Below are 288,358 nucleotides of genomic sequence, written 5' to 3' on the forward strand. Positions count from 1 at the left end.
ATCATAGGTCATGTGATTCATTATTTATTTGGAGGTGGTGTCATAGAACCCATGCTTTTTGGAACTATTTAAATGATTGTCATTGGGCTATTGTGAAAACCCTAAGTACAGTCAATACTTTCCGAACTTCTTGCGGAGTATCTTCCATGATCCATCCCATTGCTGGATTGTTCATCACAGGAGATACATTTGATAAATATACACAAGGAGATGAACAGATAAGTATCTACCTGACATTACAAGAAGACATGCCACGAAAATGGAGCGGCGGCATCCGTGAAGTATCAACGCCACATATGCTTGTTACAGAAGTGTAGATTTTTGTTTATTTTTCTTTCTTTCAGAAACAAGTCATGGAAAAGGCAGATTTATTTTTTGCCCAAAAATAAATGAGTATTCTCCCAAAAAAAGAAAAAAAAAGGTGTATTTTTGACTAGCAATCAAAACATACTGGGTCCCAGGTTCAAACCTAGGCATTGCTGAAATTTTGCATAAAAATCACCAACAATGGTGACTGATGACTTCTGATATAAGAAGTCACCTTTCTTATGCCAATGGCCTTGTCAAAGGGTATGAAGGCGCAGACAAAAGTTCAGAGCCCTCTCTTGCCCTTGGGGGTGCGAAACTGCCACTAAAAGGTGGAAAGATCAGTGATGATCAATACATGAGGATACAAAAGGCAATGGAAATCACTGAACTGAAGACAAACAATGTGTATCCACAGGATAGATGGTCTGTAATTGATAGTGTCATGATAATCTCTCCCTTGACAAAAGATTCTGGACTAGTCACTCATTTGGATCACCGTGAGGGGACTGCCGAGGAAGAGGTGACCATAAGAAAAGGATTGAGTAATGAGCAAAAGGAATGTTCTAAAAGTCAGGGTGTGAAACATCAGAAATTTGAATGTGGCAGGGAAACTAGAAAATCTGAAAAGGGAAAGGGTAAGGCTCAGTATAGATACAATGGGTGTCAGTGAAGTGAAATGGAAGGAAGACAAGGATTTCTGGCCAGACAACTGCAGGGGAATATCAAAAGCAGCAGGAAAATGGTGTAATGGGAGCAGGCTTCTAGGGAAAAGGGTAAGTTACTGTGAACAGTTCAGTGGTAGGGTTGTTCTCATCAGAACCAACAGCAAACCAACACCAACAACAATAGTTCAGTTATACATGCTGATGCCACAAACAAAAGATGAAGAGACAGAGAAAGTGCATCAGGATATTGAATGGGTAATTTGGTATATAAAGGGAGATGAAAATCTAAGTCGTGCGGGATTGTAGTACGGTTGTTGGAGAAGGAGTAGAAGTAAGGGTTACAGAAGAATATGGGCTTGGTAGTAGGAATGAGAGAGGAAAATGATTAATTTTCTGCAATAAATTTCAGTTAGTAATAGTGAATACTCAGTTCAAGACCTGCAAGAGGAAGAGGTGAGCTTGGAAAAGGCTAGAAGATACAGGAAGATTCTGGTTAGATTACATCAAGATCAGGCGCGCGTGCGCGTGCGCGTGCGCGTGGCAAGCAGTTGTAAGCACAGTGGTGAAGGCTGTATGGAAAAATCTAGCAACACACAGAGAAGCTCGTCTCTCTATCACTAGAAGCACTAGAAGAGTCATGAAGTCATCTAATTGGTTGATTGGTGCCCACAGAACTGACCCACAAGAGCTATGCAATGTGACCCAATGATGGGTGATTCAGCTGTATCGTTCTTCACTGCAATCTGCAGTTTTGTTCATTTTTATATTCTTTCTCATTTCATATCTGCATACTGTGAATTATATTTCATTACATCTTCATTATAATAGGATTGTATACTTAAAATTTCAGAAGCTTTACGACTGAACTGGAGACAGTTGCTGCTGAAAAAAATGTTCAAAATTAATACTGAGATAAGTTACCTGATTTACAGTATTTTAATTATGTATAATTGAAATGCATTATCTTTTATAACAAATTAAGCTGTGCAGCTTCTTTTCATTTATTTAAATATGATTGATGTGGCATTAACATTTGTTCTAGTGAAAGTAATTAAGAATTTTAAGGATTTTCAGAATATTCAACATGAGAAATTTACACTGAAATACTCCTCTAAATTCCTTGGCTGTTCTGCTGGATATTATGTAGGTTCAATGGAGAAAGTTAACAACAAGGATTTCTACAGGTTTCCCAAACAATCTCAAGCATTGATTCTGAACTAGTGTTTGTGCACTGTAACCTGATGTGAACGATGCTAGTGCTTTTGTTTGTGAGGACCATTTCTCTGAAGAAGACTTTATGCATGAAACTTGGCATTGGCTAAACTCAGGTGTGTTTCTAGAACATCTGACAAGTGTTCATTATGTACCTGCTAATATCAGAAGTGGATCAGGTGAAACAGGTGTTAGTGAATTACCAAGCACTAGCTGTGCTGAACAGCCTAATTTTTTGACTAATACACATCATAAATTTTTAAGTTCTCTATAAAACAGTACATCCACAGAGAGTGAGTATGCATGTTTCGCTGAAACATCTTTTAATGAGGAAATTGAAGTTTTGGCTACTGGAGTTTCAAAAGCAGACTTAAATCCTAGAAAATTGAAAATATATAAGATTGATAGGAATACTTTAACAAGGCTAGCAAAACTTACAGCAAAGCTGCATAATGCGAGAAATGAGACAAAAGCACTCAAAGATTTATAGGACAGCAATACTTCCTCTTTCATAGAATTTAAGTTCTATTGCCAGAGGTTTCACAAACAGCCAGTGAAAGAGTTCCCATCAACCAGCTAATGCAAGGTATTTGCTCAGTCTTTATACAGGGAGAGCCCTTGCCTACACAGGTATTTCAGTTCATTTTTCCCAACCTTCTGTGAGGCATCTGAACTCTGTCGTCTGCTGTACTTTTTGAGCCAGGTTGAATCCTGCCGTGATGAATGTAATAAACACAAAAGTTGAGGCAATATTCCACAATGATAAATATTGTGCTTGTTGTTTGATGAAATGTCTTTGGAAAGAGGCTTGTGTTACGATTTGAGAAAGCAACAAATCACAGGGTGTCAGGATTTAGGACATAAATTCCAGTTGAATGCATATGTAGACCATGGTCAGAGGCATACATAAAAGTAGGAACCAGACTGTTGCATATTACTTCACTCAGAAGTTGGTTTCAACTACTACTTCAAAAACTCTGGTTACCTGTGTTATACAGCATTGGCAAAAAGCAGGACTGAGGAGAGATAGTACAGTTTGTGATCAGGGTGCAACCAAATAGAGAGCATTGAAGGAACTCTGCAGTGAGAAATCAACTGAATCTAGTCAATTTCATTTTTTAGATAGTTATGATGCCATCGCAATGATTTATGATATCCCAAAACTATTAAAGAATATCAGAAATGTTCTACTAGGAAATAAAATACAATTTGGGTTTAAAACGGAGGCAACTTTCGAATTTATTCAGAGGGCTTTTCTTCTGGATCAGTAGATGATGTTTAAGACTTTGTCAAAATTGCAGAGGAGTCATTCTGACTTTAAGGATTCTTTTACTAAAATGAAAGTTAAGATAGCTGCAGCCCAGATTAGTCATACAGTAGCTGCAGTTATTGAGACCTACATAGCATTTAATATTTTACCTGCAGAGGCAATATGAACTGCAGAATTTGTTGGAAAAATAGACTGCTTATACAATCCACCAAACAGCTCCCATTATTATCCACAAGATGAGAAATCCTGTAAGTGTGCCCTCTCTGCAAAGTCACCACATTTTGATATGTGTTACAGTGTATTAAAGGAACTGAAAACTGGAAAGTGTTGGAGCTAGGAACAGGGAGAGAGAACACAAAACTGTTAAATTTCATAAGTGGGTGGCAAACTAACCATAAGATTACTGATATTCATTTGGAACAGATTAGAAAAAAGCTTAAATTTTTTAGTGTGAGGACCTTCAATCAAGTCCCACAGGAAAATGTTGTTTGTTGTGTGAGGCAACATGGTGCTTCAAACACCAACCCAACCTGCTTTATGCTCAACACAGCAATGAAAACATGTTTTCAGTAACATGTCCCTACCTATAAATTCATCAGGTCATTGTGAGAATGATAAATGCATGCCCTGAAGCAATTTAAGGCAATTTCTAGGGTCTTTTAATGATAAATTTCTTGACTTTGCAAAAGATGATTTCATGGTTGATTAAAATGTTTTAGTTAGTGTCCTTGCTGATAATAAAGCTGGTGATGGTGACGGTGGTGATTAAGAAGCTGTTGTAAGGAATGACAGACAAGCATTGACATATGTAGCTGGTCACATTCTGAGAAACATGGGTGGAACACCTAAATCCAACTGTAAAGACTGTAAAATGACACTTTCTTTTACCAATACCCACAGAGGACCATATATTTACAAGTTCCTGGAAATTTGATGCCTTAAACAATCATTGTATGCAGTTACAGCCTAATTTCCTTTTTAATAAACGTTCAGTCAGTTGTATGTATCTTTAGATAAATACGGGCAACAGGAAATATTGAATGATAAATTCTATTCTCTGTTTAGATTTCCAGAACAGATAACATTTTGGAAAGACCACTTTTCTGAACAAATAATAGAAAATTTAGGATGGAATATTGTCAGTATTATGACAAAAATAGATTGCTACTTACCATATAGCAGAGATGTTCAGCCACAGACAGGTGCAACAAAAAGACTACTTTCAGCCAGAAGGCATCCTTCTGACACACACACACACACACACACACACACACACACACACACACACACACACACACACACCAAAAAAAAAAAAAAAAAAAAAACCACTGTCTCTGGCTGCCGGGGCCGGACAGTGGCCGTGTGTGTGTGTGTGTGTGTGTGTGTGTGTGTGTGTGTGTGTGTGTGTGTGTGTGTGTGTGTGTGTGTATCTGACACTTAGTTATTTCTATTGATTGTGTCTGAATGCATTTTGCATGGCATGTAATATAGTCAATAAAATATCAGTTTCAGGCAAAGTATCATTCCTTGTTTTGGCAAAAACAGGCCATTACACATGTTGCAGCATCCTTTTTTCAGTATAAGCTTATGGGTCATTCCATGTCAAGTCGCCCAGGCCTTGGCACCAACCATGTCAGATTTTGATGAAACTTGGTACAATTACTACTTTTATCATCCTGAAAGCACTTGTAAAAAATTTTTGCTCTATCTCTTATAGTTTTTTTTTATAAATTTTTAAAGTTTTTAGATTTGGCTTTGTTTCAGCAGTCGGAAATTGTAACTTAAACGTGTCCTTACAACTAAAAAAATTTGTATATTAAAGAATACTCAAGATATCAGTATGAAATTTTGGAATAAGTTTGTGTATTATATCTAAATGTTAAAAAAAATTACCATAAAGATATATTAAATTCTTCCAAATGAAAAAAAATTTATAAGTTTTTTATTTTTTTTTTTTTTTTTTAGCTAACGGATGTTTAGTTTTACAAAAACTGCAATATCTAGAGTCTCAGACCTGATAGAAAGCTCAAATTTGTTTTAAAATACTCTTAATTGTATAGGCTATTAGATAAAAGAAAAATTATGTTGGCTTTTTAACCTGTTTAATAGTTATCTAATTTTTAAAATAATATTAATTATATTTTAAAAATAAAAAATGCCAAGTGACTTAGACACCGAAAATAAGTTTTTGTCTTCTTGGAGTAACAATGTACACTTGGATTTTGTATTGTTACTCCCGTGTTTTGAAGTAAAAAATTATTACAGTGTTAAATAGTGCTTGGATAGTATTTTATTAAGTTTATTCGAACTCTCAGTAAGTACTGTTGCTTAGTTTACAGAGATTCTTTTCCAATATCCTACAAAAGTAACCAGAACAGTAATCAGACCAAAAGTGAAATCAGTATGTCAGATATTCAAACCTGTAGTGTAGGGTTATTTAAAAAATCTGACTGTTTCCAAACAACCTACACACCTTCAAAAAAGTTACAACCGGTATCAGAATTGAGTGAGGAAGAAAAAGATTTGATCCACTTATGATCTGGAATTAATCTGTGTGAATTTAAGAATATATGTTCACACCACAGCTACTACTTTTTAAATGTTTTTGAAAGGTATCAAACATGTGTAGACCCCACTAAAAAAACACAAAAAGCCCATCAAAAAATCGTTGAGAAGTGTAGGCTTGGATCGTTCTAAACAATTACTGACAAAAAAATATTAGCATAAAACCTGGACAAAAGCTTTGCTCAACATGCCGTAACTTTTGTGAGGAAAAATTAAGAGTTGAAGTCGATGAAAGTGAAACAGATGATGAAGTCATGGTTGAATTAGAATCATTGGAATCCAGAAATGAATCCCTCGTACAAACAAACATTGCTCTTGATTATTTAGGTTTAACACCGATAAAGCTTCATCGCTTGTCAGAACAAAGTAAAGGGTCTTATTTTAAAAGGAAGGTTAGCAGTATTGAAAAGACTGCAAAAAAGGCGGTTTCAAAAGCATTAAAATATGATGCACCAAGTTCTGATGATGATGACGAAGAAGATAAAAGTGTGGTTGAGAAAGCAAAGGATTTTGATGTAATGATTTCTCTTATGAAAGAGAAGATTTCATCTGTTGGAAGGTCTAGAAAAATCCAGATTCTGACCTTGGCTCCAGATTCTTGGACTCGAAATAAAGTGATGAAAGAATTTAATGTAAGTGAGTACATGGTGCGACAAGCTAGAAAGCTAAAATCTGAGAAGGGTATTTTGGAAACTCCTGGTCCAAAAAAGGTAAAACTCTTTCTGAAAATACAGTAAGACTTGTAACAGATTTTTATGAAAAGGATGAAAGTTCGAGTGCTACCTGGAACAAAAGACAAAGTAAGTGTTCAAAAAAATGTGTACATGCAAAAAAGACTGATTTTGTGTAACTTGAGAGAACTCTATTATTCTTTCAAATGGGAGAATCCCGAGGTAGAAGTAGGATTTTCAAAATTTTGTTTCTTGAGACCTAAATGTTGTATCCTTGCTGGTGCTGCAGGCACACACACACTGTATGTGTATGCAGTATCCACCAGAATGTTAAACTATTACTGGATGCTGTGAAAATTGAAGAATCTTATAAAGACCTAATTAAGATGCTTGTGTGCAACACAGAAAACCAAAACTGCATGCTACATCATTGCAACAGCTGTCCTGCAAATACTGCACTAACAGAGTGCTTAACTGAAAACCTAAGTGAAGATTATGATTTAGAAGAAGAAATTGTAATCAGTCAGTGGGTTAACACAGACAGGGCAGAAATGGTCAGACAGTCTATCAGTGTTGAAGACTAAATTTCTTTATTGGTTAGGTCATTGGAAAAGCTCACCCCACACTTGTTTATAGCAAAATCCCAATCAGCAGCCTTTAAAAGATTGAAAGAAGACCCACCACCCAAAACAGCAATTATTGTGATGGATTTCAGTGAAAATTATTCCTTTGTTATACAAAATGAGATCCAAAGTTACCACTGGAATAGAGGTGGTTGTACTCTACACCCAGTTGGAGTTTTTCTAAGAAATGAGGAAAACAATGTTTTTGTTTCCAACCACTGTTTTATTAGTGATGACCAAGAACATGACACTGGTTTTGTTAACTTTGTACAAAAAGAAATTACAAAGTGGCTGTCATTACATCATACTGACATTGACTCAGTTCACTACTTTACAGATGGTTGTGCTGGGCAGTACAAAAATAGAAACAGTTTTAAAAATTTGACTGAACACTTGAGAGACTTTAATTTGAAGGCCCAACACACTTTTTTTGCAACAAGTCAAATAAAGTTGCAGAATTTTGTCAGATAGGCCTAAAATTAATGGACGAAGATTGTATTAGTTTAGATTTTTCATTTTTTTGTAAGTTACTTCAGGTGTCTTCTTTTTTTAAAAAAAAATTCTCCTTTTTCTTTCCTTCCAGGTTCTTGGGTATATGGGGTTCCATACAGACAATAGCCTTCAGCCTTCAGAAAGGTCCCTCTACAGTGCATATGATTTTCTATGAAGTATGCCAGGCAGTTATTGATACCATGCTCAATGTTGTAATTCCCCCACCTATAAGAAAGCAGTGGCTCACAAATGCAGATGAATTTAGGAAATTATGAAGTTTCCCCCATTACATTGGTGCAGTTGATGGAAAGCATGTGCACATAGTTGCACTTCCAAATACTGGCTCCCTTTTCCATAATTACAAGCACCTCTTTTCTGTGTTGTTGCTAGCACTTGTGGATGCAAATCATAAAAATGGCTCTGAGCACTATGGGACGTAACATCTGAGGTCATCAGCCCCTAGAACTTAGAACTACTTAAACCTTACTAACCTACGAACATAACACACATCCATGCCCAAGGCAGGATTCGAACCTGCGACCGTAGCAGTCGCGTGGTTCCAGACTGAAGTGCCTAGAACCGCTCAGCAACAGTGTGCAAATTACAAATTCATTGCAGTGGATATAGGAGTATACGGCAAAAACAATGAGGGAAGGATCTACGCTCAGTCAGATCTAGGCAAAGGAATCTGCCTGGTATAGACATACAAGCACCCTTTGTGATTGTGAGAGACAAGGCTTTCCCTCTTAAAAAATATCTGATGGGGCCATATCATCGAGTACACCTGAGTGACAGCCCAGAAAACAAAACGGTTGAGTTTCTGGAACTGTGTTTGGTCAGTTAGCATAAAAGTTCAGAATATATTTTAGGAAAATATTTTTCGTTTGCATCGGGAAGTAAACTGATTTTGTGACATATTGCAAGTTTTTTATCAGGAGCAAATTATTTAGTCTCATCTGAGTGCTTTGGTAGTTCAGTTTTTGAATCACTGTGTATTAATTGAATTTATTGAACATGCATTTTCCTCCATGACTACAGTAGAGTTATGTAGCACATGTTGATTGTCCTTGTTTGACTGTGTAGTGTAGTTTTCCAAGTCTTTAGTATGGATAGGGACTATGATTTTAGTGTGAAGATGTGAGCTGAGGTGGTGACACTTCACTCTCAGCTCCTGGCTGTGACAGATTCACTTACCCAGTCTGAAGCTGCAGTGGACAAATATCACTGTTGTGGGCCAGCTGTGGGATCCAACAGATGTCCAGCACATCTGAGTCCATGATTGGTCCACACTGATTGACAGTGCAATTACTGCTCACACAGAGGTTGACCCCTCACCTGTGGACGAGTGGGAGGTCGCATTGGGGCGTTGCAGGCAGTGAAAGGCTTCCCAGCTGGCCATACATCAGGCCTCCCCAGTTAGTCTGACAAACAGATTCCAGGTGCTGTCTGTGGCTGACACTGTCCCTCAGCCAGATGCAGTTGCTTGTCCTGTTTCACAGGAAACCTCTCAGCCTGCAAGATCTGGGCAGTCACAGAGAGTGGGATTATTGGTAGTTGGGAGCTCCAACATTAGGTGCATTAGGGGGCCCCTTAGGGACATGGCCACCAAGGAGGGGAAGATATGCAATATGCACTCCATGTGCATACCAGGTGGAATTGTTACAGACATGGAACGGGTCCTTCCTGAAGCCATGAAGAGAACAGGGTGCAGCCAACTGCAGGTGGTGGCTCATGTCGGTACCAACAATGTGTTGCTCTTGATTAGAAGAGATTCTCTCTGGTTTTGAGCTGCTAATGGAAGTGGTAAAGGTTGCCATTCTTGCTTGCAAAACGAAAGAAGTGCTCACCATTTGCAACATAGTCGACAGCACCAATTGCCGACCTCTTGTACAGAGCTGACTGGAGGGTCTGAATCAGAGGCTGAGATGGTTCTGCAACCATGTAGGCTGCTGACTCCTCGACTTGCGCCGTTGGGTGGTTGGGTTTCGTGTTCTGTTGATTTGGCCAAGAGTCCTTTACACACAGGATGTGGGTATGCGGGTAGCAGGTTCTATGTGGCATGGCATGGCATGGCATGGCATGGCATGGCATGGCATGGCATGGACTGGTCTGTTTTTACGTTAGTGTCTCGGGGAAACACAAAAAGGGCTTCAGTCTCAATGGATGCAGGTCGGACACAAGAAGATACGGGGGCCATTGGTATAACAGTTGTAAACTGTAGTAGCTGCGTTGGGAAAGTACTAGAGCTCCAAGCACTAATACAAAGCACTGATACTCAAATCGTTATAAGCACTAAAAGCTGGCTAAAGCCAGAGATAAGTACAGTCGAAATTTTTGCGAAAAACCTAATGGTGTTCTGAAACAGGCTAAACACAGTTTCTGGCAGAATGTTTGTTGCTGTTAGAAGTAGTTAATCTTGTAGCGAAATGGAAGTAGATACCTCCTGTGAATTAGTATGGGTATTGGTCATTCTTAGTAACAGGAAAAAATAATAATTGGATCCTTTTACCGACCTCCCAGCTCAGTTGATAAATTGCTGAAAGGGTCAAAGAAAACTTGTCTAATTTCAGAGACATACCCACCTCATACAATTATAGTTAGTGGTGACTGGTATTTACTCTCGATATGTTGGCGAAAATACGTGTTTAAATCCGGGCGTATGCATAAAACATCATCCGAAACTGTGCTAAAAGAATTTTCTGAAAAATTATTTTGTGCAGTTCGCTCATGACTCTCAAGCAAATAGCAAACGGTCGTGAAAACGCACTTGACCTCTAACACCCAAACCTCCAGACGTCAGACACTCAGATCTTCACCAAACGTTGTATATCAATACCGTAGCAACCAAAACTCTTAATTTAGTTCCTGCTGACTGCCGTCGTCCTGTACAGCACGCGTAAGCGGTAACTAAAACTAACACCAGAACTACGGAGCAAAGGAGAAGGTAATTTGTCAGAGAATAACTTGATCTCGCGTAGGTGAGTTGGTTTATTTTTATCAAAGGTACCGGGTTCAAACCTCACTGATGACGATTTTTAACTGTTTCGTGTAAAACCGTTATGGTGAAGAACATTTCCCTTACATGTAATAGGACTTCTCGGAGTTTGTAGCAATGTGTTTTTGCCAGTATGCTTTCGCTTCGTTAGCTGAAAGTGGCAAACCCATAGATCACATTTGGATCAGTATTGACTATTGTTGAAAGTTTTTTAATTAAAGGGAATCTGATATATCGATTTTTTAAAAGATAGCTTTTTCGGCTATCGATATATCGGAAAAGGTATCGATATATGGACAGAAAAATATCGACTGCACACTATAAATATACTGCAGATTTTATAGCCGTATAGTTAAGCATTTATTTATTATTAAATATTCTGTAAATCAACAAGCTAGCAGCCTGCCTACTCCCCTTAGAGCAGGCTGTTCCAGCTCGTCGGCTCCGTAGTGAGCCACGGAGCGCTCCCTGCTCCAGGGAGCCGTATCACCCGCTGTGACCATTCAAGTGGGCCGGCAAGCCGGCACGTGGCACGGCTGGCTGAGGCAGGCGGCAAGGCAAGCGTTTTGATGTGCCAACTGCGTCTTACAAGATCGACAGCCTCATACTCTTAGCTGCTAAGACGTGGCGACATGCTACACCAGGAAATACGATGTTCAGAAAATAAATAAGAAACAACTATTTTACAAGAAATTCCATACTAAATTTATTGGGCCTCTATAGCTTGACATTTTCTTTTCATTACAAGTTCGGAAATATCAGGCGTCAAAGTGTTCGCAGCCTTAATGAGGAGGATGGCCTTCATTGTTGCAACCTGAAGAAACGATCGTTCTGTAATTTTTACTCTTTTCATTGCTGAGAAAAGCTGCTCACAACAATACGTGGATCCAAACATGCACATGATCTGAGCGGCATTGTTGTGAAGCTTGGGAAATGTTTCTTGCTGTAATGAATGACACCATCATGACAAATCCAACGTGTTGTAGTACCTCTCTTTCAACAAAGTTCGATTTTGCAAATAGATACTCTCCAATTGAAGTGACGATGACAAATCATCGGAGAAAACTAAAAAAGGAGTGCTGAACACCTTAAGTTCCATTTCCAAACTAGTGAGGTCTCGGAATCGTGTTTCAAATGACGTGATGAGCTGCTTTAACTTTGTTCGGTAATCGCCGAAAGTAGTACCTTCAGGTAGTTTTAAAGAAGCAAGACGATTGAAGAACGTTAAATGTCCATTACTCATCTGCCTCTCAAATAAACGTAACTTTTCCATGAATGCTTTGATCTGGTTGTGCATGTCAACGATTAGTTGTCCTTTGCCCTGCAATGACAGATTGAAATTATTCAGATGCATAGTTATGTCAGCTAGGAACGCCAGGTCTGATATCCATTTTATATCTTTCAGACAACGCATTTCTTCCCCTTTCATTTCGAGAAAAAGGGATATTTCCTCACGAATGGCAAAGACAACATCAAGAATTTTCCTCAACTCAGCCAACGAACTGTACTGTGGTGAGGTATATCCCCATACTTCGCTTCCATATCTTTCAGGAATCCTTTGAATTGGCGATGATTCATACCGTGATGCCGCACAAAATTCACACACTTCACGACATCTTTCATTACGCCACCTAGCTCTACTGTTTCAGCACACAGTGACTCTTGGTGAATAAAACAATGAAGAGTCAAAATGTCTTTCCCGAATTCATCCCTGAGTTTTTTTAAACGAGAAGCAAAACCTTGGTGACGCCCGATCATTTGTGGTGCACCATCTGTCGCTTCAGAATGGAACTTATCCCAAGGCAAATTAATATTGTCCACTGATTCACAAACAGCTTCAAAAATGTCACGTCCTGTTGCGGTGTAATCAAGTGATACCACATCCAAGAGTTCTTCAGTTACTTGCAGCTCCATGTCGACACCACGCACAAAGACTGCAAGCTGAGCACAGTCCAATATGTCGGTGCTTTCGTCAAGCGCTAGCGAAAATGCAACAAAGCTATCCGCCTTTTTCCTGGGCTGTGTCTCTAAATCCGCTGCCATGTCCAGGATTCGACGAGACATTGTTTGCTTCAACAGGCAAACCCCTTCAATTGCCTGCACCTCCATTGGAAACAAACATTCTGCAACTGCTACCATGTACGATTTTACGAGTGATCCCACCCAAAACGGCTTGCCATTCGTCGCAATGATGTGAGCAACCCTGTAACTTGCTTGAATTGCAAATTAAGTAGTGTTTTCTCCGCTCTCATTCACTTGAAAATTATAAACGCATTACAGAACACGAACTGTGTTGCATGTTTTGATACCCTCCGTATTACGAAACCGTTTTTAAAATTACGTCTCCTGGTATGTCGTTCTTAAGCCTGGCTACCAGTTCTCTGCGTGAAACGCCTTCTACCTGATCGTAGTGCGCTGCGTGAAGACGTGTATGATGTCGTTGTATGCTGTACCTCTTCGCAGAATTAAATACTTTATGACATACAAGACACTGCGGACAACCATCCATCTCAATGAATAGAAAGGTATCCTCCAATAGAGGTAGAGGGCTCCCGCGGCTAGTCATAGCTGTCACTGAACGCGTATTATTGCGTCAGTTGCAGCTGCATGCGGCCAGGGGGCAGTGAGTTCGCTTTCCCTCTCCACACAGGCTCCGAGCTGCTGCAGTGAGCGCTCCGGAGCGCTCCGGCTCCCCGGCTCCCTGGAGCTCGGTTGGAACAGCCTGCCTTAGAGCAAGAACTGAAAGGAAAACTACGCACGTTCACACTTGGCGGCAACCACTTTGCTAACAATGGTAGCTGCATGTAAGCGGCACAAAAAAATAGGTATCCGATGAGCCAGTTCTTCGATTTCGATATATAGCGGATTTGTCCGAAACACTTCACGTCGACTTCCCTTGTTTCTGCCAAAGCCAGCGAATTAGCAGTTGTAGTGTCAAAACAGAGTGATGTTCATCGTTGCAGTTTCTATTGCTACCGCCGAGCCCCCATAACGTCAACATTCCCTATAAACGTCTGTCCGCAGCTCGTGGTATAGTGGCTAGCGTTGCTGCCTCTGGATTACGGGGTGTGGGGTTCGATTCCCAGCAGGGTGGGGGGTTTTCTCTGCCCAGGGAGTGGGTGTTTGTGTTGTCCTCATCATCATCATCATTCGTGATAGTGGCTAGATTGGACTGCATAAAAGAATTTGAAGTAGGAAAAAAATTGGGACATTGTACGGGCACTGATGGTCGCGCAGTTGAGTGACTCACAAACCAAACATCATCATACACTTTTCTGCCGACCGCAAAGACCATTCTGGTCATTTAGATTTTTGTTCATCATTTTCAGCAATTGTTTCTGAAGAATGCCGATGTGAAGAAATAGTACACTAACTGCGTTAAAAATTGTTTGCAACAAGTGTAATATTTCTTTACATCGGGAATCTTGTTGTTCCATTCACAGCATCACACTTACTCTTCATGCCACCTATGCTTGCTTCACACAGTCAAAGAGAAACACTGGACGCGATGAAACCCCGAAAAGTGAGAAGACTCCTTCACTCAGTAAAAGTAAAATTATGTTCTACTACAATTTGCAAACAACAATTTCAAGTATTTACCGAAAATTGTGAATAAATTATATTATAAAATAATAATATCGGCACTAGGTACTGCCTTTTTGGCATCGATTTATCGGTGGAAGAATATTACCTATATGTCGTCATTTTTGGCAAATATGTCGATTTTATCAACAGCCCAAATTTATATAGATAGGTGTGATGCTCTGTCGGCTGTGTGACGGAACACTACACCTCTCTATACAAATGTACTCAATATGTTTGCTACTTTCAGCTGATGAAGCGAAGACTGCCAAAAGAATATTGCTACGAACTCCGGACAGTCCTTTTACATCTAAAGAAAAAAAAGGCTGCAGCTCGTGGTCTAGTGGCTAGTGTTGCTGCCCCCTGGTTCACGAGGTCCCAGGTTCGATTCCTGGCCGTGTTGGCGATTTTCTTTGTCCGAGGATGGGGTGTTTGTGTTGTCCTCATCATTTCATCATCATTGTAACTTTGTACGGGCGCCGACGACCGCGCAGTTGAGCACACCACAAACCAAACATCATCTGAGGAAAATGTTCCCCCATACAACTGTTTCACATTTAAAAAGGTTAAAAAATCGTCATCGGTGAGGTTTGAAAGAAAGACCTTTGGTGGATGACCTCACGCTCTACTAACTCACCTATGCGAGATCTATTTAGCATTCGCTCACAGCTAAGCTTTTCCTTTGTTCCATAGTTCTGGTGTTACTTTTAATTACCGTGTACGCATGTTCTACTGGACGACAGCACACAGCACAAAATAAATCGGTGTTTTGGTTGATACTGTATCGACATACAACGTTTAGTAACGATTTGAGTGTCTGACATCTGGAGATTTGCGTGTTAACAACAAATAATCCTGTACTAATAACCAGCACCCAAACGGATACAGGGGACACAGGGTTGTCGTAGCGAGACTGAATACTGTAACCCCAAATCCTCCAAAAATAAACGAAAAATATACCTATTCAAAAAATCAGATAAAAATTCACTTGACTCCTACCTGAGAGACAATTTCCACTACTTCCAAATTTACAATGTAAGTGTAGACCAGATGTGGCCTGAATTCAGAGAAATAGTATCGACAACAATCGAGAGATTTATACCAAATAAGTTAACAAACAACGGATCTGATCCCCTTTGGTACACAAAACGGTGAGAACAATGTTGCAGAAACAACGAAAAAGGCATGCCAAATTTAAACCAACGCAAAATCTCCAAGATTGGCGCTCTTTTACAGAGGCTCTAAATTTAGCGTGGATTTCTATGAGAGATGCTTATAAAAGTCTTGAAACCTGGCAGAAAGTCTAAAGAGGTTCAGGTCGTGTGTAAAGTATACTAGCGATAAGACATAATCACTGCCTTCTCTGCGCGATAACAATGGAAATATTGTCGATGACAGTGCTGCCAAAGCAGAGTTACTGAACGCAGCCTGTCGAAGTTTTTCACTACAGAATGTGAAGTAAATATCCCAGAATTCGAATTAAGTACACCTGCTAACGCAAGTAACTTAAAAGTGGATATCCTCGAAGTAGTGAAGAAGCCCAGATCATTTAATAAAAGCTAGTCTTCTGGTCCAGACTGTATACCAACTAGGTTCCTTTCAGAGTATGTTGATGCATTAGCTCCATACCTAACAGTCATATACAACCGCTTGCTCGACGAAAGCTCTGTCCTCAAAGACAGGACAGTTGCACAGGTCACACCACTATTCTGGAAAGGTAGTAGGAATAACTCACTAAATTACAGGTCCATATTACTAACGTCGATACGCAGCAGGATTATGGAGCATATAGTGTGTTCAAACATTATGAATTACCTCGAAAAGAACGGTCTATTGACGGAGAGTTAACACTGATTTAGAAAACATCACTATTGTGAAACACAGCTAGCTCTTTACTCACACGAAGTGTTGTGCTATTCAAAAGGGATTTCAAATTGACTCCATATTTCCAGAAGACTTTTGAGACTGTTCCACACAAGTGGCTTGTAGTGAAATTGTATGCTTATGAAATATCTTCTCAATAATGTGATTGGATTCATGATCTCCTGTCACACAAGTCAGTTTGTAGTAATTGACAGGAAGTCATGGTGTAAAACAGAAGTGATTTCTGTCTTTCCTCAAGGTAATGTTATATGCCCTCCGCTGCTCCTTACCTGTATAAATGATTTTGGAGACAATCTGAGTGTGATTTGCAGTGTAACCGTGTAGATGTAGACACTTCCTGAAAATGTAGATACAATAATGTTGAGTACATGTATTCTGCATAATTACATTAAATATAATGTAATAGATTGCCATACTGACACACCAAATGAACACCTAATATTGCATCAAGTTTGAGGACAGGGAGGAAGTGCTTGTGATGTAGCATTTTGGGGTACGCCAAAGATTCAGACTTTCTTAATTTCCCCAATGGCTCAGTTCCGTGGAGGTAATGCATAAATGTTTTTTTTTAAAGAGGTTGAAAAACCACCCAACCAGTTGCAAATGAAAGGTTTATTTAGCCCTTCACCTAGATTTCGAAATATCTAAAAATACCTTCTTCAGAAGGAGCGGGCCCTAAAAATGTGTATATCAAGTTATAAAAATTATCTTACATACATAAACAATATTAAAAATAGAAAAATATTTGGGAGATAAGCGTAGCCAGAGACAAAAGCCAACTGTTCAAAGATACAGGCTCAAGCAACTAAGAAAAATTGAGCAGCAGAGGGTGCTAAATACATGGGCATAAGAACTAGCTCTTGCTTGTGTTGAATAACTGCATTTTACATTAAAGTAATAATGAAATTTCCTGTACAGGCCTACGAAAATGCAATAAATTTACAGCTCTGAGTTGCATATAAAATGTCTAATATATTTGCTGAGATAGTAATACTGTACATAAATTCAGTGTGCAGCAGCTAGAGTTCTGTTTACAAAAGACCACTGTGACAAGTGCATGGGGAAAGAAGAGCAAATATGAGCTAAAACAACTTCACTAAAAAGGAAAACTTCTGCTTAACACTAGAGGCTCAAGCCCCCATATAAATGAAACTAGAAAGTGGTGGGTGCTGTATACATGCCCATAAGCGCTGTGTGTTGTTGGTGTTAAGTAATGAAATTTTACTTTAAAGAAAAATGACAATCTCTTATAGAAATCCAGTAATAAATGCAATAATTTTAGAGATATACATTCAGTATAAAGTCATCTGTAAGAAATTTATGTAGCAGAGTGACACTGCTAATTTTAGTATACAGAACAATTCCATTACAAAAAAAGTACTTATATTACAAAAAGGTGGAAGAAAAAATAAAATGCATAAAGTTACACTATAACGTAAAAAATGAGAACATTATGCTTAACTGTAAAACTACAATTTTTTGGAAAACCAACTGTAGGAACCTGTGTTGAAAAGGCCACGAAATACGAACCCAGTGATATGAAATGTCAGTAGCTCAACAGCAGAGAGGAAATATTTTAAGGAAAATATAGCAGAGATCGCTAAACACACATGTGGCTGTGAGCAGTGGTCTCCATCTACCATGAGTTCCACCTGATCGTTCAAAATGCTATCGTGTTACAACTTTCAAGTTCTTCCAATAAATCTAATTTCCAGCATTTTATTTCCATACACAAAATTGCGACTCCTTTTAATTCCCTCAGAGAATGGTATGAAATAAGTAAATGTTTAGCAAAGGAAGAATTATGAACATTTTCCCCTTCCTTACCCAACAGATACTCCATATATCTGGCTTTAATAGCTTCACCATTCTGCCCTACACAATACCAAGGGCAACTTTTACAGATGATTATATAGAAGCCTGAATTTGTAAAGGATCTTGTTCAGTATTTAAAGTATGCACCAAATTTTTCTTGAAACTGTTGTTGGTAGAAAAGGTAACTTTACAACTGTACTTTCTAGTCAGAAGATGGCCAATCCTGTAGGACATAGTACCTGAAAATTACACTGAAGTGAAATTGCCTTTCCCTCACCATTACTCTTCACTTTGTTGTCATCTAGTATTGAAAGTTACCTATTTTCCCTTTTGTTACTAAGTATCTGGTCGAAGACATCTTGTTTATAACCATTATTGCTAGCAATAGTCTTAAACAAATTAATTTCTTTCTGAAAATCATATGGGGAAAGTGACGTTCTTAAAGTGTGATTTATTGCTGAATGGAAAAATGCAGCTTTATGAGTGTGTGGGTGGGAAGAATCTGATGGAAAAATATTATCATAGTAGGTGGTTTTATGATGAAAATCGAAAGTGATACTGCCATTCTGCATGCGTAATTTTGGATCAATGTAATTTAGGTCACCTTTCTCATTTTGAATTTATTTTGCAAATTTAATTTCTTGTGGAAGCCCTTAAAGTTGTTAAGAAATAAATGTAATTCTTGGTGAGTTCTGTCCAATACAAAAATTAAGTCATATACTTAAAGTGCATAAAACCACATTTCACTCACTACTTTTGATGAAGCTATCTTCAGGAGGGATAATTAAAATGTCAGTTAAGGGATTACCCATCGCAAGACCAAAGGGTTGAACATACAATTTACTGTTAAAAATAAAATAATTGTATTTGAGCACTGCCTTCAATAACCTCATCAGTTCTGTAATTTACATTTCAGTTAGCTTTTTATACAGTAATAGGTTCTCTTCAATGATTTCAAGTTTCGCATCAACAGGAACATTCGTGTAAAGGCTTGTAACATCAAAGGACAAAAACTTAGTACAAGGAATGCATTTGAGCATTTTATTTTACGAATCAAATCTTGCTTAGTTTTAATGTAAAAATTACACCCAAAAGTAAAAGATACCTTGAGTTTACCTTGCAAATGCCTAGCTAACTTCTGGTGAGCACACTCTATACTATTTACGATCTGGAGAATCAGATACTGGTTCTTGTGAAACAAATGGGCTTCTTAAAATGGGGGGGGGGGGGGATTTCGATTCAAGTTAGTGACGATTTTTTTCTGAAATTTCCAGAACAAGTTTTGAGCATTATTTAAACAATTCCGTGTTTCTTTTTGCTGGTTTACGGTGGGATTTTGTACTAATTTCAGTGATGCCAATTTTCTTAAAAAATTGTAATGTTTCATCTACATACACATTATCATAGGCTATTACAACTATATAGCCTTTATCAGCTTCAGTTATTAAAGCTTCATTATTTTACAGTTTTCGATTAATGTTATAAACCACTTTTGTTTCTTTTGTGTAAATGCTGCTCAGTCAACATTTCTTTTTCTGTGGTGTTGTTACATACATGAGCTATCCTAACTTGTTGGACCTTATCTACTTTGGCATTGTCCAGACCAATTTTAAAGTCAACCATAAAATCGTCCATTACTGTAGTGTCAGTAAGCCTAGGGGCTACATTGTACTTTAACCTTTTTGTAAAATCGCATCTGCTTCCTCCAAAAAGTTAATTTGAGTTTTGTTTAATACTCTTTCAAAAAGTTGATGCTGCGTTATGTTATTTATTGTAACTTTAGTAATATTTATCAGTATCCTGTTCTTCAGTTTTGACAATTTCTTTTTGTGTCTAATTTCAATTTCAGATTTATCATACAACTTATCATTGATAGTGTTCCAGATAATATAAATTAGAAAAATTAAATTTTCTCTAAAAGCTTTAGTTAAAACAAGATATAAATTGTAAGCTTCTAGATTCATCCTATATTCTCTCTTATACAGCTCCACTGTTCTGTCAGCTAAAACTTGTTGCACTAATTTCTTCTTTACTGAAGGCCTTTTCTCACACTGCTTAATGTTCCTAAAAGATTTCACATAGTCTGGCAACAGGTTAAACTTTTTACATTGTTTATTAAAATGAATGGCAATATCACTTTTTAAAATTTTGAAACTAATATCCATATACTCGGTGACAACCGTTGATACCTGGCAGGCACATATTTCAAAATTTTAAATATGGATTCGAATTAGCAACTCTATAAATTTGAACAAGTTGAAAAAACCAATCAAACAATTGGAAACCAAAGGTTTATTTGGGGAGTTACCAAAGTTTTCGTATTTCTAAACATATCTTCTTCAGAAAGAGTGGGCCCTTTTTTCCCTTGTAATTACAACATAGACAGAATAGACTGGACATTGCAGTTAATACTACCCTAGAACTGCTGAACAAAACACTTTATTCATGTTTCAGAATTTTTATCTATAGTTTTATATAATTCTGATTCTACGCAGTTTTCATTAACAGGGCAGTTTCATGCTAGCAGTTGTGACATACGTATAGGCTACATTAGGACAACACACACTAGAAAACGAGGAAAGCAGGATTGCACAGTTACAAGCATCAGATTACATGGTTGAATAAGTAGTCTGGTGTGAATGATCTGCCTGGTGATGCTTGAATGTAAACAGAAATAAGAAGTCACATCTTTAATTTTAGATGTAATACCAACTCATCTTTCCCTTGTTGTAAAAATTAAAATATTTGTATGAAAATAAAGTTAATTACATGCAATTAAATGAACTACTAGCCAATGGTAGATATAGTTATCAATAGACCTTCAACCAAATTAAAACTGTAATCTTGAAATTTGTGGTTCTTCAGACAGCTACGTATGACACCCTATTTTCTTTCAGTATTGAAGTAGAAAGAAGGGTGATATAGAATAACAATTCAGGTAAAGAAACCTTTAACGAGTATTAGCTGTTTTTAACTGAAGCACCAACAAGTAGCAGGCTGAAAACCACATAAGTTTCATGTACACCAAATATTGCAGTGTTTGATCTTGTGTATACCTCCAACAGTGTTACTGTACCGTAATGTTCTGTTTTACTATAACACTTTCATACTTTATATTCTTGTCACACCTACCAAAGCAAATGCTCCAGGTCTACTGTTTCTGAAACCTTAATACCTGAAACATATGAGCAATCTTCTCACCCAATACTGCAGTCCTTTGCACAGCAGATATGCGCAAAGGACCATTTGATGGGGCAAGATAATCCTCATGGTAATAAACTGTACTGATAAATCACATCAATACTGGCTTTCAAATATTTTGAAAATATTGCTTGCTTTCAAATAGGCCTACCATTTATTTGTACTGTAACACATGAGAAGAAAGGCAAATATGAATGTCCATCATTAAATCATTAGCAACTTTGAAGAAGTAAATGAATTTCAGTTTTTATTAGATTTTGCATCATCCCTCTCCTATTTGTACAAGTAACTAACGCACTCTTCATATGACAGAACAATAGGCCTCATAGGGCAACCACCAATTAGTTTAAAATGCAATAATTACCGAGTATATGTTTTTGTTACTTGTTAGGACAATAGCCTACCTTCATTGCTGATGGCCGGCCGAAGTGGCCGTGCGGTTAAAGGTGCTGCATCCTGGAATCGCAAGACCGCTACGGTCGCAGGTTCGAATCCTGCCTCGGGCATGGATGTTTGTGAAGTCCTTAGGTTCGTTAGGTTTAACTAGTTCTAAGTTCTAGGGGACTAATGACCTCAGCAGTTGAGTCCCATAGTGCTCAGAGCCATTTGAACCATTTTTCATTGCTGATGGCCTGGTCGTAAATGCTTTAATTTTCATTTAGCATTGTTTACCACATCCAAAGTTGAAACCTAACCTGATGTTCTCATAGGCATGTCTAACATTAAATGGGTGTGCAACGTGCCACACAGACTTCCGCAACATTTTACATAAGGTAATTCACCTACATTGAATACAGAGATATTTATACAATTCTACAGCACAAAGCCTCTGTCAGGAATAAATTGTTGATAGTAAAAAAGGGAAACAATCACTTCTTACCATAGTGTTTAAAACTGGAGGGAAACCCCTTACATTTTGAAATTTGCCATCATAAAATCTATAACAGTCTGGAGTTCTGGAACATCCTTATCAACACAGAAGTAAATCCTTTAAAACTGTTAATAAATCAGTCTAGATATAGTCAGAAACAAATTTCAAAACTTCACCTCCTGGTGGCACTTTATTTGAAATAACATAATAGCTGATTTTGACACTGTTCAACATAACCAATCTTAAGAACAATATCTCCCAAATTACTAATATTTCCCGCAACATTATGGCATATACATGTATACACTCAAATACAAGTAATCAAAGTAATAAACCATCAGAACAATTTTAGTGGTAAAAAATGGCAGAAAGCCTTTAAATTAGATTTGAACATGCCTCGGTAATGTACTGCAGCATAAATAATTTCCTGAAAGGTCTGCGAAACAACGAGAGAATGTACTTCATGAGGAATGCATCTGAAGAGAATAATCATTTATTTACAAATATTTTTACAGTTTGAGAATACATTGTGTAACAATGATCAAAGTTATTTGGCGTGTTTGGATTCCTTCTCACTTCTTGGGTTTCCAGATCACTTATGTATGATCTGAAAAACTTTCTTTTTCTCCTCCATTTGGCACATTGACGAAAATTTTGCTGCTGTCTCTGTGACACTCAAGAAGAACTGTTTTAGTCCAGCTGTATCACTTTTTCATTTTTTTAACAAATACTGCATAAGCCAACTTGAGGCACTTCTTTGTTCATGTTGTTTGTCTATATTTTTCCTATGTGTGGGAGTCCCCACAACTGATTCTGAAATGTTATATAGAGGGCTATTTAAATCTAATATACAGCATTCATCATCTCCGAATGTCTCTACTTCTTGTATATATGACACATTTGAATGTGTCTCACGCTCTTTGAAATATGGTTTCAGAAATCTCATCTGTTTTTTATATTTCCATTCCTTCTCTGCAGCAGCATCCTGCCCACTCTTTATTTTGTTTTGAATGACCTTCCTGACCTGGTCTAAAGAGACACCCTCTGGCGACTACATTTAATTCCTGTAACCGTAAATAAAATATAAACATAGATTTAATGAAGCAGAATACATGCATTTTCATTTACAAACATTGATAGCATCATAAAGGAACCACTGATGTCTGTTATAAGATAGTGTGGGTGTCTGTTGGTGTATCATACAATAGTTGTCTGTTATAAAATGCTGCAACATACAGGTTTTCTATTTGTTTCCACACAAGTACATGGAATTTGAGTTTCACTGGTAACACTATTTTATCTTCTAGGTTTTTGACTAATTGGAATACCTGTACATAATAAAGCATGTAGCTTCAGGCTGGGACATAAGAAACAGTTCAAATAATTATTTAATTGGACTGCCAGTGTTTCGTGTTGTATTGAATTTTAGTTATAAACTATTCTGGTAAAGTGTGGTGAAAACTGACTATCACACACTCAGTGATAGATATAATGTATTATACATGAAAAAGCAGTGGTAGTAGCACTTGCACTATAAACTATCTCGCCTAAGCAAATGTAACTTGCCAGGTACTGCAGAGCCAGCTGCATAGAGTACATGAATATGTGAGACATTGAACTTATTATTGCAATCGTATTTTAATACATAATTTCTGTACAGAATTGTGAGGGAGATGTAGTAACAGAAAGTATGTAAACAAATACTACTCACAAGTAAATAAATAGTCAAAATGACTGTGAAGTGTACAATATTCATTTTTCCTTCTGAATGATAAGCATTACACATTAGTGTGGTTGCAATGAATGTTTATGACTTGCGAAATGAGAAAAATAATTGTGATTTTGTAAAGATGGGAAGCTCTGCTGTCACTGAATTTTTTGTTTTATAGTGGGGTAATTGCTTCATTGTGGGGACGCTCTGTGAAGGCATCTTTCAAGTTAACTTTTGTTTCTGATGAGTACATAAACATATGCATGTTTGATATTATACATCTACATTAATTACACACCAACATTAATACAATCTGTTGTTGGCCTACTACTTTAATTAAGTTATTTACCTGAGCGACCGATAACTAGTCCAGTTTCCTTCCACATGTCTTCCTTCAGCAAGGTGTCACTGTACTTTTTCCTGCTCATATCGTGGAGCTCCACCTTAACATTTCGTTGTTCATTCCTTAAAAGCTCAGTAATGATGAAGGTAACGAAAAATACTTGAAATGCAAAGAACTCAGTTGCGAATCAAACACAGGCCATGTAAGTAGCCACAAAACAAACAAAATCGTAACAACCAACCGTAATGACTGGCAGGTAAATTGACAGGCGTCTAGTGCTAACAGAAATTGGGATACTCGGCTACCGATCAACATGATAGATGCCTCTGCGGTCAAGCTACCATGATCGTTAGCGATTCCAGGGTACCCATTTCTAGCTAGTAGCTTTAGCTACTGTTCAACTTGGCGAGTCAAGGTGCCAATTCGAAAGAACGGGCCACTGAAGATTTGTTACAAATGCATCACCCTTTTTTACGATTTTTATAAATACATTTTCAGTTAATGACCTATTGGTGTTAAAAAGCTTTCAGTTCATCACTTTCTAGTTGTCACTTCACTTGCTGTAGTGCCTCTGGCATACAAACTCTTCAAAACCCAAAGCATCCATTACAAAAACTCCAGTAGTCGATTATAATATTGTAAAGAAATAGCTACAACAATTAGCTGTATTCGAAGTGGGGTCGCAGTGATTGATTTAAGGAAGACATTAAATGGGAGTCTATTGAGGAGTGGAATGTCAAGTGTTATCAATAAATTATAGGCTACATAAGTGAAAGAAATGTATTTATTTGTATTCTAAATAACCTACTCTGAAAAAACTGGGTTGTTTTGGAAATAAGCCTTATGCAAACACAGTTAGTTCATCTTCCGTGGCTCAATTTTTTTTAATTTCTTAAAATTACATCGCTGACTGAACTGTATTATTATATATCGATTTTAGTGCTTATTTTTGTTTCTTTTTTGTTTTTGTTTTTTTTTCGACGGCATGTCATCTGCAAAAAGTTCCATCCTGTTTCGTGTACATGGTTGGTGTCTCAATCAGCTGCTATTTAGTCCATTGATTCCACTCAGTTTTTCACAAATTTCCGCTCACTACTTCACCTCACATGCACTTACACAAAATGTGACGAAATATGATCTGAGCAGACACTTATGACAACACACTTTCATAAATACCTCCTTAAGTGATATACATTTTGGTTCACATGTTTCTGGAAGAAAACGTGAAATGGTACTGTGGGTTTCAAGTTCTATACTGCAAACTGGAACAGCCTTCACCTCTTGCTAAAAATCTGAACCTAACCTTAAGATGATCTTTGGGAGAAATGGCGTTCATGGTTTAAAAGGGGAACCCATGACCAGTTACATATTTTTACATTCTTAGTACGACGCGTTTGCAGTTTTTATTCTCATAATCAAGTAAAAATATTTGCATATGTATTTTTTGTGATAAATCTATCCTGTTTTCCGGTTGCAGTAAACCATAATAAGACAACTGCAGGGCCAGAGAGGCAGAACACACATACAGGGTGTTACAACAAGGAACGGCCAAACTTTCAGGAAACATTCCTCACACACAAAGAAAGAAAATATGTTATGTGAACATGTGTCCGGAAACGCTTACTATCCATGTTAGAGCTCATTTTATTACTTCTCTTCAAATCACATTAATCATGGAATGAAAACACACAGCAACAGAACGTACCAGCGTGACTTCAAACACTTTGTTACAGGAAATGTTCAAAATGTCCTCCGTTAGTGAGGATACATACATACATGCATCCACCCTCCGTCGCATGGAATCCCTGATGCGCTGATGCTGCCCTGGAAGATGGCGTATTTTGTCACAGCCGTCCACAATACAAGCACGAAGAGTCTCTACATTTGGTTCAGGGGTTGCGTAGACAAGAGCTTTCAAATACCCCCATAAATGAAAGTCAAGAGGGTTGAGGTCAGGAGAGCGTGGAGGCCATGGAATTGGTCCGCCTCTACCAATCCATCGGTCACCGAATCTGTTGTTGAGAAGCGTACGAACACTTCGACTGAAATGTGCAAATGGCTCTGAGCACTATGGGACTCAACTGCTGAGGTCATTAGTCCCCTAGAACTTAGAACTAGTTAAACCTAACTAACCTAAGGACATCACAAACATCCATGCCCGAGGCAGGATTCGAACCTGCGACCGTAGCGGTCTTGCGGTTCCAGACTGCAGCGCCTTTAACCGCACGGCCACTTCGGCCGGCCTGAAATGTGCAGTAGCTCCATCGTGCATGAACCACATGTTGTGTCGTACTTGTAAAGGCACATGTTCTAGCAGCACAGGTAGAGTATTCCGTATGAAATCATGATAACGTGCTCCATTGAGCATAGGTGGAAGAACATAGGCCCAATCAAGGCATCACCAACAATGCCTGCCCAAACGTTCACAGAAAATCTGTGTTGATGACGTGATTGCACAATTGCGTGCCGATTCTCGTCAGCCCACACATGTTGATTGTGAAAATTTACAATGTGATCACGTTGGAATGAAGACTCATCCGTAAAGAGAACATTTGCACTGAAATGAGGATTGACACATTGTTGGATGAACCATTCGCAGAAGTGTTCCCGTGGAGGCCAATCAGCTGCTGATAGTGCCTGCACACGCTGTACATGGTATGGAAACAACTGGTTCTCCCACAGCACTCACCATACAGTGACGTGGTCAACGTTACCTTGTACAGCAGCAACTTCTCTGACACTGACATTAGGATTATCGTGAACTGCACGAAGAATTGCCTCGTCCATTGCAAGTGTCCTCGTCGTTCTAGGTCTTCTCCAGTCGCGAGTCATAGGCTGGAATGTTCCGTGCTCCCTAAGACGCCGATCAATTGCTTCGAACGTCTTCCTGTCGGGACACCTTCGTTCTGGAAATCTGTCTCGATACAAACGTACCGCGCCACGGCTATTGCCCCGTGCTAATCTATACATCAAATGGGCATCTGCCAACTCCGCTTTTGTAAACATTGCACTGACTGCAAAACCGTGTTCGTGATGAACACTGACCTGTTGATGCTATGTACTGATGTCTTCGATGCTAGCTAGTACTGTAGAGCAATGAGTCGCATGTCAACACAAGCACCGAAGTCAACATTACCTTCCTCGAATTGGGTCAACTGGCGGTGAATCGAGGAAGTACAGTACATACTGACGAAACTAAAATGAGCTCTAACATGGAAATTAAGCGTTTCCGGACACATGTCCACATAACATCTTTTCTTTATTTGTGTGAGAGGAATGTTTCCTGAAAGTTTGGCCGTACCTTTTTGTAACACCCTGTATAAACATCACACAAAGTACCTATGCAAATATTTGCTCTTGATAATGAGAGTAATTTCTCGGAATACGTCATGTTAAGCTTCAAATGATGAGTAATTAGTGCAGTCTTTCATTATTTAAATCATGAATGACAGTTGCAGGCCTTCCAGAAACTTTGATTATGATGAATGAAATAAAGAAATGACATTTATTAAAGGGGTGCCTTGTTTGGAAATATGGGGCTACTTTCATAAGAGCAAATTGAAATGTTTATTCAGCCTTCTCAAATGATTTTGTAGTTCTTTATGTCCTCACACAGTCGTTCATGGACCTAATTCTGGTGAACATTTTGTCGTCTTCTTGATATCCATGGTTTCATTCACAATTGTTTCCATTTATCTTACTTTTCAAGCAATGTGCTCGCCACCAACAATAAATTAATTGCTGTTGTACAGACGATTAACCATTCGGTAACGATTCCCGAGCAACTATGACGAAATACGTTATCACAGTGTAGCTCCAGGGGAGTGATTTGATAAAGTATTTTGACAAAATGTTTGACAAAGATCTCGTAAAAAAGTGTTTGTGACAAATCTTCAATGCACTGTTGGTTTTAATTGGGTGTTCCCTCCTTTCCAAGCTGAACAGCAGAAGCGAGCACCCTGGACTCGCAAAGGATCATGGTAGTGTGACTGCAGAGAAATTTATCAGATTGATTGGTAGTAGAGTGTCCCCATTTCTGTTAGCTCTAGACCCCTCTCAGTTTGACTGCTGGTCAGTATGCTTCGAAATAATCGTTTACCAGTTTACAAGTTTTCAAGATGGCAGGAATAGTGATAGATGCAGTTGCAGATAGCAGGAGAAGGAAGTTAGACGACGCCGATTCCGAATTTATATCCAGATTTCGCTTATCAAAGGGAGTTTGTACTTCATCTTTTCAATCTTGTTCGCGAGAAACTGGAAGATATGAGAGACAGGTAACACTATTCCTGTGTTTCTAAAATAATACTGTTCATTTGTAGTAATATGCATTTGATTTCAGTACTCTGTGAATTCAGTCATGATATTTATTGACACAGGCACATTACAACGACGATCGTATCTGGCATGTGTTACAGTTCCTACAGTAGTGAAAAGAAGTGTTTAGTTTTATTTACGAGTGTCTTAATAAACTTAACCAGTTGGGTGTAATATTTGTACATTACATTAATGCTTGTTCCGTAGATCAGATTGTTCCGTAGATCATGAATACAACATTATGTAATGACGCGGAGCATGCCAGATTAACATAAGTTTTCTTTTCACGATCTCTTTTTTTTTTTTTTTACAGTTACTACTTCATATCAAAAACTTCTTTTAGTAAGTAGGAGGAGTTGTCATTCATAAATTCTTTTAATTGGTTTTTAAATGTTTGTTAGCCATCCGTCAGACTTTTAATGCTATTTGGCAAATGACCAAGATTTTTGTGGCAGCATAATTCACCCCTTTCTGTGCCAAAGTCTGATTCAACCCAGAATAGTGAAGATCATCCATTCTTCTAATGCCATGTGAAAGCAGTGAATGAAAATAGGCGTAGTAGGCTAACTTACTGGTGTGCATTAACAGCTGTTCCAAATTTAGACAAAAACATTGATCTTTCATGTTGCGAAACGTTTTGATAAAACGGTAGAGTTCCACTATCATTCAGCCTCGTTATGTCAATAGCAGAAAATGATGTTGCACTCCATTTTCTGTTAGGAATGACCATTTTTGTAAACACCACAACAGTGTCGGAACACTTTCCTTGTATCTTCCATCTGCTGTACGAATAATTGCAGCCAAACATGATGCATGTATTTGTGGAGACACAAGCTCTATGGATTTCTGTTACCAAGAATATCGCTGCAAAAACAGTATCTGTGGCACAGGGTTGCCAAATGTACGCGGTTCCTTGTACAAATACGAGATTTAGGTCTGCTGTATGAGGTACAAGGACACGGTCAGACTTGTACAGTTATGTATGAGATTCTGACACACGAAATTTTATAACATGTTTTTTATTGTGGGCAACAGTTTATAGTGTAAATGGGTCTTTACACTTTGGCTACATTGGGTGTGCTACATGAAAAGCAGATGCATTGGGTATGTTTGTGGATTTTTTTTTTCATTTTAATGTACCTTTTAAAGATTTCCTAGTTCCCTTAGCTTCCTCAGAGCTCGTTGGCAGAGTCCGGAACGTTCCATAGTTCTACAGACTGCTGCCATCAAATGCGATTTGCAATGTGCAGCACTACAAAGAACAGATATTCAGCATGCTATGGGCGTGAAAGTGTTAAGGACGATGATAGTGGTGATGATGATGATGATGATGATGATGATGATGATGATGATGATGACACTGAAATCTAGAGTCCAGAAGAATGCAGTGCCTGCAACTGACTTGATAGTGATGATATCTGTTCTGAGTATTAAAATAAATTTTTACATAGTTTTCAGTGTAATTCGTGTTTCGCCCATTGAATAACTGTGTCACATCCTGATTTACTTTTTTCTATATTTTATATTCATTGAAATGTAAAAGTATCGTAGCTTAATATTAACTTGCATAAATTCACTCTTTCAGCAACTGTGTTTACTTTTGTGCTGTTTACACCCCTTAAGCGGCCACTGCATGCCCGTTGGCAATACTGTGAAGAAGCCATTCCGCTGTTATGTGTTGGCTTTTACTTTCGTTCCTCCTTGCCGAGCGCTTCCCCCTCATCCCAGGAAACTAGAAAAACTTTACAAGAAATAGTGGCCCATGTCTATGCGTATTACAAACTGTACATCTAATTTGCACGGAAATGACACATGCGCAGCAGATTGTTACTCAGCAATTAAAAACCTGTTAAATGTAATACTAAAGGAGAGTAGATCTATTCTCCATGGTAATACATTAGACTCGTACATTTCCTAAACAGTCCACAATGTTCTCTACAATTAGCGCTTCTGTTGGTAGATTTTTGTAATTTTTAGTTACCATTTAAATTTCTAAAATTTTGACATAAATGCAACATGCCTCTGACTTTCCTATCACCAAAGAAATTAAATGTTTTATTGTAATTATGACATTAATCAATCTTTATTTATTTGCAATTCATAAAAAAATAGTTAGTTGATAAAGCCTATCTCTGGAAGTCATTTTAACCAAGTTTCGAAGTTGGTATACTAGAGTACGTGACAATGAGCACGAGAAAGTCCAATGGACATAAAATAATTTTTTCTCATTGATATTAATTTTCGTTTCAATGGTCTTAAGTCACACAAAAATTGATGAAACAAAATCCTATATTGAAAGACTAGTCCAAGCTATCCCTAAATAAGCATCACTTAAAAGAAAAAAGTCTACTCTGTGACTGGTTAGCCAGGAATCCGCGAGGAACAAATTCCGTTCTTCATATTTGTCATCTCTATCACGAAAGTGAAAGTACTGTACATATTTCATAATGAAGTAGCCACACATACGCAACGCTCTTTAATGAAATCAGGCGATCGTTACGCTCTCTGAACTCACAGTGCATCAATAGATCAGTGTTTCTGGCACTGACAATAGCCCGCCTCGCCGTATTTAGTATCTGCTATTCTCTCCCGAGTTCCCGGGTTCGATTCCTGGCGGGGTCAGGGATTTTCTCTGCCTCGTGATGGCTGGGTGTTGTGTGCTGTCCTTAGGTTAGTTAGGTTTAAGTAGTTCTAAGTTCTAGGGGACTGATGACCATAGATGTTAAGTCCCATAGTGCTCAGAGCCATTTGAACCATTTTTTTGCTATTCTCTGTTCCATACGTATGGTATTGTGTCTAGTGTAGTTTGTGCTACATATTTAGCTACATTTATGAGTGATTGTGAGGAGGACAGTGACCGTTTGTGTACTCTTACTCCATCAAGAAAAATACCCAAACAAGGCGGCTGGGTAAGAAAAAAGGAAGGTAACACGCCGTCACAGCATCGCTCACAAAATTTTAGACATCAGTGGCTAAAGGATCCGGTTTTTAAGGACTGACTTTTGCCAGACACCAATGACTCAACTCAAGCTAATTGTGAATTTTGCCCAAGAACATCGATGGTAGCTCAAATATCTAATTTGAAAACTCACGCAACTACCAAAAAACATAAAAATAACAAACCTGGTTCTATTGTAAAAACGCAAACATTAACGTCGCTTGTATTCCAAGAAAGAGTAACTCTACAAAATAAGGAAAACGGGCGTGAAGAAATTAAAGTTGCTGCTTTTTTTGTGCAGAGAATAACGTTGCATTTTCGGTTGCTGACTATTTGATGCCTTTATTAAAAGAAGTTGTGACGGATTCAAATTTAATTAAAGAAGCAGAGTTCAAACGAATTAAGGTAACAGCAGTGGTAAAGAACGTTGTTGGAGGTCATAAAGCAGAATTAGCCCAACAACTACAATAAAATAAATTTCCAGTCGTGACGGGCGAGACAACCGACATTTCAACGGTCGAAACTGCTTGCGTTGTGGTACGCTATTTTGATCAAGAAGTTCAAAATAATATGTAGCCCATTTTGGGAGTTGCACAAAGTTTTTAAGGAAAGAAATCGATGCTGATGATATTCCCACAGCCAGTGTCGAGATTTTCTACAGATATCTTACGATTCATTCATCAGCTGTAATGTCCCGCTGAAAAATGTTATAGGCTTTGGCTCAGATGGGGGTAACGTCATGACGGGTCAAAATGGCTCCGTAAAAAGTAGATTACAACGTAATTTTAAAGGAATCACAATAATGTGTCAGCGAAGCATGTCGACAGTTTACCTGGAAATGAAGGGCAACTCTCTCGTGATATTTATAACTTTTTTAAACGCAGTGATAAGCGCCAGTTTGATTTTCGTTAACTTCCACTCATTTGTTGAGGTGGAGCCCCACAAAATTCTTAAGCCATCTCAGACAAGAGCAGTGGCTGAAAGAATATTAGAGCAGTGAGAAGCCCAACGTCTAGTTTTTATCGATTTCACGACAAATCGAGTACATAAAGCCAAAGTCGATGTGCGAAATCGGGCAGTATTTATTTCTGAAAAACTCAGCAATCCATTCCACAAACTTTATTTCTGTTTCCTTGAATGGTCCCTCCCTTTATTTATTAAATTCAATCTGGAATTTCAAAGCGAGAAAGTAGTTATTTACAATCTACGCGAGAAAATACGTGCACTCTACCAGGAAATCCTACTGCGTTATTTACAACGCGAATATGTCATGAAGCCAAAACTAGGTGAAATATACTCTGAAAGTCAGCGACATCAACTCCATAACACCGAACTGTATCTTGGCGTCAAAGTGTACGAGCTATTAAAACATCCAGATGTGCTCAGACATCCTGCAGACATTGAACAATTCTTCTCATGCTGCAAAAATTTCTACAAAGTTGCTGCCACAGAAAAAAACGATACAACATGGAGGACCCTGTCTTGTCACAGTTACAAGTTTTCAAACTTGAATCAGAGCTCTCTCACAATTTCAGGAGCTGTTTCCCAACACTGAACTCTTACTGGAGCGGTTCCGTTTATAATTGCACTAGATGACCAAGAGAAAAAAAAAAGAAAAATAGACGTCAGTTGAGACGGCTGCCAAACGCACAAGCTCGGTATCCTGAAGGATTTAATGACATTAGTGAGCCAGATACCTTTTGGGATCTTGTACTGAAAACTGAAGCTTTTTCTGAGCTCACTCTTTTTTCTCTAACTGCACAGTCCCTACCTCATACAAATGCTGACTGCAAGCGAGTTTTCAGTAAGGTTGATTTGATAAAAACAGACATAAGAAACCGGGTAACTATGGAAAGTGTGAAAACACTGCTTGCTGCAGAGAGCGTAAAATGACCAACACGTACTGGAAATTGCATCAAATTTGGTCAAACAAAAGACATGTATAGCCATATGACTAGAGAAAAATTATACAGGATCGTAAATAAGAACGATGTCAGTGAGGCTGAGGATGTACCTGATATTTTATTTGGAGACATAAACGAAGACTAGAAAATACCACAAAAAAATTTCATAGTTGTACGCAAACGTAGGTTAGATGGCGCCACAGTTGAGTAATCTGTGGCGGTGTCGTGGCCTAAGTCGCACCTCTAATGGCGGACCAGGAATGAAAAACGCTTCAACATCACCAAAAACTTGCCAAAGCGGCGAAGAGGCTTTTCCCGCCAATGAGAGGGGAGTATATTCCACTCAGCTAACAATACAGTTAACTAAAGTGCCTTAAAGATCGTCTAAATAGTATAATAATATATCATGTACCTGTATAATTTTATAAACTAATAAATTATCACCTAATTATTATATCTCATGGTGAAATTATTTAGTAATGTACATTCTCATTTAACCTCAATGTATAATGCGCTTTTGTGAATCCTTGTTACTTCTGTGAGAGAAATAAAATTATATCATAGTCGTTAATAGATATTAAGCATTCACGCATTCCAGTCTGTCCCATCTCACAGCCTCTAATGTGTCCAGAATTTGGGTCTAGAAAATATGGTCACTGTAACATTTTATTGGGTTAATTCAAAATTTATAAGTTAACAAATGCCTGGTAAATTCGCACTCATTTAATATGTCTTATTTTTGGTTTTATAACATTTTAAATGCTTGATAAATGTACGAGGTTTGAAAGCCAAAGTACGAGATTTTTAGTTGATTATGTACGAGGAAAAAAGTACTATGGCTGGCAACCCTGCTGTGGACCTTGGCCAGTGTGTTCTGAGACACCAAGTGTTTAAGTTGTATCTGTCCGTATAATGTTGATAAATAAATACAGTGTACGTGAATCGGTAACTTTGACAGCCATCACACATCATGAACATCGTGTTCGTTACGCAAACTCTACATTGGTGACGCCGTTTTTTTTTTTGACAACCGCACGGCGACGTTTTCGTGTTACCCGTTCGTTGTTCCACCTCCACCCGACGTGAGGATCCAACATCTTACCGACGTGGATCCTACACACACAGACGGTCAGCCAGCTACGGTCAACGATAGCAAGTGTTGCGAGCTTTTATCTAACGTCTTTTCACCGCTACAAGATGGAAATTGTAATACTTCTGTGTTTAATACTCGTACAGCAATGCAGCCATTGTCACACCTAAGGACTAAGATATTGAACTTCCATCAACCACACTGCCTTTAACGAACAATGAAAATAGTGCTACGAGTGCTTATGTGGACACTAACCTCATCAGACTATTTAACAAAGGGACAACGAAATGAACAATGGCGTTATCCTGCCGCCCCCACCATCCACGAGTGCAATATTCCAATTGATATACATTCATCTAGTATAACGCTACTCGAAAGTCTCCCTATCAGCCGAATGACTCAACCACTATTGAGATGTCAGGCATTGACGGGCTAATTATAGACACCAACCACAGTGATGTAACAAACGCCGAACAATCAGTGACAACAAACGAACTTGCAGGTCACTGTATTTGATGGTCTCAGGGACAGATAGTGCCGGTTAACAGTGATTTTGAACAGAATAACATATTTCCGCAAATCGCTTTCGCTCTCACACTCCACGCGGTTGATGTTACAACAGCTGTGCTGCCTACCATGATACACCTCGGGCGTGGCGTTACGGCCCCGCCGGTCCTACCACTCCTCATAACCCAGCTCGCACTGGAATACGCTGATGCCTGCCACATGCTGGTATGGATGCACGACACGACCGTTTCACCACGACCACACATCAACAGCTATCAGGATGCCTCAACAGACGCAACAATAGCACTACGACCACAAGATATTAGAATTACAACCTGACTGCTACACCACCCGCACTGACAACGAAGGGCGTCAAGTTGGAGCCAGACATCACTGCCACGCGTACAGTGAACCCCACAACACGTGGGCCGACGATACACCACGAATTTATCCAGCCAACGATGATTACGCGACACGCCCCGATCCTATGGGCACACCGCACGGACTTCCCGCGCCGCAATGGCCTCTGACTGACTGTGACTGCACCCTACCTACCGCGCCGCGCGTTACGACCAACGAGTTAAAATTTCATAGAGTGGCTATAGGTCCGCCATGTTTGAAGCAAATTGAAGTTCTGGCCGCCATGTTTTCTTTAGTCAAGGCATTCGTCTGCTGTGTCCCGCCCCCTTGTAACTGCGTTTGACTGACTTGAAATAGCCCATACTAGCTTTATTTTTTCTAAAACAAGCAATAGACAGCAGTGATTTCAGTGTACACTGACAGCAAAAAGGAATGTTTTTGTCGAAATATGGCTAAACTTTTCGATGTAGATAACACTACAAGACAACTCAAATAAGTCTGTCCATCCACTATAACGTTACTTGTTGCCCATAAATTAATGCAATTAGAGCAGGTACCACCAGAATATTACGGTGAAACTTCTAAACATGCTGTGGTTAACTATTAGAAACAGTAACGGGCGCAGAAATGCGATATTTTTGTCGCTCTTTCAAAGTAAACAGTCAAAGCCTCAAAAACCAGTACACTGTGAACGAGAATTTATTTGAAATATGTGTTACAAGTAGTTAACACAAGCATAGTAATTCAATAACAAAGTCGAAGCGTTCTTGGGTGGGGTAATTTCACAAATTTTCGTAAGTAGCTGTATGCCTTGGCAGAATAAAAGTGTAGGGTCAGGGCAAATTTCCTTATTTGCTGAGAATAATGGCATACTTTAGCACTGCACTGAAGTTCCAATAGCTCCTTCAACAAACCAACTACATGTTCACTGTTTAACATATCAGAAACTGAACTACATAGCCTTCTTCTCAAACCAGCAACTAAAGTCTGTAACTGCACTATTCTTCTTTTGTGTCGTACACTAAGTTGCTTCATTTGCTTTATCCGCTTCTTTAGTCGCACATTCTCTGCTTGTACTCTGTTATATTGTGTTTTCACCTTCTTAGGGCTTGGTAGACAGTAATTGTGGTCAGCAGAAACAGATGTGGGTCCGACAGACACTGAAAGAATGTAGTTACATCATAAGTTTATAACAGAGTTACACCATAAGATTATAATAGAAAGTATGTAATTCAAAGTAAGAAGAACACGGAGTAAAATTAAATTATTGACTTACTTTGTGCTAATGATGTCACTCTAATAGCACTATCTTGCAAATTGTCGAAAGATCGCTTTCTGGGTTGTGGTCGTAATACTTTATCTTGCTTTTGTAAATGTGGTGGAAAGTTAAAGATAGTAGGTACTGGTTTTGACAAAAGGCGCCTCTGGACATTTGTGTGGTACATATATTTCTCTTCAAAATGAGCTGAAGAGAGGTAACTGGCTGTAGTAGGAAACCATTTTTCTCGCTTCATATTTATAACCCATCTTTTTGTAATTTCCTTATCTTTTAAAGGAAATCTGTAATCAACGATATGTAAATTACTTCCTGCATTTGTCTAAAGCATAATTACAGTTCCAATGCAAATGACTCTTTAATAAACATTAAAAAACGTGTGTCGTATTTCGGTACTAATATACTTACTTATAATATGAAATATTTGTTGTTTTATCGCTGCGATTTGTGCAGTTGAACGCTGAACACACTGCAGGCATGCTGACTTTATATTTTGTAACAAAAAAGTCAACTAGAAAAGTTAGAAAAGTTAAATATTGCAGCAATATCACAACAGCTGACACACTTCCAACACAAACAACAGTAACGCTTTCCTAATGTTTTGACTAAGGAGAACATGGCGGCCGAGTTAGCGTTGGTTGCCGCTAGGAGCGCTGTAACTAGTATCTCAGCCACTCTATGAAATTTTAACTCGTTGGTTACGACAGAAGGGTGCGGTGCCGTTAAAACGGATTTACTTGCTGCACCACTCACGCTGTGCGCTACGTTTCGCTACACCGACGCCACCACAGCAAACGCGACAGCGGCGACACAACTAATGGAACAGTGTGCACAGTCGCCACATGCACAAACACCGCCATAAAACAGCGATATCAAACAGAGCTATATTTCTCCACTGTCCGCCAATGCCTCTGTGCGTCACAGGGATGACAGCATAGAGATATCAGCTGCGCCGCGACACTCGCCACTCGTGGGCTTGATGTCACCGCCCGGCCGGCCGCGCTGCACGCCGGACCACAGCCCCAACCGCAATATCACACCTCACCATGGCGACAGGTACAACAAACAGTGGCCATACCTCACAGGCCACCACAGTCGGTCCGAGCAACACACTGCAACTACTTCACGGCAAGAACTCAGTGGGACCAACACAAAACGACCACGAAAAGAGCCACCGACCGTCTATCAAACTCCACCTGCTGCCCATTCACACAGACTCACCAGAAATGTGGTTTGCTTTATGTGAGTGTATGATGAGGACAGCAGGGATCGAGGACGGTCAGAGCAAGCTGTTAATACTTCTCAACCATCTCAGTGAACAAGCTCCGACTGTGCACAAGGATAAGGTGATGTAGTCACTAATATTGCAACGATAATCACACGCCCCAGAACAACAACTGCATCTTACCAACAACGAGACGACGCTGGGCCACGATACACCATCGGCGTTATGGCACAAACTAAGCTAAAAATTGATAAGAACCTACTACCAGGCTGGGCCCTATGGTCGTTGTTGCTACTCAAGCTCTCAGAGCAAATACGGACAGTACTTCTAGTACATGCGGACACACTATTAGAAACGCACCTACAACTGGCCAATAGGATGCTGGAGCTCACACGCCACTGTACACTGAAATGAAATGAAATGATCGTATGGCACTGTTGGTCGGGAGGCCCCATGAGGGGAAGTTCGGCCGCCATATTGCAAGTCCTTTTCAGCTGACGCCACTTCGGCGACTTGCGAGTCAATGATGATGGAGAACACACAACACCCAGTCATCACGAGGCAGAGAAAATCCCTGACCCACCGGGAATCGAACTCGGGACCCCGTGCACGGGAAGCGAGAACGCTACCGCAAGACCACGAGCTGCGGACACTGTACACTGATTAGGTTAGTTAGGTTTAAGTAGTTCTAAGTCTAGGGGACTGATGACTTCAGGTATTAAGTCCCATAGTTCTTAGAGCCATTTGACCCATTTTCTGCCACTGCTGTCGTCCTTGTCTGTTGTGCTCCATACCCATCGCAGGTGCGGTGATCGTAGATAGGTGTCCTGGCACTCATCAGTGTACAGTGCCAGGACACCTATCTACGATCACCACGCCTGCGATGGATACGGGGCACAACAGACAAGGACGACAGCAGTGGCAGAAAATGGGTCAAATGGCTCTAAGAACTATGGGACTTAATACCCGAGGTCATCAGTCCCCGAATCTTAGAACTACTTACACCTAATAACCTAAGGACATCACACACAACCAAGCCTGAGTCAGAATTCGAACAGGCGCGCGGTTCCCGACTGAAGTGCGTAGAACCGCTCGGCCAGCAGTGGCAGACACAGCACTAAACACTGCGCGCAGATCCTGGGCAACCTCCTCCTGCCCCGCAACTGCACCCCAGTCGCCTCGCAGGCCACGACCACTGCAGCGCCGAAACAATCACGGGACACAGACTCAGCACCTACAAGAAATAACAAACAAGGGAGATGGCCGACGCCCGGGCCGCCACAACACAGCCCAGCCAAATCAAAACGACAAGCGTCTACTGCTGGTTTCACGCGCGATTCGGCGCCGACAGCAGAGAGGCTACCCAAACTACGATGATGGACTGGCCTGGGCGCACCAGCCCACTCCCCTACAACAAGCTGCCTTTCTACTGGAGATCCCACAGCACGTAACATGCCACACACACACAGACAGACGGCATGCGACTATTTGTTTACGACCGCCGACTACACCAGTACCTGCTGGACTATATGGGCGCAGACATCAGCGCGCCACACCCACATCTCACCACCGGAGATTACAAGCCCTCAACCGTTACAGCTCCGAGCAGCAAATGATTCAATAATACCGGTAATGGCGATAACCTCCGCAACGCTCTGGCTAGACGACCACACACTACATCCGTGGACTTTCTTTGTGGCTGAAACGGTAGAACCAGTGCTCGAAGCAGACTTCCTCCGTCATTACCGCCTCATCCCGGATCTCAGCAGGGGTCTGTTATTACAAGGCAGTGGACTACACCCTATAGGGGGCGTCTGCAGTGACAGTCTGCCATCCACCACACACCCTCCCACTCCACCACTAGACATGGAGACCACAGCGGATCTTGCATTACAACGTGCAAGACTGTGTGACCGACTCCACAAAAACATCTGCAAAGAGAACAACAAAACATGTACAGAGAACGAGAAGCTGTGCAGCCACCATCACGAACTGGACAGCCAACTACAACGAACCTGGCAGGCATTACAGACGGCCCAGGGCGCCCAAGAACCACAGGACAACTGTACAACACTAGCATGGACACACAGGTTAGTACGTGCCTGTTATATTTGGTGATGCAACAGACGTGAGCGTGTTGAACAGTGAAAGCGTTTACGCTCTCATGAGCGGGTTGAATAGCGACAGTGTTTCTGCTCTGACAAGTGGATTACCCAGCGACAAGGCTACCACCCTTGCGGACAGATCAGACAACAGGATTCCACCCCCTGGACCACCCTTACCAAACAAAACAGTTAGCACAGTTACAGATGGCACTGTCCACAGATGGCCCAGCGCACCCGAGAACCACAGGACAACTGTCAACTACTAGCACAAATACACAGCTTAGTACAGTGCCTATTATACTTGGAGATGCAACTGTCACAGGCATGTTGAACAGTGACAGTGTTTACGCTCTTGTGAGCAGGTCGAATAGCGACAGTGTTTCTGCTCTCACGAGCGGGCTACCCAGCGACAAGACTACCATCCCTGCAGACAGATCAGACAGCAGTATTCCAACCCCTGGACCACCCTTACCAAACAAAAGAGCATAGTTACAGATGGCACCATCCGCAGAATTAATACGAATCTGGGACCGCCCATACGCCACTGCCCCCACCACATAGCCCCCCACAAACTCAAGGCAGCCAAGGTAGTCACTGAAGAATTTCTCCAGGATGGTATAATCAGATCTTTGGAGATTGCATGGGCATCACCTATCACTATGCGACCAAAGAAAGATGGTAAATGGCGCCTCTCCAGCGACTACCGGTACCTCAACGCCAGAACGATTATAGATAGCAACTCGGTCCTGAATATACAAGATTTTGCACACGAGTTGTCAGGGGCAACCATCTTTAGAGTACTGAACTGTATAAGAGCGTACTCTCAAACACCTGTGGTCCTGGAAGACATTCATGAAACGACCATTATCACTCCATTCAGTTTATATGAATTCTTATTAATGCCGTTTGGTCGGAAAACGCCTCACAGAGGTGGCCAAGATTCATTGATGGATTGTTTCTCAACGTGCCCCACTGTCACTGCTATTTAGACGGTTTAATTATATTCTCAAAATCCACAGAGGAACACGAACGACACCTGCGTGGGGTATACGACAAGCTGTCACAACATGGGGTGGAAATTAAGACTGACAGATGACAACTGCAACACCTTTGCATCACGTTCATTGGCCATCTAGTCAACACAACAGGCATATGGCCACATAGGACAACATTGAGCAGATTACTAACTGGTCCCCTCCCAGAAATTACCAAGAACTAGATAAATTTCTTGTCTTTGTCAATATCTACTGACGACATCTACCCCATGCAGCTGAACATTTACTTCCCATAACAGAAGCTCTACAGGGGGAGAATACGTTGGGAAAGAGGAAGTTAACATGGACAGCCGAAATGCAAACTGAATTCTACAGTATTAAAGCTCAAGTAGCCCACACCATCACACTCGCACTACCTTCACCAGATGCACATCTTATCATTACATCAGACACGAGCGACCAAGCGAGAGATGCTGTATTACAGCAGGAAGTACCAGGGATGATACAACCTCTCCGTTTTTCTCAAGGAAACTAACAAACTCTCAAAGGAAGTGGTCGACCTTTGACCACAAAGTACTGTCCGTGTACAAAGCGGTGCGACGATATTGAAGGGGGACCACTTACTATCTATACAGACTGTCGATCATTAGCTGACGCAGTAAAGAGTTCGTCTGCCAACGGCACACCATGCAGGTTTAGGCACTTGGACCACATCTCACAATTCACAACAGACATTCACATGTGTGCAGAGCGGACAGTATGGTTGTGGACTAAATGTCCCGCCTAGCACGCATGACCACTCAACTGGATTTCAATAACCTCATGGACACACAGGCAACAGATATGGACCTAGAACGATTCTTGCTGGGCGACGACACGGGATTGCAACTATGACATTGCCTAGTGCTGGGAACCAACAAACTAGTTTGGTGCAATGTGTCAATGGGGAGGCAACCACCTTTCGTCCCTGCCTACCATCACTGCACAATGTTCGACTTCCTCCATAACTTAACTCACCCCAGAGTGTACCCCACGACGAAAATAGCTTTGGAGCATAATGTGTGGCTGAACATGAAGAGGGATTGTGCCACTTGGACACGAGCATGCATTTCTTGCCAGATGGCGAAGACAGTACGACACAACCAGCCGCCAGTAGGGAGCTTCGCTGTCCCAAAGGCCTATTTTTGCTGTGCATATATAGATTGAGCGGGGCTACTACCTGAATCTAACTGATTTCGTTATATCCTATCGGTCGTCCACCGAACGACTCGGCGGGTGGAGGCCTCTCTGCTCAGGGACCTATCAGCAGAGACAGTGGCGAGATTTGGCTTCCCTGAGTCGCTAACAATCGATCAAGGCAGACAATTCGAATCGACCCTGTTTACGGAATTGTGCCACTTCTGCAGCTGCCACCGATTCCGTACCACAGCCTACCATCCACAGGGCCTAATGGAACAGTGGCAGCACACACTGAAAACAGCGCTTGTGTGCCACAATCACGAATGGTCAGAAGTCCTGCCCTGGGTGCTGCTGGGTATCAGAATGGCCTCGATCCTTCACTAGCGGAGATCCTCTACGGCGAAGCGATTAGTCTCCTAGTGGAATTTGTCACACAGACAATGGACGAAGGCAATGAGGACCTCCCAGATCTCATACAATGGGTCAGAAAATGGTTATGCAGCATCAGAGTCCCACTGCAGTCGTACCACACAACACCCACCGTATGTGTGCACAAAAACCTACAGACTTGCACTCATGTAATGCTATGCTCAGACGCCATCAAGCCAATGCTGCACCCAGCGCACAATGGACCATATGAAGCACTAAGATGGGGACCCAACACATTCGAAATAGTGCTAGCTGGCAAACTCACTACTGTGTCCGTCAATAGACTGGACTTTGGTGGAGACGCTGGGGAACAATACTGCCCCTTTGACTTCAAGCCCTAACACAACCCCCTTTTCTAACATAGTCGCTGTGAAGCACTACCTTCCAGAAGATATCACAGTATCTCAATATGACACAATGATTGTGGTATCTGTGACATTCGAAAACCGACAGGCCAGCAGCAGTATGGTGTTGTGATCACTGCACCACTCCACACTGATACCACAGCCACTCTATACAGCTGCACTGTTGTCCACGCTATCCAGTGATGGCATCCTACATGTGTCAGCCCCTGACCACAACACAGAAAACCGGACACAGGATCTGCTTACACACCCACCACAGGATCACCAACAACCACCAGCGGACGACCTAACAATGGCACCTCCAGTTCCACCAACTTGGCCAGTACCGACATCACAAACAGGCAGACTGCTGCATGGACCAAGACATGTAGGCAAGTACGAGCTAGACAGCATCTCCAGAGATGACCCACAACCCACTGCAAAACAACTTCAGCACTCCATGCCTTTGGGGGGGGGGGGGGGGGGTCGGGGAGAGCTCTGTGGGGGGACAACCTCTATGGACTTCCGTCCCCAAGAATATCGCTGCAAAAACAGTATCTCTGGACCTTGGGCAATGTGCTCTGTGACACCAAGCATTTAAGTTGTATCTGTCCGTATGATTTGTATAAATAAATATAGTGTACGTGACTCAGTAACGTTGACAGTCATTAAACATCATGAACATCGCGTTCGTTACCCAAATCCTACATATTTAACATTATGTCGAAACCTTAAAGGTAAAGTAGATATACCAGTTCATCCCAATGTATTACGACTGTTATATCAGTAAACAAACTGCTGTTTACACGTCCTTTGCGTTCGCCATCATGTCAAAATTCTAGGTGCTAGCTTCAGTGACACAAATGTCATGTCTATACGGGATTCCCTATGGAGGAGAAAAAAGAATGGAGCTGGCACTACAGACTTATGCTGTACGTTATTTTGAAGACAGAGTGGGCTGGGCCTGGTGCCATTTTAAGTAGCCCAAAACATTACCAGATTGCTGTTTACGATTGCTTCTTGTTCATTACGTCTGTCACGAGCACGCTGAAACTGTTTTAAATACTAAAATTTATAGAGCTTACAGGAATAACATAGTGCCAGGAAGGCAATTTCGAACCTTTCTTCTGTTCTTAAATGTGTATTTGCTCTAGTAATACAACAGAGTCAGAGTGACGTATGGGGAAGTGTCATCACAGGTAACTATGAGGGAATGAATGCGGCGAACCCTAATGTTTTGGGCTAGATAGGCCGGAGAACACTGGCTTCAAGTTTGTGGCGTAATGCCACCTCCCCTCTTTTTCGACCTTCATGAGTTTAGCAGTCTAGCAATGTATGTCTGTGATCTACCCGCTCTGCCGCACTGTTTTGTTTTTCAAGCGCGAACTGTTGTTAGTTTTGTTTATTGCACGTGTTTTGTGTTTTATGTGGTGATGGAGTGGTTGGATGAAAACGTACTTCTATTGATGGAAGAGTAGAGACCCCACAGGTGCTTGTGGTATCCTAAAAATCCACAGCATAAAAAAAGAAAACCAATGCTTGGTAAGAAATTACCGAAGTGCAGTCAGTGCCAGCTGAGAAAGTTAATAAGGAAATGAGCTCACTACTATATTCTTTTAAGCGTGAAACCTCTAAACGCTGCGTAGTCTCGGGAATGGGTGCAGTCGAAAAGTATAATCCCAAATGGTTTGCCTTCAAACTGCTGTGTTATAACTGCCCTGAGATCAGCTTCGTTTTTCCCTGAGGAACAGTAAAACTGGCAGGCATAAAACGACTCTGCATAAACTGTTGAACATATCGAAGCTTAAGAGTACATTTCCAACGAAATACAGGTTGTTTATAAATGAATATCGAGGTCTTAAAGCCTTATAATATTTATTACATTAAACTTACAGTTATAAATGATATGTCAAATGAAAGGGCAACTCCAACAGTAGTGTTTGGCACCAGTGTGCATGCGCAGCGCCCAATGTTTCCGCCGCAATCCCCTAGACACCGGTAGTAGCGAAGATGGCGACTAGTGAACAGAAAGCGTTTTGTGTTTTGCAGTTTGCAAAGACCGAATCTGTAGTTACTGTGCAACGTTCGTACCGGCTGAAGTTAGGTTGTGATCCTCCAAGTGAAGAAAACATTCGTAGACGGTATCATCAATTTGATGATACCAGCTGCCTGTGTAAAGGGAAGAGTGCAAGACGATCAAAAGTTAGTGAAGAGACTGTTGAGCGAGTGAGAGAGTCGTTCACTCGAAAGAAATCAGTCCGAAAGGCTGATCGTGAATTATAAGTTCCCGTGGGGGCTATTTGGAAAGTTTTAGGAAAACGTGTACCACTACGTCCTTACCGTTTACAGTTATTACAGGCTCTAAAGCCGGCAGACCATGAATTACGTGCCAACTTCGCAAACGAAATGTTGTTTCATGACGATAAAGATTTTCTGGATTATGTTGTCTTCAGTGATGAATCGACCTTTCACCTTAGTGGACATGTTAACACTCACAATGTGTGCATTTGGGGCTCAGAAAATCCTCACGAGGTGATACAAAAGTAACGAGATTCACCTAAAGTGACTGTTTCTTGTGCCGTATCCCAGCGGAAAGTTTATGGGCCTATCAATTTTGGTGAACCTGCTGAAACTGGCACTTCTTACCTTGATTCACTAGAGCAATGACTCTTACCTCAGTTGGAAGAAGATGAGCCAGAGAACTTCATTTTCCAGCAAGATGGTGCGCCACCTCACTGGCATAGCGAAGTACACAACTGGTTGAACTTCACTGTACCCAAACGCTGGATACGCCGCAGGGGGCCCAATGACACGGCTTGCTTTGCATGGCCTCCACGTTCACCAGCCCTAACGCCATGCGATTTTTTTCCTTTGGGGCTTCATCAAGGATCGTGTGTATGTGCCTCCGCTACCAGCAGACCTCCCTGAATTAAGAAATCGGATTGAAGCAGCTGTTGCTACAATCACTGAAGACACAATTATCAACGTTTTGGAAGAACTCGGCTATCGACTTGATGTGTGCCATATGACAAGTGGTGCTGACATTGAACATTTATAAGGTTCTTGACAAAACCGTTCGAGTTGCTCTTTCATTTTACATATCATTTATACCAGTAAGTTTAATACAATAAATATTATAAAGCGTTAAAACCCCGATATTCATTTATAAACACCCTGTACTTAGTTAACAGAAGGAACAGAATCGTTGCCACACAAACATAGTTGAAACGTAAAACAATTTTCAAACGAAACCTATCGAACGTACAAGAAGATACACATCCAGGTACAGTATTCACCAGATATTATATTCGGATAGCTGTAACCACAAAATTACAATACCACAAACTGAATCCGGCGTCCATGGAATACTCAGTCTTCACTATAGTGTGAAAAAGAAACTATGTTAACGAGACAACTAAAACGTACCGGTAACAAAATACTGAAGAACCAACAGGATGTGCTCTATCGATGTCCCAATTTGGAGAGCAATAACTCAATAAATATCCGCTGCCGCAGTATCCCACTTGGAGCATCCAGTGAACACTCGTTCTTTAGCTGAATAACAAAACATGAAACCAGATTAACGGTTCCATTAGGCTATATGAGCAGCTGAATATGGCATAAAATACGCGCTTGGTGCCTTCGGCTGCTTTCTTCGAAACTTAACAATTCAATAAGTATTCGGATTCGAAACATCACACTTTCAGCATCCAGAGAACACTCCTAATCGGACAGTTAATCTCTGTTCATGTTTTGTTATTTATACCGATATTTACTTAGTTATTGACCCCCGAAATTAGCGACCGAAAGCCCCATCATGTATTTTCTGCGATATTCGGTTGCTTCATGTACTGCTGTCAACTAAAGAGGAAGTACACTGTACACACCGCAAGCAGCATATTGCTACGATGGATATCAATTTAATTATGGGTTTCTGAACTTGGGAGCTGCAGTCGCGCGGCTCGGAACGCGGTCGAGAATAATCCGCGATCAGTCACTCACACGCGTTGAAACCCCTACCCCCAGGAAGCGAAAACAAATCTGAAAACAAAGCTAATTTCAGGTCAGTGTTGTTCACCTTCTTCCCCCTCCATAACTACAGATATTGCATAAGTAACAGATAATGAGGAGACGGTGGGGGGGGGGGGGCGATAAGGGGTTTGAACCCATCAAAAATATTGACAAAGCTACATAAAGGAGGGGGACATATGATCATAAAATAACTCCATTGTACTCAAACCGCGGCTATGATGAGCCAGTGTTGGCGACAATATTAGCACCAGTGTGTGGACTGAGATTCAAAGGAATGTTGTTGTTTGTAGCACTGCCCATGCGTAAGACTACTCTGTTTATCAGTTGCTGAGGATCGGTACAGTGAGAAGACATGCATTCTCAAGTCAGAAGCTTACAGCCTTGACGTCCTGAAAATTGCGGAAATTGTTGTTATTGTCGTGGTATTGTTTATGTGTTATTTGTAGTTAGCGTTATGTAGGAGAGAGTGGCGATTGGTGTGAGCATTAGGATAATCTCTCTGGTTTTCTTTTTTTGCACTTGCTTTTCTACATTCAGATGATTGATCGAATGTCTAAGGATAGACCCCGCCCACCATGAACCATGGACCTTGCCGTTGGTGGGGAGGCTTGCGTGCCTCAGCAATACAGATAGCCGTACCGTAGGTGCAACCACAACGGAGGGGTATCTGTTGAGAGACCAGACAAACGTGTGGTTCCTGAAGAGGGGCAGCAGCCTTTTCAGTAGTTGCAGGGGCAACAGTCTGGATGATTGACTGACCTGGTCCTGTAACACTAACCAAAACGGCCTTGCTGTTGAGGTACTGCAAACGGCTGAAAGCAAGGGGAAACTACAGCCGTAATTTTTCCCGAGGGCATGCTGCTTTACTGTATCATTAAATGATGATGGCGTCCTCTTGGGTAAAACATTCCGGAGGTAAAATAGTCCCCCATTCGGATCTCCGGGCGGGGGCTACGCAGGAGGACATCGTTATCAGGAGAAAGAAAACTGGCGCTCTACAGATCGGAGCATGGAATGTCAGATCCCTTAATCGGGTACGTAGGTTAGAAAATTTAAAAATGGAAATGGATAGGTTAAAGTTAGATATAGTGGGAATTAGTGAAGTTTGGTGCCAGGAGGAACAAGACTTTTGGTCAAGTAAATACAGGGTTATAAATACAGAATCAAATAGTGGTAATGTCAGAGTAGGTTTAATAATGAATAAAAAAATAGGAGTGCGGGTTAGCTACTACAAACAGCATAGTGAACGCATTATTGTGGCCAACATAGACATGAAGCCTGTAATGACACATTCCTATGCAGAGACATACAATATCTTAAAAGCTGCACCAAAGATAAATTGAGAGGCATGTATATTATAATCTTTGTAAAGTTCACATTGGATTCTCTTTTGTTTGATACTCCAAGGAGCTAAGGGACACTTTCGATTGTTGCCTTGTGGAGGATGGACGTGATTTTTGGACTGTGCGGAAAGGCAGACATATGGTTGGTAATTATGGTTTGTGCGACGAGCACAGCAAGTCTTATTGTGTTGTGAATAAAAAATAGTGAAAAGTATCGAAGTGTTACGAAAATTATTTAAAGCAACGTAGCATAGTATTCCTTGGTTTCCACCGTCTTCGTGAAGTGAACCGATGCCGACTCATGATGGTACACACGGTCAACAAAGAGAAGAACATCGATGGCGACTAATGAATTAATATTGTGGCAGAAGGACTAATTCTACATCTAAGGTGAGAACTCTGATTAAATCAACAATGACGTGGAATTAAAAATATAAAATGTTTTTTATTTATTTCGCCACAAGCCCATGCCTACTACAGTAGTACAAGTTTATATGCCAACTTGCTCAGCAGATGATGAAGAAATTGAAGAAATGTAAGTACCTGTGGACTAGGGGTAGCATCTTTGATTCATAATCAAAACGTCTTCGGTCCCGGGTTCGATCCCCGCCACTGCCTAAATTTTGATAAATAATCAGCATTGGCGGCCGAAGACTTCCGGCATAAGAAGTCAGCCTCATTCTGCCAACGGCCTTGTCAAAGAGGGCGGAGGAGCGGATAGAGGTTCAGGGCACTCTCTTGTCCTAGGGGTGGGAAATTGCCCCTAAAGGTGGAAGAATCAGCAATGATCAACGACATGAGGATGCAGAAGGCAATGGAAACCACTGCATTAAAGACACGTAACGTGTATCCACAGGACATGTGGCCTGTAATTGAAGAAGTGTCATGATGATCTCTCCATTGGCAAAAGATTCCGGAATAGTCCCCCATTCGGATCTCCGGGAGGGGACTGCCAAGGGGGAGGTTACCATGAGAAAAAGATTGAATAATGAACGAAAGGATAACGTTCTACGAGTCGGGGCGTGGAATGTCAGAAGCTTGAATGTGGTAGGGAAACTAGAAAATCTGAAAAGGGAAATGCAAAGGCTCAATCTAGATATAGCAGGGGTCAGTGAAGTGAAGTGGAAGGAAGACAAGGCTTTCTGGTCAGATGAGTATCGGGTAATATCAACAGCAGCAGAAAATGGTATAACAGGTGTAGGATTCGTTATGAATAGGAAGGTAGGGCAGAGGGTGTGTTACTGTGAACAGTTCAGTGACCGGGTTGTTCTAATCAGAATCGACAGCAGACCAACACCGACAACAATAGTTCAGGTATACATGCCGACGTCGCAAGCTGAAGATGAACAGATAGAGAAAGTGCATAAGGATATTGAAAGGGTAATGCAGTATGTAAAGGGGGACGAAAACCTAATAGTCATGGGCGACTGGAATGCAGTTATAGGGGAAGGAGTAGAAGAAAAGGTTACAGGAGAATATGGGCTTGGGACAAGGAATGAAAGAGGAGAAAGACTAATTGAGTTCTGTAACAACTTTCAGCTAGTAATAGCGAATACCCTGTTCAAGAATCACAAGAGGAGGAGGTATACTTGGAAAAGGCCGGGAGATACGGGAAGATTTCAATTAGATTACATCATGGTCAGACAGAGATTCCGAAATCAGATACTGGATTGTAAGGCGTACCCAGGAGCAGATATAGACTCAGATCACAATATAGTAGTGATGAAGAGTAGGCTGAAGTTCAAAACATTAGTCAGGAAGAATCAATACGTAAAGAAGTGGGATACGGAAGTACTAAGGAATGACGAGATACGTTTGAAGTTCTCTAACGCTATAGATACAGCAATAAGGAACAGCGCAGTAGGCAGTACAGTTGAAGAGGAATGGACATCTCTAAAAAGGGCCATCACAGAAGTTGGGAAGGAAAACATAGGTACAGAGAAGGTAGCTGCGAAGAAACCATGGGTAACAGAAGAAATACTTCAGTTGATTGATGAAAGGAGGAAGTACAAACATGTTCCAGGAAAATCAGGAATACAGAAATACAAGTCGCTGAGGAATGAAATAAATAGGAAGTGCAGGGAAGCTAGGACGAAATGGCTGCAGGAAAAATGTGAAGACATCGAAAAAGATATGATTGTCGGAAGGACAGACTCAGCATACAGGAAAATCAAAACAACCTTTGGTGACATTAAAAGCAACGGTGGTAACATTAAGAGTGCAACGGGAATTCCACTGTTAAATGCAGAGGAGAGAGCAGATAGGTGGAAAGAATACATTGAAAGCCTCTATGAGGGTGAAGATTTGTCTGATGTGATAGAAGAAGAAACAGGAGTCGATTTAGAAGAGATAGGGGATCCAGTATCAGAATCGGAATTTAAAAGAGCTTTGGAGGACTTACGGTCAAATAAGGCTGAAGGGATAGATAACATTCCATCAGAATTTCTAAAATCATTGGGGGAAGTGGCAACAAAACGACTATTCACGTTGGTGTGTAGAATATATGAGTCTGGCGATATACCATCTGACTTTCGGAAAAGCATCATCCAGACAATTCCGAAGACGGCTAGAGCTGACAAGTGCGAGAATTATCGCACAATCAGCTTAACAGCTCATGCATCGAAGCTGCTTACAAGAATAATATACAGAAGAATGGAAAAGAAAATTGAGAATGCGCTAGGTGACGATCAGTTTGGCTTTAGGAAAAGTAAAGGGACGAGAGAGGCAATTCTGGCGTTACGGCTAATAATGGAAGTAAGGCTAAAGAAAAATCAAGACACTTTCATAGGAATGGTCGACCTGGAAAAAGCGTTCGACACTATAAAATGGTGCAAGCTGTTCGAGATTCTGAAAAAAGTTGGGGTAAGCTACAGGGAGAGACGGGTCATATACAATATGTACAACAACCAAGAGGGAATAATAAGAGTGGACGATCAAGAACGAAGTGCTCGTATTAAGAAGGGTGTAAGACAAGGCTGTAGCCTTTCGCCCCTACTCTTCAATCTGTACATCGAGGAAGCAATGATGGAAATAAAAGAAAGGTTCAGGAGTGGAATTAAAATACAAGGTGGAAGGATATCAATGATACGATTCGCTGATGACATTGCTAACCTGAGTGAAAGTGTGAATGGGGGCTTAATTAAAAATATGAATGCAAATACTTTTTATTTTTTTAGTAGCTGTATGTCCGATTACGAAGTCTCGTAAACGGTTGGCCCTGATTAGTATTAGTACGCAATCTGGCTGCATAGAATAACAACAAAGAATGAGAGAAAACTTCCGTTAACACAATTAATTAATTAAGTCCCCAGCAACTACAAAACCTACTAAACAACAAAACACAAGTGTAGCTGTTCTGTGTGTGGAAGTGTGATTCAACGTAGACATCTGGCACGGTTCTTCCTCAATAAGACCAGATATTTTAAACACCATTTATACTGAAGTAATTAAAAAAAACCAGAAATACTATAACTGCACATAGAAACCAGAAATACAGTCTAATACAAGAACACGAGCCAGATGCTTTGTTGACTGAACCTGTAACCAATAGGCATTATTGTTTAAGACATTGAAATAATACAAAAAAAGGAATTTTTTTACCTTCATATATATTGATGAAAAGCACACTCTGATCGTTACAGCATCCCCAATCCAACAATATCTGGTGTCTAGCCCATCAAAACAATATGACAACATCTGAACAAGCACTCTCCATGGGAACCTCTCAACAACGACTCACCACTGCTACATCTCAATAAGCACTCTCCACCACGACTTCTCGACAAGAACTGCCAGTGGAGGCGGCTGAATAATACTCTTTGGCGCAATCTCTGGCGCTGTGGCTCAGTGTAGCCACCTTTAAAGTGAAAAAGAATTAAATGATCTGCTAAACGGAATGAACAGTCTAATGAGTACACAGTATGTTTTCAGAGTAAATCGGAGAAAGACGAAGGTAATGAGAAGTAGTAGAAATGAGAACAGCGAGAAACTTAACACCAGGATTGATGGTCACGAAGTCAATGAAGTTAAGGAATTCTGCTACCTAGGCAGTAAAATAACCAATGACGGATGGAGCAAGGAGGACATCAAAAGCAGACTTGCTATGGCAAAAAAGGCATTTCTAGCCAAGAGAAGTCTACTAATATCAAATACCGGCCTTAATTTGAGGAAGAAATTTCTGAGGATGTACGTCTGGAGTACAGCATTGTATGGTAGTGAAACATGGACTGTGGGAAAACTGTAACAGAAGAGAATCGAAGCATTTGAGATGTGGTGCTATAGACGAATGTTGAAAATTAGGTGGACTGATAAGGTAAGGAATGAGGAGGTTCTACACAGAATCGGAGAGGAAAAGAATATGTGGAAAACACTGATAAGGAGAAGGGACAGGATGATAGGACATCTGCTAAGACATGAGGGAATGACTTCCATGGTACTAGAGGGAGCTGTGGAGGGCAAAAACTGTAGAGGAAGACAGAGATTGGAATACGTCAAGCAAATAATTGAGGACGTGGGTTGCAAGTGCTACTCTGAGATGAAGAGGTTAGCACAGGAAAGGAATTCGTGGCGGGCCGCATCAAACTAGTCAGTAGACCGACGAAAAAAAAAAAAAAAAAAAAAAAAAAAAAGATGAGATAAAACAAATTATTCAGGTAGTGAAGGGCGACGAAAATTTAATAGTCATGAGTGACTGGAATTCGAGAGTAGGAAAAGGGAGAGAAGGAAACATAGTAGGTGAATAAGGATTGGGGCTAAGAAATGAAAGAGGAAGCCACCTTGTAGAATTTTGCACAGAGTATAATTCAATCATAGCTAACACTTGGTTCAAAAATCATGAAAGAAGGTTGTATACATGGAAGAACCCTGGAGATACTAGGAGGTTTCAGATAGATTATATAATGGTAAGACAGAGATTTAGGAACCAGGCTTTAAATTGTAAGACATTTCCAGGGGCAGATGTGGACTCTGACCAGGATTTATTGGCTATGAACTGTAGATTAAAACTGAAGAAACTGCAAAAAGGTGGGGATTTAAGTAGATGGGACCTGGATAAACTGAAAGAATCAGAGGTTGTACAGAGTTTCAGGGAGAGCATAAGGGGACAATTGACAGGAATGGGGGAAAGAAATACAGTAGAAGAAGAATGGGTAGCTTTGAGGAATGAAATAGTAAAGGCAGCAGAGGATCAAGTAGGTAAAAAGCCGAGGGCTAGTAGAAATCCTTGGGTAACAGAAGAGATACTGAATTTAATTGATGAAAGGAGAAAATATAAAAATGCATTAAGTGAAGCAGGCAAAAAGGAATACAAACGTCTCAAAAATGAGATCAGCAGGAAGTGCAAAATGGCTAAGCAGGGATGGCTAGAGGACAAATGTAAGGATGTAGAGGCTTGTCTCACCAGGGGTAAGATAGATACTGCCTACAGGAAAATTAAAGAGACCTTTGGAGAAAAGAGAACCACTTGCATGAATATCAAGAGCTCAGATGGACACCCAGTTGTAAGCAAAGAAGGGAAAGCAGAAAGGTGGAAGGAGTATATACAGGGTCCATACAGGGGCGATGTTCTTGAGGACAATATTATGGAAATGGTAGAGGATGTAGATGAAGATGAAATGGGAGATATGATACTGCATGAAGAGTTTGACAGAGCACTGAAAGACCTAAGGCGAAACAAGGCCCCGGGAGTAGACAACATTCCATTAGAACTACTGACAACCTTGAGAGAGCCAGTCCTGACAAAACTCTACCATCTGGTGAGCAAGATGTATGAGACAGCCGAAATTCCCTCAGACTTCAAGAAGAATATAATAATTTCAATCCCAAGGAAAGCAGGTGTTGACAGATGTGGAAATTACCGAACCATCAGTTTAATAAGTCACAGCTGCAAAATACTGACGCGAATTCTTCACAGACGAATGGAAAAACTAGTAGAAGCCAACCTCGGGGAAGATCAGTTTGGATTCTGTAGAAATATTGGAACACGTGAGGCAATACTGACCCTACGACTTATCTTAGAAGAAAGATTAAGGAAAGGTAAACCTACGCTTCTAGCATTTGTAGACTTAGAGAAAGCTTTTGACAATGTTGACTGGAATACTCTCTTTCAAATTCTGAAGGTGGCAGGGATAAAATACAGGGAGCGAAAGGCTATTTACAATTTGTACAGAAACCAGATGGCAGTTATAAGAGTCGAGGGACATGAAAGGGGAGCAGTGGTTGGGAAGGGAGTGAGACAGGGTTGTAGCCTCTCCCCAAAGCTATTCAATCTGTATATTGAGCAAGCAGTAAAGGAAACAAAAGAAAAGTTCGGTGTAGGTATTAAAATCCATGGAGAATAAATAAAAACTTTGAGGTTCGTCTATGACATTGTAATTCTGTCAGAGACAGCAAAGAACTTGGAAGAGCAGTTGAACGGAATGGACAGTGTCTTGAAAGGAGGGTATAAGATAAACATCAACAAAAGCAAAACGAAGATAATGGAATGTAGTCGAATTAAGTCAGGTGATGCTGAGGGAATTAGATTAGGAAATGAGACACTTAAAGTAGTAAAGGAGTTTTGCTATTTGGGGAGCAAAATAACTGATGATGGTAGAAGTAGAGAGGATATAAAATGTAGACTGGCATTGTCAAGGAAAGCGTTTCTGAAGAAGAGAAGTTTGTTAACATCGAGTATAGATTTAAGTGTCAGGAAGTCGTTTCTGAAAGTATTTGTATGGAGTGTAGCCATGTATGGAAGTGAAACGTGGACGATAAATAGTTTAGACAAGAAGATAATAAAAGCTTTCGAAATGTGGTGCTACAGAAGAATGCTGAAGATTAGATGGGTAGATCACATAACTAATGAGGAGGTATTGGATAGAATTGGGTAGAAGAGGAGTTTGTGGCACAACTAGACTAGAAGAAGGGATCGGTTGGTAGGACATCTTGTGAGGCATCAAGGGATCACCAATTTAGTAATGGAGGGCAGTGTGGAGGGTAAAAATGGTAGAGGGAGACCAAGAGATGAATACACTAAGCAGATTCAGAAGGATGTAGGCTGCAGTAGGTACTGGGAGATGAAGAAGCTTGCACAGGATAGAGTAGCATGGAGAGCTGCATCAAACCAGTCTCAGGACTGAAGACCACAACAAACAACAAGAATAGACCAATTTGATGCCAAATGATGGAAGAGAAAAGTTGTAGAATATCAAACTGGCTTTTCAAAAAGCATAGGAAAGTAACAGAATATATCACCACTGAACCGTTACATAGAAATTGCATGCATCAAAATAGTAGTTTTGGGAACAATAAAATTAACAGAATGAGACTAAGTAAAGGGCAAAAAGTTTATTTACATCAATAGTGGAATATTTTTTATTAATTTTGACCATATGGGTGTCCACATTGTTGAACATGAACTGGATAAATGACATCTCTTTGCAATTTTTTACTGCATTTTGGATTCTGGGTAGTTCAAAACGTCTGACATGATTATATCATTAATTCTAAAGCTGATAGTACATCTGCAGTGGTGTCCAAAATTAAAGCAACAAACCACTATCCATAACATGTAAGCTTTCATGACCGACGTCTTCATTAATTGAAACTTCCAGGCTGAATTGCCATGGTCCAAATGAAACCTCTATTTTCCCAACCTGTATCTAATTCACAATAAAATCCTACAAACTGTCAACCAGGTGTCTGTACATACTTCTTCTGCACAGAAGATGGCATTCCAGTCAACGGACAACAACGCCAACGATGACGTCAGTAGCAGGGCAACAAGGACGATGATGCCAAATTTAATCCAGATGGCGCTTCCAAGATGGCGGCCATTGATATGGCAACGTCGCAATAACGTCATGGCGGCAAGGTCGAATTTTGGCGGAAAAATAGGTCAATTGGGCTACCTCCACTAACTTAACCCCCTCTCCTCCGCCCTCCCCACTCCCCCATTCCCGCCCCCAGAAAGAGGCGAGAAGTTCAAATTTTGGCAGGGGAAAAGAGCAATTGGGCTACCTCCACTAATCTAAGAAAATGGCGGGAAAATAGGTCCCTTGGGCTGCCTCCAATAACCTAAGACATCCGGCCGCCGCCTCTTCCTAGGAATTGGTGGCAAAAAGACTCAGCCTGTGCTGGACTGCTGGATAGGATGGATGTAAGTCTTTATTTTGCAGGCAGTCTTCATTTAAACAATCTGAGGCAGTACCTCCATCCAGTGTGTTCACCCTAAGATCTGGAGTCCAACTGACCTAGTACACAGTACTGCCACCAGAGAACACTGTCATCCCATGGTGGTCTGGGGGGGGGGGGGGGGGGGGGGAATGGCGGAAAAGGACTCAGCCTGTTCTCAGCTGCTGAAGAGAGAAAGGAGTGTACTTTATTTATTTTGGAACAATTTATTTAGCGATGGATTTCACGTAGTTTATTTATTACACTGATACAAAACACTCGCTCTGACATGCTTGGGGTCACAATACAGAGCCTAAAGACCTGCATAAATTATGTAAATAATGCAGTAAACTGATGAACAGACACGCAAACAACTCGTAAATTACCGAAATAATGCAGTACACAGCATACAGACATGCAGACTACCCGTAAATCACCGAAATAATGGAGCACACTGACGTGCACATTCGAAAACAACTCGTAAATTATCAATATAACGCATATAAAACGCTCTGCAGACACGCTCACTAATTCTGAGCTGTCCAAACAATGTATTACATAGCATGCAAACCTTCAAACTACTCGTAAATCACCGAAATCATGCATATATAGCACTCTGCCAACACGCTCACAACGTTTAAACAGCCGAAAATATTGTAGTGCACAAACACTCAGTGCACATAAAAAATGCTTTCGAACTATCGTCAACCGCAGCGCATCAGAGGCTCCAATGTGCGTACATGACGATGGTGCTGCGAGCCTCCGCCGCACAGACGAGTGCAGCGGCACGAGCCAATCCTCTCAGGCCGCTATCACCTACAGCCAGCAGGTGAAAGTTTCGGCTGTTTTCGAATACACAGTTAGAGTTCTTCGAGTGTTATACTGATGTCACATGTCTATGTAAATAAGAGCCAAGTCACCCTTGAGCCACATGTGCGTATTTACCGTTGCTGGCGCGATACCTCTCTACCTGTGGATACTGCCATCACAGGCCACACTAAAGAAATCTGTTCCAATGCTTTCCAAAATAGCACAGCGCACATTGTTCCTAGCGATCCTAACGGTACATTTGAGCTGCATCTAGCCGCACACACATGTTTACCTGCCCAGTGTGGCTGGCACATCACCGCGAAATGTTAGAATAGCGACTCACCACCGCAGGTGCATCTAAAAGGGTCTCAGTGTTATACTGATGTCACATGGCTATGTAAATGAGAGCCAAGTCGACTTCATGGAAATTGTAAGGTGTCACAGAAATAGTTAACAGTCGCTTTTGTAGGAGCTTTGGTGATGTCTCAGCTTGTCTGCATGGAAATTCTGATCCTAATAGGACCTGTTAACGAAAATAGCCCAGAATAACGCCGAATCCATTCCTCCTGATGGTTCTAATGTGGCACCCCGACCATCACGTACTACCCTTCCTGCTTTCAACAAGCATCTCTGAAACACAAACATTCCCACTGCTATGTAGAGGCTCCTACACCCCAGCACAAAGGAGGTCTTGTGAATGAATGGGGTATTGTGATTGGCTCTTACTGAATTTACCAGCCAAATTTCTGTTGCTGTGTTGTGGAAGCGCTGTCTGCCTTTTTCTTTCTGCAGACGAGAGTTTCAGCAACAAAATCATTTTGTACAGACCACCCTATTGCACTGACAGTTAAACTTTGCAAAAGTGGCCTACATATCGTCAAATATAGAAAGACTCTTGCTCAATTAAACTGTTGTGTCACTGATGACAGAAGCTTGAATATTAGAGTGTGAAACAAATTTCACCGCGTACCATGTCGATGTAGTAAACATACAATTTGTGTCCTGCGCCATGGCCCCTTTTGCATCATGCATATAGCTATCGACCGCCAGACACTCGTACATATACCACAAAGACTATTGTACAAAGCTGGATCGGTTCCTCTCGGCACAAAGTCATCACCGTTTCTGATCCCAAACTGCTTGCTTGTTTTCTACACCTATCTCCAGACTCTGGGCTCACAAGATCACATGTATTTTCACATGGCTTGCCAGAATATTACACCATTTACGCGATATTTCTCGATATCAAGCACATAGCAATATCGCTTGCATACCAGTATCGATCACACAACATAATTCCAAAAATATAAAGTGGAAATTATTTCTATAAAAACCCGAAAGTTTAGCGAGGTTGAGCGTGCCGTAAACCACTGGGTAACTCGAAACTTATACCGTCTGTGAAGAACTTTATGTGAAAACTCGAAAAAAATGGAGGAAGCTGATACTTCCACTCGCGAATACCATTGTCGGTGATGTAGCAGATTCCAAATCATCCCTATAATTTACAAAGGCAGCTAAGGTGTTTCTCATGTCTAGAGAACCAGCAAACATGTCTTCCACCCGTCTTTCGTCTGCTACCTGCGTACACCACAGTCGATGTTCTCTCAACTAAATAAAGACGTGAAACGTGCAGAAGCAGTCAATCGGACAATTTACATGGGAGGGAATAATGGTCCAGTGCAAACGCACAGCCGTATTGAAACTTCTCAAATTTCCACCCGATGATGAAAGCTGTCCAATACATACTAAGTATTAGTTCGCTAATCGGCCGTCTAGAGAACGACACGGCTAAGTCTGCTACATTCTTGCATCCCAGCAGCTCCCTCAATTTGGACAGCTCCCACCGTTAGCCAGAAACGTGAATTATTCTCACCACAGGCAATCGGCGCTGCGCGGCATGCACCCCCACTCAGAATCATCCTATGTGACCAGTCACATATATATTTTATCACTGTACTTACAATTTAATGGTGCGATCACAGTATCAATTGGATGACATTCGAGAGTGAGCGAAGTATTGGAAATACATCCTGCTGACCACTGTGACTCTGGAAATAGAAATATCTGTACCATTCTTATGACATGACATAATCTTCCCATTGCTGTCACAGTATTCAAAATCAAATCAATACCTTCCTTACGATAGGACATAGTCACTTCGTCTGCACATGTCGGAACACACACACATACGTTGTAAGCGTGATGCTGAAGGCGAACCTATCACGTATTCCCTACTACTAAGTATAATACTTGGCCAATAACTGATTGCAGGCGATATGAAATAATACTGGCCGAAAATCAGCGATGGTTGGACATTTCTCATAAGTTTTTCTTGCGAGTGTATCACTGTGCTTTAGAAAGAGAGGCATAATTGTTTTACAAACCACCATATGTTAAAAAAACATGATCGCAATCACCATATTACTATCACAATCGGTCTTGGTTCTACAGGTGCACACAAGTACCATGTTATAAGCTATACGGGCTTTATAAATCGAGGTGTGGCTTACCTCCAAATGAAATGGTTTTTCCTGACAAATACCGCGACGCTGAATACAGATGGTGATCGCTGGAGCTTATATTATCAGACAAACAGTGTGGTTACGAGTAACAGATGGTGCAATCTCGTGATAAAATCACAGAGTTTAGTAAGTGATTCAGCTAAGAAACGTGGTATGAAACTGGTATTTGTAACTCCCTCATGCCACTGCTAGATATTTCTCTAGTATTTGTAATGCATTCTGTCTCTATGCAATGTCAGAGGTTCTGTGATATATCCACTGGGTTATAGGCGAAGGTTGATTGAGAAGGATCGCGAACAGTAGATGGTGTGCTGATTGAGGTCGTAAGAAAAGTACACAGGCTTTTCAGATCTCTAGTGTTACACTCTCCGGTAGAAATGATGTCTATGATTTGGAATCCAGTCTTTCCATTCAACCATATACCTGCATTGTATCCGATGGAGAAGCCCTTTAATGATTAAAGCGACTGTGAATTATATTTTTGGCACTCTCATATCTGAAAACGAGTAACTTTTTTCGAACCTGCTTGCTATAGTAAAATGCCTAATGCAACTGCTGCCATTTCTGCAGCTTTGCGCATCGTTCCACTTTAAGTGGGAACTGAGTAGAAGTCTGAGAGAGACGTCTCTACCACCTTCTGCAACCTGTGTAGACACAGAGTGACCTGAGTTAGTGCGACAGGACCATGTTTGGACAATTCTGTGGAAATGGGAACATGTTGTCGTAGCTCTGCCAACAGTCTACAATGTGTAAGGTCAGTGCCAAGCGAAGCCTGCTCCCACAACACGAGATAGTATAAAAGACAGTATGGGAACTGGGGGGAAGGACATGGATTTAGCTGCTGCATTGTGGTGTGTCCGCAAACTACATACAAGTACTGCTGTCCGAAACGGATCCAAGTCCCTCAGGGCCCATTCAAGTCTATAACCCCAACATGCTATATTCGTTATTCTGTATCATCCAACAGAGAAAAATTACGAACTATAAAAGCTCCACTAACTTCATCCGATAGGGAACTCAATAAGATTTTTACTACATCTCTTTCCTCCCATATATCGAAAACAAATACCGTCTGCGTGCCAGCATCGAGCGCACCTGACGATCCTATTAAATATATAGTTATTGATCCACTGCATGGACCAGTGTAAAGTTGTATCGTCTGTACTGTTGGAGGATGACCGAATCCCGCAAACTATACTATAAGTTGAAGATACCCTCCGTGTGACCCTGTGTCGTCGTATGAAACATTGTTTTTTTCTGCTGTAACACGCTTTGTACACTGCCATACATTTTGTTTTTCCTGCAACAACTTTGAGGTCTGTGTCAGGTTCTAAACTGACATTAACAAGTTCTGATCCATTGCTTCTCACAGAAAACTAGATGTTGCACGGTATAAGTCATGTTGTTACTGCTTCTACCACAACACACCACACATACTGGATGATTTTAAATAAAAGACAGTTACAACATAAAGAAACTGGGAGTATTTGGCAGCGTTGTGGTGAGTTTCCAAACCGCTGTCTGAAGACGACTGATGACCTCTACATTTAAATTCATCTGTCACAGTGACAGAATAGCTGATGGCTCTGCATTCCATTTCGACTGCTTCCTCATATTGCAGTCACGTACACGATAACTGTTTTGGTGCTAGCCATCCCCAGAATGTGCTGTCACACCACCAAAACTCTTTCTCCAACCCAAACAAGCGATGTCAGTCAATCATTATGTGGTAACCAACAGTGTATCAATGGATGGATGGGATGGAGAAGACACCGTCGATATACTGTAATAATAAGCATCACAGTTGAGAGTGAGAATAATTTTAGGGCAATTTTACAGTAATTTCAACATCGACCAATGATGCTACAGCATGTTTCCCAATTTCAGTATCATAGCTAAACCGCCCCTTCTCTACTTTGCGAGTATCATTTCGAATGTAAATAGATAACAATGCCGTACATCCATTCATTGTTAGTGTTATGTGTGGTGGACCTGTCTCTGAACATCGATCTGGATATATAGTGCGTGGCAGATACACACTCAAACGCTAACTCAGATGTGGTACATTGCGGATCTGCATCCCAACATCCCTCTGTACATTGTACATGGTAGATCCACCTTCAAACTCTAACCCGGACATGGCACGTTGTGGATCCGTATCCCAACATTACTCCAGATATAAAGCTCAGCGGATCCATACTCGAACGCTAACTCGGGTCTACTGTGGGCCCTGGTAGCCATCTGCGACACATGCTCATACACAGGTATACAGAAAACAGAGCAGATGCTCTGCAATGTGAAATATGTTGGGCGGTGACTGGAGACAGTAGAGTACAGTGCTATACTATTCCCCCCTATCAGTGCATTTGTGCTAGATGTTGGCAGCTGTACTACATTTACAAGCAATTTTAGAACATGAAACAAGACGTTATGTCGTGATCGCATGGGTAGAACTGACATAAAAAATCGATAGAACTACGGAAAATACGTATAAATTGAGGGAATATACACCAAACTGCGGAGAAATTGAGGAAGTACTTACATGTCTTCTGGTTGGTGCAGAACAGTTTGTACATGGGAACAAGCATGCATCAGAAAGAAGAATCCTAGAAAACGTCGACATGAAAGTGAAGAGAACCAGGGAAACATTCACTTTTTTCTGTCAAGGCAGCATTCTACTGTATGTCTATTGAGGTAACAGTGATACACGGAGTTGACTACAGTATTTGTGGCTTTTTAGGTAGACAGAGAACCATTTGCCTCTAAACTTGCTTGCATCTGCATTAAAGGAAGACATAGAGTGGATGGAGTGGTCGGTTGAGATGGAGTTGCAACGAGGTACGATTTGATGGTTGGCTGATGATGCCTTCTAGAGAGAGAGAGAGGGAGAAATTGCTGCAGGTCATTTGACCATTTTTTCCTGATGCTCTGTCGGGATGCATCAGTTGTGTGTCATGGACTGCTTTCGATTCGTATACAGCCACGTGTTCTGTGTGGGTCTTAGAGCAGTGTCTACTTGCGATCATTAACAGTAAACCTCTGGGTCATCAGAGGACTTCCATCTCATGTGTGATGAAGCATGTTACATTCCTCTAAACAAACGAAGATTTATGCGATGTACTCCATACCACTGTCGCATCTTGGGTGTAAAATCGATACTTTAGTTTCATAATTAAGTTAGCAATAGGTGTTTGTGAGACACTGCAATCTCCGTGCATACATCTGCTTGACAGATGTGTTGGTTACAGAGTTAGAGGCGGCATGACTTGTAATTTCACATGTCGGGCGCTGCTGCTACGCGTTTATCTGTTCCCTCATACGAGGTATTCTCCGTTACTAACGATCATTTTATATAGGACTGATGGGAAGATAGTATAATTTCTGAACCGTGATAGAATGTGAACAGTTGAAGCTATACATCTCTGGAAAGCTATATTGCACATGTATCACACAGAGCCACTGTTTTAAGAAAGTAGTTTTTCGTTTTACAATTTGTTATCATAGTTTATAGCAGAGAAACCTGCAAGAAGGATGTATGTCATGCGCTGGAAATATATTTCCTAGATTGGGATACTAATAGCGCTGCATTCCGCATGACTGATAGGTTGGAAACTCAAGTGATCTAACATTAGAGCCTGTTTTAAGTGTAGAAGCATGCAGCCTTAAGAGTGCTTGTGTTTATGTTTTCTCTTACCAATAATCCGATCCCAGACACTATAACAATACTTTAAAATTGATAGCGTGGTTGATTTGAGTAAAAATACTTCGAACTCCATCAATCTGGAGCTTCAACATGCACAAAAGTCACCCATTCCTTGTTCTTCTTAACTGTCTGCTATTACATCACAACACTTTCAAATCTGTTACTATACATCGATAACGCGTTCCGTTACGGTCGCTAGGGAGAAAGCAGTCGGTGTTACTCCGGCTATTTTCGTTAACAGGTCCTGTTAGGACCAGAATTTCCATGCAGACAAGCTGAGACATTACCAAAGCACCTACAAAAGCGACCGTTAACTATTTCTGTGACACCTCACAATTTCCGTGAACTCGACTTGGCTCTCATTTACCTAGCCATGTGACATCGGTATAATACTGAGACCCTTTTAGATGCACCTGCGGTGATGAGTCGCTATTCTAACATTTCGCGGTGATGCGTCAGTCACACTGGGCAAGTAAACATGTGTGTGCGGCTATACACAGCTCGAATGTCCCGTTAGGATCTCTAGGAACAGGATACTTTTGTTTACTATTCTCTGTGCAGTTCTCCTGCCGACACACGCTTCTGCAGTACGCTCTTGTGGCTTCAGAATGTCAAGAATAGGATTCGCGCTTTCAGACCGCTAATGTTTAGAGTGTATATAAATGATCCACTAGAAAGAGTCCCAAGCTCTGTTCGCAGATGATGCGGTTGTCTATAACAAAATAGCAACGCCAGAAGACAGTATTGATTTGGAGAATGACATACAGAGGATTGATGAATGGTGCAGTCGACCCTGAACGTGAATAAATGGAACATATTGCGCACACGCAGGAAAATAAATATATTATTGTACAGCTACACTACTGATTTGAAACTGCAGCAAACTATATCTACCGTAAAATATCTAGGAGTAATTATCCAGTGCCACTTTATGTGCAATGACCACATAGAACAATTAGTGGGGAAAGCAGATGCCAGACTCGTGTCATAGGAAGAATCTTAAGTATAATGTAACTCATCCACCAAGAAGCGGCTTATAAGGTTCTTGCTCGACTGATCCTTGAGTATTGATCATCAGTCTAGGATCCCTAACATGTAGGACTGACGGAAGAGATAAAGATCCAACGAAGAGCAGCGCGTTTCGTCACGGCACCGTTTAGCCGCTGCGAGAGCTAACAAAGATGCTCAACAAACTCCATTGGCAGACATTACAAAAGAGGCGTTGTGCATCACGGAGAGAATTACAACTGAAATTTCGAGAGAGCACTTCCCGGGAAGAGTCGGTAAACATATTACTTCCTCCCACACACGTCTCGTGAAAAGACCACGACGAGAACTTTTGAGAAATTAGAGCCAAAAGAGGCCAGCGGCCTTGCCATCAGTTCCCTCCAGGTCATTGTAGCTAAGCCCTGAAACCAATATTACGAGCAAACTGAAGGTGTAGCTATGGGCAGCCCACTGTCCCGTGTGGTTGCCAACATGTTTACGGAGAGTTTTGAGGAGAGGGCATTGGAGACAGCCACATTTAAACCCACATGCTTCTTTAGGTATGTGGATGACACCTTCGTGATCTGGCCACATGGGATGGACAGGCTCAATGAGTTTCTTGAACATCTTAACTCATGCCACCCTAATATCGAGTTCACCATGGAACTGGAGAAGAATGGCCAGCTGCCATTTCTGGATGTGCTAGTCCAGAGGAAAGCAGATGGATCAATTGGCCACAGTGTGTACCGAAAACCAACACACACTGATTTATATCTGCAGGCCAGCATCTGTCACCATCCTGCACAGAAGAATGGGGTTCTGAAGACTTTGGTCCACAGAGCACGGGCCCTGTCAGACCAAGAGAATCTACCTATAGAGATAGAACGTCTCAAAACAGTTTTCTCCAAGAATCGATACACGGACAGACAAATTGAGAGGGCACTCCAACCAGCCACTATACCACAGGTTCCTGAAGAAGACCAACATGAAGCAAAGAAGATGGTATATCTGCCCTATGCTGGCTCTATTTCTGCCAGAATCAGTAGGATCCTCCGTAAACACAATATCAAGTGTGTTTTCTGTCCATCCAACAAGATCGGGGGACTGCTGGGGAGTGTCAAAGACGACCTGGGGTTACGAAAACCAGGGATTTACAATATACCTTGTCAATGTGGCATGTCCTACATTGGCCAGACGACAAGAACTGTGGAGATCAGTTGCAAAGAACATCAGAGGCACACTAGATTAAGACAGGTGACTAAGTCAGCCATTGTTGAACACTGTCTAGAACTAGATCATGCCATGAAGTATGAGGATACCAAGATTCTAGCACAAACACCCAGATTTTGGGACAGTGTTATAAGAGAATCGATAGAAATTAAAATGGCTGACGATCTTATAACCGTGACACAGGGTACCAGCTAAGCAGAGCCTGGTATCCGGCTCTGGAATTGTTAAAGGAGCAACGGGGCCAGCTGCAACACTACACAAACAGAAGAACCAGAGACATGGAGATGGAAAACGAGCCCTTGACGGACTGCCAGGCGCACCAGACCGAAGATGGAACACCCAGAAGTGGGACTGGTGGGCGCGGGCCGCAGAGGGAACATCCAGAGCCGCAGCGGACGAAAAACGGAGCGGCAACGCTCCAACAGGTCGTGGTGAGCGGGCGCGGACCGCAGGGGGAACGCTTGGTACCCCAGACCGTAGATGAAACCCCCAGGAGCGGGTTTGGTGGGCGCGGACCGCAGAGGGAACACCTAGAACCGCAGCGGACGGAAAACGGAGCAGCAACGCTCCAGCAGGTCGCAGGGAATGGGTGCGCACCACAGAGGAAGCGCCTGCAGCCGTTGGTGGAGGGGGAAGGCCATAGGCATAAATACTGGACCAGGTCCACTCGAGGAGCAGTCTCAGGTCGCACCTGATGAAGGTTACGAGCTACGTGACCGAAATATCGTGCAAGTACGACGCTGATATCCGGCAGAACACCCGACAACCCAAGATGTCAATATCTTTACAAATTTTTTTCTATGTGCAAATCATATGAATCTATCTTATGTTTAATACAATATACAATTAATAAGTGTTCTTATAACACATTTTCTTATGTGCTTGACAGACCTATTCCTTGATGTTGTGATTTCGTTTGTCACATTTATGATATCATATATTCTTATACAGTTGAGCAGAGCTATTCACTTATACTGTACTGACATTTGCTAATCATGTGGATCTTAATCTTCTTATGTGCTTGATAGACATATTCATTGATGTAATTTCATTTGTCACATTAACTTAAACATATATTCTTATACAATTGCACAGAGGTATTCACTTATGCTGTAATAACATTTGTCAAGCATGTCATTTTTTACATTCTAATACAGTTGAGCCTAGAAATTCACTTACACTGTAATAACATTTGTCAAGCATGTGATTCTTTATAACACTTTTAAATTTATCCTCATTTTCCAACTCTTTGATTTGTTTTGGTAGTGCATTAAAAAGTTTGATGCCTTGATTACATGCATGTTTCTGACTTCGGGTCCTTGTTACAACTTGTAAGTGGAGATCTGTACATTGCCGTGCATCATAATTATGACGGTCCGTATTAGTTTTCATTTTATTCTGATTTCTTTTGATCACCAACAGACATTTCAGAATGTATAATGATGTAATTGTTAAAATTTTCAGTACTTTAAAAAGGGGCCTACAATGTGTTTGAGGTGGGCTCTGGGTCATTATCCGAATAGTGTGTTTTTGTAATTTGAAAATCTCGTTTAGACGACAATTTGTTTTTCCCCGAAATACTATCCCGTAGGATGCAATGGACTGGAATTAGCCAAAATATACTTATCTGCTACAGTCGTTACTACAAACTCTTAAAATTATTCTAAGTACAAAAGATGATGAATTTAGTTTTAGTGCTAAGCTAACCACATGGTCCTTCCAGTTCATCTTCTCATTAATGTGCATACCCAGGAATTTTGCACACTGTACTCTTTCAAGTTGCTTGCCCTCCATGGTGGCATTTAGGTCGTCATGTTCACTTATTTTTCCATCTTGCACATAATTAGTTTTTTTTTGCGTTCAGTGTTAGCTTGTTTGCACTAAACCAGGGCTTCCCAACGTGTGGTCCGCGGACCCCTTAGGGGTCTGCCGGCTCTTTCTAAGGGGTCCGCGGCCACCCTTCACCAAATCGTGTAAAATAATAAGTAAAATTACTGAATAAAAATGTGAAAATCAAATTCATCACTTTTTTTCGTGTAAAAAACATGTGTACATTTACTTCAGGTCGTATTCCCAAGCAGCCTTTGCGGTTCGTAAGTGAGAAAGCATACACAGTTTAGTGCCATAGAATGCGGCTTCTCTGATTGTTTTGCAACAATACGGGGGTCGTTTGTGCGCCGGCTCACAGCGGTAGAAGCGCTAAAACCCGTTATGCATCCGTGGAGCGAGCTTTGTTGTCGACCAATCACAGCACTCGCTGGTACGTATGCGGCCCCAGGCATCATTAAATGTTAAACTTGCTTTGTCAGTGCACTACCTATTTCATAAGTCGATTTTTGACCTTCAAGTTGTTTTCATTCATCTCTAAACCAAAGATTGTTGATACTTCGGGGTGGGGGGGGGGGGGGATAATTGGGAACATGGAACTTGCATTAAGAAGCTTTCAGTTCCCAAGAGTTTCGCTCTGAAATTTTAAGTTACTGTGCTCTTGACTGACTAGGGGTCCGCCATGGATTTTCGACTGAAGAAGGGGTCCACCTGCTGAAAAGGTTGGGAAGCCCTGCACTAAACCATTTTTGTATATCTTGTAGGACATGGTCCACAGTACTGTGCAATGACTGCTTCATATCACTAACTATTAAACTAGTATCATCAGCAAATAACATGATTCTAGCTTTTCTCTCTGACACATGAATATCATAAATGTAAATGAGGAACAGTAAGGGGCCTAATACACTTCCTGGGGGTACTCCTACTGTGCCCTCCCTTGAATCTGATCTTATTTTAATTTTTTGGTTAATATTTGGTGCTGTAATTTCAACCACCTGCATCCTCTTTTCCAGATACGACTCAAACCACTTTTTTACTGGTCCTCTGCTACCTATAGCTTCAAACTTTTCCAAACGTATGCTGTGGTTAACAGTGTCAAAGGCTTTTGACAAATCTAGATTTATCCCGACTACACTTTTTCCCTGTCCCAATTTATTGATTATTTATTTTGTGTATTCCAGTACAGCTGTTTTGGCACTTCTCCCAGCTTGAAATCCATGCTGATTGTTGTTATCAGATTGTGGATATTAAGATAATGTCTGACTCTATATTTCATTAGTATCTCTAAAACCTTAGAGAAAGTTGGTAGAAGTGAGACAGGTCTGTAGTTTTCTATTTTAAGCTTATAACCCTTTTTCAACAAGGGAACGACTTTAGAAATGTTCAGATTCTGTGGAAACACGCCCTCAGCCATTGGCAAGTTGGTTATGTGCGCCAATGGTTTCGCTATTTGATTAGTTGTTTTCTTTACTAGTATTATTGGCACCTCATCTACTCCAGCTGACATTTTGGACTTCAGACTTTTAATCACTTTTAAAACTTCGTTGAGTGTTACTTTACTCTATCACACTGTACTGAATGTAGCTTAAGCAACTTTACCGCGACAACGTTTTAGCTCTGCAAAACGAAACCACATCGTATGCTTTCTCTTCCGTATGCTCTAGGGTAAACGCTAATTCGCATTCCCTAACGTTCGCTCGTGTACCCTTCGGTGTAAAGGGGGCTTTTTAATACGTGACCGTTTAAATAAGTTCGAGATAGATCGTTATGTTACTCGTACAAGTACCTCAAAAGTTTAGTTACATGTTTTGCGCTGGTCTTTTCGCTGCTAGAGACATCTTTAGTTTTCTTGTTTTTACTTCGCTGTTGCACTCATTTGCAGCACTGACCACCCTCAAAGTATCCTCAAGCCTATCGCTCATGTTAAATACGCTGTTTCTACTGACGACGGTTAAATAAATGTGAAATGACGTACGCGAGAATACTCAGCGTGATCTTCATTTGTCGTCAAATTAACTAGAGGGGAACGCTACTGTAGCTATAACTAACCGGGGAAAAAAGGTGCTGTTGTACAACGCGCACACCAAGGACGTCGTGAAGCAATTCTTCGGGGTCCTTCAGACGTACGTGGAAAGAATCAAAGAAAGAATGGCTTTGTTCAAAGAACAGCATCGTTTCAAAACTAGCAGCATTCCGGATTGACTGCGGGGCCCTCTAGTTGCACCAGTTGAAAATAATGCTATCGACTGAATGCATTATCTTCGACGCGTCAAGAGATTGGATTTCTTTGACATATTGACAAAATTCGAACTTTGGGCGCCAACGTGTATGTTTCGTCTAGAAAATGAGGTTCGTATAAACATAAAAATAAGTTGAATAATCGATATAAGTGTCCCTATTATATTTTTTGTAGAAGCGTTGTATGACGTTTTGTGAGAAAGTAGAATGGCGAATGTGAATCCTGCTCGAAACATCAGTTGCATCTGCATAAATATCTGACTGGTTTTATGCTGGATGTTTACCTAAAATAGATGTAGTCTGAATGAGATACACCTGTCGGCAAAGAATCATTGAAGTCGGTAGGTACGTCGGGCAGAGCACAGTCACTACAGTTGCTCAAATTTCAGGTTAATTTCCATCACTATTTTAAAAATAGATCGTTATCGCATCTGTGATATGCTGCTGTTATAAACATTTAAATGACTCCTGTTTATAAGTTTCTGTGCTCCATTATGAGCCGCTTTCTATAGGCGATATTGTTTTATATCGTCGTATGCCTTGATCGTAGATTTTCCAGAATTATCAAAAGAAAAAGTTTTGAAATTAGTTGGAAGAATTGTTTCCCATCTAAAGTGGTGTATCATGTCCTGTCGAAATCTCTCCTTTTCGCAGTGATAGTCCCTTTTGGCTTTGTTATTGAAATTGACTTACGAAATATTTGTGACCCATTTGTAAATGACAACATTTGAGTCCTGCAGATCTAACATTGTGAAGATTTATAAATTGTTTGTTCACCTGGTAATGTGACATGCAACAATTTTTGTTAAATATCGAATTATCAGACGTTTCGTCTGTAACAACTTCCATAACAGGTGGAATTAGCAGCACACATGACACTGGAATGGAAGCCATGCTGGACATGCCTCGCCTACACCTTTGGGTCAGGATGGAGGCAGCAGCTGGGGCATACAGACTTAAAACTCACAGAAACTGGGTCTCATTCAGATATCCAGAATCACACACTAACTAGTGAGTGAGATAAATATAGGAATGGCTGGGGAAATGCCTGCTGACTATATAACAACTCCCAACTGCTTCGGCAAGCCCTACAATATAATAATTGGAAGGAGGGAGCAGTGGGAAAAAAACAGTTCGACACTATACGGCAGACATTGTTTGGTTCACCAATGGGTTGAAATCAGACCAAGGGGCAGGGGTGTACAGGGTATAGCCAAGACTGGAGGGCATCATCTCTCAGAAAATTGGCGTCTGTATTCCAAACTGAAATTACTGCAATCATGGCTTATTGCCACATGGCTATGGTGGAGCGAGGGGGAAGCAATAGGGTAAACCTAGTGTAGGTCTCTGGCCACTCAGGGATCTGTGGCAATGAACAAGCTGACAGATTGGACCAGAACCTGTCCTGACAATCACCAAGGCTTTGATCAAACTAGAACTATGGGGCTGGCATAGGAAACAGTACATAGAATATTGGACCAAGGTCCATAAATAAAATCATGGTGAGGTAAAAATGCCCAAGCCATGTTTTAAAAGAAGCTCTGCAATCCTGGGATTGAACAGGAAAGAGATCAAACTAATGACTGGACTGATGACAGGTCATGTGAGTTTCAAAAAACACCTTCACACAATGGGTATAATGGAAGAAGGCCCTAAATGTAGGATCTGTGAAGGGTGAAAAAACTGCATCACACCTAATCTTTGAATGCATTGCATTGGAGAGCAAAAGATATAGAATCTTCAGGACAACTAGAACTCTGCAGACATATTGGAACACAGTAAAATGTGTTTGCCCACCACAGAACGTAACTAACACAGTCATTTCACAGGCTGCTTCTTCAGATTCCTTCAATATGTCAACATCATTCTAGCTATCTCATTTGCAATGCCTCAGATGTTACTGTTGATGGAATCTTCTTGTGCCTTTAGATTTTTTTTTCTTTGCTTTCTCAAGAATCTGGCTTGGAGGGTGATTGTAAATTAGTTTGGCAAGATATTGATATGGAAGTGCATGAAATTTTTATAGGATGACCTTCACTAGAGGGTGTGTAAGTTGCCTGAAAGTGCATTAGTATAGTCCTAATCGTTTGATGTTGACCTGGAAGTGTATTGAGTTACTGCCAGATGACCTTCATGAAAGGCTACTGGATCCCATGGTGTTCCTACACCTATAGGCCTATTATTTTGTGCTTCTAGAACATCATTTGGAACTTCTACTTGTAGAACTTCCTTGTGTGTAGTTGTATATAGTTAAAAAAGTCGAGTGTCTTGTAGACCATTCCGTGCAATGCAGGGTGCAATTTGTGCTTTTACCAGTGGGGGGGGGGGGGGATGTCTTAGGGGGTTAGTAGAATTATACATGTTACTAGCTTGGACCATGGCGTTACGCATGGTTAAACAGCTATTTATAAATAGATGTTAATGCCGAAACTCACTATTGACGCGCATGCACTATCAGAAAAGCCATCCCTTGTTACATCTTTAAAAGTGCATTATAGGTAAAGCTTATTTACAAAATCATCTACATACGGGTACAGATATATGAGAGGAATTCAAAAAGTAGAGGCACATTTGTACTTATCCTGATGATAGAAAACTGAAACTTATTAATAGTAAGACTTATTAAAAACTTTCAGTGTTCAGCTCCACAAATTTAAATTATATGTAAAGTTTTATTCCAGTGCGTGGGAAATAAACATCCCAGGTTGGGATGCATAAACTAAAACCAGAGGAGGGGATGGTCTGTTGCAGGGGGGGGGGGGGGGGAATCCCCCCCCCCCCTGCAAATCGCACACTGATGCAATGTCATTCGAGTGATTTTGGGAATAAATCACTTTCTGTTCAGATATTTTTGATTCTATAAACTTAAAGTCATCTTGAGAGTTATGCACAAGACTTCTGGGTTGTGATGATACAACCGAAGGAACTGTCAGCTCTCTGGGAGCTATCTTATTGAAGTTTACATTGTCAGCATTAAACGGGCAGAGACCACTTGCTCAGAATCCATTTTGTATCCTTTCTTTTGTAAGGGAGTTCAGTATTTCATCAAGGACAGGAACAAAGTGTTATTTCTTAAGTTTGCTCCTTGGGTTTGAACAATGCCACTTTTTAAAACATTTATTCTAACCAAGTTTTAATGGACAAAAAGCGACAGATAAATAGTGGGTATCAAATGGGTTGAATTCAAAAGACAGAATTATTATATTTTCAGAACAAAACTGTGACATGTGTACTGTCACCTGGCATCAGTGAAAAAGTTTGTGGCGTTGCAGTGATTTTCATCCAGCAATGGGAGAAACATATTTGTTATATACCGAAAGAAAGTGGCACCACACATCCAGCCACTCTCTGAATGACCTGTACGCTACAATTTTGGAGTACTATGAGCAGCATGACCTGATATTTGCACATACTGAAAACCTGTCATTTGTGGTACTAGTGAGACAGCTGCATTGGCTGTCACTAAAACTGTTAAATTTGTATTTTCATCATTTTTCATGACAGTGTACTATCTCCATACCTTTCTTCGCCAGAACCCTGTCACCTTTGGGATGGAGAAAGAAAGCACCCTCATTGCAGTTAAATAAACAAATTGGATCATTTGTGTTATCGGGAAGGTTAATTGTAATTAAATAAACCGTTACAGCAAGAAGCCAGGTACAAATATGAGTTTCTGTGATGTCTCTCACAGAGACGGATTTTGTGTTACTCTTTCAGTGAGTTCAGGACATCATATCAGAAGAGCAGAATATCATTTTGTCCGGCCTGTTATTAGTAAGAGGAGTTAGGTCTCTGAATTTCTGTCATGAGATGTTCGCCACTGTCCAGAACTTGCTGTTCAGTGACTGGATACTATAGTTTTGCCATTGACAACCATTGTACTATAAATTTCTCTTCTTCACGAGTTAGAATAGTTGGTCCTATTCTGCGTACATATGGGCTCTTACCAGATATTTTATAAAGAACTGTAGTTAGAGGAACAGCAAATTGCTTGACTGCTGCTAACGCTGCTTTTGCTACTGGCATGTCTGCCAAAACTTGTTCTATGGCTTTTGTCATTGCATTGGCTGAATAATTATGCTTAGTCCCATTATCTGTAAGTTAAGTTAATGTACCAATAATCTACAGCCATTTCTCCCTGTCACTGACATCATGTCAAACACTGGTCAGATATAACAAAGAAATACATTTTCAAGGTGCAGATGAATGTGATAAAGGGAACGTTTTTATCCATTTATATTACTACACTTTTTGAAAAATTGGTGTATCAATGCTTGACAGAGTATGTCAGAAAGTGGAACAATAAACAATTATTTGGTCAATTAGTTGACACCCCTCCCGACATGCCCACACTGATGTAGAATTTAAGTTTTGAACACGGTATTCTAAATATATAATTTACTGATGCTCCATAATGACGTATTTTGCCACTTCAAATTTTTAGTAGAACTTACCTTAATGATTTCCGTAGAAATAATAGAACCACTGGTCACACCTTTACATCTTTGATGATTTTCCATTCATAACAACAATGTGGAGTACTTATTTCTGTCGAAAGTCATATCTGTGTAGTTGAGCCTATGAAACAATCTAGTGTGCAATTTTAATCTCCTAAGAATTCCTCTTTATCCATTTCCTCTGCAATGTATAACTTAATGAAGTTGTAATTTTGATGTAGTTTCTAATCTGACCAAAAGGTATTCACAGAAGTCTGTCTTCATAATCCTTTGCAATTCTGCGCATAAATTTTGGTTATTTTCGAAAGTAATGCTCAGCGGAATGATTTGTTGGATTAAACTGTTATGAATCGGGGTTCATGTTTGGTTACCTGTAGTTCACTTTTACTGAATGCGACTATATTCTTCCTGTGATTATGAAGACTATATAGACTCAACATATTTGTTTATGAACAGTTTTGTTACCAAAACGTGTAAGAGAGCACTGCCCTAAAAAATAAAGCAAAGCAGAAAGCCACATACTCTGACTGTATTGCATATTTTAAATACTAATACTCATTTTGTACATAGATTTGTTTGAATAACATTAGTTTCCTGTAGGCCTGCTGTCAAGTTACAGTCCTATGGAGCCCAGAACTTTCCATGCTGAGTTAAGGGTTATATCAAGTAGTGGTTTATCAATGCACTTTAGTCCAATGAGAGTTAACTGCAAGGCTCCATGAATAGAGACCAGTTAAGATGGTCTATGATTATGACTGCAATGGAAGTAGTTTTTACAAAGGCAAATGCAGTTTGACATGTGCGGAAGACTGTATAAGTTATTGACTGAAAGGTTTAATGGACCTACTGTTATGTCCAAAATTCATAGAGAGAATGGCTCAAAGACTGCTGGATGGAGGGAGTCAGCAGAATACTTTCTGATGACAAGAAACAGATGCTTAAATAAACACACACAGCTATGACATGAACTACGTAATGAATACGACAATCAGATGTTGATGTTACCTTCCACTCAAGAAGAGCTATTGGAGTTTTTGAACTCATTACTGGTAGGGCATATATCCTGAATTTGTGTGGGTGGTAGGTCCACTGATAGTGCCTTATTTGACAGCATTACTAAATGAGGCATTGCGAATAAATAGGTCCTGGCAAACTGGGAAACAGCTAGGGCAGTAGTGATGAAAAAGGAAAAGAATAAAGAGTGAAAAGCCATAAATCCATTTGCTTATTAAATGTCATTCTATATCCATACTCTAGAAACCACCAAGAGGTGCATGGCAGAAGGTATGTCCCATTGTATGCTCAGAGTTCAGGAATATCTGCATTGTGACTAGGTGCAGACACACATGGAGCTCTTTGGTCTGAACCAGTATAGGCATGGATTGAGAACAGGGAAGTCTATTAATAGTGCGGTTAATAGAGCTTTTCAGGTAATAGAAAATTTGAAGTATGCAGATGTGTTAATGACAGAGACTGCAGGTGCATTTGGTAGTCTTTGGTGGCCTGCACTCTTTGCACACCTCAGAGACCTCGGAGTCCAAAAATGTTTGTACAAGAGCGTTGTCAGTCATTGTTGTGGGCAAAGTGTCCAGTGGCTTGCAGGACAGAGTAAGGTAATCAAGAGGATTATCAGTGGCTGTCCTCAAGGCTCCATAAGTGAGCCATCATTCTGGGATTGTAGTATTGCACGCCTATTACATCTGTTAGATGGGGTAGATACATAGATGACATCCTAATAATTGTGTCCGCGGACCCTGGGAGACTTGAAGATGAATGAAGTGTTTGTACAGATGCAGCAGTGGTGCACGGGCAACAGACTGACTATAGATGTTCATAAAATCATATACATATTTCTGAAGGGAAGACTTTCTCCTACCAGAAATCCTTCCTTGAGGCATGAGGGAATCGCTATAAAATGGAGCACTGTTTGTAGGTGTCTAATTACCATAGTACATAGTGCAGTCACATCGCGAAGCTATCTTCAACACTCTTGTGGGCTTCGCTGCCAATGTTTGGATGCTTTGTCTTCGACTGGAGAGCTACAGAAAAACACTGCGATGAATTTAGCAAAGCACATGTCTGAGGCTCATCAGTGCATTTTGTACTACACCTGTTGAGGGTTTACTGCTGATACTTGGGATGTGTCCAGTGGATATCATGGCATGTTACAGGGCATTTGGTAGTCTTTGGTGGCCTGCACTCTTTGCACACCTCAGAGACCTTGGAGTCCAAAAATGTTTGTACAAGAGCTTGGAAGTTAGATGAATGACAGTCTGACTGGGATACTAGAAGCAATGCAGTATATAGGTAACAGTATATTCCGAAGCATTAGGAGTAGGCTCAAATTGTTCCTTCCTACTGAAGGTATTGGGTACCAGGTCATGTTCCAAATTTCAAATGCATTGAGTGGAATGTAGTAACACATCAATCTGCGAATGTGAAGAGGAAGGTTCTGCCGATCATGATGTTTTCAGTTGCCCCCGTATCAGGGTAGAGAGAGAATGCAGACAATTAAACTGTGATCCGCAAACAACTGTAAGTGACCAAACCTACTCAGCTTTGTCTATAAGGTTCGTTGCCATGCAATGTCAACAGATCACAAAGTGTTTCTACGTCTACACACACTCTGCGATCCACCCTATGGTGCATGGAGGAGTGTACCTTGTACCACTACTGGTCACTTACTTTCCTGTTCCACTTGCAAATAGAGCGAGGGAAAAATGACTGTCTATATGCTTCTATACAAGCCTTAGTTTCTCTTGCCTTGTCTTCAAGGTCCTTACAAGAAATCTACATTGGCAACAGTAGAATCGTTCTGCAGTCAACTTCAAATGCAGGGTCTCTAAGTTTCCTCAACAGTGTTCCTCGAAAAGAACTTCACCTTCTCTCCAGGAATTCCCATTTTAGTTCCCAAAGCATCTCTCTTAACAAATCTGGCTGCCTGCCTCTGAACTGCTTTGATGCCTTCCTTTAATCCGACTTTGTGAGATCCCTGACTCTCCCGCAGTACTTAAGAATGGGTTGCACTAGTGTCCTATATGGGGGTCTCCTTTACAGATGATCACACTTTCGTAAAATTCTCAGAATAAACTGAAGTCGACTATTCATGTACCCCCCCCCCCCCCCCCCCTACAATCCTTATATGCTGGTCCCATTTCATATTGCTTTGCAGCAGTATGCCTTGATATTTAATTGGCATTATTGTGTTAAGTGTCTCATTACTAATGCTGTATTCGAACATTACGGGATTGTTTTTGCTACTCATCCATATTAACTTAATTTTTTTTACATTCAGACTTGGCTGTCATTCATCACTCCAACTAGAAATTTTGTCACAGTTATCTAGTGTCCTCCTACAGTCACTCAGTGACAAGGGGTAATTACCTTGATTCGTAGCAAGAGGTGATTGTAATTTCTCTTCTAAAGAAAGACAAGATTTTGACATCATATTGTTAGCATGGTGTTTCTTTGATAAGAAACGTAAGGAGAACACTGAAACTAATGGGGGAACCATCATGTGGTAAGTGTTCTGGAAATGGTGTTCAGAGGCTACTGTTCAACTCTTGAAAATCTGGCTCAGTTGGAGGCTGTGATACAGAAGTCAATATTTTGCTGCTCAACATGCCATTGGGTTCTTTATTAACATTAAGAAAACTTAGATTTGTCAGAGGTATAATTCTCTGAGAAAACTTCTCAGCTGGAATTCTCATGGACAGGTGCCAACATTTTAAAAATATTTCTTTCCCAATAGATTCTTCTGCTACAAAGATTGGAATTCCCTTTCAGCTGAACTGATCCAGGAAAGTAACATGTCTAGGGCCGTGGTGCTTAATCTTTCATACACTGTTACACCTGAATAAGATCAGATACCAGCAAATACTTGCTCTTTACAATCTTTTCCCACTCATTTTAATTTCAGGAATGAAAATAACGTTCAGAGTTCATTCACTTCCTCATTTTTGTGTTCATTGCTACCATAGTCGAAACTCCTCTTTCACACCTACATGTTGTGGTGAATGGAAACAGTATTCTTAAGGATTTTCCTGAAAATAATGGGTGCTAGCCATGGGCCGGCCGCGGTGGTCTCGCGGTTCTAGGCGTGCAGTCCGGAACCGTGCGACTGCTACGGTCGCAGGTTCGAATCCTGCCTCGGGCATGGATGTGTGTGATGTCCTTAGGTTAATTAGGTTTAAGTAGTTCTAAGTTCTAGGGGACTGATGACCACAGCTGTTAAGTCTCATAGTGCTCAGAGCCATTTGAACCATTTTTTTGCTAGCCATGATCCTTTTGCCAAAATGTTATCAGTTCTGTTACAGCCTACCATATGCTGTGTTCTGTATAGCTCAAGATCTTGAGCTTTGGCTTGGTTTTTGCCATATGAGAAGATTCTTCTACGTACTGAAAATTTACTTATAATCCAGGCATTTTCTTAAAATTTTCTGTATCAGCAAAGTATTTGCTAATTAGTTCATTGTTCGTGAAGCAAGTGCAGACTTAATTCATCTGTGAATAACCATTTTTTCATGCGAAGGAAACTGGAAATCTTACTTCTGTCTAAGTCTTGATTCATTGATCCTATCCTATAATGGTTGTTCCTTCACTAATTCCCTGAGCTTATCATTCTGTAGCCTGTGCCTCGTCACTTTAGTACTATTCCTCAAGAATCTCATCTCACTAGCTTGTATTTTGCTTCTCTCTCTTCCTTTCGTTATCATTATTTCTATGTTCCAGGATGGTGCCACTCTGTTCATTGTCATCCATTACCACAATGAAGGGCAGTGGGGAAAATGCACTCCCCCCCCCCCCTTTCTTCGACAGCTCATACTCTGTTGTACATGTGTCTTATCCTCCATATAGTCTAATTTTGTATTCCTCCGTTCTCCAGGGACATTCGTCCCTTGTTACTGCATACAGTATCATACGCGTTTTCTGTCCCCAGAAAGGCCATCAAGTACATCTATTCCGTGTTCGTAGTGGTGTCTCTGTAACTGTCTTACAGTGAAAATTAAATGTAGTGTGCATCTTTGTACCTTTAACCCATGTTGGTCTTCCCTCATCATACCTTCTGTTTTTGTCGAAATTCACATTTTCAAAACTTCCTCATATTTTGCTCAGCGGCTCATCGATGTGATTCGCTGATAGTTTTTACACTATTTCCTATTACTTCTCTTGAAGACTGGGGCAACTATTCCTTTCTTCCAGTCTTCTGTGGTTCTTCTTTCTTTCCACGAAATTTTCATCACTCAATATGCCCGTTGTAAGCCCACATCTCCTGGTGCTCTCACCATCTATACACTTACTTCATCAAAATTTGGTGCCTTACCTCCTTACAACCATTCGTCGCACCTCTACCCAACTGCAACCTTCCACCTTCTCCCTCCACTACAATAAATCCTTTTCTGTTTGAGCTCCTCTTCTTCCTCCTTGTACAGGTATCCATTAGGGTTTAAGAACTTTGTGAAAACAATCCTTCCACATGATCTTGAGTTCCTTAGTACTTTCTATATCTTGGCCACTTCTATTTGCCATTCAAACATAGTCCATCATCATTCTGCCTCTTACTTTTAAGCATTCCATATAAGACAATTTTTGAAACTTCACTATCGTCCTCCATCATTATAGTCTGCTGTTTTTCATGCACCACTCTTTTTGTTCTATCTTCTGTACTCTTGGTACACTTCTCTCATCTGTACTTTCGTATCTATAATCATACGATGAAGGCTCAATTCTGCTTCTGCACTTCTTCATTATTCTTCATTCCACCATGGGTTCTTCCATCTCTTTTGCTTCTCCTACCCAACCACTGTGCTTGCTTCTCCTACACTACTATTCTTCTCCCCTCACTGCTACACTTACTAGTGTTTCACCCCCTGCAGGACTGGGGGTTACGATAGGGCCAAGGTTTCCTGCCTCTAAGCGTAAGAGGCGACTAAAAGGAGTCTTTCACTTTTTGCCCTATGAGTTCAGGTCCCATTCTATGGTTTGACCTGCCACTTTCAAAATTCTACAGAAGTGAGGGCCATATGGGGAAGGATGCCTTACGTGGCGCACAAGTTATCCATAGTGCCCTTAGATTCATCTCCTGAATCTCTCGCCATGGCTTTGCATCTCCACCTGTGATTCAACTATTTGGGCGAGGACACTTTCCGGGGTATGTCATCTTCTTCCATTGTCTCCTGTGCTCTTTCGCCCCCATAACAATATTGGATTTCTCTGTGCCCAATATCCAGCACGCTAGCCAGTCCGTTGTGGTGGGGTTGTCATGTACCCATTTGGTGGTAGCCCCCTGACAGCACAGGGACCACACTGCTGATGCCTGAGCTGTAAACTCCCCACATATACCAAGAAGTAGATGCCTGTCTTCCTGGGGCATCAGGACTCCCGGCAACTGCCATCATGCCAGTTGGCCTTTGCTGTGGCTGGGTGGCGCCCGTGGGGAGAGCCCCTGATCGGAGTGGGTGGCATCAGGGCGGATGACCCGCAGTAAAGCGGACTAAGTCGTCTCTTGCTGGTGACTGCGCGGCACCAGCGGTCTCTAAGAAGCGCAAGATAGAATAAAATGCCAATAGGTATGACCCTAAACTGTTTCCCTCCCTCACTACACCATGAAAGAAACATAGGGCTACAGAATGGTGAGAGCCATATTCGCCTCGATTTTTAGTCTTGCAGAACTGATGAGGACTCCTTTCTACCTACGAAGCCTCAGTTTTTTGTTGAACACCTTGAGGATAAGTTTGGAGAAGTGACAGCGCTATCAAGATGCAAAATGGTGCAATCCTGATGCAGACAGCACCCCCAGCCCAACCCCCAGCATTACTCGCCTGCGACAAGCTGGGTGATATTCCTGGTTCCGTCACTTCCCATAAAAGCCTCAACATGGTCCAGGGAATCATTTTCCATCGCGATCTCCTCTTGCAGTCTGACGACAAGCTCTGCGCCAATTTAGAATGGCGGGGTGTTCATTTCATCCGGCGCGTTTACAGGAGACCCAAAGGCAACAGGGTTTCTATCGGTGTCTTCATCTTGGTCTTTGAGGGTGATTCATTGCCTGAAAAGGTCAACATGATGGTTTACTGCTGTGACATTAAACCATACAAGCCTCCCCCTATGCGGTGCTTTAAGTGCTGGAAGTTTGGACACATGTCTTCCCACTGCACGTCCAGCGCCACACATTGAGGCTGTGGACATCCACTGCACCCAGATACTCCATGTACACCTCCTCCCACTTGCATCAACTGTGGAGAGCACCACACCACCTGCTCACCAGACTGCCCAGTACTCTAAAAGGAGTGGAAAATGGAGTACAAGACCCTGAACTGGTTGACTTAACAGAGGCTAAACATAAATTTGAAAGATTACACCCCATTCAGATGATGTCGACATATGCTGCAGCTACGTCACCATCGCTCTCCCCAGTGCCAGTGGCTCCTCACTCTGCGCCGCGAACAGTGGCCCCTCCGGTCCACCAGAATACATCCGCCCCCTTGGTAGTTGGGGCAACTCTTCCTCTGTTGCCCCCAAAGCACCTTCTTCGGAGCAAGCCCCCCCCCCCTCCCTCCCCCCGACACAGGGGAATCAGTCCCCTACCCCGTGCCAGAAAAGCAACAGCCTCCTCCGGCTCCTATAGTGTGGAAGGGGTCCTTTGGGACCCTCTCTCTCAAGGTCTCCACTAATGCCACAGCAGACACTCGCCAGTGGCTCAAGGAGCCAAAAGCTGCTGGATGAAGAGCTTCACGGTCTTGCCTTAAGCAGCATCTTGTCATCCTCTAGTCTTATTACCTTTAAATGCTTTCACGCCAAAGCCTGTTAACAAATCAAACAGAGCAAGTGCTTGTGTTAGAAACACTTTGTCTCCTCCCTAGTTTCTTCTGACCCTCCGGCAGGGGTGTGGGCTAAGCTTCCACCCTCCAAGGTTGCGAACGGTCATCTTCCTTCCCCGGCCTTGCCCTCCCGGGTGGCTTTTGTGTGGCCAGTTCTCGCTGAATGCCTTGTGCCCCTTTTTGTGATTGCATCAAGCTTCCCACTTAAGTTTTACCCCTTATCAGATGGAATCCTACAATGAAATTTTTGCTGAATGCAAACTACTTATGGACCTCTCCTCTTCCAACAATTCAGCTCCTGGCCCAATTCCATCCATAACCAACTGCTTCAACACCTCAGTTCTCCCCGATGACACCGACTGGCCTTGCATTTGTGGGGATGACCGTTCAAACTCACATCCGGCTTCTCGATGTAGGTTTTCCACGATTTCCCTAAATCGCTTAAGGCAAATTCCAGAATGGTTCCTTCAAAAGGGCATGGCTGCTTTTCTTCTCCGTCCTTCCCTAATTCAAGCTTGTGCTCTGTTGCTAATGACCTCATTGTCGACAGGACGTTAAACACTAATCTCCTTTCCCTCTTCTTCCTCCTCCTCCTCTTCTCCTCAACAACAACAATACCTCCTCCAGGTGTTTAACTGTATAAAGCTCCAAGGTGTTTTCCCTGCTCGATGGAGGGACAGTATTGTAGTTCCTGTCCTTAAGCCTGGTAATGATCCATCATCCATTGAAAGTTATCGGCCAGTCAGTTTGACTAGTACTCCCTGCAAGTTATTTGAACTGATGCTGGCTCATTGGCTGTTTGGGTCCTTGAAACTTGGGACATTTTGCCTCCTTAACATTGCAGCTTTTGGGAGGGATGGTCTCCCATTGATGAGCTTCAGTTAGAAAATGCAGTTCGTCAGGCCTTGTATCAACACCGCCATCTTGTCGCAGTTTTCTTTGGTCTCTGCAAGGCCTACAACATGCCATCAACTCTGCACCATTTTCAGCTCTCCATGGACTCAAGAGAGTGGTTTCACACAGGGTTCCATATTGTCATTTTCCTTATCACTGTTAGTGGACTCATGGCCTCTGTTGGATTGTTGATCATTCTGTTCTGTATGTGGATGGTCTCTGTATCTGGGCTAGTTTCCACTCGGTGGCCTCTGCAGAGCAACAGCTTCCAGGTGCCATCTGGCACACCTCTACGTGGACACACTCACACAGTGTTCAGTTATCTCCCTTTAAATCGTGGGTTGTAACCATCCAACAGTCCATCCCGATCACGCGTTCTTTCTACCTCAGTGTCCAACATCTGACAGTTTCTCCCTCTCTCTCTCTCTCTCTCTCTCTCTCTCTCTCTCTCTCTCTCTCTCTCTCTCTCTCTCTCTCTCTCTCTCTCACACACACACACACACACACACTGTTTGTCTGTCTCTCCCTCTCCCCCTCCCTCTCCCCCTCCCCCTCCCCCTCGCTCTCCCCCTTCCCCCCTCTCTCTCCCCCCTCCCTCCCTCCCTCCCTCCCCCCCTCTCTCCCTCTCTCTATTTACACCAAGGTTGCCCCTTACCCACCATCTGGAGATTGGCTGTTTCCATAAACTCAATGTCCTTCACTTCCTTGCCCACATCTCTTGGGACGCAGATTGTTAGATTCTTCTTCACCTTTGTTGGGCCTTTGTTCTCTTCTTTCTGGACTATGATTGTCAAGTTTCTGGCTCAGCTGCTCCTCCCACAGTGCTCCTCTATGACCCGGTCCACCATCATGATATCTGTTTGGCCACTGGTGCCTTTTGCACTAACCCTATCGATAAACTACTTGACACTGGGATACCTCTGCTTTCAGTTTGGTGGTCCCAGCTCCTGGTTTCCTATGCTATGCTCTTGGTTAGTTCCTCAGGCCTCCATTGCTCCATTGGTGTTCTGTAGTTTGTTCCATCCCCTTTAATGACATTTTCGGGATCTATTGTTCCCCCCCCCCCACCCCCCCCCCCCCCCCCACCCCTCACATTTAATGTTGTAAATCCACTAAGCATGTGAGATAAAACTTGTTGTCTTCTGTTGACATGGGACACTATCTCTTCCTTGGTGACATGTGATGAATTTACTGCTGAATTGATAACCATTTACGGGGCCCTACGTTTTATTAAATACTCCTCCCTCATCCAAGTTTTGTTATGTATGGGCTCAAAGAGTGGCCTTCAGGCTATCGTCCAGCATTTTTCCCTCCACCTGTTGATCTCTGTCATCAATGAGCTTCTTGCCAATCTCGACTGTGCTACTTGTTCGGTTGACTACCTTTAGGTTCCTGGCTACCTGTGTATCCCGCATAACGACTGGCTGGGGGGGGGGGGGGTGGGGGGGGGGGGTGAAGGAAGGTGGGAAGGGCAGCCACCCATTCCTGTTCTCCGTGGCCACTTTTTCTCAGTTGTGGGCAGACTCTTTGGGGGGGTCACCCCCCCCCCCTCCCCAAATCCCCCTTTCTAATAAACGTCGTGTGATTAAGGGGACTCCCACCATGTGGTATTGTTCCTTCCGTGTCTCAAGTGGGAATCTACCAACCCTGCTGTCTTTGTATTGGCCATACCAGGTTGACCCATAGCCTTATGTTCCATAAAGAGCTGCCCCGCCCCTCCCCCCCCCCCCCCCCCCCCCCCCACCCCCATTCACCTTTGTAGTGCCCCCACCCCCCCTCACAGTGATTCATAGTTTGCAGGACCGTCCCCAGCTTTCGGTCCTTCGCACTAATACACTCTCCTTGCCACAGGTGTTAGCGGATGACTTTGGCATTTTACATCCACCCTTGGTTTTCTTTGCAAAAGTGATTTGTCCTCCCAGATTTAAGTACTGGAATTTCCTTCTGGAAAGTCCCTCGATTAGCATTGAGCATTGTTGATCCTCCATCCTTTTCCAGTGTTTTGTGTGGTCTTATGTGCCATTTTGTCCCCCTTTTCTTGTGCCTTCTTGTTGTCCTCACTGTGGCACAACCTTAGTATGGTATGGTGTTGGTATCAGGGTGGGTCGGCAGTAGTGCCAGCGCCATGTTGTGTGTAGTTTCTGTGTGGCCCGCTGCTCTCGCCCCCCTCCTCCCCTCCTTTTCTTTACTTTTCCTGTCTTCCTATGTTTGCCTGTTTTCCTTTCCCATTGGCTGGACTGTCTCATTGGTGTTGTTCCTCCCTTAGTTCCTGCCACTGTGGATCATGAGACTGAAAACCGCACTGTTGGTCCCCTCTTGCCTCCCCCCTCCCTCTCCCCCCCCCCCCCCCCCCAACAAACTAACCATTAGCAGTTTAATGGTACTGCCTTGACATCAGTGATGTTCCTATTCATTTCCTTATCACAGAAGATATAGTCAAGCTGATGTTAAGCATATTTATTTCTACAAAGGAATCCACAAGACATATCTTTTTGGAAATAAAGAGGTTTTTGTTATTGTGGCTCAGTTGGCAACTGAACAATAGACTTGCAAAACAATGAGGAACTAGTGAGACAACACCTTGGTTGCAAGTTGCAGTAATTTTTCATTGCAGACTCAGAACAAATTTTAAGTAATACTGTTCCTACATTCATTTTACAAGCTGTGGTTTTTACTGTCTCATGTCATTTGTTAGTGATCATATTTGAAAATGTTTGATAAGCACTAGCTAATTATAAATAGTAGTCTAGTGAAATAATGGTAGTAAAAATGACTCTTTTTATGATGATGTAACTGTCGAAATACATAATGGTAGCAATAAAGACTTGAAAGCTCTGTATTGAAACCACTGAGAACTTATGTTCTATAATTTATCAGTGCCATGTAGATCATGCTGTTATAGTTTTATAAAAGACATTTAAGGTTCCACCTACTATAGTTGTCAGTTACAGATCCATTGCACAGACAATATGAAAATACTATGTCTGTGTTCATCACTTAAAGTTAGTTACAGAGACCTACAAAGTAACCTCTGCACTACTACTTAGAATATACAGGGTAGTCATAGTCGTGATCTATTTCTAAGAAATAATGGATTTACGTAACACGCACGTATGTTTGTTGTCAATCTAGGCATACACTTTCATCATACTTCAACATGGCTGCTGTGCACTTTGAAGCATTGCCCCCATTGTTGAAGAGCAGACCTGAGTATGTCCTGAAACATATCCTGTGAAATAGCCGATGCTGGATCCCAGATTCCAGCCCTATGATCCTGAATACCATTTACCTTTTTTTTACGCCCTAGACTTTGCGTGCCACTCCTCTCCCCCCATGAAGAAATTAAAGGGTGTCAAATGAGGCGAACATGATGGTCACAGTCTTGTTGAACCTCTGTGTACCAATCTGCTGGTGACTCTTTAATTTAGATACTTCCCTATAGCAAGCACAAAATGAAGTGGCGCTCCATTTTGTCGGAACACTAGCAATGCCTTCTTGCTGAAGCTGTGGTTCCAGAAATTTCTCCAGCATATAAATGTAAATGTTTCCGGACTGTAAATGTCTCCTCCGCAAAAATGAAGGGTGTATGTATCCTGTTGGATCGCCAAATATGATAAACAGTGCAATCAAGCACTAACAGCTGCCACACATTTTTCTGTTGTGGGCATTTTTCTCAATTATCCTCTAAATGAAACAACGTGCCACATGATCACATAATTATGCATTATGTAGATGCACCCATGATTTCTTAGAAACGGATCGAGAATTTGTGACTGCCCTGTATTGTTACAGGTTGTGCAGTGTCCACCTTGGTGACTAGTGACCTGTAGGTTACCAGTTTGATTACTAGTACCTGTAGTACAGAAGGAAATTTTGCTGTGCAGGAGAGTGTGTGCTGATGAGAAGCTTCTTAGCAGATTAAAACTGTGTGCCAGGCCGAGACGTAAACTCAGGACCAATGCCGTTCCTTTCAAAGGCAAGGGTCCAGAGTTCGGGTCTTGGTCTGGTACACAGTTTTTATCTGTCAGGAAGTTTCAGCACATGCATTATTTATGACTTAAATTTGTGATTTCTGGAAGATTCTGTGACTTTCTTATTTATGGAATAATGGATATCGCTATTCTACAGTGATAAACATTTCAACTCTTTGTTTATGCAGTAAACATGGTTTCAGTGTGAAGTGTTAATTGTTGTTGATGATGACCCTGGTTTCATTAATTTTTAGTTCTGGGTTCTGTGTGAAATAATCAGGTGGAGACGCCACATCTGTCACATAACTAACAGAGTGGCTCCAATAAGGCTGTTACACAGCCTTTGCCTTCTTGGGTAGCATCCTGAGTACAATAAATAGATTTCTCTGATCTGCGTTGCCTAGGTACCAATGGATACAAAAGCATCAATGAGTCAGATGCACTTTTGGCATCCAGCATGTATTGACATCTACTTTTACTTGGATGGTACAGAGAATAAGGAAAAGTTCAATAGTTGGGACAGATTTCAGCTGGAAATGAAGTAGGTATTTGGCTACAATCCAACAACCTGGCCACATAAATGAAGAACTGTAGCACAGAGGCCAATGCCAGGAGGAGACAACAGTCATATAGTGTTGTAAAGTTGTCAATTGAATGTGATGGAAGCCAACAAAGTTTCACACTTAACAGAAGGCATGGAAGAGGATATCCGTAAAGCACAGCACTTCCCTTAATTCAAGAGTAACTGTAGTAGAGACAGTGCTTGTCACATGTTTTATTGTTGTACGGTATTGTTGTTCTGTGCTGCTTCTGGTTCACTCTTGTGGTGAGTTACGTTTTGTATCAGGTGTGGTTCGAGTGACACACATTTTGCTATGGCTCTGTCAAGAAAAACAACAGTCAGTATGTGCAAACGCAGCTAATTTTGAAAGTTTTGTCACTCAGTATGAAGAAACTGATTTTTTAAAGAAGGAAGCATCTTTAAAGACAAAAATAGTGAATCAAAATGTTCTGGAAGATTACAGTACTTCAGATAATACTACTTCATCAGAGTCTGAAAATGAAGGTTTACATCAGCTACTCAGAGATGACAATACATATTACATTAATCACAATGGAGCCATTTGGAATTTAGATCCTCCTTCAACTTCTTGTTCGCCTACTCACAATAACATAAAGAAGGAAGTCGATTCAGCTTGTGAATTGAAAATTTGTAAACTTAAGGGTGCCTGGACTGTTTCCTCTTCAGCAAAATAGTACATGAAGTCACCAACTGCACAAATGTAAAAGGCAGAAGAATGGCTGCTTTAGCTGGTGAAACTTGGAAAAACATTTCACTTGTTGAGATGGAGAATTTTCTTGGTCTTTTCCCTTCTTGCTGGTGTTGAGAAGAGCTGGGATATGCCTGTAAGATAATTATTCAAGGGTGAAAAAGCAAATCCTACATGTAAGGCCTCATTGTCAGTGAATAGATTTGAGGATATAAGGAGAATAATAAGATTCAATGACTGGTGCACATGTAAAGCTCAGTCTGCAGCTGTTTGCTGTGTATTGGAATTGTTTCTCGACAAGTTTAGAACAGAATGATTCCCAATGATTCACTCACAGCTGATGATCAGCTACTCCCATTCCATGGAAGGTGCGGCTTTATCCAATATACATCCACTAAACCCTTTAAGTATGGCATAAAGATATTTTGGTTATCTGATGCTACATCTGCATGTGCTTAAGATGGAATTATGTGCACAGGAAGGAAGCCGCGTGAACAAGTTCACAAAAATCTGGCATTGAATGTGGTGAAAGCCCTTGCTAAAAGCAAAGGAGAAACATCCAGAAACATTACTCTCAACATCACTAGTATTCAGTCGACAGAAGAGATGCTTCAGAAGCAAATTACTGTGGCAGGGGCAATCAAACAAAATAAACCAGAAATCCCTAATGAGGCAGAACCGTCCACTTCAAGAGCGATGCATTCCTCATTATTTACCTATAAAGGTGCAGTCACAATTGTGAGTTATGTTGCCAAAAAGAAAAAAAAATACAGTAGTTCTTAGTAGCACATTGCATCACTACAAAGTAGCACAGTGCATCACTACAAAGATGTCAAAATCAAACTCAGGCAATGAATAAACCAGAATATAATAAAGTTCTGTAACTCCACTAAGGGTAGATTAGATCAAATGGATCACAAGGTTCGCTCTTACACCACAAAGAAACAAACGATGAGATGGCCATTGGAATTTTGGATGAATATGAAGGATCTTGCAGTGATGAAAAATGATATTTTATTTTCTGACCACCATCTGACATACCATAGTGGAAGATACGATGGAAAGAATTTGTTCCCAGAGATTTAGTAGAGGAAATTGTAAGTCCACCAATGTAGCTCTGAATTCAGATCGCTAATCTCTCAAAGAAAACAGCTGATGCCACAAACAAATGTGGTGTGCAAGAAGATTTCTTATCGCTGAGCCAATTAGCTGCACCAGTGAAGAGAAAAAGATGCAGATATGGTAACAAACATAGGAAAGGCACCATGATATCTATGAACTGTAAAAAATGTGTAAAGAACATAGTGGCATTCTTTGTGCTTCTCGTTTGCCAATGTTGTAAACTAAGAAAAATGCAGAATTTTATGGAAAACACTTAATTGTTTGTGAAAATATAGCTTATAATTACTATATTGTGGGCTATAAGGGTATTGTAAGGTAAGGAATTGTACTTAATAATTCTTATGACACGTAGCACTGCAACTTATAAGTGCATTAATACAATTACTTGCATGTGTTGTACATGAGTGACTGTAACTGATAAAAATAAACTCTGAGAGTTCTTTATTTAAAAAATGATAAGGTATTACTAAGGCCCACCATATTCTTGTAGTAATATTTAAGAACATTTCAGTATCTCAATAAATTTTAAACAAATAAAGTCACTTCCAGAAGATGGGTATATGAAAAGAGAACATTTTCAACACCATCCATCCTAGGGTTAAAGTATGTCACCACAGCAGACATCCAGTGGTGCCAGCACATCAGAATAGTGGTTGTGAAAAGATCTTCTGAATGTTCTATTGATGGTATAGCTGCGGAAGACTATGAGGACCTTGTATGGCTAATACGTCAAATACATGGGTTTAAAACATCTGTTATTGTGGAATCCATAAGATGGGGAGTAGCTGCATCAAATTTTGAACCCACATGGGAGAAGGTAGCATAGGAGTGATTTGAAAGTCATTAGCGTCAATCTGTACAAGCCATATTAAAAGTGAAGACCAGAGATGGAAACCTGGACTTACATTAAAACTGCCAGACAGCAACCAAGGGTCTCACAGTCAGTAACGCAGACAGCCTCCCTGCATATTTGATTGTCATCCAGAAAAATTGACATTTGGAGATCCAGTATTTTTCCACAGTGAATGTCCTGGGCCTGCTGTTTGCTTCTGAAAGTAAAGGAAAGTGCATTCAGTGACTGTTACACCACAAGACTGTAAACTACAGGACATTTCTATATCTGCCAGGCATCAGAAGAGGGTTACAGCCACCCTTCAGTATGAAGCCCATCATTGCAGTAGGATTGAGCTTACTCTCCAATGCTCCACATTGCTGTGCGCAGATTCCAGTATAAGGTGGCACCAATTCTGGCTTATATTGTTTCACTTTTAATCTTAAATAATTATTCTTTTCTTCCAAACAATCTTAAACAGTACAAATGACTATTAACTTTTATTAGGGGTATAATTACAAATATCTGTCTTGAGAAGGGACTTTTGCAAATGCTCATTGCCAGTTTTGTAAAGGCCTCGTCCCTACTGCTGTGGAGGCCGAGTTACCACTGTCGTTACAATAGGCCGAGTTTATGAGTTCGTGAACGGCTTCTGGTGCAGTACACCACTAAACCAATTTCTCCCTGCCACTATTACACAGCTATGCCCCAGGGTCAGGTGACAGGATAGGAGAATGAAGGTTCTACAACACTCCAACAAATTAGTATTTAAGCCTCACAAATGAGTTAAAAAGTTTTACTTTTGTGATTTGTAGAATAATGAAGTCTGCAACACTGCATGTAATACAACACACAAAAAGACCTCAATGGCTAAGTGCAAATAATTGTGTGTAAACTTACCAGTACACAGCAGATGCAATTTACAACTACTGTCTGTTCACTTCTAAGAGTTCACTATCAGCTCTGATCGATGCTCTATAACCAAATGGATGAGAGCTGCTCTTCTATCTTCCGAGTAGGCTTCTGTCCATTGTTGTCTGGTCATTGGCAGATTGCGCTTGGCCGGCAGTTGGCTAAGGCAAAGTCTATATCTTCATCTTCATCCTCAGCATCCCCCCTTGGCACCGGCACCAGCTAGCATCATTGTGTCTCTGGTGCTTTTGCCCTGGCTGTGTCTTGTGTGGACGACATGGCAGAGACTAGGCGGAAACTGAAACTAAAGCTTTTATTATCTTTGTCATCTATAACAAGCAATATTCTGAGGCCCTCCTGGACAACCCGTGTGGCATTTGCAGCTCCATGCAGCACCTGCTGTGACATAGGGACGTCCACTGACAAACATCTGCCACATGCTGCCTAAGGAGTACCTCAAACAAATAATAAAATATAAAATAAATATTTGAACATATATAGGATATCAGCTACATACAAACATCTCTGGGGACTTGCTAATTGCCATAGAAATTATAATAAAATTAGTTGGAGACATGCCTGCTCAGTTGTAAACAATGAATTTTTACAAGTCTATCATGAACTTAGTTTATCTAAATTCTGTACCCTCACATCAGATGCCAAAGTGAAGGAAACTAAAAATAGCAACCATCTAGCTAGGTAAAGCTGCTGCTGATGACAAAATTCAGTGGGGAACAATTGTCAAGATGTTGAAGAATCACATTGATGTCATCATCAACGAAAAACTAATCACATCCGAGACATCATCATCTATGATACTGTATGATTATTATTGCTAACTGAAGAAGACTATGTTCAGAGATTTGAAGGCTATTGAGCCAAAAGTTGCTGATTGCAAATACATCCACCTGCAGCAACTGTTCTGAGGATAATAAGATAATTAATGACAGAAACAGTATTCTGAATTTGTAGTTTTCCCACAACATTGTCATGATCTTGCCACTGGGTGGGGCTTCTTCCAGACATCTCAAGCAGTCATAGACTGTGGAAGATTGGAGCTGCACACTGACAAAGCTACTGCAGCTAGTTCATGCAACGAAATTGCTCTGGCCGATCATTTAGCATTGAAGACACACTTATCCCATTGTAACAATAAAACAAGTTCTAGTCAAGTCTGGACTCTCATTAAAACTGTGAAACCTAGTAGAATGAAAAAAGGTACTCTGCCTCAGGAAAGAGATCTATAAGCTATTTGAGTGGTCAAGGAGAGCTTTGAGTCACCAAATGCCATGAACAGCCTCAAGTTGTCAAGGCTGTGTGCATGGGAAAGCCAAACTGTCCAGGAAGGTCAGCACTGCCATCAATGGAGAATACAGCTACTCTGCCATCAGAGGAATCTGCTATCCAACTTGCAATAGGCCCTGATGTGACCGAGGAACAATACTGGTAAGAGTTGGCCATTCTGTGTCAGTTTTCGGGTTTGTTCAAGCCCTGGAGTGGAGATGAGACAGATCAGATCGCCAAGTGATGAACATTGGGGAACATCCCCACCCCCAGAAAAATAAATTTGGGTGCTCATTTAATGTGCCTTTTGCTGAATGACTGATAATTTAGATGGAAGTGGAGAGTATGCTGCAAAACAATGACAGTAAATGGCAGAGTCCTCGGTCCTGCCCTGTGGTTCTCATAAAGGAAAAAAGATGACAAATGGTTTGTCAGTGTCTGTTACCTGCAGCTGAACAGTCACTAAAAATGTACACACATTGTTATGAACTGATAACACCATGGACAGTATAAAGTTACAATGTTTAGTCTGTCTAACATACCATCCACTTCTGATCTCATGATGTACAACGTGCTTAGACATCTGAAAGGACGGTGTGCAGTTGCTACCTAGTTGACATTGTTGTTTCTTGAAGACATTTAAGAGTCTCTAAGCCACTTGACAACTGTGCTGAAGTGTGTTCTGAGAAAATGTGTATTTGTCACCCAAGAAATAAAATTTTGGGTATGTATGTTAAAATAGTCAGTAGTGATTCAGAAAAAGTAAGAAAAAATTTTCCAGCTATCTGGCATATTACTAATGGGAGGCTTTTCCAGAACTGCATGTGATACATGAAAGATTTCAGATGCAGAGCATGACATAACTACAAAAACTGCTGCAGGAAGACACACAATTTTCTTTGACTGATGAATGATAGAGATCTTTCTATACCATTAGGAGGCACTGACTTTTTCCCCTGTTCTAGCACTTTTTGGCATGAATGCCAGGATAGAAATAAACATTGATGCTATTGGTTATGGGATAGAGCAGTTGTAGTGAAAATTCAGGAAGGTGCTGAAAGAGGGATTGCTTCTTACACTGCATTGCCAGGTGCCAGCTGAAGATGATTGGGTTTCCTCTTGTCAGGGCCACTACTCAGGAGCCATGTGGTACTGGATTGCCCACAGTGCTAAAGGGAATGGTGATTCGGAGCAGCACAGGTGATGGTGAAGTCCAGACTCAATGTCCAAGAACATTCAAATGAACATCCGCTGCCCAGCAGATGGCAGTGGTGGCTGGTAGGGTATGTGTAAATAGCATATTTTATTTGAACAGGGGATAGGAGCCTATTTTGAATACTACGAAGGTTTTTTATGCATTTGGGATTAACTTGTGTGAATATAAGTAATCTGCAGGCTGAAGAATATGAGGTTACCTTTAAATTGTGTAAATCGGGCTTGCACCCTTCTGAGCAATGAAGAGTGAAGTAACTTCCTACCCTGGTTACAGGGCAGACTGGTCACTGTTATGAGTGACCACCAGTCTTCATGATTGACTAACCTGAAGGGTGCATCAGAATGATTGGCAAGATGACCACTGAAACTTCTGAACTGTGTTGTCATGTTGTTGTTGTGGTCGTCAGTCCAGAGACTGGTTTGATGCATCTCTCCATGCTACTCTATCCTATGCAAGCTTCTTCATCTCCAAGTAACTACTGCACTATCTGAATAATTTCTTTAATCTCATCATACATTTCTTCAGTCTCTGTCATCTGTGGAGCCAGTTAGCATACAAACTTTTACTACTGTGGTAGGTGTGGGCTTCATGTCTATCTGGGCTACAATAATGCATTCATTATGCTGTTTGTAGTAGCTCATCTGCACCTCTATTTTTTTATTCATTATTAAGCCTACCCCTGCATTATCCTTATCTGATTTTGTATTTATAACCCTGTATTCATCTGACCAGAAGTCTTGTTCCTCCTGCCACTGAACTTCACTAATTCCCACTGTATCTAAATTTAATCTGTCCATTTCTCTTTTTAAATTTTCTAACCTACGTACCCGATTAATGGATCTGACATTCCACACTTTGATCTGTGGAATGCCAGTTTTGTTTCACCTGATAACGACGTTGTCCTGAGCAGAGTCTGCCCGGAGATCCAAATGGGGGAGTATTTTACCTCTGGAATATTTTACCCAAGAGGACGCCATCATCATTTAACCATACAGTAAAGCTGCATGCTCTCGGGAAAATTATGGCTGTAGTTTCTCCTTGCTTTCAGCCATTCACAGTATCAGCACAGAAAGGCTGTTTTGGTTAATGTTACAGGGCCAGATCAATCAACCATCCAGACTGTTGCCCCTGCAATTGCTGAAAAGGCTGTTGCCCCTCTTGAGAAACCACACGTTTGTCTGGCCTCTCAGCTGTTACCCCTCTGTTGTGGTAGCACCTACGGTATGGCTATCTGTATCGCTAAGGCACACAAGTCTCCCCACAAACGACAAAGTCCATAGTTCATGGGGGAAGGGGGATGGTGTCATAATAGTATAAAAAACCAAGTTAGTGCCAATAGGACTTGTGCTCTGTGGGTTCCATACAAATTTAATTATGTATATAGATTATAATGACGATGATAATTTTGTGTAGCTCAATGGCTTGGTGCAAGTCTTTCTATTGGCCGCCACTTCGGTGATTTGTGTGTCCCTAACCTACTCCATTTATCCAACAGGGAAAAGAGGACCTACAGTTTAATGTGGACTCCAAACCAAGTGTTATTTCCGGCATCTCCTCACACCATAGAGAGGTGAAGGCTAGGCTAGAATGAAGACTGAAAAATCTGTGATACAAACCAGATTCGATCCCGCGACCTCTCAGTGTCCAGGCATGTGCTTTACTGCTAGACCACTGATCTTGACATGTATCTAGATAGTTCATATCTAGGTTTTGATGACTGAGTTTGCAAATATCAAAATATATGACATATATGGCCGTATCTTTTGATTGCATTGACTTAAAAGTTTAAATTACTTATACTGACAAAGGACCGTTGACCTTAGTATTTAACGTGGTACCTGAGAAAAAAAGGGTCTTGACGGTTGGACAGATTGTCAGACAGATGGGTAGACACAAAAGTGATCCTATAAGAGTTCCGTTTTTACCAGTTGAGGTACAGAACCCTAGAAATGGATAAAAGTGCAAACACTCCCCCCCCCCCCCCCCCCCCCACACACACACACACACACACACACACACACAGTATCCATTGGAGAAACATAACAACACTGATAACATCCCAGTCATCACTCCACTAACAAATATTTAAGCTGAACAACGGACAAAGGGGAATCCAACACTACGAAAGACCATAGATGCTTTAGAGTAGAAAGAAGCGGTCATATGCAACCCAAATTACTGGAGCACATATTTAGATCCCCCAGGACATCTGGTACCAATTCCTCCCCCTGTTGCTCCATTTCACTGGATTTGAATAGACATCTCAGGGAGGTTTCCCAAGTCACCAAATAAGAAAAAAACGGATAATAGTGTGCACCTCACATGCTTCAGAGTCATTGAAGCTGTACTCAAGGATGAAGCTCCAGAAATCACCACCTTTATTGCATAAAACATATTCAGTGTCATCACAGAACAGAGAGACTGGTGTGTGTGATACTGCCTATTGTGACACACACACGTAACACAGCAAAATAGACTGCAAATTGCATGCCTCATTTTTCTGTTCTGCAATCAAGTGGCTGGAAATTGGATATTTAGTATCCATTTCAACCCAATAATGCTCAGGATGATTACAGATGATTACATAGAAAAGCTCATCAACAGATGGTATGCTTACTGACATTGACTGAATTGAATAAGAACTGTGAAGATTACGTCAAACGCTGACCTTTATATCACAAACAAGGTGACCTAGTATTCATTTTTACACCAGTGCAGGAGGTCGCACTATCAGTGAAATTATTAAAGCTCTACTTTGATCTGCATTGAATCCTGTGTTGCTTGTCAATGACCAGTGAAGTGAAGGTTAATGATCCTGCATTGGGGAGACAAACATGCAGACAGAGGCAATGTCTGTGGCCTTCACATGGAGCTCCATCATAGACCATAAGAGCGGATCGATGATAGGCCTTCCCAAACAAGGTACACACGAGCATGGCTGATAATCCTGGCAGCTGAATGAAAATACCACCAGATGAATGCCACAGTGACCATGAAGCTGTGACATGACAACACAAGGATCTGCCAGTGCCAACATAAAAATGACCATTGACTAAATCTGGATCCAGGAAGTTCCAGATCAGTCCAAAATAGTGGGTCAGTTTTGGAAGGTGGTGCAACAGTGCCACGTGCTGTGCTTCATTCACTGTAGTGTAGTGATTGTAGTCATTGGCTAGTGACATGAAGGTTACCAGGTTGATTTCCACCTTCTACAGTATTTAACATTCATGATTTCTTGAACTTATTTATGGTATGTGGGAATTTGCTATAATAAACTGTGTGTATTGAATCAGAAGCACACTCTGCTGAGACAAGCATTGCCACTTGTCACAGGATCTTTGCCTGATATTTGTTTAGTGGTTTTTCTAACATCTCCCCGTCTTGAGTAGCTAGTGTTGTCAAACTTTCATCACCTCCATATTTGAAGAAAAGAGGATTGCAATTTTGTTGAGCACATTTCTGCAGTAGCTGAAAATTTGCTGCTGATATCCTTATTCAGTCTCTGGCCCATTATTTGCTGGTAGTTTTCAAAATTATCAAATTATTGCAGGAAGTACAAATCAAATTTGGCAAAAAATATGTCCAGAAAGTTGTTCAATTTGATGTGTTCCTCATTATCACTGTCTATGGATTATGTTTAAGGACTTTACTAAATTTTTTTCAAGTATATATTGCAAGATGCCATTTGGATTTGTCTTTTTTGTTTATTTCCTTTTTGTATTTATTATTTGGTCCTGTTTAAACAGTTAGACTGTAAGTGCTCAGATAAGCTTGTAACTATAATCTGTCATAGATCCCTCGAACAAAAAACCCTGCCCAGTTATTGGAAAAAGGAACAGATTACAAACATCTATAAGAAGGGTAGTAGAAGTTGGTTGGTTGATTTATGGGAGGGTACCAAACAGAGAGGTCATTGGTCCCATCAGATTAGGAAAGGATGAGGAAGGCGGTCAGCCATGCCATTTCAAAGGAACCATCCTGATATTTGCCTGAAGCAATCCAGGGAAATCACAGAAAACCTAAATTAGGATGGTCAGACACAGGTTTGAACCATCGCCCTCCCGAATGCAAGTCCATTGTGCAAACCACTGTGCCACTTCAGTTGGCGTAGCAGAAGTGATCCACAAAAGTACCGTCCAATACCCTTGACATCAGTTTGTTGCAGAATCTTAGAACATATTCTGAGCTCAAACATAATGAGGTATCTTGAACAGCATGATCTACTCAATGCCAACCAGCATGAATTTCGTAAACATCAATCATGTGAAACCCAACTTGCGCTTTTCTCACGTAACATACTGGAAGTTTCGGATCAAGGAAATCAGAGAGATGTAGTACTTCTTGATTTCTGAAAAGCACTTGACTCACTATCATCTCTATGTTTATTGTCTAAAGTACAATCATATGGATTATCGAGTGTAATTAGTGACTGGATTGAGTACTTTTAGGTAGGGATGACAAAGCATGTTATTGTGGATGGAGTAACTTCAGGTGTGTTGGGGCCCTTGCTGTTCATGGTGTATATTAATGCAGATGATGCAGTTATCTATAAGCATTACTATGTGAAAGAAGCTGCATAAATATTCAGTCACATCTTGATAAGATTTCAAAGTGGTGTAGAGATTGGCAACTTACATTAAATGTTCAGAAATGTAAAATTTTGCGATTCACTAAATAGAAAAAATGTAGTGTCCTATGACTATAATATGAATGAGTCACTGTTGGAATCGGCCAACTCATACAAATACATGGATGAAACAATTTGTAGGAATATGAAATGGAATGATCACATTTGTTCAGTCATGGGTAAAGCAGACCGTTCATTGGTAGAACTCTGGGGAAGTGCAATCAGATTACAAAGGAGATTGCGTACAAATCACTTTTGCGACCAGTTTTAGAACATTGCTCATGCGAGTGGGACCTGCAACAGATATGACTAACAGGGGTATTGAACGTATCCAAAGAAGGGCAGCACGAATGGTCACAGCTTCATTCAATCCATGAGTGAGTGTCACAGAGATACTGAAGGGACTGAAATGGAAGACTCTTGATGATAGATATAAACTATTCTGAGGAAATCTATTAACAAAGCTTCAAGAACTGGCTTTAAATGAGGACTCTTCGAATATACCAAAATTCTGTATGTATTGCTCTCATAAGGACAGTGAAGATAATATTAGAATAATTACTTCACACACAGAGGCAATCAATCAATGATTCTTCCCATTCTTCTTAAGTGAATGGAACAGGAAGAAATCCTAGTAACTAGTACAAACGGACGTACTGTCTGCCATGCACCTCACCGTGGTTTGCAGAGTGTAGATGTAGATGTAGATGAGATGAAATAAGATTAAATGCTGAAAAAATGCCCCCACTTGACTGCTGTTGACGCTAGTGCCCTATATTAATTGTTGTTGCAGTTGCTCCTACATTCACATTGAAGCTGCTATTAATTTCCTCGAGTTTCAATCTTCAAGGAAAGTATGTATTTAAATCATTTTTTAGGAATCAAAAGATTAAAATTCTTAATAAAATCACCACCTAGAATAATTTCAACATTAAAGCTTTTTTTTTTTTTTTTTTATTTTTTGCACTTGTTCTGGTTTTATCAGGGCAATATCTACACCATAACTGTGGCCCCAGTATAAACTTACACTTTTGTTTTTGGGTTATTAAATTTGCTTACTGTTGATTCAAGTAATTTTGGGCATGCATTCAACATTGTTGATAGTACATACAGTGTTATGTCTTAGAAGTACATGCACCAATTAATCAGCATTCTGGAATGTTATCTTGTTCAGTTTGTTACTGTTCTAATGCATGTATTAAACCTGTCTTTTCTGAGTCGATAATGGTCTGTTAAGTGGAGATACCTGTCTAGTTGTTTACAGCAACTAGTTCATGAACTGATCACACATTGACATTATTTTAGCATTTAGTTCTACATACTTCTTCATTCAAAATCTTCCATAACACCACCACTTGCAGCTCTGAATAAAAACTATTCTTGGTACTGTAAATACTGCTACAGGTGTAATTGAATTCGCGAGGGGGTTGTATGAACTCTACATCTGTGGATTTTGATAAGCCGTGCATGCATACTGGGTTGTTCCCAGTGCGCACCCTAGTTAACGTGGCCAGTGTATGTCAGGTACAGATCTGGTGAGCCTGGGATGCCCAAGCCAGGACTGCTAGTGTCACCAGTCCTTAATAACCATATACTCTGTGCCCACTGCAGTGACTACCATCGAGTAATTATTGTAATGTTGCCCTCACTAATTGCATGAGGAAGACCTTGGAATTGGTGGTGAACTGTCACCTTGCCTGGGTCTTAGAATCCAGGCAGTTCCTCTGTCGCAATATGCTTATTTCAGTGCTACTCTTTGACAGTGCTGCAAGCAGAGAAGAAAGGAAGAAAATGGATCCTACAGTTGGAGTTTTGGAACTATTTCTGAAGTTTGCGCATAATTGCCAAGCTGCTTATACCAAAGGTACCTCATCATGCACTGATGAGATACTTTTGTTGTAGGTGTAAGTTCAAATTATGCATGCTAAAAAAACCTGCTGAATATGGCATAAAACTGATGTGTCTTTCAGATGCTAGAAATAGATATGAATGGATGTAGCTGTGTTGTTAAAGATTTAGATCAGGGACAGTCATAGCATGGCGAACTTCACACGTGCAGCGTGTGCGGGCCACATGCGGGTCAAGGCCTGGCCTGTGCCTCAGCTTTTCTCGATGTTTCTCAGAAATACCCGGAACAGTGGGACATTTCACTTAGCTTCTCAGTGTCTTTTTCAGTCAACAAAACTCTCTGAGTTCGGGTGAATCGTGATGTCAGCACTGATTACCCTTCACTGTTTGTTCGCAATACAAAGGACGTTAATAGATGCAGTGGCTGTATGCACAAAATAAAGCAATCTAGTGATCTACCAACACAATCTTTAAAAATGAATGGGAATGACAGAAGAGAAGGATGAAAATTCTCATTCTGCATAAGTGACGGGTACTGCGTATTTGCAATGAAATGACATTATAGTACCATGCAGAAAAAAATTTAAAGGTATAGCTGAAAATGGAATAGCAAAAAATTATAACAGTTGACAGATGGGATTATTGTTCTGTACTTCAAGAGGCACTTTGTACTAAATTTGTAGGCATGCAGGGTATGAAGAAGTTGGTGATGCGAACAGGAGAATTTCTGAAGTCGCACACATTAGTCCATTGTCAGTTGTAACAGTTTGCAATGGAACTGAACGAAGAGTATGGAGACTTCATATACACACATAAAAAAAGGTTTTGCATCACCTCGATTCTGAGAGTTCTGGAACCTGTACAGAAAATTGAAATGGAGATCAACATATACATGATTTCCGCCCATTTTATTGCTCACGAAAACCACACATTGCATGTTGTACCAGCATACAGCGAGACCTTCAGAAGTGGTGGTCCAGATTTTTGTACACACCGGTACCTCTAATACCCTTTGCACATCCTCTTGATTGATGCATTCCTGTATTTGTTGTGGCACACTGTCCACAAGTTCATCAAGGCACTTGTTGGTCCAGATTGTCCCACTCCTCAACAGCGATTTGGCGTAGTTCCCTCAGAGGGGTTGGTGGGTCACGTTGTCCATAAACAGCACTTTTCAATCTATCCCAGGCATGTTCGATAGGGTTCATGTCTGGAGAACACACTGACCGCTCTAGTCGAGCGATGTCATTATCCTGAAGTCATTCACAAGATGTGCATGTTCGGGATGCAAATTGTCATCGATAAAGACGAATGCCTCGCCAATAAGCTGCTGATATGGTTGCACTACCAGTCGGAGGATGGCATTCACATATCGTACAGCCGTTACGGCGCCTTCCATGACCACCAGTGGCGTACGTCGGCCCCACATGATGCCACCCCAGAACAGCAAGGAACCTCCAGCTTGCTGCACTCGCTGGACAGTGTCTCTAAGGGGTTCAGCCTGACTGGGTTGCCTCCAAACACGTCTCTTAAGATTGTCTGGTTGAAGGCATATGCGACACTCATCAGTGAAGAGAATGTGATGCCAATCCTGAGTGGTCTATTCAGCATGTTGTGAGCCCATCTGTACCGCACTGGATGGTGTTGTGGTTGCCAAGATGGATGTTGGGAGTGAAGTGGCACATCATGCAGCCTATTGCTCACAGTTTGAGTCATAAAACGACATCGTGTGGCTGCACGAAAAGCATTATTCAACATGGTGGTGTTGCTGTCAGGATTCCACTGAGCTATAATCCGTAAGTAGAGGTCATCCACTGTAGTGTAGTAGTAGCCCTTTGGTGGCATGAGCGAGGCGTGCCATTGACAGTTCCTGTCTCTCTGTATCTCCTCCATGTCCGAACATCACTGCTTTGGTTCACTTCGAGATGCCTGGACACTTCCCTTGTTGAGAGCCCTTGCTGGCACAAAGTAACAAAGCAGATGCGATCAAACCAAGATATTGACCATGTAGGCATGGTTGAACTACAGATGACATGAGCCATGTATCTCCTTCCTGGTGGAATGACTGGAACTGATCGGCTGTCGGACCCCTCCGTCTAATAGGCGCTGCTCATACATGGTTGTTTACATCTTTGGGCGGGTTTTGATGTGTGTATTAGTGCAAAGTATGTTGGTTAAGTTAAGGAGCATGCCTGATATATAGCTTGCTATTGTCGAATTTACAAAGGAAAAAAGAGTGCTGGAATGAAAATTAGAACATCTAGAATGGAGTGCAGACTTCACATTTTAAGTGGACTTGTCTGCACACTGCCCACAGTAAGACATAGCAAGCTAACTTCCTTCTGATTTGATGAGCATGCATTTAAAAAGAAAATCTCATTGTAGCTCGAGCTTTTAAGAATTAATCGTGGCCTTGAAAGAATTACAAGGAGTTTCCTAAATGTTTTGAGGACACTGCCAATCTTACATCTGTTTTCAATCTGTTTTAGGCACCATTTGCCATTTCACCTGAAAGCACCCCTGTGGGTCTGCAGATGTAACAGTTTGATTTGCAAGGCAGTTCTCATTTTAAAGATAAATACAGAGACAATATAAAAATATTTAGATCAACACATGTGTGAGACTTTTTTTCAATTATGAAGCTAAATAAATCAAGATTATGTGACAACTTGAGTGTGAGAATCTGTGAAATTGTCTGTGAATCTGTCCTTATGCCAACAATTCGTATGAGGAAAAGAAGTTATACTTTGTCTTCAGTGTGCCAAAAATAATTAAATAATACTAAAAATTTGTTTTGTTTTTGATCTTTGTTGTTGAGAAATATGAAATATAAAACTAAGTAGTATACAGCGTGACTGCTCTGCCACTCAAGTACAGCGCTCCTCACAGTCAGATAGGGTAGCATGCTGGTGGCAGAAATGTGCCAGCCAGGTTGAGCGCTATAACACTCATGCCAGGGCTCTGGTTGTGAGCTGAATTCTTGGCCACCCTTGATTTAGATGAAGATACTCTTTAAGCAGAAGGCTGAAAGTTCTCAAAACCAATACAGTCTGTAATACACCTATCAAAGACTATACAAGGAACAAATAGGAACATCATAGGTGACAGCTGGTTTTCTTCTGTAGAACTTGTAGATGTCATGAAAACCAAGGGACTGACTTATCTTAGGACAATGGGGCAAAATAAGAGAAAGAAATAAAGGGAATTCCTACCCAGTAAATCCAGAGGAGGTGATTCTGATCTATTGAGTTGGTGTAGAAGTTTTTCCGTAAGTTTAATAAACACAACAATACACAAACAGAGCCTTTCGCAATCAGTAATATATTCTCCTTCTGCGTGCAACAGTTTGCCACTGCTGGGATAACTTTTCAATTCCATTACTGTAGAAATCACATGATTTTGAGATGAAGAACTAGCCGAACTATATTTGGAGCGCATTTTCATCCGGAAAGGAAGTTCATTGAAGGCTGTTTCATAGAGGGTGGCAGTGAAAATCTGAGGGTGCAAAATCAGGTGAATAAGGTGGTGTATAGTGTTTTTTTGTCAGTCTAACAGAATGCTGGCCAGTGTTATCATGGAGTAGCATTAGTTTCATGCATCTTCCTGCTCGTGGTTCTTGGAGTGCATTTGCGAAACATCTCAGCAATAAGGATTACACTTCTGGTAAGGAATTCGTATTATGCCATATCGTCGCCGTTCCGTCAGATACAGGACGTTACCTTTTGTGGATGTGTGCAGGTCTTTGTAGGGGGAGTTACTGCTTTGTTTGGGCTCAACCATTCCTTTTTTGTCTTCAATGTTAGCAAAGAGATGCCTTTTATCATCACCAGCAATAATACAGGATAGGACTGTTCAGTGTTGTTCACAAACCAGTTGATGATGAGAAAGCAAAAATGAAAATATGGCTTAATGCCTGTTGTACCCGTACACTCGATTTTTGATCCTTCCCCATTGCATGCAAATGTTGCACAATGGTGGAATGCTAACAGTTCATCAGATTTGCCAGCTTTAGAGTACACTGACTTGGATCATTATGAATTAGTGCGTTTAAACGATCTTTATCAAACCACAAAGGTCTTCCTGAATGTGAAGAGTCACTAATGTCAAACTGATCCTCTCTAAAACTAGTAAAACATTTTCTTGGAGTGCACTGTCCAATGGCATTACCCATACTCTGCACAAATGTTTCTGGGTGCCTCCACTGCTGTCACCTCTCTATTGAACCCAGACAGAAGAATGTCAGAAATGTTCTGATGTCTCCACTTGGCACTCCATTTTCTAGTGTCCACAGCTCCACTGACTATCTCCAAATGACAATATCTAAACTCAGATAGCAACAGTGAACTACAAATAAAAAATGATGACCTGTAAATAAACCCACATCAAATGGAATACCAACCTGCAAAACAAAATTGCTACGAACATATACACCAACCTAACATATGGATTTACAAAGGACAAGCCTGCCGTCTCTTACGCGCTGAAAAAGAACAAGGCAGTGATTATTTTATCATCCACGTATTGCGAGGTATCTGTTGACAGCACCACTCAGAAACCAGAGATGATAGAATTTTATAACCTCAACGAGGGAGTAGTAATTTCTCTGAAAGAGAAATGTGCGAACTATTGTAGTGGTTGACATAATATACCTGATTCTGTACACAAATGCTGTAAATTCATATATAGTATATAGCTCCTTTAAACTTAACCCACAGACAAACATGCTTGAATTTACAGTGAACCTCACCAGAGCTCTCACCAAACATCAACTGAAAAGAGGATTGAATGATGTGTAAATAAATTATGAACTCCAGATATGTATTCGAAGAGTCCTGGGGGTGTTAGAAGAAACGGCTGCTTACATACTAGAAGATAAACTTGAAAAGAGGAAAGCGTGCTTCTTGTGCAAACCTTGTAAGAAGAGGAAGGCATCTTATGTTAGTTTTCTGTATAAAAATCCAGTGTGCCTTGAATGCACAAAAAACTTTGGGAACAATGTTTAGAACAGTTGTGAAGTGCAAGTGGCTTCTGTGTTACAAAAAAATTATTCTTTTCGTTACAAAATAATAATACTGTTTCTTTGTGTTGTTCGCCACGTGTGTTGATAAGTGAACTTCCATGTTTTCTTTATAACATAGTGATAACAGTGAATATTATACACAAGTTTTTTTCTTCTTTACAGAAAACTGCTGTTGTTCATCATTGGTAACAAATATGTGCTCCGTATATCCAGTTTCTCATGGTTCATTTGCACACATTCATCTATGAATAAGCAATCACTCAGTATTTTCAGTTATTACTAATCCATTGAGTTCAAAGGTTGACATCACTATGAGTAATTTTCTCTTAATTTTTTAAGTTGAATTAAAGCAGGTTGTATAAAGCATACAGGCATAGAGTTTTGTCAACATATAGTATTTTATTAATTACTGTTAGTCACTAAATACTATTCTGTACATTCAAGATATCAGATTTGAGTTTTGTATAGATCTGAGGAAGAAAAAAAGCAAAGTGGCCCGGCAGACGTTACCTCACAAACTATGTCCCAATGTAAGTACCACTCAAGTTAAGGTTAAGGGCTAAAATAGCTCTTGGGACTGAAAGACCCTTAGAGCAAGCTAATGAGGTCGGCACTCAAACTCAGTGAGTTTAATGATGAGGTGGTCCATAAACTGAGTAGGAAATATACAAATGCAGATGCATTGACCAGGAAGGTTGCAGTGTTGACTACATTAGGGAAAAGTGTAACAGAGTGGCTGAGAGCACAGGTGGCTGACAAAGACTGTCAGGCATTCAGGTTACAATCACAGTTCGTGACATATGAGAGCTTACTCTGCAGGATGACAAAATGTTGACCATACATAATGTTTCTGGCAGTGTTCAAAGACAAAGTATGGCAACAAGTGCATTATCATATGTTGTCAGGTCTCAAAGGACACAGAATGATGGACACATGAGTAGTGGTAAGATTCTGGTAGAGAACAAGAAATCGTGATGTCGAGCAGTACGTAAAGGATCGTGTGCCATGTACACAAAGAGCTGACCTTAGTCGTCCAAAAATCCCTTTTCCAGACTACCAGATGAATCTGAGCCCTTTCAGAAGATTGTATGTGATATCTTGGGACTATTCAATAGGACACCCGCTGATATAAATGTGTACTAACAATCAGAGATTATTTGTTGAGATTGCTGGTGTGGTGGTGTTTTCTGATCAGCAGGCTAGAACAGTAGCCCAGATTCTAGTTAACAGATGGATACTTAAATTTTTTTCTTCCTGATACGTCAGTTACGGATAATGGTATGACTTTTGTATTGGACTTGATGAAGCAGTTGCGTCATGTACTTTGTAGCCAGAAGTTATGGACAAGCCCATTGCACCTACAAACTATTGGCAGACCAGAGCGAGCTCATGGACCCATCTCTAAAATGTTGAGTTATTACATTAATAGCCAGCAAAACAATTGGGATACATAACTGCAATACATAGTTTTCACATATAACTCTAAAGCGCATATTGGTACAGGTCTGTTACCTTTTGAGGTGGTGTACGGTAGGAAATACTGTCCCCCTTTCATGTCACATTTTGTAAATTAGGACCTAACTGTGAATCTGTCAGATATGCAAAACTGATATGTCAAGTGTGGCAGAAGATGAAGACAGCCAACACTAAAGCCTTGGAATGACAAGAACAGTCCAAGCAGTGTTTAGGGGAAACTGCCACAATATCACGTGGGTAATTGGGAACAAGTGAAGACACAAGCAGTGCCAATAATTTTGAACATGGAAAAGCTCATGGTCTTAAGTCACTAGGGGCTTACAGGAAAGTCTAAAGGAAAGCATCACCATTTTCCAGCAGGAGAAGTGCAAACAAATGCACAGATACGTAGAGTGCAACAGTATCCAGGAAAAGCAGAAGCATTAGTATACTAGAAAGAAATACTGGACCCACAACCTCATTTTCAGGTGATAGGAGAACGTTGGATCTACCCATACTGGAAACCATTATCACGAATTGCTATGAGAACGGGAAAGCTAAGGGCATGTTAAAGTTCGAATTATGTAATAGCAGTATTTTGGTGAACGGTGCAACTTGTGAAGTAGCTGGGATGAACTGCTGTCTCCCAGCTTCACTCACAGCTATGACTGTATTCCAACTAACCCACTCAGCATTGCATTGGCTAGAGAAACTGTTAGGTGTATTGCCTTCACAAAATCTAACTTACCTTAACAACGCCCTAAATCGTGACGTCAACAATCTTTAAATACACTTATAGCATCTCAGCAAGGGAAAATTTTCATGGAACAAATGTTTCAACACATTCAGCAGTATCAAGGGAACCACCATCAGAATATCATACCTATAAACATTACAACCACCAGTCTTGCTGTGTTTCTGATAGCAACTTATATATCCTTTTTTTGGCTCAAAGTATCCATACTCTCGTCCTACAGACACATCAGATACCTGTTGAGTGGTTAACTGATGTAATCCGGAAAGCATAGACAAAAAAAACTGTAAATTTGTGATTGATTATAAGCATAGAAATAAGTGTAATATAGTATACCTTTGAAAAGTGTTCAGTAAACTAAAACTTACAAATAATGGTATAGATGACGAAACGAGAGGAGGAACTATGCGGGTCAACTCACAGAGACTTGGTGGGAAGTTACGGAATATGGAAGCATATCATGTTTGCGATGAGGTAGAAAGCAAGCATTGTAATTGGAATTGATAGCATGAGGGAGTGAATGGATGTTACACTTTATTTGATGACTGAAGATTTAAAATACAAATGTTCAAAAGTGCAGATGATTATTTCATTTCAGTGATTAATCAGTCTTTGAGAATTGCTCCCTCAGTAGATGTTCTCCATAAAAACCAGATCTGTGGACATTACATTATACAGGTACCTGTATAAGAGGAGGGCAAAGCCAAGTTCATGACTTATCAGCTAAGCAAGAAGTTACATTTTAGTTAAGTGAATGTATTGTTGCGACCTGTTGGTGCAATGTGGTGTGGTGCAATGGGCTTAGTGAACAGTTTTTATATATATATATATATATATATATATATATATATATATATATATATATATATATATATATATATATATATATATATATATATATAAGAAGGGAGGAGTATTGTAATGCAGGATAATTTTGGTGTATATGCATAAATCTTTTAAAATTCTACTCACTGAGCTCAGAGCTGAGGCAGCCAGCTTGGGGCCAGTGTGCCAATCAAAATTTCAACACAGCAAACCACCAGTGTAATGGAAGACAGGGTACCAGGCAAGCATTGCCACACAACTTCTGAGTGAGGGTAGCAAAAGAGCAAACAGGTCAGTATTGAGTAACACTCATGCACCAGAGCACCACTGCAATAGTAAATGTTGCAGAGAGACCGGGCCTCAGTGACCCAGAATAATTATTGAACCACCACTGTGAGGCAAGAAGTGCTGCAAGGCCAATGACCGACAGTAAATTCGATCATGCACCCTAAGCCGCTGCGTCATAGATGTGGATTCGACTCTTTAAATAACGGAACTTTTGAGGCTCAAAGACACATCCAGTCATGCCGCCATTCTGTCACTGTCACTAGAACCAGAAAGAATCATGTCTATTGAGTTTCATTGAAGCCATGACAAGCTGATCAATAATGGTTTGCCTGTGCTACCTGCTTGCTCTCTTCAACACCGAGCCTTAGCTGACCTAACGCAAACCCGCAGCTGTGGTCTGCCATTGCTGCTTACTGGGGCGTCATGGATGGGTAGAAGACTGGTGGGCTGTCAGCCTTCCTCCCACTGATGGTCCATCACAAATGATCTTCAAGTTGTCATCTCCACACCACCCATGCATGGCATGTTCACACAGCCCACTTGTCAACTCATGGAGATCTGTTGTGGTCTTGGTTGATCCATTGATCCATGGTGAATGATCAGGGCCTAACCTTCATGACAACTGACATCCTGGACCACAACTGTTTATTCTCACCTAAGCACATGGCGGTCTGTCTACGAGAGCAATGAGATCTGTACTGTACTGCAGAACGTCAGGAGTGGGCAAAGCATGCTCAGCCCCTCACTACTGCCTCAACAACACGACTGATGGATACTGACGTGCAGCTGAGACTTCATGGCGGGGCATGTCAATGCAACTTTATTTCATCTGCTGATATCCAGCTGCCGTACGATGAAGGGAAGCAACTTTATAACTCTGTAAACTTACCCTGGCAAATAAATGTTACTACAGCTACCGCTGTGTCAGTAACGCCTCTGGCCATATTCTGGACCATTCTTCCACACTCCATGCTAGTGTCCTGCAACAAAGTGACCCCAGCTCCACAAGTCGTAACAATATATTAACTATACTAAAATATAACTTTTTGCCTAGCTGATAGTCGTGAAGTTGGCTTCACCCTTCTCTTATACAGGTACCTGTATGATATAATGTCAACTGGTCTGGTTTGTCTGGAGAACATCTACTGAGGGCGCGATTCTCAAAGACTGATGAATCAGTAACTCTGAAATGAAATAATCATCTGTACTTTTGAATATTTGTGTTTTAAATCTTCAAACATCAAATAACAAAGTGTAACATCCATTCAGTTCCTTGCACTATCAATTCCGATTACAATGTCTGCTTTATACCTCATCAGGAACATGATTTGCCTTTGCACTCCACAATTTCCCACCAAGTCTACAAAGACAAAGTATAAAGATAACATTTCAAGCAAAGAGGTTTACACGGCCTCAAAGACATTAACTGATCAATATTTAGCAAAACTTAGAAGATTAAAATTTACAGATTTTTTATGTTTTAACTTCATAAAATACAAATGACTATGTAAGAAATAATAAATTTGAGTGGGGATGGTTTTATAAGGCCGTTTTGATTTATAAAATGAAATTAGTGATACCCATTGACACCGAATAATTCAGAATATGTCTCAGGCGTGATTACATTGAGGTCCGTCATATCAAAACCTCACTACAGACAACACATTCTCATCGTCAACATTGCATATGACAATGTTCTTCATTACTGTGTGTGTTCTTATTTTGCACAAAACTTCGCTCCTGTTCCAGTACTTGATAAATGCCTTAAAGTATGAATTGTGTGATTAGTAGAAATTGTTTTACATTTTAAATCTTGCCAAAAAGTTTGATGACACATCTGCTCTTCCAAAGGAATGACTATTAGACACTGACGTAATAATTATTGCTTGTTTGTAGAAACAACAAGTCTGACTTCCCCTGTCCCTCCATTTTCTGGCTTCATCATAATTACACTTTTACGACACACAGCAAAATGATTGTGTAAGTATAACTCAGATACATAACAAAATGTGCTGACAAGCCACACGGAGCATAATCAAATTGTAAAAGATTTATCAGCTCAAATAGAAACATAATTGTTACGACACATATATGTAGTATTAAATTCCAAAGATCCAGATTGATTTTCTTTAATTAAGCATAATATCTTCAAATTCTGTAACCATATCATACCGTATCATATTATGTTAACACACTAAAATGTCCTTACAGTTAAATTTTCATAAAAATGCCCATTTGTTAAACGTAATGTATTTGAATTTTAGTAACTTTGAGTTCGCACAGTATTAAACCATGTAAACTTCGAAATAATTAACTCATGACTGCAAACTAATGGAAAATTGATAGAATACCAGTGAAAGATAGCTTTGGCAGATTGACAGGATGGAAGGAGAAAGATGCAGTACAGAAAACAAAACTGGAAATAGTGCCACAACAACTGAACGCTCTCTGCACGTCAGACATAACATGAAGTGTGATGTCCAACAGAGGCTAGACAGGAAATAGTCTCTTCAGATTATAGCAAAATTAAATGTCGTACGATGACAAAGTAAAAACCAAGTAGTTAGATTGAAGCTCTACCAAAATACAGAACATCGCACAGTTATGACATCATAAAGTCATCATAATTTAACATTATCCCTGGTATGAAATTGTACATAGTAAAATTAGTATGTCTTTCAGCAAAAATGACAGATCATATGACATCAGTTGTAGTACAATATAGCCTGAAGCATCAAATAATCATTAGGTACTCAGAGTGCAGCGTAAATCTTAGCATGAACCATAATATCGCAAAAATTGAAAGGTAATTCAGTAAATAAAGCAAAGAAAAAGGTTTTCGATTCTCCCTTGCAAAAACAATAGTGATGTATACAAATTTGTCTCTGTCATTCTTTAAATTATCTGGTAGTTTTTCGACTCTTTTAATTAATACTTTGTGTGACACCTTTTCCATAACAATCTTGTAATGTGACACCTTCTCCATAACAATTTCGTAACTAAACACAATCTTACTTCAACGTTTTAAAATTATTTCCCTTGAATCAATAAAAAAAAAGCTGTAACTTGTGAACAGAGACCTTTATATTCAAATACTTCAGTTACTTCTTACCTTAATGAAATTGATAAGACTAACTTGAGAATTTCGCATAAATCAGTATCATTACGAAAAGGATACACTGCCAGTCACCATATAGAAAAGACATGTTGCAGAGAGGTGGGGAGCTTTCGGCCAAGACACAGCAACTGTGCCTCATAAGACAAGCAATTTGTGGGTAATAAGGGTATGTAGGAGGCTGGAGCAGGAAGGGGGATGGATACCAGTGAAGGGAAAGGTATAATTCTGCTTGTAGGAGCATGCAAGAACATAGTGAAGACAAGATAGGGCTGCTAGGTGCAGTTGGGAAGTTTGGGGGGGAGTTGGGTGAGTGAATGTTACAGACAACCAAAGGTTGAGGTCAGGGGGGTTTCAGGAATGCAGGACCTGTTTCAGGAAGATTTGACTTCATCACAGTCCAGAAAAGCTTGTGTTTTTTGGAAGGATCCAAATGGCACAGGCTGTGAAGCAATCATTGAAGAGAAGAACATTGTGTTGGACAACATGTTCAACAATTGGGTGGTCCAACTCTCTCTTGGCCACAGTTTGTTGGCGGACATTAATGTGGACAGACAACTTTTTAGTTTTCATGCCCACAAAGATAGCACCACAGTGGCTGCAGCGTAGTTTGTAGATCACATGACTACTTCCACAGGTAGCCTGCCTTTGATGGGAAAGGTGATGCCTGTGACCATAATGGAGTTTGTGGTGGTGGGGGGATGATGTATGGGTCAGATCCTACCCTACCCTATACCCTACCCTAACCTAACCTCCGCTCCCCTCCCTCCACATTTCTGGAATGGAGTCACTGTAGACAAATCTGAAAGCTGGCAGAGTCTCTCTGTCAGGTAGTCCCTGCAGTTCAAAACCACAATGGTGGAGCCTTTGTTGGCAGGTAGGATTATAAGATCACAACCAGTTTTTAGGCGGTGAATTTTGGTTCTTTCTTGGGATGTAATGTTAATTTCCACATTGAGGGATTTGTGGTTAACAAATTCTGGAATTTCCCTTGTGACTCAGTTTCACCCTGGACTGGAGCAACTGAATGACATTTTCTGCCAGGTTTTTGACTACCTGTCGTTGTGCCCTGAAATGAATATCCACCCACTATTCTTCCCATCCCTGCCACAGTGGTATTCTACCACCCACTAATCCTATGCAGTCTCCTTTTCCATCCGTACTCCACCACCTGCTTCCAATCCCTTGCCTCATGGCTCATATCCCAGTAGAAGATCTAGATGCAAGACCTGTTCCATACATCCTCCCACCATCATTTACTCCATTCCAGACACAGGCATCACCTATCCTGTCAAAGGCAGGGCTACTTGTGAAAGCAGTTGTGTGAGATACAAACTAAGCTGCAACCGCTATTGTACTGTCTGTGTGGGCATGACAACTGACAAGCTGCCTGTCCGCATGAATGGCTACCAAGTAACAGCTGGACCACCCAGTTACTGAGTATGCTGCCAGCACAATACTCTTCTCTTCAATTACTGCTTCACAACCTGCGCCATCTGGATCCTTCCAACCAGCACCACCTTTTCTGAATTGCACAGGTGGAAACTCTTCCTTAAATATATCCTACTTTCCCATAATGCCCCTGGTATCAGCCTTTGGTTGTCTCTAACCTTCACTCACTTAGCCTCCTTTCCATCTCCCACTTCAGTGCTTCACAGCTTTCTATTCCACCAATTCAACCACTAGTCTTTTTCTCCTGCTCTACTTGTCTCCTTTTCCACGTCCCTCTCCCCAAACCTCCCAAATGCACCTAGCAGCCCTACCCTGTCTTCACCTAGACCTTGCATCATTCAACAAGCAGCACTACACCTTCCCCTTACCCTACCCTGTTATCCCTCCCTCTCCCCACACCAGCCTCCTCCACATCCCCACCACCCACAAACTGCTTCTCCCAATATGCACATTTGTTGTTTGAAGTCCCTCAGAGACAAGTGTGTGTGTGTGTGTGTGTGTGTGTGTGTGTGTTTGTTTGCTTGTTTTTGTTCTACTTTAGGAGAAGGTGTCTTACCTGAAATCTCAAATGTATAGCAGTTTTTTCATTGTGCCTGTGTGTGACTGAGTGTCTCTTCTATATTATGTGTAGCACTCTATCCTTCTCATAATACTGTCATTATTCCATCCTGGATTTTCCATTTTTGAAATAAATAATCTTCATTTACTACATTACCACATAATTGTTCCCAGTTACCTTTAAGCTATTTATAAAAATCATTCTGACACATCTCCCAACAGTCACGCTGCAGTTTTCAAAATTTAGATAATTTTTGCCAAAACAGTTGCTTTGAAGTTTTCATTCATTTTGGTGAAAATCCATCTGCTTTTAACAACTCAAACACAACACTTTCCTCTGACAAATACTCGTCATTTCAGAATGATGAGATACTTCACTCAGAACATTGACTTACACACAACCATCATGTAAATTAATTACACCATCATTAATTTTAACTACATAGGGCACACAAAAGTTGTAACATAAGTTATTTTCTTAGTTTCTAACCCACTTCCACCAGAGCATTAGACTTTTTCTCCCTGATTCAACAGTCGCTTTTAATTCTGGGATTAGTAAATCACAATGAATATTATTGTTCTTAAGTTCATTTGTTAATTTGCTGGTTACGCGCAAAATTCTGTCATTTGTTTCAGCTACGAGATTACTCAGTTCACTTTTTGTTTCATCTGTTCTGTTATTCATTTCCTCTACCATATAACGCACTTCATTTTTTGTTTCATCAATTTTGTTGTTTTCATTAGCCATTTGTTTCTTTCTTTTTTTATTCTATTAGCAAATCTTTTGTTTCCCTCAATCCTTTGAGTATTTCAATTTCCTTTCGAGTCAATCCAAAATTATCTTTCCTCATTGTTTTTGGTCCCAGTTAAGAATTTCCTTTCATCATATTTTGAAGCATTATCAGGTTTGAAAAAAGCAACTTTTGTCACACAACATTTTCCTCTAAAAGTTTTCACTTGGTTAAGCACAGAATAAAAGAATAATAATTTTCAATATTTATCTGTTTGGAAACAACGCAGTGAGCAGTGTGGTCCATAACACTGAGTCTAATCACTGTGATGCCCAAATTTTTATGTAATTCCAATCTTTGATTCCAAAAGATTTCTGCTGTTACATTTACTGTCTGAAAACTCAGAAAGAATGGCATTGGAATGCCTGCCCCAAATTGTGGTCACAGCTCACCTCCACCTCTTGCAACATCCCTACTCTCCAACAATACATAAAAGTTTACTGCTAATTTTTATTTATATACTGCATTTTCCTTGACAACTATATGAAGAGTATTTGCTAACTGTAGAAGTCTTAGAACAGGAAATGTTACTTGAATTGAATAATTTGCGGTTGATGTGCATTGTTGTTCATGTTTGTTTGCTGCAGATATCCTAGTTTCAATGCTATTTTGGACAATACTGAATTCTTTAATGATTCTTGTAGAGTGCCTTATTAAAATGAAAACATCTGACTCAAATATAATGACAAAATTTCTTCATTTATTTGTCAATTGACTCACATAACCAACAAGAAAGATCTGACAACTAAAAATAACTGCACGACTCACAACTAATATGAATTGGGACTACTGCTCTGGGTTAATGCCAGCCCACATATAGAAAGCTAACAATTCACAGTGATAAATAAGTTATAAAACTACAGTGAAAAATTACATTTTCACAAAAACTTTGGTATAATTGTATGTTTTACAGTAATGAGGAAAATGACCCAAGTTGGGTTTTTTATAAATTTGTTTTTATGTGTAATTTTGCAAGATATGAATTGTAAAAATTGACTTCTAAAAAATGTAAATTTTTTCTAAATTTCTTAATAAAGTCACATTTTTCATTGAACAAGTTACTTAGTAAATTATGTTATACACTACGAAACAGTCTTGATTTTTTTTCATGCTATTATTCTGGACCTTTCAGAATGATATTTTCATACAAAAAATTAGTTGCTTTATATAGTTAAGTTGTTGTTCTTTTAAATATAGCAATTTTATTTTAAACAAATATAAACCCATAATACATTATTTCAGAATTTTGTAAATGATATAATTTGTTTATATAATAGAGGGAAACATTCCACGTGGGAAAAATATATCTAAAAACAAAGATGATGTGACTTACCAAACGAAAGTGCTGGCAGGTCGATAGACACACAAACATACACACAGAATTCAAGCTTTCGCAACCAACGGTTGCTTCGTCAGGAAAGAGGGATGGAGAGGGAAAGACGAAAGGATGTGGGTTTTAAGGGAGAGGGTAAGGAGTCATTCCAATCCCGGGAGCGGAAAGACTTACCTTAGGGGGAAAAAAGGACAGGTATACACTCGCGCGCACACACACACACACACACACACACACACACACACACACACACACACACATATCCATCCGCACATACACAGACACAAGCAGACAGAAAAAATGAAATGTCTGCTTGTGTCTGTGTATGTGCGGATGGTGTGTGTGTGTGTGTGTGTGTGTGTGTGTGTGTGTGTGTGTGTGTGTGTGTGCGCGTGTGTGCGTGTCCTTACCCTCTCACTTAAAACCCACATCCTTTCGTCTTTCCCTCTCCTTCCCTCTTTCCTGACGAAGCAACCATTGGTTGCGAAAGCTTGAATTTTGTGTGTATGTTTGTGTTTGTTTGTGTGTCTATCGACCTGCCAGCACTTTCGTTTGGTAAGTCACATCATCTTTGTTTTTAGATATATAATTTGTTTATATACACATAATCCTAAATTGTTCCAAATAAATTAAATAATGACTAATAAATATAAAATATGGTCATATAATAATTCAATACAGTGTATCATGTAATACACCAAAAACTGTTAATCGCCTGCTCCTATACATAATCAAAGGCTGTTAAGTTACTCTGCACAAAAGTGCAGTGTATGGATGCCCCTAAGTAAATTTTGGTCCTCTTTGTTGCATGTTGATAAATATGTTATGTGGTACAGCTTGCTTGTTATTATTAACAAGTAAAAAGACTGTTAAGATTTGGATACCATAAACCAAAACAAAATCTTGCCTATTTACACCATAATTTTGTTCTTCATAGTGTGCTGGAACTAATTGTTGCCAAATGGTCCTTCCTTCTATACATGCACACAACTTACATGACACTTGGGTCAGTCTGATGCTAATTTTGAAGTTCTGTGGAGTATCAGGACTGCTTTTTATAGCAAGAGGGAAGAAACTGCAGTGTTAAAGCCTGTATCATCCTTTCTATCTATCAGCCAGCTGCTTTTATGTTTCACTGTTTGTGGTGTCTTTGTATCCCTATTTTGTTGAGGTTTAAGAAACTATCAACCCACAAATAGAACTAACTCCGCACATTTTTGATTGGATTTAACAAAAGTGTTTTGATAGAATTAAAGTATTTGGCATTATATATGTTATCTTTCTCTTATTTATTTTACTCACACTCATTTTTCCAATTATCCTTTTGTTTAGAATGTACATTGGTTATGGAAATTACACAAATTGGAGAGTTTGAAATGTATTTTCCTGGGAGATTGAAATTTCTGTTCCAAACATTTTATTAGTTTCTTTTTGTTAGTCACGTTGTATGACTTTCATTAATTTTCTGCTCACAGCTGCCCATCCAAAGCCAGGAAGGCCTTCAGTAGCAACAGCAAGAGCAAGAGCAAGAACAATAGCAACAGTAGTAGTAGTAGCAGTAGCAACAGTAGCAGTTGCAGCAGCAGTGCTGTTGGGTGAGTTATCATATTCTTTTGGTTGCCAGAATTATCCACGAAGTAATAGCTATTGTTCAATTAAAATACGGACAGCTTATATTTTTTTCAGGAAGCAAATGTAGTATACATTTCAGTCTTAATTACCTCTCTCCTTAGTTTCTTTTTTCTTGGGGCCTTTGTCCCGGGTCACTCGAGGTCAGCTGTGTTACTGTTGATTTGGCAGTGTTAGTTGCAGAGGCTGACCGGGTGCCCTTCCTGCCACCACCCTGAACCCCCCACGGACTGAAGTAATATACCCAAGCTGTTTGTGTCTAGTGGAAGCCATGGATGAGTGCAAACGTTTTCAAATATCTGCGAGTCGTGTAGCTGAGGCGGAACGTGTGGACCAACCTGATATACACCTAGTGGGATGTGGAAAACTGCCTAAAAACCACATCTAGGCTGGCCAGCATACTGGCCCTCATTGTTAATCCACCGGGCGGATTCAATCCGGGGCCGGTGTGCATACCGAGTCCAGGAAGCAGTGAATTAGCTCTCTCAGCTTTACCCTGGCGGGTCAATTACCTCTCTCTCCCAAGTTACCATGAACAAATTCAAATACCATCATACTGTGTAAAGGCATTTTGGGTGCATATTTCATATAACCCCCTATGAACCATGGAGCACAACTGAGAACTACCTGCGGAGAGGCCAGAATACCTACGGCTCCTGAAGAGAAGTGACAGTCATTTCAGAAGTTGCGGAGGCAGCTATTTGAACGACTGACTTATCTGGCCCCATAATATTAGCCATCATTGCCTGCTCTGCTTATACTGCGAATGTCGAAAGTAAGGGAGGAGAAACTACTGCTGTTATTTTCCCCAACGGCAAGCAGCTCTACTGTATGGGTGTTATGAAATTGCACACTAAATGTAGTAGATGAGTTCTCAAGGATTTTCGCTGTTTGGGCAGCAAAATAACTGGTGATGGCTGACACACAAACAGTACAAAATGCAGGGTGGCTATAGAACATAAACAGTTTCATAAATGGATGAATTTCGTAAAATTTAATATAGATTTAAGTTTTAGGAAGTCTTTCCTGAATGAATTTGTCTAGAGTGCAGCTTCATACAAAAGTAAAATGTGGACAATAATCAATTAAATAGCCAAGAAAACAGTACCAGTAGAAACTTTCGAAATGTAGTACTACAGAAGACTGCTCAAGATTAGATGGGTTGACGGAGTGATTATGTAATACTGAGCAAAATTGAGGAAGAAAGAAATTTATGGCAGAACTTTACTAAAGGAAGGAATATGTGGAGAGGAGGGTAAAAATTGTAGAGAGAGGCTGAAGGATGAGTGTAGTAAGCAGGTTCAAGTGAAAGTAGGCTGCAGTAGTTCGTGGAGATGAAAAAGTCTGTGCAGGATAGGGTAGTGTGATGGGTGGTATCAAATCAGTCTTTGGACAGAAGACGACGACAATGACAACACCCCGTATTTTCATACTGCTCAGCCACCAAGGTTCCAAGATGAATAGTGATTGCTTCTTTGAAGTTTTCATCGCTGGGGAGGGAGAAAAACTGCCACTGGTTTGCAGCACAGAGGATAAAACATTCCCAGCTAAACAGTGGCAGTAGTTGTTTTTGTTGCAACATGATGATTAAAACTGGTTTGAGAAATTGATACCAGATGGAAAAATCATTACCATGAATTCTGAATTCCATGCTCATACGCCTCAGTATGCGTTAGTATAGATGGTGGTGACTTAAGGCATAAAATAATTTCACATGAAATTACAATGCCTCAGGGACAGTTTATTTTATTATAGTAACGCTAAAGTAGTGTGCTGGGGAAGGGGGCTGTCATCCCAGTCATAGTTATGGATAGATCTGTAACACTACCATAGGATAGGGTAGTGTGATGGGTGGTATCAAATCAGTCTTTGGACAGAAGACGACGATAAGTAAGTGTAGACTGTGGTATTTTTGTAGTAGCCTTGTTTACTTAAGATCATACCCGTGTTACCTGTGAGTTAGGTATGTTGCATACCTATTGGGCATTACATCAAACCAACTGCTTTGGATTCCCCAAGAGACCGGAAGAAGTGAGTCATCTAGAAAAAGAGTGGGAATATGTAAAGGACTGTGTAACCTAGAGATTTTTGTTCTACGTAGCTACATTCTGCCTGCTACCTAAAAATTAACAATATTTAGAGTTAAATTGAATCTGCCAGTGTTAAATTTGTGTTTTATTTGAAAATTTTTGATTTGTAACATGGAACAGAGGGCTGTTGTGGTAAAAGTAAAAACAATACATATCTATCACATAGCACTAGAAAAGACACTTTCCTTAAAAGAGGCCCAAAACAAAAATGTATCAAACATTGCCTCAGTACTTCATTGAGCTAATGTAAAACATGTTTCATTATTTAAAAACAACTTCCTCATTTATCAATAATAACAGGAAACTCTTGCCTTCAGTCGTTATGAAGTACATTCTATTGAGTACAAAATAACAACAATAATTATATAGGTTTTTTATGTTTGTGCATTCAAACTGTACTTGCGTCAAAAGTAGTTGCTTTGATTACATAAAAGTGCAAGATTTATGTGATCAATTAATTTTTATTACAATAAAATGCAGTTTATATTTTTTAAGGATATAAAATACACAGTGGACTAACATTGAATGATATGCGGATCTAATTATGTGTAAAACAATAATCAGGCAGATAAACAAACAAGGAGAAGTAATCATCTTTCTTACACATCCATTTATGTTTATTTCCCTACCATGCACCAGTAATCTTACCATTTACTATGTCATTTATGTACTGTACTGAAACTACCAAACTGTAGCTTTGGTAGACTGCAACTTTAGTTATGGATATTCTTCCCCTTGAGTTACTTAAACTATGTTTAGCATATGATATATCAGTAAAAAATCTCACTAAATATCTCTGATAGTTTTAAACATTATTTGGGTATTCAATGGGGGTGGGGGGTGTCATCTGGCATGTGCGATATTTTGACAAGCCAACTTCGTGCTGTCTTCAGGCATTCTTGATGACTGGATTTCTGCTGGGTACTAGCTTTACATCCTCCCTCAACCCCATTTTGCCAGCTCCAGACATTGATCTAGTGTGGTGGTCTGGGAAGCATGAAGTTGGTGCTCGAGCCAATGTCCTTAGTTGCACCACAGCCGGCACTCAATTCTGGTCTATACCTGCATGGCAACAATGTGCACTCATCTTCTTTAAGTGCCCTGATGGAAACAGATTTCCACATAGAATGCCGTTGTGCTTTGACCATGATGGTTCCCAAGCCTTGCTTAATTGAAAGTGGCTGTCTTCATTTATTCTCCCCTGTGATGTCGGGGGCAGACTCGTGGTTATTCCATACCTGTAGTAAGATTCAGTTAGTCTTCCACCTAGTCAACCTTTTACATTGATGATTGGGCTATTATTAGGATGCCTGTCAGTGTTAGCTCATCTCCCAATGTTCCTGTCAAACTTCTAACCTTATTACTTTAAGTCCCCTTTAAGGGTTTGAGATCCGCTTTTCTAAATTTTACAGAAGTGCGGCCGTCATTTCTACTCAAATCGTAGATTCATTACGAACCCTCCCTTTGTATATTTTAACACCTACATTGGACCACTTGAATCAATACATACACACTTAAGTCTTCCAGGTAGAGATTTGACTTTCCAGCTTTCTCTTCTGCTCCCAGAAACATTCCATTTTGATTGGTGAAGCTAGCCCAAATTCTTTTAAAAAGTGTTATTGTAATGCCATAACCAGTTTTGGGCATTCGTGCCCATCTACACGACTAACTTTTCAAATTACATTGTTTTCTTGAGTGGCATGTTATCCACTCCTGCACTACACAGGTGTATTCGAACATTTAGCACTACTGCATATGTTGTTTGTGTAGTAAAAGCATGCTAAATGTGCCTGCATTTGATTAGATATAAAACGAAACAGTTTTATCTTCTGGTGGATGGTACTACTTCTTGCTTTGGTCCTTCTGCATTTCAGGATGATTCACAAACTGTAGCCAAAGAAAGTCCACATTGCTTGTGTAAGGGACAATCTTTATATCTCCATAATAATTTTACAATCTTGGACATTGTCATTTTTGCACAATTACACCAATATCTTGCCACGAATATGATGAATATATACAAGTAGCAAATTGGATACTGTTAGATAAACTTTTACTCCCACTAATATACTATAGAGGTACTACTGATAAGAGTTCAAAATCTGACGGACTGAGCTCCTGTGAACGTGCCGGTACGGAGATCAGTACGCTATGGCTGCTCAGGGTGAACTGGGTTCGGTCGCGGCGGCGGCCGATTTAAATACCCTCCGCACACTGATCTGTATTTGCACGCAGACAGCTGCCACCACCCCTCACAGAGGAATGGGGTACTTAAGACTCTAGTACATAGGACACGCACTATCTCTGACGCAGAGAGTCTACCCCAGGAATTGGAACATCTGAGAACTGAATTTCGAAAAAATGGGTACTCAGAGTGGCAGATTCAACGTGCTCTCCAACCAATACAGCACAACCTGTGGAGATGGATGAAATCACGAGGGAGGAGGTAGGCACTGCGTTTATTCCATATACAAGCGCACTCTCGGGGGAAAAAGTCCGCATTTTGAAGAAACACCGGGTCGGAACTGTGTTTTGTCCTCTGAATAAAACTCTTGCACTGGTGGGGAGCGCCAAAGATGACCTCGGTTTGAGGAAGGCCAGCGTGTACCAGATTCCGTGTCAATGTGGCAAGTCGTATATTTGTCAGACGATGCGTACCGTCGAGGATCGATGCCGTGAACACCAGAGGCACACTCGACTGATGTATCTGAGCAAGTCAGCGGTCGCTGAACATTGTTTGTCGGAAAATCACGCTATGGAGTATGAACGCACGAGTATTCTGGTACAGACGTCGAGATACAGGGACAGCGTTGCTAGAGAGGCCATCAAAATTCGCACCAATGACGACCTCATAAACCGTGACTGTGGCTATAATCTTAGCAAGGCTTGGGAACCAGCGATTGGGTTAATCAAGGGTAAATCGAGCAAATGTATAGTTGTGACGACCACGGCGGACAGAGCCATCACACAGACGTCATCTCAGACGCCATCGCAATCTGTTCCACCGCACGACCATGCCGCCGGGTGCGGACGACGGAGGGAGTGCGCCACGGGCGGAGGGTATTTAAATCCACCGCTGCCGCAACCGAACCCAGTTCCCCGTGAGCAGGAGCTCAGTCCGTCAGTTCACCTGATGATGGCGAAATGTATGATCGCCGAAATATTCTGCCCGTTGGACATTGTAGACCGGCAGTACACCCGTGGATATTTTAATTATCATGAAGGAATTCGCCATATGCCACACGTCCATTTCAGAAACAAAGTTCTTCACCTAGTGTCACGGGTATTCCCAGAACAAATAGAGAAAAAAATTTATTGTTTTCAGGCTGAAAGACATGATTATTTACCTGTTTATGTATGCTAGTAGCTAAATGACTCTAGCTCCAGTTTGAGAGAGATACATAGGCAGAGAGATTTCATTGTGTTGCTGTGTGATTTAGTCTATTGATAGTGTCCTCAAAACTAACTGACATGGTGCAAGAATAACTTGTTGATATGCTTAAAATAAATTTGGTTCAACACTCAATATGGACACTCTAATTTAGGTTTCACATTTTTCGTTAATCCTCCTTAGCAGTATTTGTGTTATATAGTTTGCTACAGCACAACTTTAGTCGAGGAGGATTTCAGGAGAAAACTATCAGTAACTAATTCAAGCTTTCATCATTGATATTAGTGATATTAGCTAAACCTATCATGGATGCAGTAAGGCTTTAAATATATGCTGAGCACAGAAAATTTGAAAGAATTAGGATCAATGCTTCTGTCTGGTGGGTTTTTAAACACTTTGTCATATCTAATTTAAGGCAAACTAGTACTCCTTTGTGGCAAAACGGTGAATTACACATTATGATAGTGCGTTCTAGTGGACAGATAGAGAACTGTATGCTGTGAATTTAGCACAGTGATCCAGTGTCTGATGGCCAACATCATCATCTCTTTAGGAAAATGACAATATAATTCTCCTCACTGTCATTGGAAATGTATTTTGTCCACAGTCACCTTTTTAAAATATTCTTTCTTATGAAATTTTAATTTCATTGTGATGTTTCTAAAACACTGACAAACATTTAGTATCTTAGCTAATGGAATAAAGCACTCCTGAATCAAAGAAATTAGCTCTAGTAAATTGATGCATAATACCCGTGACAATGCTATACTTGAATTATATTACAGTGATATAATGACAGTGGAAAATTCTGGATAGAGAATACAAGCAGTGCTGTGAGTGAGGTAGGCAGCTCATCTTATAGAGGAATAGTGGAGTAGTGTAGGTACACACATAAATGAGGAATGGAACACTGAGGTTCATCTTACTAACATTCAGTATTCTCATAATTAATAAAACATTTGGTGCTAATATGCTGTGTTCAGATGGATTTCACCCTTAACAAAATAAAAGCATCATAAAAACATCAGCGAATAGAGCAAGGAACATTTGTGAACCAGAGCTGCTTGATACATAGTTAAAACACTTCACCAATGTATTGCTGAAGAACAGTTATTTGTCCACTCAGGTAAAAGAGCATTAAGACTGCCATGCAAAAATCATAGTGGTGCATGAGTGCCTGTGAAATTGAAAGTTTTCCTGCCTTTCGGTAAGGACATTATTTACTGCAGAGGAAACATCTTGATGAAATGGAACATTGTGATAATCTACAAACATAAGTTGCAGGTACGCAATGAATAAAAGTTCTACTCAGAAAATACAGGATCACCTAAAATTGCCCAAGGATAGTCACAAACAGCTGGAGAAAACAGGAATTTATAGGATTCTGTATAATTGTGGGGAGCTCTACATTGGTACTACGAAAAGAAAACCAGCACAAGGGCAACTGTAAAAGGTGCCAGATTGACAGATCAGCTGTTGTGGAACATGCTTTGCAACCAGGAGACCACCACATTCATTTTGATAGGACTCAAGTACTGGCAGCCACAAGCAGATACCGTGAAAGGCTATACTGGGAGGCCGTAGGGATTGTTAAACACCCGAGGAAGGAAGAGGGCATGAGGTGAAACTGAAAGACATCTGGATCCTGGTACTGAAGAAGATATGTATAATGTTACCATCATGGGGTGACAGCAACAGTGGATGATGGGAAATGAAAATGACCAGTTGCACTCGTTTTTTCAGAGCATGTGACTTCATGCCACTGCAAGGGAGCACATATAAACATAATTTTGCTGCAGTCAGTAATGAGCCAAGATATAAATCAGACACCCAAAGAAGCTATGATCGCTCTTGAAAATGTCGTCTGCAGAGGGGGACAAAACATACGGTTTCAATGTAAAATCCATTCGACAAAGGCTTAATAGCCCGGAATATTTTATTAATTGTGACTTTTCTGGTTGTTAGAGTTTACATTTTTCCTTTAGTATTCTTCAGCACACACAATACAGCAGACAAAAAATAAGACTAATAAAGTATTGTTTTGCCCTAATACGGCAATAATTGAATCTTACAGTATTTTGTTGGTTGGTGTTGATACATTTGGAACTTATTCTGTAAAGCAGTTGACCTTACTTTAACACACAAATTGACCTCAGGTTAAGCTGAATTCAGGTATCTATGTTATAAAAATGTCAATCTCAGAATTTTATCATCATAATGTAGGATCATCTTCAACTAGCAAAATTTTGCCAATCAAGATGAGTCCAGCTGCAATCATCAGATCAAAACATAGTGGCGTTGTAAAACAGTGCTTATGCTGTGCGAAAATAAGAGTTAAAAAGAAGTAAATAATAAAGAAGTTATTAGCACAAAAATATGAAGCAAATATCTGAATATGCCACCCACACAATGCTGAACCTTGAAATACTTTTTTAAATGAGTAATGTCCAGTTAAGAAATTATTGGGTATGTGACCAACGAGTGCAGATAACAACTAACCTTGTAACAATTCTTTGAAATGACTAATAATTATTATGATTGGTGTAAGGCATTGAATGAGGAGCTTGAAACGGGTTGCACTGTATTTTATAGAAATCCGTGAAGCATTTCCAGTATGTACAGAAAAGGAGTTAACAGGAGTCACGATACCATGTGTGGGAATTTATTAACAGTGAATTCACATAAAAACAGTTACAAAATTGAAATAAATTTACAAAGGATCAATATAAAAGCCTGATTTGCTTTTCACTTAAATCTGAATCAAAAAAGAAATAAGCAAGAACATCACAAATAATATTGTAAACCATTGTTATGCCACCAGCTCATCTCATAAACATTAATCAGAATATATTAAAATGTACATACTACAAAGCACTACGTATCGCTGCAGGATGAAAATCAGCATTTTCATTGCAGGGACTGCAAATGAGAATAAATTGTAAGTTCAGGGCTACAATTAGCTTATGTCCTCTTTTGGTAACAGTAAGCCTGACAGAATTGCTGCTTTCGGTTCTATGCATTCTAACCATGAAAAGTTATGACATTGTTTTTGGCCCAGTTTACATAGCATGTGTAATTTCGTTAAGGTGGCATGTAATAATTGTAAAGTGCTTCTTAAAATTATAGCTTGTCATGTGCAGTTTTTTTCTTGGCCCATATTTTCAAACTTTTTCACTCACAATTTGCCCCTATGTTCTGTGAATTAAAACCAAGAAATTCCTTTCCATGCCTTTTCTTTGTTGCCCGTACAACTATCAGTTCTTTTGTCTTTTATTGTATCTCTGTATTGACCTCGTAAGATTTCCAGCAGTAAATCTTTGTCACTTATGAAGAAGTTTGAAGGTCATAACCTTATGTTTTTCCATCTTTACAACATGATACCTTCGATAATACAAGGGAAGATAGGTAAGTAACGCACAATAATTTTACTGCTAAAATGTTTAATAGGTAACAAAGCAAAAAAAATCACAAGTGAACTTTCATCTTTTACCTACTTTTCTACATAGTTACCAATCTTCTCAACACTTTTCTTCTAGTGTGGTACCAGTTTCAATGTGCCCTGTTTGTAGAAGTCTGTCTGGTTGGAGAACAGCCATCTGCAGACAGCTGATTTCATGTCCCCATCTGTTGCAAAGCATTGGCCAGACAGGAATTTCTTTGTAGGACCAAACAGATGAGTCCAACAGTGCAAAGTCCTGACTGTATGGTGGATGCTGAAGCACCTCCCACCTAAACTTGATGATTTTCTCACAAACAGGAACAGCAATATGGAGTTGAGCAGTGTCATGGAGAAGTTTGACGCCATTAGCATTAATGTTGTGGCATTTGTCGTGAAGGGCATGATGCAACTTAATCAAAGTTTTAATGTAGGCTGCAGCATTCACAGTGATCCCGTGTTCAGCAAAGTCCACCAGTAACACACCTTGCATATCCAGAATACAGTCACAAGTGCTTTGCTAGCAGAGTGAGTCACTTCGAATTTTTTTTACTGGAAAATCAGCATGTTTCCACACCATAGGGGTCTACTTGGTTTCGGGCATGTAGTGGTATGCCCACAATTCATCACCAGAGACGATTCTTTTCATACAGTCATGCTCTTTTCGGGCAAAACCCATTTACTGATCCAAGCTTCTTATCATTCGCTGGCCCTTGTGGTTGTTTGTCAGGCTCTTAGGCACCCAGCACCCACTAATTTCACGAAATTTCAATGTGTCATAAACAATATCGTACACCACACCATAGTAAATGTTGAATTGCTGTGATATGGCTTGCAGTTGCACATGCTGGTCGTTCAAAAATTGCTGCCTCAATGGCTCCAACATTCTGTGGGGTTGCAGCTATTACCGGCCATTCGCAGCATGGTGAATCACTAAGGTTCACACAGCCCTCTTGGAAAAATGGGCACCACCTGGAGACATTGCTACGGTCCAGACAGTTGTCCCCATACACACCACTCATGTCCCAGTAAATTTCACTCAGTTTATTCCCTTTGGCATACAAATGTCAAACTACACTTTCCTGCTCATCGCAAGTTGACGACAGTAATATGCACACCATGTTTGTTTTGTAGTTCAGGCTTCTCTCACTATAGCTGCACGTGAAAACAAAAGACCTTCTATTGCGCAAAGTTCAAACTATTTTGTCATGAGATTTCAACATTTCAAATGCCAATACCAGGGGAGAAACAAAATTCCTGTGCGCCACTTTCCAACTCTCCCTCATAAATACAGTCTATCCATGATGTGTAACCGATATGTGCAATCAAAATGTGATAATCTTGTCAGTAGTTGATTTTAACAGTGTTGCCAAGCATGTTTTGCACTTACTTAGATCAACATTGAACCTCCTTCATTGGATCCAGCTTAAGTGTTACACAATAGAGCAGAGTCATGAACAGAGTTCAGTTTCTGAACTAAGGTCAGAATTGACCTCCAGTCAGTGATGTTTATACAATCTGCCCTTAATCAAATAATACATTTGATAATGGTTCTGTATAAAACTTGTGCCTTTAATTATTTACTGGATTTGCAAAATGTGCTTTTAATGCTGATTTTGAAAAACAGGTCCAAAGTGGGGTCCATTTGTGGAAAGAAGGCAGATCAGATATTATCATCAACAGCCAATTCCTCAGTAGGGAGCAGTACTACAGACTTGATGTGTGACGTCAGTGATATAGAGAAGCCTCACATAAGGAACCAAACTCAGTGCCCCAAAGGCCAAGATAAAGAAGCAAAGAAGGTATGAAATTTTATTTCCATTTGACTGATAAAGTCATTTGTAAGGTATGCGACCATCTGGCCTTGGTGTGTAGCAATTCCATGGTAGCACCTCGATTTCTAAAAACTTTATTTATGTTGCATTTCGATAAACAGTGTTTGTACAGGTCATGGATACAATGAAATTCATGAAAAAGTAATGAAAATTAACAGGTGGTCATGAAAGGAATGAAATGAAATGGTAATGAAATTGAGTGGGCGCTCATGAATATTTTTTTGGGTGTCAGTCAGGCACAGTTCAGGTGCACATGTGGAGAAATTTGAGAGTGTAACTTCATTGTGTCAAAAAAACATGACTCCAAAAGCAGCTGACGTAGTGAAAAGAGAATACTTTAAATTATGTGAATATTCTGAAAAACAACTGAAACAGATCAATCCTAAGAAGGATAAATTTGATCACTTTATGATGTATTTACTGCAAAGTGCGAACCTTGACTTCACCAAGTTCATGCAGAAATTGTTATGCATGTTTCATGGGAATGTTGCAGTTGAAAGAGGCTTTTTTGTTAACAAAGAAAATTTAGTTGAAAACCTTGAACAAGACACAGGTGTTGCAGAAAGGAGTGTTTACAATGCAATACAATTATTAGGTTGTTTACTTAAATGTGAGAAACAACTGAATGTGGAAATTATAAAATCAGTTATACTAGCTGTGAAGAATGCTTCATCAAATGAATAGAAACCTTACAAAGGAATAAATCTGTTGAAAATGAAGTGGCCAATCTTAAAAGAAGAACAGTTCAATAAATAAAATAGCACAAAAATAAAAAAGAGCTGTTATAGAAAGGTAAAAGAAGAAGCTGAAATTTCATGTTTAGCTAAGAAACTTAAACACTGAATATTTTTCTTGTAAGCTCAACATTTGACATAAATTTTGCATCTTAAAAATTATTTCTTGTCTTAAGGAGAACTGTAAGTTTTAACTATGTTAAAACGGTTTGTGTTTGAATTCATATGATGGTAAATGTATCTGAAAATTATCATACCCCATCCTATGTAGGACTTAAATGTTTTTATAGCATGTGATGAATGGTGTACCATAAGTAATACATAGTTACATGATTGATGCTAACATACAGTTCAAGTGATATAAGAATTATTACATTCAGCTTTCATTTCAGCCAGCTTTCACATTCATAAAAATGTATTTTTGTCATTGTACTCCACATATTTTAAGAGATCATGAATATAACTAAATAAGTAATCAAAAAGTCATGAATTTTATCCTCTGAAAATCTGCAGACACCTTGATGAACTTTTTAGCAATCAAAATGTTTCCATGGAATTACTACATGCTAGGAAATTTTACTGTCTGTCTTGACAGTATTTTTGAGTATTGCCATTTATTACGGCTATTCCTCAGTAATCGTACATTTCATTTTAATATTCAGTGTTTTTTTAATGATACTAAAATAAGCTATGAAAATTCGCGTGAAAGAAATCCAAACTGAAATAACTGTAAAAGATAGCAACACTGTACCTTTGAGATGTTACTGTTACAAATTGCAACTAAGTAAACTTGGTGAATACCTCACTGATACTTAAATGTGGTTGTATACTTCGCAAATCAATGCAAGAGACCCAGTACAATGCATGTGATAACCGTATAGTGGCTCACTCTCTTTGAATAAGGGGTGAGAAGGCGTAGAGTTCTTCGTCACTTTAAAACATTTTGTACAATTAAGGATAATTCATTTCACCTTGTTGGCCAAATTTGGAATATAATATTGTTTTAATCGCTTTTCTGCATGCAGGGTTGATGATTTCATATTGCATAGCAAATTTTCTCTTTGTTGTTAAACTTGCAGCTCTTGCTAAAAAGCTTTGAGCATGTTTCTGATTGTTGTTAACTGGTAATCCTTATCTGGGCTTCCCTGCTGCTCACTACTAAACTGTCTGTGTAACCAAAGAGTATCTTCTCTGTGACATGGTGTCTACATGAACCATTGTTGGATGGTTTAGTATCACTTTTCTAGGACTAAGACCAATCTTGCTGTTCTTGCTAGTAGACCATCCTTAGCTGAGGTATTTTTGAGTGCATCATGGTTCTGTGCAATTTTAATATTTACCTAAAATAAATATATCCAGGATTTCTATGAGATACTGACAACAGGTAAGACTGGAATTCATAGCTTCTGTACTTTCTTCTTCAAGTGCCTTTTTTTAGTTCATGTAAGCTGGTTGAAATTTATTATGATACACAGATTTTCATAATAACACAGCTGTGAGGCCTTCATTGCTTGAATCTGTATGCAGTTCAGTTTTGTATTTTTAGTTGTAGACGCTTAAAACCTGGGCCAGTGAAAGAACACCTTTGATTGTCTCAAACGGTAGGATCTCTCTTTATTTGGACTTATATTTCTGTTAATTCCTAAATATATCACTCGTGAGTTATGCGTTAGAAGAATAGTTCTGGACAAACTTCCTAAAGTATCCAGTTAGTGCTAGGAAACATTGTGTTGCTGTGATCAGCTTTGCTTGTGGGAAATTATAAATGGCTTCTAACTTCACAGAAGAGGGCTGTCTTTGTACATACTATGCAACATCTCCAAGAAACCAAACATTTACCTTCAAGAACTGGAATTTTGCTAAACTTAATTCCCAGTCCATATTCTGTTCCGGTTTTCATCAACAAATCAAGCCAGTGAAAAGCTTCAATCTCTCTATTTGCTGGTATTAAATTTTTGTCCATGTACATATATAAAGTGTTTGAAAAGTAAGTGTATCCTTGTGTGACGTGGATTCCTCATATAATTTTCTGCCATCAGAAGCAGCTTGTCACGTCTCTACTTTAAAATCTTGTGTTAGTATACAGCATACAGTTTAGAACATTGCTTTGGAGCTTGCATATTTATTTCTTGCAGTACCTTTGGGTAAGCAAACTTTCTAGTAAAAAGCAACTGTTCATATATCCATTTCCAGTAGAGAAATTTTTATCTGTTTTAAGAGCTTACAGATCTTGCGGACTCAAGCTATAAATAAGAACACAGCAGGACAAATTTTAGTGATTGTTTATTCTCCTCGTTACATTTTGGGTACATTTAAACCTCAGTAACACCAGTCAGATAATTTTCTCTTTTGCAAGGTGTGCAAGTAATTTCTGAGTTAATCTTGACTGATTTATTTTTTTAAGATCTTATATTGATTTTTTACACAGTATGATATGGCTAGGGATTGTGTTTTTCATGAGCAGACACTAAGAGAATAGGCTGTTTTCTGAAAACAGCTGAAAGCTGCATTGGCTACGGTCCACAGGCTTGTGGGTAATGCTGAAAACTGCAGTGACGTTGAGGTGTCAGTGACTAGACCTGTGACACCTTTGGTGCCATTGGAATCCCTCATGACATCTTTGTTGTTGTGTCTTCAGATACTCGCATTCGGGAGGACGACGGTTCAATCCCACGTCCGGCCATCCTGATTTAGGTTTTCCGTAATTTCCCTACATCACTTCAGGCAAATGCCGGGATGGTTCCTTTGAAAGCGCACGGCCGATTTCCTTCCCCATCCTTTCCTAATCCGAGCTTGTGCTCCGTCTCTAATGACCTCGTTGTCGACGGGACGTTAAACACTAATTTCCTCCTCCCTCCTCCTCCTCTTCAGATACACCAACATCTGACCAGTCCATCCTCACTCAAGAGTGAGTGGCAGGTAGTTCTGGTTTCATGTGTCACTGGGAAAAAGGTGAAAGAGGGAACAGGCCATATGGCTGGCTCCTTATACCTTAGCAACAGAAACAAGATGCTACCCGGTGTTGATGATAATTTTGAGCCAGCATGAAATGTGTCTTTTGTTGAACAAGTGGTGAATTTTCCTGCCCAGTCCGGACAAGTGCAGAGGGTGGGTTTGCTATTCATTGGGAGCTACAACATTAGGTGGGTGATGGTGCCCCTCAGGGAAATAGCATGCAGGTCCAAAAAGAATGTGAGTGTGCATCAGTATGTTTGCTGGGACAGATCTCATCTGCAATGTGGAGGAGAACTTGTTGGTGGCTGTTGAGCACACTGGATGCAGTTGGCTGCAAATAGTGACAAATGACACCTGTTGGCACAAATGACGCCTGCCATCCTCCACTTCATGTGGATGGCTCATTTGATGATGGCAACTAGCATTGCATGTGGGGTGCACACTAAGCTGTCTGTAGCATCGTACCTAGGTTCGTTCACGGTCCTCTGGTTTGGAACAGAGCAAAAGGTCTACATCAGGGGCTCAGATGACTATTGTGTTGGGCAGTATTGAATGTGAATTACTCGACTCGCTATCAGGTGGAGAATTTTGGAGTTCCCTTTAATAGGTCGCGTGCACACTACATGCAGGAAATAGCTACAAGAGTAGTGGAGTACATGTGGCATGTGAATTGGGGTTTTTTGTGTTGTTATAGAGATACCCCCAATTCAGATCACAAAGAATTTCCGGCCTTAATTGAAGTTACATTAGCCACAGTGTTCTCAGCGAATGTAGATCAGATGTGGAAAATGTTAATATGGTATCAGTAAATTGCAGGAGCATCCAAGGAAAGGTCCCATCATTTATTGAAGGTTATGATGCACAGATAATAGTGTCCAAATGGCTTATTGCACGTTACAACCTTAACTCAATGACGAGCACTGACCAAAAGACTACAGGCTTGGTTCTGCATGACTCTTCGTGCACTTCGTCATATGACTGCTACCTTACTCAAAAAGACCACCATTCTAATTTTCGGCATTAAATATCACACATGTACATGCCAAAACAGAACAAATTTTTATAGTTAGTTTGCAACCTCAAAATAAAACTGTTACATTACTTTAATTACTACAATGACATTAAACTCTCTTCACATCCGTTGCTGCAGTGTATTTCTAGTCAAACAACGAACTTGAATATACGAGGGCAGTTCAATAAGTAATGCAACACATTTTTTTTCTCGGCCAATTTTGGTTGAAAAAACCGGAAATTTCTTGTGGAATATTTTCAAACATTCCCGCTTCGTCTCGTATAGTTTCATTGACTTCCGACAGGTGGCAGCGCTGTACGGAGCTGTTAAAATGGCGTCTGTAGCGGATGTGCGTTGCAAACAACGGGCAGTGATCGAGTTTCTTTTGGCGGAAAACCAGGCCATCTCAGATATTCATAGGCGCTTGCAGAATGTCTACGGTGATCTGGCAGTGGACAAAAGCACAGTGAGTCGTTGAGCAAAGCGTGTGTCATCATCGCCGCAAGGTCAAGCAAGACTGTCTGATCTCCCGCGTGCGGGCCGGCCGTGCACAGCTGTGACGCCTGCAATGGCGGAGCGTGCGAACACACTCGTTTGAGATGATTGACGGATCACCATCAAACAACTCAGTGCTCAACTTGACATCTCTGTTGATAGTGCTGTCACAATTGTTCACCAGTTGGGATATTCAAAGGTTTGTTCCCGCTGGGTCCCTCGTTGTCTAACCGTACACCATAAAAGAGCAAAGGAGAACCATCTGTGCGGAATTGCTTGCTCGTCATGTGGCTGAGGGTGACAATTTCTTGTCAAAGATTGTTACAGGCGATGAAACATGGGTTCATCACTTCGAACCTGAAACAAAACGGCAATCAATGGAGTGGCGCCACACCCACTCCCCTACCAAGAAAAAGTTTAAAGCCATACCCTCAGCCGGTAAAGTCATGGTTACAGTCTTCTGGGACGCTGAAGGGGTTATTCTGTTCAATGTCCTTCCCCATGGTCAAACGATCAACTCTGAAGTGTATTGTGCTACTCTTCAGAAATTGAAGAAACGACTTCAGCGTGTTCGTAGGCACAAAAATCTGAACGAACTTCTCCTTCTTCATGACAACGCAAGACCTCACACAAGTCTTCGCACCCGAGAGGAGCTCACAAAACTTCAGTGGACTGTTCTTCCTCATGCACCCTACAGCCCCGATCTCGCACCGTTGGATTTCCATATGTTTGGCCCAATGAAGGACGCAATCCGTGGGAGGCACTACGCGGATGATGAAGAAGTTATTGATGCAGTACGACGTTGGCTCCGACATCGACCAGTGGAATGGTACCGTGCAGGCATACAGGCCCTCATTTCAAGGTGGCGTAAGGCCGTACCATTGAATGGAGATTACGTTGAAAAATAGTGTTGTGTAGCTAAAAGATTGGGGAATAACCTGGTGTATTTCAATGCTGAATAAAACAACCCCTGTTTCAGAAAAAAAATGTGTTGCATTACTTATTGAAGTGCCCTCGTATTATAAACAATGAATTATGGTTAATTAAACATATGAATCAGTTGGATAATGGACTGGTTACTTGTGCTGATCTCATAATGCGTATTCGTATGGAGGAATCTGTAGTTATGGCACTGTTTGCATATAATTAATTAAATTGGTTATAATTAAGGACAAATTTAATACCACAAGGAACTTGTGATTGCTGGCGTCACTGACTTTCGTATGACTTACCATAAACACAAATTGAGTGATAGGTTCAGTAGTTTTAAATTTTATAAACTGTAATAATTGCAAATGGTAATAACTTTTTAAATAATGTTTTTACAAACAACATTCAGTTTGCATTGCCACAATTCATGTATTGAATTTACTTTTCACGTAGCATGTATGTAAGACATTTTATGTAATTTCCACAGATATTACACTTAACTTTCATATTCTGAATCACTGGAGCCATCATCTTCCTGCACTCAGTAAGCTCACCACCTTATTCACACCCTCAAGAGTTTCCTGTTGACTGTACACTTCCTGCCTGCACTAGCTACCTCCACATCTTGTGTTAACCTATCTGGCTGTTCTGTGCCCTGTTTGCCCATGGCCGCGGTACCATAACTTTTGTGACCCAGCGCTGAACACCTTTTTGCACTGGTAGTGAATACTCTACAGTCTGAAGATGCCAGCTCATTGTGTACATTCCCTGAGTTTCTTAATGTGACACACTGTGTTTTTTGTTGGATGAAAACCAGTTTTCAGCAGCATGTATGCTACCAGATATTTGAGATTCTCTAGGAGAATACTTGAAGGTGCACATCGAATGCATTTGACAAGTAAACAAAAGTACCAGTTTGCAGTATTTTGTCACATAAATTATGTATAATGTCATTTGCTAATAGAAAAATAAAATGTTCTGTGGAGATACCCTTTCAAATCCAAATTGAGAAAGTGTTTTATTTTGGGAGAGGTCTGCATACCTAAATTTGCCCAGTGCTCTTGAGGAGGAGGTAACTAGTGAGACTAGTCAGAAATTATTTAAATCTGTCTTATTATCATATTTGTAAGGAAGTCTGATAAAAGCATGTTTCTTTCTGTCTGGCAATATCCCCTGTGATAGTGATTAGATGCATATGTGACTGAATACATAGCATATATGTAAAGAATTTGAATTTATCGCTTTACTTGAGATATTATAAATCCCACAGGATTTTTCAATTTTGAGAGTGTTAATGGCATCCTTAATTTCTGTGTCTTAGCATGGAGTAATTGTACTTTGTATGTATGAGGCATTGATTCTTGCATATATCCTATTGTTTTATCCCTAAAACTGTTCATGCCAGTTTCCTGAGCTACCTCAAGGAAATAACAGAATATATCGATAAAGAAATCAGTTTTTGAAAATAGAGTGTAATTGTTTAGATAAAAAATCTTCTCACCAAGCTGTACCGTGAGAAAATACATATAAAGGTATAGAAATTTGCAAACTTTCAGAGCCAGTGGATCATTCTTCTGGCAGAAGGCTTGAAGGGTAAGGAGGAGCTGGGAAGGAAAAGGACTGGTGAGGTTCGGGAAAAGGGGGAAAATGTGGAAAAGTAGCCCAGAACCCTGGGTGAGGGGAGACTTATTGAATGGGGTGAGAAAGAAAAACTGATTACTAGGGACTGCATCAGATGAGACTTCAAAGCCTGAGCTTAAAGATGGAAGATAGGGTAACATGCAAAACAGAGATTACTGACAAAATATTGTCCACAAATTGATAAGAGCAGAAAGCTAATTGCATTGTATGTGGTAAAGGGGGGGGGAATCAACAGATCATCGAATAAAAGGAAGCGAATAAAGGTATTCTGAGACCGAAGAAATTAAAGTAAATTAAGGCCAGGTAGGTGGCAAGAGCCAAGGAAATCTTGTAACACCAGTTCCTACCTGTGGAGTTCTGGGAAACTGGTGTCTGGGGGAAGAATCCAGATGGCACGTCTCAGTGAAGCAGGCACCAAGATCACGACTGTCATGTTTTAGAGCATGGCTGTGCAACAGGATATTGTGTGTTGCCAGTATACACCCTCTGCCTATGCCTATTCATCTTAACAGATAGCTTGTTGGTAGTTATGCCAGGCTCTCCCTTTGATACTATATGTTTTATCAGTTATAGGGCTTTTATAGGTGGTGGTAGGAGGGTGCATATGGCAAGTCTTACAGCAGGGACAGTCACAAGGGGAGGAGCCATAGGGTAGGGACATATGTGCAGGGGGGGGGGGGGGGAGGGGAAATCTGACAAGGATATTAAGGAGATTGAGAGGGTAATGGGAAGTTATTCTAGGTTTCTGCAGTACGTGGGGAAGGTTTGGAGGTTGTTGTAGAGGTGGCAGACAGTGGTGTTCCAAGGCGGGAGTAGGAAGCGAGCAGGGTGGAGAGTTTTTTCAGGTGGTGTTGTGCATGTCGCTCTAGTTTCTCGAGGGATGGAGTTTCAGTGTGTGTTATGGGTTCCAGGAAATTGCAGTTATATAGCAAGAGAATTTAAGGATGGAGAGAAGGTATTGCAAGAGGTTTAGGCTTGATTTGATATGGTTTTGCAGGAGTATATTGGTTAGGGCTAAGAATTGGCAGAACAGATGGAGGTCATTGTGGAAGGAATGGTGGCAGCCAGAGATGGTCAGGCATGATGTCAGGAAGACTGCACCTCATTTCAGTTATAGTGCCTTATTGAAGTAGCTGATTAATACACTCAAAACCAGGGTAATACTAAGTAACAAGAGGTGTACTCATAAGTTGTGTTTGAAGGGATCAGTAGAAACAGCAACTGATGTGATGACCTGGAAAATCTGCTTTTGAAATAGGCCGATGCAGTAACTCTGTCCTGTGAAGGCTATAAAGAGCTTGCAGACAACACATTTGCTTTGAATATCAAGGCTGTTTGGGAGGAAATGTTTGACATAGAAAGGATGGAAACTGTCAAAATGTAAGTACCATTATGAAAAGGATAGCTGCTACTCGTACACACGACCACAGTCTCTGGCAGCTGAAGCCAGACTACGAGCAGCAGCAGCAGCGCATTATAGGAGAGGGAACTAGGTGGGGGTAAGGAGGAGGCTAGGGCGGGGAAAGGGAGGGTAACAGGGTAGGGGTGGGTGACGGTGAAGCGATGCTGGGAAGCACGCAAGGAGAAGTCAGAGAGAGGGTAGGGCAGCAAGGTGTAGTCGGGAGGTTAGCTGTAGGATGGTGGATCCTTGCCACCAACACCAGCTTTTCTGAACTGTGCAGGTGGGAACTCTCTTGCAATATATCCTATGTCCCCATAAACCTCTGGCATCAGCCTTCGTTTAGTCATTTTCTCCCCCATCTAACCCCTTCCCTGTCCTCTTCCAGCACTACACAGCACTCTATGCCACCAATGCACACAGTCTTTTTACTTCTTGCCTTTCTACCTTTCCCACAACCGCCCCCCCCCCCCAACCTCTCCCCCCTGCCCACCATCCAACCTCACAAGTGCACCTAGCTGACCTACCCTCTCTCCACCTTATCCCTGCACATTCCCCAGCAGCACTTCGCTGTTCCCCACCCCTGCCCTGCTATCCTTTCTGGTCCTTTCTGGAAGTTCCCGGCGACTAGAGGAAGCAATGTGGTGCTAGTGTGCAAGACTCACACGTCCCCTTCTTCATTGGATTTACTTGGAGTAGCTTTGCTGATCTTCTCAGGATAGCCAACTGCGACGATATGCCCAACTTCTTCTCCGAAGATATGATGCTGTTTGCAGGAATTTTCTCTACTCTTAAAATTATTGCGTACACTCAGGATACTTTTAAATCAACCCTCCTATATTTCACTTCCACAAACAGAGCACCACATAACAGTCTCACACCAATGAATCATATTACGTAAATCCAATGACTGCCGGTCCGTCAGAAGCTATTGATTACTTTTACAATAAATACAGTTCCAAAAAATCTCTCAAGGTTTTCACCAGTCCACCATCTGCAACTCTAGAGAGTCAGTAAGTAATTAAGTAAAAGTAAGTGTCCTGTCTTTTCTTTTACTCAATTCAACTGTTCCTAATAATGACTGATGTAGCACCATCACGGAGTAAGGCGTGCTTGCTCCTAGTGCTGGTCATGTAACTTCTGTGACGAGACAGGCAACCACTTGCCCGTGCCAATAAACCATTCGCCTTGTGCCATTCTCTTGACACACGTCCACTCTGCGCACACAAAAAACCGGTGCGAGGTAGACATTCTGCCATTTTTCACGCTCATATGTAAAATATCGGATGTTCAAGACGGTGGAAAGTGGAGGGTCTCTAGAATTTGCATCGAAATGTCTGCTTGTGTCTGTATATGTGCAGATGGATATATGTGTGTGTGTGTGTGTGTGTGTGTGTGTGTGTGTGGTATTGGAATGACTCCTTACCCCCTCCCTTAAAACCCACATCCTTTCGTCTTTCCCTCTCCTTCCCTCTTTCCTGATGAAGCAACCGTGGGTTGCGAAAGCTCGAAATTTGTGTGTGTGTTTGTGTTTGTTATTGTCTCTATCAACGTACCAACGCTGTCGTTTGGTAAGTTACAGAAACATTTTATCCTTCACCTTTAATCCTTCAAGCTACTCCTTCCTTTGTTCATACGGACTAGTACTAACCTATACAACTTTCTGTGGTCTGGAGGAACTCGGGAGAAAATTTATGAGCCGGTTCTTTCCAACATCCATAAATCTTAATAACACTAGAGGTATTAAGAATTCAAACTTACCAGGATAATTACTATGTGATTTCTATCACTTCCCTTTTTCCCTTAGGAACAGTACTTATCCCTTACCTATGGGTAACCTTTCTCCTCCCATTCTGGTAGGTACGCCCCTTTCTTTTTCCTATATTCTACAGTATAGGTCAGTCCCCTTCTTGGTGCCCCTGCCCGCACAGTATAGGTCAGCCTCTCTTTGGTCTGCCTATCTGCCCTTTTTTCCATTCACTAAAAGCTGGGTGGGTGTCCCCCCCCCCTCCCCCCTTTATCCTTTGTGAGTAGGCCCCATGGTTCATCGCCCTAGTATACATCTTCACGTCTGCTGTTGTTTTTGTGGTCTTTAGTCCTGAGACTGGTTTGATGCAACTCTCCATGCTACTCTATCCTGTGCAAGCTGCTTCATCTCCCAGTAACTACGGCAACCTACATCCTTTTGAATCTGCTTAGTGTATTCATCTCTTGGTCTCCCTCTATGATTTTTACCCTCCACGCTGCCCTCCAATACTAAATTGGTGATCCCTTAATGCCTCAGAACATGTCCTATCAACCGATCCCTTCTACTAGTCAAGTTGTGCCACAAATTTCTCTTCTCCCCAATCCTATTCAATACCTCCTCATTAGTTATGTGATCTACCCATCTAATCTTCAGAATTCTTCTGTAGCACCACATTTCAAAAGCTTCTATTCTCTTCTTGTCTAAACTATTTATTGTCCATGTTTCACTTCCATACATGGCTACACTCCATACAAATACTTTCAGAAACAACTTCCTGACATTTAAATCTATACTTGATGTTAACAAATTTCTCTTCTTCAGAAACGCTTTCCTTGCCATTGCCAGTCGACATTTTATATCCTCTCTACTTCGACCATCATCAGTTATTTTGCTCCCCAAACAGCAAAACTCCTTTACTACTTTAAGTGTCTTATTTCCTAATCTAATTCCCTCAGCATCACCCGACTTAATTCGACTACATTCCATTATCCTCGTTTTGCTTTTGTTGATTTTCATCTTATATCCTCCTTTCAAGACACTGTCCATTCCGTTCAACTGCTCCTCCAAGGCCTTTGCTGTCTCTGACAGAATTACAATGTCATCGGCGAACCTCAAAGTTTTTATTTCTTCTCCCTGGATTTTAATACCTACTCCGAATTTTTCTTTTGTTTCCTTTAATGCTTGCTCAATATACAGATTGAATAACATCGGGGAGAGGCTACAACCCTGTCTCACTCCCTTCCCAACTACTGCTTCCCTTTCATACTCCTCGACTCTTATAACTGCCATCTGGTTTCTGTACAAGTTGTAAATAGCCTTTCGCTCCTTGTATTTTACCCCTGCCACCTTCAGAATTTGAAAGAGAGTGTTCCAGTCAACATTGTCAAAAGCTTTCTCTAAGTCTACAAATGCTAGAAACGTAGGTTTGCCTTTCCTTAATCTTTCTTCTAAGATAAGTCGTAGGGTCAATATTGCCTCACATGTTCCTATATTTCTACGGAATCCAAACTGATCTTCCCCAAGGTTGGCTTCTACTAGTTTCTCCATTTGTCTGTAAAGAATTCGTGTTAGTATTTTGCAGCCGTGACTTATTGATCTGATAGTTCAGTAATTTTCACATATGTCAACACCTACCTTCTTTGGGATTGGAATTATTATATTCTTCTTGAAGTCTGAGGGTATTTTGCTTGTCTCATATATCTTGCTCACCAGATGGTAGAGTTTTGTCAGGACTGGCTCTCCCGAGGCTGTCAGTAGTTCTAATGGAATGTTGTCTACTCCCGGGGCCTTGTTTCGACTCAGGTCTCTCAGTGCTCTGTCAAACTCTTCACGCAGTATCATATCTCCCATTTCGTCTTCATCTACATCCTCTTCCATTTCCATAATATTGTCCTCAAGTACATCGCCCTTGTATAGACCCTCTATATACTCCTTCCACCTTTCTGCTTTCCCTTCTTTGCTTAGAACTAGGTTTCCATCTGAGCTCATGATATTCATACAAGTGGTTCTCTTTTCTCCAAAGGTCTCTTTAATTTTCTTGTAGGCAGTATCTATCTTACCCCTGGTGAGACAAGCCTCTACATCCTTACATTTGTCCTCTAGCCATCCCTGCTTAGCCATTTTGCACTTCCTGTCGATCTCATTTTTGAGACGTTTGTATTCCTTTTCGCCTGCTTCATTTACTGCATTTTTATATCAATAAATGTTATCCGGTAAAATTAAAAATCTACTTCAATTTCCAATATTGCTTATTAATAAATCATTTTGTATCCTAGAGTCCTTTACTTTTCAACCTCTCTACCATACGTTTCTTATTGTATATACTTGGCTTATCAAAGGTTATATCATCTTTACTTAGGTTATCAGAGAGCCCCACTATTCAACAAGTTGTCAAGTCATTCTTATTTATATACATATATATTTTTAGAATCAGTCAATGCAGAACCATCACCTATAATACCATGTGCTCATGCTTTCCCATGTGGACGTACTTTCCCCCTACAACATTTGATGGTTCTTACAAGCTCTCAAACTGTACTTTTCTTGTTTGTGTCTTTGTGTTTCTTTGTGTGTATGTCGATGTGTGTTCGTGCAGCCTGATTCTTCGGCCTACTTATTTGAAATAAATTGAGGGTTATAGGGAACCACGTAGAATTAAGGACTTAAGCAATAGAAGTTTATGCATATGGAAAGAGGGAAAGATAGACCAGTACTCAGATGAGAAGTAAGAAAGGAAAAAAAATATAGATGGTTGCTAAGATCAAAGGAGAAAAAGAAGACAGCCCCAAAGACTTGGAAAACCCTTCCCACCCCTCTTCCCCAGGATCCCTACCTTGCCGGTACTTGAGTGAGAAGCCGGAGGAGGTATGATGTTAAACGTCTCCTACAGAATGGACATTCTCACCTTCACCATTGAAGTCCCCGAAGAAAGACCTTAGCAACTCCTATGGAATGGCAAATGGTGAAGAATCAGTTCCACTTGTCTGCGAGGGTTGTCTGTGAAAGGTGTGGTGTGTCTGTAGTGTCAGTCATGTTTGTACCTACACTACCCACCCTTTCCAAAAGTGATGCAAACCACTCCCCCCTCCCCATTTATCTTACATCTCACAAAAGGTATAAAATTATTCTACAAAAATAGAAAATTATACACTACGATAACATAGCTGTTTAATTGTTCAGTTTATATTATTTTTCATACACACACAAAGTACTCTGTTCAGTTTATGACATCTAGATATTACTTTGTTGGAATAGTACTACGATATTACCTTTATACTTGTACTATTTTCTATTTGTTTCATTCCATGTTTAGACCGAGCGAACTGGCGCAGTGGTTAGACACTGGACTCGCATTCGGGATGACGACGGTTCAATCCCGCATCCTACCATCCTGATTTAGGTTTTCTGTGATTTCCCTAAATCACTCCAGGTAAATGCCGGGATGGTTCCTCTGAAAGGGCACGACCGACTTCCTTCCCCATCCTTCCCTAATCCGATGAGACCGATGACCATGCTGTCTGGTCTCCTTCCCCAAACAACCAACCAACCAACCATTCCATGTTTAGAGACCACTGTTTATCCGTGAGTCTCTTAAATATGTCTCAATCTTGTAGTCATATTCGGCTTTTTACTTACTTATATTGTAGGATAGTTTAAGAATTCAAGAATAGATTTTAGAATAGCTGAAGAATTGAAGGGAATTCGGTGTAGGAAAACTAATGTGGAAGTAACACAGAAAAAAACTCAGGATCCGACGGTCGTCACCCCACCAGTTAACACAGAATGTTAACATCCTTGGGGTACAGATGTGACTCTGCCCAGATCCCATGGATCTGACATTAACTTCACTTGAGGAAATGCGAACCAGTACTTTTCATTAAATTTTGTGTGAAAGTCTCCCCACAACAATACAATCACCACTTTACTACGTAACCAAACAGCAGTCAAAGTTATTCTATTTTCTACTTTGTCATAGACAAGTTTGAATTCTTCGTCCATAACCTTTCTATCGTCATTAAGTTTGGAAAAAGCAATAGTTGCAACATTTCCGGATATTATATTCTTGGAAATTTCTCGTTCTATAATTAGCTCAAAAGGTTCCGACAGACTACTTACATTTATAATGTCAAAGTCGACTATTTTTTCTTTGAAACTTTGTTCTACATTATTTACTCGTGAACTGACAGTCATATACTAACACCTGTAATTTTTGATTGAATAATGGCTATTAATTCCTTAGGTTGATCTGCACTCTCTTTCAAGATATTCATTTTCTGTCTTACAGAATTACATTTAACATTACGTACATTTTCACAAGATTCTAATTTTTCAATAAGGCCGGGGTCATTATTATTATATTTAGCGTCAAATTTAGTTTCCAAAGCAATCGTGCCTTCGCACAGATTACTAGATTCTTTGTTCTGAATGTCTACTTTGACGTACAACGAATCCATGTTTATTTTTTGGCTTTTTCGAATTTCATTCGGAGCATGCTACTGAGAACTTACAGAGTCTACCTCTTTACTTAGAGTTGCACATAAAACTTTTGTCTGAGCTTTTGTAGTTTCAGTCTGGGTATCTATTTTAGTACCTATTGAGTGTATCAAGTCTAGGGTTTTCTTGAAATTATTGTCTATTTTATCTTCTGAAGTTTTGACCAAATTCACTAACTCAGAACAGTCAGGCCCTTCTTTAGCATTTCTCATAGCCATGGCTGGTTCTGACTTCTCCCCAACTGGTTGCATACTGTCCATGTTTTTATCGACTTTCACTCTTGTGAGGATCTAATATTGATTTCATTTATACCAATTACACAGTAAAAGTTCACCCCACAGTATTTTGTAACACTTCTTACTAGAGTAATAAAGTTTTTATTTCACACTCATCCGGCGTAGAATTATATGCTGCATCACCAAGGAGGTGTAGAATCGGCACCAGTGAATAGCATAGGCGCTGGCAGTGTCGAATGATGGTTGCGGCGTCAGCATCGGTGAGTGGACATGAGGTCAGCAATGGTGAATGGCAGTTGCAGACAGCGACGGCGGCTGCTTACCCAACATTGTACAAAAACGAATTTTCTTTCCAGTCACCCACCATCTCTCGAAGTCCCACCATCTGGCCACAGGGGAGCATTTTCCTCGTAGCTCAGTACCACCCAGGACTGGAGCAACTGAATTACTTTCTCTGCCAGGGTTTTGACTACCTCTCATCGTGCCCTGAAATGGGAGGTGTCCTGCCCACTATACTCCCCCCCTCCCGCATGCGCGATTGCGCGCGCGCGCCCTGACACACACACACACACACACACACACACACACACACACACACACACACACACACACAAAGGTACCTGACACACACACACACACACACACACACACACACACACACACACAGAGGTACCTGACACACACACACACACACACACACACACACACACACAGAGGTATTCCGCCATCCACCAAACGTACACTATATCCGTGCCCATCCCTATACAGCTCCTTCTCCCAATTCCTTGTCTCATGGCTCATATCCCTGTAAAAGACCTTGATGCAAGACCTGTCCCATAGATCCTCCCACCACCACCTACTCCAGTCCAGTCACAAACTTCACCTATCCCATCCAAGGCAGGACTACCTGTGAAACCAGTCATGTGATCTACCATTTAAACTGCCTCACTGTGCTGCATTGTATGTGGGCACGCCCACCAACAATCTGTGGCTAAGAAGCAACTGGACCACCCTTTGCGAGCACACTGCCAAACACAACATTCTTCATTTCAACTACTGTTTCACAGCATGTGCCATATGGATCGTTCCCACCAACACCAGCTTTTCTGAATTGTGCAGGTGGGAACTCTCCCTGCAATATATCCAAAAACTAGTACCTTCTTTGTTCCCGTTCCCGCACTACGAAGCCCTCTATTCAACCAACGCATCTTGTCTTTTGACTTCTGTATGTGTGTGTGTGTGTGTGTGTGTGTGTGTGTGTGTGTGTGTGTGTGTATTTTTGACAAAGGCCTTGTTGGCTGAAAGCTTATTGTGTGACGGTCTTTTTGTTGTGCCTATGTGCGACTCAGCATTTCCACTATATGGTGAGGAGCAATTATTCTTTTCATAGTATAGTTGCATTCCATCCAGAATTTTCCATTGTTTGAAAATATAAGCACTGCTGTTTGGTAGTAGGTTTAATGTGAACAGAAGTGTATAGCTGACTCTTGGTGTGGATGATGTCATCTCAGGTTTTCAGGCCTCATCTGGCGCAGAATCCAAAAACCAGTCTTCCCTTCTCGTCCCACCCAGTATCTCCCCTCACCTGGGTTTCTAGGCAACATTTCTAAGTTCTCACCAATTCCTAAATCTCACTTGTCGTTATTCTTCACCCCTCTTTCTTCCCATTCAGCCCTTCTCCCAAGAGGAGGAGCCACTGGCTCAGAAAGCTTGCAGAATTCTATTCCTTTTTATGTGTACTTTTCCTGCCACCACTCGGTGAGTATATTTTTTGTTCTACCCAATTACATAATATTTTCTAATAACATAACATGTCAGTTACATAACTGCTGTCATTTATTATTTTGTTGTTTTCTTTAATAACATTATCCTCACATTGATAACTGATTTCCTGGTTTCTCTTTTTTAACTATTACCCATATGGAAACAATTTTATCTCAGTTACTGATTTCATTCATTTTGCAGAGTGTTTTTGGTTGTTAACCACTTTTTAAGACAACACAGTACTTCGTGTAGTATGTAATCAGCTCTGCATCTCTGTTTTTCGTAATAATCTGTTTCCTCTTCCTTGCATATGACATTTTGCATCACCTTGAACCTTGCTAAGATGGGGTGGTTGTGTGTGCCTCTAAGATAAAGATGGCCCTACTGTATGTGCGTCATGTTGGAGAGAGATCTGTGGAGAGATTAGATAAACATTTATTCTTGCATTTTCCATTCTGGTAAAGATATGAACATGACAGCTGATACACTTTTGTTGCATGGAGTGAATATTTCTTCTCTTTATTTTGAAATTAATTCCAAACAACTGTATTTGATGAAGATACAGGAGACAATCCGAGTAGCCGCCTTAGGTTGTTTGCAGATGATGCTGTTATTTATCCTCGAGTAAACTCATCAGAAGATCAAAACAAATTAGAAAAGATATCTGACTGATACAAAAATTGGTAATTGATCCTAAATAATGAAAAGTGTGAGTTCATCCACGAGTGCTAAAAAGAGTCTGTTAAACTTCAGTTACACTGTAAATCAGTCTAATCTAAAAGCTGTAAATTCAGATAAATACCTAGGAATTACAATTACGAACAACTGAAAGTGGAAAAAAACACACAGAAAATACTAAAATGAAGGCTTTCACGGCCGGAAATATCATGTCCATTATAATTATCCGGGCTGTTATGCTGTGGTCAGTTGATGAATTCTGTGGTGATTCCCAACGTTTCATCTCGCCAGTGTGTGTGTTGGACCTTCCATCGAGCTACGGACCCCCTTGAAGATGTCTCCCGCAATCGGAGATGAAACGTTGGGAATCACCACAGAATTCATCAACCGACCACGGCATAACAGCCCGGATAATTATAATGGACACACAGAAAATGTTGTAGGGAAGGCAAAAAGAAGACCGCATATTATTGGCAGAACACACAAAATGTAAGAAATCTATTAAAGAGACTGCCTTCACTATGCTTGTCATCCTCTTTTGGAGTGCTACTGTACAGTATGGAATCCTTACCAGATAGGATTAATAGAGTACATTGAGAAAGTTCAATGAGGAGCAGCAAGTTTTGTATTATCGGGAAATTGGGGAGAGAGTGTCACAGACATGATATAGGATCTGGGTTGGACACCCATAAAACAAAGCCTTTTATTCGTTGCGATGGAATCTTCTCACAAACTTTGAGTCACCAACTTTCTCCTCCAAATGCAAAAATATTTTGTTGACACTGACCTACATAGGGAGAAACGATCATCATAATAAAATAACGGAAATTAGAGCTCACACAGGAAGATAAAGGTGTTCGTTTTTGCTGCGCACTGTTAGAGAGTGGAATAATAAAGAATTATGCGAAGGTGGTTTGATGAACCCTCTGCCAGGCACTTAAGTGTGATTTGCAGAGTATCCATGTAGACATAGATGTAGATTAGAATCCCTGCCATTTTGATTTGTACTGACACTTAAGTTGCAGCTACATATGCATATATGTGTATTTTGTGTGTACTATCCACAATAATCAACAATATGGAAAGGTTAGACTGCTACTTACCATATAGAGGTGGCACTGAGTCACAGACAGACACAATTGAAAAGAATATTGAGAATGTATCAGCTTTTGGACAGAGTGCTGCTTCAGAAGTAAAAAACTCATGCAAGAACAACTTGCACACATGGCCACTGTTTCCAGGCACTAAGTTCCAAATTGGCAAGCTGTACACCCTCTTCTTCTTCTTCTTCTTCTTCTTCTTCTTCTTCTTCTTCCCCTTCTAGATAGGGCATTACTGCAGATTGAAAGCACTAAGAGTAAAAGCCGGAGTTGAAGTAGGAGATAACCCTGAATACTACAGCTGACCCAGTTACTTATTTAATTGAATGAGCTTGGGAAGAATTGCACCCGAAATTACATTTTTAAAGCTAAATTTAACAGTATTTTTATTCACTACCGGAATTTTATTAGTGTTTATACATTTGTCTGAGCAAGGGGATTTTATTGGCTGCCCTGTCATGTTCCCTGACATCGTCCTTAAGAGAGCTCACAGGGCAGTTTTTGTTTTACTATGCAGAATTGTTTGCTATCCTGAAGGTGAGCTGATGAGACAGCATCATGGGAAGAAATTCCTCATCTGGCTGATTACCAAAGTGTGCTTCTTGCTATTGGTCATATGTACCCAGCAGATCAGATGGTGTAAGAAGTGCAGGATGCTCTCCTCCTTTTGCAAAGACAGGAAAAGGAAATAATTTTTTGCTCGGGTCCAGGGCAAGTAGGGTTCTGGGGAAACGAACTCACTGATGTGGCTGCCAAGGAGGTGTGCCCTCTTCCACCTGTTCATTTTTCACTCACCATGCTGGTTGTCACCATATATGTGATCTGTAGGACCATGTGTTTTGAGTATCAGTGGCTGGAAGAAAGGTCAGCTGCGGTCAACGAAACACTCAGTGCGGCCATGGCATACCTTCTTCCCACTGCAGCAAGCTGAAGAAGTAGCACTTACAAGACTCACACCGATTGGGACATTGCCCATTGACTCATGGCTCTCTCACAAGTTGTGGAAGCTGCCATTGTGTCTTAGAAGTAGTACACAGCAGTCAACAGGGCACTTTTTTTAAAAATTGAACTTCCTTTTAACAACATCAGTTACAACAACTTGGCCATGTCGTCATAATTTCAGTGGTATGAGCATATTCCTCAATAAGGAACATACTTCTCATACATATGGCAAATATATAAGCGTGTACCTCTTACATAACATCATTTTCAGTCTCAGTTACCATCAAAATTTTCCAAGAACTGTAGAAGGAAATCTGTTGTTGTACTATGGCAGTCTGTCATATTCTCTCTGCCCTTCCAACAACAATAGGTGTAGTGTAGACTCCTCACGTCATTGTTATCCTAGTGCATTCGTATTGCTGGCAATAACAGAGCTTGTCAACAGTACAAGTGATGTCAATTTCCATAACAATTTGTTATGATGTGTACACATTTTAGAACAGCATGGGCAATAAAAGAAAAGTTTTAACGGTGAAAGGAAAAGTGAAAGTGGTTCATCAAATCGAGAATGGAGCTAAAAAGGTTGACGAGTGTCATCAATTTGGCCTCATAAATTGCACAGTTCAAATGATTTGGAAGAACAAGGATAAAATTGTTAATATGTTTGAACAAAATTGATCTAAAATTAAGCTTTTACATAAAGCTGAGGACATGGATGAACTGCCGCTTAAGTGGTCTAAGCAACAGAGAAGCATCAATGTACCCATTAGTGGACCTCTCCTTGTGGTGAAAGCAGAAGAATTTGCCAAACCATTAAAAAATGAGGAATTTGTGTGTAGCAGTGGCTGGATTTACAGATTCAAGCAACATAACAGCATTACTTTTGGCAAAGTAATCAGTGAAGCCAACAATGTGAATACTGAAACAGTCCAAGTATATGCATACTGTGACTTCTTTAAGTCAGGTGAGACTGGCATTTTCTTTAAACTGACACTGACAAAACTCTGAAATTCAAGGCTTGAAGAATGTGTTGGTGGAAACTTATCTAAAGAACAAATAACTCCAGTTCTGATTTGTGCTAACACAGATGGAACTGAGCAGAACAAGTTTCTTACCATAGGTAAATCAAAAAATGTTAGGTGTTTCAAGCATGTAAAAAGTTTGTCAGTGCACTATAATGTTAATAAAAAGCCCTAGATGACATTCAAACTCTTTGAACTGGAAATAGGGTGTTGGGATTGGGAGCTTAGAAATCAGAAAAGGAAGATACTGGTTCTTGTTGACAATTGTCCAGCACATCCTGCAAATAAGACAAGCTTATTCCAGCCTATGGACCAAGGAGCAATTAAGAGTCTGAGATGCTGCTATTGTAAGCTCAAATTACTGAAAATGATACAGTGCATTGAGAAAAAGTAGGATTATTCTATTACACTGATAGATATTATCGGATTCATTACCAATACTTGGAGCTGTTTCTCAGCCCATACCATCAAGAACTATTTCCGTCATGCAGGAATCATAACTGAAGGAATAAATGCCCCTGAAACTGAAGACATGTTCAATGACACTAATGATCTGCTGCTATCTACAACGCTGCTAGAAATCAACTGTGATATTTTCAATCAGTGCAACTATGCAATCTGTGCAACCATAGATGATGACCGTATTTCAACCAAAGTGCAAACTAAAGATAAAATTGCAAATGAAGTGAAGAATCAGGCCACAGTGCACATGAAGTGAGTGAGGGAGATGAAGAAGAAGAAGAAGAAGAAGAGAGAGAGAGAGAGAGTGAGTAAAGCAATAAAGTGCCTATCTTACTGTGAATGACACTTCAGAAGCCATCAGAATTGTGAACACGTTCTCAGAAGATAGGAGAGGGAGCAGTGAAATTGCAAATGAAATAATGAACATAGAGTGTAATTTTGAAAATGTGTATTGGGCAAATATGCAGCAGAGTAAAGTGATTTATTACTTCACTGCTAAGTAAAGATGTTTGATGAGTTCTCAACATACTGCTATATGTATTGTATTCGTGTAAGCTTAAAAGTGAATACGTATGTAAAATAAAACAAGGCTAAATTTGTTCTTTTCCATTTGCCAGCACAGTAGACTGAAAATACGAATCTCGGTAACAATGAAACTCATTTATAATCAGGTCCTCATACTGCTATATGTATTACATTCGTGTAAGCTTAAGAGTGAATACGTATGTAAAATAAAACAAGGCAAAATTTGTTCTTTTCCAGAGAGAAGAAAAGTCATAATGTAAGCAATCTAATATGCTAACACCATCAACAACCTCTCTGATTGTGATTCGTCAATCATTCATAATCATTTCTTTCACTTTTTCCACAATTCCATTGATTGTCATTGTGTTTGGGCATCCAGGGCACTTGTCATCTTAAATATTTTTACGAACTTCTTCAAAGCGCTTTTACCACTTGTAAATCCAGGTTTTACTCACAGCAGCCTCACCAAAAGCAATGTTTAACATTTTGCTCCATTTCATCCCATTCTTACAGCAAAATTCTTTGATTCTTTTTCATACAAAGTAAATTATCACTGCTACTAAAAGTAGTGTATCTGTAAGTGTTCTTGTGCACTTTATTTACATCTTAAATGTCATTGACCATGTCTGCGTGCGCGCGCAGTTTTTGGATGAACGTATGTTTTTTGTAATTCTGAATAATGAGTTTGTCAGAGACCTGAAGTATTTATAGTATTCTTTTTCATTCTGCCTCTCAGCTGCTCAATGCCTCCACTGCGTGGTGAGTAGAAACCTGTCCTTTCCATTTTGTTGTTGTTCCATTGTGGTTGAACTGGCATTATGGTTGATGTGGCAAATTAAGGTGTATACACTATTTCCATGATTATGCAGTTCCATCTTTACAAGTGTGCAGCAGTTTGGTTGTAATGATGTGTGCCTTAGGGTGAAGCCACCAGATACTCGAAATATATCATAAAAATGAAAGTAATCACAAGTAGCTGTTCAAAATTAGTTTCAAAATAAAGGGAATAAATAGTTATTCTTTGTAACAATTGACAAACATGTGGTTCCAGAAGAATAGCAGCAGTCTTTTCAGTAGTTCCAAGGGCAACAGTCAGTTTTATCGACTGATATGGCCTTGTAACATTAACCAACATAGCTTTCTGTTGGCTCTGTGAATGCCTGGAAACAAGAAGAAACTATAGCCACTATTTTCCAAGGACATTCAGCGCTGCTGTATGACTTATTGATGATAGCAGACTGAGGGAGGTGGCGCAGCGGTTTCCACACTGGACTCTCATTCAATCGCTTCAGGCAAGTGCCGGGTTGGTTCCTTTGAAAGGGCATAGCCGACTTCCTTCCCTAATCTGACGAGACCAATGACCTCGCTGTCTGGTCTCCTCCCCCAAAAACAAGAACGACGACATTGATGATGCCAACTTCCTGGGTGAAATAATTTGGAGGTAATGCAGTCCACCATTCAGATATCTGGAAAGGACTACTCAGAGAGATGATATCATCAGTGAAACAAAACTGTCGTTCTACGGGCCTGAGTGTGGAATGTTAGATCCTTTAATTGAGTAGGTAGGTTAGAGAATTTACGAGGGCTGTTCAATAAAGAATGATCATAATTTTTTTTTGACAACATACCTTTACTCATCCTCATAATTTTGATGGTCCTTCTCAAATTTATATTCCATGAATATCAAATATGAAGATGGCCATAACTTTCCCAGCAAAAGCAACCACTTCTGCTTTTTTGGGGGTGGTTGTTGAAGGAGGCTTCCACACTGAGCTTTGCTGTTTGCTCTCAGGATCAAAATGATGTAGCCAAATTTCTTGAGCAGTGATTACATTTGAAACTCCGGATCTTCCTTTAACATAAGGCACCCAATGAAATGAACAGTATTTCAGAAAGTGATCTTAAGATAATTCGTTGATCCTCTCGCACAATGACAAGCAGTGTTGATGAATTCTTCCGTAAGAGCAGTAACTGGAGCACCGGGTCATCCTTTCTTTGAAATTGATTGTCTCCCCTCTTTAAACATTTTAAACCACCTTTGAGCTGTGCTGTAGGGAAGAACAGACTTCCATAGGCCTCCTGTAGTAACACGGTTCACATTTTCCGTTGCACTTCAGAGTAGATCGGGAACTGTCTCATAGGCATGCCCGATGTGAACTGACTGGGCACGGCCTGTGCTGCCTGAGTTGTTGTTGTTGTTGTTCCGCTGGCAGAGGTCGCGGCCGAATTCTCGCGTGCCCTCTGGTGGACGGGACTCTATTTGTGGCAACTACCGTCCGTGACGCGCCGTACCGATGTGTGCCTCCCCCGATCTTTCTGGTGGCTACTGCACTCCTCCTCCTTCGGGGGGTGAAGCCACTGTGATCCACTGCGTCGGAAGGTGGAGCGTCGTGCAGGAGTGATGACCTCCACATCCATTGGAAGGCTGGAGTCGAGGGGATCTGCCAACCCTCGAGCCGGAACCTTCGAATATGGCTGGAAGTGACCCACACGAAGAGGCCCCCGTCGTCCCACCACCAGAACCCAGGACAGAACGGGAGACAGGCCGTCGAACTCTGGATCCTGGTCCACCCCGGGAGGGGCAAGACCCAGTGGTGGGGACGATGGGGAAGGGACGACCACAGGTGAACCAGCCTGCTGAGAAACCGGGCCTGCGAGGGGGGCCGGCTATCGCTGGGGCATCGCGAATGATAGCGATGCCGGTGCTGGAGCTACTGGAGGCTGCCAAGGCTGAGAGCCATCGCAGTGCGGCGGAATCCCAGGGGGCAAGGGTGGTAGCATCCCCTGAGAAACCAACACAGGTGCCGGCAATGGGGAAGCCGGTGCCCGAGGGGTCGGAGGGTGGGTGCCCAACCGTGGATGTAGCTGATTTTGGTGACGACGTACCTCCCGGTCCCCCGTGAGCCGGCGGCCATTTCGGCGCAGGACCACCGCCGGTATCCAACGTGGATTGCGACCAAACCCACGTGCCCAGACCGACATACCCGGTGGAAAGCTGGGTACTCCGTTTTGCGAAGACTGGCAAGGACCGGGCCAAAGGAGGTGCAGCAGAGTCCTAGTTTGGCGCCCGTGGAGGAGCTCTGCGGGGCTGCGTTTTCCCATAGGTGTGGTCCGGTATGCCGTCAGGAAAAACGTCAACGCCTCCTCTGTAGGAAATCCGTGCACATACTTTTTCATCTGTGTCTTAAATGTGCGCACCATGTGCTCGGCTTCCCCATTCGATTGTGGATGAAAGGGGGGAGAGCAAACATGCCGATTACCGAAGCGCCTACAAAAATCCTGGAAGGTCTGCACATAAACTGAGGTCCATTGTCCGAGACCAGGGTGACTGGCAGACCGTCCACAGAAAAGATTTTGCTAGTGCCTGGATTACAACCTCTGAAGTGGTTGAGGAGCAGCGAACCCCATATGGAAATCGGGAATAAGCATCAATGACAATGAGCCAAAAGCCATTAAGAAACGGGCCTGCAAAATCGATGTGAACACGTTCCCATGCCTGGGTTGCAGGCGGCCATGAAGAGAACGCTGACCTGGGAGATGCCTGTTGGCTCGCGCACGGGGAACAGGCGGCCACCAAGTGCTCAATTTCTCTGTCAATACTGGGCCAGTACACATGTCTGCGAGCCAAGGTTTTTGTACGGGAAACACCCCAGTGTCCCTCATGTAATAACGTGAGGACTTCCCTTCGCAAACTTGCAGGAACAACCACGCGAGGAGCTGTATCATCAGTAGCCAGAAGGAGAACTCCTTCCAAGACAGAGGCAGTCTCATAGAACAAAATAATTACGAAGAGGGTCCGAGGCCCGGCCTGGAGGTCGGGATGACCACCCCTGCTAAATGAGGTGAACTACTTGCTGGAGAACCGGGTCAGCTGCCGTTTCCCTGGCGACTCGAGAACTTGTGATCGGGAAGCCATCAACCGCTTGGCGGGACGCCACATCCAAATGAAAACACATAATCTCCTCTCGATCGAACTTAGGATCCGGGCCCACCGGAAGACGGGAAAGAGCGTCTGCGTTGGCATGCTGTCCGGTAGGGCGAAAATGAATGTCATAATGGTACTTAGAGAGGAACAAGGCCCAGCACTGTAGTCCGTGGGCCGCCCTATCCAGAATCTGAGAGGCGGGGCCAAATAACGATATTAATGGCTTATGGTCAGTGATTAACTGAAACTTCGTGCCATACAACAAAGGGTGAAACTAGGTAACAGCGTAGACAATGGCCAAAGCCTCTTTTTCCACCTGGGAGTAATGGGCCTATGTGGGACTAAGAGTTTTAGATGCAAACGCCAGTGGCTGCTCGGAACCATCTGCGTTGCGATGGGCCAGGACCGCCCCCATCCCATACTGCGAAGCATCTGTAGCCAGGACCAACAGCTTATGGGGGTCAAAAGTAGCCAAACACGGCGCTGACGTGAGGAGGCCTTTCAATGAGGTGAATGCTTGCTCGCATGCAGGCAACCAATCAAACGGAACACCCTTGCGCAGAAGGCAGTACAGGGGGCGGGCGATTGTGGAAGCCCTGGGAATGAACCGGTGGTAATAGGCAATCTTGCCTAAAAAAGCTTGTAACTCCTTCAGTAAAGCGGGCCGCGGAAGGTCGACGATACCTTGGACCAAACTTCCTAGCGGCTTGACGCCGTGCCGAGAGATTGTGTAGCCCACATACTGGATGGACGGTTGGAAGAGGGCTGACTTACGCAGGTTGCAACGCAAGCCCACGGACCTGAATTTGAGAAAGAGGGTGCGAAGGTTGTGCAAGTGTTCCTTCGTGCTGCGGCCCGTGACAATTATGTCGTCCAGGTAATTAACACAATGAGGGATTGTCGACGTGACGTGCTCCAGATAACGCTGGAATATCGCCGGGGCACTGGATATTCCGAAGGCCAACCGCTGGTATTGGTAAAGGCCAAACGGGGTGTTGACAACTGCCAGCCGTTTGGAGTCCTCATCAAGAGGTATCTGATGATAAGCCTCCGAAAGATCGATTTTCGAAAAATATTGGCCTCCCGCTACGGCGGAGAACAATTCATCAGCACGAGGCAAAGGATAGGTGTCCACCACCAATTGGGAATTGATGGTGGCCTTGAAATCGCCACAAAGACGTAATTTTCCTGAGGGTTTCCTGACAATAACGAGGGGCGAAGCCCACTCACTTGAAGAAATGGGAAGAACGACCCCTAGGGCTGTCAGCCGGTCGAGCTCTTCTTTTTCCTGAGGGCGGAGAGCCAAGGGGATCTGCCTTGCGCGTAGAAAACGCGGGCGAGCTGATGCCTTCAACGTTAAGTGAGCTTCAAAGTCTGAAACACGCCCTAGGCCCTCCTCAAAGATATCCGGAAAGTCAGAGATCAAAGATTCTAATGATTGATATGGAACGTCTTCGGAGACCAACTGTATGGTGTCAGCGGTAGAAAACCCAAAAGCTTGAAAGGCATCCAAGCCAAAAAGGTTAGCGGGGCTCGCATCACTGACAACAATAAAAGTAATAGGCCGAGTGACTGATTTGTAAGTCATGTCCGTAGTGAATTGACCCAGTAGGGGAATGAACTGTTTACCATAACCGCGTAGACGCCGGTAAACAGGTGCCAACGGGGGCGACCCAAGGTCGGAGTAAGTTTGTGCATTCAACAAAGAAACTGCTGCACCCGTATCTACTTGCAGTTGTAATCGGCGCGACCGAACCGAAACCTCGATAAAGAGTTTGTGGGCCGAAGCGTCGGGAGCCTGGCCCGATGAAACTTCCTGAATGTCAACATCCATGTCCTCTGTAACTGCTTCCTTCGATTCTTTCGAGACTGAGTGGCAAACTTTAGCAATGTGTCCTTTTTTTATTACATTTGCGACAAACGGCCCAACGCTGGGGGCACTCTGACCGATCGTGATGTATATAGTACGACGCACAGGACGGTAACAGGGGCCAGCGGCTGGAACTCTGTCTACGCGCCGTGCGGGAGCGGCCGTAAAGGCCGGATTGTACCGCTCGCACATGGTCCACCCCGGACGCAGTGGACGCGGCCACGCCGCCCTGAACCGCCGCGACGTCGCACCACGCTTCCAACTGTTGACCGGTGGCAGGAGAGACTTCATACGATTGAGCAATGGACAGGACTTCCTCGAGGGAAGGGTCTTCTAACTGCAGGCCCCGTTGCCGGACCTCCCTATCAGGGGCCAAACGAACAATGACGTCGCGCACCATAATGTGGGCATACGACTCTCACGACTGCTCTGTGACAAAATGACACTTGCAACTAAGGCCGTGCGGGGTAGCGGCCCACGCCCAGTAAGACTGATGGGGCTGCTTCTTGTATTGATAGAACTCGACCCTAGCCGCCACAACATGCGTACGGCGGCGATAATATGAAGACAGTAATGAACACAATGCATCAAAAGACAATGACGAGGGTTCCTGCAATGGCGCTAGCTGCCACAAAACTTGATACAGCGAGGGAGATATCCAAGACAAGAAAAGAACATGACATACCTCCGCATCGGCAATATGAAACGCCTCGAAATGCTGCCGAAGGCGATGTTCATACGTGTCCCAATCCTCCGCCGTCTCGTCATACGGGGGAAAGGGAGGAGGGAACGGCGCTGGAGCAGACGGCTTGGAGAGCAACGCCGGAAGCACTTGTTTCATGGTGGCCATGAGCTCCGTCTGCTGCTCAACCAAAACCCGCACTAAATCCTCCATGCCGCGGATAAGCTGCGAAACCAGAACAACGACGCAACACGCGAAAGAACAACCCTACTCGTCGCCAATTGTGTAGTAACACGGTTCACGTTTTCTGTCACACTCCCGAGTAGACCGGGAACTGTCTCATAGGCATGCCTGATGTGAACTGACTGGGCATGGCCCGTGCTGCCTGAGTTGTTGTTGTTGTTCCGCTGGCAGAGATCGCTGCCGAATTCCCGTGTGCCCTCTGGTGGACGGGACGCTATTTGCGGCAACTACCGTCTGTGACGCGCCGTGCCGATGTGCGCCTCCCGCGATCTTTCTGCTGGCTACTGCATCTCCTGTAACATTGTATAGGCCTCAGCTGAAGATTTATTGAGACGAAAGCAGAATTTCAAAGCCACATATTGTTCCTCACGTGTTACTTCCATTGCAGCAGTAGGCGATACTGAACACGTCTGACCTTGCCTTCCTGTCACAGGTGGGAACCAGGAGTCCCAACAATGAAACTACTACAACATGTTTTTGCTCATTAAGCTAACAGAATGACATGAGATTAAATTTTAGCGCAAGAAATTATGATGATAAAAAATTATGATCATTCTTTATTGAACATCTGTCCTAAAACTGGAATGGATAGGTTAAGTTTTGTATAGTGGGAACTCGTGAAGTGTGGTACAGGACTTTGGATCAGGTCAGTACAGGCTTATCAGCACACAATCAAATAGGGGTGATTCCATATTAGGTGTAATGAAGAATAAGGAAATAGGAATGTGAGTAAGCTGCTATTAACTGCATAGTGAACTCATTATTTTAGCCTAGACAGACACAAAGCCAACACCCACTCCAGTAGTAAATGTTTATATGCTCTGCATAAGATGGAGAACGTTGACAGGGGAAAAGAAATGTAAGGGGACCCACCTGGTAGAATTGCAGCCAGTGCATAATTTAATCATGCCTACTACTGGTTTAAGAATCATTTTAAGGAAGTTGTATATGTGGAAGAGACCTGAAGAACGTAGATGGTAAGACAATGATTTCGAAACCATATTTTAAATGGTAAAACATTTCCAGGGGCACTCAGATGTTAATTTATTGGTTATGAGATGCAGAAAATCCAAAATGGCTACGCTGGAATGGCTAGAGAAAAAAATGCAAAGCTGTAGAAGCATGCATTACTATGGGACAGATAGACTCAATGTATAGGAAAATTGAAGAGACAGACAGATAAAAGAGAAGCACATGCGTGAGTAACAAGAGCTCAGATGGCAAGTTCATACTAAGCTACAAAGAGAAGGCTGAAAGATGGAAACGGCTGTTCAAAGGAAATTGATTTGAAGACAACATTGTAGGAACACAGGACGAAGTAGATGAAGATGAGTTTGGAGATACAATACTATGAGAAGAATTTTACAGTGCACTGAAATACCTAAGTCAAAACAAGTTCCATGGAGTAGACAACATTCCCTCAGTATTATTGAGATCCTTGGGAGAGCCAACTGCAACAAAATTATTTCATCCAGTGCGCAATATATGAGACAGGCAAAGTGGTCCTAGATTTCAACAAGAATGTAATAACCCCCACTCCAAAGACGGCAGGTGGTGTCAGGTGTGATTACTATCAAACATCAGTTTATTAAGTCACGGTTGCAAAATACTGTCACAAATTATTTACGGAAGAATGGAAAACCTGCTAGAAGCTGATCCCTGAGAAAATCACTTTGGCTTCCAGATAAATCTAGGAACATATGAAGCCATAGTGGCTGCACGGCTTACATTAGAAGGTAGAATGAAGAAAAGTTAACCAACATCCATAGCATTGCAAATGTGGACAGAACTTCTGACATTGTTGACTGAAAAACACTCCTTGAAATTCAACAATATTATGAGAAGGAAAGTTGCTACTCACCATGTAGCGGAGATGCTGAGTCGCAGATAGGCACAACAAAAAGACTTTCACAATTAAAGCTTTTGGCCATTGACCTTCATCAACAATAGACACACACACACACACACACACGCACACGTGCAAACACAACACACACACGATTGCAGTCTCAGCCAACTTAAAACACACTGCGAGCAGTAGCACCAGTTCATGGTGGGAGTGACGACTACATGGGGGTAAGGTTGTGAGTTGTTTTTGTTTGTGTGTGTGTGTGTGTGTGTGTGTGTGTGTGTGTGTGTGTGTACTGTTGACGAAGACCAGTGGCCAAAAGCTTTAATTGTGAAAGTCTTTTTGTTGTGCCTATCTGTGACTCAGCATCTCCACTATATGGTGAGTAGCAACTTTTCGTCTCATAATATTGTTTCATTCCATCCTGGGTTTTCCATTGTTTGTCTCCTTGAAATTTGGGAGGTAGCAGGAATAAAATACAGGGGCAAAAAATCTACAACATGTTCAGAAACCAAACTGCAGTTACAAGAGTTGGACATGAAAGGGGATCCATAGTTAAGAACATGTACTCTGTGGAAGCAATAAAGGAAGCCAAGGAGAAATTTCTGAAAAAGAATTAAATTTCAGAGGGTGAAATAAAAATTTTGGGGCTTACCGATGACACTAATTCTGATGGCAAAGTACTTGGAAGACCAATGAATGGAATGGATAGTGTGTCAAAAATGGGTTATAAGATGAATACATGAATAACTAATGAAGAGGTACTGAATCAGATTGGGAGAAAAGAAGTTTATGGCGCAACTAGACTAAAAAAGAACCAGTTAACAGGGCACATCCTGAGGCATCAAGGAATAGTCAGTTTGAAACTTCCTGGCAGATTAAAACTGTGTGTCCGACCGAGACTCCAACTCGGGACCTTTGCCTTTCGCGGGCAAGTGCTCTACCACCAGTAAAGCAGTGAGTACCGGGCGTGAGTCGTGCTTTGGTAGCTCAGATGGTAGAGCACTTGCCCGCGAAAGACAAAGGTCCTGAGTTCGAGTCTCGGTCGGGCACACAGTTTTAATCTGCCAGGAAGTTTCATATCAGCGCACACTCCGCTGCAGAGTGAAAATCTCATTCTGGAAACATCCCCCAGGCTGTGGCTAACCCATGTCTCCGCAGTATCCTTTCTTTCAGGAGTGCTAATTCTGCAAGGTTCGCAGGAGAGCTTCTGTAAAGTTTGGAAGGTAGGAGATGAGATACTGGCAGAAGTAAAGCTGTGAGTACCGGGCGTGAATCGTGCTTTGGTAGCTCAGATGGTAGAGCACTTGCCCGCGAATGGCAAAGGTCCCGAGTTCGAGTCTCGGTCGGGCACTCAGGTTTTATCTGCCAGGAAGTTTCATGTCAGCGCACACTCCGCTGCAGAGTGAAAATCTCATTCTGAATAGTCAGTTTGGGTATGGGAGGGAGTGGGAGCAGGGGAATTATAGAAGGTGACGAGCCGAGGGTTTCCTGTTGTATGCGGATTCTAATATTTGTAGGTTTTGGTAGTTATGCAGAGATGAAGTGATTTGCTCAGTTTAAACTTGCATGGAAAGCTGCATCAAACCTGTTTTCGGACTGAAGAACAGAACATGGTATTTAAATTACATTTTTCATGTCTTATTAGTATCAGTCTTACTATTTTCTTGGGCAGTCAGCTATTGCATATTATAGAAACCTGTGTATTAATATAATATTAATTTAGGAACAAAGAAAAGTCCAGGTTGGAGCATCAACTACTGTGAAAAGGATAGATCACTACTCACCATAAAGATGACTCACTGAGTTGCAGACAGGCACAAAGAAAAGACTGTTACACACTGAGCTTTTGGCCAAAGCCTCCTTCAGAAAAGAAAGGAAAACACACATTCATTCACACAAGCAGGCACTCCTCATGCGTATATGATGGCTATTTCTGACCGCTGTGGCCAGAGGCATCAAAAGCTGCAGCCACTCATAGCCTCCAAAATCGCATGCAGGTATCTTCCATCTTGTTAACTTTGTGCTTTGTGACTTATGTGCTGTGAAGTTACTCAAAAATGAAAATAATCAGGGTTGTTGACTAGGTTGCTATAGTCAACTGATCTTCTTTACGTCGAATGTCATAATAATTCATACTTATTTGGTTGTTGTCAAACCAGAAATACTTTTTCTTAAATATTATAACTACTCTCAGCGACGCACCACTGTGTACACGTATTTATTTTACTATTATTATGTTTACTTATTTGCTCCTGGCAACATCCTACAAACTTCTGATATTTTATCAAATTCTTCTTTATATCATAAAAGCTTTCTTATTTTACAATCTGTGTATTCGCATCCTACACCTGGGGTGCCATAATGAAGTGGTATGGTTCACTCGTGTTTGTATTTGCATTCCAGACGGTACCTAGTTCATGAATTAATCTGGTGCCATTATCTGTTTACAATTAAGTGTTACTGTATTCCAACTTGATGATTCACTTCTCATAGCATTCTCAATGCAGTGGTCCTCCTACACAGCACCACTAATTGTGCCACAGCACTACTTTCCTTTCTGCAGAGGGGCAAGGGCTCATATCTATACCCTCTAGCTATGAAATAGGTAATTACTCTTTAAAGACTTCTGGTGTATTTATCACCAATAGCAACATTGAGTGAACTTCTCGAGAGTCCACAGAATCCCCAAAGTGTGACTGCAAAGTGTAAACAACTTTCCCCTCACAAGTGAAGACACTCGCTCATCGTCATGTCTTGTTGTTCCCATTTTGCCCTTCAAATCTGCACATAAATCTAAAAAATGTGCACACAGTGTGATGTTCTTCCTACACTACTAATTATGATCATGTTTCTCCATGAACATCTTCCGTCATTACAGTTGATATGTTGCTATATTAAGAAAAATCATATACCACAGTATGAAATGTTACATAAATAATTTTGGTGCCAGATGGACTACTGTAATCTCTTTAGATATGTTAAGGTTGATCTTGTTTTGTCACATTCTGGTATCTTCACTTTTTAGTGTTGTATAGAGCTTGAGCAGATGAGAGTATGTCCATTGACTATTTATTAATAACCATTCACATGAAGAAATCGGTATACATAACTATTATTGTCCTATGGTACTTTTTACTGTAGAGAAGGCAAAGAAGTTTATCGAGGTTTATATATTGTGAAAAGAGCTACGTGAAATTGGATTAGTTTCTGGCTGGCTTGCACTGTGTCAAAATGGCCAATTGCATGGTACATAAAAATTAAGAGAGTAATTCTCACCCTTTCCATGAGCTTGCAGTCTTTAACTTTCCGATTTCACGGCCGAAACTTAAAAGGAATGGCTTGGCTGTCATTTCACCTTTAATCGTTCTGCTACTGCTAATTGCCATTAAATTGTGAAGTGAATTTTCTTTGGATGGATCCTTATTGTTAATCCACAAGCCACACGGTTTGAGGTCCCATGTCACAGATTGCGCGGTCCCTTCCGCCCAAGGTTCGAGTCCTCCCACAGGCATGGGTGTATGTGTTGTTCTTAGCATAAGTTAGTTGATGTAGTGTGTAAGTCTAGGCACCGATGACCTCAGCAGTTTGATCCCTTAGGAATTTTCTCTCTCTCTCTCTCTCTCTCTCTCTCTCTCTCTCTCTCTCTCTCTCACACACACACACACACACACACACACACACACACACAAGCGCACGCTTAATCCACAATATCACTTGTCACTGTGCAGACAAATGGTTGAGAAATGTCATTGCAGTAGTCTTGCTGTGGCCACCTCAGTGTGCACTTGTATGTTATGTGTATCAGTCCACTCTAGATGAATGATTGCCTTTCCCTTATTTTACATATTGTTGCAAACATTATAGGTTATTTTGCAAAAAAACTGCAGTGTCACTGATTCAATTCACCATAGGAGACCCCAAATTAAAGGCAAAGAGACAGTTCTCAGTTCACATACTTTTTATTGCTAGAAAAGCTTCATATGAAAGTAATAAACAAAACAAAAGAACAGTCTAAAGCAAATCTTGTCTGTATTTTGCAACCTCGCAACAGTAATTGATATTGTATTTGTCTCCTCAATGGCAATATTCAGCTTCTGTGTCACATGACCTGTCTCACTGAGAAAACCTTCAAATTCTCCGTCAGATTCATAAGGAATTTTATTCAACATTTCAGTTACACCATCAATTTTCAATAGAACAGCTATTTCACAAGTTTCCTTACGCGATTAATGCAGCCTGATGTTTCTATTAGTGAGATTACATGTGTGGGTAATTTATATATCTTTCCCTTAATAAACTATTACCACATACTGGCTGACTGCATGGTCATTCTATAGTGTATTTTCATTAGTTCCCCTATTATCTTACTTCACACTGCTTAATACAGTCCGAAAAGTAAAAAATTCCGATTGTCAGTCTGCTGGCTTGTGTACTGTTGTGGAAAAGCCAAACCATAAGCTTATGAACACTTATCCACAATAATGTAGTGGATCATCTTTGGGTTAGGACTTTGGCATATCTTGTGTATATGTTTGTCTCTGTTTAGACAAATTGTGGTAGTTTATAGTCTGCTTGGCAAAGAAGTCTTCCTGTACCTATGATAACCTACTGTTACATGTTTATGAAGTAATATCAATTAAGGCATCTGTCATTGTGAAAAGTCTTGTCAGTATTTTACATAGCCTTTGTAAAAATTCTCCATGATTGTCAGTCATATCAAGTATTTGTAGTGTCAACACCCAACTGACTGCATTTGTGGGTTTCTGTTTCTATAACGAAATGCAATGTACTTTCTGTCATATGAATTTAACTTGACTTCAGTGGCCTCAAATATGTGGCCTTTTATATTCAGCACATGCCATCTGGAGTTTTTAACGCTGTATTTTTAGGTTATTAAGTTTTGTCACTTTTTGGCTTCATTATCCCATTATCCTTGCGGTACACTGCAGTATCACTAGCAGCTATGGATTGAGAAGTCACTGGCAGAAAATATGTCGATATTTCATTTAATTGATATGGTAGGTTGACTATAATATGTATTTGTAATGTAAGTGTAACCACCACTCATAGATTAGGCCTTAGGCCTCTTCCAACTGGCATGATCGTGGGACATGTGATCAGCATGTTACCAATCCCTCCACCCGTTATTGGCAGTAAATGAATCCTGCTAATGTCGTCCCTTCTTCATGCAAGCAGCTCCACATTTAGCCTCACAAGGGGTGAGTGATTCCTGTACTGGACCTCCGTATCCCAGAAAACAATGGAGGAGGTACCAGGAATTGAACCTGAGTCTTTCCATACCAAAAGCAGCGACACTGACCATTTGACACCTGAGGCTGTCATAATGTGCACCTATTTTCGTAAGGCTCACAAGTCTCCAGGGTTTACTTTGTCATGATGATGATGTTATCTGTTTTTGCATCTCAGATCTTTTCTTTGTATGTCTTCAGAGCAGTTTCATATCATGACCGTTTCTTGGGGAAGTGCTGTGTCTTAAGACATACCAAAAACATATAGCTACCTCACAGTAAATGATAAACTAGTGAAATATATTGTACCTTTCACATTTCATGCTTTTAAATATTTTTCCTATTTAAGAAGTTAAATTTGAAGAGTTCTTGTCGATTTACATTTTATACACACAAACGAAATTCCCCCATGTATATACTGTATATATTTATTTTGCAGGGCTGTTTCAGAAAATTATTGTGCATTTGGGAAGCCTGCAACTGTGTCATTCATGATTTAAATAATGAAAAACTACAGCAACTGTGTATTTTTTTTCCATGCTTAACACAACATGTTTCAAGAATTTATTCTCATTGTCAAGTGCATTTGTTTCCAGCAACACTGCTTCTGTAATCAAAACATGTTACAGAGATATGACAGTATTGTTTCACAAAGAGCTTGTATACACTAAGAGGTGTTACGTTTTATGTGGGTAATTATAAAATTTATTTTACTATTATTGACGGGTGAATTATCGATTATGTTTGTATTCTGTTTTGTTGTAGATGTTGGCTACAGTCTATGAGAAAATGAACGTGTTTATGGTAATGACTACAGTAATCATATACAGGAGAAACTTTTGAAAGAAATTTACTGATTCACTATCTAGTTTGTCATTGAGAACTCCTCTCCCCCTCTCCCTTGCTTCTAGTGGAGATACAAAAATTTCCAGCTTCTCAATTAAGTCCATTTCATTTTTGGAAGTATCTTAAGATCTATGTTTTCAAATAGGTGTCCAATGTTTATGTGTATTGGTATTGCTATTGCCGATTTTATGAATTGGTTGTGCGTGTAACAGGTGATGTTTTCAGTGTACCTAATTTGGAAGTTCCTGCTGGCCGTACATTTGAATTGTGTTACTGTTTCCTTCTAAGGAGCCAGGAATTGCTTCCTTCTTTTTGGTATTTGTTTCTGCATTTTGTCTATCATTTAGCTGAGGAAGTCTTTAGCAGTGTAGTTTTCTTAATGATGTGTAATTATTTCTCCTTGTCCTCTTCGTTCAATGGAATTTTGTTTGCCCTGTGTACCACAGTTTTGTATGCAGCTTTTTTGTGTACATCTGGATAACATGATCTGGCAGATATTCTGCTACTCATGTTATCTTTATGTCTGTCTGTGATTTTCTACCCACAAATCTAGAAAATTAATTTTGTGTGTGTGTGTGTGTGTGTGTGTGTGTGTGTGTGTGTGTGTGTGTGTGTGTGTGTGTGTGTGTGTGCGTGCGCGCGCGCACGTGTACTTCAGCTGTGAAATTTGTTTACTTGTGGGCATTATTAAACAGGTATATGATACTATGGGTGTCATTAGTGTCACCTTCTGCTGCACATTGCTGAGGAAATATCACGTGACAACAACCCTGTTGTGCATGTTTTAATTTAATATGGAGATGAAATTTTATATTTTATTGATGCCTTTTGGCTATATTTTAACGTGCCTCTGCCACAATATGTAATCCAGTTGTCTGTACTTCCCTCTGAAGAAGACGTTTTTGTAAACGTTAAAACCCTGGTAAAGGGGTTTTAATAAACCTTATCAATTTGCAGCTGATTGGCTGTTTACTATTTTTACAAGAGGACTTCATTCTGTGGTTGGTGTTTGAGCCATGTGCAAAATGTTAAGGCTTTGAAGGTCTTGTTTACGGAGAGTACTTGTTACTATACCTGTGTGTAAAACCCAAGTTTCATGAGGAGGTAGATGCCTGGAGAAGTGAAGCCGTGAGCGTGTGTTGTCTTGTGCTGTATAGCTCAGTAAAGTACAACATTTCCCAAGAAAGACATGGTTCTAATCCAGCACCCAGTGTTGATTACCGGTACTAGGGAGTTTCGAAACATTGCATGCTCCAGTGCAGATTGAAAGATTCGTTCTGAAAATAATGCTAGTTTTTAGGATATGAAACATAATTTAACTACTAACTTTAACATTTCTTTCTGCTTCAGTAGGTTACTGCTGATTTAGTAGCAATGAGCATATAAACTCATTTTGCCTCATCAGTAAATAATAATATTGTTGATTCATAGAAGTTTGTCGACCATTAGTGCAACTTAATTCAGGGATCAGCTTTGTGCCTTCACTCTGTCTTTAGTTTTAAAGTAAATGTACATGATATGGGTCTTTCAGTAGAATAAATTGTGCGTGAGATGTGAGGGAGCATCAGATGAACACTTAATTTTAATATTATTCATGTATTGACATGGTACATAGATGTCATTGTACTGTATAATTTCCCTTGTGCCAAATGCACTTACAAAGTACCTGAATTTGATCAGAAAAGTATTGAGTTGAGAGTTTTCACAACCATTACACTAACTATGTGTTTTCACTGTTTTGTATCCATTTTTTGCCCTTTCATTTGACTTGCTGTCATAGTTATCTGATTACTTGAAGGAGCTCCTACAATAAGTTGCTTCGAATTTGCATTATGTGGATGTCAACTACTTTTAGATGTTACTGTAATAGAGCACTTAGAAGGGGACCTTCCGCTCTCAGAAATTCAGTTCAGAATGAGACTTTGAATGTTGGTAGTATACCTCAAGGGTGTCCACTCAAAGAAGTCTTAAAGGCACTATCCAGAAAATTTAAAAAAAAAAGGGCTCTAGAGTTTTAATTGTAGCTCATAATCACCTAATATATGGTCAGAAGTGGCATTCAGGTGTACAGGTGAAGTTGCTAAGTTGCTCAGTGAGAAGTGTGCTGGAATGTCATACAGACGATCCAGGTTTGATCCTACCTGCACGCTCAATTTTTATTTTGTTTTCTTAATTGTTTAAAAATTATAAAAACTTTAATTAAATTTATTGACCTAAATTGTTATCAATAAATTATAAATAACTTTATTTTATTTATTAAATGGCTGTCACAGGCTACTTAAAATGTGAATTACACTTGTAAATAGTTTCTTTTTAAAATGTTAAATAGTTTCAAAATGCATTTTAATGGAGGTAAATTAAATCATTAATTTCTGTGATTATAATGTTACTACAAAATTGGATGATATTATAAGTTGTGGAAAGATTATAAATATGCATTGTAAATTCAAGGAACCAGTTTCTTCGTGGAAAAGCAGAATATAGCTGTTACTGTACTGTATATACAGTCAGACTGTCAGGGAAGTGTTAAGGCCCTCACAGAACTTGTCAGACAATGAGCCTTACCTGCTACAGTGCCTGTTCATTCCTGATTCTTGTAGAGATTGGAGTGTTCTGTACTGCTAAATATTATTGGAATTTTTACAATATAGTGAATTAAAAATGTCTGCCAGTGAAAACATCGTGAAAGTATCAGAAGCTGCAGATTCATTATACAGTGAAGCGTCTAAGGTGATTTTAAAAGATGCGGATATTTAAAATGAAAGCTTACTTGCTGCAAATAATTTGACTGCATCAGAATCTTCAACAACAATTTCTCTTGAAGCAATGTTAATAGGTGAAGAAATTTACAGACATAATGTGGACATGTTGGCTGAAAAAATACTTAAGACTGATGATTAACATGCTACAGACATGAAAACTGTGAAAGTGAACCTTCCGAAAACTACGAAGACCACAGCTCATCTGGTGAATGTGAACCAGAAGAAAAGAAAGCAAGAGAAGTAGACCATCTTCCTTTGGATTACAAAATTAACATTGTTAATGTAGCATTGGCTCACCCCATGTGGAAACTACAAATATAATAAGAATGGGAAGAAGAAATAAAATAGGAGGCAATCAGTTTGATAAGTACACAGCAATTGGTCCTGGACGAGTGACCGTTTTGTTGAATCCTGAGAGAATAATCAGCAAATGGTGACAAGGAATTTACAACAGTGGGCTTTAGCAGCAGCACATCAGTTCACAGATTTTGAATTTACACTTGTGACAGATGCGTTCATAGATTCAAAAATAAGCACGAAATTCATCAGAGAAAAGTGACAATGTTTGTTTCAAGAAAGGAAGCAGTGACAATCAAAAAACCTTGGCTGCTTCAGACACTTTTTGAACCTAGACGTTAAAATTGATAACGAATTTCAACAAAGCTTTTGTTATTAACATTGACCAGGCTGGTATTTATTGCAAGGTATTCTAAAATTCATTTTGCTTTCTATTTTTATGATTCTGTGACAAAATGTTCAATTTCGGTTGTTTTTTCCTTCCAAGATGTCAGTATCAGTCGGTGTACATTAGGACTCTGGCTGTCAAAGGAAGCAAAACTATTTTTGTCAAGAGAGATAACATGAATAAAGTAATGCATACATATACTGCTCAATACACACTCACTCTGTCTGGAAACAACCTACGTCAAGTGTTTGTTTACAAGAGACAACCAGTAACTTTGGTCCCTGAGTTAAAAAAAAAAAAAGTAAAAGAATATGAGCAAAATTATAAAAATGCTGGAATGTCTTCCAAATCTGGGAAGCTAATGACAGAACTGTATACTGATTTTCTCAAACAATGTTCGAAGTCTTATGTGGGTCAAGAATGGTTTCTGTTAATTATTGACTCTTGGGGTAGAAAAGCACCGCCTGAATTATGCGACAAAATCTTTCAGGATGACAAGAAATCGCCAATCTGTACAATTAAAGTGATTTCTTGGAACTGTGCTCCACTTGTTCAACCATGTGACATATATTTTTATATAAAAGTAAAAAAATCTGATAAAGCGTGTACAAAATTGTGCTTATCTTATTGAAAACAATAGAGAAATAAATTTTCGAGGAGGCTGTATAAAAATACAATCAATAGTGCAGTATGAGGGATGCATGCTACTGTTAACAGTCTTGAAATACACCCTTGTATTTTCTTTTACGAGGGCTAATCAGAGAGTAGGGAATGTTTCCATGTGATGTCGCTAGGCACCCGCCGATCGCGTATATTTTGATATGTACGTGCTCGGCAGCTCAGTCGGTATCCATCAGTGACAGCGGGAATGTCTCTGCACGTCTGGTTTTTTCGATATTCAAATTTGAAATGTGTGCTGCAATCAAAAATCTCACAAGTTGTGTGTGTGGTCTGTGATACGTGATACAGTTTTTGTTCGCAAAAAACCTAAAACCCATAGAAATTTATTGTGAACTGTGCAATGTGTACGGAAACAAAGTAATGAGTGGATGTTCTGTCCGGAAATGGTGCATTTGGTTTAAAAATGGCCGAACCAACGTTCATGATGAAGAGAAGAGTGGACACCCGAGCATTGTGACTGACGATCTTGTTGCTAAAGTTGATGAAACAATTCATGAAAACTGTTGCTTCATAATAACGGAGCTTCTGCTTTCTTTTCCACAAATTTCACGGACTTTGTTGTTTGAAATTATCACTCCAAAGCTAGGCTACCACAAATTTTGTGCATGATGTCTGCCCAAAATGCTTACAGAGTGCCGTAAAGAACAGCAAATGGGGGCAACGTTGACATTTCTGGAGGCCTACCACAAACATAGTGATTCATTACTGGATCGAATCGTAACCGGTGATAAGACTTGGGTGAAACACGTCAATTGTGAGACAAAATTACAGTCCATGGAGTGGGGGCACACAAGGTCCCCCAAAAAACCAAGAAAATGTTTTCAAACGTTGTCAGCAAGGAAGTTGATGATGACAATGTTTTGGGATAGGCAAGGTGTGCTTCTTATTGATTTTCTTGAATGTGGAGCAACCATAAATCCTGCCCAGTACTGTCAAATCTGCACAGCCTTAGAAGAGCAGTTCAAAATAAATGCCGAGGAAAGCTGACATCCAAAATTTTGTTTTTGCACGACAGGGCCTGATCTCTCACGGCAAACTGCACTAAAGAACTCCTTAATTCATTCAAATGGGAAATTTTCCCTCATCCGCCCTACAGTCCTGATCTTGCACCAAGCGACTTCCACTTGTTTCCCAAGATGAAGAACTGGCTTGCAACACAGCGCTTTGATGATGACACGTAATCCAGGCGGGCATGACTCACTGGCTGAAGTCTCAGGCGGCAGAATTTTATGGTGATGGTCTTTCAAAGCTTGTCTACCAATATGATAAGTGCCTGAATGTTTGGTGTCTATGTGGAAAAGTAGTAGGTCAGTCGCTCTTTTACATGTATATGATAAAATGTCTTTCTTGTACTTAGTTTTTTTTTTTATTTTTATTATTTAACGTCAAAACTTTCCCTACTTTCTGAATAGCCCTCATATTAAGGCGTGTATATTCATGGTATTTCTGGAGCTTGATGTAAACCTCAGGCTGTGCAGCTGTCATTGTGAGTTAACTGTAAAGAACTTTTCAAAGCTCAAGACTTCTGTAGCACGTCACTACCGTATTTTCAGTATCACAAGGCTTTCCCAGGGACGTATTGGATGCTGGTGAAGCATATAAAATTCAGTCTCTTTATTAGCTTCAGGTCTAGGATGGAATGTAACAATACTAGAGAAGGAAAGTTGCTACTCACCATATACCGGAGGTTTCAGTTGTTTCAGTTCTCTGTGACTGTAGACGTGTGTGCAAGTTGCGTTTGCGTGCGTGCGTGTTTGTGTGCGTGTGTGCGTGTGTGTGTGTGTGTGTGTGTGTGTGTGTGTGAGTGTGTGTGTGACAGCGCGCGCGCGTGTGTGTGACAGCGCGCGCGTGTGTGTGACAGCGCGCGCGTGTGTGTGACAGCGCGCGCGTGTGTGTGACAGCGCGCGCGCGCGAGTGTGTGTGACAGCGCGCGCGCGCGAGTGTGTGTGACAGCGCGCGCGCGCGAGTGTGTGTGACAGCGCGCGCGCGCGAGTGTGTGTGACAGCGCGCGCGTGTGTGTGTGTGTGTGTGTGTGTATGTGTGTCTACTGCTGACAAAGGCCTTAATGGCTGAAAGCTATACATCCGTGAATCTTTTTGTTGTGCCTATCATGACTCAGCATCGCCGCTATATAGTGAGTAGCAACTTTCCTTCTCTGGTATTGTTAGCTTCAGATCTTGTTGTTTTCAGAATATCAATTTTTTTTAATATTATATATATAAAAAAAAGATGAGGTGACTTACCGAACGAAAGCGCTGGCAGGTCGATAGACACACAAACAAACACAAACATACACACAAAATTCAAGCTTTCGCAACAAACTGTTGCCTCATCAGGAAAGAGGGAAGGAGAGGGGAAGACGAAAGGAAGTGGGTTTTAAGGGAGAGGGTAAGGAGTCATTCCAATCCCGGGAGCGGAAAGACTTACCTTAGGGGGAAAAAAGGACAGGTATACACTCGCACACACGCACATATCCATCCACACATACAGACACAAGCCTTGTGTCTGTATGTGTGGATGGATATGTGCGTGTGTGCGAGTGTATACCTGTCCTTTTTTTCCCCTAAGGTAAGCCTTGTGTCTGTATGTGTGGATGGATATGTGCGTGTGTGCGAGTGTATACCTGTCCTTTTTTTCCCCTAAGGTAAGTCTTTCCGCTCCCGGGATTGGAATGACTCCTTACCCTCTCCCTTAAAACCCACTTCCTTTCGTCTTCCCCTCTCCTTCCCTCTTTCCTGATGAGGCAACAGTTTGTTGCGAAAGCTTGAATTTTGTGTGTATGTTTGTGTTTGTTTGTGTGTGTATCGACCTGCCAGCGCTTTCGTTCGGTAAGTCACCTCATCTTTTTTTTATATATAATTTTTCCCACGTGGATTGTTTCCTTCTATTATATTGATATCATTTTTTTAATGTTATCATTACAGTGTGTTAGTTCTGTGCTCAAAGTGGTTCGAAATTTTATCCTTCAGTGCGGTAGCCCCCACATTTTATTTTTATTTTTTTATTAATTTTTTTAGGTGGTACCCAAGCCAAAAGCTATGACATTCACAGAAAAATCTGAGATCGCATATGCATCCTATATCCAGATGTTGTATTTCTGCAGCTTGCAGACTCGGAGAATAAAATCTGAAACTGAGGTGGGAATAAACTACAGCTTTCTATTTGTTGGTACTGAGAGGGAAATAGATGTTCAATTAATACATTATATTTTTGAAAAGATTTGTTTCAGTGATCTAGAAGCTGAAAAACTTAAGCTAGATAATGAGATTTCCACTGTTAAACGATGGTTGAAGGAAGTGTCTTCTTTGCAAGAAAGTGAATCCAGGACTGAAGAACTAGAAAAGATGTTTATGGAAGTGAAAGGTGAGATTTACCTGCATGTCATGAATTAAGACTGCCTTGGCTGATTGCTGATGGAAGTTGTCTATATCTTGCTGTTCACAAACAGCAGTACAACCTGTGTAAGAGATGTTGGATTGGTTGGTTATCTTCATTGGCAGCTGCTGTTAAATAACAGTTATTGTTTTCTTTTCTGTCATTAGTGTATTACAAATTAGAAAAAGTTTTCACCTGAAATTTTCCACTTATTTGTAAAACATTGCTATTGGTAATGGGCATTTATTTACCCTCTACAGGCTTTGAAAACAAATGTTTTTTCTGCTCATCGTTAGCAGAGGTTGCTGTCAGCAAAAGCTTACTTTCTCTTCCCCTATTCAGTTTTTTCAGCTTTTTTCACTGTTCTAGATGTTGGGCAACTTGCTCAATTGAATCTTTGTATTTTTCCCAGTGTGCCTTTTTTTGTTTTTGAAGGAGATAGTAAATGAATTCAGTTGCTTGGTAAATACTGTCAGTTTCCTGATATTTTAATATTTTATACAATTTCTTGTAGAACTAGGTCTTGATATTAATTTTTTCAAGTTTAAATTGTTAAATTATGGCTTTTGGCAGCTATATTTAATGTATGGCCCGTTTTTTTAGGGGGGGGGGGGGGGGGTTCTCACCATCAACTATAAGCAATAAGAAATTCACTTGTCAGACAATAATTTAGTTTGTTAAGACTGTAGTGTAAAACTGTTTCCTTTGACCATTGTCTCAGTATGTTTTCAAGATAGGTATTTTAAAAAAATAAGAGTCAAAGCGCAGACATTTTCGAACGTAAGAGTTGTTCTCACTTTCATGTTCTCATTTCCACTAAAGTTGATTTTGGAGTCATTGTAAATATGTTGAATTACTTTTATTAAGTGATGTAGCATACTTTGTCAATGTATTTCCACATAGTATAGAAACATCAAATGTTGTTCTCTGTTGAACTCTATACACAAAGTTCCCTTCCCCACACACTATAAGATGCCTTTTGGTATATAGATGTACTGTCCGTAATTAACTATCCTGATTGTACATTAAGTCTCTTGGTTACTGTACCTTGAGTCACCTGTGTAAACATATCACTTCTGTGTTTTTCCTGTATTCATATTGATACTCTTGTTAAGGCTCATACCACATTTTCCTACAGCAATATGCAATGACAAATTAATTCAATCAAATTTATGGTCAAAATTCCCTGAAAATTACTATCATTCGTGCAAATACCACCAATAACTAACACACATAACAAACTACTCAAAAACCTCTCATGTTCTTTTATGTTTATATTTTCTTCAGTTACTAGTTCTTTTGGGAGTGTGTTGAAAATATTAAATAGGTTTGTTGCTTACAATAAATTGCTGGTCATGAAATTCAAGAATCAGTAATTGTTACTCTGTTATCAATAACGTAATGAAAAGTGATTTCTTTATAAATAGGGCTCTGAAAAAATGAAAATAATACAAAAATTTTCACTGTTACGTTAAGTCTGTCCAGTTTTTCCTCCTTGATGTCTGTTTAACAATAGATTATTGTACAGTAGCAGTTATCGAAAGAAACTGAAAGCTGCCGGCTGGCATCATTATAACAATAATTATTTCAGTTCACATATTTTTGTTAGTAATTAACTTCCTTAAATATAGTCACAATTTACTTCATTTAACAAAGAAATAACATACACAAAATGCATCAAATCACACTCATGATTCCTTACATGAATGTCTCCCAAATTGCAGACCAACTACTTCACACATCTTCTCTCTTGCAAATAGTGTAATCCCCTACTGTCCTCTCAATAGTACCTAGACCATAGTTTGTCATGTGCTGCTGCCATCCAGTCACAAAAGCAAGAGTCATCTGCATAAAGTAAAAATGTCATAGTCTGTTTCAAGTCCTTCATTTTTTTAAAGCTATTGAAACAATATCTATTTTTATTTCATTCAGTATACATAGTAAGTATTCAGTCTTGCTTATCCTCGTTTCATTCCATCTCATGATTTTAAAATTATATTTTACGGTAAAACTATTGTCCCCTTTTCATTCCTGGTTTTTGCAGGTAGCAAAAGACTTCATTGTTAGAATTGCTAGTAAATAAAGTGTCCCTCAACAACATTATGGGTACGGCACAAGATTAGCCCTTTTCGTGGGGCTGCCACCGAAATGTCTTCAGGTTGGTATGATTTTCTCTCGGGGTTTATTCCCTAGGCTTTGAAGACCTGTCTTCCTTGCGGGACAGCAGTGCCCCTCAGCCAACTTCTCAATTCCATAGTTGCTTCACCGAGATGTTCACCACACCCCTGTTTGTTGCTACTTCTTGAGGTTGCTGTTGGACCTTCATAGTGACTGTATCAGCCTTGGAACACAGAGTCCCCAATGCAAGCAATGCCACTGCAGGCAGTGCTTTACTTCATGCCATTTCCCATATCCCACTCGTGGATAATGAGTGGAGGTAATGGGAGACTCATTGTAACACAAAGTAATAATGCCATCCAAAAAAGGAGCTATGCTGTACACTGTTTCTTCAGCGACACTAGTGGCTGCCTCCTCATGGGATGGTGAAAAGGTACAAAGAAGTGTAGGCTGAGCAAATAGACTCCCAGTTAACTAGACAAGAAATCACCCATATTGTCTGAAGGGTGTGAAGATGCTAAGTTGCAGATAGGCACAACAAAAAGATTTTCACACTTAAAGCTTTCTGCCAATGGCTTTTGTCAACAATAGACACACATATGCACCCACACACTCAGCAAATGCAACTCACACAAACGACTACAGTCTCAGGCAACTGAAGCCACACTGCGAGCAGCAGCACCAGTGCATGATGGGAGTGGTGATTGGGTGGGGCAAAGGAGGAGGCTGGGGCAGGGAGGGGGAGGGATAGTATGGTGGGGATGGCAGACAGTGAAGTGCTGCAGGTTGGGCGGTGGGCAGTGGGGGGAGGGGGGGAGGGGGGGAGGAAGTAGCAGAAAAGGAGAGAAATAAAATAAAGAAAAAAGAGACTGGGTGTGGTGGTGGAATGACAGCTGTGTAGTGCTGGAATGAGAGCAGGGAAGTGCCTGGATGGGTGAGGACAGCAGCTAACAAAGGTTGAGGCCAGGAGAGTTGTGGGAACATAGGAATTATTGCAGGAAAAGTTCCCACCTGTGCAATTCAGAAAATCTGGTGTTGGTGGGGAGGATCCATATGGTACAGGCTGTGAAACAGCCATTTAAATGAAGGATATCATGTTTGGCAGCATATTCAGCAACAGGGTGGTCCACTTGTTTCTTGACCACAGTTTGTTGGTGGCCATTCATGCGGACAGACAGCTTGTTGGTTGTCATGCCTACATACAATGCAGCACATTGGTTGCAGCTTATCTTGTACACCACATGACTGATTTCACAGCCAGGTGATGTTAGCGACTGTACTGGAGTAGGTGGTGGTGGCAGGATGTATGGGACAGGTCTTGCATGTAGGTCTATTACAGGGGTATGAGCCATGAGGTAAGGGACTGGGAGCAGGGGTTGTGTAAGGATGGACGAGTATATTGTGTAGGTTCAGTGGAATCCCACTGTGGGAGGGGTGGGAAGGATAGTGGGCAGGACATTTATCTTTTCAGGGCACGATGAGAGGTAATCGAAACCCTGGCGGAGAATGTAATTCAGTTGCTCCAGTCCTGGGTGGTACTAAGTTATGAGGGGAATGCTTCTCTATGGCCGGACAGTGGGGCTTTGGGAGGTGGTGGGAGACAGGAAAGATAAGGCCAGGAGATTTGTTTTTGTACAAGGTTTGGAGGATAATTACGGTCAGTGAAGGCTTCAGTGAGACCTTCGGTATATTTCGAGAGGGACTGCTCATCACTGCAGATGCGACGACCACGGGTGGCTAGACTTGTGGCTTGTTGGATTGGGTTGAGTAGGACCATGTGAAGCAAATGGGGGAGAAGTTATTGAGGTTCTGGAGGCTTGTGGATAGGGTGTCCTCTCCTTTGATCCAGATAACAAAGATGTCATCAGTGAATCTGAACCAGAGGAGGGGTTTAGGATGCTGGGTGTTTAGGAAGGATTCCTTTAGATGGCTCATGAATAGGTTAGCGTAGAATGGTGCCATGCAGGTGCCCATAGGTGTACCCCGGATTTGTTTTTAGCCTGACTGCTTTTCTACAATCCTAACCCAGTGCTGTTCTCCTTTGTTATTATTTTCTTTTGCATCACTATACTCAATGTTCGTCCTCATTCTTTTCTTTCCTGTGTTTCTCTTGTTGCCTAACAGCACTGCACACTCTACTTACAAGCCACACTGTATCAACTGTCTTGGCCGTGCACAACAGACAGCTACAAAACCACGCTGATTGTTGGTGCAGCATCTTATGTCCCTAATTACTTCCGCCAATATAATTAATCTCCTACTTTCAAATTGATCACTATCCTTGCATTTCATGCATTTTTGTGTGTTTACTTCCACACCTTTCCAGTGCCACACGATATTGCATCTCATCCTATGAACCCTTCCCCTTCCCCAACACTCTCTCCTGCGAGTCGAGGGTTAGAATAGGCCTGACGTATTCCTGCCTGTTGTAAGAGGGGATGTTTATGTAACCGTCACACCCCATAAGAGCTTAAATATGGTCCAGGGTATCATATTTCACAGGGACCTTCTTTTGCAGTTCGACGATGAGCTGCTCGCCAGTTCAGAGCGGTGAGGTGTACATTTCATCCAGCGTGTCAACCAGGGTCCAAGGGATAATCAGGTTGCCTGCGGTGCCTTCATCTTGGCCTTTGAGGGTGATACATTGCTCGAGAATGTCAAGATGATGGTCTCCAGCTGTGATGTAAAGCCCTATATCCCTCCTCCAATGTGGTGCTTTAAGTGCAGAAAGTTTGGCCATATGTCTTCGTGCTGTACTTCCAGCGTCACATGCCGAGACTGCGGACACCCATCACATCCCAATACGCCATGTGCCCCGCCTCCCATCTGTGTCAACTGTGGAGAGCACCATTCACCTTGCTCACCAGACTGCAGGATTCTCCAGAAAGAAAGGAAAATCATGGAGTAGAAGACCCTGGACCAACTGACCTACACTGCGGCTAAGAGAAAATTTGAATGCCTGCATCCTGTGCATTTGACATCGTCTTACGCCACCGCTACACAGTTCTGGCACAGTCAGCTACGCCAACCCAAGTGACTTCTCAAAGCCGGAAGACTACACCTGCCCCCTTGATTGTGGGGGGCATTTCCCTCCCCATTGTTCCTGCACCACCTACTTCGGGAGCAAACCCCCTCCCCGCTAACCATCGGGGTCGTCTGTCCCCACTTCTAAGCTGGAGAAGCGTAAGTCTTCTTTGGCTTCTCTCGCTAGGAAGGGGTCCATTGGGTCACTCCCTTCCCAGGTTTCTGCTAGTGGGAAAGACGACACCCGCCAGTGGCTGAAGAGTCCAAAAGCCGCTGGCCGTAGGGCTTCACACTCATCCTCAGAGCCGGAGCCAGTGAAGTCCTCCCAGCCAGGAAAACTCAAGGAGCAGCAAGAGAAATCCAAAAAGATAACCCCTAAGACCAAGGAAATTTCAGTGGTACCCACACTACCTACAAGCTCTGTGTCTGAGGATGGGGTGGAGATATTGGAGTCTGCGAAGGACCTAGATCTTGCCAGACCCTCAGACACAATGGATATAGACTGCTCACGCAATAAGTCAGTGACGGCAGATGACTCTGAGGCGTAAACTGCCTCATTGAATGTTCCATGCCTTCCCAGTCTCACGATGTCATCCTCCAGTGGAATTGTGGTGGTTTTTTCCACTGCCTGACTGAGCCATAACAACTGTTAAGTTTTACACCTGCTATCTGCATTGCCCTCCAGGAAACTTGGTTCCTGGCAGTTGATGTGGACCCCAGCCCTCTGTGGCTAGAAGGATATTACAGGAACCGTAGCTACTATAATCAAGTGTGAGGTGGAGTTCGCATTTATGTCCTAAACTCAGTCTGTAGTGAACATGTGCCCCTTCAAACCCCTCTTGAAGCTGTGGCTGTCAGGATAAGGACGATGCAGGAAATAACTGTCTGCATTGTATATCTTCCTCCAGATGATGCAGTACTCCTGAATGTATTAGCTGCACTGATTGATCAACTCCCTATACATTTCCTACTTTTGAGAGATTTTAATGCCCATAACCCCTTGTGGGGTGGTACCATGCTTACTGGCTGAGGCAGAGATGTCGAAACTTTACTGTCTCAGTTTGACCTCTGCCTCTTAAACACTGCGGCCGACACACATTTCAGTGTGGCCCATGGTAGTTACTCGGCCATTGATTTATCAGTTAGCAGCCCAGGACTTCTCCCATCTATCAACTGGAGAGCACATGACGACCTGTATGGTAGTGACCACTTTCCCATCTTCCTGTCACTGCCCCAGCATCAGGCCCACAGACACCTGCCCAGACGGGCTTTAAACAAGGCTGACTGGGAAACTTTCACCATTGAATCTCCCCCACATGGGAACATCGATGTGATGGTTGAGCAGGTGACTACAACAATTGTTTATGCGGCAGAAAACATGATTGCTCACTCTTTAGGGTGCCCGAGGCATAAGGCAGTCCCTTGGTGGTCGCCGGAAGTCGCTGAAGCAATTACGGAGCATCGGCGAGCACTACAGTGGCATAAGCAGCACCCTTCCGTGGAGCACCTCATAGCCTTTAAACAGCTCTGTGCCCATGTTCGCTACCTTATCAAACAACGGAAGCAGGAGTGTTGGGAGAGATAGGACCATTGGGTGCCATACATCACCTTCCAAAGTCTGGGCAAAGATAAAACACCTTTTCGGGTACCAGGCCCCAACAGGTGTCCCCGGTGTTATCTACCAATCCAAACGCGATTGCCAAGCACTTTGCTCGAGCCTCTACGTCGGAGAATTATCCTCCAGCATTTCGCACACTCCAACGGCAGCTGGAAGGGAACGACCTCTCATTCACTACACGCCACAGTGAATCCTATAATGCCCCATTTACAGAGTGGGAACTCCTCAGTGCCCCCTTGCACATTGCCCTGACACAGCCTCTGGGCCTCATCAGATCCACAGCCAGATGATTAAACATCTCTCATGTGACTACAGGTGACATCTCCTCGTCATCTTCAACCAGATCTGGTGCGATGGCGTCTTGCCATCGCAATGGCGAGAGAGCACCATAATTCTGATGCTCAAACCTGGTAAAAAACAACTTGATGTGAATAGCTATCATCCCATCAGCCTCACCAACATTCTTTCTAAGCTGCTGGAATGTACGGTATGTCGGCAGTTGGGTTGGGTTCTGGTGCCATGTGGCCTGCTGGCTCCATGTCAGGGCGGCTTCCACCAGGGTCGTTCTACCACTGATAATCTTGTGTCCATCGAGTCTGCCATCCAAACAGCCTTTTCCAGATGGCAACACCTGGTTGCCGTCTTTTTTTACTTTACGTAAAGCATACGACACAACCTAGCAACATCATATCCTTGCCACATTGTATGAGTGGGGTCTCCGGGGCCCGCACTCCGATTTTTATCCACAACTTCCTGTGGCTCTGTATTTCCCGTGTCCATGTTGGTGCCTCCTATAGTTCCATCCATATCCAGGAGAATGGAGTCACGCAGGGCTCTGTATTAAGTGACTCTCTATTTTTAGTGGCCATTAAGAGTCTAGCAGCAGCTGTCGGGCCCTCCGTTTCACCTTCTCTGTATGCAGATGACTTCTGCATTTCGTACTGCTGCTCCAGTACTGGTGCTGCAGAGCGGCACCTACAGGGAGCCATCCAAAAGGCGCAGTCATGGGCTCTAGCCCACAGCTTCCAGTTTTCAGTCGCAAAGTCATGTGTCGTGCACTTCTGTCGGCGTCATACCGTTCATCCGGAACCAGCAATTTACGTCAGTGACGATCCAATCACTGTACTGGAGACATATCAATTCCTAGGACTGGTTTTTTATGCTTGATTGACTTGCCACCCTCATCTCCATCAGCTTAAGCAGAAGTGCTGGCAGCACCTCAATGCGCCCCGTTGCCTGAGCAACACCAATTGGGGTCCTGATCGCTCTATGCTGCTGCAGCTCTACATAGCCCTTGTCCAGTCCCGAATTTACTCAACCCTGTGCATCACTGCGGGGTTCGACTAGCGACAGGAGCTTTTAGGACGAGTCTGGTGACCGCCGTACTGGTGGAGGCTGGTATCCCTCCATTTGAGATCAGACATGCGCAATGGCTCACCAGTTACGCAGCACACATTCGTGGTTCCCCTGAGCATCCAAATTACCGTCTTCTTTTCCCACCCGCGGCAGTCCATCTCCCGCATCGGCGGCCCAGGTCGGGGCCAACGATTGCAGTTCGCGTGTGGACCCTTCTCTCCGAACTGGAGTTCTTGCCTTTACCATCTCTACTTGCGGTTCGTTCACGTACACCTCCATGGTGTACGCCTTGGCCGCTACTTCATGTGGACCTTTCACCTGACCCTATGGACTCCATTAACCCTGTGGCTCTCTGCTCTCACTTCCTCTAGATTCTTGACGTGTTCCGGGGATCTGAAATGGTTTACACCGATGGCTTGATGGCTGATGGTCGCGTTGGCTTTGCTTACGTGCACGGTAGCCATATTGAACAGCATTCCTTACCCGATGGCTGCAGTATATTCACTGCAGAGCTGGTGGCCATTTCTCGTGCATTTCAGTATCTCTGTTCGTGCCCTGGGGAGTCTTTTCTTTTATGTACTAACTCCTTGAGCAGCCTGGAAACTATTGACCAGTGCTACCCTCATAATCCTTTGGTAGCATCCATCCAGGAGTCCGTCTATGCCCTGGAACGGTCCAGTCATTCAGTGGTGTTCGCCTGTTTCCCTGGTCACGTCGGAATCCCAGGAAATGAACTTACTGACAGTTTGGCCAAATAGGCTACACGGAAACCACTTATGGGCATCTCCGCAACCGACCTGTGTTCGTTATTACGCCACAAGGTTTTTCAGGTTTGGTAGATGGAATGGCAAAATCTCAGTACGCACAACAAACTGCGAGCCATTAAGGGGACCACGAATGTGTGGAAGTCCTTGATGAGGGTGTCTCGCAGGGACTCTGGACTTCTAGCAGATGAACGCCTCATCAGCTGATTTGGTTTTAGGTTTCATCTGTGAGGGTGAGTTTTACCATTCAATCTGAGTTTTAGCGCTTGTTCTTTGTCCCTCTGTGTTCTTTGCAGGCTCTGCATTGGCCATGCATGGACGACCCACCTCAGTGTCGGTGTGGCGCCCGGTTGGCAGCGGCCAATATTCTTCTACTATGTCCTCCTTTGGCTGCCCTGCGACTTCATCTTCGGTTGCTGGACTTTTTATCATTGATTTTAGTAGATGAATGCCTCAATAGCTGATTTGGTTTTACGTTACATACGTAAGGGTGGGTTTTATCATTCAATCTGAGTTTTAGCGCCTGTCTTTCGTCACCTCTGTGTCCTCCACCCTAGGCTTTTAGGGTGAAGGTTTTAATGTGTTGCAGGGTGGGTTGGCTTTTCCTTTTTATTTTCGTGATCAGCCAGCCACTGCAATCTGCTTCCTTGTTTAACTCTCTTCTGGTGCTTGCATCTCTTTGTTGTTCTTATGCCCTCTTTTATTCCTTTTAGTGTTCGTTGCTTTTCCTTCGTTCTTGTGGTCTTTCCTTTCTTTCCGTTTTGTGTTATATGTCTTGTCTATTTTATTCTCACACTTGTGGCATTGTTTTATTAGGAACACAGGGTGTATACGACCCGGGACAACCGGGAGATCCGGGAAAAACCCGGGAATTTTTTAGAATTCTGAGAATTTTTGATTGTTTTAGTGTTTGGTTACATTTTGGTAACTTTGACTAATAAGAACCAATACTCTAACAAAGAATATTACTGTATCTCGCTACTGCATAATAATATACTGCAGCAACAAAACACGAACGAGAGAAAAAAAAAAACGAAAATAAAACCTATGTTGCGAAGGAAATGTGCCATATACAGGAACAAAACACAAAACACAGTGCTCATACAAGCGCCTGCTAACAGGAAAATGTGTCAAAGGCTTTAGGAAGACTGTGGAATGTTTCATAACAACAAATTGCCTCCGATGAGCGTGACGTCACAACTGTTTACATTGGATTCGTTTGAGTGGTTGCAAGCGAGCTTATGCGCATGTGCAGTTGAGTCGCGTATGAATAGTACCTTCTCCCGCTTCTGGCTACAGAAGTGTGGCAGTTAGCTGTATTAAGAAATAGCAGCAAGCAGCCAGATGCTACCCGAAAAAACTTTACTGATGCACCAAACCGGCAGATTCATGTATGCGCAACAGACCCGGAACTAGGGGGTCGGGGCAAACTGGGATGTCTATCTGTCCGGGACGGAAGTTTCAGACGGGTGGTGGTGGGGGCGGGGGGGGGGGGGGGGGGGGGCACCAAATTCATATTAGTGAGGAAAAAGATCTTGTTTCATAAAGCGCCTAGCATCCAGCGCACATTGATCTATCGATTACTCATATGATTTTGAATGCGTCTGTGTTGGTTTTTGAACATTTTTGATCAAATTCAAAGTTGATTTATGAATGAACCATAAGTTGATTTTTGAATGCATGCATAGTGTATGAGATACCTCTGCCTGGGGAATCCCCGTCGCATCTAGAAATAAACTTTCCTGCAGACAAAAGGGGACGGGTCTATACGAGCTGAGTGAATAAAGCCGAAAGGGTGAATGACAGTCGCTGTTTATGTGGTTGACTGGGTTTGAAAATGATCAGCGTTGTTATAATAACTAGCGAATTTCATAGATTCAGACTACCAGAGTGGAAATAAATGACCAACAGGAATAACAGGTAACTTAAGATTACGTATTGTCTTCTCCTTGTATCCAAGAAAATGAAATTTTGACAGAAAATTGTTGGCCAGACTGGTACACTACTGAAGGCCAGTTATACATTCCCCACCTAGCAGCCGCTAAAGTTCTATTCTGGGAGTAGCGTGGAAAACATGCTGTACAAACACTTAATAACGCCTAACTGGAGAACAAATGCGGGATAACTAAACCGGTGATTGTGGCAGGTTTAGTGAAGTTAATCACAGAATAAATTTTGACACTGGCAGGAATAGTTACAGAATTAGTGATGACAAGATTGTTTGTTAGAACGATGAAGGAGAAGAAACGGAGACTCTCACAAATTAGGGAAGAATATGACAATTCCAAATTTAAATAAAAATTTACTACTACTACTACTACTACTACTACTACTATTTCCTAACATAAAACCTTTTGCTTGTTGTAGGCCTAATAGGCATTTGATGTTGGTACTTCATGAATAATCTTCTGTTGTATTATAAAAATGACCATTTGTGCCAAAACAGTCTTGTTTAGTTGGTGTGTGTAACAATTGCTGCAATATTAGGCAGGCCTATTTCGTTTTATCTAGCAGATAGTGGCAAAATACACGTAATCACATCGAGAAACCACACCAGTCTTGGGTACTATTTGTATTAACAGCTTTTCTGCGTTTTTTCATGTAGCAAAATGTTGACGAACTTTGATGGCGTCATAGATTCTTTCCCAGAAAGGAAAGTACGCCATATAAAGCTGTGGCCAGATTAGAGAGCTAGGACTTAAAGATTGAAGAAATGTGTACTGTCTTGCTTGTCTCTTGTCTTTACTCGTTTTATGTATCCTATATTTAATTTTATGTCACACAGAACAGCAAGTAATTAGCTGATAGGCAGTAAAGACTGAAAATTTTCTGAAGAGTTCTTGTCCTCTCATACACTACTAATTGCGAGATTTTTTTGAGAGGGCAGGATGTCAAACCGGCCGACTGGGACAGGAGAGGCACCACAGAACATTTTAATTTCCACTGTCCTGAATATAGTTTTATGGCATCCGTTACAAAATATTACACGTTTGAATTCCACAGAGCAAAATACAGAGACATGCGATGGAAGAATTCTGTGAAAAGGCATGGCACTGCACTTCGGCACACTTAAGACCAAATAACATGTCTTACGTTCCCTCGATCATATATGTTTTATGTATCAGACCCTTCAGAAAGATGTGCACTACAATATGAAGATATTTTGAAAAGTCGATTTTTTAAATTTTTTGCCTCCTATCTCAAACGCTCGAGGGAGGGGGAGTGTCACTATCTAATCTTGGCCCAGTTCGGAAATATCATAGATCCGGACCTGATTCACAGAGCAGTCCGAGTTGTAGTGGGGAGGTGGTAGACTCCACGTGACCCGTGTTTACGTTAAGTGATTTTGCTGTTTCCTCTTCGTTTATTGCTCTCTCGTCAAATGAAAACAAAACGGATTTCTGTGGTCAGGAGCTATCAAGTGAATTAAAATATATTCACATAATTACGGAAGGCTAAAATAAGTTATTAGTTTCAGATTTTATTTTGTTTCTACCTTTCTGTCAGTCAAGTGTTAATCGCCTTGCAGGACAATGAAGTTATCTTTGACGGTTTGTTAAAGAAATTTGCCTTTTATTAATATTTTCTGCCGAGGCAGTCAATTTATTTGAAACGCAGTGTTTAATTCCACACTATTGCCTTGTTTCAGCTGTTCGCTACATTTCAAGTTCACGTTTTCATCGTTTAGCACGTATGGCATTATGCCATAATAAAGAACCAAACATGAGATAATGTGGTACTGGTACTCCAAAAAAATATGGACATATGAATGTGCACTTCAAGCCAAATTATGCATTTTAGTAGGGTTCACAAAATTCCCATGCTTTTGGAGTATCCTCTAACGTCTTGTTTCTTTTATGACATAAAGTAAGATCTTTTAACGTTTTACACGTATGAACATACGGGCTTCCTGCGTCATCGTAGGTGCGCAAGCACGGCGACGCCTGTCATCTGGTGCAACTGCTGAAAAGAATCTAGCAGTTTGCGGGGAAAATATTCCGAATGGTTGTTTGAAAAGCGTTACTTTCAGGTGAAGTAAATTTGCTTTTACACAAGATGAACTATGTCCGATGAATTTCTTAAATCACAGAGCGTTAGACTCTCATTCAAAATTCAAATGGTTTAAAGCTATTTCACTTTGAAAAGACCAACTATATGCAGTTCAAGACCTGTAAGCGATTTCCTTCCAGGACGTGTATAACATAAGACGACAAGCAGATCGAAGAGATCGAATGTGTCAAATTTCCGAGATGACAACTCAAATTGAGAACGACCATTTAGAATATTTTCAAGCCCAGAAGATCAGGCATTTATGTCATTGTTAAAAATTTTACTGGCACATTTGTGTGATGTATGTTAAAGTGTAACACGCGCGAAAAAGATCAACATTATATGTGAAAGCTTTGCTTCTCTTGCAGCTCATTAATCTCGGAGGCCAATATTACAGGCTACATGAAAGCTTTTCTTTTCTTTTAACAACACTATGTATATAAATTTAAACCATTACCTTTCCCTATTTGTGTGTTCGTGCTACTTATCAGTGATGTTGCTATTGGCTGACTACATCACGTGTCCCATGTTCTGAATATCCGCTGTCATCGGCTGGCGAGATCGCTTGACTTGAGCTACGACTGGCTTACAAAAGCGCATCGCAATCTCGTTCTCAATCCTTCAGAAAGTAACATATGGTTTTTGGTGGAATTCGAATTTATACTTTCGTAATACGAAATATGCAGTGTACATGGTGCTGCACATCAGACATCTTTCCAAACGTGTTTTTTCCCCCTAAGTTTCATTGTCTAAAATGCTGGGAAATTCTACGCCGGTGTATAAAACCACAACCATTGAAAGTATTGATAAGTTTTATAGTTCCTAGGAAAAGTATACTGTTACTTAACACGGGGAAAGTGTATTTTCATCCGGGAGAAAGTGTATTTTTAACTGTGAAGTCCGGGAAAAACTCAGGAATTTTTTTTCCTCATCCACGTATACACCCTGGAACAAGGGATCGATAACCTCGTAGTCTGGTCCCTTTCCCCCTCTTTTAAACCAACCAACCAACCAACCCCCGACACTTACTCCATTCTATCCCAGTTCACACCCCATAATTCCACCATCCAGTCACATCTGCCATCCCCCTTTTTCACACTTATCCACCCACAGACATGGCTAACAACAGTAATGTATGTATTTTTTATCAGTTAATCTTTACTTTGATCCTTGTGACTTTCCTCCAATTTTAGCGAGTTTCCACATTTTGCTATCATTAACTCCCTCAGATTTCATCTTGTTTCCCTCTTTTGGATCCTTTTCGTATATTTTCACATGTATTTGGGTTTAATTTGCGAAATTTTTTGGGTGTTATTCTACATTATTTACGTTATTTTTTGCATTTTTCCACCACCGTGGAGCCTTGCTCCTTCCATCTGCATCAATACATAAAAGTCTCCTTATCCCTAGCTGGATCTCAGTCACACATACTGTTCCTGCATTGTTGCTAGACTCATGGAATCCCCCCTAATGGCCTTACCATCAAATTACCCATCTCTGGCTGCCACCCCTCCTTCCACAAAGACCTCCACCTGTTCAAATTCTGCCAATCCTTAGCCCTCACCAACATGGTCCTGCAAAATGATATCAACCAAGCCCAAACATCCTTGCATTACCTTCTCTCCATCTGCAAGTTTCTCCTGCTATGCAATCCCAAATTCCTGGAACCCATAACACACATTGAAACCCTTGCCCTGCAGGATCTTGAATAACATGCACAATGCCACCTCAAAAAAACTCTCCATCCTACTCACTTCCTACTCTCACCTCAGAGTACCACTGTCCACCACTTCTACAACCACCTCCAAACCTCCCCCATGTCCCCTCATAGCTGACAAACCGTGTCTCACAGATCTACTACACTTATCCCACCCTCCAAAATTCCCTCCCACCACCACACACAATCCAGAACCTAAACAGACCCGCAACACAATCACGAACCTTTCCTCCAAAAACCTTAGCCCCACAGAAATATCAGTCCTTTCCAAAGGCCTCACCTTTTGCCCCACTCCCAAATTCAGTCATGCAGGACTTGTTAAAGACCTTCTCTCCTTCTCCCGGTCCCTACCGTGGAAACACTTTTTCGCTACCAACCCTACCAATCAAACTCAACCAGAGACCAATATTGAACCATGGCCAACTCATTTCACTCCTCCATCCAACCGTGATCCATCCCCACTGCCCAAAAACCACCCCCTGTTAAATTTCCAGAGTTTCTTAACCTCAGACCTTGCCTCACGATCATCCCCCAAATACCTCGACACGAAGGCTAACCTTCCATCCACAGAAAGAACCGCAGCCCACCATCTAAAAACTGATCACGACCTTGTAATCCACCTGTGGATCTGCGCTGTCAGCTACTTCCACCTACGAACCTTGCCACAGTGACCCCATTCCAGTAATGCAGCAGGATTTCCATCACTACCCAATCCTTAGGCCCATCCCAGAACCTCTTCCTGGAGTCCATCTCTACTCACACCTACCAGTCTCAGCACTCCTACCTTCTACATGCTTCCTAAAGTCCATAAACCTAACCACCCAGAATGCCCCATTGTGGCCAGTTACTGTGCCCTCACTGAGAGAATCTCTGCTTTCTTAGACCAACATCTTCAACCTATTACGCAGAACATACCCCCAACCATTCCCCCCCACTGACTCCACAGTTCCTGCTCCTTTACCACACAGTGCCCAGCTCGTAACTATTGATGCCACCTCCCTGTACACTAACATTCCTAATGCTTGTGGCCTTAATGCTATTGAACACTACCTTTCCCAACATTCGACGGATTCCGAACCAACAACATCCTTCCTAGTCGCCTTGACCAACTATATCCTCACCTACAGTTACTTCTCCTTTGAAAGCATTACCTACTAACAAATCCGGGGTACGGCATGGGCACCGGCATGGCACCGTCCTATGCCAACCTGCTCATGTCCGATCTTGAGAAATCCTTCCTAAACGCCCAGAATCCTAAACCCCTCACCTGATTCAGATTCATTGATGACATCTTCATTATCTGGATCAAAGGTGAATACACCCTATCCACAACAACAAACTCGCCCCCATTTGCTTCACTTGGTCCTACTCAACCCAACAAGCCACTTTCCTAGATGTTGACCTCCACCTCGAAGATGGCTACATCAGTACCTCAGTCCATATCAAACCTACTAACCACCAGCAATACCTCCACTTAGACAGCTGCCACCAATTTCATACCAAGAAGTCCCTTCCGTACAGCCTAGCCACCCGTGGTTGCCGCATCTTCAGTGACGAGCAGTCCCTTTCAAAATATACCTTGGGTCTCACTGAAGCCTTCACTGACCGTAATTATCCTCCAAACCTTGTACACAAATAAATCTCCTGTGTCTTATCTTTCCAGTCTCCCATGACCTCCCAAAGCCCCACTGCCTGGCCACAGAGGAGTATTCGCCTCGTAACTCAGTACCACCCAAGACTGGAGTAGCTGAATTACATTCTCTGCCAGGGTTTCGATTACCTCTCATCGTGCCCTGAAATGAGAAATGTCCTGCCCACTATCCTTCCCATCCCTCCCACAGTGGTATTCCACCGTTTACCGAACCTACACAATATACACGTCCATCCGTACACGACCCCTACTTCCAATCCCTTACCTCATAGCTCATACCTCTGTAATAGACCTACATGCAAGACCTGTCCCATACATCCTCCCACCACCACGTACTCCAGTCTGTTCACTAACATCACCTAGCTGTGAAACCAGTCATGTGGTGTACAAGCTAAGCGGCAACAAATGTGCTGCATTGTATGTAGGCATGACAACCAACAAGCTGTCTGTCTGCATGAATGGCCACTGACAAACTGTGGCCAAGAAACAAGTGGGCCACACTGTTACTGAACACACTGCCAAACCTGATATCTTTCATTTCAATTACTGCTTCACAGCATGTGCCATATGGATCCTCCACACCAACACCAGCTTTTCTGAATTGCGCAGGTGGGAACTTTCGCTGCAATACATCCTACCTTCCCGTAACCCTCCAGGCCTCAACCTTCTTTAGTCATTCTCCTCATCCCTCCAGCCCCTTCCCTGCTGCCATTCCAGCACTACACAGCTGTCATTCCACCACAACACCCAGTCTTTATTTATTTATTTCTCTCCTTTTCTGCTACTTCCTCCTCTCTCGCCTCCCCACCTCTCCCCTGCCTGCCGCCCAACCTGCAGCACTTCACTGACCGCCATCCCAACCATACTCTCCCTCTCCCTCCCCCTCCCCCTCCCCCTCCCTGCCCCAGCCTCCTCCTTTGCCCCACCCAGCTGCGCCACTCCCATCATGCACTGGTGCTGCTGATCGCAATGTGGTTCCAGTTGCTGAGACTGCAGTTGCGTGTGTAAGTTATGTTTGTGTGCATATCTCTCTCTCTCTCTCTCTCTCTCTCTCTCTCTCTCTCTCTCTCTCTCTCTCTCTGTGTGTGTGTGTGTGTGTGTGTGTGTGTGTGTGTGTGTGTGTGTGTGTGTGTGTGTGTGTTTTGTTGACAAAGGTCATTGGTCAAAAGCTTTAAGTGTGAAAATCTTTTTGTTGTGCCTATCTGTGACTCAGCATCTCCGCTATATGGCGAGTAGCAACTTTCCTTCTCATAATATCAGTAGTACAAAGTGTTCCGGAAGGATCCTTGTATACCTACAACCAAACCACCATACACTGTGAATTCCCCACTTTGATTGAAAGACAGATGAAAAGAATGCTCTCACCAGTGAAATTCCTCTCATGCCCAAGAGATTGTGAATGAGCTCAGGACCTGGAGAAGAACTGTTTCTTGGCACAGGGAGACCATTGTGCAGAGGGATTAAAGTCTTCACATGAAGGAGAGCCTCAGTGGGGGTGAGAGTTGGAGATGGACTGGCATTTGTCTGTGGCTAATACCTTACTGTTCCTCTCTCTTAATGTGAGTTCACAAATAATTGCGACAGCAGTGCATGTGCTGATAGAACGATTTTTTCCCTCTGTTTACGCCATCCAGGCCAACTACTTATCCTTTGCAGCGAATTTAACACATCTAATGTTCTACTGGGCTTGTAAGCCACCTCGACTACTTACCAGTAATAGCCAGTGTGTAAAATAAATATTGAAATAACACTGTTGCTGAATTCTACCTATTAAGCAAATAAATTCTATGCTGGACCACAGTTAATTTTAAAAAGTTTAGTAAATGCCAACAGAAAATAGTTTTCACCATTCACCTTGTTTTTAGATGGCAAGTGAAGAAACCAAGCAGTTTTTGTTGCAGTTCTTTTCTTCTTTGTCAAAATTTCAATAATTTTAAACAAATTAGTACCATTTGTGCCTTACCTGTATAATATGTAGCCTCAGAGATTAGTCTTGCAAAGTGTTTAGCACAGGTAGCTCCATGTAGGCAGGGTATTATTCACCCACCCTGGATTGTATTTGTTCCAGCAGAATGTTACATCACCACTGCTCTGTGTGATGTCTAATTAACACTTGCACCCAGGCAGGGTGTAACTTGCAGCTGGAACATACTTCTTCCTTCTGTAAGCAGAAAGACATGTCTGTTCAGTAAACTAGATAAAAAATCTGTAGTGTTGTATCTCAGAGAGCAACCTGAAACTTTCAGCACAGAGCAGGAGTATGTAGAGGAAGTATGGCTCAAGTTCAAAAGAATGATTGACCATGCACTTGATAAGTATGTAACTAGTAGAGCAGTTCATAGAGGTAGGGAACCTCCATGGTATACAGTCACTGTAAAGAAACTTCTAAATAAACAGAGAATACTGCCTAATAGGTGCAAGACAAAAACGTGTTTGGCTATCATGAGAGTAATGCATGAAATCTTCAGCGACTACCATAGCAGAACATTGCCATATGATCTTTCACAAAAGCCAAAGAAGTTTTGGTTGTATGTAAAGTAATGGCACCAAAGTTAGTGCCCAGTCCATAACAAATGTGTCAGGAACTGGAAGCGAAGGTAGTAAAGCAAAAGCTGAAATGCTTGACTCCCTTTTCAAATGTTCCTTTATAAAGGAAAACACTGGAGAATTACTCCAATTTGATCTTCGTACCTCTAAAAAGGTGAAAGAGATAAGTATTAGTGTCAGTTTTGTTGAGAAACAGCAGAAATCGTTAAAACTGAACAAAACTCCAGGGACTAATGTAATCCCATCAGATTCTGTATTGATTTGCAGCTGAGTTAGCCCCTCTTCCCACTATACTCTAATGTAGACCCCTCGAACAAAAAACAGTGCCCAGTTCTTCCAAAAAAGCACAGGTCACACCAGTCTACAAGAGTTGTAGTAGAAGTGATCCAGGAAACCACTATCCAATATTGTTGATACTGATTTGTTGTAGAATGTTAGAACATCTTCTGAGCTCAATCATAACGAGGTGTCTCGAACAGAATGACCTCCTCCATGCCACGAATTCCAAAAACATCGATTATGTGAAACCCAACTGACTTTTCTCACATGACATACTGAAAGTTTTGGATCAAGGCAAGCAGGTAGATGCAGTATTTCTTGATTTTCGAAAAGCATTTCATCCAGTACCACACCTACGCTTATTGTCAAAATTATGATCATTTGGGGTATCAAGTGAAATTTATCTTGGATCATCATCAAATGTAGAATGAACTTGGGGTGTGCCCCAAGGAGAAGTTTTGGGATCCTTGCTGTTCGTATTGTATATTTATGAGCTAATAGTAACCTCGGCTTTTGCAGAGAATGCAGTTATCTGTAATGAAGTACTGCCTGAAAAAAGTTGCAGAAATAGTCAGATCTTGAAAAAATTTCAAAGTGGTGCAAAGAGTGCCAACTTGCTTTAAATGTTCCATAATCTAAAATTGTGCACTACACAAAAAGAAAAATATGTAGTAGCCTTTGATTATAATATCAGTAAGTGACTGCTGGAATTGGCCAACTCATATAAATATCTGTGTGTAACACTTTGTAGGGATCTGAAACGGAATGATCACATAGACTCAGTCCCAGGTAAAGCAGGTAGTAGATATGGTTTACTGTTAGAATGCTGGGGAAGTGCAATCACTCTTGTGACCAGTTCTAGAATATTGCTCAAGTGTATGAGACCTGTAACAGATAGAATTAATACGGGATACTGAACAAATACAGAGAAGGTTAGCACGAATGGTCACAGGTTTCTTTGATCCATGGGAAAGTGTTACAGAGATACTGAAGAAACTGAACTGGCAGACTTCTGAAGATAGACATAAACTATCCCGAGAAAGCATACTAACAAAATTTCAAGAACCGGCCTTTAATGATGACTATAATATACTGCAATCCCCCCTGCTCATCGGTCAAATAGGGATTGTGTGAGTAAGGTTAGAATAACAACAACATGCACAGAGGCATTCCAACAATCATTCCTCCCATGTTCCATACGTGAATCATACAGGAAGCAACCCTAATAACTGGTACATGGGGACGTACCCTCTGCCATGTACTTCATGGCGGTTTACAGAGTACAGGTATAGGTGTGGGTGTAGGTGTACATGTAGAGCAGTTAACAGATGTTGGTTGATGAGTGCACAGCTGCACCACTGCATAAGCAATGCAACCATTTCAACATGGAAGCATGAAACATTTACAGATCCTAGTGTGCAGTGTGTTCTTGATAGCACTCCTGCACTTGCTTTTTATGTAAATGTGATGTACTAAATGTAAGAAATGAAAGTAACAAATGACCACAGTGCAATATTTGTGGTCATACTTCACATTTCAAAAAGACTGAGAGTAAGCTGAAAAAATATCTGGATCAAAGGCATCCAACTATAAGGTCATCAGTTCACAGATAAAGTGCTACAGGAATGTGAACTGTTTCACTGGTTTCAGTGTTCTTCATGACCTAAATGTACATACTAAACCATGAATAGGCTTCTGAAATATATTACCTGGTTAGAACTGGAAAATTACAACCTATTACTCATAACTTATAATTTTTCCCATCCCTTCTACTGACAGCATACCTCATCGTGTAACAACTTCCCAGAATTCACAAAACTAATCCCTATAGAGCAGAGACATTGGTTAACAATGTTATTTTTGTACCCTGGCAAGCAAACATGTTTTAAGTCCACTTAACCTCCTGGTACAATTTTCTGTCTCTTCAGTGTTGGCACAGCCCTATTATCATCTCTGTTTTGATTTCCAGGTTTTCTTCTTTCTTGCAGAAAATGGTATTTGCTGTTATTTTTCAGGGGTGATGTAGGTATGCATTCAGTGAATATCACACTATTACAAAATGGATTTATGTTTTGCAATTCCGGATTAACGTCAACTGTTCGTGACAGATGAAAATTTGTACTGGACCAGGACCAATACGTATTTCCTGTTTCACGCAGTCACCTCAGCTACTTCAGCTATCAGAGCATGCCTCCAAGACTAATCCACATTTCCATATGCCACGGGCTCCACTATCTGTCACAAACAGCTGATGTCAAAACGAATTCGCAAATATCAAATAAATTTCATAATATTTACAACGGTGGGAACAGTGTCTGTTCCTTCTGACATAAATGCATGTCTGAAGGACTCTAATGTGAACACAGGTGAATGAAAATCACACAATTTTAAGTTTACTTAGCCACATACATTATTTTGCTGTACATTTTGTTAATACACAACTTCATCACTGGTGCTAAGCTCATTGTCAATGAAACCTGGTTGTCAAGGGAAGGCAGGATTCGGTTACGATTGTGCACAGGGCCATAATCAGTTACTATTGGTTGCCTTTCACGGCTACACACATTTATTTTTAAAACAGTAATTCCAGACTCAACAATAAGTAAAAAAATACATGTTATTAATGAAGGAATAAACAACTGTGTAAATTGTAGTGTTTTCAGTGGGTTACAACTTAGCAGATCACCATAAGATACAGGTAATGGTTGAAAGAAAGAAAAGCCCCTGTGATCACAGCTGAAGGCCTTACACGCCAAGAATGGCAATAAATTAAAAATTTTTAAGAACTTGCTGCAATTACAACTTACAGGTATTGAAATATTAAAATAGTAAGTGGCCACAAACACAGCAGAAGGTATCAGGTGCCAGGAATGGCAGTAAATAAGGGTTTAAGGCTTACTGCTAAAATACAAATATTGAATTATTTTTTCAAAACAAATGACCACAATCACGGCTGAAGGCCTTACACGCCAGGAACGGCAGTTATATAAAACCTGCTGTAAAACAGCAAATACAAGCAATATTAATTAAAAGAAATAAGCAACTGACCACCAAACGGGTGAAATAAGATGATGGTAACCTTGTAGCACAACTCTTACATTGCTATATTTATTCCAGAAGGTGACCAGAAGAATAAACTAGACAGACATAACCTTTAATGTAGGCAATACAAGGTATGGTAATAAATAACACAATAATGAAACACAAGGAACAGTCACAGTCAGTCAGTGCTCCAGGAATCGACCTCTGAGAAGGTCCGGCAACAAACACTTTTGTGAGCGATGAGATAGGCAGCCAAGAGCTGCATTCACTTCACAAGATGGTAATTCAGACTAGTGGCAGCCTAACGAATGACTAAAGACAATCTTGCTGAAGCTATCTGATGTCCAATAAACGAAATGCAAGAATGGAACAATACGCCAAAGCCGGAACTGGCGGACTGCACTACACCCCCAGAATACTGTTCTTAGAGCACTCAGAACAAGAAAGGAATCACTACCACCAAAGTAGAAGAATCACAAATGGCCTTAAATCAAGAAAGCTGTCAAAACTACACGCCTTATCAGACAGCAGCGGCAAGGCGAGGAAACGTACACTGCCGTTACATACACTAACCGCAGGGCAGGTAACTGGGGCGTTAGCGGCCACCAGGCAAGAAAAATACCACAGGTTGAACTTAACAAATTGTAACAAGCTGAATGCAGTAAATAGTAGTAAGGAGTCGAGGAAAGCTAATCAGATCCACTTTCCCCAAGCACTCCACTCGCTGCTCTTCGCCTCGGCGACACTACAAGCAGCAACACGAACCCAAGTCACTGGAGAATAGCGAGATATGGCAATAGTGTAGGTTTCTATATTTGAATTGGAATGCACTCATCTTAAAGCCTGCAGGATCTTTTCTACGACGAGGATGTGCACCCTCGTGACCACAGCCCTTCCATCCAGCAGTCCATGCGTGCTGCCAGCGGTCCTGGCGCGTTCTCGTATTGCGCAGACTTTGCTCCTCCTGAGCCCTAATCGAACTCCCACAGTCACACATACAGAAAAATGACGACGTCGCCCCAAAGATAGGGCAATCGTTACTACATCTCAATAACTGCCACTGCTGCCACTAGCGGACAGGCAACACTTGCGAAATGAGTGGAGCCAGTCGAGATGAGAAGCATACAAACAACCAGAAACATGCCAACTATAGAGTACGGTCTGGCCTCCAACAGAGGGCGGAAACCTACAAAGAGCACCAACGCAAGCCGCAGCTCAGCTTAACCTTCCGCTCTCAAGGAGAAACCCCAGGGGGTGTGTTAAAAGACCCAACTAGCAACCTAACCAAAGTTAATTTGATTAAGGGGGACCCAGTATTGCTTACCGGTATGATTGTTCTTAACCAGAAGATTAACTAGGCCTAAAATCTGCATAATTGTGCACGGACCCAGAAAACGGGGAGTAAACTTTCCAGGGTTGCCAACGCGCACCTCCCTCCCGGGAAAATTACGGACATACACCTGATCTCCCAGCTTACCCCTAAAGGCTCGCCGATTATGATTATAATGACCAGCTTGTCTATTGTGGGCCCTGAGACTATTGCGCCTCGCACGATTCCAGTTTTCTTTGACGATCTGGGGGGTTATCTCCACAGGGATTAGATCTTGAATTCCCCATAAGTTTGAAAGGGGGGAATTAACAGGATAAGCAAACATCAAGAAAACCAGAGTGGCCTTCAAAGCCTCATGGCTGGCGGTATTGAAGGCAAAGGCAGACTAGAATCCCACTTACTGGGAGAGTTCTGATGAAAGATAATCAGTGCGGATTTAAGGTTATGATTGACCCTTTCCGCAAAAGACCCCTGCAGATAATATGGAGTGGTACTTACATGCTTAACACTGCTTTGAAAACAGAAGGCACTGAGGGGATCCGACAAAAGGCTGGCGCATTATCATTAACGATTTGCTTAGGAGGTACAAAAACACTAAATAAGTTAGTTAAATGCGAAATGGTGGTGGCAGCAGTCACATTACGACTCAGAAAAAGCCAGGTAAATCTCGAAAAAATGTCAGTAATAACTAATACATACCAATGGCCTCTTTTGGTACAAGGTAAGGGGCCCACATAATTAATATGGAGTTTGTCCAGGGAGCAAGATTCACGCTCGGAACTAAGGAACCCCTGTTGAAGAGCGTTATTCGGTTTGGCCGCAGGACACAACTGACACCGAGAAACCATTTCTCTAACGTCTCGGTGAATAGACGGCCAAGTTAGATGCTCCTTAATCTTCTGCAAGATCTTTTAGGTTCCTAAATGCCCACCAATCAACAAGTTGTGAAAATAATGGAAAACGGGGCGCACTAGGGTGCCTGGTAGACAGATATTAATCTCCTTGGTAAGTCCCACCCTTTTACTGATTATGTAGTCATTCAAATGCTCCTCCACTGAAAGCTGTTTCTTAACAGGTCCCCAAGTGGGGTCCTGATCCTGATGGTTGGCAATGTCACTAAACAAATGAGGAATATCGCCTAACACGACACAACTAAAATTGCCTTCCGAAACCTCTTGGGCACCCTCACTAGATGGTTATTCAATAAACATACGAATGAGGACGTCTGTGAGCTTATTCTCAGTGCTTCTAATGTGCTTAACCTCAAACTGAAATGCTGAAATGCGTACTGCCCACATCGCGATATTGCCAGTTTTACGTGGCCTGGCTAGCACCTAGCTTAGGGCTTGATTGTTGATCTCTTGCTGAAATACTCTATGTTGGAGATAAAACAGGTACTTATCCAGCATGAACAAGACTGCCAATGCCTCACATTCGTGAACAGAATATTTATGCTCGGCGCTGGTTAATTGACGAGACGCGTATGCTAATGCCTGCCTTTGACCCTCAAACTCCTGGAGGAAGACTGCCTAAATTCCTGCATTAGATGCATCGATTTGGACAACAAATTTCTTATTAAAATCAGGCACTCCGAGAACGGGAGGATTGGCTATAGCCGCCTTAATGTGCTTAAACACGGCCTCTTGAGCAGGCCCCCACTCAAAACGCATCCCTTTTCAGCGCAGTCCATTTAAAGGAGCCGCCAACTGAGCAAAATTAGGTACAAAATGCCTAAAATAATTCGCCATCCCTATGAACCTGGCAATTCCTCGCTTATCAGTGGGTGGCGGAAGGGCTCTCAAGGCCTTAGTCCACTCCTGATCAATGTGAATACTCTTGCCTGACACTAGGTGACCTAAGAAGGATACCTGCTGCTTGGCTAATGTCAGCTTATTGGGTTTAACAGTCAAACCGGCCCCATGCAACGTAGCAGAAACTTGCTGGATATGTTCCAAATGCTCTTGAAACAAATGACTATAAATTAACAAATCGTCCAGGTAATTGTAAACGCAGACTAATTTCAAGTCTCCAAGAATATTATCCAGCTAACGTGTAAGACAGCTGCGCCAGTAGCTAAACCAAAGGGGACCCTATTAAACTCAAACAGATTCCAATCAGCACAAAATGCTAAGGGAATCTGATAATAGGCTTGATTCAGGTCGAGCACAGTAAACCAATTAGCCCCGGCAAACCAAGTAAGAGTTGACAAGATCAGGTAAAGGAACCGATTCGAGGATGACCTTATTTAGGCGACGGTAGTGAACCACAGGCCAAGAGTCCAGCCCCTGATCCTTAGGAACGAGGAATATAGGGGAGTCATAAGCGGATATAAAAAGCCTAATAACTCCCTGCTCAAGCATTTTGGAGATCTTAACCCCCTTAGTATCTTCATCTTAGGCAGTGAGAGACGATACGGGGTGTGCCTGACGGGAACATGGTCCGACAGACGAATATGGTAGTCAAGAACATCAGTAACCCCCAGTCTATCACAGAGAAGCTCTGGGAACCTCTCCAACAAACCCCCTAGTTCAGAGGCCTGCTGGAAAGAAAGATGGGTGAGATCGAACTCGCTAACCTTAGCATCAGCAACCAGCATTCCTGCATCTCGATGCACCTTATGCTTAGTACACTCACAGAACCCAAATTTATGACCAGAAGGGAACTTAAAGAAAAAGGTGTACCCTAAATAATCCAAGACAAGATCAGTTTTACTGATAAAATCACATCCCAAAATCAAATCGACCGGCAGCTCCTTAACCAAGGCCAAAGACAAGGGCCACGAGAAATCCCCAACAGAGGTACTCCCTCAGACCCAACCATGCAGAGGCAACACCTGCCCATTGGCAACCCCACATCTCTGCACCGAAGAAGGGCCCAGCCTAAGTCTCGCAAGATGACCAAACTCAAGAAACCATTCCAAGCTCAATAACGAAAAGGAGCTACCAAATCCAAAAGGGCACAAATAGGTTCGCCACCTACTCGAAAACAAATATAAGGCATTGGGAGTGATGATGGAGCAGCAACACAGGCACACCAGGGTTTAAAGGCTCGACTCCGGGGTCGTCCAGCTGGGCAGTATTTCTTGACCCCGGCTGAACGCAAGTACGAAATAAATGCCCTGTTCAGCCGCACCTGTAACAATGCTGCGATTCCCCTTTAGCAGACTCAGCTGATGTTGATAATCCGGAGTTCCCCTCAGTGACGCCCACGGGCTGAATTTTAACTTCACGCTGTCTATTGTCTGAGAGCGGCAACTCGGATATCGCTACAATGGTGGCACAAAGTTCTTCCCAAGTGGAGGGATGACCACAAAAAATAAAATGTGACTTATCTGCCACTCGCATTCCTCTCAGGACAATTGAAACTAACTCCTGTTCTGGCAAGTTGACTAACAAGGCCAAACTCTTTCCATGTATTGATGCAACTCCTCCCTATCTTGCTGCAGCTGCCAAATATAGCAACAATCGAGCAGTTTACGAACTCCTGTGGTTAATCTTTCACTGATCACAAGCTCCCGCAACTGCTACAATGAAAACCCTTCTGCCATGGCCCTGGATACCAGAGTCCTCAATTAGCCTTTAGTTAAAGGATACAATAGAGACAAATTTACCTGATACGAAACACCAAACACATCAGTGTGTGGCTCAAAACAAACCAATAATCATAACAACCTTTCAATTTGCTCGAGTCAGTCTATAGCTAATTATGTGATGTCTCGAAATAGATGCACCAGGGGATTAGGCAATTTAGCAAATGCCCCAGCTATCCTCTTGGAGGACATACGGGCATCATTCCGGGGATTGCTGGCTCTCCGCCCGGAAGATAACAAATCCTGTTCCCCCATCCTCTTCCCATCAAGCTCTAAATGTGTTACCTCAAACTGCAATTCATTTACCAAGGACCCCAATTCAGTGGTTGATTACTATCACAATCCTCTAACTTTAATGCCCTTAAATCAGATATCCGGTTAATTGTATCAACTGTGCCCGCACCTTGTCTAACTGACTGCCACTAGGTTGAGTGCCGTCTAAAAAGCCGATGTTGTCCTCAAGACTCCTAACAGCTTTAAACCAAAACTCAGTGGCTGCCTTTGTCTCACCCACAACATCCGGCGTGGTGTCAACCGGCTGAAGAACGGTAGCACGCAAGCGGGCTGCTAAGTCCGGAAAACTACCCTCAATAGGCTGACGTCGTATAGCCAGCTAATAAGTGAGGTGGTCCTTCCCCAATAGGGTGATCCCTGGGCATTGCATGACCGCTATTCCCTGAAACTGAACACAATACCAAAGGCAGAAATCATACAACACTAACAGTGTTTAACAAATCAAACCAACAGTAACTGAAATGGCGATAGTACAATCATAACCTTGCTCTGCTACCAGTTGAATGTTTAACAAATCAAACCAACAGTAACTGAAATGGTGATAGTACAATCATAACCATGCTCTGCTACCAGTTGAAACCTGGTTGTCAAGGAAAGGCAGGATTTGGTTACGATTGTGGACGGGGCCGTAATCAGTTACTATTGGTTGCCTTTTACAGTTACAAACATTTATTATTAAAACAGTAATCCCAGACTCAACTTAAATAAAAAAACCAAATATTATTAATGAAGGAATAAACAACTGTGTAAATAATAGTGTTTTCAGTGGGTTACAATTTAGTAAATCACCATAAAATATAGATACAGATACGGGTTTTTTTTTTATTATTATTAAAAAAAAAAGTCACTGCTGTCATGGCTGAAGGCCTTACATGCCAAGAATGGCAATAAATTAAAAATGTTTAAGAACTTGCTGCAATTACAACTCACGGGTACTGAAATATTAAAAAAGTAAATGGCCACAAACACAGCAGAAGGTATCAGGTGCCAGGAATGGCAGTAAATAAGGGTTTAAGGCTTACTGCTAAAATACAAATATTGAATTATTTTTTCAAAGCAAATGACCACAATCACGGCTGAAGGCCTTACATGCCAGGAACGGCAATTATATAAAACCTGCTGTAAAACAGCAAATACAAGCAATATTAATTAAAAGAAACAAGCAACTGACCACCAAACGGGTGAAATAAGATGATGGTAACCTTGTAACACAACTCTTACACTGCTAGATTTATTCCAGAAGGTGACCAGAATAATAAACTAGACATACATAACCATTAATGTAGGCAATACAAGGTATGGTAATAAATAACACAATAATAAAACACAAGGACCAGTCACAGACAGTGCTCCAGGAATTGACATTTGAGAAGGTCCGGCAACAAACACTTTTGCAAGTGATGAGATAGGCAGCCAAGAGTTGCAGTCACGTCACAAGATGATAAGTCAGAGTAGTGGCAGTCTAACGAATGACTAAAGACAATCTTGCTGAAACTACCTGACATCCAATAAACCAAATGCAAGAATGCAACAATACGCCAAATCCGGAACCTGCGGACTGCACTATGCCCCAGAATACTGTGCTTAGAGGGCCCAGAATGAGGAAGGAATCACTATCACCGGATTAGAAGAATCGCAAACGGCCTACAGTCAAGAAAGCTGTCAAAACTACACTTCTTACCGAACAACAGCGGCAAGGCGAGGAAACGTACACTGCCGTTACATACACTAACCCCCAGGGCAGGTTACTGCGGCGTTAGCAGCCACCAGGCAGGAAAAATACCACTGGTTGAACAAAACAAATTGTAACAATCTGAATGCAGTAAACAATAATAAGACGGTGAGGAAAGCTGATCAGATCCGCTTTCCCCAAGCACTCGGCTCCCTGCTCTTCACCTCGGTGACACTACGAGCAGCAACACGAACCCAAGTCACTGGAGAATAGCGAGATATCACAATTGTGGAGGTTTCTGTACTTGAATTGAAATGCACTCACCTTAAAGCCTGCAGGATCTGGTTTACGATGAGGACGTGCACCCTCGTGACCACAGCCCTTCCATCCAGCAGTCCATGCGTGCTGCCAGCAGTCCCGGCGTGTTCTCGCATTGCACGGTCTTGGCTCCTCCTGAGTCCCCAACCGAACAGGCCCACTCACACGATCCGGAAACACGATGATGTCGCCCCAAAGACAAGGTAACAGTTACTACATATCGATAACTGCCGCTGCTGCCACTAGTGGACAGGCAACGCATGCGAAACGAGTGGTGCCAGTGAAGACAAGAAGCAGACAAACAACCGGAAACATGCCAACTAAAGGGTACGGTCTGGCCTCCAACAGAGGGCAGAAATCTACAAAGAGCACCAATGCAAGCCGCAGCATGGCTCAATCAAATCATAAATGTATTAAACAAGATGTGCATCATGCTCATGCCTTACAGTACAAAGGACTTCGTTCTCGTCATCGTCCTCAGTCATAAAAATCGGTTTGAAGCAGCTCTCCATGCTAGCCTGTCTTGTGCAAGTTGCTTCATCTCTGCATAACTACTACACCCTCTGTCTATTTTGAACATGCTTACTGCGCTCAAAACTTGTTCTGTTTCTACACACACACACACACACACACACCCTTCCTCCTTCCTCCCCTTATTTTAGTTACATTGTGCAACAAATTTCTTTTCTCCGTAATCCTATAAACATGTTTTCATTAGTTATCCAGTCTACCCATCTCATCTTCCGCAGTCTCCTAAAGCACCACACTATTCCCTTCTTACCTCAACTGCTTATCATCCACATTCCATTTCATACAAGGCTATCCTCCAGACAAATACCGTCAGAGGAGACTTCCTAACACTTAAATTTGTCTTTCATGTTAACAAATTTCTCTTTCAGAAATGCTTGTTTTACTATTGCCAGTCAGCATTTTGTATAGTCCACCACGTCCGTTTCTTGCAAATAGCAAAACTCTTTTACTAGTTCTAATGTTTCATTTCCTAATCTAACTCTTTCAGCTTTGCCTGATTTAAATCAATGACATTCCATTACCATTCTTTACATTTTTGATATTAATCTGGTAACCTTTCTTCAGGTTGCTGTGTGTTACATTCAACTAATCTTTCTTTGCTGTCTCTGACAGAATTACAGTGTCATTTGCAAACCTCAAAGTTTTTATTTCATCTCCTAGAACATAAATTTCTTTTCCAAATTTCTCCCCTGTTTCCTTTACTGCTTGTTCAGTGCACAGATCGAATAATGCTGGGAATAGACTACAAGTCTGTCTGACTTCCTTTTCCGCCACTACTTTCCTAACATAATTCAACTCGTACAACTGCAGTGTGGTTTCTGTAAAGGTTGTAGACAAACTTCCATTCCCCTGTTACCTTCAGAATTCCAAAGATTGTATATTAGTCAACAATGGCAAAAACTTTCTCTAAATCTACAAATTCTATAATGTCAGTTTGCTTTTTTTCGGCCTATATTTGAAGATAAGTCATAGATTCTGTATTGTGTGTCATATTTTTCCATTTCTCTGGAACCCAAGCTGGTCTTCCTCAAGGTCAGTTTTTTCCAGTCTTTCCATTCTTCTGCAACCAATGCATATCAGTATTTTGGAACCATTACTTATTAAACTGAGGGTTTGAAAAATATTCACACCTATCAGCACTTACCTTCTTTGGAACTACAATTATTACATTCTTCCCTACAGTATGAAGTTATTTCACCTGTATCATATATCTTGCATACCAGGTAGAAGTTTTGTCATGGCTGTCTCTCCCAAGGCTCCTAATAATTGGGAAGAAATATCATCTACTGCAGGTGCCTTGTCGCGACTTACATCTTTGCATTTTCTGTCAAACTCTCACAGTATCGTATCTCCCGTCTCATCATCATCTACTTAAATTACAAGTAGTAATATTTTTGTATCTCATTGCATTTTGTATTAATATGGACAGGGCCATATACTTACTATCATACTAATGACATGTCCGAATGTCTCTTGTACAAATAGCCACAGCTGATCTTAATATCTTACTGTGAATATGATTCTGAAGCAACTCTGTTAATCCAGTAACGGGGTACTTTTTACTCGCAAAAAAACTACCTAGTAGATTTTATTTTGTTATCTTGTGTATATAGTTAAGTGTTTGTTTAATCGAAGTTTTCTACCTCCAAAACTCTTGGGACAACTTTTTCTGATCAAAAAACCAAGAAGTATTGGCACGTTTTTCAGGTTTTTGCCTAAGTCTTGGGAACAATGAATTCTTCTGAAAAGTTACCTGTACCAAAATTAAAGAGTATTAAATTTTCGTCAAATGACATATTTAGATGTCAAAATCGGTGGAGCTGTTAGCGGACCGTTAAGAGATGTCAAAGTTTGTTCATTTTTACAAACTTGGCTAAAAAGTCGGCTCCAATGCCTGTGTCTCAAAAATGGCTGCTACAAATGAAAAGTATCAAGTTATCAAAGTTGTAGGTTATGAAATTTCATGTTACAAAGGAATCTAGTTTTTCAGTTTTATGTACTGTTAAGTGTCCACTTACTTGAAAACCAAAGTAATTCCATTTTTTTCTTTTTCTTTTAAGTCAAAATTACTCAGTGAAATGAAATTTCCAGTGGGAAGACTGCTCTCTAATGAGCACATATGTGTTCTCTATGTATATCCATGTGTATTTTTCTTTGTTTTTATCCATGTCTTAATTGATAAGAGTGGGTTGCTAAAATGAAAACCAAGTACATAGCAATGGCCAATATGTATTCACATTTGAGTAATATAAAATTTGCACAAATGAACAAATAAAAGGGCATGACAACATTAAAAACACAAATTAAATATCAAAGATTCACATTTTATTACAGTTCAATAAACCGAGGTCATTTGGAGGACTATGGCAGGTCACAGTCCAGCATCAACTCTACAGGAGCCATAGCGCCACCCTCAAAAACTATTTCATCCTTGTCATGCCCAATTTCTGGAGCATTCTCGCAGTATAAGCCACAACAGTCTTTGCACATTGAGGAGCAGATCAATCGAAATTTGCGACATCCATACACTGCTGTACATTCTGTATTGAATGCACAGGAAACTATCTTCAGTTGTGTGTGTGGTGCCGCATCTTTCATAATCATCACGGGAAACAAGCCTCAAGCCTGATGAGTTTTTCTTCCAGCCCCACTGGCATGAGTCAGTTTTCTTCCCCAGCCAGGATTGCACTTAATGGTAAGATTACAATGAGTGTCATCTTGCTGTGTCTAATGTTGGCAGTTGTCTTTGATGTTTGAAAGTTTTTCTTGGGGTAGATTTTACAGAAAGCTCATACCTAAGCTAGGCCAAAGTCATGTAGTTGGAATTCCTATACAGTGCTAACATCAGCTGTTCTCCTGCCTGAGCTATTAAGTCTTGAGAGACTGAGGGCTTAACAAATTCAGCAGCTTGCACTTTGAGGTGTGCTTGTTGCTCCCTGCTCCCTAAGGTTTACTAATTTCCCTTTTCCTTGCCCCCACCCCCCCCCCCCCCCACCCCCCCGAAAAAAAAAAAGATCAGGACGTGGTATCACATCCTGTGAAGGCATGGCTGAAAGGCGCAAATCCAGGATCAAAATTGAAAGAATTGCTGGAGTACCACACTCCTGCTGATTTCCCTCTTCCCGTGTTATGGAAGTACAGGTTGCTGGATTTGTTTCCTCGACCCATTAGAAGTACAAACACGTCTATGTCCTCGCTTAAGACTGTCACAGTGTCAAACTCAGCAATTCAGGAAATAGCTGTTTCCACAAGTAATGAATCACCATCTTCTTTTGTCTGTAACACTTGAATACTTCCATCCTCAAATTTCTTTATGACCATAAAAATCAAATGGTTCTTGTTGCTCTTATTTGTGAGAAACTTCTCCTGTGCAGACTGCAGCATTTGTATCTTCATCAAAAGCGATGTCTGATGAAGACCCCGGTGTCTTTAAACAACAAGATCATTTGAACTTTGTTCCGCTTTGCAAAGCATCACTTAGGTAGACAAAACTTCAGAAGCTGAACGTCTTCTTTCCTGGTCAGTTTTCTTCTCAGACTCCATAGCCATGCAGGTAAAGACTACCATGATTCCTCCCATGTAATGGAAAGTATTCAACCAGTCAGTCTTGCAGATGTTAAAAGCAATGTTACTAGAGATGAGCTGGATGAATCAGGTCATACAGTCGAGGACGTCTCAAAAGGGAAGCTTCCATATATGAAGCTGCGAATCCAATTGCACTAAGAGCATTGACAATAAGCCTTGATCTGAATCTTTGGTACATGAATGAGCTGAGTCCAGTCAACAGTGAAGATAGAAATGACCGTGGCCTTACTGCAGAAATTGCTGCATGTGAATGTTACATATATTTCCATCACAATATCCTTGGTAAAGAGAGGAGAGCAGTTCAGTGCTCTTATGACTGTTATTTGCCAGCTGCAACTCATCTTCAGAAGGTTAGTACAATTGACAATGAAAAGAAGACTTTACTTTTCCTTAGGCAAGTATGTCTGTATAGATGTCCACTGTTCAAGGCATATTTACATTTATCGCAAATGAGGGAGTCAATTGATGACAAGTTCACTTGACTACCACATATAAGGCACCTGAAGGCCGGAAGAATTAAGGCACTCAACATAGAAGTATTGGACATCATTGCTTCAGTCCTGTAAAGCATTTGTGCTATCTCAACTGGATTATGGATATGAGGTATAAGGACCAGCAAGACTAGTATATCCAAAGATAATCATTAATCATCATCTAAATCAGTACTTTACTAATTACTGTGAAGTGCATGACTGAGGGTGTTTCTCATTTTACCACATATTAGTTTCTAGCCATGCTGTTTCCGTGTGGAGCACAGGAAGAATGGCATCTTAAATGCATTTCAGTAACACACCCCCAAGAGTTAAACATGCGTTTGTGCTGCCCTTCTTTGAATACTTTGAATATCTCTTGGTGGTCCTGTTATGGATCTCTCAGACCTCAGTAATACTCTGCACTCAGCCACAGGAGTATTTTGTGAACATTCTCCTTTGTAGAGTGATTGCATTTTCCGAGTGTCTTACCACTGAACCAAATTCTATCAAACATATTCGAGCTACAGAATTCATCCTCTGCTCTTGCTCCCTGAATCCACTACATGCCACATAGAGCATTTACCCAGCAAGGTAATTTTTCATATTCATCCAAGACACCCTTTTCGTACTTTACCTGCTGAAGGCGATAATATTCTGCTGGATACAAATGCATATGGGAACTTGTTGCTATGAGCTACTAGAGAACACAACAGCCAAAGGGCCCTGCACACACTGTACGTAGTATAGCATTGTTGAAAGCCATCTAAAAGCAGCACCCTCACTCTTCACACACTTATATACCATTGGGAGGATGAGTACCAGGAAGTAATGGAAAAGAAGTTGCGGCTGGTAAAACTTATTATGCAACATTTTAGCAGAATATGTTTCATATCATGACAAGGGCAGTATCCAATTTACTAGCTGATCTTCCTATTTGTCCTAGCAGGTGGAGGGACATAAGTGGTGCAACTATTAAGGTATTTTATTTTTAAACAGTTCTTAAATTGTTGGAGAAAATACTGTGTTGTTTCACAAGGGTGGGTGGCTCACGCAAACTAGCCCTGTCAATTTTCAATTATTGTCACTAAGTGTTGTACAGTATGTGACTGCATTTGAGGATGAGTAAGTAAATGAGTGAATTCACTTATTAAACTTCATTGTTTTGCCCATTTTAAATTTATATTATTTTAATGACATTTGTCTGACAGTTCTAGCAAGGGTGCTGATATTAGGGAATTGTTCAAAAGAAATGGTTCAGTCTGTCTGTACTTCCATAACAAGAGTTTCAGTATATTTGAGTGAAAAATTATGTGTTTCCAAAATTTTTGCACACACATATAAATGAAATACCATAATAAGAAGGAGATATTCAACGCAACGAGATCACTTGTACCTAACCCTGTGTAGGTCACAAGTAACAGCTACATAACTTAAAGTTGTTTTACAGTTGGTGTTAGCATCATTATAGAAAAGTATTGCTGTCACTTAAATCAATGACAAATTGTAGATGTTTGTATGTGCTGTTTTACAGAAGTTGAAGATAAAATTAGTACGTGCTTGTAGGACTATGTTGGGTGTACCAGGCAAGGTGACACAGTGGTCAGCACATTGGACTTGCATTCTGGAGGACAATGGCTCAAATCCACATCTGGCCTTGAAGCTTTCGATTTTCCATTTTTTCTGTAAATCACTCCAGGAAAAAGCCAGGATTGTTCCTTTGAATAGGCATGGTCAATTTCCTTCCCCATCCTTGGAAACATTCCAAGTTTGTGCTCTGTCTCAAATGACCATGTTGATGGGATTTTAAACCCTAACATTTCTTCCTTTTTATGTTGGGCATCATCAGTAAAGTTGTCTGTTTTCTTCACCATATATTGATGTCCTTGTGAAACACACAGCAAACAGATAAGCAATTGGTAGTCAACAATTATGTTCCTAAAAGTCATGCAAATCTCATAGGAGGTAATACTCGCTCTGTCTGTAGCATTTGGCATTTGACAAGTTACGTGAACCTGTCCCACCCCCCTACCTGCCGCGCTGCTTGTGCCAGCCAAAGGGGGGGGGGGGGGGCGCACCTCAAAGAGCTCAAGATTTGTTTGTTGAGTACAGGCTTGGCATAGATCACTGCACGACATATTTTTTTATGAGGTTTGACTGAAAAGTAATGCTTCCAACTTAGTAAGTCTTGAATAGGTGGCAGCATTGGTATGCGGCAAGTACTGGCTTGTTCAGTAGCCTCTTCTCTATAGCTTCAGTTGGCAGGAAGCCTTAGCATTGAACAATTCTGTTGTTACAGTGTAAAGTATGGAACCCTGCGCAGACAGTCGATCAGTGTGATTTAAGCAATGTGCAGTCATTGAATTCTTGAGAGCAGAGGGTGTCACCCCAAAAGAGAGTCATCAGAGAATGAAAGCAGTTTATGGGGACAGTTTTGATGTGAGTACTGTGCGTCATTGGGCAAGTAAGTTTAAAGATGTTGAAGCAGGAACGTCTGACCTGCGTGATAAACAGAGTTGAACGTCCAGTGACAGCAACCACCGAGTTTCATAAGCAAAATGTTGACAGATTGATTCAGGATGATTGTCGTATAACTCAGAGAGAAATTTCAAGCACAATTGGCATTTCACAATAACGTGTGGGTGACGTTATTGCTTTGCTTGGCAAACCACACGCTTCATGTGCCACCACAGCAGAACTTGAGACACAACCTCACCACCGTACGGCATCCTCCATACAGTCCAGATTTAGCACCCTCTGACTTCCATCTGTTCCCGACAATGAAAGACGATCTGCGAGGACATCATTATGCATCTGATGTCAGAAGACGTTGAGGTAACTGAGAGACTGTGGTTGCGGAAACAGTGTGTTGACTTCTTCCTTGGCGGCTTCAGAAAACTTGCACATAGTTGGCAGAAATATATCCAGTTGTCTGATGATTATGTGGAAAAGTGAACATTGGTAACTGGAGATCACATTCTAAGGATTATTATGTGTTTGATTTATTAAAATATTCCCATCCAAATCCAATTAACAAAGGTGGAGGCGTTACTTTTCATTCAACCCTCATATATTCAGACAAAGAGGGCAACAGCTTATTTGCTGACAGATTTGCTCTACTTCAGCTGACAGTCAAATGAATGTGGTAAGACTGGAAGGGTGCAAAATTTATGATTTGTTCCTTAAACTTTTAGGGAGAGGTTTTTAATCTGTCCTCAGAATGTGTAGCTTGTCCGTGTTCTTTTGTAAGTGGTCAGCCAGTCACGTGTCCTTGTGTATTTATTTCAGCCTTCCTCTTATGTGACTTGTTTTAATTAAAAGTTTTAAAACATCTGCTCATTTATACACTATCTAACAGGATGTCAACTAGTGCAGTTCTGTGGATAACCGTGATTGAGATTGGAGAAGAGTGCATCCTTTTTTTATGCTATTTTATTTTGACAATTGTTTCTACTAATGCACTGATAACCTATCTGCTGACAACCCCTCCCTCTCCTTCCTGACCCAAATTACATTTGCATAAGTCTCACATAACTAGAGTTTCTATTTAATCCACAGTACATAAGTGTGAGGTGTTTTGCACACAATATCATTAAACAGTACTATGTCAGTAGTGTCATACAAGTATATTTTCTGATAAGAATGTGATGTTCTCATCAGAATATATTTAAAACATTTTTAACACTGGATGGGAAAGAATTGCTGAAAATTGCAAAAAATTAATATTGTCTGAAGTGAAACAAACACATGTCGTAAAATCTGTCACTTCAACGTAGAGTAATACATTGTTTATTCTTTGGCAATTAAATTGTAATATTTCTCCATAACAGTTCTAATATTGATGACCGAATTGTCATATAGCTCATTAAATAATACCAGTCAAGGATGTTTATTTCAGAGTTTAACTGCTTTGTCAGTAATACCACAAGAAAGAGTTATGGTTGGCTATCCTTGTGATGTAATATGTTTATGTGATATAAGGAATCCTTTACTTCTAGCAAGGAGACAGCTTTCTCTCTCTCTCAAAAATCATAAGCTATAAATCTCTGTAATTAGAAATACCATTGCATTTCTGTGCATTTGTGAGAAAATTGAGGTTAATACTTATGTCTTGTTACTTTTGTATTGGATTATAGCTTAAAATTGTCAAACACTAAGTATTACAGTGACCTGACTTTTTTGTTTTCAGATGATACGTATCAGTTGCAGACAATGTTAAAAAAAGTAAATCTAGATATGAAAATTGCAAGTGGGCAGGTGCCATTAACAGTCCTGAAAGTGACAGATGCATCAAGAGGTAACATTTTATGTTGTTGAGCTTAAAAATTAGCCCCCCCCCCCCTCTCTCTCTCTCTCTCTCTCTCTCTCTCTCTCTCTCTCTCTCTCGTGTGTGTGTGTGTGTGTGTGTGTGTGTGTGTGTGTGTGTGTGTGTGTGTGTGTGTCCGTCCGTCCCCCCCTGCCTGCTTCCTCTGTCTCTCATACTTAAATATTTCAGTGTTGTTAGCATGCAAGCAACCTTGAGATAAAATTCGCTTACTTTGCAGATGAATTTCTCTCCATTATTGACGAACTATCAAATGTTCGCAATGAAATAATTTCTCTTATGAAACCCCATGAAGGTGGTCAAAAGTATGCAGCACAAAATCTTGATTCTTGTGTGTCAACAGTTGTGCAGCTGAGAAGTCTTATCAAGGAGTAAGTTCAATTTTACTTGACAACATGAAGTACTGCCCACTGAATTGTGTACTTGGGAAAAGTAACAATGCTCTTAAAAATTTTGCAGTTGCTGTTCCAGCCTGCCTTCAGTAGTGAGCAGTTACTTCAGGGCACTTTCCCTCCAGTTATGTCTAATGCATCAAGATCAAGATTCCCAATTGAACAAAATTGGGTTTTAATTGGACACTGCAGGTTAGTAGATGATACAATGTAAATTAGCCAATTTAGGTCATTGGTGACATTTGTCTGTATGTATGTATGTATGTATACTTTTAAAGTAGAGTGGAATGAATTTTAATACACTGTACAAACAAAAGATCTGCAATATGGTTCAAAATTCAGTGCTGCAGTTTTGGTCAGGCATTTGTTTGCCACTTCCATTGTTCAGTTACACATAATGTTATTTTGTGCATAATATCAAGTTGGGGGATGTTTTAGCTGAAAGGTTGGAAGTTGTGTGAGAAATTTGTATTAAATTGACACCAGTTAGCTGTGTAGTTTGCTGGGGTTAACAATAATCTGATAAATAAGGGTAAACGTCAAGCATAGTTCAGTTTTTTAGCTAAAGCACTTTTCCATCCAAAAGATGCTGTGGCAGACTGTAAATTATGCAGGTAACGTACAATGAGCTGCAGCGTTACGCAGAAACAAGTATGAGCTAACTGGTTTGTAATAAAAGAACAGTCTTGACCAAAATGTTAGTTGCTTATTTTGTATAGAAAAGTACACTCCTGGAAATTGAAATAAGAACACCGTGAATTCATTGTCCCAGGAAGGGGAAACTTTATTGACACATTCCTGGGGTCAGATACATCACATGATCACACTGACAGAACCACAGGCACATAGACACAGGCAACAGAGCATGCACAATGTCGGCACTGGTACAGTGTATATCCACCTTTCGCAGCAATGCAGGCTGCTATTCTCCCATGGAGACGATCGTAGAGATGCTGGATGTAGTCCTGTGGAACGGCTTGCCATGCCATTTCCACCTGGCGCCTCAGTTGGACCAGCGTTCGTGCTGGACGTGCAGACCGCGTGCGACGACGCTTCATCCAGTCCCAAACATGGTCAATGGGGGACAGATCCGGAGATCTTGCTGGCCAGGGTAGTTGACTTACACCTTCTAGAGCACGTTGGGTGGCACGGGATACATGCGGACGTGGATTGTCCTGTTGGAACAGCAAGTTCCCTTGCCAGTCTAGGAATGGTAGAACGATGGGTTCGATGACGGTTTGGATGTACCGTGCACTATTCAGTGTCCCCTCGACGATCACCAGTGGTGTACGGCCAGTGTAGGAGATCGCTCCCCACACCATGATGCCGGGTGTTGGCCCTGTGTGCCTCGGTCGTATGCAGTCCTGATTGTGGCGCTCACCTGCACGGCGCCAAACACGCATACGACCATCATTGGCACCAAGGCAGAAGTGACTCTCATCGCTGAAGACGACACGTCTAAATTCGACCCTCCATTCACGCCTGTCGCGACACCACTGGAGGCGGGCTGCACGATGTTGGGGCGCGAGCGGAAGACGGCCTAACGGTGTGCGGGACCGTAGCCCAGCTTCATGGAGACGGTTGCGAATGGTCCTCGTCGATACCCCCAGGAGCAACAGTGTCCCTAATTTGCTGGGAAGTGGCGGTGCGGTCCCCTACGGCACTGCGTAGGATCCTACGGTCTTGACGTGCATCCGTGCGTCGCTGCGGTCCGGTCCCAGGTCGACGGGCACGTGCACCTTCCGCCGACTACTGGCGACAACATCGATGTACTGTGGAGACCTCACGCCCCACGTGTTGAGCAATTCGGCGGTACATCCACCCGGCCTCCCGCATGCCCACTATATGCCCTCGCTCAAAGTCCGTCAACTGCACATACGGTTCACGTCCACGCTGTCGCAGCATGCTACCACTGTTAAAGACTGCGATGGAGCTCCGTATGCCACGGAAAACTAGCTGACGCTGACGGCGGCGGTGCACAAATGCTGCGCAGCTAGCGCCATTCGACGGCCAACACCGCGGTTCCTGGTGTGTCCGCTGTGCCGTGCGTGTGATCATTGCTTGTACAGCCCTCTCGCAGTGTCCGGAGCAAGTATGGTGGGTCTGACACACCGGTGTCAATGTGTTCTTTTTTCCATTTCCAGGAGTGTATATTGTGTATACAACAATGTTAAATGGACAGATTGCTGCTCACCACAATGAGAAGGCATTTAGCAACAGACAGGCTCACTGATACCTGTGGGAGTGCAGAGGAAAATGGTGCAGGCAGGATGGAGAGCTGCTAGGTGCAGCACCTGGAGGTTGTGCAGGCGTAGAAAAAGTGAGGAGAGAAGGGGAAATGATAATACAGGTGGGCTAGGGGGGACAGCAGGCTTATGCAAAGGTGGAATGGTAGCAGAAAGAGGATAGGGGGGCAGGTAAGAACAAGGTGGGGATCGAGGAGGTTAAACCAATGAACAATGTGTTGTAGGGAGAGTTCCCACCTGCACAATTCAGGCAAACTAGTGTTGGTGGGAAGAATCTAGATGGCACATGCAGTGATGCAGTCATTGAAGTTTAGTACACTGTTTTGTGTGGCATGCTCGACAACTGGGTGTTTGATCTGTCTCTTGGCCACAGTTTGGCGGTGGCCCTTCATGCTGATAGACCATTTGCTACTGGTCATGCCCATATAGAATGCCCCACAGTAGTTGCAGGTGCATTTTTAGACTATATAGTTGCTTTCACAGGTGGCACTGCCTTTTATGGGTAGCAGGTGCCTGTGTAGGACAGTGGATGGATGGATGGGACAGCTGCACCTATGATCTGTTCATCATAAGAATAAACCTGATGTAAACAAACGCAAATGCTATGGTTGGTCAGAAACTGTGGCACACGTACATTAGTGTTGTTATGCTCTTGGAAGTAGTTCGTACTTATGTAATAGATATCTTATTGCTAAGTTACATTAAATGAAGCTTTAAGATATTCAAATGTATTAACAGCCATCAACGTTTTTCTTAATTACACTTTAGCTATGTAGTTTTTATTTCAAAAATCGTGTACAGTCACAGCCTCTGCAGTGTTGTGCTCTGATTGTCGTGCTGTAAACGCGCAGTATAAAATTGACTGAGGCTGCTTTCTGTTCCATAGTGTAACACATACGTGAAACACAGTTAAAAAGTGCCAAGAAATAGACTGTTCTTAATGTTTTTCATAAATTTATAGAGGTAATCAGCTTTGAAGTTTTCCTAGCATTGTATGTAATGTAGATGTTGATTAAACTGACATTGAATGTGTAGCGCAGTTGGTAGCACAATGGCATGTGATCCAAGTGCGGTTATTCGTGTGTTGGTTCAAATCTCCCCTGTATCTTCTTCTTCTTCTTCCCCTTCTTCCCCCCCTCCCCCCTCCCCTGTTCAACTTGAAATACCTACATCTCATAATTATAAAATTAGTTGTCATTTTTTATGAATAATGAACGTCTTCTTGTTTCTAATTACATATTGGAAGCGAAATTCCTTTTTCCCTTTCAAATACAAATTCTTAATTATCGATGTTTTATGAAAGACTGCTCATAAAGGTTGTTTAAATTAAGAAAACATAACAATTTAATTTTTAGGGCAAAAATGAAAAACCAAATCCTCTTTATTCGGGCTATGTCCATCATTCTATACCACAGAGGTAGATAACTATCATAGAAACATTAAAAACAATCATTTTCACAGCATCAAGCACATCATACAAATGCTGCATTCTTACATTTGCTACTACACCATTAAAATATGAGCCCAACAGAACCAACCTGGAGCCAAGCTGCGGGATTTGGCCTGAGAAGTAACAAGACTGTTAAGCTGCCAGACGTACTGGAACTAATGTATGCTGCTTTTTCACACATCACTACCAAATGCTGGCAGGATATAGAACAGCTCGCCATAAAAGAAGAAGAGAAAATGCTGCGCCTGGTTGGCTTCGTGGATTCTGTTGTTCATACGCTCATTATCAACGTAGCATGTGATACTCCAAGAACTGAAATTTATTGCTCAGATTTGGATAAGGAAGGAGCTAAGAGATTACCAGACAACTGACTAAGTACTATCTTCAGTGGCTTCAATATTTAACTATACGATGAAATCCTTCAATACTCTCTTATGTTACACACAGCTTATGCAGAAAAAGTATCCTGTGGTTAAGTCAGGAATTTTCATAATTCTTGTTTTTAATTACAATAGTACGTTAGCTAAAAACAATAATGTGTTACAGTTTTCGTCTAGTTTTCTAAGGAGCGTATTGTGTGAGATTTTCTGTGTATTATTTCATTCTGCTTAAAAATTAAATGACATTCGAAGCTGTATTGCTCCTCTGCTCGTCTCTTTTTACATGTGAACTGCAGCTGGCCACGTCACTGCAGGCTAGCTGTACCAGCTGACTGGCCAGTGCTGTCCAAGTTAAATGCGCTGGTAACGCTGTTGTCCCGTATTATCGCTAAGTTGATGTGCGTGTAATGCACAGCACAAAACATACCCTTATTATCGTACTGAAAGTACTTGAGACAGCTTGGCTACAGTCGCAGTTGAAATGGAAATCCAATGAGGTTCCAGCAAATGCAGAAGAATACATAGTGCAATGTTTACACCAGGTTTATTCTTATGATGAGCAGATTATAGCAGCCCACCATCCTGTCCACACCACGATTTTGCACACTCCTGCAGTCAACCCTACAGCATCTTCTCCCACACCTGCCCTGTTGTCCCCCCTTCCCGACCTCAGCATCTTCTGTACACACATTAAGCACCCCAGTCAAGATCTCTGCTCACCCAAGTGGGCCATAATGCCTACAGAGATGACAGAAAGAGAGTATTCCTCTGAAGAGAGATTTTGATGGATAGCTAAAAGATAACCCTAATAGTGTGTGTACCCCAAAAGTAGCCTGCTCACTGCTCGGCACTTCCTTGATGATGAACAGCAATCTATCTTAATTGATAATGTTCTGTTACCTGCAAACAGTAAACCCCCACCCCCACTCTTTCTTACTTTCGTTCTGAGCAAATAATAAATGTCAATATTCACTGTTTATAGGACCAAGCTACAGGAAGGGCCAGTGATAGAAACAGTCTGCCAGCTGAGGATGCTAAATTTCCTGTCTGCTATTGAAAATAAATGACAATTGTTAATAAATACTAGCACTGTGCTCTACATGTCTACATATACAAGTGAATGCAGATTTTTGACATCAAGAGGAAATGGAGAAGAAGAAATAAAACATGAACACTGTTGTCTATATCATTAGTATATCTTCTGCTTAGTCTCTCTAGAAAACAGTTGCAGGGAACTGAACAGAGGGAGTGTTCTCTCTCATTCATCACATCACATGTCCAACATTCAGGACAATCAAGAACTGTCGTTCTGTACAACAGAAAACAAAAGTAGACAGTACTGATGCACAAACTGTAATATTTTCAATTAATAAAGTTGTGTGATATATATCTTGTAGAAAATCAGAAGCATCTGCTGTTTTTGTCTTGTGCATTACTCTTTCACATGAGGGCTCTTAAGAGAGTAATCAAATCGATTTTTTGCCCGAGATTGGATGTCTTGGCACCAGTCCACCCCTACAAATCGAAGTAAGTCAGGTAGTCTTGCCTCCCACATCAAATACCTCAAACTCAAACTAAGATGGAAGGCTCTCTTCCCTCCACCTCCCTATAAATCACTAGTTAATATAAAAGCTATCCTCCAGTTCCCATATTCAGCCATGTAGTCAAATTATTTTAATATATCTAACAGCCATTTCATACAACAACATTTTCCATACTACCAGTTCAATCGCCCAAAAAAAAAAAAAAAAAAATCGAAATTTATACTTTTGTGTGGTGCTTCTTAAAAATGATCAAAATGAATCATATGACACATAGTAGACGTCGTTAGATGTAAACTACAGAAGTAACAAAAAAATATTGATCTTGCATCTTCATTAATACGTGAGCAGTTTTGTTCATTACAACTGCTGTTTTTGGAATGCCTGCGACTGTGTTGTTCATTATTTAAATCATGAATGAGGATGAGATACCTTGGCAGCACTTATGTCCTTTTGAGTTTTGATTACAGTAGACGCTGATTTGAGATTCCAGTAAAAAGGTGAAGGCATAATTTTGAACTTCAGCTGAAGTTTAGTGAACACCTGAGCAGTACTTTCTTATGTACAAAAGTGAATTAAAATATGACTTGGAGTGAGCTCATTTGATGAACGTAGCTGCCAAAGTATTTGTACAGTCATAACAATCAAAACTAGCACACTTATTGTTAATTTTATAATTTTGAAGAATTTATCATAAAAACTAAACATATATTTAATGTTTTGATTCCTTTGCTACCAATTACAGTATAATATAACACTGAATATTTCTATGTGACATATTTGTTTCGTCAGAAATAACCTGTGATCAGGAAATACAACAATGTTTACGGTAGTTCATTTAATGAGGTGTCAAATGATTCAGCGTCTACTATATGACATTACCATACATAATTGTGTGCAGTTTTTGTTATTGTTACTTGGAATTGCATTTACTTAGAATGTATAGTAACTTTATGTATGTATGTGTGAATAAAATGTAATGGATTAATGTCTTTCAACAGTATATGTTGTTTGCAATACATATTATGACTACTTCCCCTAAATTTAAAAATCCAGACCTGTAATTGTTTCGCAAAACCAAATGTCAGTTATGTCTTCATTTGTTAATTCATATATAGCTGTCATTACGTAAAAATCAAACAATGGAAAATCCAGGATGGAATGCAACAATACCAGAGAAGGAAAGTTGCTACTCACCATATAGCGGAGATGCTGAGTCACGATAGGCACAATAAAAAGATTCACACAATTACAGCTTTCGGCCATTAAGGCCTTTGTCAGCAGCGCACACACACACACACACACACACACACACACACAAACGCAACTTGCACACACATCTGCAGTCTCAGCGAGCTGAGACCACACTGCAAACAGCAGCACCAGTGCATGATGGGAGTGGCAACTGGGTGGGGGTAAGGAGGCGGCTTGGGTGGGGAGGGATAGTATGGTGGGAGTGGCCGACAGTCAAGTGTTGTAGTTTAGACGGAGGGCAGGAGGGAAGGTGTGGAGGGGGTAAGTAGCGGAAAGGAGAGAAATAAAAGAAATTAAAAGACTGGGTGTGGCGGTGAAATGACGGCTGTGTAGTGCTGGAATGTGAACAAGGAGGGGGCTGGATGGGCTAGGACAGTGACTAACGAAGGTTGAGCCAAGCAACAATGCAGGAACAGTATTTGTGCATATTTTTGCGTAATTTTTCGGACGTAATTCTACTTTCTTATGTAATTTTTCAGACGTAATTCTACTTTCTTACGTTATTTTTCGGATTTTTTGCACCAACATGGATCCATGCTCTTTCCACCTGCATCAATACAGTAAAGTTTCCTTATTCCTAGCCAGATCCCAGTCCCACATACTGTTCCTGCGTTGTTGCTTGGCTCATGAAATCCCCCCTAATGGCCTTACCATCAAATTACCCATCTCTGGTTGCCACCTCTCCTTCCACAATGATCTCCACCTGTTCAGAGTCCGCCAATCCTTAGCCCTCATCAACGTAGTCCTGCAAAACCATATCAACCAACCCCAATCCTCCTTGCAGTACCTTCTCTCCATCTGCAAAATTCTCCTACTATGCAATCCCAAATTCCTGGAACCCATAACACACATTGAAACCCTTGCCCTGCAGGATCTTGAACAATATGCACAATGCCACCTCAAAAAGCTCTCCAACCTACTCACTTCCTACTCCCACCTCAGAGTACCACTGTCCACCACTTCTACAACCACCTCCAAACCTCTCCCACGTCCCCTCATAGCTGACAAACCCTGTCTCGCAGACCTACTACATTTACCCCACCCTCCAAAACTCCCTCCCGCCACCACACAGAACCCAGAACCTAAACAGACCCGCAACACAATCACAAACCTTTCCTCCAAAACCCTTAGCCCCACAGAAATATCAGTCCTTTCCAAAGGCCTCACCTTTTGCCCCGCTCCCAAATTCAGTTATGCAGGACTTGTTAAAGACCTTCTCACGGTGCCTACAGTGGAAACACTTTTTCGCTACCAACCCGACCAATCAGACTCAACCAAAGACTAATATTGAACATTGCCTAACTCAGTTCACTCCTCCATCCAACCGTGATCCACCCCCACTGCCTCCAAACCACCCCCTGTTAACTTTCCAGAATTTCTTAACCTTGAACCTTGCCTCTACATCATTCCCCAAATCCCTCAACATGCAAACTAACCTTACATCCATAGAAAGAACCGCAGGACACCATCTAAAAATTGATCCCGACCTTATAATCCTACCTGCTGATAAAGGCTCCACCACCGTTGTTTTGAACTGCAAGGATTATGTGGCAGGACGATTCCATCAGCTGTCAGATACTTCCTCCTACAAACCATGCCACAGTGATCCCATTCCAGTAATCCAGCAGGATCTCCAGTCACTACTCAAATCCTTAGGCCCATCTCAGAACCTCTCCCCAGAGTCCATCTCTCTACTTACTACTCCCACTCCCTGCACTCCCACCTTCTGCATGCTTCCTAAAGTCCATAAACCCAACCACTCAGGACGCCCCATTGTGGCCAGTTACTGTGCCGCCACGGAGAGAATCTCTGGTCTCGTAGACCAACACCTTCAACCTATTATCCGGAACCTATACTCCTATATAAAAGATACCAACCATTTCCTCGACCAACTCTCCACAGTTCCTGTCCCTTTACCACACGGTGCCGTGCTTGTCACTATTGATGCCACCTCCCTGTACACTAACATTCCTAATGCCCAGGGCCTTATTGCTGTCGAACACTACCTTTCCAGACACCCTATGGATTCCAAACCAACAACCTCCTTCCTAGTCTCCATGACCAACTATATCCTCACCCACAATTACTTCTCCTTTAAAGGCATTACCTAAAAATAAATCCACGGTATGGCTATGGGCACCCGCATGGCACCATCCTATGCTAACCTATTCAGGGCCATCTAGAGGAATCCTTCCTAAAAACCCAGAATCCTAAACCCCTCACCTGGTTCAGATTCATTGATGACATCTTTGCTATCTGGATTGAAGGTGAGGACACCTCAACAACTTCTCCCCCATTTGCTTCACCTGGTCCTACTCAACCCAACAAGCCACCTTCCTAGATGTTGACCTTCACCCCAGAGATGGCTACATCAGTACCTCCGTCCATATCAAACTTACTAACCACCAGCAATACCTCCATTTCAACAGCTGCCACCCATTCCATACCAAGAAGTCCCTTCCATACAGCCTAGCCACCCGTGGTCATCGCATCTGCAGTGACGAGCAGTCCCTCTCAAAATATACCGAGGTTTTCACTGAAGCCTTCACTGACCATAATTATCCTCCCATCCTTGTACAAAAACAAATCTCCCGTGCCTTATCTTTCCAGTCTCCCACCACCTCCCAAAGTCCCACAGTCCGGCCACAGAGGAACATTCCCCTCGTAACTGAGTACCATCCGGGAATGCAGCAACTGAATTATATTCTCTGCCAGGGTTTTGATTACCTCTCGTCATCCCCTGAAATGGGAAGTGTCCTGCCATCCTTCCCACCCCTCCTACTGTGGTATTCCGCCGTCCACCGAACCTACACAATATACTCGTCCATCCTTACACAACCCCTGCTCCCAATTCCTTACTTCATGGCTCATACTGCTGTAATAGACCTAGATGCAAGACCTGTCCCATACATCCTCCTACCACCACCTACTCCAGTCTGGTCACTAACATCACCTATCCCATCAAAGGCAGGGCTACCTGTGAAACCAGTCATGTGATTTACAAGCTAAGCTGCAACCTCTGTGCTTCTATGTAGACATGATAACCAACAAGCCGTCTGTCCGCATGAATGGCCACCGACAAACTGTGGCCAAGAAACAAGTGGACCACCCTGTTGCTGAACATGCTGCCAAACATGATATCCCTCATCTGAATGACTGCTTCACAGCCTGTGCAATATGGATCTTTCCCATCAACACCAGCTTTTCTGAATTGTGCAGGTAGGAACTTACCCTGCAATACATCCTATGTTCCCGTAACCCTCCTGGTCTCAACCTTCGTTAGTCACTGTCCTCATCCATCCAGCCCCCTCCCTGTTTCCATTCCAGTACTACACAACCGTCATTTTACCGCCACACCCAGTCTTTTTAATTTATTTTATTTCTCTCCTTCCCATTACTTATCCCCTCCCCCCTCCGCACCTTTCTCCTGCCCTCCATCTAAACTGCAACACTTGACTGTCCGCCACTCCCACCATACTATCCCTCCCGCCCCAGACTCCTCCTTACCCCCACCCAGTTGCCACTCCCATCGTGTACTGGTGCTGCTGTTCGCAGTGCGGTCTCAGATCTCTGAGACTGCAGATGTGTGTGCAAGTTGTATATGTATATATATATAATATATAAAACAAAGATGAGGTGACTTACCGAACAAAAGCGCTGGCAAGTCGATAGACACACAAACAAACACAAACATACACACAAAATTCAAGCTTTCGCAACAAACTGTTGCCTCATCAGGAAAGAGGGAAGGAGAGGGGAAGACGAAAGGAAGTGGGTTTTAAGGGAGAGGGTAAGGAGTCATTCCAATCCCGGGAGCGGAAAGACTTACCTTAGGGGGGAAAAAAGGACAGGTATACACTCGCACACACACCCATATCCAACCGCACATACACAGACACAAGCAGACATTTGTAAAGGCAAAGAGTTTCGACAGAGATGTCAGTCTAGGCAGAAGTACAGAGGCAAAAATGTTGTTGAAAGACAGGTGAGGTATGAGCGGCGGCAACTTGAAATTAGCGGAGGTTGAGACCTGGCGTATAACGAGAAGAGAGGATATACTGAAGGGCAAGTTCCCATCTCCGGAGTTCTGACAGGTTGGTGTTAGTGGGAAGTATCCAGATAACCCGGACGGTGTAACACTGTGCCAAGATGTGCTGGCCGTGCACCAAGGCATGTTTAGCCACAGGGTGATCCTCATTACCAACAAACACTGTCTGCCTGTGTCCATTCATGCGAATGGACAGTTTGTTGCTGGTCATTCCCACATAGAAAGCTTCACAGTGTAGGCAGGTCAGTTGGTAAATCACGTGGGTGCTTTCACACGTGGCTCTGCCTTTGATCGTGTACACCTTCCGAGTTACAGGACTGGAGTAGGTGGTGGTGGGAGGGTGCATGGGACAGGTTTTACACCGGGGGCGGTTACAAGGGTAGGAGCCAGAGGGTAGGGAAAGTGGTTTGGGGATTTCATAGGGATGAACTAAGAGGTTACGAAGGTTAGGTGGACGGCGGAAAGACACTCTTGGTGGAGTGGGGATGATTTCATGAAGGATGGATCTCATTTCAGGGCAGGATTTGAGGAAGTCGTATCCCTGCTGGAGAGCCACATTCAGAGTCTGATCCAGTCCCGTAAAGTATCCTGTCACAAGTGGGGCACTTTTGGGGTTCTTCTGTGGGAGGTTCTGCGTTTGAGGAGATGAGGAAGTGGCTCTGGTTATTTGCTTCTGTACCAGGTCAGGAGGGTAGTTGCGGGCTGCGAAAGCTGTTTTCAGGTTGTTGGTGTAATGGTTCAGGGATTCCGGACTGGAGCAGATTCGTTTGCCACGAAGACCTAGGCTGTAGGGAAGGGACCGTTTGATGTGGAATGGGTGGCAGCTGTCATAATGGAGGTACTGTTGATTGTTGGTGGGTTTGATGTGGACGGATGTGTGAAGCTGGCCATTGGACAGGTGGAGGTCAACGTCAAGGAAAGTGGCATGGGATTTGGAGTAGGACCAGGTGAATCTGATGGAGCCAAAGGAGTTGAGGTTGGAGAGGAAATTCTGGAGTTCTTCTTCACTGTGAGTTCAGATCATGAAAATGTTATCAATAAATCTGTACCAAACTTTGGGTTGGCAGGCCTGGGTAACCAAGAAGGCTTCCTCTAAGCGACCCATGAATAGGTTGGCATACGAGGGGGCCATCCTGGTACCCATGGCTGTTCCCTTTAATTGTTGGTATGTCTGGCCTTCGAAAGTGAAGAAGTTGTAGGTCAGGATGAAGCTGGCTAAGGTAAGGAAGAAAGAGGTTTTAGGTAGGGTGGCAGGTGATCGGCGTGAAAGGAAGTGCTCCATCGCAGCGAGGCCCTGGACGTGTGGAATATTTGTGTATAAGGAAGTGGCATCAATGGTTACAAGGATGGTTTCCGGGGGTAACAGACTGGGTAAGGATTCCAGGCGTTCGAGAAAGTGGTTGGTGTCTTTGATGAAGGATGGGAGACTGCATGTAATGGGTTGAAGGTGTTGATCTACGTAGGCAGAGATACATTCTGTGAGGGCTTGGTAACCAGCTACAATGGGGTGGCCAGGATGATTGGGTTTGTGAATTTTAGGAAGAAGGTAGGGGTGCAGGGTGTTGGTGGGGTCAGGAGGTTGATGGAGTCGGGTGAAAGGTTTTGTAGGGGGCCTAAGGTTCTGAGGATTCCTTGAAGCTCTGCCTGGACATCAGGAATGGGATTACCTTGGCGAACTTTGTAAGTAGTGTTGTCTGAAAGCTGACGCAGTCCCTCAGCCACATACTCCTGACGATCAAGTACCACGGTCGTGGAACCCTTGTCCGCCGGAAGAATGACGATGGATCGGTCAGCCTTCAGAGCACAGATAGCCTGGGCTTCAGCAGTGGTGATGTTGGGAGTAGGATTAAGGTTTTTTAAGAAGGATTGAGGGGCAAGGCTGGAAGTCAGAAATTCCTGGAAAGTAAAAAAAAAGTACCCCCGGAAATCATCCTTGTAACCATTGATGCCACTTCCCTATAGACAAATATTCCACACGTCCAGGGCCTCGCTGTGATGGAGCACTACCTTTCACGCCGATCACCTGCCACCCTACCTAAAACCTCTTTCCTCTTTACCTTAGCCAGCTTCATCCTGACCCACAACTTCTTCACTTTCGAAGGCCAGACATATCAACAAAGGGAACAGCCATGGGTACCAGGGTGGCCCCCTCATACGCCAACCTATTCATGGGTCACTTAGAGGAAGCCTTCTTGGTTACCCAGGCCTGCCAACCCAAAGTTTGGTACAGATTTATTGATGACATTTTCATGATCTGAACTCTCAGTGAAGAAGAACTCCAGAATTTCCTCTCCAACCTCAACTCCTTTGGTTCCATCAGGTTCACCTGGTCCTACTCCAAATCCCATGCCACTTTCCTTGACGTTGACCTCCACCTGTCCAATGGCCAGCTTCACACGTCCGTCCACATCAAACCCACCAACAAGCAGCAGTACCTCCATTATGACAGCTGCCACCCATTCCACATCAAACGGTCCCTTCCCTACAGCCTAGGTCTTCGTGGCAAACGAATCTGCTCCAGTCCGGAATCCCTGAACCATTACACCAACAACCTGACAACAGCTTTCGCATCCCGCAACTACCCTCCCGACCTGGTACAGAAGCAAATAACCAGAGCCACTTCCTCATCTCCTCAAACGCAGAACCTCCCACAGAAGAACCCCAAAAGTGCCCCACTTGTGACAGGATACTTTCCGGGACTGGATCAGACTCTGAATGTGGCTCTCCAGCAGGGATAAGACTTCCTCAAATCCTGCCCTGAAATGAGATCCATCCTTCATGAAATCCTCCTCACTCCACCAAGAGTGTCTTTCCGCCGTCCACCTAACCTTCGTAACCTCTTAGTTCATCCCTATGAAATCCCCAAACCACTTTCCCTACCCTCTGGCTCCTACCCTTGTAACCGCCCCCGGTGTAAAACCTGTCCCATGCACCCTCCCACCACCACCTACTCCAGTCCTGTAACTCGGAAGGTGTACACGATCAAAGGCAGAGCCACGTGTGAAAGCACCCACGTGATTTACCAACTGACCTGCCTACACTGTGAAGCTTTCTATGTGGGAATGACCAGCAACAAACTGTCCATTCGCATGAATGGACACAGGCAGACAGTGTTTGTTGGTAATGAGGATCACCCTGTGGCTAAACATGCCTTGGTGCACGGCCAGCACATCTTGGCACAGTGTTACACCGTCCGGGTTATCTGGATACTTCCCACTAACACCAACCTGTCAGAACTCCGTAGATGGGAACTTGCCCTTCAGTATATCCTCTCTTCTCGTTATCTGCCAGGCCTCAATCTCCGCTAATTTCTAATTTCAATTTGCCGCCGCTCATACCTCACCTATCTTTCAACAACATCTTTGCCTCTGTACTTCCGCCTCGACTGACATCTCTGTCGAACCTCTTTGCCTTTACAAATGTCTGTTTGTGTCTGTGTATGTGCGGATGGATATGTGTGTGTGTGTGTGTGTGTGTGTGTGTGTGTGTGTGTGTGTGCGCGAGTGTATACCTGTCCTTTTTTCCCCCTAAGTTAAGTCTTTCCGCTCCCGGAATTGGAATGACTCCTTACCCTCTCCCTTAAAACCCACATCCTTTCGTGTTTCCCTCTCCTTCCCTCTTTCCTGACGAAGCAACCGTTGGTTGCGAAAGCTAGATTTTTGTGTGTATGTTTGTGTGTCTATTGACCTGCCAGCGCTTTTGTTTGGTAAGTCTCATCATCTTTGTTTTTAGATATATTTTTCCCACGTGGAATGTTTCCCTCTATTATATACATATTTTTTTTATTGTGCCTATCGCGACTCAGCATCTCTGCTATATGGTGAGTAGCAACTTTCCTTCTCTGGTATTGTCATTAAATAGAATATTTCAGTATTTGCAATTCTCGTGAGTAGGATGTCCAGTGTTTGCTAAGTTGGAATACTTCTACGTCCTTCACAATTAACACATCGAGTGCATTTTGTGACCAGCCTATTTTGTTTTACCAAGGGGGCTGCATGGGTCAGTTATTACAAAATATTCATTTTATATCTAATTCTGCTTGGTGTGTGTGATATGCCATAGACAGATATAGACGAGCTCCAGCTGTGCTGCATATCAATGGGAGGAATGGCTGTTGAGGTGATACAGTCATTAGCGTGCAACCTCGGGGTAACCTGCCGCTCTCTTTTGTACATTAATAATCTATGCAAGTTGGGCTGTGTCTGGGTAGACATCTGTTACCCTAGCTGCCCAAGGGCAGGCTGTGGAGCCTATTAATTCTTCAAAACTGCTCCCAATTGAATGGGTGGGCCACTATCCAGCATTCCGACCCAACAAGATAATCTGTGAGAGTAGCTCTCCTGAGTATGCTTGTACAAAAATAAGGAAAAGGTATAGTAACAGGACACAGACATGTCAAAATGTTTCTGTGATTGTTAAAAGGTGGGGGAAACCTTTGCTAAAATGTCACCAGTCTACATACAGAAAGGTCTTGATTGTATTAAAAGTGGCTTGTAGTCAGTAAAGAGACTCCGAAATGGGACTTCATTGATAGAAACTACCATTTCTGGACAAGTACAAAAACTGTAGTGAATATCCCATTATAGCTGAAATGCATAAAACTCTAAATTCTTGCTGTGGGGTGGTGGTGTGTGAAGACATAATGGACAAATACATCGTTGTCCTACAAAAGGGATGGGCATACAAAGGTATTAAGGATGTGCAGAATGTGATGAAGAGAGTTAATGGAGCCATGTAAAGATCACCTACATTCATTTTAACTTCTACTTCACCAGGCTTACGCAGTTGCGTTAAGGCTGGTTTCTTACGCTTAAATGTTCACCCATCTTTTCCAAATGGTATGCAATGTTTAAAGTGCCGTAAAGTTGGCCACCCACACCCAACTGTTGGATGTAATAGTCATACTCCTTGTGGGAACTGTGGTCAAGCAACTCGTGAGCTGAATGTAGGATGCATATGTCAACCAGTCTGAGTTAACTGTTCCAAGCTTGGCACAGTGTGTGTTCCATCTACAGGGATCGAAAAAGAAATACGAGATATAAGTTACACAATATGTGCCATATGCTGAAGCCAAGCAGTCTCCATCATTCATTTCCTTGTGTACAGTAGTCGTGAAACAGCCCACAGTTAGTCAGTGAGTCAACATAGACATGAAGAGTAAAAGCTGCTACCAGCTCCTGCCCATGCCAAATAACTGGCTCCAGTAAACCTGAACCTACCACCAAATCAATTTATCGGGCCTCTAGGATTGACAGTATGCCACCCTTACTGTCAAAAGAAAATCTCATCGGCAATATTTGGTTCAGTCAGTCGTGGACTTTCCCATGATTCCACCCATAAAGGAAAAATTACCACAAAGAACAAATTAAATCCCAATAGAGTGGAAACTAAAGCAACAATGACAAACTTGTTGGTCACATCTGAGGCTGAAGATTTGGAAATGGAAGTGATCACTTTAAAAGACCCAACGTGGCCCTCTAGTCCACCTCCAGTAGCCTTGGACTCCCTATGCGTGGTGCAAGAGGGGGGGGTAGAGGAATTGTGTGTGTGTGTGTGTGTGTGTGTGTGTGTGTGTACACACGCACAATCTGCCGCATTCATGAGTTTCCATGCCAAAACAGTAATGTTCCCATGATGTCGGTGGTTTTATACTGTGGTAGTGAATTTGGATGGATAAGTAAATACTAAACTGCAATCAAATCAGGTAGAGATGTAGAAAATGATTTCGCAGTTCATAGTTCCATATTCCCTGGCTTCTTGTTTACACACTGGAACAAATTACCTCCTGAGAGAGAGAGAGCTTTTGCATGTACATAATATCTAATGTTACAGAACATACGTCTATCAAATTAATAAGGAAGTACCAGAATCTTGTAGAAAACATGAAGGTTAATAAAAAATATTCGAAGAAAGGAGGACAGGAACCATGAAACTTTGACACTGTAAGTCCATATGTCTATTCGCTAGACTAACGTACACTTCTATATGTAGGTGCCTTATACTGTGTGATCCCATGAAGGCATTAATTGCCAGTATATCATTAACTAACATTGAAGTATAAAAAAACATCTCAAGACTGATGTGTTTTCGAGAGATTGTTACCCTACTGGTTCTTTGAAACAGTTTATATGCATAGTCACAATATAACACCCACCAAATATGGGCTTCAAATAATGAGGACAGAATGGAATATGGCATCTCACAATTTCTGCTTGTGATGTACAATGACTAAGCTGAAGGGATTGTGCCTCTGGAAGACCCATGAGAACTGTACTCTGTAGAAGTTTTGCTCCAAAGTCAGTTACGTAGAAGCTAACAGGCACTTCCAGGCATTGATGAGACTAGCTACTATATGTTCGAATAAAATCACTCAGTATCAACAGTTCCAAAAATGTTGACTCTCATTATGTAGTTTCTTGTAGGAAATATTCAGAATGCATCTTGGTAATTTAACTTCTGTAATTCATTATTGACGAATGTATTTTAATACATATTTTGGGGTGATTCTGCCTCAGAGTCTTTAATTATGAGCTGTGCCTATAAGGATGCAGTGATGCGGACCTAGTTAAACTCAAGAGCACCAAGAAAAGATAATTGACAATAACACATTAATTAGACAATAATAAAGGATTGTCTTCCCAAGTGTCGTACCACAGCCAGGTCAACGGAGCAGCATCTCTTCACCAGTAGGCCAGCATGCGCTTGTCTTGCAGTACCACCAGTGCAAAGCATTTGGTGGTGAGCATTATGTAATGGGGCAGCCATTGACCTGTGGACATGGGACAGCTGTCAACCTGTGGAAACCAGCAACTTCCAGTTCTATGTATCACTCTCCAAAGTACACTCATTGACATCAAAGATTTGCACTTGGGAATCGGGTCCCAGTTTCACCTGAAATACTCGCTGGCTTGCAGTGATCAGCTCTCAGCACCCGTTTAGGAGACAGGAGCCAGCAGCATCCGTGTCCGCCAAAGGAATGGGATGAGCAGCAGCAGTTGCTCACGCTCTCGAATGTGGGTGACACAGTGTCCATATCAAACAGGTCAAGCCTCCAACAAACTTGCAGCATGACGACGACTTCCGTGCTCCTCCATTGTTGCCTTGGGAATTGGCAGTGCAACTGGCGGCAGCAGCAGCAGCAGCAGCATCCTTCCAGCCAGAATCATGGTTCCAATGACAATTGAAGACAGCTAGGTGTGCATAGGGTCAACCTCCATTGCCTCCTCTTACACTGGGTAGTTGCACACTAGGGCTAAGACTATGCACTGGGCTGTCAACAGTTAGCATGCAGCAATCAGATATTTGTTAAGAAGGGTGGATCATTTATGTTGGCGCTTCCCATATACTATATGGCAGTGGAGATGCTATGACAATATCTATCCTTGTTTTTCTCCTGCTGTCAACTATCCTGGTACTTCAGACTTTCACAGCTTCACTTTTCTGAGGCTTTTTTTCTGCTGGTTCAGCACCTGAATACTTATTGTTGCATTGTACCTAGCCTTCCTCATGACACACTGCTTAGTCACTAATATGATGGTAACTCTTGGCTTCCATGATGTATTATTCCTCACTTGCAGACTTGGACACTTGGTCGTTCCTCCATGTCGTGTTACCTTCCTTGTTTGCTGCAATTCGCTCAGCATTTCCCTCTAGCTGGCAGTGTGCTGGTCACTGACATAGGCGGATTATATTCCAGGAGCTGCTAATGTAGAACTTAGATGAATTTTTAATGTGTCTGCCAGGGATACTATCCTGGGGATAACATCTCCCCCTTCCTTCAGAAAACTCTGCTTGAAATTTTCGGTTTTGAGTACCCATAATAACCTCATCCTACATATTTTGTACCAGTAGTTACACATTATACGACGTTAGCTATTCTTCCTAGAATTAGAATGAAGGCATCTCTTTACTCTGAAATTATTAGTACATCTTTGGTCCATACCTGTACCCATTCCGGTATGTGACCTGAGAGAAAGGAACCTTTATCTCCCACTCCCTTCAGTAGGCAATATTACCCAGACCAAATGGTACCCCCATTGACAAAACTTAACATTGTGTCAATCCCTTGTCAATAAAAATAAAACTTTAAAACATACTATAAATAAAACAAAATAAAATTGGATGATTTCCTAATGATCTACCCAAGAACAAATGAAGAGCAATATAGGCAAACAGCAATCTCAAATCTTACCTATCAACATGGTCTAAGGCCATAAGGCATTTTACCGAGCGAGGTAGCGCAGTAGTTAGACACTGGACTCGCATTCGGGAGGACGACGGTTCAATCCCACGTCTGGCCATCCTGATTTAGGTTTTCCGTGATTTCCCTAAATCGCTCCAGGCAAATGCCGGGATGGTTCCTTTCAAAGGGCAAGGCCGACTTCCTTCCCTGTCCTTCCCTAATCTGATGAGACCGATGACCTCACTGTCTGGTCTCCTTCCCCAAAAAACCCCCATAAGGCATTTTAGACTTACTCTGGTAATCAGTCATCTGTTTCTCTTTTGTTCTACGACCTTACGTTCTGTACTGCAGAAGCTGCTGGTATCAGTGGCAGGAAATTGCCAGCTTGCTTACAAGTCTTAATATGTCCTACATGAATAATTGCAGTCTTCGTTGGTGTCTGTATTTTAACATTGACAGGTGACATTTTCACTACTTGGTGTGGTCCATGGCATCAAATCAGGAATTTCTTTATTTTGCCTTTTGGTGTGTTTGGATTCGTCACTGATACCCATTGGCCAATCCTGTATTGCGGTAACCTCCCTACGCATTGTCCCACCTCCTTTTGTCATTCTGAAGCTTTTGTTTTTGCTTGTTTTACTTGTTGTCACATGTCTCATAATTTTTTGCAAACTTTTTTAGCGATTTGACATCGGACCCAAGCTTCGGCTTAATTACTTCAAAAGCTGAAGGCATTTTTCTTCCCTACATTACCTTGTATTGTGAAAGATCGGTAACCATATGGACTTCAGAATTGTACACGGATGTTATAAAATTTAAATATACACCCCAATTTTCCTGGCTACTGCTAACATAATGTCTCAACTTCTTTGAAATTGTGCGATGAACTATCTTTGTTCTCCAATTGATTTGAGGGTGGAAGGGATTTGTTCCCAGTCATATAATAATTTTGCTCTGCTTTGTTCAATTGTTGGGATGTGTATGCTACAGGATGCTCTTTACCATCTGCATCCCGTCCTAGGACAACCCCCAGAGCCAATTACTTGTATCACAAAACAGAATAACTTTTTTTCAAATTGGGAATATCAGAACTGGGCCCAACGTCAATGCTCGGTTTAAAGTATCGAACACTGTGTGACATTTGGTAGACTATTGAAATTTTACTCCTTTCCATAATGAACAGTTCAAAGGTCCATTTCAGCAAGTCCTTCACGAATTGTCAATAACAATTACAGAAGCCAATGAAACTCTGCAGCTGTTTAAGTGTCATTAGTGGAAAAAGAATTCTGGACTCCTGAGACCAAGTGTGGATCTGTTCTTATACTTTCATTGCTAATTATATGCCCAAGATAATTTACTTCGATTGCTTCAGGATGACATTCATCAATTCTTAATGAAAATCATGCTGTTCTGTCTTCTGAATACCTCCTCCGTCCACCATGTGTGTCCTTTGAAAACATCATTATGTCATCCAGATAGGTCAAGCATTGTTTTGGTTTCAATCCCCTAAGTACCCCATCCAATAATCTCTGAAAGGTGGTGGGAACACACTTGAGCCCAAATGGCATTCTACGGTATTGGAAATGCCTCATCCCGCCCCCGCAAGCAGAAAAAGCTATCTTTGGTTGATCGTCTGGCACTACTTCTGTTTGATGATATCCGCTACTTAGATCCACTGTGGAGAAATAATTACACTGACTCAAGTTGTCAAGAGTCTCTGTTTGTAACCGATATGCACTGGTGATTGTTCACACACTGAGGTATCACTTAGTCACAGCAAAATCTGTATTTTTTAGTGCCATCTGGTGACTTTCTCGGGACCAAAATTACAGATGCTCCCCAGGGACTATGACTATGCTCAATAATACCATTAGCTAGGTATGGTCAATGATATTCTGTGTTGAGTGAGTGGCATTCCTGCTAATGAACCACTCGGATTAAACAAATCCATGAACTGCAGTAACAAAGCTTCCATTGCTTCTCTATTATTTCCCTGCAAATGTTTCACTTCTCATGTAATGCAGACACATTGTCATTTTGTTTGCAACAGAGGTCCTCACTTGACCTATCCCTGTCATCTCTTCCAAAACATGCAAATTACTAATTAGCAAACCCTTTGGCCAACTCACTTTGTCCCTGTCAAAATTATTGAATACTGATCGGAATTATAAAATCTCTGTCCACTTCACTGACGTGTACTATACTTCTGCATACAAAACAGTGTGACCTATCCAATTCGTAATTAGTTTCCTATGGTTCTATAACATAGAATAAATCCTTAGGTAGATCTGTATCCATGCTCACCCTGTTGTATCACTTGGATTGATCTTTCGTGCCAGTGTTCGCAGTTTATTGGGTACCACCTAAATGATCGGTGAACCCTGTGACAGTGTAACACTTGTAGCTGTTGCCCCTAGCGGAAAAAATGTCCCACCAAATTCAGTTGTACATTGAAAAAGGTTAATTTCTGCATGATGTTTCCACAATACCCCTCACAAACACTCAGCAGTACGTCTACGTGCCATCGAAAAGGCTTATTCCCCACATTAAAACTGAAAAGCGGCGTCCCCAATGACTTCGTGTCATTATCACCTACTCCATGTGACCTATATCGTGACAACCTCAGTGTCTTTCTGGCCAAAAGATCCAGACTGACTACTGACATGTGAGTTACTATATCCACCAGAAATTTGTATTCCGCAGCTTGTGGTCTTGCGGTAGCATTCTCGCTTCACGCGCATGGGGTCCCGGGTTCAATTCCCGGCGAGGTCAGGAATTTTTCCTGCCTCGAGATGACTGGGTGTTGTTGTGTCATCTTCATCATCATCATTCATCCCCATTACGGTCGGAGGAAGGCAATGGCAAAACCACCTCTGCTAGGACCTTGCCTAGTACAGCGGTGCGGATCTCCCGCATCGTCCCCTACGCTCCTCGTAGTATGGGACCTCATCATCAATATTTACTTCGCTAGCAAGCAACACTCCATTCTGCATTCGTTTCTGTGGTCTTGTGTTCTGCTGGGAATGCCATCCTAAGGATGAGGCATCCCTGTTCCCGTTTAATGGTGTTGCTTGTCTGATGCTTTCTTCCAACAGTCACGCACTTTGCGGCCTACCACTCCACATTCATAACATTCAGGCTGACGACATTGTTTCCTCATGTGGCCCATGTGCTCACTTTTAAAATGCTCCACTTCACACTGTGATCACCCTGTTTCCATGCGCAGCAATCCTAATGGCAGCAGATAAGTCACTTGGGTTCTCCTTTCGGATCCTTCTTGACATTTCAACAGGAATACCTATGAGAAACACATCCAGAGCCCTGTTCTCTGCCTCACACAGACTCATTCTATCAGACTCCACATTCTGCATTATTTCATATGCTTGTGAGTTCTGTTTCCTAATTCTGTCAGAGAAGGAGTCCACCAATTCGCTGTGCTTCTGTGATGGTCCATTGAGTTTTTCCTGGAAGAATGCCATGCTGTCCTGCTTCTGATAGCTTTGTATTAGACTGTTAGCAGTTCATCAAATGTTTGGACCTTACTGAGGTATCATGGTATATAATGTATGTTTTTGCATCACCTGCTTACCTTAATCTAGCCGTATTCAATGACGTTACTTGTGACCATTTTCCTAGTTTGGTGGCATCCTTTGCACCACTAATAAAAATAGATACATCCTTGTTGCTTTTTCTGAGAATGGCACTATGAGTTTAGCTGATACAGGATTTGATGGAATGGGTGGGTACACTCAATACAGTTTTATTTTCTCCTTAATCAAGGAATCCTTAGTCCCCAACAGCTTCTCATTGCTCATTTCTCTTTCAAAATACTTCATTGTTTTGCCCATGTTCTGTTAGAATTTCTAAAATGCAGCCGTCTGCCCCTTCAAAGTTTCACCCGTTTCATTCAGAGTGGCTACTCATGTGTGGCATTTGTGAGTAAACTCCAGCTGCCATTATACTGGAAAAGAAGGGAACTGCATGCACAATAGGCACAAAAAAGGGAATTAAATGACACTTAATCTGTATGCAGCATCATAGCCCAATGAGATTCTGTGCCCTGGTGTGCTTCATGACCAATCCTACATTTGCTACAGGTAGCTGACACTGCTTGAAAACATGGCAGTCATGCCCATATAAACTGCAGTACGGATGCCTCAGTGGCTGCAAGTAAACTTCTTTAGTGTTCCCACGGAACTGAGACAAGTCTGTAGGTTCATGTGGTCTAACAAACGACATTCTTAATGTACTATGAAGGTCCTTATGGCTCAATGTAGCCGTAAGAAAATACAGAACAAGAAAGCAAAGGGAATATCAGTCTCTCACCAAACCACATTGTTATGAAGTTCACCTCGTGGCTGTGGACCTCACATTGGAGTTGCATAGATGGTCAGCAAGAAGCTAGCTGTGATAGTCTGTGCGTTTACGATAAGCACTGTGTCCATATGGCAAAGTGCTTAACACAACTGACTAGTAAGAAGGAGAGTGAGGGTTCAAGTCCCGATCTGGCACACATTTTCACTAGGCACCTCCAATACTGCATCAAGTCCCGATGCAGCTGATGTCATCAGTTTCTTCACGTTCTTTTCTTTTTTCCTCCATCCTCCTTCAGTTTTTATAATCAGACATTTGTTAAGAAGGGTGGGGTTTTCATGTGGGCACTTTCCCTTGCTGTCAGCTCTCCTAGGGTTTTCAGGCATAAACAACCTTTCAGAGGCTGTTTTCTGTTGGTTTGACACCTGAATACTTGTTGTTGCGTTGTACCTAGCCTTCCTTGCCATACTCTGTTTTGTCACTAGTATGGTGGCACCTCTCCATATGGCAAAGTGCTTAACACAACTGACTAGTAAGAAGGAGAGTGAGGGTTCAAGTCCCGATCTGGCACACATTTTCACTAGGCACCTCCAATACTGCATCAAGTCCCGATGCAGCTGATGTCATCAGTTTCTTCACGTTCTTTTCTTTTTTCCTCCATCCTCCTTCAGTTTTTATAATCAGACATTTGTTAAGAAGGGTGGGGTTTTCATGTGGGCACTTTCCCTTGCTGTCAGCTCTCCTAGGGTTTTCAGGCATAAACAACCTTTCAGAGGCTGTTTTCTGTTGGTTTGACACCTGAATACTTGTTGTTGCGTTGTACCTAGCCTTCCTTGCCATACTCTGTTTTGTCACTAGTATGGTGGCACCTCTCCATATGGCAAAGTGCTTAACACAACTGACTAGTAAGAAGGAGAGTGAGGGTTCAAGTCCCGATCTGGCACACATTTTCACTAGGCACCTCCAATACTGCATCAAGTCCCGATGCAGCTGATGTCATCAGTTTCTTCACTTTCTTTTCTTTTTTCCTCCATCCTCCTTCAGTTTTTATAATCAGACATTTGTTAAGAAGGGTGGGGTTTTCATGTGGGCACTTTCCCTTGCTGTCAGCTCTCCTAGGGTTTTCAGGCATAAACAACCTTTCAGAGGCTGTTTTCTGTTGGTTTGACACCTGAATACTTGTTGTTGCGTTGTACCTAGGCTTCCTTGCCATACTCTGTTTTGTCACTAGTATGGTGGCACCTCTTGGCTTTCATAATGCCACTATGATTCACTTGCACCCTTGAGTGCTCTGTTGTTCCCCAGTGCTGTGATAGCTTCTATGTTTGTCAACTGGCTCAGCATTTCCCCCTAGAAGGCAGTTTGGCTTGTGGGAGCAGCAAAGGTAGAACTTGGACAAATTTTTGTCATCCCCTGGGGATACTGTCCTGAGGCATAACACTTCTGTCAATCCTATCTTGTAAGGGCCCCATTAGATGAACAGTACTGAAGAATCAGTTGAACAAGTGACAGCCTTCATGGATGAGCTTACATTTTGTTAAGATCTTCCTACGAATCTCTGTCTGCCATCTGCTTTTCGTACTATTTGTTTCATGTGGTCATTCCACTTACGATTGCTCTAGATATTCACTTCTAGACGTTTTATGGTGGATACTGTTTCCAGAATCTCTCATCAATAGTGTAATTAGACAATAGTGGCTTTCTTATTCCATGTATGTGCAAGGTGGCAATGAGAGTTCCCTCGCAAATGGGCTACCCGCAGATCTTATGCATAATTAACTCTCAAAGATGGTGCATATTTCAAAAATTAGGTGAGAATGAGCATTTAAGACTTCGGTAGTTTGATGTCCCCTGTAATTTCTCCTGTGTACAGAACAACCACAAACTTTTGGGAAGCGATTCCACCAGAGGGTCGGTTGGCAATAATTTTCAATTCTTGGCCATTGGGTATTCCTTTCCCACTTTAGGATATCAAAAAGCTCAATATGCAATATTATTGTTTGGATTTGTGAGGCCATTGTGCAAGTTTTGTCCCAGGAAGTGAAGTTAGGATGGAAGTTATTAAAATTCCTAACTGTAAGGAAGTAAAATAATAATGTAAGAATATATAATATATAAATAAAAGAATATGTAATGAAATTCTTTAACTTACTCTTATTAATTGTTGTGAAGCTGGCAGATATACCTTGCCCTACAATTTTGTCCTCATTTTTGCCTAGTATAGATGGATAAAATAGCATTTGAAAAAAAATTGTTTTATAATTTTTATTGTTTATAGTGACAGTGAGCACTTAACTATTCTTTTTGATATCTATAATATGAGCTCTTACATTTCTTTTTGTTATAATTCCAAGAACAGTTTCAGTTAAGTTTTATCTTAATTTGTGAATACATGATCAACACTGTATACGTGAGACTGAAGTGTCTAATGAGAAATGCAATGTACTAGCTATAACAAACCTCAAGAAAGAGAAATATACTCTGATTTCTTTCCTGAAATGCAAAGCATATTTCATAAGCTCTTCAAAGGAAATAAATTTTGTAAAATTTGCTAACAGTGAGATACTTTTTAGTGCTTTGGAATGATTTACTTGTTTCAGCCAGTAAAACAATATCAAATTTCTGACAACACTTTTTGCATAATGTACATTCCCAACAATATTAAAGTGTGTTTTTTAGGCATTCTCATACATTACTTTCCTTCATTACATTCATCAGATCGACAGTTACCTCCTGCAAACAAAATTCCGTTTCCTAACATGCCCATTATTGGTGTATGGCCATTATTGGTGTATGGCCATTTTCAAACAAATACCTTAATTTATTGGCAACTACTTCATCTAAATGCCTAAACCAATCCAATTTTCTGTTAGCAAAATTCTCACCCACTCTGTTTAAACTATTTATTGAAAATTCTCTTAACTGTTTTCTTCCACCTGTTTTCTTGTTCTTTTCTAACTACTTAAATTAGCACTTTGGCTTGGACTGGCACTGCACGGCCACTGGCACCTGCAATTTCTTCTTGATGTTTACCATTAGGAGGAGCTGTTTCAATTTCCACAACTACTTGTGGAAACATACCAAAAATAAAATCATCCACCTCATGATCCTCCAAATGAAAAATAATTTCTTCTCCTCCTGGGGATGAGGCTTCGATGACCTTCAAAAAATATAACACATTTTGTAGGCAAAATGAGCTACACATTATATTCCGTATATCTTAATGTATTCAAAAATTTTATTTGGATTGTCCAAATGTAAATGAAATTAAAACAATTCTTTTTTTCAGCTAACTGCATGTGAAAACAAATGGCTGGAAACTGTCAAAGGGTGTGAAAGAAAATGGAATTTTTACCCCCAGGCATTTGGGATCTATACATGGAAGGCACATTGACTTTGTGGCAGCACCCAATAGTGGAACTTTATTTTGTTTTGCTAGTAATTGCTGATGCTAGTTACAAAATAATACATTTGAATGTTGGCACACAATGTTGCTTTTCATATGATGACATACATAGAAACTCACATCTTACAGTATGTTAGAGAACACCACTCTACAAATACCAACACCAGGTCTCCTCCCTGCTATGAAGCCTTTTGTTTAGAAGAAAATATCATTAAGCCATTTGCAGGTCATCATCTTGAAAATTTGTTTGGTATTATGAGCTCTGTTTTCAGAGTTTTGAGGAAACAAATGCTGCTGAGTCCATAGGCTGCTGTGGTGACAAAATCTCAAATGTATGTTCCCCCAGGAACATACAACGGAGAAGGGAATGAGAGGAACTTAATATCTGGGTCTTGGAGGGACAGTCGTACTCCAATGGCGCCACTGCCCAAAACTGGTTGTTGACCATCATTGTTGAATGATAACAGAAAAGAATATACAGAAATCTTCTGCAGTATTTGGGGTTCTATATGATGGCAATACGGAAAATAATTAATTTATGTAATGTAATTATTGTAAATATGTAAAATATTACCAAATATATAACTTGTAAAATAATGTAATAAATTTACTTACTGGTACCACTTCCTAAGAGCTCCTATGGTAGAGTGGTCTATAATTATCTGTATGGAACTTCTACAAGTTGTAATACATATATTGCAGTGTAAATGTACCTTGAGATTTACGCAAAAAAGTTTGCTAAACGCTATTGTACACAGTAAAATACACAGGTATAGTTCATTTATTCACAGAAGTACATGGAAAAGAAAACAGAAACTGAAGTAAATTACATTAGCATATTCTATTAAACTGTGGGCAACTGCAAACAAACTTCCACATTTTGAAAGAAATAGTCCACATTGGGTGTAGGATGCTTTGTGTTAAAAGTCATGTCTGGTTTCATGCCACTAGAAGATGCATGCTCATGTGACAAAGATTTAAAAGCTAAACAAACACCCAACACAGCTACAAACTACACCCAGTCTAACAAAAAACATCACTTCTATCCAAGATTGGTCAACTTTACTGACACTGCTTTAAAAAAAGTCTGAAACATAATGCCAGCAAAACAGATAGACGAAAAATACATAGAAAACCCCATGGTTGAATCGGAAAGCATTCTTACACAGGAAAATAAAAAGAAAACAAGTGAGGTAAACATTGGTCTGACAAGAGAGCTCATCAGTAATGAAATCAAAAATGTAATAACACAGGTGAAAGAAAACAGAGGAAACCAAAGCAATACGGATTCCATAACTCTGAGACAAAACTTAGAAAGAAACTACAGCAACACAACTCTATCATCACAAGCCCAGATAAAGGAAACAGACTGGTTCTCATGGATAAAGAAGTATAAGACACAAGAATTCATCACAAAAAATAAAATTTACAAAACTAAAATCATCCAACTAACAGATTCCAAATGAAGTTGAGAAACTCTCTGAAAGACACTGAACATACAACAGAAAAAAGAAAACTGCTACAAACCAATAAATCCAAGTGCACCTTCCCTCCGATGCCAGCCAAAGCTACACAAGAAAGACCTCCCTCTCAGATCTATTGTGAACTATAGAAATGCCCCCACTTGCAAGATATGTGTTGGAAATCTTATCAGAAAACTACAAATTATAAGAGGACAGAACTATAAGAAACACCACAGAATTGATTTAGTGCATGAAAGGCATACAGGTTCCATACACAGCCACCCTCCTGTCATCTGATGTAGAGAATATGTATTCCAATACACTGAAATGGGGATGTGGTTATCACACATCCAGTGAACTGGTTTTACAGCCACGCACTATGCACAAGGGAATGGCTTGGTGATGGGAAATGAATAGAGTCATCTTTGTCTGAGAAACTCATTTATTTTCCCATACCTCGCAAGATGGTACAAATAACGTTTATCATTAATGTCCGTTAGTAAAGGCACATTGCAGTGGTGGTACAGTTCGAATGCTGATCCTGGAGGGTATACACTCCAGTGATGAGCCATGGTGCAACTGCGTGGACCACACAAGACAAAGGCCATGTCTCCGAAAGTTCAGTTTTCAGCTTGACCCACAGAGTGCCATGACTCTTGGGGATGGGAGAAAAGGTATTGCAGAATGAACAGATGCACACCATGAAATCAGCGATTATGCAAGACTTCATGTAAAAAATTGCGAGGACTCATATTAACCTGACTCTTGCTCTGCGGCAACAAAGGTCAGAAATGTGTACTGCATCGTGTTGACCAACCCACACTGCCTGCCTGCTTTGTCCTTTGTGGGCCGGTGCGCAATGCGCCATTGCCAAAATTTGGTTTAATGGGAAAATTACACATGTGGGCTGCACAAATGCCGGGAATTGTTTGCTTGTGTCGGCTGTGCCGTAGTTCTGTCCTTCACAAGCTCTGTTGCCGCCACACAGATTCCCACTTGGAGACCAGAGCTCCGTAGCTCCAAAACAAACGTGGTGATTGATCTGTGGTGCGCGTGTCTTTTAAGTTCACGAGCTGTGTAGGGGCAGTGTGGGTGCGGTGACCCCAGATCAGTCAGCAGTGGAAGGTCATTGGCCAGTGGAGTCAGCTTGCCAGACTGACAAGTGCAGGGTGGGCATGTCTTAGCGCAGCCAGCTAGTGACAGTGGCAGTAACAGGTGCTGGCTATGTACCATCCGTAGTAACACATGGCATAGGCGCATGACTGCGAGTCACTTGGGAAGACGTCATGAAGCCGATGCACTGATACCTTACTAACAACGTAGTGTGTTCACTAGTACTACAGTTAATGCACAACAATAGGCCAAAGTTCACTATTTTAATTGTTCATAGTGACATCAAGAATGAGAAGTTCGAGTGTTCATGTGTTGCACTGTTCCACAAGTTCTCCAACTGACTCATTTGCAGAATCTTGGCGTGGCACTTGATCCAGTCTCAACACTCGAGACAACGGAGACTTGGAGAGTATACACGAGTACACTGCTGTCGCGACATGAACACTGGTCCTGGAGCTGCTACTCACAAGACCAGTGGTGCGGATGGTGATGTCCAGAGACCAATGGCAATGTGATTATAGTAACTGGCATGGACACCGATCTGGCCTCGATACCCAACATGGCAGAGACACAGGGATGTGATGCACATGAGAAGCATTGTCCAGAGCTTGACTGGAGTTAGTGGATGAGGCAGCGGCCAGCTGGAGACAGGGTCTCTACAGTGGACAGCGGCTTGTGGATGCCAGATTCTAATAGCGTACAGCAGCTGGGGCACATGTTTGCTCTTTTAGATGACATGGCATGTTGACAATGCAGAGCAACCATTTGAATCAGGCACAGCAGCTGGCACACATGACATGGTCCACTGGAAACTCTGGTGGGGTTGTCTGGTGCGACTATGGTGGATGCGGTCCAAGTGGCGGCATTTGCTGCCTGGGCAGGGTGGTGGGAGGCACACATGGCAGTGTGATGACAGCAGGCTGAGCTGTGCATCACTGGTGGGTACAGGTGCAGGCTCCGTCTGACTGCTGACAAAGGGAGCGTCATCTGTTGTTATGTCTTCTGCTGGGTCGAAAAAGTGTGTGGCTGCTGGAGTGGGCAAGATGTAAGCCTGCTTGACAAGGTCGATCGAGACTGTAGACAACTTCCTGTTGCACTTAATGTCCAGTGCATTTTTTCCTCAGGCGATGATGTGGTGCGATCTGGAGTAGGGCGGCCAGAGAGTTGGCTGTACTGTCTCGGTACACAACATGACACATGTAGAGGTTGCCATGCACGAATAACTTCCCGGTGCTGTGCCGTGTCTTTGTGCATGCACAGTGGCTGGCCATATGAGTGCACAGATGTTCTGCCAGAGTGGGTGCCACAGTGTTGTGTGCCAGCAAGCAAAGCAGCCCACCACAGTCAGGAGATAACACTTGCTGCAAGAGAGAGGGAGTGGGCTGACAAGGTCCATGTAGATGTGCACAAATCAGCATGTCGGGTCGGGGAAGGTGCCCACGGGTGCGTGGGTGTGCCTCCTGACTTTCGCAAGCTGACATGCCATGCAAGTGTGTGCCCATTCGCAGCAGTTCCGAAGCCTGGGCCAGATGAAATGCGCAGCCATGAGCATCACAGTGGTCTTGGTGCTGCAGTGTGATAGGCCATGGACACAGTCAAAGGCACTGTGACAGAATTTCTCTGGAAGGAATGGTCGATGCATGCCAGTTGAGATGTCACATCATATCTCTGTTTAGAGCCGGGGACAGGCACCAGCTCCAGTTGCAGGCCACTGGAAGAGTCATGACAGAAGCTGTGCAGTTCTTCATCACTCTCCTGTTCTTGGGCGGTGTCCTCAAAGTCATAAGGGTGAGATAACAGTCCATGCTCAGGACAAACAGTTGGCAACTATGTTGTCTATCCCCGAAATATGGTGGACGTCAGTAGTAAATTGCAACAAGTACTCTAATTACTGGAGTTAGTGCAGTGAACATTTAGAGTGATTATTTTGAAACGCATGAGTGATCGGTTTGTGATTGGTGAAAATGACGAATTGTCAGGCTTCTACTGCGGGTGGAAATATTTCACTGTTGCATATACTGCAAGCAACTCTTGGTCATAAGCGCTCCAAGCACATTCTGATTCAAATAGCTTTTTAGAGAAAAAACCGAGCAGCTGCCAGCTCCCACCGACTTGCTGTTGTAATGCTGCCGATGGTGGTCTGGCAGGTGTCCACTACTACAGCTAAGTAGACATCATGTACCGGGTGCACCAGCAGCATTGCTTCTGCGGGATTCCATTTTGAGTCTGTGAAGGTCTGCTCCAGTGTGTCCGTCCAATTCACAGGATTTTTCCTTTTGAGTTGGGACCACATAGAGCCTTAGTCATGGGCTCTTGGACGTTGGCAGCATCAAGCAGATGGGCAGCGGTGGGCAGATGGCGACGATAAAAGTTCAACATGCTGAGGTAACAGTGTAACTCTTTGAACTCTGAATTGCTTGCACTTTCTCGGGTAGTGGCGTCGATCTGCTGGGGTTAATTAAATGGCCAAGGAACTCGGATTGCATCACACGGAATGTACACTTCACTGAGTTGATAACAATGCTGGCTTCACTCACGTTGAAAGACAGTGGCGGCGAGGGAGCTCGGTCAACTTGGAGTACACCAGGATGTCATCAAGGTACACGAAACAAAATGGCAAGCCTTACAAGACGTCCAGGAACTGCTGTCTTGTCTGTGCAGCATTTCACAGACCAAACGTCGTAAACAGGCTTTCAGAAAGCCCAAAGGGCCCCACTGGAATTTGGGTAGATATCTTTGCGCAATTGTTCTTGCTAAATACAGTGCAGTGTGCCAAGGCGAGGCTCAAGTCTTGAGCATGTGGGACTGGGTACCGGTCCAGCACCACTCGGGATTAAGTGCACGATAGTCCCCACATGGGCATCACAAGTTGTGTTTTCTTGGGACTAAATGTAACGCCGATGAGCATGGGCTGCTTGATGGTCAAATGATGCCTTGCCATAGCATGGCCTCGAACTCTGCCTTTGCTACCACAAATCTATCAAGCACGAGTTGACATCAGTGGCACGATGTGGGAGGACCAGGCGTGGTTATTATGTGGTGGCCCATAAAATGTTTAATGTCCTTCGGTGCAGCAGCCGGACAGGTGAGGTCATGGAATTTTTCTAGGATGTCAGTGTAAGATCCAGAGCACTTCACTAATTTTACATTGTCCCACTATGTTTAAATTTGTTGTCACATCAATGAGCTGGCTGTTTGTGATGTTGGCTAGCAGCCTGTAGTGGCCAAGAAAATCTGCACCCAGGATTGGTTCATTGACATAAATGTCCATGAGAATCTGCGGTGTAGTCTTAGGTCTAAATTGCAGTTGAGTGTCATAAGTTTTAATTGCTGAATTGTTCGCCGCTGTGATAGAGAGCGCCTCATCCCATCTGAGGTGTCCTAACATAGAACGGGGGTATAAGAAAAGGTTGGAACCTATGTGAACAAGGTCTTCATGCTGCCCACCTATTCAGCTATGAAGAGACTTGATACTGAATTGCAGTCGGATGCACCTAGACCCAGTTGCAGTTGATGTCTGGATGAACGCAGGGAGGACAACATTTAGTCACTTCATTGCCGAAGCACGTGTGTTACCAGCAAAAGGCACAAGCAAGCTGCTGCTGTCCATACAGTACTGTTAGAATGGCGGGTGTTGGGTTGCCGGTTGTGCAAGCCAGTTCGGTGGTGGTTGGATCGCCTGTTGCTGCAGTGTCTGCTGTCCTCTGCCCATGGATGTGCCAACTCGTTGACTTGGATTGGTGAGAACTGAAACCTGTGTAGCGAAGTTGTCTACTAGCTGGTGCAGTTTGGTGTCAGGTGGTGGCTGTGGGAGCCGCATGCTGCTGCGACGGTGTGAAAATGATGTCATTGCTGTGTTCGCGATACTAGGTGCTGTCACCAGCACATTGTGTACCTGGTCAGCCAAGTTTTTCAGTGACATCCAGCTGCATCTCTGTCTCTACCGCTATCACTGCCTGCACCTGAGCTGGGAGGCTGTGCATCCAGATAGTGCCTGACGACGACTCCAGCACCATGTGGGACTGTGCAAGGCTCCGAAAGTGGCACAAGAACTATGAAGATCTCCAGTCCCCACATTCCTCTTGCCACAACCCCATTGGTACAACCATTGTTCCTCGGATGACAAGATCTGCTGAATCAGCTCTTTCTCAAGGTATTTGTATGATGACTGTGTTGGCGGGGCAGTGTTTGTATCCCGCACTTCAGCCGTGAAGTTTTGGTTGAGGTGGCTCACTATGTGACCAAATTTTGCACGGTCGCATGTTGTGTGGTTGCTCATGAAGACTGCCTCCACTTGGCTGAACCACATTACAGGTTTGCAGGGCCAAAAGGAAGGTAGCCTGACCAACACCTGTCCAGTGCTTGTGGGTGCTCCAATAATCATAGGAGGCGTTGGTGTGGCAGTGCTTTGTGTGCCAAAATTTCCCTGGGCTGTCTGTGACTGTGCAGCATCTGCATGTGTAAGGTGTGCTTTTAGCTCACTCTCCAGCCTCTGGTTATGCTCGAGCAGGTTTCCGATAGTCTTTTGCAGCTCTTCTAAAGTCGCCATATTACCTGAGAGTCAAGTCCTTACACAAGGCAAAACCACACAATGAAAATGACACGACACATGACAAGAAAAAGCACAAAAAGTAACATAGACAGTTCATGAGCGAAGCATAAACACACAAAAAAAAAATTTTAAAAATTAGTTCATCCAAACAAGTTGATAGTTTTTCACTACAGAGCACAGTTTGGGTGTCAGTGCACAAGTGCAAGTTTACTCGTAGTTCCACATCACTTGTACCGACAAATGTTCATCCCCATGTGTTAGCCTCCAATCACATCGGGGTCACAAGTGAAGCAAGGGCATGCTTATCATTGTCACAGCCATAAACATGCAGTGAACCGGCTTTACTGGCTTGGTGATGGGAAATGACGAGAGTCATCTTTGTCTGTGACGCACATTTATTTTTTGATACATTTCAAGACGGTACAAACAATTTTTATCATTAATGTCAGTCTGTACTGCTGCGTTGCTCTGTCAGTACAGCTTGATCACCGATCCTGGAAGGCATTACTTCGGTGATGAGCCATGGCGTGATTGCGCAGACCATGTGAGACAAAGGCCACATTTCCAAAAGTTCAATTTTTGGCATAACCTGCGGAGCACCGTGACTTTCACAGATGGTAGAGAAGGTGCCATGAAACAAATGGATGCGTGCCTTGAAATCAGCAAATGTGGAAGACCTTGCGTACACACCTGTGTGGAGTCGCATTAATTCAACCCACGTGATCCATGGTGAGAAAGGTTGGAGATGCATGTTGCATCACATTGACCTGCTCACACTGCCACCCTGCTTTGTTCCATGTGGGATAGTGCGTGACACATCATTGCCAAAATGTGGAATAACAGGAAAACTGTGCGCACAGGGCGCTTGAATGCCAGGCACAGTTTGCTAGTGTTGGGTGTGCTGCAGTTCCGTCCTTCACAGGTTTCTGTGGTGCAGCTACTACAATACCAATAACTGAAACAAACACTTTCACACGAATACATCAAAGAAACAGTCAGGCATCTAGAGCTACTAACAGAACAGAACTATTTCCAGTTCAGTAATGAATTCTATTTACGAAGTGTTTGGAAACATAGCAAACATATTTATGAACCATGTAGAAAATATGATATTTAACAAAACTCTGCCAAATAGTAAGAAGATCCTACACTGGATTAGATATATGTATGACATCTTGTGCCTGGTAGATGAACCAAATAATAAAACTGACCATTTATCCACATACATAAACTGTGTTGATGAGAAGATACATTTTGCAACATAGAGAGACCAAATAGTTAAATTTCTTGCACATCACCATAAAGATTTAAAACAACCAACACACATTTGACATGTACCGAAAACCAACAACAATAGACACAGCTATACACGAGACATCATAACATCCCAGTTCTCAAAAGCAGGCAGCACTTAGATACATACGTCACAGACTAAACACATTACCATTAAATACAGACAATAACAAAAAAAGAAATGAATACCATAATACAAATAGCCCCGAACAATGCATACTAAGAGAATTTAGTAACAAAGCTGAACAAAAAACTCTAGAAAGAGAAAAGAATACACACCCAGCTGTCTCCAAAATATGGACAGAATATTACACAAACAAAAACACAAAATGAGAACAGGAACAACGCAAAGTGTGAAAGAAACAGAAAACAAAAGATGGTACACAATGACATACAATCACAAATAAACGCACAGAATATCCAATATTTTCAAAAAACAAAGCATAAAAATAGCCAACAAACCAACAGTTCAATTCAAAAATACTTCCCAACAACAATAGGAAAACTGATCTAAATCAGGAATATACCAACTGAAATGCAATATGTGGGATGGAAGATACATAGGTCAAACTAGGTCATTTGACACCAGATACAAAGAACTTGTAAGAGCACGGAAATACAGAACAAATCATTCAACTTTTGCAGAACACTTAGACCAACACCAATATAAAATTACCAACAGACTCACAGATATGTAAATCGTGAGGATAAACAACAACAAAAAACACCACCTCACCTTACAACAAAACTACCACAGTAAAGGAACCATAACAGAAAAGAAACAACTCCTAAATAATCATACCAACTTGGCAAAACCACACCCTCTTTAAATTGATTGACCACTTAATATAACATTAAATATATACATTTAACCACAGGCTCCATTTGCCACTACCATCTGCTCCTAGAAAAAAAATAATTTAGTTTCACAGGTGGCAACACACACAACAAGTGCTCAACCAAGGGAACAGACAGAAACACCGTTACTATACAGAGAGAGAAACACACATAACTTAAATTCAGTTTACAAAAGTGAAGTGTAAATAATGCAGTGCAAAAAATACTGTAGAATGGCAAGAACTGCTAAACGAATATGTGAATCAAAGTCTTTGGATGTCAACTGCTGCTAGCAAGGAGCGAAGGAGCAGTGATTTGGCGAATGTGTCAAGAGACACCATAAGTAACTTGCACGCCAGTTTTATAAATAAAATGCTGTTTTTAATCTACAAAACAAAAAACGTACACACATATGTATCCAATTTGCAGAATAACCACAGAAGATACTTTATAAATAAAAACAAAATGCATCTGGTGTAATTCTCTTTAATTAAATTGCAGCAAGCTCAAGACAGAAAACCAATAATAACTTTTTCATAGGTCTTCACCAGAAGTTAACTGCCTTAGAGCCACTCCCTATCATTTGCGTCATGTTGTAAACAAATAGCACATTAAAAGCGAAAATCCCTATTTAAAATGAATGGGGTAGCAGAACTGTGCCACAAGCAGGAAGGTGGTTGAGTGGCAGCAGGTGAGTCAGTACTTACTCATCATCTTCCTGCTTGTTGTGCAGTTCTGCTACCCCGTAAGTTTTAAATAAGAACTACCGCTTTTAGCACACTATTTGTTTAGAACATGGTGCAAATGATGGGGAATGGCTCTAAGGCTGTTTTCTTTCAACAATGACCCATTAAAAACAATCTTTATCACCTGATGATGCATCTTCTAGTGGCAGGAAACCAGTCATGACTTTAATAAAAAGCTTTCTAAATTATTTCAAACCTGAGAATTGCTGTTGCTGCTGTTACACACCAGGGTGCATCCAGTTGCCTTGGCCTCTGCCACTCCTATGCACTGTTTCTCCTTTTAGGAGATTTCAATGCACATAGTGCTGAATGGGGCTGCAACTCCACCTATCCAAGGGTTTAGTGGTTGAAAATATATTGATCTGAAAGCATTTGCATCCTGAATACAGAAACAATGACACATTTTTGCACAGTAACAGGGTCATTCTTTGCCGCTGATGTGATAGTTTGCCCTCCCGCTCACACATCGTATCCAGTGGGAAGTGGTGAAAGACTTCCACTGCAGTAACAATTTCCCAGTTCCTCTCTGTCTTATACAAAGAACAAGCCAGAGGAAAATATCTTCCAAGGAGATGCTATGCAAGGCAAACTGGACACTGTACAGTTAGTTGGCTGTACTTGAGCAATGAGGCAGTGTCCAAGACTGGACGGATCACATTACCCATGTGATCCACTATGTCATTGCTGGATGTATATCGAAATCCTCAGGCAACCTGTTCCTTGGTGGAATGATCAGTGTCATTGTGCAATAAGGAGCAAGTGAACGATGTGAAGATTCAAGCCCAGTCTATCTAGGGAGAATCTCGGAGCCTTTCGGCTAGCAAGAGTGGAAGGCTGACAGACAGCGATGGAGTGCAAGAAGCAATCACAGCATAAGTTTTTGAAGTTCTTTATTAACTGGTCAACTTCTGCCACTGTAGTATAGGAATCTGTAAGGAAGATCTTTGGAAAAGGCTGTCGAGTTCATTGGCTGCCATACAAGACAATGGAGTCCAAAAATGTCACACTCATGGAGATAATGTAGATCATAGTGAGATACTTTTACTATATGACGTTATACATAAGGACAGTTCCAGGTACCCAGGCATGTTGAGAAGTTGGAGGGGGGGGGGGGGGGGGCGGCAAGTTCATTTAAACTCCAACAATGAACAGGCCAATAACTTACCTTCCTCATGTGGGAATTGGACACAGCACTGTCTACAGTTCATGAAACTTCCTCCTCGCCAGACTTAATACATTATGGCATGCTACGGCAATTTAACACTGAATCTGTAGTAATCCTACTTGCATTTTCAACAAAATATGGGATTATGGTCAATATATTGATCCTTTAAGGGAATCAGGTCTTAAACTGTGGGAGGACTGCGTGCACCCCAACAGCTATCTTAGTGTTGCTCTTACCAGTTGTGTAGGAAAGATGCTAGAGTATATGATCAGCTACTGCCTTATCGAGACACTGGAATGTAGAAATCTCATTAATCACTTCCAGTGTAGGTTCAAACAATATGAGATCTGTTCAAAAAATTTCAGGACTTTGTCCACAAAATTTTTCTCCACTTACCTTTTACTTACTGTGCATGGTCTGCTTCAAAATACTCCCCTTCACAACCAATGCATCACTCCCAATGCCATTTCCTCTTTCAGGAGCGGTCTTTGTATGCCTCACGCTGGATGGCCCGATGTGCCGTCTGCGAATTTTCTTTTATCTCGTTGTCACTGCAAATCTTCATTCTTTCAATGGACTTCTCAACTATTAAAATAAAAAAAGTCTGTAGGGACCACGTCTGGTAAGTACGAAGGATGAGGCAGCACAGTGATTTTGTTTTATTTTGCAGTAGTCATGTACCAACAGCAATGAAAGTGGGGGTGTGTTACCGTGATGAAAGAGCCGTGATTTGTCTCGCCATATTTCAGGCTATTTCCTCCTCACATTTTCCCAACCCGCTGTGAAGACTGAATCTTGGTCTCCGCATCATAACTGTAGATCCACACCACATCACCAATTATGATTCTCGTAAAGAACATCTCATTTTCATTCGTGCAAACCAAATACTGTTCACAGTTTGTGATGTGAAGGTCTTTCTGGTCTTGGCACATGAGCCGTAGGATGAACTTGGTAGCAACATGGTGCATTCCAAGATGCTGCGTCAAAATTTTATGACATGATCCAACTGAAATGTTACATTCTTCTGCAATCTCTCGACAGTTAGTCTTCAATTGGCATGCACAATTTCTTTGACATTCCTGACATGTGTGTCATCAATAGACGTCAAAGGGCATCTTGAACGAGGGTCATCTTTAACCTCCGTCTGGCCATTTTTAAATTATGTGAACCATTCGTAACACCGAGTATGGCTTAAGCACTCATCAACATAGGCTTCCTGCATCATTTTGTGTGTCTCCGTAAAGGTTTTCTTGAGTTACACGCAAAATTTAATGCTGTTGTGTTGCTCCTCTAACTCCGCCATCCCAAAATTTGCAAACTGCGTGGCACACCCTTCTACTCCATACAGCACTGTACAATAACCAACAGACATACAACAACGAAATTTCCAGCAGTTACACATTAAACACAGGCATGTGCAGGGACACCAACCACATTTTGCTCCAACACACCACTGGTGCAAAATTACAAATGTTCCAGAATTTTTTTGAACAGACCTGGTACAATGACAATTTTGATAACCTAACTCTACTGGAGGCTGCTACAACCGGAGGCATTCCTACAAAACAGCATTTAATTGCCTTTTTTTTTACTTTCAATAGGCATACAATAACATGTATAGACACAATATCATCTATCAGTCACAAGAAGGGGGATTTTGTTGTTGTCTCTCCAGTTTTCTTCAGTCCTTGCCAAACTTCATTCAAGGTACAGTGACAGGACTTATGCTTCCTATAGGTTTCCTTGCATTCAAAGTGTCCTTCAGGTGAGCATTTTAAGCATGACTTGGTTTGCAATTGCAATTAATAGTCAGCAGTGGAAAGTCTTGTGAATATTGTTTGTGAATGACTTCTCCATTTTCCTCGCATTAATTATAATCAAAACTTAAGAGCCTGGAAGAATGGTCTGCCAGAAGAGATTTAAATTTCTCCCCTGAGAAAGCTGTGTGTATTGATTTATAAGTGTTCCTTTTTGTACTCACCCTTAACTAAGGCTGTGGGATGCTGTTCTACATTTTAAGGACATGGTAAGGTACCTGGGTGTTATATTTGATAGAAAACTGACTTGGCTGCCACATTTCAGGGAACAAAAAAGAGAGTGCTCAAAGCACTGGACGTCATGAAGAATTTGAATGGGAACAAATGGTTCACAGATACATCCTGCTTGCTGTAATTCTATAAATGTTTGATGTGCTCCCATCTAGATTGTGGATATACAGTTTACAGCTCAGCCCCACCAATGTTCTTGAAATGCTAGACTTTGTACACCACAAGGGGACCAGAATAGCCTCAGGAGTCTACAGATAAGTCCTATAGCAGACATATGCACAGAGGTATGTGAGCCGCCATTATCTGTTTGGAAAAATTTCTTTGTGACTAAAAAAGCACTCAAGCTCCGATCATTTTGCCTCACTGGCTTTCTCTGTAACAATTATTGTCCATGCAACCCTGGAACAATATTACAAAATTTGCCCATGTGAGACAAATCCACACTATGAGCAAAGCAGCCTTTAATGTATCTAGGTATTTTTCTGATAAACTTGCAGAGGTAGGGTTGGAGAAAAGCACCACTCAGTTTCTTAATGAAGCCTAGGATAATTTTAGACCTGACAAAGTATAACAAAATGTTCACTCCACACTATATTTTTAAGAACAAATTGTGTACCATTTTAACTGAGCACCATATATATTTTTTTACATATTGATAGGTTCAGACAGAGGGGGACAATTGGTTGTTCTATCATTTCAGTCACCCATGTCTTCAGAACCAATCTGCTGAGTGAATGTACTGTATTGGGTGCTGTGAACTCATAAAAGTGTAGATCATTTGAAATGCAGTCATGGTTTGAAATTCCCAATCTGCTCTGATTCACTCACTGCTCTGCAGACCATCCAGCATACGTACCCAACCAATAAATCATCCATAATATCAAGGATATCCTATGGTTGCAAAGACAGGGAATGGAGGCTCATTCTTCTGGTTCCAGGACATAATGGAATTTGAGGGAATGAGTTTGCCAATAATGAAACCAAGGAGGCATACACCCTTCCAAACGGAATCCAATGTCCTATCCCTCTGTGTGGCATTAAGTAATTTCTGAGAAGGCTTTAATGCATTTTTTGGAGGAAGAGTGGCTGGGCCAATGACGACAAGTTGAGATGAACAGAAGGGACTACAAGGCCATGGTGCACTTCTTTCTGGCCAGTTAGAAGTGGTGAAGTCTAGAAACACATCTTTGAAAAGGATACAGCTTCCTTATGCATAACTTCCTTCTCAGAAGTGAAGGACCACATATTTGGGATGCATGTGGTATGTTGATTACAGTTTACCATAGTTTTACTGAACGTAGTTTATATAATGACGAGAGATGGTAAAATCCAGTTTATTAGCAAATCTCCCCTCAATTTTAAGTGATGATGAGATGAATGTGACATGTGTTCTACAATTTTATATTTTGTGTGACCTATCTAAGCTGTAGGCATAAGATTTTAGTGTATGTTGAGGATAATTGCCTCATTCAATTATTATGTGAGTGATCAGCAAACCATCTTTTATGGACTTGCTGTTCCATGGAATTTCTGGACTGGTAACAATAGTTTAACAGTCCATCTTGAATTGGTTTTCACTGCTATACCATTAAATGAGACTGTGTATGCTCATGTGAGAAAGAGTGCAGGAGTGTGGATGTGATCTTCTATAGCATTTTAGCATAACTGCATTTTATGTGTTTTATCCCTACTCATACCATGTGGTAATTTTAAGGTCACAGCTAACCATGATGGTAAGTAACCTGAACAACATCAATTACCACCACCTAATGGAAATTATTTCATTACAAATATCTGATGCTTTCTGAATAATGGAGGGAGACTCCCCTGTAAAAAAAAGAAGGACTTTATCTCAAGATTGCTTTCATACTAAACTCTCCTCCCGCACAGGCCACGAAGGCCCAAAGGTACCATCTGGCCGCTGTGTCATCCTCAGCCTACAGGGGCATCACTGGATGCGGATATGGAGGGGCACGTGGTCAGCACACCGCTCTCCCGGCCGTATGTCAGTTTCCTAGACCGGAGCCGCTACTTCTCAATCGAGTAGCTCCTCAATTTGCCTCACAAGGGCTGAGTGCACCCTGTTTGCCAACAGCTCTCGGCAGACCAGAGTGATCAATGAGAAATGCCGAAATGTTGCAGACAAAAAACTCAGTCTGCTAAATATTTTAATAACATGAAGAGAGTGAGAGGGAGAGTGATTCTTGATAGCAAGAAGTAGTTAACAGATGGACAAGACAAGGGGACCTTAACCCTTTAACTGCTCTGGACATGTTAACATGTGTGCCTTTGTACCTGTCCCTGTGTGCTCTGAACGTGTTTATGCGCACTACCAGTCCTTCTACCTGGTACTCCGAATGTGTCTACGCGTAGACACATTCAGAGTACCAGGTATAAGGACTGGTGGTGCACGTAAACACATTCAGAGTACACAGGGACAAGTACAAAGGCGTGCACGTTAACACGTCCAGAGCAGTCAGAGGGTTAAAGCTGGTGACAACCATTTGTAATGCAGTGAACAAGTACTATGATAAGAATGGCATATCTGGATCCCACGCTTCATTCTCACATATCTTATGAATATACTGTTCAGTCATTCCTGTTCATCAGATACTTTTTGTTGTGTCCTAATAATATGAAATGGGACCCACTTCTGACACCAGTGAAATAGGATTGGAGTCAGTAGACTTGTTTTGTGCTTTCCAAATTCCTTTATTATGGCCCTTTGCCATGATTTATTACAAGTAGTGCCATTGTGGTCAAGGCATCTAGTTGCCTCCCACATGTGTGTGTGATATATATATATATAATAGAGGGAAACATTCCACGGGGAAAAATATATCTAAAAACAAAGATGATGTGACTTACCAAACGAAAGCACTGGCAGGTTGATAGACACACAAACAAACACAAACATACACACAAAATTCAAGCTTTCGCAACCAATGGTTGCTTCATCAGGAGAAAGGGAAAGAGGAAAGGATGTGGGTTTTAAGGGAGAGGGTAAGGAGTCATTCCAATCCCGGGAGTGGAAACACTTACCTTAGGGGGAAAAAAGGACAGGTATACACTCGCGCACACACACACATATCCATCCGCACATACACAGACACAAGCAGACATCCGATGAGACCAATGACCTCACTGTTTGGCCTCTTCCACCAAATCAATCAATCCAGCACGCTTTGCCCCAGGTCTTGGCTTGGCCCACAGCAGTGGTGGCCCTGCATCACATTTCGCAGGGCAGGCTGCCCTGACTCAAGGTCGAACTGCGGACTCCGTACAGCATTCCTCATGATGCCCCCAAGTGTCACAGCCCCGTGGTGGTAGTGCTGTAATGCTAGCACAAAATGATTTCATTACAAAAGTGGCTAGGTATTTATACGCACATGGATTGCGCTTGCTTGGGCTTTGCTGTGTCTTGCAGGACGTATACTAAACAGCTATGCGTAAACACATCCACAGTTGCTAGTGTGAATAGGCTTCTGCCTTCTTTCTCTTAGGTGCTACTGTGTTAACTATTTCCACACCTAACCTGGCCAGCATGCAGTGACTGTGTTGTGTATGGCACAACATCCACTCTTGCATGTGGTTGGCTCTACTGTAATCTACTTCCTACATTATTATGAAAAGGATTGAGTGCTACTAGCCATATAGTGGACGTGTTTAGTCACATACAGGCAGAACAAAAAGACTGTTAAACAAGTAAGCTTTCAGCCAAAAGGCCTTTTTCTGAAGTAGATACCACAAGCACCTGCACGTGCCCCCCTCCCCCCCCCCCCCCCCCCCCACACACACACACACACACATTTCACACATTTGACTACTGTCTCTGGCCACTGAGGGCAAACAATGAGCAATTGTGCATGATGTGAGAAGCAATATGGGTGATGGGGGTAAGTAAGCAGCTGGGACGGGGAAGGGGCAGGGGCAAGGGGAGGGATAGCAAAGTATGGATGGGGATGGTAAAGTGTTGCTTGTGGGAGCCATAGGGACTATGTGTCACAAGATTGTTTTCTTCGGGGTAATTCATAATTTTGGAATACAATACATGTTCCAAAATCCTACAGCAGATCAACGTCAGTGATATGGGTCTGTAATCCAATGCATTACTTCTGTTTCATTTCTTGAGTATTTGCGTGACCCGTGCAACTTTCCAGTCTTTTGGTACAGATCTTTCATCAAGCAAGTGACTCTATATGATTGCTAAGTAGGGGGCTGTTGCGTTAGCATATTCTGAAAGGAACCTCATTGGTATACTGTCTGAAACAGAAGACTTGCCTTTATTGATTTAAGACACTTCGCTACATCAAGGATATCTACTTCTATGTTACTTGCATTGGTGGCTGTTTGATCTGAATTGTGAAATATTTACTCATTATCTCCAATTTAACAGATAAACTTTAATGATAGACAGGTAGCCCTTATAAACACACTATAGCCTCTGTGCCCTATGTGTGTTGAAATACAGTTCCTGTTACTGTGTTTCAAATATTGTCAAGTCCATAAACTGTCTTGTAGCCACAAGAAGTTTTGGCGTGTCCTCTACCAGCCAGTCAAGTACATTATCCTCAACACACGGAGCAATGACAATTAGAGAGGAGCCTTGAATGCATCTTATTTACTATATCAATGTTTGTCTTGCTTCCTCTATGTGCTGCTTTTGCCAAATGGTTCAAATTTTCTGTTGTTTTGCCTGCAGTGCCCCATTTAATTCTTCTTTTTTTTCCTGTTGAGTGTACCTTATAGAACAGTTCATGATGTGAAGAATCCTCTGTGCTACATAGTCACTGTATAGAAACTTATAAAGAAACAGACATGAATGTGTAATCAATGTAAAACAAAGCCACAAGACTTTTAGATTGTAGTTTTTTTTTAAATGATACACATTTGGCTGGCGAGGGCAATACATGAAGCATTCCAGGGTACTGTAGCAGAATCTTATCTTGTCAGTGACACCAAAATTAGTGTCCAGGCTCTCTTATATTTATTTTTTATTTATTTATTGATTTATTTAACCTGGCAAGATTAGGGCCATCAGGCCCTCTCTTACATCTAACCAGGCATTCTACTTATTTTACATTCATATGTTTTAGTAGGCATGTTAAACTACATCTAGTACAAAAAGTGAAATAAACAATTAGAAAGGCACACCTGGAAAAATACATGCATATAGAGTTTATATTCGTAGATCATAAGTACTGTTATAATTAGACATTATTGAAGAGACAGATTTTAGACAGGAGTGCTAGCAGCAGGGAGTATGAGGGAGACTCATGGTGAAGGGAGGAGAAGAATACAGAGACATGATGAAACATAATTAAGGAAATATAAAGGAAAAGAAGATTGCGTGGCTAATAGAGATAGATGAAGAAGAAGGCATCTCAGGAGCAAGATAGGAGACGCTAGCTTTGCTATTTGACAGATGAGAGGATGGGCCTTGTACATTAATTTTGTGGAGAATGTTATGAGGATGATAGTGGGAAATGCTTCAACTTCTTCTTAAAAGCAGCAGGAGATTGAATTTTGCGCAAGGTAAGGGGCAGTTTGTTCCAGAGGCGGACAGCGGCAACTGAGAAGGAGTTTGCAAAAGTTTTTGTTTTGTGAGTGGGCACAGGCATGACAGGTTTTTAATCTCTGAAGCAAGGTACTGGGGAGCTTGCATGACAAGGACTAGGTGAAGTAGACATAGAGTGTGGTAGCCATGCAATTTGTCCGGCCGCAGCCACCCTAGCTCGGAGTATGAAGCACTAACATGATCATATCGGCGAATGTTGCAGGTGTAATGCACACAGGCATTCATGGTGTGTTCTAGTCATCTTTTGTTTTCACTACTCATGCCTTGTTGAATCACATCACAGTAGTGGAGGTTCGGTACAACGAGTGCTTGCACGAGCCGACGTTTCAAGTCCTGTGGAAATATGTTCCAAAACTTTTTGAGAGCATAGAGACAAGCAGACGTCTTTCGGCACACTGCGACTGTATTCTCCACCCAGTTGAGATGCTCATCCAAAGTTACACCCAAGTTCTTAACTGTTTTCTGATATGGTATTGGAGTACCGTCGAGCAGAATAGGAGGTAGCCGTTCGCGGAAATCTGAACTTATTAATTTCTGATGGGCTATTAAGATTATGTGCGTCTTTTTTGCATTTAGTTTAAGCCCCAGGTTTTTCGCCCATGTCACTACTGAAGACAGATCATCATTCATCTGAGCAATTGCAGTGTTCACATCTTCAGGTCTGACGCGTAGGTAGAGCTTGAGGTCGTCAGCATAGAAATGATATGATGACATAGGCACAATAATTTCAGGTAACATAACAAAATTAGACATGTTAAAACCCATTTTCAAACATTCCTTTACTATGGAGGATACAGAAGTGCAGCTGCCGTTTACTTATTGGTGACTGATAAAGATATGAGTGTCAGTGGTGTTGAGAAACAGCTAAAATCACCAAAATTAAACAAGGCTCCAGAGCCCCTGTCAAATCCTGTACAGATTTTGCAGCCAGGATAGCTCCCATTTGAAAACGGTTGTGTGTTTCAATTTAGTTCACATTTATGATCATACCATATTCTAGCCGGGTAATGCGGTAATTGAATAACAATTTAGAACTGGAGACATATTTAAATATTTATGTTGTATGCTGTTAAATTTACCAATTCACAACACGGTTTAAAAGACAGCACAATACCAAGGAATATTTTACTGATTCTTTTGAACTTAGCTTACAAACAATAAAACAACCAAAATCCTTTGAAACTGTCATTATTGTTTCCTTTAACTCAAATAATGTCAGATCCCTTAATCGGGCAGGTAGGTTAGAAAATTTAAAAAGGGAAATGGATAGGTTAAAGTTAGATATAGTGGGAATTAGTGAAGTTCGGTGGCAGGAGGAACAAGACTTTTGGTCAGGTGAATACAGGGTTATAAATACAAAATCAAAAAAGGGTAATGCACGAGTAGGTTTAATAATGAATAAAAAAATAGGAGTGCTGGTAAGCTACTACAAACAGCATAGTCAGCGCATTATTGTGGCCAAGATAGACACGAAGCCCACGCCTACTACAGTAGTACAAGTTTATATGCCAACTAGCTCTGCAGATGATGAAGAAATTGATGAAATGTATGATGCGATAAAAGAAATTATTCAGGTAGTGAAGGGAGATGAAAATTTAATACTCATGGGTGACTGGAATTCGACAGTAGGAAGAGAAGGAAACGTAGTAGGTGAACATGGATTGGGGCTAAGAAATGAAAGAGGAAGCCGCCTGGTAGAATTTTGCACATAGCATAACTTAATCATAGCTAACACTTGGTTCAAGAATCATGAAAGATGGTTGTATACATGGAAGAACCCTGGAGATACTAAAAGGTTTCAGACAGATTGTTGTTGTTGTTGTGGTCTTCAGTCCTGAGACTGGTTTGATGCAGCTCTCCATGCTACTCTATCCTGTGCAAGCTTCTTCATCTCCCAGTACTTACTGCAACCTACGTCCTTCTGAATCTGCTTAGTGTATTCATCTCTTGGTCTCCCTCTATGATTTTTACCGTCCACACTGCCCTCCAATGCTAAATTTGTGATCCCTTGATGCCTCAGAACATGTCCTACCAACCGGTCCCTTCTTCTTGTCAAGTTGTGCCACAAACTCCTCTTCTCCCCAATTCTATTCAATACCTCCTCATTAGTTATGTGATCCATCCATCTAATCTTCAGCATTCTTCTGTAGCACCACATTTTGAAAGCTTCTATTCTCTTCTTGTCTAAACTATTTATCGTCCATGTTTCACTTCCATACTTAGCTACACTCCATACAAATACTTTCAGAAATGACTTCCTGACACTTAAATTTATACTCGATGTTAACAAATTTCTCTTCTTCAGAAACGCTTTTCTTGCCATTGCCAGTCTACATTTTATATCCTCTCTACTTCGACCATCATCAGTTATTTTGCTCCCCAAATAGCAAAACTCCTTTACTACTTTAAGTGTCTCATTTCCTAATCTAATTCCCTCAGCATCACCAGATTTAATCCGACTACATTCCATTATCCTTGTTTTGCTTTTGTTGATGTTCATCTTGTATCCTCCTTTCAAGACACTGTCCATTCCATTCAACTGCTCTTCCAAGTCCTTTGCTGTCTCTGACAGAATTACAATGTCATCGGCGAACCTCAAAGTTTTTATTTCTTCTCCATGGATTTTAATACCTACTCCGAATTTTTCTTTTGTTTCCTTTACTGCTTGCTCAATATACAGATTGAATAACATCGGGGAGAGGCTACAACCCTGTCTTACTCCCTTCCCAACTGCTGCTTCCCTTTCATGTCCCTCGACTCTTATAACTGCCATCTGGTTTCTGTACGAATTGTAAATAGCCTTTCGCTCCCTGTATTTTACCCCTGACACCTTAAGAATTTGAAAGAGAGTATTCCAGTCAACATTGTCAAAAGGTTTCTCTAAGTCTACAAATGCTAGAAACGTAGGTTTGCCTTTCCTTAATCTTTCTTCTAAGATAAGTCGTAAGGTCAGTATTGCCTCACGTGTTCCAATATTTCTATGGAATCCAAATTGATCTTCCCCAAGGTTGGCTTCTACTAGTTTTTCCATTCGTCTGTAAAGAATTCGCATTAGTATTTTGCAGCTGTGGCTTATTAAACTGATTGTTCGGTAATTTTCACATCTGTCAACGCCTGCTTTCTTTGGGATTAGAATTATTATATTGTTCTTGAAGTCTGAGGGTATTTCGCCTGTCTCATACCTCTTGCTCACCAGATGGTAGAGTTTTGTCAGGACTGGCTCTCCCAAGGCCGTCAGTAGTTCTAGTGGAATGTTGTCTACTCCTGGGGCCTTGTTTCGACTCAGGTCTTTCAGTGCTCTGTCAAACTCTTCACGCAGTATCGTATCTCCCATTTCGTCTTCATCTACGTTCTCTTCCATTTCCAGAATATTGTCTAGAAGTACGTCGCCCTAGTATAGACCCTCTATATACTCCTTCCACCTTTCTGCTTTCCCTTCTTTGCTGAGAACTGGGTTTCCATCTGAGCTCTTGATATTCATACAAGTGGTTCTCTTTTCTCCAAAGGTCTCTTTAATGTTCTTGTAGGCAGTATCTATCTTACCCCTAGTTAGATAAGCCTCTACATCCTTACGTCTCTCCTCTAGCCATCCCTGCTTAGCCATTTTGCACTTCCTGTCGATCTCATTTTTGAGACGTCTGTATTCCTTTTTGCCTGCTTCATTTACTGCATTTTTATATTTTTTTCCTTTCATCAGTTAAATTCAATATTTCTTCTGTTACCCAAGGATTTATACTAGCCCTCGTCTTTTTACCTACTTGATCCTCTGCTGCCTTCACTACTTCATCCCTCAGAGCTACACATTCTTCTTCTACTGTATTTCTTTCCCCCTTCTGTGACAATTGTTTCCTTATGCTCTCCCTGAAACTCTGTACAACCTCTGGTTTAATCAGTTTGTCCAGATCCCATCTCCTTAAATTCCCACCTTTTTGCAGTTTCTTCAGTTTTAATCTACAGCTTATAACCAATAGATTGTCGTCAGAGACCACATCTGCCCCTGGAAATGTCTTATAATTTAATACCTGGTTCCTAAATCTCTGTCTTACCATTATATAATCTAGTGATACCTTCTAGTATTTCCAGGATTCTTCCATGTGTACAACCTTCTTTTATGATTCTTGAACAAAGTGTTAGCTATGATTAAGTTATGCTCTGTGCAAAATTCTACCAGACGGCTTCCTCTTTCATTTCTTTCCCCCAATCCATATTCACCTACTATGTTTCCTTCTCTCCCTTTTCCTACTCTCGAATTCCAGTCACCAATGACTATTAAAGTTTCATCTCCCTTCACTACCTGAATAATTTCTTTTATCTCATCATACATTTCATCAATTTCTTCATCATCTGCAGAGCTAGTTGGCATATAAACTTGTACTATTGTAGTAGGTGTGGGCTTCGTGTCTATCTTGGCCACAATCATGTGTTCACTATGTTGTTTGTAGTAGCTTACCTGCACTCCTATTTTCCTATTCATTATTAAAGCTAATCCTGTATTACCCCTATTTGATTTGATATTTATAACCCTGTAATCACCTGACCAAAAGTCTTGTTCCTCCTGCCATCGAACTTCACTAATTCCCACTATATCTAACTTTAAACTATCCATTTCCCTTCTTAAGTTTTCTAACCTACCTGCCCGATTAAGGGATCTGACATTCCACGCTCCGATCTGCAGAACACAAGTTTTCTTTCTCCTGATAACGATGTCCTCTTGAGTAGTCCCCACCCAGAGATCCGAATGGGGGACTATTTTACCTCCGAAATATTTTACCCAAGAGGATGCCATCATCATTATCATTATTTAACCATACAGTAAAGCTGCATGCCCTGGGAAAAATTACAGCTGTAGTTTCCCCTTGCTTTCAGCCGTTCGCAGTACCAGAACAGCAAGGCCATTTTGGTTAATGTTACAAGGCCAGATCAGTCAATCATCCAGACTGTTGCCCCTGCAACTACTGAAAAGGCTGCTGCCCCTCTTCAGGAACCACACGTTTCTCTGGCCTCTCAACAGATACCCCTCCGTTGTGGTTGCACCTACGGTACGACCATCTTTATCGCTGATGCACGCAAGCCTCCCCACCAACGGCAAGGTCCATGGTTCATGGGGGGTCAGACAGATTATATAATGGTAAGACAGATAGATTATATAATGGTAAGACAGAGATTTAGGAACCAGATTTTAAATTGTAAGACATTTCCAGGGGCAAATGTGGACTCTGACCACAATCTATTGGTTATGAACTGTAGATTAAAACTGAAGAAACTGCAAAAAGGCGGGACTTTAAGGAGATGGGACCTGGATAAACTGAAAGAACCAGATGTTGTACAGAGTTTCAGGGAGAGCGTAAGGGAACAATTGACAGGAATGGGGGAAAGAAATACAGTAGAAGAAGAATGCGTAGCTCTGAGGGATGAAGTAGTGAAGGCAGCAGAGGATCAAGTAGGTAAAAAGACGATGGATAGTAGAAAACCTTGGGTAACAGAAGAGATACTGAATTTAATTGATGAAAGGAGAAAATACAAAAATGCATTAAGTGAAGCAGGCAAAAAGGAATACAGACGTCTCAAAAATGAGATTGACAGGAAGTGCAAAATGGCTAAGCAGGGATGGCTAGAGGACAAATTTAAGGATGTAGAGGCTTATCTCGCTAGGGGTAAGATTGATACTGCCTACAGGAAAATTAAAGAGACCTTTGGAGAAAAGAGAACCACTTGCATGAATATCAAGAGCTCAGATGGAAACCCAGTTCTCAGCAAAGAAGGGAAAGCAGAAAGGTGGAAGGAGTATATAGAGGGTCTATACAGGGGCGATGTTCTTGAGGACAATATTATGGAAATGGAAGAGGACGTAGATGAAGACGAAATGGGAGATACGATACTGCGTGAAGAGTTTGACAGAGCACAGAATGACCTAAGTCGAAACAAGGCCCCAGGAGTAGACAACATTCCATTAGAACTACTGACAGCCTTGGGAGAGCCAGGCCTAACAAAACTCTACCATCTGGTGAGCAAGATGTATGAGACAGGTGAAATTCCCTCAGACTTAAAGAAGGATATAGTAATTCCAATCCCAGATGTGAAAATTACTGAACTATCAGTTTAATAAGTCACAGCTGCAAATTACTAACGCGAATTCTTTACAGGCGAATGGAAAAACTGGTAGAAGCTGACCTCAGGGAAGATCAGTGTGGATTCCATAGAAATGTTGGAACACGTGAGGCAATACTGACCCTACGACTTATCTTAGAAGAAAGATTAAGGAAAGGCACACCTACGTTTCTAGCATTTGTAGACTTAGAGAAAGCTTTTGACAATGTTGACTGGAATACTCTCTTTCAAATTCTGAAGGTGGCAGGGGTAAAATACAGGGAGCAAAAGGCTATTTACAATTTGTACAGAAACCAGATGGCAGTTAAAAGAGTCGAGGGACATGAAAGGGAAGCAGTGGTTGGGAAGGGAGTGAGACAGGGCTGTAGCCTCTCCCCGATGTTATTCAATCTGTATATTGAGCAAGCAGTAAAGGAAACAAAAGAAAAATTCAGAGTAGGTATTAAAATCCATGGAGAAGAAATAAAAACTTTGAGGTTCGCCAATGACATTGTAATTCTGTCAGAGACAGCAAAGGACTTGGAAGAGCAGTTGAATGGAATGGACAGTGTCTTGAAAGGAGGATATAAGATGACATCAACAAAAGCAAAACGACGATAATGGAATGTAGTCGAATTAAATCGAGTGATGCTGAGGGAATTAGATTAGGAAATGAGACACTTAAAGTAGTAAAGGAGTTTTGCTGTTTGGGGAGCAAAATAACTGATGATGGTCAAAGTAGAGAGGATATAAAATGTAGACTGGCAATGGCAAGAAAATCGTTTCTGAAGAAGAGAAATTTGTTAACATCGAGTATAAATTTAAGTGTCAGGAAGTCATTTCTGAAAGTATTTGTATGGAGTGTAGCCATGTATGGAAGTGAAACATGGACGATAAATAGTTTGGACAAGAAGAGAATAGAAGCTTTCAACATGTGGTGCCACAGAAGAATGCTGAAAATTAGATGGGTAAATCACATAACTAATGAGGAGGTATTGAATAGAATTGGTGAGAAGAGGAGGTTGTGGCACAACTTGACTAGAAGAAGGGATCGGTTGGTAGCACATGTTCTGAGGCATCAAGGGATCACCAATTTGGTACTGGAGGCAAACGTGGAGGGTAAAAATCATAGAAGGAGACCAAGAGATGAATACACTAAGCAGATTCAGAAGGATGTAGGCTGCAGTAGGTACTGGGAGATGAAGAAGCTTGCACAGGATAGAGTAGCATGGAGAGCTGCATCAAACCAGTCTCAGGTCTGAAGATCACAACAACAACAAAAACTCAAATAAAACATTTAAGACCCCTGCAATCGTAGATTAGCCACTCAGTAAGCTGCTTGAAGGAATATTTCTTATGTGACTCAACAATTACATCTTGGAGGGAGGATATCTTATGATAGACCAGTTTGGATTTCTCACAGGTTATTCTATTATTCTGAATTCTAAATGACACTGAGAAAGAAACAAGAGTGTTCAGCAGTAGGAGACAATGTGGCCTGATGAACATTTTTTAAAGCATAAGTATCTAATGCTACACGGCACCAAGAGCTCATACATAAAGTATTTGTGCAGGAACTACCTATATCTTATACGCAAAACTCACATAATTATCTGTGTGAAAGAGTTCTGCCATTACTCTCAAAGCGGTCCATGATGTGATCAGTCTGATACTGCTTGATTTGTCATTGGCCTCATGTGTTAATTAATTTCATACAGTGATTATATTTGTATCTTGCTCCTCTTTTGTATATTTTGATTCTAAGTAGTAAGGAGTACATGGTGTATTCATCAAGATCTTTTGTAAAAATAATCTTAATGTTATACGCAATAGCTAACATCATAAATAAGCAGTTGCTTTGGCTACAAGATGTTATTATCAACAAAATTAACTCAAAAGATGTGTTACAATCATACATTTTATTCTGGTAATTATGTTATTAAAGCCAGAAAAAATTCTCAACAACATTACACAACAAGTATTGGAAAAGTAATGCAATAACAGGTTTTGTGGGATACAAATGGGTTATCAAATTATTTCCATATTAAAGGCATTGTTAGGAGGCCAGATAACTATATCATAATATGGGCAGATATTTGACTAATCAAAGGGCTAGTTTGGATGGAATATGTTATTTGTTTATATAATTGCATTTATGTTGTAGTACTTTGGCATGATTTATAATATTAAATTGTTCTGGACCTGGATTCAAACCCTAGTCATTTGTTAACTAAGCAAATCTTTTAGCCTGACCGAGATTCAATTACAGCAACAATTGCTATTGCTGCCTAGGCATAAAGAGACATGAAATACCAAAGTCTTCATCAGTATCAGTAAAGGAATCTAAACTTGAAAATAAATGATGAAAATTTTTGTACTGAACTGGGAATCCCATCAAGACCCTTATTTCCCTGTTAACTAACTGTGAAAGACATTTAATATAGTTTCATTCACAAGCAACGAAGTGTGTGTGTGTTTTTAAATTTGAAATGCCATGATGTAAATTTCGAACCCAGCACATAATCAGATTGTTAACTAAGTAAAATCAGACATTAGCTATTAATTTTTTCACCAATAGTGATATTTTTGAATCTGAAATCATGATACAATTTTCCTTGTTTGCCTGACAGGGATTTGAACCTGGCACTTAATGACATTGTTTCCTATCTGTGAATATACATTAGGTATGGTCTGTTTGTTCACCAGTAGTGAGATGTGCACATGTTTGACTAGAAATAATGGCATCTATCGTTATTGTAGACAACACTCGAAGAGACATTAAAAATGAAAATTGTTATTCACTAGTGGCTCGGTGTACACATACTAGGGCTTAAAATAAAATTATGAATATTTTTATGTTTGAGGAGGATTCAAGTCTCAATACATGCCTGTCATGAAGAACTAGAGGAGTTTGTAAAAGGGTGAAACAATGAAACGATCAAACAGTAGGCTATCATTCTGTGAAGCTCAAATACCACAAAAGAGGAGATCCATATTTGAATCCCAGTCTAGCACCAAAATTTTCAACATTTCAATTGAAAATAAAAGCCTGTGACCTTAAATGATCATCAGTTCATTAAATATAATAAAATTTCTAGTGCAAGAAAGCATGCTGGTGACAGAGTTGCAGCGACTTCCACCTCTGTCATGGTCCATCCTAAACCACCTCTGCTCTAGTTGGTAGTGAAGGGATGTCATGTTTAATTCAGAGCAAAAGTATGGTACAGCTTAATGGTCTTCACATGGCATTACCAGAGGTGAAGGAGGTCTCTTCATGCCTGTTAAAAATAGGCACCTGAAGTGGGACTCAAACCCATACCACACACATATTAAATTAGGTTAGTACACCAGACCACAGTATCCAACATTTACCGGCTGCATTATTATGTTTGACCAGGAGAAGTCTGGATACTGTATGAGAAATCTGACCCTTGACTTCCTGGAAGTGGATTTCAACCTGTTCAGTACACTCATGTCCAGGCTTTGTTGTAATTTATTCAATCGCATCGACATTCAGCAGCCATGCCTGCTATGTAGTACATACATTTTATATGCTAAATACCTCCACAAATCCCACATATCAGTGACTGAAATGGCACAAAGATCAGTTTATTGGCAGTTTTAGTTGCTAATCGATTACAGTTAATTTCTGACACTAACATTTAAAACAGCTTACAAATTAGACACAGTGAAGAAAAACTGGCTGTCTATTAACTGGTTGATTACCAGGAAGCTTCTGACATGGAAATTATGCTAGCCTCATGTAAGCAGGATATGAATCCACCTCTTGCCGCCATAGCCCCGAGTCAAAGTAATTTGGAAATTTTCACTATTGCAACAAATTTCTTACTTAGGGAAATACCATTGTTGATTGTGAAGCTACCAGATAATCCAATTACTACTACGATTACTGCTATTATTTTCTCCATTTAGCAGCTTCTACAGGTGTGTTGAAAGGAAGCATTTAATACTATTTTGGCGATGTTTGGAAGCAGTTGCCCAAAAACTGTTAAATTATCTAGCTATTTCCATATCTAGGAAATACTTTGCATGTTAAAATCAGACATCTATAATTATTCTTTGATTACATTACAACTAAATTAATTGATGAGCATGTTGCCGAGTGGAGGGTCTGAATCAGAGGCTGAGACGGTTCTGCGACCGTGTGGGCTGCAGATTCCTCGACTTGCGCCATAGGGTGGTGGGGTTTCGGGTTCCGCTGGATAGGTCAGGAGTCCACTACACGCAACAAGCGGCTACACGGGTAGCAGGGGTTGTGTGGCGTGGGCTGGGCGGTTTTTTAGGTTAGATGGCCTTGGGCAAGTACAGAAAGGGCAACAGCCTCAACGGGTGCGGGGCAAAGTCAGGACATGCGGGGACCAAGCAGCAATCGGTATTGTAATTGTCAACTGTCGAAGCTGCGTTGGTAAAGTACCGGAACTTCAAGCGCTGATAGAAAGCACCGAAGCTGAAATCGTTATAGGTACAGAAAGCTGGCTTAAGCCAGAGATAAATTCTGCCGAAATTTTTACAAAGGTACACACGGTGTTTAGAAAGGATAGATTGCATGCAACCGGTGGTGGAGTGTTCATCGCTGTTAGTAGTAGTTTATCCTGTAGTGAAGTAGAAGTGGATAGTTCCTGTGAATTATTTTGGGTGGAGGTTACACTAAACAACCGAACTAGGTTAATAATTGGCTCCTTTTACCGACCTCCCGACTCAGCAGCATTAGTGGCAGAACAACTGAGAGAAAATTTGGAATACATTTCACATAAATTTTCTCAGCATGTTATAGTCTTAGGTGGAGATTTCAATTTACCAGATATAGACTGGGACACTCAGATGTTTAGGACGGGTGGTAGGGACAGAGCATCGAGTGACATTATACTGAGTGCACTATCCGAAAATTACCTCGAGCAATTAAACAGAGAACCGACTCGTGGAGATAACATCTTGGACCTACTGATAACAAACAGACCCGAACTTTTCGAATCTGTATGTACAGAACAGGGAATCAGTGATCATAAGGCCGTTGCAGCATCCCTGAATATGGAATTTAATAGGAATATAAAAAAAGGGAGGAAGGTTTATCTGTTTAGCAAGAGTAATAGAAGGCAGATTTCAGACTACCTAACAGATCAAAACGAAAATTTCTGTTCTGACACTGACAATGTTGAGTGTTTATGGAAAAAGTTCAAGGCAATCGTAAAATGCGTTTTAGACAGGTACGTGCCGAGTAAAACTGTGAGGGACGGGAAAAACCCACCGTGGTACAACAACAAAGTTAGGAAACTACTGCGAAAGCAAAGAGAGCTCCACTCCAAGTTTAAATGCAGCCAAAACCTCTCAGACAAACTGAAGCTAAACGATGTCAAAGTTAGCGTAAGGAGGGCTATGCGTGAAGCGTTCATTGAATTCGAAAGTAAAATTCTATGTACCGACTTGACAGAAAATCCTAGGAAGTTCTGGTCTTACGTTAAATCAGTAAGTGGCTCGAAACAGCATATCCAGACACTACGGGATGATGATGGCATTGAAACAGAGGATGACACGCGTAAAGCTGAAATACTAAACACCTTTTTCCAAAGCTGTTTCACAGAGGTAGACCGCACTGCAGTTCCTTCTCTAAATCCTCGCACAAACGAAAAAATGGCTGACATCGAAATAAGTGTCCAAGGAATAGAAAAGCAACTGGAATCACTCAATAGAGGAAAGTCCACTGGACCTGACGGGATACCAATTCGATTCTACACAGAGTACGCGAAAGAACTTGCCCCCCTTCTAACAGCTGTGTACCGCAAGTCTCTAGAGGAACGGAGGGTTCCAAATGATTGGAAAAGAGCACAGATAGTCCCAGTCTTCAAGAAGGGTCGTCGAGCAGATGCGCAAAACTATAGACCTATATCTCTTACGTCGATCTCTTGTAGAATTTTAGAACATGTTTTTTGCTCGCGTATCATGTCATTTCTGGAAACCCAGAATCTACTATGTAGGAATCAACATGGATTCCGGAAACAGCGATCGTGTGAGACCCAACTCGCCTTATTTGTTCATGAGACCCAGAAAATATTAGATACAGGCTCCCAGGTAGATGCTATTTTTCTTGACTTCCGGAAGGCGTTCGATACAGTTCCACACTGTCGCCTGATAAACAAAGTAAGAGCCTACGGAATATCAGACCAGCTGTGTGGCTGGATTCAAGAGTTTTTAGCAAACAGAACACAGCATGTTGTTATCAATGGAGAGACGTCTACAGACGTTAAAGTAACCTCTGGCGTGCCACAGGGGAGTGTTATGGGACCATTGCTTTTCACAATATATATAAATGACTTAGTAGATAGTGTCGGAAGTTCCATGCGGCTTTTCGCGGATGATGCTGTAGTATACAGAGAAGTTGCTGCATTAGAAAATTGTAGCGAAATACAGGAAGATCTGCAGCGGATAGGCACTTGGTGCAGGGAGTGGCAACTGACCCTTAACATAGACAAATGTAATGTATTGCGAATACATAGAAAGAAGGATCCTTTATTGTATGATTATATGATAGCGGAACAAACACTGGTAGCAGTTACTTCTGTAAAATATCTGGGAGTATGCGTACGGAACGATTTGAAGTGGAATGATCATATAAAACTAATTGTTGGTAAGGCGGGTACCAGGTTGAGATTCATTGGGAGAGTGCTTAGAAAATGTAGTCCATCAACAAAGGAGGTGGCTTACAAAACACTCGTTCGACCTATACTTGAGTATTGCTCATCAGTGTGGGATCCGTACCAGGTCGGGTTGACGGAGGAGATAGAGAAGATCCAAAGAAGAGCGGCGCGTTTCGTCACTGGGTTATTTGGTAACCGTGATAGTGTTACGGAGATGTTTAATAAACTCAAGTGGCAGACTCTGCAAGAGAGGCGCTCTGCATCGCGGTGTAGCTTCCTCGCCAGGTTTCGAGAGGGTGCGTTTCTGGATGAGGTATCGAATATATTGCTTCCCCCTACTTATACTTCCCGAGGAGATCACGAATGTAAAATTAGAGAGATTAGAGCGCGCACGGAGGCTTTCAGACAGTCGTTCTTCCCGCGAACCATACGCGACTGGAACAGGAAAGTGGCACGTAAAGTGCCCTTCGCCACGCCACACACCGTTGGGTGGCTTGCGGAGTATCAATGTAGATATAGATGTAGATAACAGAAATTGTGTCACATTACTTCATTTACTTGCAGTTAGCATTGATGCTTGTAAAATGTTAAAACTCCTTGCTAAAACTCCTTTTCCGTTAATTATAATGGTCATTCTCTACAGATGACGCACTTAACATCACCTATTTCAAGGGGTATAAGGAATAAAGTATTTCAAATTTCAACTGTTTTCATTGCAATAGACTCAAATCTTAGCATTCTATGTTGCCTAAGTTCACATTTTTGAAGAATTGGTCTAAATTTAGTGTGCACTGGAACAGTTCAGAAAAACATTGCACAGTTGGAAACCTCATATCTCAGTCAGTGACCTTATACTTTGTCACCAACTAGAGCCGGCCGGAATGGCCGTGCGGTTCTGGGCGCTTCAGTTTGGAACCGCATGACCGCTACGGTCGCAGGTTCGAATCCTGCCTCGGGCATGGATGTGTGTGATGTCCTTAGGTTAGTTAGGTTTAAGTAGTTCTAAGTTCTAGGGGACTGATGACCTCAGATGTTAAGTCCCATAGTGCTCAGAGCCATTTGAACCATCGCCAACTAGAAATTCTAACTCTATGGAACACCAGTTTCAGTAATGTGATGTAGCAGCGTTTGTTTTGCTAGTGTTCTTTCTCACTAGAAAAAAGGCATTTTACTTATTAGGCTCCATAGCTACGCGGTATCAGTAATTTCATGCGCAAGCAATGCATACAGGTTACAAAATTTAATTGTGCCATGGACTCCAATTCTGCACATACCTGAACTAAACTAGCCCAGCACAAATTCAGACCCCAACATCAGGTTGCCAGATTAAATTTCACACTGACGCACAGGATCCGCTTTCATGCTGGGACCAAGTTTATATTTATGGAAAAGAAGGTATTTTCTACCACTCCAAATGGTTCAACCCATGTATGTCGTCCAAGTGGAAAGAGATTTAACAGAAAATATGTCCAGCAGAGACAAATGTGTGGCCAAACTTCTGTCACAATTTGGGAATGGATATTAGCTAATGGTTGTGGCACCTTGTGGAAATTCATCTGCATTCTAGCAGTTACTGCTGCAAACTATAGGAGAACATACTGCCTTCTTCTGTTCCACCTTTGAAATCTTTCTATTTGAATGATGCTCTATCTACTTATGAGTGTCATTTTTCTGCATGTCTTGTAGCTTTCACTCAGTCGTCTTCTGAAGTCCCAAAGACATGAAGGGCATTCGATAAGTAATGCAACACTTTTCTTCTGAAAGCAAATTGGTTTTATTCAGGATTACGCTACACTATATTATTCTCCAAACTTTTGGCTAAAAAACCCTGTTTTTCAACATTATCTCCGTTCAATGTAACAGTGTTATGCCACCTTTTTGGAAAGGCCTGTATGCCTGCATGATCCATGTAATGCTTTCCACAGAGTGCGTCCTTCATTGCGTCAAACAGGTGAAAGTCAGTAGGTGAGAGATCCTTGCTGTAGGATGGAGAGGAAGAACAGTCCAGTGAAGTTTTGTGAGCACCTTTCTGGCACACAGGCCAACAGAGACATCCAGTTGATCAGTGAGGTACTTGATTGTGATCTTTCAATCACGTCAAATGAGAGGTCCACACATTCCAACATTGCAGCAGTCATAGCTGTGTGCAGCTGGCCAGCACGTGACAGACTGGAAAGGTTTGTGTGACCTGTTTGCGATGACGACAGTCTACTTGTCCTCACCATGCTTTTGTTCACTGCCAGGTCTCCATGGACATTCTGCAAGTGCCTATGTATATCTGCAGTTCTCTGGTTTACCACCAAAAGAAACTCCTGCTTGGAACACACCTCCATTACGGATACCATTTTGAAAGCTACACATAATGCCACCACCTATCAGAACTTCATGAAACTAAAGGGGCTCAAGCAGGAATATTCCATGATGCCAAACAACAAATTCCACATTTTTTCAGCCAAATTTGCTGAGAAAATAAAGTGTTGCATTACTTGTTGAATACCTCTCATAATAATGTTGTAAACTGCATTAAATTACATCCACACATATTTTCACCATACTATAGAAGACAAAACACAAAGTACAGTAAAACTTCATTTATACGTTTTTCACGTATACATTTTTCTCACTTACACGTTATTTATTTATACATCTACCAGTGAAATAGCCACAGTGTGCACAAGTTATAGTGCAGTGTTTCAGAGTGAGTTGCTGGTAAGTGGATTGGTAAGGTAGATATTATACTATAATAAAATTTGATACTGTAATAAGAAACTTTTGTCAAATTTAGCATTGGTCAAAATTTCTTTGCTCAAATCTAGCGCCTCGCCTTATATTTAATCAAAGGAAGCGTTCATTTTATGTTTACTGTATGGAGAAATCAGTCGCTTGGAGAGCTAGCATCGCTGCAGCTGTCTGACACAAAATGTTTATCAATATTACCAAAATTTGCATGGTGCGTCGCGTATATAACGAAATTAATAGAAATATTCCGAGGCAGATGAAGCACTGTGTAGCTTACTACAGCCCGAGTACAAAAACAGAATAAAATGTGAGAGCTATAATAAAAAATTGCGGATGCTATTGGCCGTGAAGTACGGCCAGGATACACCCCCGAGAATATAAAGCAGAAAATCTACAACTTCTGTGGAAATAAAAAATTTTCATGAATGCAGCATGTATTAAATTTATTTGCCTTCACATAGTTCACCTTCAGTGCGTTACAAATAGCTTCAAACGTTTCTGGTATTTTCGTCAATGTGCACTGCAGCATTAGAGCGCTTTACCGGTACTGTAAACTAGAGTTGCTAGAAATCGCAGTATTACAGTAAGCCTGTCTTATGAGGTGTAGCATTTCTGAGGAGAGTGTTCAGCTTCATAATATGAGGAGCCACTTTCTTTAACGCATATTGAAATTTATTCTCGTCCATTTCCAAAGGGATTTTCATGCGACTTTACGTCCTCGACTTGCAGCTCCCGTAGCAAATTTTGTCGTATATCTTTCGCATCTCGCCGTTAAGTCCATGACTTCAACTAAGTACCTTTCCTTTTCCTCTGCTTTTCTTGCAATTGCAGTGCACGCAACTGCAGACCAGGTATCATTTTACTTATGGCATTGCTGGTGTAGTGTGTTGATGTTGGCAATGACCATTCATTACTGGAAATTCATTTCACCACGAAGTACATAATTAAATCTGTTCTTGCTCTATGGTTGACAGATTCTTGCATGTATCCCTGTCCGCTAAGTAAATTAGTTATACTCGTAAAATGAACATTTCATAACAAAACATTTGTATTAAATGAAGATGAGTGTTGCCAACATCAGCATACTACATCGCCGATGCCGTAAGTAAAGTTGAGTTGCAGAGAATAGTATTAAGTCATCGTCGGCCATTATGAAGGACGTTTGACGAAATATTTGATGAAAATGTAATACCCCTTTTGCGCCACGTCAAAGATCATTGTCAAAGAAACTTTGATAGTATAACACCGGACTAAGCTCCATCTATTAATTCGGCACCGCAGCTGCCAGCTAGAAAAACAGTTTTGTAATGTGACAGACTTGAGATTGTTTTATAGATTGACAGATATGCAACAACAGTATAAACTGCAATAATAGAGTCATCACAAAAACCAGGCGTTACACAAAGACTGTACAGTACTGGAAAGCACAGTATAACGTATGAAGCTTACTGTTACAGCCGTGGTGATAGCCATAGGGAAAATTGGTATTAGGTGTAGCACTCGTTTTTTTTCCCGAAATTACGCAACTTCTGCCGAACAAGGGCACAACCAGGGGGGTTAAACTCATATAGGGATTTCCGGTAACACGACGTTGGTTTGGTCCCAGGCCACTTGGAGCGCTGCAAGTTTAGCAATTTATAGTCTCGTGTTCCTATTGGATGACGTAGTCGTCCATAATTGTTTTGGTAGCGTAGCAACGTGATCGTGATTTTTTGTTTAAATTGCAGTGTAAGTATGTTGCTATTATTCTGCTTAATTTTTGGATGCATTCGTAATATTTGATGGTGTGATGATTCAGTATTTACTTTTTTACTTTTGTTTCATATAAAACACGAGGTTGTATCATCACATTACGTTCTGTGGACTCTTGTATATTTGTTCCTGCAAAGAAATACAATTTCCGTTGCTCAGTTTACTTAAAGGGTAAGTATATTTCTTATTTCTGTTAATATTTCCTTGTATTTCATAGAGAATCCCATGCTAGCAGCTTTTGACATAGTTTGTATCCAACTTTCCGAATCCTGTAATGGAATATAATTCTGGCTTTGATTCATCTTCCTTTTTGCCACGAAGTACTCTTAGTGACATAATGAGTATCATTTATTGTGCTGTTTATTACATACCAAATATTGGACATGTTACAATTGATTCGTAATGCCTTGAGTGTGTTCTATTTCCCGTTTTCGACAGTAAATATTGTGTACAGTACATAACACTCTATCCAGGTAAAAAGTGTTTGTTGCTGTTGTATCGGCAAAGATTGTGTTCTCACATAATAAGACATTTGTTTCGAAGTCGCACAAAGCAGGTCCTTCAAGCAGTTGAACATTTACACGTATTATTGTGGCAATATCCAATGCAGTAGAAATCTTCTCGCACTTTAATGCTCAACACAATGTAATACAGATTTACAGCTGTAACTTTTACTGATAATGTACAGTTGAATTTGGTATCTACCATGGTATCTAGATGCTGAAATATACTGAAATGGTACAATAAGCAGTGTTTCTACCGCCTGATAGCACTGTTTAACGAAGTAGTGTTGAATATAGAATATAGTGCGACTACCCTCACACAGTTATATATAGAGTGATGTGCATATCCGTAGTAGAAATGAGAATTTGTTTCGTTTTTTCACTATTTTGTAGCAATAACACATCAGATTACAAGCCATGATAGCAGTTCTCAATACTTCAGTACAGGATAGCTGCATTCAGACATAAGCTAATATGATTTTTGATAGTGAAATTAATTTCACATTGAGTTTTCTTTAACATTAATCAATGTAAACCATACCTGATCTTTTTTCTCGTTCCTAATTTTTGGTTTGAATAACATTTCAGACACATGAGGATGGATCATACAGGAAGAGAGGAATCCAGTTTGAGATTGAAATTGAAATCCTCGTGCAAGTTTCCTGGATCCAGGAGTAGTTATTATGTAAAAATAAATTCCAAGCACAAAAATAAACATTTCTATAAATTTCCAGCTGCATCAAAAAGTGAGACTTTAAAGAAGTGGAAATTGATCTGTAATATAGATGAAGGTGTCAACTGTAGTTATTATTATGTGTGTGAGTATCATTTTTATGAAGCAGATTTTGTGAACTTTACTAGACACAGGCTAAATCCTGGTGTTATACCAAAGCACATGGAATTGGTGTTGTATCATCCTCCCCCCACCCATCTGTGTTACACTGGTGGTGGTGGTGGCGGTTTCACCATATCGGGTGCAAATATAAGTGTGCACGAGACAGGTCACAATGCAAAATCTACAGTAATACAACGAAGCAGTCCCCCTTTACAGAGCACAGATGATGGTGAGTACAGCTTTTTATCCTCACCTGTTCATGATGTTGAAAGTAGTGCAGGTGTAATGGGATCTGGCGTTTCTAAACGTGACTTAACTCTAAGAAAACACAAAATGGGAAATACAGAAGCGTCCGATCTTACCCGTCGGCTTTGACCCATGACGTCACAAATGTAGCGGAAACGACTATAAATGACAATTCCAATATGGCGGATATAAAAACATCGCATACGTATTATCCAATATGGCGGATATAAAAACATCGCATACGTATTATAAACACTGAAATACACAAGTTTCACAAAAAGCCTAATGACTCTAACGGGACAAGCGTGGGAAATTGGGGGTTTTTGGGTGGGGACAAACTAAATATACACAAATGTAGCCACCGACCGCCATACAAAACCACGCAAAACAACGAAATAAATCAACATCACAAAACTGACCAAATACCAAAAAACACATTCCTATCCAGAATCGGACACTTCCCTTGACCTATATAGCTCAACAGAACCTACCGATCACATCCTCCAATACAAAAAAAAAAAAACGAACACTTCCCTTACACCTACATACATCTACAACAGCTCCCAATCACATAAATTATGATCGAACACTTCCGTTGACCTATATAGCTCAACAGAACCTACCGATCACATCCTCCAATACAAAAAAAAAAACGAACACTTCCCTTACACCTACATACATCTACAACAGCTCCCAATCACATAAATTACGATCGAACAAAGATAATAATAAACAAGTGGTACTCGAGGCCAGGCAGGGGGGGGCTGCGCCCACCCTGACCCCCCCCCCCCCCCCCCGCCAAAAAAAAACCTCCCAACCTAACCTCGTATTCAGGGCTACGCTACAGATCAATGTGTAGGTCCCTAACGTCACGGGTCAAAGCCGACGTGTGAGATCGGATGTTTCTGTTGACACAAAACATACATCAAAAACAAAAAAAAAAGGAACTTACCTCAAAAAAATTCCAGCCCCACAAACTAGATTGGCCACCACAATCACACACAAATGCACACACGCACGCACGCATGCGGGAAATACAGAAGCGTCCGATCAACAACTTCGGCGATTAAACCGAATAGTTGTAAGAACTTGATAACTTCTAACGGTGTCTTTCATATCCATTCCTGAACAAAAAACCACAACCAAATACACTCAATAACAAACTCACCCGACGTACAGCAATGAGCATTAAATTAAAACAAACGAAAACCATGAACACACCACCAGAGAGCACCACAAACAAAACCAAGACATCTACAAACACGCTACAATCGCAAAACAAACTCCGCGCCGTAATGACGTCACACACCACAACACGCTTACGTCACGGGTCAAAGCCAACGAGTAAGATCGAAGGTTTCTGTTGACCCACAAAATGTATAAATTGCATAGAATTACAGTTTCCAGAGTGTGTAAATTGAAAAAACAGCTACAGAATGAGAGGAATAAATTGAAAATTCTAAAAGAGTTTTATGATGACAGGAAATTTCAGTTAATTGAAGAAGAGTTGAATGATGTGACTAAAACTTTTATTAATAGTCAATTAAGAAATGCCAATGTGCAGCCCACAGCAGTACGGTGGTCTATACAACATAAGGCATTTGCTTTATCTATTTATAAGTGTAGTCCCTGGTTGTACAGATATTTGGCCACATACTTCTCCCTTCCATCTGTCAGGCTGCTCAAGGGAGTGCTTTCCCACATACCATTTGATACAGGACTTAATCCAGCTTTATTAAACTTTTTAGCAAGGGAAGTAAGTAATATGCATGAAAATGACAAGTATTGTGCTCTACTTTTTGATGAAATGTCTCTGGATGATGGTATGTACTATGATGCACACAAACAGCTAATCTATGGGTATCGGGACTTGGTTCATTTAGGACGTTCACCTGTAGCTGCTAGTCAAGCTTTTATGCAGAAAGGCATTCACAGAACTTGGAAACAAGTTCTAGCATATTACTTTACTGCAACCACTTTCCACTACACCCATTTGAAATCACTCATTGTTCACATCATAAGTGAACTGCAGAATATTGGGTTCAAAGTGGTTTGTACTGTATGTGACCAGAATGCAACAAACCAAAAGGCCCTTAAGCAACTGTGTGAAGCAAATTTGTTGAAGCCCAGTATATCTCATTTTGTCGTCAATAATAAACCAATTGTTACCATTTATGATGTACCACATCTGCTCAAAAACACTAGAAATGCTTTGATAGATAACAAAATTCAATTTGAACCTCACAAAGCAGCAAAGGTTGAATACATCAGTACAGTGTTCTTTTTGGATTAAAAAAAAAAAAAAAAAAAAAAAAAAAAAAAAAAAAAAAAAAAAAAAAAAAAAAAAGACTCAAAACTCTGCCCAAATTAAAAGCACAACACTTCAACTTTTCTGATTCCCATGTCAAAATGAAGGTAAAAGTTGCTGCTGCGCAAATGAGCCATACTGTTGCAGCTGCAATTGAAACATATGTTTCTACTCACACATTACCGTCTGAAGCTATACACACAGCTGAGTTTGTGGAAAAGGTAGATAATCTCTTTGATTCACTCAACAGTAATGAGCAATATCCCAGGGATGGAAAACAATTTAGGTGTGCTTTATCAGAAAATTCGCCACATTTAGAAATGTGGTACAGCATATTGAGGGAAATAGCCAGCTGGCAAATAAGAGATTTAAAAATGGGAAGAAACAAGACTAATATGTTTAGCTTCATAAAAGGTTGGAAGATTACATTACAGTCTATTATTTTCTTGTGGAAGACCTTGAAAGTGGTTGGCTTTAAGTACTTAAATTTAAAGGCGTTCAATCAAGATGCTTTAGAAAATTTCTTTTGTTGTATTAGACAACATGGTATTGCTAATACAAACCCAACTTGTTTTCAGTTTCTACAAGCTCTGAAGACTTGTTGTCAATCATATGACTTTGCCTTTCAAAGCCATGAGTGTAAGTAACTGTGAAAATGATGATTACACTCCCTTGAGCAGTTTGTGTCACCTTTTGGCAGCTAGTGGTAGGAGTGAACATTTAAGTGAATGTGAGATGAAAGACACTGATACACCTGAGCAAATTTATTCTTACTCAGATGGTATCATCGAGTCTGTAGAAGATCAACAATCCTTAGCCTATGTAGCAGGCTATGTACCAAAAGCCATAGATGTACCAGATGATTGTGAAACATGTAATACCAGTCTCTACTCCTCTGTTGTGACTGAAAATCATTTGTTTACCTCATTTAAAGAGAATAGTGAGGAGCATTCTCATTTGAAATATGCAAGTGAAAGAGTCATGATTTTCCTAAGGGCACTCCATGATCAGCTGTATGAGTATCTAAATAGTCATGGTCACACAACATAACTACATGATAATTTTTAAAAAAATATTTGTGCTGTCTCATACAACAATTTGTAATAAACATGACATTGAAGAGAGACTTCTGAAGACAAGTACTCCATTTATAATATACAAGTATGTGAAAGAAAAGAAATTTACAAACAAGAGGAAATTGTGTATGGAACAACTTAAAAAGTTCAAATCATGTTAAAAGACTTTGTATTTTGTTTATTATGTGTACAATGAGAGTAAGCTCCCTATACATATACAAATGTTCTTGTATCAAAATCATGCCTTTGACTTGTTATGACAAAATCTGGTAATTCAGCAGGCACATAACTTAACACTTTCTAGATGTGATGATTGGATTCTAAAAGTATAATGAATAAAGTGCTGTCAAGGGGAATTTGTGTGAATTTTCAGTAGTGTATCAGTGTTTTCAAAGAGGAAGTAAATGAATAAAAATGTTAAAAATAAATGTTGTACCAGTGTCTTCTTTCATTATTTAAACATGATGGGTGTTGCCAAAATAACAGCCAAGTTGGGGAAAAAATGTTGTGTGTTGCAGTTAATTTTCTTTGTATGTCTCATTGGCAAAAACATTTTGGCTACATTCATGGAGTGTCTACCTGCTCTGCTCCCAATTTGTTTTTCAGTTGATGTAAAGTAGCATTATGTGTGTTTCATAAATTTATTTGAACTGTGCAGAAGTTCAATTTCAGATGGCTGAATATCCATAAATAACAATCAACAGAAAAAATAATAAATCGGATTTTGTAGACTTTACAGTATATCCTTGGTTTGTAGCACAGATTTTTTTGTAAATGACCTCTTGTTTATCCATTAGCTGTGTAGTTATTTATTTGTGTAACCTACTATTCCACTTTCGATCATGCGAGTGGACATAATGTGCTTTAGGATATGTGGAAACGTAAAAATCATTTATATATGCATGCAATGTCAGGTAATTTGATATGTGCTAAAGCTCGTTTATTTCCACATGATAACGGCCACACGGCCAAAATCGCAATATTGAGTTTTACAAAAAAAATTCACAGTCAAAAGGTGACGTCGTAATTTACGAAAATTTTTACAATGTAAACTGCAGCTACGAGTAGTTAATGTGTGTTTTTGATTGAGATTTCTGTTATATATTACTTTGCAAGATCTCAAAAACCTTTATTACTGCATTATGCGGCGCACATTCAAAGATTAAATGAAAAATATTGTCATCTAATTCGCGTATTTAGAAATAAACATAAGAGATTTTCGCGCCATATTTTTTCGTATTGAAGTTCACAGCCAGGCCACAAGTAGCCCTGGTGTCGTTCTGTGTTTCCGTATAATAACGTGGTCTTTGCACTTCTACTATATTGGTGTTCTGTGGGCACAACTGGACAAGAATTGTTGCATGTCACGCAGGAATCCCTAAACACATCACACCTCGTACTGTATAGGCTATAATACTGTATTTCTAATTATTTTGAGAATCGGTAATATGAAGAAAAAAGAAGAGCATTACTATCGCTGAAAATCTACGAATTTTGAGAGTTGTGAAGGAAAACAGTAATCGAAAGAGTGCATATTGCCAAGGTATTAGGAATTTCTACATCTAGTTTAAATTCTATAGTGGCAAAGTAAATTGAAGATAGTGCATGTGTGTTCGGAATTTCTACTAGTAAGTGGACACACATTCAGAGCGGGAAATATGAAGACGTGGAAGATTGATTGTTGCAGTGGTTCAGGCAAGAGCAGAAGGCTTTCCTATTTTTGGCCCAATGCTTTGTGAAAATGCAAATGAATTTGCAGTTCGACTCAAGTGTGGAAAATTTCAGTGTTTCATCAGGTTGGCTGCACAAATTTAAGCTAAGACATGGCATCAGCTGTCAGAATGTATGTGGCTAAAGCAAAATTTCGATCCTGAGACCGTGCGAGATTGGAAGGATACCCGTTTGAAAGAACTGACATCCCAATATGCTCCTGAAAACATTTTCAATGCAGATGAGACGGGCTTGTTTTACTGTGTAATGCCTGACTCCACAATGGCATTCAAAGACGACAAATGGAAATGCCGTGTGGCTAGAGCCTCCTGTCGGGTAGACCATTCACCTGGTGCAAGTCTTTCTAGTTGACGCCACTTCGGCGACTTGCGTGTCGATGGGATGAAATGAGGATGATAAGAACAACACAACATCCAGTCCCTGAGCGGAGAAAAATCTCCGACCCAGACCCAGCCGGGAATCGAACCCGGGCCGTTAGGTATGACATTCCGTCACGCTGACCACTCAGCTACTAGGGGCGGACTCAAAGGCGAGAACTGCCACGGAGGAAAACAAAATAAACAACGTGTAACAGTGCTGTTATGTGCTAACAGCGATGGGAGTGAGAAACTCCCCCCCCCCCCCCCCCCTCTTACGATCGGAAAATTTGCCAAGCCCCGTTGTTTTGAGAACAATGTCACATTTCCCACAAAATATACTGGTAACAAGAAATGATGGATTACGACAAAAGCTTTCGAAAGCTGGCTTCGAAGTGTCGATGCGAAAATCGTGTCAGCTCCAGCTACTTGACCTTGGAGTAATACATAATTTCAGGTTGGATTATCGCAAAATGCTCTTGCAGCATGCGATCAGATGTATAAACATCGAAAAAAAAGGAAGAAATTAAAATAAACATTTTAAAGATTAGATTTTTACTTGCCATTTATTTCATGTTGTACTGCCGGAGCCAAAGAACACTTCGAGACATTATTAATGAATTTGTTTCTTCTGACGGGCAATGCTCTACATTGCAGCTTCATGGTATAGTGTTTCAGATGATACCATTCGGAACTGTTTCCAGAAAGCCAGATTTGGAAATGAACTCCATGATCATGGTGGAAATGATCATTCTGACGATATTTCACCTAATGATTAAGAATGGAATCGACTAGAAGGGTAGGTGTCATTTCAGCAATAGGTAAACATATATGAAAACATCGTCACTACACTACTCATGACTATCACTGAGATGACGATATTTCACCTAATGATTAAGAATGGAATCGACTTAAAGGGCAGGTGTCATTTGAGGATTAGATAAATATAGATGAAAACCTCGTCACTGCAATACTCATGACTATCGCTGAGATAATTCCATGTGCATCGTGGGATCTGGATGACGAAGAGACGATGAGGATGATACAGAAGAGCATCAGCATTCCTCCGTGACGTTTAACGATGCAGTAAATGCGTTAGAAATAATTAAACAAATTGTGACGTGCCACAATGTTTCTGATGAAATAATGACAGAATTATCCCGTTTTGAGAATACAGTGTACCCTATTGCCACGTCAGAGAAAAAAACAAGCAAAAATTACGGACTTTTTTTACGAAATGACATTTTCTTCTGTGTAGAGGTTTACATTTTTCTTTATATCATTGTTAAGCATGGTACTTAGTAAGCCTATATAACGTTTTGTAAAATGTAACTTCTTATTTACTGGATTTTTCATTTGTTTTCAGGAGCGGTGGCAAGGGGTGGGGGCTAGGGATCTATAGCCCCCCCCCCCCCCCAAATGGAGTATCATATCACACTGGATAAAATTACTTAAGAAATCAGCGAATGTATTACTCCAAGAGATTCAATCTTTTTTTTTTTTTTTTTTTTTTTAAATAATTGTGTAGCACTATAGGTTGCAATGTATTTCAATCATATTTTAACAAAAGTATAAGAGCGGCAAACCAATAAATATCATTTAACTTATTATTTATTAATGCACATTTTTACCCTGAACACCAAAACAGTTACCAAAAACTACTTTAAGCAAAACCAAATTTTACCAATTTGTCGATGGAGGACGCCACCTATCCTTTTTTTTTTAAGCGATATTCCATTCCCCCAACCCCCCCCCCCCCCTTGACCGACCTCTATAATCGCTCCTCTTTGTGTTTACCAATTAATTTGATAGTATGGTGCTATATTTCATATATACATTTTTCACACTTACACGTTTTTTCCGTAGTCTGTTGAAAAAGGTATAAACGAAGTTTTACTGTACATCCAATTGAAAATTTTTAAGTAATATTTACAATCAGTAACAGTAAACTACATATTTTGTTTCAAAAAGAGACAAAACCACCAACAAAAGTTTCTTAACATCCAGACAGAATGGCACTACAAAGCACACTTAAGCTTATTTCATGCAGAAAATATTTTTCATCAAAAGCAATTAAATACATGTATATTTGTTTTTTTCAGTCAAGAACCTTTTTCTTTCAGCTTCTTTATGTATCGTCTTTACTGTAAACCCATTTAAAATGCATAATTCTACTCTATCGTGCTTTTATCTCCAAAATTACTGAATGTAATTAGTAATTTCCTGTTAGCTATCAGATCCACAGTAAGTACATTATAAAGTGTCAACTTATCACCTGAACCAAACACATACTTCATTTTATAACCGACTGTCTTCTTCCACACCACATACTTCATATAAATCTTCAGTGTCACAGCATTTCAGTGTCACCTTGATCACCTCATTTCTCGAAACACATAGACAATTTACAACATAAATCTCCTTCAGATTACAAAATAAAAAGAAATATGCAACAATAGCAGCTATATACATTAACTAACTTATAATCATTCAGTACCTTTTCATGATTTGTGTTACTTCTGTCTTATGACTCTGTTCTCTGATTTTACATATGTGGTCTGAAAAAGATTAGATTAGATTAGTACTTGTTACATAGATCATGAATAGGACAGTTCGTAATGATGTGGAGCATGTCAGGTTAATAAAAGGTGTCTATACAAGATATTACATTACACAAAATATTACATGACACTCAATATATATTTTTTCTTGTTGTTGGGGTTGGGAAATTACCCACTTACTATATCCAAAAATTCATCTAATGAGTAGAAGGAGTTGCCATTAAGAAATTCTTTTAATTTTCGTTTAAGTGGTATATGGCTATCTGTCATACTTTTGATGCTATTAGGTAAGTGACCAAAGACTTTTGTGGCAGCATAAATTACCCCCTTCTCAGCCAAAGTTAGATTTAACCTTGAGTAGTGAAGATCATCCTTTCTCCTAGTATTGTAGCCATGTACACTGCTATTACTTTTGAATTCGTTCGGATTGTTAATAACAAATCTCATAAGTGAATATATGTATTGTGAGGCTACAGTGAAGATTTCTAGCTCTTTAAATAAGTGTCTGCAGGATGATCTTGGATGAGTTCCAACAATTATTCTGATTAAACGCTTTTGTGCAATGAACACTCTTTTACTCAATGATGAGTTACCCCAGAATATGATGCCATACGAAACCAGAGAATGAAAATAGGTGTGGTAAGCTATTTTACTCAGATGTATATCGCCAAAATTTGCAATGACCCTAATAGCATAAGTAGCTGAGCTCAAACGTTTCATCAGATCCTCAGTGTGTTTTTTTCCAGTTCAACCCCTCATCAATGCATACACCTAGAAATTTTGAGTATTCTACCTTGGCTACCGATTTCCGATCGAAGTCTATATTTATCGATGGTGTCATTCCATTTAGTGTGCGGAATTGTATATATTGTGTTTTGTCAAAGTTTAATGAGAGCCCATTTGCAGAGAACCACATTATGATTTTCTGAAAAACATTGTTTACAATTTCACCAGTTAATTCTTGTCTGTTGGGTGTGATAGCTATACTTGTATCATTGGCAAAAAGTACCAGCTTTGCATCTTCGTGAATATAGAACAGCAAGTCACTAATATATATTACGAACAGCAGAGGACCCAAGACCGAACGTTGCAGCACCCCATTCTCGAGTGTTCCCCAGTTTGAGAAATCACCGGTTTTTTTGTATATTATGTGAACTGTACTTCAACTTTCTGCACTCTTCCAGTTAGGTATGATTTAAACCATTTGAGTGCTGTCCTATTCATACTACAGGACTTGAGCTTATCTAGAAGTATTCCATGATTTACACAATCAAAAGCCTTTGACAGATCACAAAAAAAACCACGGGTGACTTCCCGTTACTCAGAACATTTAATATTTCATTAGTGAAAGTATATATAGCATTTTCCGTTGAAAAACCATTCTAGAAACCAAACTGACATTTTGTTAAAATTTTATTTTTACAAAGGTGTGAAGCTGGTTTACAATACATTAGTTTTTCAAGATGTTGGATAAGGCAGTCAGAAGAGAGACTGGGCAGTAGTTGTTGACATCAGACGTATCCCCTTTTTTATTCAGTGGCTTAACAATGGCATACTTCAGTGTATCTGGGAAAATACCCTGCTTTAGAGAGCTATTGCATATGTGGCTAAGACTTATCTCTTGGGAACAAGCTTTTATTATCCTGCTGGAAATGCCATCAATTCCATGTGAGCTTTTATTCTTGAGAGAGTTTATTATCTTCCTAATTTCAGAAGGAGAGGTGGGTGGAATTTCAATTATATCAAACTGTGTGGGTAAGGCCTCTTCCATTAACTGCCTTGCTTCTTCTAATGAACATTTAAATCCTATTTTCTCTACAACATTTAAAAAATGATTATTCAAAATGTTTTCCACTTTTGGCTTGTTGTTTATCAAGTTTCAATTCACTTTGATGGTGATGCCATCATCCTGTACTCTTGGTTGCCCTGTCTCCCTTGTAATAATATTCCAAATTGTTTTGATTTTGTTATCAGAGGTACTAATCTCAGACATGATGTACATGCTTCTGGACTTTTTAATAACCTTTCTTAATGTAGCACAGTAGTTTTTATAATATTTGGCTGTTTCTGGGTCATTAGTCTTTCTTGTTGTTAGATACATTTCCCTTTTGTGGCTAGAAGATACTTATATTCCTTTAGTAAGCCAAGGTTTTTTGCATGGTTTCTTATAATTAGATTTAACTACTTTCATGGGGAGACAGTTTTCAAATTCTCTTACAAGTGTATCATGAAATAAGTTATATTTGAAATTAGCATCAGGTTCCTTGTACACCATATTCCAGTCTAATTGTTGAGACATTAATTGAACTCACAACTTTGGAGGGTAGTTTTGAATTACTGAATGGAGCTGTGTCATATAATGTAACTAGCTCACCATCATGATCAGAAAGCCCATTCTCAACAGGACAAGTATTTATGTTTTTAAACCTATCTTGGTCTATAACAGTATTATCTATCAATGTGCTGCTGTCCTTTACTACCCGAGTAGGAAAGTTAATGATAGGTGTCAAATTGAAAGAACCGAGGAAGACTTCAAGGTCATTCTTCCTATTACACTCTTTCAGTGAATCTCTTTGCAAACTCTTGGCTTTACAAATGTCTGCTTGTGCCTGTGTATGTGCGGATGGATATGTGTGTGTGTGCGAGTGTATACCTGTCCTTTTTTTCCCCTAAGGTAAGTCTTTCCACTCCCGGGATTGGAATGACTCCTTACCCTCTCCCTTAAAACCCACATCCTTTCGTCTTTCCCTCTCCTTTCCTCTTTCCTGATGAAGCAACCGTTTGTTGCGAAAGCTTGAATTTTGTGTGTATGTTTGTGTTTGTTTGTATATATATATTACAATACAGAGTTAAAGATTAATATTTCTGTTATTTACCCCATTCCCTTAAATGAGACAAAATGCATATACTATATTTATACATTTATTTACTTCTATTCAAGAATTCATCTATGGTATAGAAGGAGTTGTCAAGGAGATATATTATTTCAATTTCTTTTTGAACCTATTACTGCTGTCTGTCAGACATTTTATTTCATCTGGTAATTTGTGAAAAATTTTTATAGCAGCATATTTTACCCCTTTCTGTGCCAAAGATAGGTTGAGTAAAGGATAGTGTAAGTCTTTTTTTTCTGGTATTATAATCATAAATGCCACTGTTGTTTTTAAACTGGTCTATGTTGTTGAGAACAAATTTCATAAATGTACTGTGAGGCTGTTATAAGAATTCCCAATATTTTAAAAAGATGTCTACAAGATGGGTGACTATGAACCCCACACCTTATTCTAACCACTTTCTTTTGAGCAGTGAATATTTTTTTCTAAATATTGAGTTACCCCAAAATATTATTCCATATGACATCAGAGAGTGGAAGTATGCAAAGTATGTTAGCTTACTAATTTCTTTATCCTCAAAAGTGGCAAAAATGTAGTAAGCTTTACCCTGTCTACTGATTTCTGTTGATGTGTTATATTTATTGAAGGAACTGTACTTTTTGCAGCAGAAAATTGGATGAACTGTGATTTTTCAAAGTTTAAAGCAAGCCCATTTGCAGAAAACCAATTACTGACTTTTCAAAAGACCTTATTTGTATCATTTTCAACTGGAGTTTCTTTTACTGGGTTGATAGTGATGCTTCCATCATGAGCAAACAGTTTCAGTTCAGCTTCCTGTTTCGGATAGGAAGGGAGGTCGTTCACATATATCAAGAACAGAAGGGGAGCCATGATTGAACCCTGTGGAACACCTAATGTAATTTCACCCCAGTTAGATGAAGTGGCAAACTTATTTAAATCACTTGACCCATATAAGGAAACTTTTTGCTTCCTTTTCTGTACGTTTGTCTTAAACCACTCATATCCTATTCCATTTATACCATAGAATTGTAATTTCTGTAACATAATGTCATGGTTCACACAATCAAATGCTTTGGACAAGTCACAGAAAATTCCTATTTGAGACATTTTACTATTTAAAGACTCTATTTTGTGGACATTGAAATTGTATATTGCTGTCTCAATGGAACAGCATTTTCCACATCCAAACTGTGATTTACTAAGTATCCCATTACTGTTGAGATGGCTGACCACTCTTGAGTACATTACTTTCTCAAATATTTTTGAAAATTCTGTAAGTTAGGATACTGGCAGATAAGTATTTACATCTGTTGTGTCCCACTTTGTGTAGAGAGGCCTGACAGTGGCATATTTTAACCTGTCTGGAAAAATACCTTGAGTTAGTGATGCATTACATATGTGACTCAGAATATCAGCTATAATTGCTCCACATTGTTTAAATATCTTATTAGAGATGTCATCTACTCCAACAGAACATTTATTTTTCAAAGATTTACTAATTTTACTTATTTCACAGGAGGCTGTTAGGTGAAACTTAATCTAAGTGTTTTCAAAACAGACTCTTCCATGTACTGTCTGGCTTTTTCTTTTGAACTGTTCTCTACAGTAGGAAAGTTAGTTCAGGGGTTTTGTGCAGCTGTTGTGACAGGTGGTTTCATTGGGGAAATTGTAGCAACGTGGGAATTGGGGAAACAAACGAGACTCTTCCATTCTTTTGCAGGGTTTGCTCAAGAGAGGATTATAGCTGAACAGGAGGAGAAAATTAGAGCCCTTCAGTCTGATTTGGACAGAGCGAGGGAGGAACTGAAGAGGTTAAGGGGGAGGAGGGTAAACAGCGGTGGGAATTGGTAGCTGGGAACAGGAGCCACAGAAAGAGAACAGTTTCCCAACTGGCACAACCAATAGATTTGCCTTGCTACCATAGTTAATTAAGGAAGAGGCTCCAGTAGAAGTAGATGTAGTTAAGATGCAACAGAATCTCACTAGGAAATCAACTATTTCAAAAAAAGTAGAAAGTAAGAGGAAAGTTCTGTTGCTAGGTAGCAGCCATGGAAGAGGCGTGGGCCAAATTTTGGAGGAAAAATTAGGTGACAGGTACCAGGTTACAAACTTTTTC

The 288,358-nt window shown here is 41.2% G+C and overlaps 1 protein-coding gene across 2 annotated transcripts; it reads left to right on the forward strand.

The window, feature by feature from the left end:
* The first annotated feature begins 69,721 nt into the window (after positions 1-69,721).
* Positions 69,722-238,342, forward strand: LOC126456977 (uncharacterized). 2 transcript variants are annotated; one of them, XM_050092921.1, is made up of 9 exons: positions 69,722-69,832; positions 117,042-117,161; positions 127,740-127,914; positions 171,896-172,015; positions 172,097-172,241; positions 210,398-210,505; positions 210,753-210,903; positions 210,992-211,116; positions 237,629-238,342. In XM_050092921.1, exons 1-8 carry the CDS (start codon positions 69,828-69,830, stop codon positions 211,101-211,103), a joined length of 936 nt encoding a protein of 311 aa, XP_049948878.1. In that variant the 5' UTR covers positions 69,722-69,827; the 3' UTR covers positions 211,104-211,116; positions 237,629-238,342. The 2 variants fall into 2 exon arrangements, with proteins under 2 accessions (XP_049948878.1, XP_049948879.1); XM_050092922.1 differs by lacking the exon at positions 237,629-238,342 and adding an exon at positions 215,983-217,541.
* The last annotated feature ends 50,016 nt before the right edge of the window (positions 238,343-288,358 follow it).

The sequence above is a fragment of the Schistocerca serialis genome, chromosome 2 (assembly GCF_023864345.2).
Source record: "Schistocerca serialis cubense isolate TAMUIC-IGC-003099 chromosome 2, iqSchSeri2.2, whole genome shotgun sequence".
In the NCBI taxonomy this organism is placed as follows: Eukaryota; Metazoa; Arthropoda; class Insecta; order Orthoptera; family Acrididae; genus Schistocerca; species Schistocerca serialis.

Coding starts and splice junctions, on each gene's coding strand:
- LOC126456977 (XM_050092921.1), top strand. Junction 172,016..172,096: donor GAATAAAATCTGAAACTGAG/GTGGGAATAAAC, acceptor ATTTTTGAAAAG/ATTTGTTTCAGTGATCTAGA. Junction 210,506..210,752: donor AGTGACAGATGCATCAAGAG/GTAACATTTTAT, acceptor CTTACTTTGCAG/ATGAATTTCTCTCCATTATT.